This window comes from Trachypithecus francoisi, unplaced genomic scaffold (genome assembly GCF_009764315.1).
Source record: "Trachypithecus francoisi isolate TF-2019V2 unplaced genomic scaffold, Tfra_2.0 Lachesis_group3, whole genome shotgun sequence".
Taxonomy (NCBI): domain Eukaryota; kingdom Metazoa; phylum Chordata; class Mammalia; order Primates; family Cercopithecidae; genus Trachypithecus; species Trachypithecus francoisi.
Window position 1 is genome coordinate 105,492,453 of NW_022681468.1, and position 288,358 is coordinate 105,780,810.

At 41.7% G+C, this 288,358-nt stretch overlaps 3 protein-coding genes and 1 pseudogene across 25 annotated transcripts; 2 read left to right on the forward strand and 2 right to left on the reverse strand.

Moving 5' to 3' along the window:
• The first annotated feature begins 6,948 nt into the window (after positions 1–6,948).
• LOC117071719 lies at positions 6,949–7,051 on the forward strand (annotated as a pseudogene).
• Positions 7,052–19,059: 12,008 nt separating this feature from the next.
• TM6SF1 (transmembrane 6 superfamily member 1) lies at positions 19,060–67,710 on the forward strand. 21 transcript variants are annotated; one of them, XM_033189158.1, is made up of 11 exons: positions 19,471–19,707; positions 20,244–20,363; positions 24,662–24,765; positions 27,363–27,460; positions 31,126–31,229; positions 33,465–33,547; positions 34,782–34,918; positions 36,261–36,365; positions 38,342–38,434; positions 38,953–39,072; positions 67,083–67,702. In XM_033189158.1, the coding sequence occupies exons 1-11, from the start codon at positions 19,616–19,618 to the stop codon at positions 67,425–67,427; spliced, it is 1,401 nt and encodes a 466-aa protein (XP_033045049.1). In that variant the 5' UTR covers positions 19,471–19,615; the 3' UTR covers positions 67,428–67,702. The 21 variants fall into 21 exon arrangements, 20 of the variants coding, with proteins under 20 accessions (XP_033045052.1, XP_033045053.1, XP_033045047.1 ...); XM_033189160.1 differs by lacking the exon at positions 34,782–34,918 and adding an exon at positions 34,275–34,396 and having other exon boundaries at positions 67,083–67,697; XM_033189169.1 differs by lacking the exons at positions 34,782–34,918; positions 67,083–67,702 and adding exons at positions 34,275–34,396; positions 48,036–49,069 and having other exon boundaries at positions 19,477–19,707.
• On the reverse strand, positions 26,839–132,585 carry HDGFL3 (HDGF like 3). Of its 2 annotated transcripts, none has more exons than XM_033189178.1 (6): positions 131,917–132,155; positions 76,469–76,545; positions 70,033–70,171; positions 69,542–69,700; positions 63,127–63,273; positions 26,839–27,259 (listed from the first exon to the last, which is right to left on the reverse strand). In XM_033189178.1, exons 1-6 carry the CDS (start codon positions 131,998–132,000, stop codon positions 27,227–27,229), a joined length of 639 nt encoding a protein of 212 aa, XP_033045069.1. In that variant the 5' UTR covers positions 132,001–132,155; the 3' UTR covers positions 26,839–27,226. The 2 variants fall into 2 exon arrangements, with proteins under 2 accessions (XP_033045069.1, XP_033045070.1); XM_033189179.1 differs by lacking the exon at positions 26,839–27,259 and adding an exon at positions 49,351–50,816 and having other exon boundaries at positions 131,917–132,585.
• Positions 132,586–211,332: 78,747 nt separating this feature from the next.
• On the reverse strand, positions 211,333–240,802 carry BNC1 (basonuclin 1). Of its 2 annotated transcripts, none has more exons than XM_033189180.1 (5): positions 240,634–240,802; positions 223,774–223,873; positions 222,493–222,728; positions 218,596–220,460; positions 211,333–213,763 (listed from the first exon to the last, which is right to left on the reverse strand). In XM_033189180.1, the coding sequence occupies exons 1-5, from the start codon at positions 240,730–240,732 to the stop codon at positions 213,079–213,081; spliced, it is 2,985 nt and encodes a 994-aa protein (XP_033045071.1). In that variant the 5' UTR covers positions 240,733–240,802; the 3' UTR covers positions 211,333–213,078. The 2 variants fall into 2 exon arrangements, with proteins under 2 accessions (XP_033045071.1, XP_033045072.1); XM_033189181.1 differs by lacking the exon at positions 240,634–240,802 and adding an exon at positions 239,257–239,334.
• Between the last annotated feature and the right edge of the window lie 47,556 nt (positions 240,803–288,358).

The following is a 288,358-nucleotide window of genomic DNA, read 5'->3' on the forward strand; positions in this document are numbered from 1 at the left end:
TCTCAGCCCCAGGTTTACGCCATTCTCCTGCCTCAGCCTCCCGAGTAGCTGGGACTACAGGCGCCCGCCACCTCGCCTGGCTAGTTTTTGTATTTTTAGTAGAGACGGGGTTTCACCGTGTTAGCCAGGATGGTCTCGATCTCCTGACCTCGTGATCCGCCAGTCTCGGCCTCCCAAAGTGCTGGGATTACAGGCTTGAGCCACCGCGCCCGGCCTTGAAAGTTTCTTCACTCCACATTTTCATCTCCTCACAGTCTTCACGCCACTATGATCTGGCTCTGGTCACCACTCCCCTGAGTGGCTCTAAGGCCACTGGCTGGTGATCTCCTACATGCCAAGTCCATGAGTCTTTTTCTGTCATGTTATTTGACCTCACTGGGCGTGGTAGTTGACAATTCACATCTTGAAACTCTCCTTACCTGGAATTTGTAACACAGTTTTATAATTTTTCACACTCATCTTTCTCTAATGTTTTCTGAATGCTATATCACAACCTCCTTTTCTGTCCCCATCTTGGGCACTGGTATTACCCATGCTTCCACCCTTGGCTGTCTACTTCTCACTCTCAACCCACTTTCTGCTTAATCTCTTGTATTCCCATGATTTCAGCTAATGCTGGTGATCTCGAAAGCTGTAGCTCCAGCCCTGATCATTCTTAGCATAATACTTGTTTTGAACATTCAAATGTCTAGAAATCTGTTGGTGTCCTACAGACATGTCAAACTGAACTGACTGCATCTCCTTCCCTGGAACCTCTTTCAATTCCTTGTAAGTAAATTTCTGCTACCTTAAAAAAAAAAAAATCCAGCCAAAATCCTGGTAGTGAAGCAGGAAGAATGTCTGGCTGTCTGACAGATCATTTATATAAGAATGAGACGGAAATGTGCTATGTATGTCATACTATTGTGTCCAGAGATGAGGGAATGATTTCATCACAGGCCACCTCGCCTGGCTAGCTTTTTGTATTTTTTGGTAGAGACGGGGTTTCACCATGTTAGCCAGGATGGTCTCGATCTCCTGACCTCGTGATCCGCCCGTCTCGGCCTCCCAAAGTGCTGGGATTACAGGCTTGAGCCACCGCGCCCAGCCCTCAACACCTTCATTTTATACTTCAGTAATTACATAGCTGACAGATCAGCTATATATTGGTAAATTATTGCATAAATAAGGCCTTTTTGTTATCTTTCTGATTGTAAATGCCATCAATAAGTATTTAGGAGATTGGGCCACGTGCGGTGGCTCACGCCTGTAATCCCAGCACTTTGGGAGGCTAAGGCGGGCAGATCACAAGGTCAGGAGATTAAGACCATCCTGGCCAACATGGTGAAACCCCATCTCTACTAAAAATTAGCTGGGCGTGGTGGTGCATGCTTGTAGTCTCAGCAACTCAGGAGGCTGAGGCAGGAGAATCGCTTGAACCTGGGAGGTGGAGGTTATAGTGTGCCAAGATCGCGCCACTGCATTCCAGCCTGGCAATAGAGTGAGACTGTCTCAAAAAAAAAAAAGAAAAAAAAGAAAAGAGCATTTAGGAGATTGACCTGGGTCAATTCTTTTTTCTTTTTGTCCCCTTTCCTCAGATGTTCTGAAGGTTGGAAATATGACTTACTACCATTACCTAACAGTTATTTCTTCTTCTTTCCTAGTTAATAGAATCTGATTTCATTTGGACCACAACATGTACAAAGAAGGAATACCTGTCCCCAGGCCTCAGAGAAAAGTCATGATTGGTTGAAGCCTAGCCCATTCCCCTGCTAGAGATTGCTTCTTCTGAACCCAGCATGTGGCCAATTATGGCTAATGAGATGGAAGAGTCTGGAAGCAGGCTTTTGGAAAGATTCTTGTAGCCTAGTTAAAGATAAAAGCCCAGAGAGGAAAAAGCCTTGTGTTGACAAGCTTAAGAGTGAAAAACCAACATGCTGAGAATGAGGATTAGGAAGACATAAAGAGGCTGGGTTCTTAATGACATCCTCGAGCCCCTGCAGCTACAAAGGAAACTTCTTTCTCCAGGATTCTTATGTCAGATTTTCAAATGTCTTCATGGCTTAAACCAGAGTTATGCATTCTGTTACCTGTAACTTCGTGCGTTCCCAATGAAGACAGTACCTTGTAAAGTTGCTTGAGAATCAAGACAGGCACTGAAAGTAATGCATCAAGCATATAATAGGTTTCTATCTTATAACCACTACCCAACATCTTTTTCTCCTTTCTTCCCTAGTTTATGAAACCTGATTTTATTTGGGCAGCCACAAGCACAAGGAAGGAGGACCTTGTCTCCAGGCCTCAGAGAAAAACCCAAATATGTCTCAATGTCTCTCAGTATACCTTAGTCCTTTTACTTCCCTTTCCTTTTCCTTCTCCCAGCCAGCTGTCATCCCTAAATCCTTCTGTGGTGCATGTTTCTCAACATCCATTTAATCATCAAACTCTTAGATTTGATTCCTAATTAACCTTTCCTTTCTCCTTTCACTGCAGCTGCCATAGTCAAGACCCATTCATTTTTGGTTTAGATTACTGCTCTTCTCAGCAATTTGCTGCCTGTTTCGTCCCCCCTCACCTTATTCTCTGCATATCTACCAGACTAAGCTAGTAAAATGGCCAAGCCGACCATGTCACTCCTCTGCTTAAAAGTTTAACTAGGCCAGGCACAGTGGCTCATGCCTGTAATCCCAGAACTTTGGGAGACCGAGGCGGGCAGATCATTTGAGGTCAGGAGTTCAAGACTGGCCTGACCAAGAGGGTGAAACCCCGTCTCTACTAAAAATACAAAATTTAGCCAGGCGTGGTGGCAGGCACCTGTAGTCCCAGCTACTCGGGATGCTGAGACAGGAGAATTGCTTGAGCTCCAGAGGCGGAGGTTGTAGTGAGCCAAGACTGTGCCACTGCACTCCAGCCTGGACAACGGAATGAGACTCCATCTCAAAAAAAAAAAAAGTTTCACTAACCAACAGGCACAGTGGCTCACACCTGTAATCCCAGCACTTTGGGAGCCCAAGGTGGGCAGATCACCTGGGGTCAGGAGTTCGAGACCAGCCTGGATAAGATAGAGGAACCCCATCTCTACTAAAAATACAAAATTAGGCCAGGCGAGGTGGCTCACGCCTGTAATCCCAGCACTTTGGGAGGCTGAGACAGGCGGCTCATGAGGTCAGCAGTTCAAGACTAGCCTGGCCAGCATAGTGTAATCCCGTTTCTACTAAAAATACAAAAATTAGCCAGGCATGGTGGTGTGCGCCTGTAGTCCCAGCTACTCAGGAGGCCGAGGCAGGAGAATCGCTTGAACCAGGGAGGCGGAGCTTGCAGTGAGCCAAGATCAGGCCACTGCACTCCAGCTTGGGCAACAGAGTGAGACTCCATCTCAAAAACAAACAAACAAACAAACAAAACACAACAAAATTAGCCGGGCGTGGTGGCAGGTGCCTGTAATCCCAGCTATTCAGTTATTCAGGAGGCTGAGGCAGGAGAGTCACTTGGACCTGGGAGGCAGAGGTTACAGGGAGCCGAGATCGCGCCATTGCACTCCAGCCTGGGCAACAAGAGGGAGAGTCCATCTCAAAAAAAAAAAAAAAAAAAAGTTTCACTAACCCTCCTCCCCCAGCTAGGTGGCCGGGAGTTCCTAGATTGTGCTGTGGGACTATAGCGTCTGGGCCATTCTACCTGCTCTAATTACCTTTCTTCTGAAAGGCACTCTCTGCCCTGGTCCTTCAGGGTTCACAGTCTCTATCTAACTAGTCTGCCTCCCTGGCTGAATTAATCACTCTCTCCTATTGAGGTTCAGGATACGTTACCCCAAAAGACAGCATCTTGGCATTTGAGAAAACAGCAGAATCAGGAAGGTCACTCTCACTTCCCTCTTGCCCTTCTCTGGAGTGAATCATAAAACCCTCATTCCAGAACTACCCTTCCTATGTGCAGAGGACAACGGCATTAGGAACATCCTAATCCTCGGAGAGACGCCAAGAAGAATCTGAACAAACAGGCCTTGCTGAGTTCCCCTCAGTTTCTTTCCATTAGATCACATCCTCTTTGTCCAATCATACTTCCTCATGACTATCTACTGGCTGGCGCTGGTCCTGGACTGATCAAGTACACACTTGATCTCAGCCAAAGAGCAGAGAAATGATGGACCAACCAAGTATAAGGAGACTCTAGGTTGGGCGCGGTGGCTCTCACCTCTAATCCCAGCACTTAGGGAGGCCGAGGCGGGTGGATCACGAGGTCAGGAGTTCAAGAACAGCCTGGCCAAGATGGTGAAACTCTGTCTCTACTAAAAATACAAAAGTTAGCCGGGTGTGGTGGCAGGTGCCTGTAATCCCAGCGACTCAGGAGGCTGAAGCAGGAGAATCACTTGAATCTGGGAGGCAGAGGTTGCAGTGAGCCGAGATCACACCACTGCATTCCAGCCTGGGAGACAGAGCGAGACTCTGTCTCAATAAAAGGAGGTTCCAAACAGTGTGCACACACCCTGCAGCTGGCCCTTTTGCTTTTACACGTCATTGCCCCAGAGAAACTCCTGAGCATGTACACAAGGCAAGCAGTACAAGGATGTTCACTACAACATGGTCTATAATAGTGAAAAATTTAAACCTAGCACAAAAATGCGCAAGTTTCCCTGTTTTTCTTTCTTTCTTTTTTCTTTTTCTTTTCTTTCTTTTTTTTTTTTTTGAGACAGAATCTTGCTCTGTCGCCAGGCCAGAGTGCATTGGTGCGATCTTGGTTCACCGCAACCTCTGCATCCCGGGTTCAAGCGATTCTCCTGCCTCAGCCTCTGGAGTAGCTGGGACTACAGGTACACACCACCACACCCAGCTAATTTTTGTATTTTTAGTACAGATGGGGTTTCACCATGTTGGCCCGGATGATCTCCATCTCCTGACCTCATGATCTGCCCACCTCAGCCTCCCAAAGTTTTGGGATTACAGGCATGAGCCACTGCGCCCAGCCAAGTTTCCTTGTTTCTTTGGGTCTTCATTTGTAATATAAGCCTGTTCGCTTAGTTTTCTATTTCCTCTTACTACTTCTGCCTCAAATTCTGTGGTGAAAAAGTTTTTATCTCTAAGACCTTCAAACATACTAGATAACCTAATAATTTCATATTTCTTTAGAGGCAGCCCTCCTGCCCTAAGCAGGACCGTTTGCCATCCAGGCTTGCTGTACAGCTCTCACCCTGTCATGCCAGGGGACCCCTCAGCCTCACTCCTGATCTACAGCTCCTGTTTCCTGAACCCCACATCTTCCTCTGCATTGTGTACTGCCTGGTTTTGGTGGAGTAAAGGCCCTTGGGAGGTAGATTTTTTTGAAATCTTGCATCTCTGAAAATGCTTCTATTTTTTGCTCCTCTTACCTGATAGTTTAATTTTTCAAGTTAAAATCTCAAACTATCTTCATTAGATAATCTGAAAACACTTCCACTACAAAGCACCTGAAAATGCTGGATAAAATAGAACAAAATCATTTAAACACACAGCCAAGCATCCAAGAAAACAGGTAAAAGCCCCAGAGGCTAGGAGAAAACGAAACTCTGGGACCTAGAGTCTATGAGCAACGTGGCACAGTTCTAGGGAGGTTGCCATCTCAATAACCTAGAAGTTTGGTTTTTGTTTACACCAAGTTAGAAGAACAGGCTCTGAGTTTACTGGATGCAGAAAATGGAAACTGACATCTCTGCAGAGAGCTAAGGCTTTTAAAGGTGATGTGGGGATAAAAGGGTGAGCTAGCAAAAAAATGTCCCTGCACACGGGAAGACAAGAATGAAGACATGTCTTGGCCTGGGCTTAAAGTAGGGGGAAAACTCTTGCTTGTTAATTTGTGGTCATTGTATACCATTGTTTGAGATTTGAGTTTCTGCTACCAGCACATTCTGGAAGAAATGACTCCCCTTACCCATCTGATTCTTCTGGCAATACATAGCACCTTTTGCTGATGTCTGGCTTAGGTTAAAATGTGTTGTCTGTAGCTGTGGATTAGGAGAATGTTTCTCAGAGTGTAGGCTAGAGACTACTTGTATTGGAATCTCTGGGGAACTTGTTAAAGATTCAGATTCTTAGGCCTTACCCTAGAGCTAATAAATCAGAACATCCGGGAGACTACATTTTTAACAAGTTTCCCAAGTAGTCCTTGGACACATTAAAACTTGAGGCCTCTTGATTAAAGCCAAGCTTAGTGACTCTTAAAGGGCCTTTGCTTTCAAAGCTCAGCAGGTCAGTGGAGGAACTGACTGCAGCTGGTCCTGGACTGATCAAGTACACACTTGATCTCAGCCAAATCACAGAGAAGCGATGAACCGACCAAGTATAAAGAGGCTCCAAACAACGTGAACGCACCCAGCACCTGGGCCATTTCACTTTTAGGCATTGGTGCTCTGGAGAAACTCCTGAGCATGTGCACAAGGTGAGCAGTACAAGGATATTCACTACAACGTGGTTTATAGTAGTGAAACAACTCGGTGGCCCATTAGTGAGGGGGATGAAAAATTGTGGTCAGGTCAGTCCTCTACCAGTGAAAATGAAGGACCAAATGTATAAAAATCAGTGGATTTCAAAAGCTTAATGTTAAGTGAAAAAAACATGTAAGGATATTATTTACATAAACTTTAAATTTTTATAAAGTAACTATCTATTGTTTATAGGTAAAGTATATAAATATGGGCTGACTATGCCCCAATTTCAGGAGAGTGATTGCTTCTAGAGATGGAGAGAGAGGACCAGGACTGCAGAGGGGATTTCAATTTTGTTTTTTTAAAAAAGAAGCATATTTTCTGCCCCCCCGCCCGACCCTACCTCAATTTTTGTCAGTTACTGTTCTTACAGGGTAAACGTTTATAAAATTTACATTTTATTTTGTAACTCTAAGTAAGTTTTCTATGTTTTGCCTATAGTTGTTTCAAAAATTAAAAACTTTAAAATAGTATTTCAGCTTTGTGACTATGTAAATATTACTAACTAAATAACCAATTGTTACAGCTCTTTTAGAATTTGTCTAGCAGGTTTTCTGATTTTTTGTTTTTGTTTTTTGGGTTTTGTTTCATTTTGTTTTGTTTTACTGAAAAACCCCCATGGGCCGGGCGCGGTGGCTCAAGCCTGTAATGCCAGCACTTTGGGAGGCCGAGACGGGCGGATCACGAGGTCAGGAGATCGAGACCATCCTGGCTAACACGGTGAAACCCCATCTCTACTAAAAATACAAAAAACTAGCCGGGCGAGGTGGCGGCGCCTGTAGTCCCAGCTACTCGGGAGGCTGAGGCAGGAGAATGGTGTGAACCCGGGAGGCGGAGCTTGCAGTGAGCTGAGGTCTGGCCACTGCACTCCAGCCTGGGTGACAGAGCAAGACTCCGTCTCAAAAAAAAAAAAAAAGAAAAGAAAAACCCCCATGAAAAAAAGAGCCAATTAATATGATTGGAGCCAGGGAATATTAATAAATGTAAATCCTCATGCCATTTGAACTGCTGGTCTAAAGAAATCCTTTTGGGCATCCAAAAATGATGAATCCTGTTAATCTCTTGCCGGCTTCTTTCACTTCTTTGGGGTTTCAATTTCTTGTGTCCCATGTTGTCCTTTTCCTTGGACTCTCCTTTAATTTTTGCTGGAAAATGTGTTTGAATAATTTTGTCATCCAAGGAATATGAACAGCAAATGTTCCGAGTTCTTGCATGTCTGAAAATGCCCTATGATTGCCTTTAGAAATAACTGGTACTTTGGCAGGGTTTAGATTGTACCAAGCTTTTCTTCCTTGCTAACTATGAGGATGTTATGTTACTCATTGTTGTCCAGGATCCAATGTTGTTTATGTCAGGTGAAAGTTCTGTTTCTTCTTCTTTCTAGGAAATCCCCAAGATTTTAGGATTTCCCATTTATATTTGGAGTTGTGAAATTGTGCCAAGATGTGTCTGGATTTTAATTCAATTTGACAAATCTTTACTGATGGCTCCAGGGTGCAAGGCACTGTTCAAGGTGCTGGGCTTCATTAGGGAGCAAATAAAAGATTCCTGCCCTCCTGGAACTTACGTTCTAGCAGGGGAGACAGGTCATAAATAATATGCATAATGCATAAGACAGTTATATAGTGTGCTCGTATTATATAGTGCTATCAAAAAAAGGAATAAATAGAGTAAGGAGAACTGGGAATGCTAGTGAGGGAAGTTTAATCTTATTATTATTATTTTTTTTTTTTGAGGCAGGGTCTCACTGTGTTGCCCCAGGCTGGAGTGCAGTGGTGCAATCATAGTTCACTGCAGCCTCGACCTCCCAGGCTTGAGCGATCTTCCCACCTCAGGCTTCTGAGTAACTGGGACTACAGGTGTGCAACACCATGCCTAGCTAATTTTTAAACTTTTTGTACAGATGGAGTATCACCATATTGCCCAGGCTAGTCTTGAAATTCTGGGCTCAAGTGATCCTACTGCCTTAGCCTCCCAACGTGCTGGGATTATAGGTGTCAGACACCATGCCTAAGACTTTAACCCTTTTACCTTAATTTTGTTCAGTGAACACTTTCAGTCTTAAAGACTCATATATTTCTTGAGCTTAAGAAAATGTTCCGTGACTTCTTTGGGTATTCTCTCTCTTTCATTTTCTCTGTTCTTTCCTAATCAGATAGATGCTGGATCTCTGTGTCTGTCCTTGGCACTCTCTTATGTTTGCTGTCTCTTTGTTTTTCTTGCTCTACATTCTGATATTCCTTGATTCCAGGTCAACTGCTTGATCTTTTGCTGTATCCAGTTTATTATTTGGTCCACTTTTTGAGTGTTCCTTATTGCAATCCCACTTTTGATTCCCAAGAATCTTTTCTTGTTCTTTGCTTGTTCCTTTCCCATAGTCACCTCTTCTCAGTTCTTGAATGCAGCATCTTCTCAAATTACTCTGAAGATAGTGACCACAATTTTTATAAAGTCTTTCTTTCCTAAACTATCCCTGTTTCCTCCAAGGTCAGTTTTTCTATTGGTCCAACTTGGATCTTCTCTTCCATGCTGTTGGTTTTCCTAATACATTTGCAATCTTTGGTTTTCTGTTTACATTGATGAATAAAGGACTGTGTTCATCAGTATGGTAGTTTCCATGAGTGTCTTTGCAGAGATGTGTAAGTCACTGTTAGGCCCCTTCCTTGGCTGATAGAATCATCTGAGGGTTATTTGTAAGTAGGTGGGGCCTATCAAAAGAGAGAAACCCTTTTAGGATTTTTAGGATGTCTGGATGAGAAGCAAACAGTCAGGTTAGAGACATTCACAGTAGTTCACGGGGGCTTTACCCTCTCCTGAGGGGTAGATCTCTTTAGTATTTCAAACTGGGGTCTGCTTCATTCTTAAGTCCTATACCCCGCTTCAAACACTCCATGAGCCACCCTGGGCAACATAACAAGATCTCATCTCTACAAAAAATTAAAAAATTAGCCAGGTGTGGTAGTGCAAGTCTGTAGTCCAAGACTCTGGAGGTTGAAGTGGGAGGATTACTTGAACTCAGAAATTTGAAGCTGCAGTGAGCTATGATTGCACAACTGCACTCCAACCTGGGTGACACAGCAAGACCCTGTCTCTAAAAAGCAAAACAACAACAACGAAAAACACTCCTTAGCAAGTTTGCCCACTTTCTTTAAAAAGCAGTTTTCCTGATTAATCTTGAGCATGAAAGCCATTGCTTCTAGCTATTACATGTTCATGCAGAGAAGAGGATAAGAGCTGACTATCTGAGCTGTTCTCAGTGTTGTTCCTGAATGATCATCCAAAGTCTCCTTCTACTCTTTGCATTTGTTGACTCTGAGCTTGGACCTATCTCCCTTAGGAAGAATTTTGGTGCTTCAGTCTTAATCCTCTATTCTTTCTCCATTGCTGTTTTGTATTTTTCAGTTATCTACTGCTGCATAACCACCCCAAAATTTAGTGGCTTAAAACATAAAAAAAAAATATCATTTCTCATGGTTCTGTGGGTTGATTATGCAGTTGTTTTGCTTTATTTGGTGTTGAAAGATTCACAACGACACCCTCCCATGGCTAATTTTTAGTGATACCTACCGGCTGGGATCTCAATTCAGGTTGTCAGCCAGGGACGTTAGTTCTTCTCCATGTTAGCCTTTCCACATGGCTGGTTGAGCTTCCTGACAGCATGGTGGCTTAGGTTCCAAGAAGGAACCTAAGAGGTTCCTTCTAAGAGGATTAAACCCTAATGTACAAGCAGTTTTATAAGCCTCTGCTTACATTTCCTAATGTCTCATTGGCCAAAACAAATTACATAGCCAAGTTCAAAGTCAAGTGGTAGGAGAGATGTAGTTTATTAGGGGCACCCGAAGTAACAGCACAATCTTCTATGTATCCTTCACATTTTCTGGTCTACTAGTAGAACCCTTTCCTGTTTTCAAGTACTGTGTTTTTTCTTCTTTAAAAAATAAAACAGAGCTGAGATTGGTGGTGCACACCTGTAGTCCCAGATACTCAGGAGGTTGAGGTGGGAGGATTGCTTGAGCCCAAGAGATCAAGGTCAGCCTGGCAAACATAGCAAGACCCTGTCTCTAAAGGGAAAAAAATGTGTGTGTGCATGTATGTGTATGTATGAGAAAGACACACCCAGCAACAGTCTGGATACTACAGCAACATTGGGTTTTGATTTAGTCCTTGTTCTAATTCACCTTTTTCATACAGAATGTCAAATTATCCATTTCTTTGCTTGTCAAACCATTACATTTTATCCTTACCTATCAATATATAATATTTCTTCTTTCTTGTCAGCCACTATAACTTCACACTCCCTCTTGCCTCATTTGTATTCAAGCTTTATTATATGAAATCATATTAATAGAGCATTGCTTGAAGGATATTCACCAATTTCCTTTGATCAGAGCTGGCAGATAGATTCAAGTTGGCGTGGGAGAAGAACCCTATTAATGAGTACAGTTGGAAAGGATTATGAGGCAATGTCCAGTCTCAGTGGGAAAAAGTTCAGTGATCATTTGGTGATGTTTGTCCTGGGCTTGGACTAGAAGTGATGGTGTGGGTGCCAGGCAGGTATTTTCATCCCTGTTCCCAGATATTGTAAAATGTATCACTGAAAACAAGCCAGAACTTCAGAAAGTTGTTTGTCTGTATATAATTATTTTGACCACTTGAGTGTCCTGTGTGGCACTTGACAATATGCCAATCACCTGCCTTGAGGATGTTCTGAGAGACAATTGTTCAGAATTTGATTCTATATTTATTGCCGAAGTGTTGCTGAGGATAAACTATATGACATGGTGTTCCCTTTAAGAGGAACCAGGGAAGAGTTTTTCTGAGCAACGGATCTGTTTTTACCTTATGGACACTGTGAATGTTATAACTGATTATGTTTCCCTCCTTGCTTTGGTTGCTAGGAAACCCAGGACGAAATTGCGGACCTCCTCTGGCAACTGCACAAGACCTTTGAAAAACATTTGACATGCTAACTTTACCTCTCCCATCATTTTATTTTCATATCACTCTTTTTTCTTCAGAACTCCTTCCTTCCCTCTCGATTTCCTTCCCTTCTTTTCCCCCTGCTTGCTTTCTTCATCTCTCCTTTCCCCTCTTCAGTTAACATTAATTGTGCATCTGCTGTATGCCTGGCACTGTGTTAGGGGTTGGACTCACAGTCACCTTTACCCTCCCCCCTCCCAAACCCATGTTAATAATTGCAGCCTTAGTCACAGCACTCGGGGTTACTGGAAAGACTTAGGGAGATTCATTCATCAGTAGATTCTTCCAGAGTTTTTTTTCCCAGGTGGGCTGGGCCCTCCCTGATTTCTTCTTCAGGGAGGATCCTAGTGACCTACACACTAAGCACATCTCCTTGCCCTGGTCTCTCTCAGATCATTTGTTCTGTCCCTATACATCCCATAGATCAATCTGAATGTGCCTCTTGCACATTCATCTAGAGTGGGTAGCCTTTCATAAGTACACAGACACAACTTTTATCAAAAAGATTTTTTTAAAAAGGAGAATGGAAGCATGTGATGAGGGGAAGACAGTGAATGTTCAGGAGCTGGGGGCTAAAGAGTGAAAGCGGGGCCGACTTCCACTTTACTTTTCCTGAAGATCATTAATCTGCCCAGCCCCACTCTTCCATTGTTCCTGCTTCGATGTGACCAAGTTCCTCAAAGTTCTGCTTTCACTTCCCCTCTGTGGCAGAAACAGGCATGGTAAGGTGGGGGCTTTGCATTTAATTCCTGATTAGTCAGTTAAGTCAGTGATGTTGGAATTTGCATTATAAAACACTGTGTCTTTCTCAGGTAACTGGCATTGTACAGCCCTCTGTGTTTCTATTTTTGCTTCCAGGAAGCTTGGAGTCAAATTTGATGCTTTGTCACAGCTGCAATATTAGCCTTTATGGCTTGCAAGATCGATGCTCCTTAAAAAACAGAAAACAAAAATCAAAAAACATCTTTATTGTTTGAATGACTCATTTTTTTCTTTTGAGACGGAGTCTTTCTTGATCTGTTGCCCAGTTTGGTGTGCAGTGATACGATCTTGGCTCACTGCAGCCTCTGCTTCCAGGGTTCAAGTGATTCTCATGCCTTGGCCTCCCAAGTAGCTGTGATTACAAGTGTGTGCCATCATACCCAGCTAATTTTTGTATTTTTAGTAGAGATGGGGTTTCACCATGTTGGCCAGGCTGGTCTCAAACTCCTGACCTCAAATGATCCACCCACCTGGGCCTCCCAAAGTGCTGGGGTTACAGGTGTGACCCACCACACCCGGCCTGAATGCCTTTTTAAAAAGCCATATACAACACTTTTTCAAACAATAATTTTGGAATTGACCTACACTGAGCAGAACTTCAGACCTTAGTCTCCTGGGCAATGAGTCAAATGATTAAATCAAAGCATGTCCAAACATCATTGTCTAAGGTGCTGGGCATGGAGCTTTGCTGGGGGTCAGCTATATCATGAGTCTAGCTACTTTAAGTCAGAAGATGTGAATTCCAGTTTGCCCTGCGTCTTCTTAGACATTTGAATTTGGCAAACTTCTTTCAGCCCCGGTTTCTTTCTTTCTTCCTTCCTTCCTTCCTTCCTTCCTTCCTTCCTTCCTTCTTCCTTCCTTCCTTCCTTCCTTCCTTCCTTCCTCCTTCCTTCCTTCTTCCTTCCTTCCTTCCTTCTTCCTTCCTTCCTTCTTTCTTCTTTCTTTCTTTCTTTTTTTTTTTTTTGAGACAGAGTCTCGCTCTGTCGCCCAGACTGGAGTGCAGGGGTGCGATCTCGCTCACTGCAAGCTCTGCCTCCCGGGTTCATGCCATTCTCCTGCCTCAGCCTCCCGGGTAGCTGGGACTACAGGCGCCCGCCACCACGCCCAGCTAATATTTTTTGTATTTTTAGTAGAGGTGGGGTTTCACTATGTTGGCCAGGATGGTCTCTATCTCCTGACCTCGTGATCCACCCACCTTGGCCTCCCAAAGTGCTGGGATTACAGGTTTGAGCCACCACAACTGGCCCAGCCCCAGTTTCTTCATCCATAAATGGCTCTATGTTCTTCAGACAGCAGTTGTGAGAATTACAGGAGATAGAATTGATGGAATTACTGTTTAATCTACAGAATACTGTATTGTCACAAAATCAGATTTTATTTGTTGGGTTTATGACTTACCCCAAAACCCAGGGAAGTTTCCTGTGAAAACTTCTTCCCAATTACAAGCATTCCAACCACTCATATTTTCAGCATCAAGAGAAACTGTTGTCAACAAAAATCATGTAATCTCCGATACATACATCACAATACCTCAAACACTGCCATGTCCCTTGGGTCCCTTGTGGGCTCTAAGGGAGCAGGTCTCAGTGTTGGGCTGTTGGATGTTTCTGTTATCGAGTTCAGATCCCCATGGCTGTTCTGCTGGTGGAAAGACTCACCAACCTCTCTGAAGTGGCTTCCGTTCACCATTCTCTTTGGCTCTCTCCTCTTCCTGGGACATCGAATTCATTTCCTTTGTTTTAAGCCCCACCTCTATGCTAATGACCCCCAAACTCGCTGTAACTTGTGCCTCTCTTGGTGCCGCAGATGAGTACCCAAACAGTTGACAGCTATTCCTGGGAGCCCCTGGGTACTGAAAACCCAACATGTCCACAACCAAAATCATCTCTAGTGCCCTCCTCCCTTTTACACCTGTGTCTTCTTTTTCTCCTCTTCCCTCTCACTGCCATTACCTTGGTTCAGGGCTCATCCTCTCTTGACAGAAGAATTGTAGGAGCCTCCTAATTATTCTTTCTGCCTCCTATCCCTCGTCCTTGTAAACCATGGTCCATGCCAGCTACCAGACAGAGCTTTAAATATGCTACTCTGATCAAGTCCATCCCTCCTCCCACTTATATGGTTTATTTTTTTAGTTTTCAGAGATGGGGTCTCATTCTGTTGCCCAAGCTGGAATGCAGTAGCACAATCATGGCTCACTGCAGCCTCGACCTCCTGGGCTCAAGTAATCCTCCCACCTCAGCCTACAGAGTAGCTGGGACTATAGGTGCGTGCCACCACACCTGGCTAATTTTTTGGCAGGGCGGGGTAGAGATAAGGTCTCATTATGTTGCCCAAGCTGGTCTCCAACTCCTGGCTTCAAGTGATCCTCTCACCTCAGCCTCCCAAAGTGCTGGGATTACAGGCATGAGCCACCACGCCTGGCCTCATATACAAATCATTTAAGATTTATAATCTTCTCTGAGATTGAGCCCCTGATCTCTCCCCATCTTCACCTCCTGCCAGCCCCCAGCACACGACATCCCAGTATTTCCAACCAGCGCAAATTACTTGCACTTCATAAAGTGGCAAGCTTTCTTACACATTTCTTTCTGCCTTTAACATGTTGTGTCTCTGTTGCCTGGAAAGCCCAACCTCTTCCGTGTCTGTTTGGCCAGCTTCTACTTGTTCTTCAAGGCTGGTCTAAAGCCTCACTTCCCTCTGAGGCTTTTCTTGGATCCTCCAGACCAAAATTGCTGTTTCCTATAGCAATTGGCTTATATATTTTTATTGCATTATATGGTAATTGTTTACATGTCTTTCTCTCTCATACTAGTCTGTGGTCCTCTTGGGCAATTTGTAATTCATCTTTGTATGCTCACTTCTTAGAATAATGATGGAAACACGGCAGACTCTCTGAGGATGTTTGTTGATAAAATGAATTGATTAGTGATGTAATTATCATATCTATTTTTATAATAGTAAAATGGCACAACTGAAGCCAGGTCAGTATGATAGGAGGGGTAAGTCTAGAGCTGCCATGTCCAATACAGAAGCCACTAGCCACATGTAGCTGTTGAGCACTTGAAATATGACTAGTCTGAGTTGAGAGGTACTATGTCAAACACACATGGGATTTTGAAGACTCAGAATGGAAAAAGATTATAAAGTATCTCATTAATATATTTTATGTTGATGACTTGTTAAAATGATAATCTTTTTGATATATTGGGCTAAAATATATTATAAATTAATTTTTACTGTTTCTTTAAACCTTTTTGATGTGGCTACAAGAACATTTAAAATTATACATGTGGCCGGGCCCAGTGGCTCATGCCTGTAATCCCAGCACTTTGGAAGGCCGAGTTGGGCAGATCATTTGAGGTCAGGTGTTCAAGACCAGCCTGGGCAACATGGAGAAACCCCATCTCTACCAAAAATACAAAAAATTAGCCAGGTATGGTGGCGCACGCCTGTAATCCCAGCTACTTGGGAGGCTGAGGCACAAGAATTGCTTGAACCAGGGAGGTAGAGGCTGCAGTGAGCCAAGATCACACCACTGCACTCTAGCCTGGGCAGCAGACTGAGATTAGGTCTTGATACAAAATTAGTAAATAAAAATAAAATAAAATAATACATGTGACTCACATTTGTAGCTCACAGTATATTTCTGTTGAGCAGTAATGATCTAGAGTATTCATTCACTGAACAAATTTTTTTTTTTTTTGAGACAGAGTCTTGCTCTATCACCCATGCTGCAGTGTAGTGGCATGATCTCTGCTCACTGCAACCTCCGCCTCCTGGGTTCAAGTGATTCTTGTGCCTCAGCCCTCTGAGTAGCTGGGATTACAGGCACACGCCACCATGCCTGATTAATTTTTGTATTTTTAGTAGAGATGGGGTTTCACCATGTTGTCTAGGCTGGTCTCAAACTCCTGACCTCAAGTGATCTGTCTGCCTCGGCCTCCCAAAGTGCTGAGATTACAGGCTAAACTACTGCGCCTGGCCTACAAATATTTCTTGAGCACCTCCTATGTACTGGGCATTAATCTAGATGATGGGACTGGAACAATGAACGAGCCAGAGAAGGTTCCCAATCTTGAGGAGCTTCCATTATCATGGAGGAGAGATCCAGACCAGTATACAAAGGTGTAAGCCAGATAATTTTAGATAGTAAAAGTACTCTGAATCAAATAAAGCAGGGTGCTTGATAGGCCAAAGTGCAGGAGGGCAGTCAGGTAAGGCCTTCTACAGCAGCTGAGTCAACTGAGGTCAGAGGCAGGAATCAGAGGGAGGAGACTAGGACATGTTTAGATGAGAGGCAGTATAGACCAAAACTAAGAGGAGGTGCAGATAGGGAGGAGCAAACAGATTTGAGTGGTATTTGGAATGTCACATTGGTAGAACTGTGTAACCAAAGGAATTCCGGAGAGGTGGGAACTGATGGCTCCCAGGCTTCTGGCTTGGGTGAGTGGGCGAATCGTGGGGCCACCAGATGAGATAAAGCAGAAGTGTGTCTTGAGGAAATGAGGAATTCCGTTCTGACATTGTGAGGTGCCACCAGGATGCCCAGGCAACCATGCTAAGGGAATAACAGGTCAGGGCTTGTTATTTGGGATCTAGCATCATAGATGTGGCCATTAAAATGCAATGTGTCTGAGAAAGAAACGAGAGAAGATGGTAGGCAAAAGAGGACACTCAGGGCTGGGTGCAGTGGTTCACACCTGTAATCCCAGCACTTTGGGAGACGGAGGCAGGTGGATTGCCTGAGTTCAGGAGTTTGAGACCAGTCTGGCCAACATGGTGAAACCCCATCTATACTAAAAATACAAAAATTAGCCAGGCATGGTGGTGGGCACCTGTAATCCCAGTTCCTTGGGAGGCTGAGGCAGAATTGCTTAAACCCAGTGGGGGCAGGGGGGAGGTTGCAGTGAGCCGAGATTGCGCCACTTCACTCCGGCCTGAGTGAAAGAGCGAGACTTTGTCTCAAAGATGAACAAACAAACAAAAAACAAAACAAAACAAACAAACAAACAAAAAAACAGGACACTCAGGTTCAGGGAGCAGATTTCTGAATTGGAAGATACTTGAGCATGTGTCTAGGTTGAGGAGAAGGATCCAGGGCAACCAGAGGGGTTCACTTATCCCAAAAGCCAGGGAAGGTTCCTATGAAAAACTCTTCCCAACTACAAGAATTCTGACCACTCATATTTTCAGCATTAAGAGAGATACTGTTGTCCACAAAAAAATCATGTAATTCCCAATATGTATATCACAATACCTTGAAGCTTTGCCATGTCACTTGGGTCCCTTGTGGGCTCTGAGGGAGCAGCTCTGAGAAGGTGAGATTGATCCAACAAGGTTGGGTGTTGATGGAAGGGATGGGCTGGCTCGGGAGCCTGGCTGGGACATCAGAGGTATAGGAGGAGCTGTCTCTTGTCAGGGAGGAAGCAGGAGTTTAAGGAGAGTAGTGAAGGTTAGGGGTGGAAGAGGGTGATGTGCAGGTAACAGGTGAGGACACCTCTTGGAGAAACTTTTGATATGTCGCAGTGTGGGCCAAGGCTTTATCGTTCTGCACTCAGAGTTGGAGAAGCCTTCAAGAAGAACTAAGATGAGGGATTAGGAGAACTGACTTTTGAAAAGCAGAGTGGCCCTGGAGCAGGCCCTAGCCTCCTTGTAGCTCATTTTCCTCATGTTTAAAATGAGCTAAATGGTCTTTTAGAGGCCAGGTGCGGTGGCTCACTCCTGTAATCTCAGCACCTTGGGAGGCCACGGAGGCAGGATCATGTAAGCCCAGGAGTCTGAGACCAGCCTGGGCAACACAGTGAGACCCTGCCTCTACAAAGAAGAGGTGGCGTGAGACTGTAGTCCCAGCAGCTAGGGAGGCTAATCTGGGAGGATGGGTTGGCCTGGGGAAGTGGGGACTGCAGTGAGCCCTGATATCTCCACTGCCTCCAGCCTGGTTTGCAGAGTGAGACTCTGTCTTACAAAAATAAAAATAAAAATAGGCCGGGCACGGTGGCTCATGTCTGTAATCCCAGCACTTTGGGACACCGAGGCGGGGGGATCACAAGGTCAGGAGATCGAGACCACGGTGAAACCCCGTCTCTACTAAAAATACAAAAAATTAGCCAGGAGTGGTGGCAGGCGCCTGTAGTCCCAGCTACTCCGGAGGCTGAGGCAGGAGAATGGCGTGAACCCGGGAGGTGGAGCTTACAGTGAACCAAGATCGCGCCACTGCACTCCAGCCTGGGCGACAGAGCGAGACTCCGTCTCAAAAATAAATAAATAAATAAAAAAATAAAAATAAACCCCTCAAATGGCAACAGCAAAAACACCTAAATGCTCTCTTAAATTCCCTGGAAATTGTAAGGACAGTAAGTACATGCCAGTATCTCCCTCGGTTGCTTGAGCTGTTCTCCTCCTGGAACTCACTGCCCTTCAGAAAGCCAGCTCGAGTAGTCAGCACAACACTTGACACACAATATTTTCCATACCAGTAGGCATCTATCATTCAGAGGGAGAGGCTTATCTTCCAGTCTTTGTATCCTGCAAGGCCCATTGCAGGCTGGCTGGTGGCAACCTGGCCTCCAGGAATGCATCCTGGAGTAGCAATGAATGGCGCTGTAGTCGCTTAGAAAGTCTCGGCATTTATGTCCATTTCAATTAAAAAAAAAAGAGAGAGAGAGAGAAAAGAAAAAAAAGAATTGCAGGAGATGGTATAGTGAGCAGCGGAGGATAACGCGCTTTGTAGGTATGAACTCAGTTAATCCCACGGTCACACTATGAAGTGGGTTATCCCCATGTCCCAGATAAGGGAAAAGATAGAGAGGTTAAGTAATTTGACCAAAGTCAACAGCTGGTGAGTGGAGAGCCAGGGTTTAAAAACCGGATTCCGGCTCCGTGCAGGGGCTGTGCCTGCTGCCCGCGGATGGCTGCTGGAGCCGAGAGGTTCCGAGGTTTCAGGGGCATTTTGTCCTTTCCCACTTCTGGGCCGTGGGCTCCCCCATAGACGATCCCGCGGGCCCTTCCTGCTCTGACACCCCGGGCCCGCAGCTCAACCCCGCGCCTCTCCAGCTCGTCGATGACCGGTTCCCGCCATGCCCCGGGCCCTCCCTCGGAGCGCGCGCAACGAGGGGCACCTGTCCCCTTGCGGGGGTGTCGCCGCCCCTCGGCGCCGCCGGGCGCTCGCCGCTGAGCCCTGGCGCCCCTGGCAGAAGCACTGCGAGGACGCCTCCCGGGACTGCACGGCGGCCCTGCGCACTCAGGGAGGCGAGGCCGGGCGCGGGGGGCGGCTGCGGGCTGGGAGGGCGCGCGGAGGGGACACCGCTGAGGGGACGCCGCTGAGGGCGCGGCGCGGGGAGCGCCTCGAAGGGCAAGCGCCGAGGGGGCGCGGGCGCCGCCGGAAGCTGGGGCGGGGCGCCCAGCGGGATGCGGTGAAGGGCGAGCGGCGCGGCGGCTGCGATGAGTGCCTCTGCGGCCACCGGGGTCTTCGTGCTGTCCCTCTCGGCCATCCCGGTCACCTATGTCTTCAACCACCTGGCTGCCCAGCACGAGTGAGTGAGCGGAGGCGGCGGGGGTCGCGCCGAGGGGCGGCGGGAGTTGGTTCGGCGCGGCGGGAGCTTCGCAACTTTTCCGAGGGGGCTGGGATCGTCCGCCGCGGGACAGAGAGGGGCGTCCCAGGGGTCGCACGGGCCCGGTCGTGGAGCCAGGCCCTGAAGTGCCCAGGCTGGCGCATTTCGGGATGTGGTGCCAGCACCGCGCCAGGTGCCCGGGGACACAGGGGTCAATACCCCTGCCCTGGAGGGGCCCAGGGGCCGGTGGGGAGCGGAACAAACACGGACACTATGAGCCTGGCCCTGTCAGCTCGTGTGTGCCTTGTTCTTTTTGCATCTCACGGGAACGTTTCCATGTATGGACTTTCGCATACTTATCATTTCTTATTAATTTTAGAAACTGTTGTGAATGACTAGCAGAAATAGACCGGAACCAACAGGGAGAGACGTGGGTTCTAGGCCTGGCTTTGGCACTGACGGTGTGGTCTGGCCTCGATCTTCCTGTCAAGTGGTCTTTGTGTGCGTCCTATTGTAAGGTTCCACGGAGACCTTTTTGTGAAGGGGCGTTGTGAATGGAGAAATGCTTCCCAGTGCCTGAGCTGGGGTAGGATGGGGACCGGCAGCAGAGGCAGAACACTTCAATGCGAAGGAAATGGGTGAGGCCGACGGAGGGGGACAGGGCTTGGGTTCGAAGCCCTGCCTCCCACTCCACTGCAGGGATCACTGACTAACCAACTTGCAGCGGGCAGCTGAAGGCTTGAGGGTCTCCGGGTTGTTGGGATAGGCGCCAGCCTCTGTGCCTGCTGAAGTTGGTTGCTGTCTGGAGGGAGGAGGAAGTAACCTGCTATGTTTCTCAGCTGTTGGTGCGAAGGAAATTGCATCAGTCTGTAGGCTGCAAACCCCCTTCAGCTGGTCAAGCCTTGGAGTGTCTGTACATAGGGTGGTAACTTCCTCTTCTCTAGCTGCTGGGCCGCCTGATCTAGGCAGCACCCACACTGAGTGCTCACCAGGCACCAGCAGTGTCTGCCCTTGGTCTGACCCAGTCTCTGGAGGCGTCCCCTAGAGGCAGCTGCTCCAGGCCACCGAATATTACATGCCTGTCAATATAGGGCATGGGGGACCCTCAAAAAACAGCATTATGGGCAGTTCAGTGAAGATATATTGAGTACCTACTGTGTGTTTGGCACTGTTCCAAGTGTTGGTGACACAGCTATGAACAAGCCAGAAGAGGTTGTGGAGGCAGGTAATGAGACAGACAGATAATACATAGATAGTGACATACTATGAAGATAATAAAATAGGGTGACTGGGGAGGGGGCCGGTGCCCGGGGAAGGCTTCTAGGAGGAGGTAACACTTGAGCTATGGGAATATCTGGGAATGGAGCCTGTCAGGCAGGAAAATGGAGCAGTGCAGGGGAAGGAATTGGAGGGGCATGGTCAGTATTTTGGAAGGTGAACAGATGGGGCTTACTGAAGAGGGCTGCATGGCAGCAAAGAGAGGATTTGAGGATGAGCCCTAGGTTTTGGCCTCAGCCACTGGAAAGATGGTGATGGCATTTACTGAATACAGACCGAATTATGTATTGCTGTGCATGGTGGAGCGCATTGGCAAGCACAGCGTTTTGAATAATTAGTGTCAGCCATTCTTCTTGTCCTCTTGCAGATTAAAACCCCAGTGGCCTTTGATTCCTCTCTCTTCTTTCTCCACTACCTTCCTCCTACTGTCTCCTTCCCCACAAGTCCTGGGGCTCTAGTGTCTGTTCTCTCCTTTCAGTTCTCCCTGTCACTGGCCCTTTCTGACCTGGACTGTGGCAAAGGCTCCCATGCAAGTCCCTCTGCCCAGCCCCCCGCGTGTTTCTCAGCCTCTGTCCCCAGTCCCAGCCCACGCACTAGTGCTCCCGCCACACCAGCCTGCCTTTGCCCCTTGACCACTCCTCCTCCTCTCCAGCCTCTCGCCCAGACTTCTGCTGCTCCCTGACTGGGATGCTGCCTTCCTCCTATCGCAGACTGTTGAAGCCACACCTAGACTTTATGGCCATTTCTACCTTTTGCAGACTCTCCCTCTCTCTCCTTTGAGCTCCCTCAGTCCCTTGTTTGGACCTTTCTCCCGAGAGTTACTTTCTTATGGTCAGAACTTACCTGCCCCGGCTGTATCTCACCCCTCTGTACTGTCCTGCCCAGGCCAGCGCCGTGTGCATTGTAGGCACTCACGTATGTTTGACTTTGTTATATCGAGTTTCCTTCCCACCAAACCTTTTTTGCAACTCTAAAAACCAGAAAAAGAAAATTAGATTGAGAGGCCAGGAAAGGATTGAACGTGTTCTGTCTCCCTCTCTCACTGAGACACTGCTCACACTCATCCATGCATGTCCCCTCTCAATAGGTGTTTGTCCATAAAAGGGCATCAGCAGGCCCTCCCAGCCCCCAAGACTAGGAACTTTCTCATCCTGGGGTTAGTCGCAGCCCTTACCTGTCCCCGAGTCCCTGCAGGACCTCTTTCTCCTGTGGTGAGCACGTCCTGCACTTGGCTGTTGTAGGAGGGTCTCTGGGGACAGTGCCAAGAGTCAGAGATGATCTGTTGCCCTATTTTCCCTTCATTTTTCCCTCCTCTCCTGGAGCTAAGAGCATGAGAGGATGCTGTGAACCACTTTACACTGCTCTCTCCTGCTCCAGAAGAGCACCAGCCACGCAACCCTGCTGGCAGTGAGTGCAGGCCCTTGGTAGGAGTGAGGACTGGAGTTGTCACCCAACCACCACCTGTCTCAGGCTGTTCACCATTAAAATGCCTGTCAGCTGACCCAGCACACCCACCTCTTCTCTCCTCACAGGATTCTTCAGCCCAGCATTACACTCTTGACCCACATTGGCTTCCTCCTTCTTCAGCTCATCCCCACAGGAGGATCCTGGAGCAACCACTGATGTGCAATCACCAGAAACCTCCTATTTTTCAGTTTCTCACCTGGACATTGAAACAGCCACCCTCATTCTTTTTTAAAAATTTAATTAATTATTATTATTTTTTTGAGACAGACTCTTGCTCTGTTGCCCAAGCTGGAGGGTAATGGCTCAATCTCGGCTCACTGCAGCCTCCAACCCCCAGGTTTAAGCAATTCTACTGCCTCAGCCTCCCGAGTAGCTGGGATTACAGGCATCTGCTACCTCGCCTGGCTATTTTTTGTATTTTTAGTAGAGATGGGGTTTCGCCATGTTGGCCAGACTGGTCCCAAACTCCTGACCTCAGGTGATCCACCTGCCTCAACCTCCCAAAGTGCTGGGATTACAGGTGTGAGCCACTGTGCCTGGCCTTCTCATTCTTATCATAGAACTGATCCACCTATCATCTATCCATCCATCTTCCATACATTCACCCATAATCCATCCATCCACTTATCTATCATCTATCCATTCATCCATCCGTCATCCATCCATCCATTTATCCATCATCCTCCATCATCCGTCAATTCATCCATCATCCATCCATCCATCCACCCATCATCCACCCATTTACCCATCATCCATCCATTCATCCATCATCTATCCATTCATCCATCATCCATCATCTATCCATCCATTCATCCATCATCTATCCATTCATCCATCATCCATCCATCCATTCATCCATCCATCATCCATCCATCCATTCATCTATCATCCATCCACCTATCCATCCACTCATCATCTATTTGTTCCCCCCTTCCCTCCCTCCTTCTATTCTTCTCTTTCTCTCTCCTAGGGGTGGTGAAAGTTATCCAAAGGTCTCAATGTTGGGCTGTGGTGGTGTGGAGGGGTCTCAGCTGAGGAGTGGTGCTTGCAGCTGCTCCAAGCTGAAGAGGTCCTGGTGTAGCAAGCCATCGGAGTGGACCAGGTAGTATTTTGTCTAGAATTGGAAACCCTGTCAGTGCTGGAGGTGTGAGAGGGAGAGTATTGCTGTTGGACTACAGGAAAACTCCTAGGTGGTAGAGCTCAGAGTCCATTGAGATAGGTTCCTCCCTGTAGGCAAGGACTTCTCTTTTTTATCCCGTCTCCTAGGGCCTGCAACAATGGCTACCACATAGGGGCCCACAATACATTTTTTTCCTTGATATGTTTTTGAATTAATAAACAGATGGATGCAATGATGTGACTTTCCTAGGGTGACACAGTTAGCAACAGAATGGGTACCAGGATCCTGGTTTCCTGACTGATAACTCTACCAAGCCTCGTGCCCTAGCGCTGCCCCACTGAGTAGTGTCTTTGACCCCTGCTGTCCTTGGTGCCATTCCGTTTCCTGTAGAACGTCCAGAGGATGTACTCAACCAAGCTTCACTTTTGTTTCTGTGGTTTGGGGTTGGATGCTGGTCTGTTGGTCCTGGTTCTGGGGTGTTGGGCTATCTTCATTCTGGCCTCAGGTCTAGTCCAGACTTCTCCTCCATGGATTTCCTGGCCTCATTCTCTGGGCCATTTGATTACACACAAAACATAAGGTCACTTCTTTCTTGTCCCCTGGAAGGCATGTTTAGTTGTAATGCCTGTATATTCCTTGTTGCTCAGTCTGAGGGTTTCTGACTGGCCCTGAGGGAGGTAGCAGAGTCAGTGGTGAGACCTGTCAGCTGCTAGGGAGCCGGGGTTAGAGGAATGGGTAGGTGGAGGCACTGGGGCAGTGGTCATCTGTGCATCAGGGTGGGGTGAGGCAGAGGGAGCTCCAGACTTGTCATCTGTGCACATGAGACAGGATAAGAGGAGAATGAGGAGAACCTGATGGCTTCGGTCCCTGAAAGTCATGGGCTGCAGCCCAGATGGGCCAAAGAGCTGCAGATAAACTTCACTAACTCTACAGTGCTGGGAGCTGCAGGCAGAGGCAGAATTATGGATGAATTATGCAGGACTAGGAGTGAATGCATTCAATAGTCAGGAAATTCCAGGCACCAATGTGTTTATTTTGATAGTGACCACCTCCCTGTTCTGGTCGTTGCAGTTCCTGGACTATTGTAGGGGTTGCTGCCCTCATCCTGTTCCTGGTAGCACTGCTGGCTCGTGTCCTCGTCAAAAGAAAACCACCCCGGGACCCGCTGTTCTATGGTACGCCTCACAAAGGGAAATCTTTTGTATCTGATTAATAACACAATACTTTTGGCCTCAGTCACATATTCCTCCTTGGTTGTGAACACTCTTGAGCCCTTTGGTAACAGTGGCTGCCAGTGTAGGAGTGTTTCAGGATAATGTGGCCCTCGCCTCTGGCTATTGCCTCTCAGGCTGTGGACTCCACCCTCTCCCAGGTGGCATCCTGGTGGAGGGTTACTGCCAGGCCAGGCAAGGCAGGCACCCTGCCAACCCCAGCATGCTTTGACCTCTGACCTCGACTCTCATGCCAGCTCCTTCCTGGGCTTCCTGTCTTCAGCCTGTTACTTGCAGTCCCCCCGACTTAGTGCAGAACTTAACTGTGTGGTGCCTGGGTCTGCACATATGCATGAAGAGGAAATTAATGGAACCTGCCATAGAGACAAGCACCTATAGTGTACCTTGTATGGCCCTGAGCACTTTAGCAGCAGGCTTTTACCTAATCCTCACCATCCCTCCACTTGAAAGTGAAGCAGCTGGCTTGGAGATGCTAAGAAATGTGGCAAAGGTCACGTGGCTTTTGACCCCCAAAGCCCATGCCCTTCCATTGTGCATGCTGCCCCAGCCAAGCTACTACTGGCCTTTGAGCACTTCCTGTGCCAGGCACCTTGCTGGGCATTTTGTTCTATAGTTCCTGCTTCAGTAATGCTCCATATCAAATGCACCCCAAGTCCTATAGCAACAAACATTTATTTTTCTTGCTCACAGGTCTGTGGGTTGGGGACACTCTGCATCAGGCTGTGGGTTGATTTCAGAGCTGTTCTCTGACTCCTTGTTCTTGGACCAGCAGCTCCCAGGCATGCCCTTCTCATGGCAGATACAGAGGCACAGTGGGGCTAGTAGGAAGAAAGTGGTGGCTCTTAAGACCTTGGCGTGGAGCTGCCCCCTCTTACTCCCACCCATATTCCACTGGCTGAGATGAGGCATAGGGCCGAGCCCATCAGCAACAGCATAGGGAGCATTCTCTGCCCACAGTGGGCCTTAGGAAAGGTGAGGTGGGAAAGAAGAATTGTGAGTAACTAGTTTCTCCAATCCACATATAAGAAACTCTGAAGCTTACAGAAATGATGTAACTTGCCTAAGATTTTACAGCCAGTCAGTAGATGAGCTGGGTCTGATTTCAAGGCTCACATCCCTTTTCTTGGCTCTCTCCACTGGCCTGTGCTCTGGCCCCTCCGACTCTTCAAGGCTGGGCACCCTCTCTCCTGTACCCTCAGCCCTCTGTCCTGGTCTGTTACAGCTTTGAGCATACTGCAGCTTCAGGGCCAGGGTCAGGCCCAAGGCCACACTCCTCACATACATGTGGCCTTTTGTTCCTTCTGGGGAGAAGGTGAGTGCTGGACTCCTGGCTGCTGACTCCAGGCAAGGCCACCTTCCCTTCTCTGTGAATTAACCATCCCCACACTCCTCTCCATTTCTTTCTTCACAGCTTTTCTTATATTCACCATCAGATTTTTCTACTGTTCATGCCCATCCCATAGTCTAAGGCACCAATTTGTTACAACTTGAAAATGCAGCTTTGACAAACTAACATGCACTAAATTTGATCACCTGCTGTTTAAAAAGTATTATTTCTTGTTGCTAGTAGCTTTAAGCCCATTTAGGAGACGCTCACAACTCTAGTAAGATTCTCTGACAGGTACAGATTTCCTTCTGTCATATTCAATTATGCCCTCTTGTATTCATTTTTAACATCACTAGTCTTATTTCTGAAAGCCATTGTCACTTGCACATCGCCACCTGTCTGTCTCTACAATACGCCGTGTGGAATAGGGTAACCACACTGGACACGCTGTGAGGTGGCCTGCTTGGGAATCATTGAGATGAATCACTTTGTCAAGTCATTGTCTTTTTTTTTTTGAGACAGTCTTGTTCTATCGCTCAGTCTGGAGTGCAGCGGCGCGATCTCGGCTCACTGCAACCTCCACCTCGTGGGTTCAAGCGATTCTCTTGTCTCAGCCTTCGGAGTAGTTGGGATTGCAGGTGTGTGCCACCACACCCAGCTAATTTTGGTATTTTTAGTAGAGACGGGCTTTCACTATGTTGGCCAGGCTGGTCTTGAACTCCTGACCTCAGGTGATCTGCCTGCTTCAGCTTCCCAAAGTGCTGGGAATGCAGGCTCGAGCCACTGCGCCTAGCCTGAGTCATTGTCTTAAACTTAGTGGTCACTTCTATGCTTCCTTGGCCACTCGGTTGCTTCTACTGCCCAGGTGGGATGTGGGTTTGGCTCTGGGCAGCCACTTGTAGGAGAGTGGAGGATGGGTGGAGTTGGCCTGCTAGAATCTTCTGTGACTGAGTCGGCGATGACCATCATTCTCCACTCCTGTGATGAGTGTTGCCTTGATGAGAGTAGTTAGGCAGGGATGGGGAGAGCTGTAAACACAGGTGGAGGTCCAGCTGGGTGTGTAGAAGGGGTATTCTGTTAGTCTATCTCGATAATTGTCCACAGCATCTTCTGGAAAACATGAAAAACATTCCCATTATTATTAGCTGTTGCCAAGCTTGTGTAATTGCCTCCTGAGCTATTGCTTTTTAAACTGCTGCTTTCTTTGCTCTAGTGTATGCAGTTTTTGGATTTACCAGCGTGGTGAACCTCATCATAGGACTGGAGCAAGATGGAATCATTGACGGGTTCATGACACACTACTTGAGAGAGGTATGGGATCACTTAGTGATTATGAGGCTTCAACCAAAAGACCACAACCCAGATCACATTACTCAGAGCCAGAAGTCCTCTCATTTAGGGTGAACAGGTATGATAGGCAGGCTTTGATTTCCTATAATAGCCTTAGGTCACTTATTCACATGGAAAGTGGAGCAGAAAGGATGGTTAGATCACGGGAGGCAATTCTCTCCAACATTCAGCTCTCATGGCTTCTCTCTCATGACCCCACACATGACCTGCTTTTCCCCTTTATTTGTATTTAATATAAATAAGGTACCTTAAATGGATTTAGTATTTGTGTGTCTGTTAATACATGACTATCTCAGAAACCCCAAGTCAGTCTTAAATTTGTAAAGTACCAAACACAGAAGCACTTGATGAAGTCATTTGATTATGATGGCTGGCACTCCCCACCACACTGCCCAAATCATAGCTTTAGATAGCTGCCTGGTACTCAAGAGAGCTAGTCCTATTTTCTTATTTTATGGTGGGCTGAACCCAGCCCCAGAGAGGTTAAGTGACTCACTCAAGGTTACACAGGAAATGAGGAACAGGGCTCAAAGCAGATTCTTCATCCATGTTCAAATAATGGGGAGCTTTGTATGTACACTGTGGGAGTTTAGGTTTTATCCTGTCTGTGAGGGAAGATTTTAAGTCAGTGAAGAATACAGGTAACTCTGGGAAGGATGGGCTTGCAGGGAAGGGTCTGTGCCATGAGCTGGGGCACCAGTCAGGAGGATTCCTCAGGACCAGCAGGGGCATAAATGTGGCTGGGCAGAGGCAGCACATGGGAAGTAGAGAGAGGGATGAAATTTAGAGAATCAGAGTGGCTAGAATAAGTAAGACTTGGGGACAAATTGGGAGTGATGGGAAGTGTGAGGCCTAAGACAGTGTCCTGATTCCTGCTTTGGAATTTGGAAGAATGCTGCAAACATGTAATGTAAAAACATTACACCAGAGAGGGATGAGAGGAGGAATTTATTTCTGCAGACATTTGTTGAAGGGGACTTTGTGGTCAGAAGACCTGCTCCTTGCCCCCGAGGAACTCCCTGCCTGATGGCATTGTCCCAGGTGCAGTGACAGAGACTTACTCCAGGCACAGAAGTACATGGAGGAGGAATTAAGTCTGGGCGCAGTCGGGGAAGGCTTATTGAGTTGGTGACACTGCTGTAGCATTTAAAAAATGGTCATGGCAGTGGAAGATAGATATTTCCAGATGGACCAGGGAGGTAGGAGAAATTGTGGAGAGAAAGGACAGCTTGGGCAAAGGCTTGGAGAGGACTGGAGAGGAGAAAGAGCATGTGCCTCCCATTGGGGCACCAATCCGCAGGGATGAAGCTGAATTTTTATGGGCAGGTAGAGTTTCAGATGCTGGCAGGGCTTTGCAGGTCTTGAGCTCTGAGGAGCAGTCCTGGCAGAGAGAGTCACGGGCCATCTGAGTGCGGTTGGTACCTGAAGGTCTGAGAGGAGACGGGCTTGCCTATGAGAAGGTAGAGAGAGAAAAGGGCTGAGCTTGGGACTTTAGAGACCATGGCCAGAAGAAGAGAAGCCCCTGAAGTGGACCTTGGGGGCAGGCCAAGAGGCAGAAGGAAAACCTGGAGAGTGGGGGCCATGGCACCCAGAGGAGGGAGGTTTTAGGAAGGAGGCGGCTGACGAGAGGGCTGGAGGCTGAGCTGGCAAGGGTGGTAAGCATTGGGGCAGATGGGGTACCAGAACGGGGACTGGGGTGTAACTGTGGTGGCAAGGTCTGCAGGGCCAGGCTCTGGGGACCTAGCTATGATAGAGAGATGGGGCTTGGTTCAGCAGGCTGTCACAAGTTTTGGGGAGTTTTAGAGTAGAGGAGCAACATGCTAAGAGCCAGGCCTTGAGAATCTTCATCTGGCAGGAGGAGTGTCATGGGCTGGAAGGAGGGGACAGAGGTAGGGAGACCATTTGGGAATGTAGCCGTGGTCCAGTGAGGGACACTGAGGGCTAGACCTAATGCTGTGAAGAAGAGGGAGTATTGCCAGGGTGACATTGTAGCGATAAAGTTGATAGATTTGCTGAAAGACTGCATAGGAGAATGAGGAATGAAAAAATGACCATGTGGTTTTGACCTTGGGAAGTTGAATGGTATCATCATTAATATAGAGAGGCCATGGCTGGCCTGGTGGCTCATGCCTGTAATCTCAGTGCTTTGGGAGACAAAGGTGGGAGGATCGCTTGAGGCCAGGAGTTGAGACTGCAGTGAGAAATGATTGCGCCACTGCACTCCAGACTGGGTGGCAGAGTGAGACCCTGTCTCCACACACACACACACACACACACACACACACACACACACACACACGTACAGAGAGAGCAAGAGAGAGAGAGGCTGGTTGAGGGGAGACACTGATGAATTAAGAGTTCAGGCGAGTTCAAAGAACCTGTGGCCTGTGGACCATGCAGTTAAAGATGCTCATTAAGCTACCAGGAGAGACCACCACTGGCTCAGAGAGCCAGGTGTGTTAGCAATGGAAGTCTGAAACCACAAATCGGATGTATTCTTCAGTCACAGCAAGTCCGAGAGAAAGGATGTGGGCCTGGCATGGGTGTAGAAGCAGAACCTTGATTCTGTTTCCTGCTCCTCTGATTTTAATTTGATTTGATCTGTGGGAGAGATAACAAAGCAGTCCTTGCCCCAGGGGAGCATGAAACTTGAGAGAAAGCCCTGCTTGCTTGGCTGATTGGTGGGCTGGTTGATCTGCACTCTTCCTTGTAGAAAGGGCTTAAGGCATCTTACAGTGTGAAACAAGCCAGGACAGCATGAGCGTGGGAGAAAGAAGAAAGGAAAACAAGGTGGGGCCAAAACAACAGTAAAAATGCACGGAAAATTGCCAGTGACTTTCCAGAAGCCACCTGGAAATGTAACCACCTAGAAAAGGGAAATGTAACCACCTAGAAAAGGGAACCGTAGTTCATCATATAATCTTGTGTTCATAACATTAACATTTGCCCAGGAGAAGTATGGCTCTTCTTGTTCTCTGCTAGGTATACTAGCTACGTGACCTTAGGTAAGTCTTGTAATCTCTCAGAGCCTCTGTTTCCTCATCTGTAAAATGGACTCAATCCTGTCCATCCCACTGGGTTGTTGGGAAGGTAGAAGGAGGGGTTGGGTGTGAAACTCCGAGTTCAGTGCCTGCCTGCCTGCCTATGTGTCGGTATGTGGAGAATGCGTGCTGTGCCATGCCCAGTCCAGCAAGCCACGGGATCAGCATGAATTATTAAGGCCAGCCACTGGCTCTGGAAAGCGGGGTCATCCCTGATCACCTCTCCGATCACTGCCAAGCACCTTTTGTCAAAGATTTGGCTTGGTCTCCATGAGTTTGCCGTACAGCTGGGATTGCCTATCATGCCATCTGCCTTCGCATCACAGTACAAACCTATGTTGACACATCATGGGCCAATTGGCCAGGCATTCTCTAATTCCATCCTCTGTGGCCAGACCCTGGTTTTGGCAGCTCCAGCATAAAGTTGTATTTTCACGTTCCTACCAATTTTGAAGAAATAGTTTCATCTTAGCAGATGAACACAAGTTATTATTTCTGCTGTTTTATTTTACTTGCAATACAGGTCTGATGTTCTGCATTTACAGGTCTTATTTAAAGTGGACTTCTTTTTAATGCTTTCTTTAGGGTGAACCGTACCTGAACACTGCATATGGGCACATGATCTGCTACTGGGATGGCTCTGCCCATTATCTGATGTACCTGGTGATGGTGGCAGCCATAGCATGGGAGTAAGTCAGTTCACCTGGTGTGTGCCTTTGCCACCTTAGCAACCGATAAGCGGGTATGTAAGGAAACGTTATGCATAGAGGCAAATACGCAAGCAAGTATACTGGACATGAATATAAGTTCCATGGGTGCACGTCAGACGTGGCTTTACCCTCCTTGTACCACTGCCTTTTGAATATGTCCCTCTTAATTGCTCCCCAGTATGGTGATAGCTTGGGCAGACCCTTTAAGCTTTCTGATTATGTTGTCTTACAAGAATAATTTTTATTTTCAGCAATTAAAGCCAAGCACATCTTAAACTTCATTCCAAAACTTCAGAATTTCCAAACTGCAATCTCATTTTGGTTCAAAGCTTCTGTCCTTCCGCAGATCAGGCACAGCTCTGCAGCTTGGCTTGCACTAAGGCTTGGCTACATGGCCTGTCCGTTCACTCCTCTCATCTCACTCTGCAGCTGGCCCCTTGGGAGTGGATGTCTATGTACAAGGGATTAAAGGAACAGGGGAAGAGTCTTATGTGAAAGGTGCTGTTTTTGGGTAGCAGTACCCCCATCATGATATGCAAGGTTGGTCTTGGGAGGCACACGTGTGAGTTCTTTAGAGACCCCAACCACAGGAGCTTCTGCATTGCACTAATCCCTGAAGTGAACGACATGCTCTTGGGCTGAATTTCTGCCCATGGTGGCCCACCCACAGCTTTTTTCTGCTGGGGCCCCTGTAACCCAGAAGGTGCACCCTTTGGGGAGGGATCCTTTCAAAACGTTTCAAGTCCAGGTTTCTTCTTAGGCCTCCACTTGCTTCCGGGTTACAGAAAGTCATGCATTCTTGCCCCATACAAGGTTGAAATGCAGTTTAACCAACTATCTCCCTCACTCCAACATGCACTCAAGGTCAGCTCCAGCTAATTTTTTTTTTTTTTTTTGGAGACAGAGTTTTGCTCGTCTCTCAGGCTGGAGTGCAATGGCACAATCTCGGCTCCCTGCAACCTCTGCCTCCCGAGTTCAGGCGATTCTCATGCCTCAGCTGGGACTACAGACGTGTGCCACTACACCCGCAAATATTGTATTTTTAGTACAACAATCTAAAAATTTTTTTCACCATGTTGGCCAGGCCAGTCTCAAACTTCTGACTTCCGGTGATCTGCCCACCTCAGCCTTCCAAAGTGCTGGGATTACAGGTGTGAACCACCGCTCCAGCTCATTCTTATCTGTCCTCTTTACAATCCCAGTCATTGTGAATGGCCTCTTGGGGTCAGGTTACATTTGGCTTGAGGGCTAGGGTGGGGCAGGACCCACACAGTATTCTCCTTGTTTCCCTTCAGAGGATTTCCTTTTGAATTTCTCATAGCCTGTTACTTAGTGTGGAGTTGGGTTATTGGGGTTATCAATTGAAGGAACTTTTTTTTTTTTTGAGACAGTCTCTCGCTCAGTCGCCCAGGCTGGAGTGCAGTGGCGCGATCTCAGCTCACCGCAACCTATGCCTCCCGAGTTCAACCATTTCTCCTACCTCAGCCTCCGGAGTAGCTGGAATTACAGGTGCATGCCACCATGCCCAGCTAATTTTTGTGTGTGTGTGTGTATTTTTAGTAGAGACGGTGGTTCACCATGTTGGCCAGGCTGGTCTCAAACTCCTGACCTCAAGTGACCCACCCACCTCAGCCTCTCAAAGCGCTGGATTTACAGGCATGAGTCACCATGCCCTGCCTGAACGAACTTTTTGTCAGCATTGAAGATTAGAGGTATATGTCTAGCAGCTCCTTTGCAACATGGGGTACATGTCACTTGTCTTCACCTTTGGGGGCTTTGGCCAATATTCTGTGACCCCAGGAAAAGTCCATTTAACATTATCATTGTAAGTATAACTCATACTTACAATGATTAAAAATATGGATCCAATTTCCTTTCTTCTTTCAACTTGCTTTTTTCCTTTCATGCTGTTGAGTTTCACACACAACAGGGAAATGCAGGAGTCCTGTGGCAGGGATGATCATGTTGTAGTTTAACAGAATACATAGCAGGCATAATTTCCTATTTAAAAGGACACGAAGAAGGTTCTATAGTATATCACGTGGCAATGAAGTTAGATAACCAGGGCTCCCTGTATTTGATTTATTCCTCTCGATTCAATGTTTTGATTCATGTACTTTACTAGTTTGAATAAAAAATAATATTGAGGATCATTTTTTGCTTAGTATTCTAAGACAAACATACCAAGTCAAGATTTTTTTGTTGTTGTTACAGGGAAACATATAGAACCATTGGCCTATATTGGGTTGGATCTATTATTATGAGTGTTGTTGTTTTTGTGCCAGGAAACATTGTAGGTAAGAAACTTTATCTTAAAGTTCACTTTCCTTTTCTAAAACAATTGGGCTTGTTTTTAAATAGATAAGCTCTTTTAGTTATAATAGAACCAGGTGATTCCAAGCTTACTAAAAACCTGTTTTGCAGAATAATTCCTTTTTCTCACCTTTAAAAAAATACCTTTTAAGAACTGCTTTTGAGCAATTTTCAGACGTGTGCATTGAACAATTTGGCAGTCAAGTATCAGGGATTCCTATTTTTTTAGAAGGATCTCGAGGGAGTGAGTATGGTGTTTATGGCTATATTTAGTGTGCAAATATGTAACTCCTGACACATGATGAGAACTCCAAAAATGTACTTGGAAATTATAAGTACATTATTAATGTATGCAGGAAATCAGGATATTATATATATAGGGAGATAGCTATATACAAACATATATAGATATCTATCTAGATGTATTTTTTTAAGACAGGATCTCACTCTGTTGCCCAGGCTGGGTTGCAGTGGTACAGCCATAGCTTACTGCAGCCTTGACCTCCTGGGCTCAAGCAGATTACTGTAGGTAGGACATGCCTGTTAATATACATCTAGTATTTTAAATTGACCTTTCTAATTTGGCCTCATTAAAAATATTGTCTGGGCCACAGCAAAATTTTAGATGACCTGAGATGGGGAGGTATCCTAAATATTACTTGTGTTAGATATGCTTTTGGTAACTTCTTTCTCTTTCTCTCTTTTAAATAGGGAAGTATGGAACACGAATTTGCCCTGCTTTTTTCTTAAGCATACCATATACTTGTCTTCCTGTCTGGGCTGGTTTCAGAATCTATAATCAGCCATCAGAAAATTATAATTACCCCTCAAAGGTGATTTTATTAAGTTTTGATGTACCCTGTTCTCAAACTCATAGGGTTCATTCGCATCCACTGGCTGCTGAATTGAACTGTGCCTCTGTGGACTGGAGCATTTGGGGTATCCAAACAGTGTGACTGTTTTGATTATGTAGCATTAGCTTACATCTTAGTTAATGTGGGCAAGAAGGTCTGTTTCTGTCTCAATACATCTGCTTCTGTTGGCAAGGCCATACTTTGGGGAGCTTCCTGTGCCAGTGGTCACACTGGCTCTAACCATCAGATTCTGCATTAGTGTGTCAAGTGAAGTCCACAGTATATGGTTCATCTAGGGTTATTAATGGCCTGGATTTTGAGCACCTGGGTTCCTCTGTGACACCTATGCATTTACTACCCCAAGAGGACACTGGAGGGATACTGCTCCTCAAGGTAGTCTACACAGTCATACAATCTCGACTCCAGAGATCCAGGGCCATGGAGACTGGCTACAGGACATCTGAGACACCTCCCCTTCCATTCACAGCCAAGGTGGTCAAGGTGAAACAACACTGGCCTGGCAGATACTCTGTTAGGGCCTTCATTTCTAAGCTAGTTTCTCTGTTTCTTTCCCTTTTCTAGACATTAGATTATTTAGCAAGATCTTTTAAGCAAAACTGATATATGAAAATATGAATTACCAGAGATAATCAGAATACGACTATTCATTTTACAAAATATTTTCAATATAATTCGTTAAAATACATTTTAGTTGACAAATACTTCATGTGTAAACATTTAGACAGCTGCTATGTAAACTCAGGCTGGCACACTAACAGCTGGTACTCTTTTACATCCCTCTGAGGAAAGAGGTGGCTGTTAAAAAGAAAAAGCAAATAGTCAGTCCACGCTTAGTCCCGGCTCCACTGCTTTTAAAGTTTCCATGTCAGTGTGTCAACAGAGTAGGTATGCCATGAGGCATGCAGAATTGCTTATCATCATTTTTAATGTGAAAACACAGTGACAGCCAGGGCCAAGCAGCATTGTCATACAGTGCTGACAGGAACATACATTCAGAATTGTTCTGCAAAGCAATTTGGCAATGTTATCAACCTTAATAATTCTGGAACCCAATAATTCTGCTCCTAGATCCCTATCCTCAGGAAATCATCACACTGATACCACCCAAGATTTACATACAAAGTTGTTCATCATTACATTAAGTGAAAAATGCCTAAATATCCAACAGTGGGAGAATGGCTGAAGTGTGGTGTTTCCATATGGTATTCATATGGAATATTTAATATCCATATGTTTTAGAATATTTTTAATCATGTATGTTTTAGAATATTTTAGATATTAGAATATTTTAGAATATTTTTAATCATGTAAGATTTTAGAATATTTTTAATCATGTAAGAAAGTGTTTACAATATAGGCAGTGTTGAGGGCAAAAAGAACAAATACAGAATTGTTTATACTAAGTCCTAATTTTGTGAAAAATATAGATATATGTGTGTATATATGTATGTAGTGTGTGTGTGTGTGTGTATCTACATGTATTACTAGAAAAGTATACCAATGGTTAATAGCGGTATGGCAGGTTTATGGTTTGCTTTTAAAATTTCTTATCATTAAAATGTCATTTCAAGAAAAAATGTGGACTCATAGAGCTATAAGGGCCCTTCGAGAGATCATTTAGCCCAAATTCTTCATTTCACAGATAAGGAAACTGAGACTTGAGGAAGGAATGATTTTCCTAAAGTTCCATGGCCAGTGACTTATGATATAAATTGTGAATCTTCAAAATTCTCTTATCCATCACCATGACATTTAATGTTTCAGATTTCAGATTCTTCTTTGGCACTTTGGGCCCGCTCTTTAGGTACAAACTCTATTTTAGGTTATTCAAGAAGCCCAAGCAAAAGACCTGCTGAGAAGACCATTTGATTTAATGTTGGTCGTGTGTCTCCTCCTGGCAACTGGATTTTGCCTGTTCAGAGGCTTGGTAAGCATAACAGATCATAATAATGTAACATTGTGATACTACTCATATTTCCAAATGGAAAAACCTTAGAAATATGTTTTTGTTTTTCTATCAGACTTCTTAGCAAACTAACAAACCATTCCTCCCATCAAAGCCTGGAGCCCTGGACCTACTTCCTGCTGCTCCCGACCCCAGCCTCCTGCTGTCACCTCCTCCTGTCCTTAGATCAAGCTCTACTCAGTAGCATCTTCTTCCCCATTTTAGGGCATCTAAAAAATCAGCCACTGGAGTCTCTCTTTATTATTCTTTCGATGTTTCGGATTTAAATGTAAATATCTTTGGTAAGGATGGATGACACCCTAGGACTGCAACACAACTGTGGCACAGAGCATCCCTGCGTTCTCGGGATAGGGGCGATGGGGTTGAGGAAGGCGTATGAGCTCAACAACTCACGTGTATGTAGGGTCATGGGAATGTCTCACTGGTAAGAGTAGTGTTGAGTCAATTCAGCTGAGGCCTGGAGTATTGTATTGATGTGACTGAAATACATTAAAGGCAGACGGGCATTTCATCTTTTCTATTTTCTCTTTTTAAATATTTTACTGCAGAGGTTAGGAAAAAGACTCACAGGCTTTGGAGTTAGAATCCTGGCCATTTACTAGCTGTGTGGCCTTGGAAAAACTACTTAACCTCTTTGACTCTGTTTTCCTCTCTGTAAAATAACACTACCTACCTTAACAGTATTGTTTTGGAGATTAAATAATGTACACCAACACTTGGTAGAGGTTCTTATACATAGTAAATGATTACTGTTAGGATTTTTATTGATCAGTGATCCTTCACAATGGCCCAGTTTGATGGTTTCTTCTTAGTAGAAATACATTTGGGAAAATCAGAATTATATTGTTAATTATATTCAGCTTCAGTGACAATTTCTCTTCTAAGCCTGTTGGCGTGTATAACAGTTGGAGGGTAGAGTGGCAAGTGTAAGCCCATGTGGGTGACTTTTATCATTTCAGGGTCTTGGGCTACTGGGGGTCTGTGCAGCAGGCTGGGTTCAGGGCGAGAAGCTGTTTTAAGAGTTATCTTTATCTGTGGAATGTCAGAAACTTTCTGGAGGAGAGTTGGGGTGGCTAACAGGAGGAGGGGCATGGGGAAGAGAAGGCAAGGCCATAGCTTTGCTTGGACCACAGGGCCACTGAAACCATTCTTTGGTTAGTTTGTTGTAGGTTCAAACAACAAAAAAAAAGTGGGCCCCACCTGTATTCTTGCATAGACATATCCCCTTCCCTGTGCACATTAGAAAAATGTGTGCATGTGTGGGTGTGTATGCAAGGTGGGCAGGGCTTTTGGATTGGGGCCATTTTTACCAACTCTGCCACTGGCCTGTGTTCATATTCATTTATGTCATCTAGGTGGGACAACATTTATGGCCAAAGACATGAGGAATGGTGCCTGAGGGGAGGAAGGTGACTCAGAGGGGACCTAGTAAGGTGCCAAAGAGACTTTCCGGCCAGAGGACCCTGCTTTCAAATCATTATCTTTTACTGCCTCCAAAGGCTATATACTCTATGAGGCACTAGAGACAGGAGGTGCTATTTTCAAATCTTGCAATGCATAGTAAGATGAATTTGGTGTAGAAATATACTATTCTTCCTGTAGGGAATAGCGGACTAGTTATTTCCAGGAAAAGTGAAACTCATAACTTAGCAAGCTGTGCTTTGGCTAGCCAAACCTAGATACTTAAAACTCTGAATATCTGAAAGGTACCCAAGAATAGGGCATTAGTTACCATTTCCTGCACCATAATTAACCTTTGCTTAATCTCCTTAGAACAAATGTGCAAAATATTTCCATCATTGATGAGCCTCTACAATGCATACGTTTTGTTAAATAGCAAAGCAGCTTGTGACTAAACCTGGCACATTTAGCCTTATCAGCAAACCTAAGAACCAGATGTGATTGTATTTTTATAATGAGTTTATTTTTGTTCTTAGATTGCTTTGGATTGCCCATCTGAGCTCTGCCGATTATATACGCAATTTCAAGAGCCCTATCTAAAGGATCCTGCTGCTTATCCTAAAATTCAGGTCAAGTAGTTATGAGGCCTAACATTTTTCTAACATTAATTTTCTTTTAAAAAATGGGTTCCAGCTGGGTGCGGTGGCTCATGTCTGTAATCCCAGCACTTTGGGAGGCTGAGGCAGGTTGACCATAAGGTCAGGAGTTTGAAACCAGCCTGGCCAGCACGGTGAAATCCCATCTCTACTGAAAAAATACAAACAACTATCCGGGCATGGTGGCACATGCCTGTAATCCCAGCTACTCAGGAGGCTGAGGCAGGATAATTGCTTGAACCTGGGAGGTGGAGGTTGCAGTGAGCCGAGATCGCGCCACTGCACTCCAGCCTGGGGGACAGAGCAAGACTCCATCTCAAAATAAATAAATAAATAAATAAATAAATAAAAATAAAAGTAAAAAAAAAATGGGTCCCATATAGGAAATAGGAATTAATATTTTCAAAGATGAAAATGTTTATTTTTTTGTACTTTTTAGTCAGGCCAAGTTAACTGCTGATTTGCTGATATTATTTCTCTGTTCAATACAGATGCTGGCATATATGTTCTATTCTGTTCCTTACTTTGTGACTGCACTGTATGGCTTAGTGGTTCCTGGATGTTCCTGGATGCCTGACATCACATTGATACATGCTGGAGGTCTGGCTCAGGTACTAAGAATATTCTGTTGAGAAGGTTTACTTGTGGTCTAGGTGTCATTGTTGAATACATGAAAAACTTCTCAGTGTTTTAGAGTAGGAGATAGCTATTAGACATGTCACCTTTGGTTTTGCAGTTCTTCGGAAGACATTTCTGCAAGTACATTTTATTTAAATCTCACAATAACTATATGGTAGATGTGCCAACCCAGTTACATAGATGAGGAAACTGAGGTCCAGTGAAGTTAAATGATTTGCCTGTTACACACCCAGCATGCGGCATTGTTTTATAGGACTGTTTCACAATCTCTGAATACCATGGCTACTAAAAAAGGATTGAGAGCTGTTACCTTCAAAATGTCCATCCAAATATAAGACTTCAGAATTCCACTACACTATGTTATACAGAACCAGGGAAACTGGTTTAAAAAATGTTCTGGGCCTATCAGTTGATTCCTTTTCCACTGGCACCTTGCCAAATATTTGGCCTAGAGTAGGTGTTCAGTGAATGCTTACTGCATTTGACTGAAAATGAAATTATCTACAGAGAACTTCATATATAACATAAAGCACATATTTACAAGATAATTAGCAAAACAAATCAATCTGAACAAGGAAGAAAATTAATTTCATTGTTTTTTCTTACTAGAAATAAAACAAATGAACTTATCGTTTAAAAACATTAGCTCCATCTTGTTCTTTTCAAGCAGTTAAAAGAATGAGGTTCATCCAGAAACTGTAGGCTTGTACAGTCAATTATATGCATGGTATAATAACCACGATCGCAAGACATACTAGAATTCACAGGGTTGAAAAATATAGTATTTAAGGGGTCAATGCATTAAATCCTTTCAGTTTGAGGTAATTCTTAATTACAAAATTAGCATAGTAATATCAAAAAAGTTGATGTAGCATCCAGAAGTAATGGTTCCTGTCCTTTCCTCGAGGGGCTTAAGAAGGAAGAGAACTAACATTTATTGCTCTTTGCTGGTTGTTTTTCCTTTGCAGACCTCTAAATACTTGATTCCTCAGTCCTTGGGCTTTATTTCTGTATTTTAGGTCTTTATCTTTGTATCTTTCAATACCAACTATAAGCTAATGACTTCCAATTTTCTACCTTCAGCCCAAACTGTTCCCAGACTCCTGTATTCCAAACTCAAGTCTTTTTACTTGCATGCCTCACTAGCACCTCAGATTTAATATATAAAATAGGACCTGATCCTTCCCACAACTTCTCTTCCATTTTTTTCATTATGTGTGTAAATAGCCCAATTGCATCCAGCAACTCAAGCCAGGAACTTGGAGTAATTATTTACACTCCTCATCCTCTACATCTAGACCACCACTAAGTCCGTTTTTTTTTTTTTTTTTTTTTAAAGAGACAGGGTCTTGCTCCATCTCCCAGGCTGGAGTGTGATGGCATAGTCATAGCTCACCGCAATCTCAGACTCCTAGGCTCAAGCAATCCTCCTGCCTCAGTCTCCACAGTAGCTGGGACTACAGACATACACCACTGCACACAGCTAATTTTAAAATTTTTTTAAGAGACGGGATCTTATTTTGTTGCCCAGGTTATTCTCAAATACCTGCTTCAAGTAATACTCCTGCCTCAGCCTCCCAAAGTGGTGGGATTACAGGTGTGAGCCACCACACCCAACCAGGTCCAGTTAGTTTTACTCCAGTGATTCTCCAACCCATTTTTTTTTCCAGCTCCGCTGCCCCTACACTAGTCTGAGCTCTCATCACCTTACTTCGTGCCAGGCAAACCACGTTAAAAGTTTTACTTACCTATTTGTCTAAGGATAGGCTATGTGCTCTGCTGCTGTAACAAATACTCAGTGTAGCTTAAAACAGTAAAACTTCATTTCCTGTTTATGCAAAGATCATGTGGGATATTTTCAGGGTCCATGCCTGGCACCAGGTCAACTGCAGGGGAGGCTGGTTACTGTGGTCTTCCTGCCTGCCTCATAATAAACAGCACAATGGACACATAATATTATTTTGTAATAGCTTTGAAAAAAAAATCCCAATTTAAAGATGAGGAAGCTGAGGCTCAGGACACCTGAAACTACTTGCCTTAGATTACAGAGTTATTAGATGGCAGAATAGGGTTATGAAATCCTGTCTGACTCCAAAGCTCATATTCTTCTTTATTGTGTTATCTCGCCCACCCCATGCAAACAATGAACTATGGCACAGAGTCCTACAGCACAAAAGACTGTACGTAGTATGAAGTGTTGGAGAACCTTGTGGGTGGAAGGCAGTGACATTCTGAGTTGGACTCTGAGGGCCAAACGGGGCTTTATTAGGCTGAACCTCTCCAGGGAATAACCCAGGGAAACACTGAGTTGTGGGCATATGCAGCAGGTCTGATGGCAGATTAAGTCTTGGCTTTTTTTTGGCCTGGTTCCCCTGCCTTATTCTCCTGTATCCTTCAGGACAGATGGCCGCATACCCACTTCACTCTTGCCAGCCCTTTCTTTAGAGGATTAGACTGTTCAGTTTGATAGCTGTTCTGTTTGACACCTATCACCTTGTGTTTTGCCTGCACAATCAGGCCTCCTCTACCTGCCATGTGCCTTGGTCAGCCTGGTACCAGTCCCTAAGGCAGGAACACTAAGTGTCATCAGCCAGCAGGCTGGTTAAAGAGACCAGATGTTGGACCTGGTCAAGTCTCAGGAGACAAATGGAAACGGCAGGAAAACCTGGACAACAGCCTCGTCACATGGCCAGGGTCAACAGTCAGGAAGCTTAGGAAGGTCATAGCTTGGAGGAAAATGGGTGTGGTGAGCTTGTAGCAGTAAGACAAACCCTAATTTGTTGGTGAAGCTAAGCTTGCAGATGGGCACTTATTACTCCAGCCAAGTGGTTCTGAGAAGGGCAGTGTGGACTACAGAGCAACTGGCAGCTGCAGGGGTATTACCCCATTCATGTCAGACATCAGGCATCCTGGGGCTTATCCATCACTGCCCAGTTTGTTAAGGCAGCCTGAAGCCCCTCTTGATGGTGAATGCCCAGATCCAGAGCCTAAGGCTAAGGACCAGATCCTGTAAATGTCAGGATGTTTCTCCGAGCCCAGCAGGTGAAGACAGATTGAGTAAAGAATTATGGGTCTAATTCCCATAGCTCTTGGCTGGGCTTTAATATCTACCTACTTATAGTGTGTAGACTAAGGAAAAGTTAGAAACTATGCTGCAACAAAACAATGTATACGACCAGAATAATGAATTAGTTATGTGATTTGTTTTTCACTTAGCAAAAGTACTTGCTTATGAAATGGAGTCTCATCTTATGGGAGTACCTTACACATTCATCACAGAAAGCACTCTCCAGCCAGGCATGGTGGCTCATGCCTGTAATCCCAGCACTTTGGGAGCCCAAGGTGGGTGGATTGCTTGAAGTCAGGAGTTTGAAACCAGCCTGGGTAACATGGTAAAACCCCGTCTCTACAAAAAAATACAAAAATTAGGCTGGCATGATGGCATGTGCTTGTAGTCCCAGCTAATAGGAAGGCTGAGGTGGGAGGATCGCTGAATCCAGGCAGCAGAGGTTGCAGTGAACCGAGATTGCATCACTGCCCTCTCCAGCCTGGGCGGCGACAGAGAGAGACCCTGTCTCTCCACTACTCAAAAAAAAAACAAAAAAAAACCATTTTTCTGTAACTTTAATCAGCATCTTTGCTTGCTAAAATTGCCATTCTTATTTAGAAGCCTTATGCATTCATGATCCCACTAACTTTACTAAAAGTTACTTTATTGAAACATCTAGTAAACTCTCAAGAATCTATGCAACTTAGTAAGGAAAAAAACACACGTTGAATTCATTCTTGATCAGTATAGGCCAATGCAAGAAATACTGAGTAGGAGCCGGGCGTGGTGGCTCACACCTATAATCTCAGCACTTTGGGAGGACGAGGCAGGTGGATCACCTGAGATCAGGAGTTTGAGACCAGGCTGGCCAACATGACGAAACCCCATCTCTACTAAAAATACAAAAAATTAGCTGGGCGTGGTGGTGGGCGTCTATAATCCCAGGTACTTGGGAGGCTGAGGCAGGAGAATCGCTTGAACCCGCAAGGTGGAGGTTGTAGTGAGCCGAGATCACACCACCGCACTCCAGCCTGGGTGACAGAGTGAGACTGTCTCAAAAAAAAAAAAAAAGGAAGAGTGAGTAGTTACTGGGGCCTTGATTTCAGACCATGTAGGAGTCTGCCAAATCTGCTGCCTTAAGAAATCAGAAGAGCAAGGAAAGAGTAAAAGAAGATTGAATAAAATGAAACCAGGACACATTTTAGACCAAAGAGTTCCACTGGGGACTTACTCATAACCCAGGTATCTTTTCATATAAAATGCTAACTATAGGATTAAAGCTGCAAGTGTAATCTGAAAGGCATTAGAGGCTGCTTAGATCCACTTATTAGCATTTCCTCAGTTGAAGCATTTTCTCTGCTAAAATATCAATGAAAATGAAAAAAAGTCAGAGCCAGTAGAGTTCATATAGTTAGAAGCATAAGCTCTGGAGGTGGACTGGTTCAGACTCTAACCTGTTGCTGATGAGCACAATGACCTTGGCTACTTTACCTCTCTGATCCTCAGTTTCCTCTTCTGTAAAGTGAGGATAATAACAGTAGCTTTCTCATGAAATTGCTGTGAGGGCTGGATGAGGTAATATATGTAAAGGGCTTAAAGCAGTGCCCGGCACATAACAGCTACGTAAACTCTTTGTTGCTATTATTACTAGTAGAAGATTCCCAGTAAGAGTTTGGAGAAATGCCTTATATTGTAACCTGTTACAAATTAGACAAACTAATTAAATTATGTGTATTGTATATAATTATCAAGAAAACAAAGAAACTGGGGGGAAAGCTTTGGGACAGACTCACCATGGGCTTAGCCTGCCATCCCACAGCCAGCAAAGCAGGTTCAGTTACTTCAGTCAGGTGCGGCCCTCAGACTCTCTAACTCCCTGGCTATGTAGGTGCTATGCCATGTCTTTTTCTCACGAAGAGATATGGAAGCTTATGTGTGAATAATTTGGTTGTGAAGAGTTAACTCTACTGAAGTAAATTTATTATTTTTTTAAATTGAGACAGAGTCTTGCTATGTTGCCCAGGTTGGTCTCAAACTTCTGGACTCAAGTGACCCTCCTGCTTTGGCCTCCCAAAGTGCTGGGATTACAGGTATGAGCCACCATGCTCAGCCTGGAAGTAAATTTCATACGGTTTTTCCCTCATGGAGATGTTAAGAAAAATCTGAAAGTAAAGGTTTAGGAAGAACACGGATAAGTTGGGATACTAATGCAAATCTTGTTTTCTTCATTTGCTTCTGGTGTGATTCATTGCTAAACATCTTTATTTAGTATTAAATTAATACTGGATTTAATATCTTTATGTGCTTATCCTTTCATGGAGACAACAGTAAAAAGGTCAAAAGGTCAAGAGGATCTAAAAACAAAGGGCCCAGGTTTTCTACAGAGTCAAGCACCAGATCATGAATAGGTATTTCAGTTTTGTATTTGTGTCTACAGAATAGCCCCAAGTGCTTGGCACTGTCTAAGCATATCACAAACATCAATTCACTGAACCCTCAAAATAACCTATGAGGTGGGTTCCACACCTCACCCAAGGCCATACGGCTGGTTTGTGGTGGAGTTGTGATTTGACTCTGGATGTCTAGTTCCAAAGTCAGTGTTGTGAACCAATAAACTATGTTGCTCAGAAAACTCTAAGAAAAGATAATACAGTTCTGGATTAGCTATTTATACTGTATTAGCAAAAGACCCTGGCTATCATCCCAATGGTCACCTAAGTTTTCTGCCTGTAACATTCACATGGACATATAACACTCTTTCAGTTCTTCTTTCTGGAAAAAGCATTAACTTTTTTAGTTATCCTTTACAGATTGTCGCTATACATGTAAGAAAACAGCTCTTAAAATTTAGCCTTTGTTCACTTTATTATCTCATTTGCCACTCCATCCTTTAAAAAAAATCAGAGTATATCTCTTAATTATTTCTGTAAGGTGAAAATGATTTAGAATGAAGTAGAAGAAATATTATTAGGGACTCAACCTCACATTGCTAAATTCTGGATAAATTTCTAGGATCAACAACTCATATCTGTAATCCTGGGCCTCCTGTTAATTCAGCAGCACTGAGTTCACTGAGCCACCTGACCCCAGCACAGGCTCAGGCTGAGCTCTTCAGGTCCTGCCATGAGAGGTCTCCTGCTGCTGGGAACAACACCCAGGAGACAACCTGCAGCCCCTTATTAGCTATGTGCTTGGGAAGAGAAACCTCCTCAGGTGAGACTGAGGTTTTTCTGAACTTCCTCCTGAACACTTAACATCCTATGCCTTAGAAGAAAGCTATGGTCAGGTGCTCACTCAGCTAGAAGTGTGGCTACCATAAGTACATCCATTAGGACTATGAGCAGTACTGGGAGCTGCACACAACTGGCCTTAGAGTTCTCTCACATACAAATGCCTCTTTTGATTATGAATGTTAAAATTTTTGTGCCTTAATAATTCTAAATAAAGAGGCCTACTAAAATACATACAAAAATAGAGAAAAGCTTTGTAGACCCTTTTTGTATTTTGACAGTCACAAGTCCATTGTTGTTGAACGTTTATTGAGCTCTAACAATGTGATAGGTGCCACACAAAACATTAGACACAGTACCTGCCCAGTGGGCTTACAATCTAATCTAATCTTTTTTTTTTTTTTTTTTTTTTAAGACAGAGTCTTGCTCTGTCACCCAGGCTGGAGTGCAATGGCGCAATCTTGGCTCAATGCAACCTCCACTCCCAGGTTCAAGCAATTTTCCTGCCTCAGCCTTCCGAGTAGCTGAGATTACAGGCGCCCACCACCACGCCCGGCTAATTTTTTTTATTTTTAGTAGAGATGGGGTTTCACTATGTTGTCCAGGCTGGTCCTGAACTCCTGATCTCAGGTGATCCACCCGCCTCAGCCTCCAAGAGTGCTGGGATTATAGGCATGAGCCACTGTGCCCGGCCATGATTCATTTAATGTTGCCATGAGTTTGCTGTTCATGAAAATGAGGTATTAACTGCACTGGTTAGTGCAGGAAAAGAGCCTAAGGAATCACTGACTTTTTATGCAGGCTTCCCTATGCAAGTAGGCACAACTGCTCATCTTTATTCTCTCAAAGTATGGTTGGCATTTCCCCAAATCTGGTGATTTTGTGATGTGTATAAGTATCTATAAAGATAGAACCACCAAACCCACATTTCTGAAAACCAGGGATCGAATTTGGCTTCTAGTCCAGAAGAAAATGCTTGGTTATATATTCAGAAAAACACTACTATTCAAAACAGGCCCTAAGGAAAAATAGTACGGGAGCCATGCTCCTGCTGAGAGTTCCTAGAATGTCCAGAAAGCACCTCCTTAGGGCAGCCCTGAAAGTGCCCTTCACTCAAGGTTTTTTGTCCTTGGAGCCCGGAGATGCAAATACATTTGCTGGGTTCTGCCTGGGCATCTACCCAGGGGAGGTGTATCTGAGGGCTGAGTCCTCTCAGTGCCTCATGGATCACAATGTAGACAATCCACGTGTTGGTCCTTGGCAATACATCATGCTAATTTCTATTTCCAGAGTAGCAAACATGTACCACAGGTCTCCAGAATATACCAGGAATTTGCAAAAATGCAGCCCATTAAAATATTTGCCACTGATAAAAAATTCATAGACATTTTTTAAGTAAAAAACTTGTCCTTTTCTTGCCATGGTGAAGTCAAGTGATGAGTAAACACCTTTATCTGTGAATCACTCAGCAGAATACATTGGTTTCATATGGAAAGAAATGTAAAATAACTTATATGTATTTAAAGCAAATTATTTAATTCTTCATTCTTGTTACTTCTATGCCTTCTCTACAGTGTAGTCTTTTGTCTCTTTGATCCTGATGAACTGATAATTTACTACTTAATACACTTATATTCCCAATCCTGTATTCATGTATATCTTGAATTTCAGCAAGATATGAAAATGCAGACTCCAGGGGTACATTTTGTAATGATACAAGCCTTCTGAGGAAATTTTCTGACAGGAGCTTTTAATCCTGCTGTGGTCTGTTTTACCCTTTCCAATATGGTTTTCCTCTGTGCTTGCGAAAAATATCAAAAAAGACCAATTGGCACGTTCTGAATGTGTTTTCTGAACAAGTATGTAAGTAGAGAGGGAGGCCATTTTGCAAATGCAGATAATGCTGACAAGTCATACTTCTAAATAACTTATAATTTGATTTAAAAAGGTTGCCTGCATGTACATTTGCCATTTTACAAAGAGCAACTGTACTCCTACCTCCACCCAAATTGGTAACAACCTTATCTTACAAACAACCCTTAATATTTTAAAAGCTGCAGAAAAAACAAATACATGAATAAATGAATAAACAAAAAACACATAGGGAAAGGGTAGAAGCTCTTGCTCCAAGGAGTAGATAAAAGACTGATAAATGAAGCTGAGGTCCCCCCAGTGCTTCCCTTTCAATAGTTTGTTATGCTAAAAATATTTTAGTTTTTAAAAACTCTGCACTTTCTTCACTTTTATTGGAACTCAATTTGTGAACCACAACTGAGTCTCTATGTAGGATCTCCAGAATGCAAATCAGAAAAAAATTTGAGATTTTATTCAGATTTTTCTACTAGATTGAGCCACTAATGTTTGGTAAGGGGCACTTGATGGTTAAAAACACAACTGGCATGATAAAACTACACGAAATAATATCTACTTTATTTGAACAGTCATATCAAGAATGGCCCTAAATTTAATCAAAGACTAAATTCAATGAAAGACTCTCACATTAAAGACTCTGGATTGTTTGAAGGTATTTTGCCTGCAGGTGAGACTGGTTTTGACGGCACAGAAACGTAGCCTGAATGAACTATTCAGAACTCATCGTGCATCCAACTGAACATGTTTCATGCTTACCCCATTTTTTTTTTTTTTTATGCAACAGGCTCAGTTTTCTCACATTGGTGCTTCTCTTCATGCTAGAACTGCTTATGTCTACAGAGTCCCCGAAGAAGCAAAAATCCTTTTTTTAGCATTAAACATAGCATATGGAGTTCTTCCTCAGCTCTTGGCCTATCGCTGTATCTACAAACCAGAGTTCTTCATAAAAGCAAAGGCAGAAGAAAAAGTGGAATAAAAATATTACTTCATGTTCCTTTCTAAATTACTAACTTTTGTTATACTGGTACTGATATTATGTCCCATTTCATTCTCTTCTCATACATGAATACTTAAGAATATGTACATTCTTGCTCTGCACTGTATGTGTGAGCTATATAGTATTGTGTAAATTTCTGAAGGAAAATGGAAATTCTTAAGAAAGTCTGTTTAAAGAAATATATTCAAAATCATTTGTGAATAAACTTGATCATCCATCTCAATATTCTGTTTGACATATGAAATAATTATAAGTGTAAAAAATTACAATTTAATGTCAACAGTAGTGAGCATGAAACTGTTCAAAAGAGAATATAGAGAATATGGCCTGTGCATATTAAAAAATTCAAAACAGTGAATGCAGACTGGAGAAATAACTTTTGCAAATAAGATGAATATGCTTCATTATTAACCTCAATATAAAAGGCAAATCATCAGAATATTTGTAAATGTTGTTTGAAAAATCTTTTCCCAAGGAAAGTTCATTATTTGCTGCTGTTTTAAGAAAATTACTTTTACTAAATTTTTTTGTGTGAATTTAAATAGCTAAATAGGGATCAATAACTCTCTCTACCCTTAATGAACACTTGTTTTAGTGGTGGCTGAAAATATTTCTATTGTATTTCTGTGTATATTTTTAATAAAATTATTTTCGGCCTCTTATGAAGACAAATCTTATTAAATTTGAAACATTTCATATATACACATAAAATTGCTTTTAAACAAAATTTGTGAGTTGTATATTCCAATTCAAAATGTCATCTACATTCCCCTTATGTTTCAGTGTGAGCAATGAAGAGGCCTTTTGATGAATTAATTAAATTTCATTAATTTAAAAATACATTCAAATATTCAAAATTAAAAAGTATCTTTTAAAGAAAAAGTATTAGATTGACATCCCTACTATCTTTTTATGAACTTTCCATGTTTGGGATTGTATGTTGAATATATTAGAGAAAATCAGTATTTACTAAATGAAAGAAACACACCAAAAATACAAACAGCCACCTCCTCACTGTGCCCTGGAATGATAAATGGACTGGTGCTTTCATACCCTTAGCTGCCATCATCATCATCATCATTAATGGCCCTAGGCTTTTAGGTCTGCTCACATTTTCTCATGTTTTTATTAGCTCTCACAAAGAAAACCAAAAGAAAATGGGATACACATCAATGCATGGATAATATCAGGTTACAAAATCTAGGGTCCACAGGGCTGGTAAATATGCATGTGTAAGCAAATCATGTAGTCATCTCCCCTTCATCCCCTACAGTGTTTTCAAATAATCTAAAACCCAGCGAGTGTTTAAAAAAAAAAAGAAAGAAAAAACCCTCACCTGCACTTGATTCTATTGTCAGCTTGCTGTGAACAATTTTTGCTTTAATATATGAATTACATTAATACCTCACATTACATATATGAAGCCAAATTACACTAACTTAGTTTGCTTACAACCTCAAATCTTACTCCCAGTACACATTCCAATAAATTTATTCTGTAAAAACAATACATTTTTTTGTTTTTGATTTTTTTACAGTAAACTTTTCAACTACAAACCTTGAATATGCAAAAGATGTTCCAAGGACAAGCATTAACAGGATTGATAAAACCCAAACTGACTAAATGTGTTCTCACAATATAAGCTGGCATAAAAATAAATAAAATTCTCTATTTTCACAATAGCAACAATAATGTACACATAATAATGGTTTATGGATGAATATTAACTATTCTAATTGTAGTTCCAAAAGAAAACAGTTTATTTTAAAAGTCTACATTTAAAAGTCAATGTTTTGTCTGGTTTCCCATAGGGCTGTTGCTGATTCCAGCTTTAAAATGTGAAGTATCCACCTTGAGTGCTTAGCTCAAAATTGTATTGGCACTGGGAAAAAATAAATCATTGCCTTTATTTTGGAGTAACACAAAAAGACTCACTAACTTCACATATAGAAACTTAGTTTGTGTACATAACAATATGAATTTTGAGAAGTATAAGCTGTCAACTAGCTATTTCTAATACGGAATAGATATTTTACAATATGGTTAAACTTTACACATGGCCTCAAAACTGAAGGACAATTTTAATTTCGTCTTCAATATACCAACATTATGTATTTAGGAATTAATTCCTGGGTCTGTCAAAGAGAGGAAATTCCATTCTTAAGCATTATGTTGAGTGGTCATCTAAAAAATGTTAATTTATATTTAACTGAGTGTTTGGTGATGGTGGGGTCAAGGCAGGAAAATGATGATCATAACTGCCTTGATAAAAGGATCCTAGACATGTATAAGTCTGCGCAAAAATCTTGATAATCCTTAGTGGTTAAGGGCAACCTCATGCAACCAAATAACATGAAATTAAATCAATAACTTTTAAAAAAGGCTGAAATGTCTTTTCCCCCAAAACACAACAGAGGAATATGAATAATGTACATACAAACTGGGGTTCTGTCAATGACAACAAGGACTATGTGTTGGTTCATATCAAATCCAAGAATATTAGACAACCAAACATATAACCTTCTTGTGGTTTTTCTTAATATGCAGCATTCATTATGGTAGTTAGGTCTGTAAAAAAAAAAAAAAGAAAGAAAACAAGCCTTTAGATGATTTAGGATACTAACAATGAGAGCTATCCACACCTAGACAGTATATAATTGGGTTTTCTGAAATTTTAATATGCACTGCAGCATTAACAATACTTACTGAGCAAAAGCAGCTTCTGTGGCTTTGCTTTAGACCTGTCAGTGCAAAAAGTTAAAGGAAATACTAGGGTATTTTTAGTGCCCCATAGAAAAAAATTATAAACCTTGTCTACTGTCTGTCAGGACAGAGTGCAGCAGTGCACATTCTACAATTCTAGGACTATGTTTATTGCTGGAATACATCATCAATGGAGAAACTGATATAATCTATCTTTGTGAGGACTTTCTTCAGAAAGAAAGATAAGCTGTGTAAAATTTAAAAAGCCCTTAGAGTGTTAGAGTGTGCACGAATTACTCTTTAGAATATTTATAATTTAATTACTTGTGACACATGGCTCAAACATAAGAGTTAATCAAGATGTACAAAGTCTCTGACTTCTTGCTTTAAAAAAAAAACATAAAGGATAAGAGGAAGCCTAGATTTCTTTTAAAATTTAGATGGCATCCATGTGACAAACAGAAAATAAAACAATCATTTCATAAAAGAATTATGTTTCGGTTTGGGTCCCACTTTAAATTGTGTCTGGTTCTATTTCCCCAAAAGGATGCTATTTTTTTCCCCTCATCATTAACCCAAATATATTAAACCCCCTAGTAATACCCTCATGGGATGGATGAATGAAAGAGGGAACTCAGCCCTCAAATATTTTTTTCTAAAAACAGCCTGCTTCCATTCTTAATTTTACTAAATGAATGAACATGTTTGTAAGCACATGTGCATGCTCATGGGTATGTTCTCATTCAGCCAGCCAACATGTATACTAAATGGTATATATTATAATAAATGATTCCAGGACCTTCAAAGGAGAGAGAGTTGCCAAACCTTCCATCCCCCTAAGATGGCAGAAATACACTTTTTAGCCTTCTGTCCCTATCAAAATGAGGAAGTAAATCTTAAAAAAAAAATGTTTAAAATTTGTGAACTTAAACAATGGAGTGCCTGGTGACTCCTAATTATTTGTTAACAAAAACACCAGTTATAATATTATACTCACAGAAACTTTGGAGGATCTTCCTCCCTTGTGAAGGAGGAAGTCACCCATTAGAACAATGAAAAATTGTTAGTCAACCAAAGAAGTCTCTTTTTTTTTGAGACAGAGTCTTGCTCTGTCACCTAGGCTGGAGTACAATGGCACGATGTCAGCTCACTGCAAGTGAGCCCTCCCCGTTTCAAGTGATTCTCCTGCCTCAGCCTCCCGAATAGCTGGGATTACAGGTGTGTGCCACCACGCCCGGCTAATTTTGTATTTTTAGTAGAGATGGGGTTTCACCATGTTGGTCAGGCTGATCTCGAACTCCTGACCTTGTGATCCGCCTTGCTCAACCTCTCAAAGTGCTGGGATTACAGGCATGAGCTGCCATGCCTGGCCGAAACCTTCTTTAACAATGTTATCTTACTATTACTGTAAAAGGCAATAAATTCTATGTTTATCTTGGTAGAACACTCACAGTAAAAACTACTCAATCCACATCAAAGAATATTTTTGGAACAGGTGGTCCCATGGCAGTCTCAGAGTAGTATTAATACCCACACAAAGTGAAGGGAGCACCAAGAATGTGACTACAGTTTTAAGGACATGTTTTTTTTTGGTCTTTAAACAAGTGCTGTCAAATGGGTACTTTGTAAAAAGCAAATTACAAAATCTGAGATTAAAAAATTCTCATACCATAATCACTTTGCATCCATGTATTGAAAACTACATCTTGCTAATTCATCATGGTGTACATTCTGGACATGGTACTCTGACTGTCTCCTAGATCTGAACTCTGCTCTGAGTAAGTAGCCACAAGTGGTTCCTTATGCAATGGTTGCCATGCATCCCTACATTAGATAATGGCTGGAGAATCCAATCAGATTCTCTCTGGAAGTATCTAAATGTGAGGCACACTGAGAGGCTGTAGGGTGGCAGCAAAGCTGATGGATACCCAGAACACTATAAGCAGAAGCTATGAAGCAATAGAAGCCATAAGGATCTTTTCAAGGAGTAACATTTTGATATGAAGGAATGATGATATTCAATATGGCTATGCAGACTCAGCAACTTGGCATGTTATAATAAGTAACTTATTACTTCCAGAAAAACTATTTTTTGCCAACGATAAAATTTGAGTGTTTAGTGAAAACTAGAATTTCAAATCCTCCATGACCGAAAGTTTTCCAATATTTAAAGACTTTTTTTTTTTTGAGACAGAGTCTTGCTCTGTCACCTAGGCTGGAGTACAATGGCACGATGTCAGCTCACTGCAAGTGAGCCCTCCCCGTTTCAAGTGATTCTCCTGCCTCAGCCTCCCGAATAGCTGGGATTACAGGTGTGTGCCACCACGCCCGGCTAATTTTGTATTTTTAGTAGAGATGGGGTTTCACCATGTTGGTCAGGCTGATCTCGAACTCCTGACCTTGTGATCCGCCTTGCTCAACCTCTCAAAGTGCTGGGATTACAGGCATGAGCTGCCATGCCTGGCCGAAACCTTCTTTAACAATGTTATCTTACTATTACTGTAAAAGGCAATAAATTCTATGTTTATCTTGGTAGAACACTCACAGTAAAAACTACTCAATCCACATCAAAGAATATTTTTGGAACAGGTGGTCCCATGGCAGTCTCAGAGTAGTATTAATACCCACACAAAGTGAAGGGAGCACCAAGAATGTGACTACAGTTTTAAGGACATGTTTTTTTTTGGTCTTTAAACAAGTGCTGTCAAATGGGTACTTTGTAAAAAGCAAATTACAAAATCTGAGATTAAAAAATTCTCATACCATAATCACTTTGCATCCATGTATTGAAAACTACATCTTGCTAATCATCATGGTGTACATTCTGGACATGGTACTCTGACTGTCTCCTAGATCTGAACTCTGCTCTGAGTAAGTAGCCACAAGTGGTTCCTTATGCAATGGTTGCCATGCATCCCTACATTAGATAATGGCTGGAGAATCCAATCAGATTCTCTCTGGAAGTATCTAAATGTGAGGCACACTGAGAGGCTGTAGGGTGGCAGCAAAGCTGATGGATACCCAGAACACTATAAGCAGAAGCTATGAAGCAATAGAAGCCATAAGGATCTTTTCAAGGAGTAACATTTTGATATGAAGGAATGATGATATTCAATATGGCTATGCAGACTCAGCAACTTGGCATGTTATAATAAGTAACTTATTACTTCCAGAAAAACTATTTTTTGCCAACGATAAAATTTGAGTGTTTAGTGAAAACTAGAATTTCAAATCCTCCATGACCGAAAGTTTTCCAATATTTAAAGACTTTTTTTTTTTTGAGACAGGGCCTTGCTCTGGTGCCCATGCTGGAGTGTAGCAGTGTGATCACAGCTCACTGCAGCCTTGAACTCCTGGCCTCAAGCTATCCTCCTGCCTCAGTTTACCAAAGTGCTGGGGTTACAGGTGTGAGCCACCAAACTTGGCCCCAATACTTAAAGACTTTTCTGATGAGATAGGTAGTGATATTAAAAATGTGATTAAAAATATTTCATACTGAAATGGGTTAATATTTGGAAGACCCAAGTAATTCAGAGAATCTATATTTTCTAAATGGGGGAAAGCTATTCAAAGTGCTAGACAAACAGGCATATGAAGAAAAGCTCAGTATCGCTGATCATTAGAGAAATGCAAGTCAAAACTGCAGTGACACACCATCTCACACAACTCAATGGCTATTACTAAAAAGTCGGCTGGGTGGGGTGGCTCAACCCTGTAATCCCAGCACTTTGGCAGGCCGAGACGGGTGGATCACGAGGTCAGGAGATCGAGACCATCCTGGCTAACATGGTGAAACCCCGTCTCTACTAAAAAATACAAAAAAGTTAGCCGGGCGAGGTGGCGGGCGCCTGTAGTCCCAGTTACTCGGGAGGCTGAGGCAGGAGAATGGCGTAAACCCGGGAGGTGGAGCTTGCAATGAGCTGAGATCCAGCCACTGCACTCCAGCCTGGGCGACAGAGCGAGACTCCATCTCAAACAAACAAACAAACAAACTTTTAATGGTATTAAAGAGGTCCTGAGACCAAGAATAAATGAGAATAAACGGTAAGAGGTAAGACTGCAAAGACAAACTGGGGTCAGTTGTGAAAGGCATTATACGATGGAATAAGGAACTCAGACTTAATCTTGTGGGGCACTGGGGAGATATAAGGGGGCAGACACTATATTGTAGAAAGAACTGGTTCAGGGTCAGAAGAATAAAGGCATGGCCACATGGTAAATAGGGTAAACATTGTAGCTATCATCCCAATGTTTATTCTATCCTCTGTCCCTCCCTCTAATTGTGTGGAGCTTTTTTTTTTTTTTAAATGATTTAAGACTTTATTGTCATTTGAGGGTCTGTTCTCCAAATAATCTCTAGTAAATATATTGGAATAATTAGAAATTGTAAGTCCCAATTTACCGATACTGCACGATTCTCAGATTTTCCCCTCCACTGACTGCCAGGCAATCGTCAGCACCAGACAAGGCTGCCCACCACTAGTATCTTTCACTGCAGCCCTCCTGGGCTCAAGCAATTCTCCCGCCTCAGCCCTAGTTGGGACTACAGGTGGATGCCATAGCTGTGTGGTAGTCTTATGATTTGGGGACCTGAATCCAGCTCCAGGGGTGTGGAGAACCTGAATGGTGTGAGCCAGTTCTAATCCTCTTGTATCAGTAGTTGGTTTAGGGATCGGTAGCCTTCTGATATAGTCTCCAATGATTCCTGCCTCCAGTATCTCTACATCACATTCTTGTGTAATCGTTGCCCCTTGAGTGTGGGCTGGACCTAGTGACTTGCTTGTAATAAACAGAATGAAGCAAAAGTAATGGAATATCACTTCTGAGATTAGGTTACAAAAGACTGACTTCTGTTTGCCAGCACTCTCTCTTGCTGACACTTTACTGATTACTCTGATGAAGCCAGCTGCCATGTTATGAGCTGCCTCATGGTGAGATCCGTGGGGCAAGGCATCAAAGGAGGCCCCTGGGAAACAACTCATGAGGAACTGAGGCCTCCAGTCCGACAACTGTGAGGAGCTGAATCCTGCCGGGAACAATTTGAGTGATCGTAGAAGAGGATCCATCCCCAGTTGAGCCTTAAGATGATTTGAGTCCCTGCTGGCTGACACCTGGACTGCATTTTGGTATCTCATTTTCTTTTGCAAGAGACCCAGAGACAGAGGATTTTGCAAGTTGCACCTGCATGGACTCTTGATGAGTTTTGAAAAGATGAGATAATAAATGCTGCTTTAAGTCACTAGGTTTCAGCTACATGGCAATAGATAACTAATACAGCAGGTGTAAGCCAATCAGTGCATGGTGTCCTCCTGGCCACAGATGAGTAACTTCCACCTTCTATCCATATGAATCAAAGGAACTCCAAGTATTCTAGGTAAGGGTGCCTGCTCCTTTCTGCCTCCTGCTGCTAGTGGCAGGAGGGAAGAAGTACTCAGAGAGCCTCTGGGAGCAAAAAGGGAACCTCATAAAAATCTCTTCTTTCCTTCACTTAACAATACGCGTAACATCAAACCCATCATATGCTTTGAGACCATCAGGCTTTTTATTATTATGCCCTTTATCCTTGCTTACTTTGGATACTACAAGATGGGCTCCAGAGCACCCATCACTTCCTGGACATATATCCTCAGTCAGCTTTGCACAGATCCTTTTATGGCCTTATTTCTTAACAGAACCTCCCCACCCCATTCTTTAATCTCTTCTACTGGGCCCCCTGAAAACCACAGTTAGCCATTAGCAAAACTCCTATATTCCCAATTTGGATTTCCAAGATAGTCCACTCAACAACTTGTTTTAACTAACACCTGTTTTCTTCTAAGGGCAGTGCTGCCTCTTTCCCTTTAACCCTCTCAAATGGTAGCTTTGTTCTCTCCCACAGCTCTTGTACTACTACTTGCCCTGGAGGTGGAGAAGGTGTCCTTCTTGCTCCTCCTTACTATTTATAAGCTATTCGTTCTCTCCGTTGTGCCCCACATTTCCTGAAAATAAAAGCCTCCCAGTTTTGAATCTCAGTGTAAGCTACTCCCCTCCTTACTGCAATCATCTATAGTCTCCCTGGATTATTCTCCTTACTCTTTAAAGATTTCACTTCTGGTCCTCTGTCATTCTTCATAATTCCTGTGATTGCAACATCCACATAGATTATCTTTCTAACATCTCAGTTAGATCTTGTGGGGCACTGACGAGATATAAGGGGGCAGACACTATATTGTAGAAAGAACTGGTTCAGGGTCAGAAGAATAAAGGCATGGCCACATGGTAAATAGGGTAAACATTGTAGCTATCATCCCTCATGCCACTCAAGGGGCAACGATTACACAAGAATGTGATGTAGAGATACTGGAGGCAGGAATCATTGGAGACTATATCAGAAGGCTACCGATCCCTAAACCAACTACTGATACAAGAGAATTAGAACTGGCTCACACCATTCAGGTTCTCCACACCCCTGGAGCTGGATTCAGGTCCCCAAATCATAAGACTACCACACAGCTATGGCATCCACCTGTAGTCCCAACTAGGGCTGAGGCGGGAGAATTGCTTGAGCCCAGGAGGGCTGCAGTGAAAGATACTAGTGGTGGGCAGCCTTGTCTGGTGCTGACGATTGCCTGGCAGTCAGTGGAGGGGAAAATCTGAGAATCGTGCAGTATTGGTAAATTGGGACTTACAATTTCTAATTATCTAAGTATCTCAGTTCCTTGGTGTCCTCTCTGCCAAAGATCCTGTCTTCTAAGACCCTACCTCAGTCACTCGCTCCCATGGTTTGTTCTTTCTCTTTTTTTCCCTCTCTCTCCCCCTTTCTTCTTCTTTCTTTTTTGAGATGGAGTCTCACTCTGTGGCCCAGGTTGGAGTGCAGTGGCTCGATCTTGGCTCGCTGCAACCTCTGCCTCCTAGATTCAAGCGATTCTCATGTCTCAGCCTCCCAAGTACCTGGGACTACAGGTGTGTACCACCATGCCCAGCTAATTTTTGCATTTTTAGTAGAGACAGGGTTTCACCATATTGGCCAGGCTGGTCTCAAACTCCTGACCTCAGGTGGTCTGCCCACCTCAGCCTCCCAGAGTCCACGGTTCTTTCTGAAGACAAGTGATTCACAACCACTGGGAGTAACTGGAAATACTGTCGTAAGCCACTGTTTTGAAAGTAAAATTACGTAGGCATTTTAGGTTATTATTAAGAAATCTGGGGTTCTACTGGCATTTAATGCACGGGGGTCACGGATACTAAATGTCTTGTGATGTAGATAGTGCTCGTACAACGAAGAATTAAGTGTTCCACTGGAAATACTAGTAGCACCTGCACTGTCATCGGCAACTACTGCAACCTTTCCACGATACTATTCAAATACCTCACTCTTCTATCACCATTTATATTTCCAGGTCATACTTAAAATTTGTTGACTCTATCCCTTCCTCATTTACATCTTTCCTCTTAACACATGTTGGATTCCATGGTCCATTGTTATAATCCTTGTATACATCCTTGATTACCTGGCTTCTAATCCTCTTTACCCTACTCTCTGGGAAAACCTTAATTCTAGTTAAATTCAATTATCTGTCCTCTCTGTGACTGCATAATTGAATATGCCTGGAGAAAAACACAGCCATTGTGACTGCTCTCTCTTCAAATTCAAGACCAATGGCCTCAAGCAAGCCTCAAGTATTGCCTGGCAATTCAACTTCATTTCCCAAGTTCATTCATTCTCTTATTCTTCTAAATGACTATTTTGTACCTTTTCCTCCTCTTGAATCTTCCAACATTTTTTCCTATTCTCAGCCTCAAATGCTAACCTTGTTCCGTAAGAAAATAGAAGCAATCAGGTAAGAATTTCTATAAGCTTTCACCCCAAGTATCTACTTACCTGTGTCTGTGCCCAAATACTCTGCCTTTCCTTCCAATTTAATGGATGAACCAAGGTAACCCCTCCAGATGTGCACCAGATCTTATACCTTCTTTCTTTCTTTCTTTTTTTTTGAGACAGAGTCTCGCTCTGTCGCCAGGCTGGAGTGCAGTGACATAACCTCGGCTCACTGCAACCTCTACTTCCCGGGTTCAAGCGACTCTAGTGCCTCAGCCTCCCGAGTAGTTGGGACTACAGGAGCGCACCACCACACCCAGCCAATTTTTGTATTTTTAGTATGGTGTATTTTCACCATGTTGGCCAGGATGGTCTCGATCTCTTGAACTCATGATCCACCCGCCTCAGTCTCCTAAAGCGCTGGGATTACAGGTGTGAGCCACCGCACCTGGCCCTACCTTCTTGCTTTCTAAAGGACACTGCTTCAGCAATTCTTTCTTACATTATCATTTTGTGATCATTTCTGACTTGGATCACTCTTACTAGCATATGTAAATTCTCCCATCAAGAAAAAAAGACCTTCCTTGAACTTCTAACCCAGATCATGACTATCAAATATTTGAAAACTAAAAGTAGGCAATGAGCCCTACATGATATCAGGACTCATTATAAAGCTACTATAATTAAGAGAGTGTGGTATTGACCAATGGAACAGAATAGAGAACCTAGAGAGAGACCTATGAATTTATGACAGATGCACTGCAGATCAGAGAGAAAAGGAAGGACTATGCAATAAATGGTGCTGGTTCAAGTCGTTATGCTTAAACAAGACAGAAAAATGCTAGCCATAAAAAGGAAAGTTTGATAAAGTTGACTACAATACAATAAAATTTAAAAAGTCAGTTCACTAAAAAATCATAAAGAAATTGAATAGACAAGCCATAAACTTGGAGAGGATATCTGCAAGAAATGTGACGATCCATGTTAGTTAGAAGCCAGAATATATAGAGAAGTCCTACAAATCAGTAAGAAATGAAATCCAATAGGAAAATGGGCAAAACCAAAAACAAGCACTGTACAGAAGAGAAAACATAGGGTCAATAAACATGAAAGGCAGCTCAACCTTATCATTAATCAGGGAATTATAACTTAACACTATAATGACCATTTTATACTCACTATATTGGCAAGGATTAAAAAGCCTGACTATGCCAAGTTAATCACAGGGAACTCTTCTATACCTCTGGTGAGAATGTCTAACTGCTAAGGAAAATAATTTGGCATTATCTTGTAAAGTTAAAATCCATAAACTCACAAGTCAGTATTTTCAATTCTAGTTACATATGCTAAATAAACTCATGTACATGTATACTAGGAGACAGGCATGAGAATGCTGAGTCACACAGTTCATAATAATTGCAAAAAGCCAAATTGTAATACTTACAACTAATTTATAAGGTTACTCATAAAGATCCTTTATGAGCATTATAAATTTTAGGGAGTTGTTCATTATTACAAGAACTGCTGGGGGCCGGGCACGGTGGCTCACGCCTGTAATCCCAGCACTTTGGGAGGCCGAGGCGTCCAGATCACGAGGTCAGGAGATGGAGACCATCCTGGCTAACACGGTGAAACCCCGTCTCTACTAAAAATACAAAAATATTAGCCGGGCGTGGTGGTGGGCACCTGTAGTCCCAGCTACTCAGGAGGCTGAGGCAGGAGAATGGCGTGAACCTGGGAGGCAGAGTTTGCAGTAAGCCGAGATAGCGCCACTGCACTCCAGCCTGGGCAACAGAGCAAGACTCCATTTCGAAAAAAGAAAAAAAATTGCAAAAAGCTGGAAACAACCCAAGAGACTGGATAAATAAGTTGTGGTATACCCACAAAACTGAATACAGTAGTCAAAATAAATAGACTACTGCTACACATAACCACATGAAGGAATCTTAGGAAAACAGTGCTGAGTGAATGTCGTAACTTTTTAAAAAGCTAAAAATAAGCAAAATTAAACAATACACTGTTGAGTATACACCTATATGTTACATATGGGCTAACATTTTAAAAAGAAAAGGAAATAATACAACATTAGTGCTCATCTCTGGGTAGGAAGAGGGACTGGAAAGAATACGTAAATAGATACAAGTTAATTGTGATGTTCTAGTTTTTAGGTTCAGCAGTAGGGTCACTTTATAGCTTTATAACCTTATATTTATATATATTATTTAGTATATAACAAATATATCATTAAAAATAGGCTCTTGCTTCCCACTTAAGCTCTTACTAGCTGTGTGATCCTAGGCCAATTCTTTCAGCCTCAGTTTCTCCAACTAAAAAGCAAAAGCAATACCTGCACCTACCTCCTGAAGTTTGTGTGAGGATTAAATGAGATAATGCATGCAGAGCACGCACAATATGTGCCACGCAGGTTACTGGTGCTAGCTAGTAGCAGCTATTATGTTCTAAGGTGCTTTCAAAAAGAAATGGTTTTATTAGTGGTTAGAACAATGAATCTACAATGCATAGGATATATAGAATGAAAACGTCATCAGTAAAGTTGAAATCATGTGAATGGATAAGATGAACACAAGAAGTTGTGGAGTAGAAGTGTGCCAAGTCAGACTGAAGAAAGGAGCTCTAGAAAGAGACTAAGAAGGAACAGGGAGAGGAAGCAGAGGAGATTGGTAACCTGGAAGAAAAGTCAGGAGGAGAAATGTCTAATGGAATTAAATTTTGCAGAGGTGAAAATGAAGACTAAACGAGACACTGGATTGGGCAAGAAGAGGATCACTAGGAACCTTTACAAGAGCAATTTCAATGAAGTGGTCAAAGAAGAAATAAGAGTGCAATGGGTTAAGTCATGAGGAGGAGGAAAGGAAATGGAGACTGGGAGAAAAGACCATTCTTTTTACGAAGTTTAGAGATGAAGGGAAACATGAAAAGGGTAGAATATAAGATTGAAGGGAGGTATTGTCAAGATTAAGGGAGACCTTAGGCCTTAAGCAGAGGGGAAGGAGCCAGTGGAAAAGAAGATGTAGTACAGAAGAAGGGGACAAATGACTGGGTGTGCTTTGGAGAAAACAGGAGGAGATAATATTCTGAACCATGACAATAGACAGATGTAAATTAGTGCTTCTCAGACTTTCATGTGCATATGAATTACTTGGGGTTGAATTAAAATGCAGATTCTGATTCAGAATCTGGAGTCTGGGGCAGGTCTGAGATTCTGCATTTCTACAAGCTCCCACATAATGTTGATGCTACTGGTTCACTGACCACACTCCTTGTATTAAGGGGGTAGGACAACTCTTCCTTTGTCATGAGAAGTGCATCTAGAAATAAGTTTGGTGGTAAAGGCAAGAGAAATTGTTGGAATTGTTGCTATTTGCATATTGAAGCTACCTGACATACAGGAGTAGCAGGTGGAATAAAGAGAAAATCAAGTGAGCCAGGTGTTCAAGTTCTCAGTGACTGTTAGCAGGTATATGTCCCTGGGAAGGCTGCTGGCAAAAGCAGTGATAGAGGACTACTTATTAGAGAAAAGTCAAGAGGATGAAGATAAGCAGAGGACAGAGTAGGGCTGACCTGGGTGAGAGGAATAAGAGGACAATCAGAATCATAATACTTTGGGAGTAATTATAGATAACTGGGATGAAGGAAGAAAAGAGTTGAGAGGTAAACAGGACTGATACGAATAGGCAAGAACTCAGCTGAAACCAGATGAATTTCTTAGGTCATTATTTTTAAATGATTTAACATTGTCTAACCAGTCTTCACAGAGGATAAAATGCAATGGGGGCAAAATTTGCCTTCACTAACAGTTTTTTCCAAAGGTGGACTTACCTGTGCTTTGAAATTAACAAAGGTTAACGAAAGTTATGAAGAGTCAATGTAGACAAATTTGTCCCTAGGGGTATTTTAAATATCAATATTCAAACATTGTTTGCATTTTTAAAGTCCTCATGGGTACACTGAATTACACATTGCTTCTGGGAAAGAAGCAGCAGTACGTAATACTCTATTTTGAACATGCCATTGATTTTGTGATAAAAGAAATACAACTGTTGAATTTTGAGGTGGCATTTCATAATTTCAGTATTTCACATTGTACTTTAAAAAGACTCTAAAGTTGCTAAAATTAGTATAAAGAATAATAGACCTGTTCATAGAGTTCCAAATTGACAGGCAGGTGTAATTCTTACTTGGCTCTTTTGTTCTCAGACTCTAAGAATTAAATTGATTATACTAAAGAGCCGAGTGGATGCATATAATAGGCTGAGAACACTTCTCCATTTATTAACACAATGTTTACTAATGTTGACATCTGGATGCTGAATCTGAAGCAAAATGTCTTCTAATAGAAAGTAAGAGAAACCTTACCCCTTCACTCGTTTTCTGCAAGTCTGAAGTTGTGTTTCTTGTGTCATTGCCCGCATCTCCACCCTCAGAGCTGCTTTTGTTTTCCTCCTCTTTGCAGTCTTTGTCATCTTCATCTCCTGGAGATTTCCGGGACTGTTTAGAGGATTTCTAAATGTTCAGATAAGTTAAATATTATAGTCAAACACAGAAATCCAAATGTACAAGAGATGCAGAAATAGCTGACTTGCATCTAGTCTTAGTGGTTGATAGAGGATATATACTGACACAACATGCAGTATGCCGAGGCTCAGCTAGGTGACACTGGACAAATCATTTCACCTCATTGTGCCTCAGTTTGACTAGCTGGAAAGGAAGCAGAAGTGGGCTAGATGACTTCTTAGTTATTTCCAGCAATGTGACATTAAAAGCAGAAAATGAAGATTAATGTACCCAGAATACTGTCAATGAATAAATACAGCTGGAAGGACACCACCTTAAGAAGGCTACAGAACTGGAAGGTACCCTAAAAGTCATCTTATCCTCCCCATCATTTTATAGTAGTGGAAACTGAAAGAAGTAAGGTGAACTATCCAAGAGAATATACAGATACTCATGCTGAACACCTCTTGAAGTTGTTTGGCTAGTGGGATACCCAGAATCATCTTGACAAAAAAAAATGATATAAACTATTCTTTTCAATTATGGAGAGTTATTTAAGAACTCAAGGCTATAATGGTGAACCAGTCCTTTCTCCTCGTCATTTTGCATTCGAAAACAAGATGAACTCTAGAGGAAGATGAAAATACAATTAGTTTGCCTCAAGAGTTGCTTGGCAGCATAGCATTAAAATTATAGAAAGCTGGCCCCAATTATGCACCTTAAGAAAGTAAAATATAGTGTTTTTCTACACTTCCTCTTTGAGACATTTTAAGAATCTTCAGGCACATTGTAAGTAAGAGGTAAGGCAAAACTGATTTTGCCAAGTTACTTTTGGTCTTCCAGAAACGAATGAGCAAACTGAAGCTTCTTCAGATAATCAATTTTTTTAAATGCAATTTTCAAAGAGAAAACATGGTGGCTCATGCCTGTAAATCCAGCACTTCGGGAGGCCGAGGTGGGTGGATCACCTAAGGTCAGGAATTCGAGATCAGCCTGGCCAACATGGCAAAACCCTGCCTCTATTAAAACTACAAAAATTAACTGGAGTCAGGCACGGTGGCTCACGCCTTTCATCTCAGCACTTTGGGAGGCCGAGGTGAGCAGATCATCTGAGGTAAGGAGTTTCAGACCATCCTGGCCAACATTGGTGAAACCCCGTCTCTACTAAAAATACAAAATTAGCTGGGTGTGGTGGTGGGCAGCCTGTAATCCCAGCTTCTTGGGAGGCTGAGGCAGGAGAATCACTTGAACCTGGGAGGTGCAGGCTGCAGTGAGTGGAGATTGCATCACTGCACTCAAGCCTGGGTGACACAGTGAGACTATTTCAAAAAAACAAAAAACAAAAAAAAAAAAGAGAAAACATCATCTAGCTGTGTGGCAGAATATATAATTAAACTGTTTCTATTTTACTTAACTGAAACTACCAGCCAAGCCCAAAATGTCAGTTTAAAATGTGATTTTTACTTTTTACATGAAGGGAAACAGGGATTTAATAATACAAATGTGGAGTATTTCAAGTGAAGATCAAGAATGACAACAGTAAAAGTGAAACTCTTTCTCCTTATAGTATAATTGTTAAAATGTAGCAACTGCTTTATATAGTAGTTTTCAAATAATAGTCCTCCACAGGCAGTTCTTTTTTTTGAGAAGGAGTCTCACTCTGTTGCCCAGGCTGGAGTGCAGTGGCGCTATCTCGGCTTACTGCAAGCTCTGCTTCCCAGGTTCACGACATTCTCCTGCCTCAGCCTCCTGAGTAGCTGGGACTACAGGCACCCGCCACCATGCCTGGCTGTTTTTTGTATTTTTAGTAGAGACGGGGTTTCACCATGTTAGCCAGGATGGTCTCCATCTCCTGACCTCGTGATCTGGACGCCTCGGCCTCCCAAAGTGCTGGGATTACAGGCGTGAGCCACCGTGCCCGGCCCCCAGCAGTTCTTGTAATAATGAACAACTCCCTAAAATTTATAATGCTCATAAAGGATCTTTATGAGTAACCTTATAAATTAGTTTATAAGTATTACAATTTGGCACGTATTTGAGATATACAGAACAGAATTAGGGCATTACTGAAGTTTTATTAATGAGTCACAACATTCAGTATTCTGTGAAGAAATCTGGCCGCCAAGCTCTATTCGGTAACCTTGAAAAGTTTTTCAGATTACTGAAACTCCTGTAATTTTGGAGAAGGACTCTGTTTCATCAGTGTGGTCTTAAATTGGTTGTGTGTTTGATTTTCGCTACCTTTGTTTTTTTTTTTTAACTAAAATTACTAGTGCTTTATCAACGCCAGTTTAGTTTGTTGTGAGGCTCTCATTAGTCCTACTGTATATAGTAAATAATTTGTACACAAAATATTTCTGACCTATAATTCTCCAGTATCTGTTATGACTCAAATATGAATAATCCATAGCCTTACTGCTAAAGAGAGAAGACATATAATCTCCCTCAAATCTGCTACAGTATGACTTTTCATTATGATTACCAAGCGTTTTCCTTAGAAAACTGAAATTAGGTGAGGTAGAGGAGACAGGTGTGGGGCCTTTCCTTCTACCCAACTGGAATGTAGTAAAAAAAAGTTTGTGAGCCACTAATTTTCCATGCAAAGGAAGACTATTCAACTCTAAGTAATAGACATAAAGAAAAACTGGCTGGGCACAGTGGCTCACACCTGTAATCCCAGCACTCTGGGAGGTTGAGGCAGGCAGACTGTTTGAGCTCAGGAGTTTGAGACCAGCCTGTGCAACAAGATAAAAATCTGGTCTCTACTAAAAATGAAAAAAACAAAACAAAACAAAAAAAAAAAAACAAGCTGTGTGTGGTGGCTGGTGCACGACTGTGGTCCCAGCTACTGGGGAGGCTGAGGTGGGAGGGTAGCTTGAGCCCAGCGGGCAGAAGTTGCAGTGAGCTGAGATTGCACCACTGCACTCCAGCCTGGGTGACAGAGCAAGACACTGTCTCAAAAAAAAGAAAAAAAAAATCACCGTATTTGTTTTTTTTTTTTTTTTTTTTGAGACAGAGTCTCGCTCCCTCTCCCAGGCTGGAGTGCAGTGGCCGGATCTCAGCTCACTGCAAGCTCCGCCTCCCAGGTTTACGCCATTCTCCTGCCTCAGCCTCCCGAGTAGCTGGGACTACAGGCGCCCGCCACCTCGCCCGGCTAGCGTTTTGTATTTTTTAGTAGAGACGGAGTTTCACCGGGTTAGGCAGGAATGGTCTCGATCTCCTGACCTCATGATCCGCCCGTCTCGGCCCCCCAAAGTTCTGGGATTACAGGCTTGAGCCACCGCGCCCGGCCACCGTATTTGTTTTTTTAAAAAGGAAGCAATTGGGAAGCCAAAGTGAACAATGAAGTTATGCTGAGTGGTTCTCTAAATGTGGTTCCCAGATAGCAGGATCAGCCTCACCTGGAAATTTGATTCCTAGACCCCACCCTAGACCTTCTGAAACAGAAATTCTGGGGATGGGGTTCAACAATGTTTCTATTTTACTTAACTGAAACTACCAACCAAGCCTAAAATGTCATCACGTTAAAATGTGGTGATTTTTACTTTTTACAAGAAGGGAAAACAGGGATTTAATGATACAAATGTGGAGTGTTTCCAGTTAAGATCAAGAATGATAGTAAAAGTGAAAAACTTTTTGTTCTCCTAAAAAATATAATATAACTATTAAAAGTGGCAAGCTTGTCAAACAATGTAAGCTTGTCTTTATAAGCCTTCCACGTAATTCTAAAACATGTAACAGTTTGAGAACCATTATGCTAGGTTATTTCATTGATATTAAAAATAAAAAGCTATTCTTCTTTTCTCCTTTTGAGACAGGGTCTCACTCTGTTTCCCAGGCTGGAGGGCAGTGGCATGATCATGGCTGACTACTCGCCTGGACCTCCTGGACTCATGCAATCCTTCCACCTCAGCCTCCCAAGTAGCTGGACTACAGGTGTGAGCAATCACTCTCGGCTAATTTTGTTTATTATTTGTGGAGATGAGGTCTCACTATATTGCCCAGGCTGGTCTCAAACTCCTGGGCTCAAGACAGCCACTTGTCTCAGCCACTCAAAGTGTTGGGATTACAGGTATGAGCCATTGTGCCCAGCCAAAAGGCTATTAAATGATCATGAAGTTGTAATCTTCAAGGAAAGCAAAGGAAATGATCCCTTAATTTAAAATAGACAAACATTAGTAAGCTAAGTGTGTCTTTACCCTTTCTCTGCTTTAAATTTTAAGTCCACCCAGGTGGAGCCCCATTACTTCTGGTCTTTCTAACAAGCAATAAAATAATGGCATTTAAAAGCCACATATCCACACTATTAAATGCCTAGGCAACATTAGGTAGCTTAAATAATTTAGGGTTGCACAACACATTAGGTGGAAGCTCAGCAGGCAATCGTAAATTAAGTAAAATCAATTCAAGTAGGTGTTTAAATGAAGTTCAAAATTCTAAAAGAAATTCAGCGGTGGATCACGAGGTCAGGAGATCGAGACCATCCTGGCTAACACGGTGAAACCCCGTCTCTACTAAAAAAATACAAAAAAATTAGCCGGGCGAGATGGCGGGCGCCTGTAGTCCCAGCTACTCGGGAGGCTGAGGCAGGAGAATGGCGTAAACCCGGGAGGCGGAGCTTGCAGTGAGCCGAGATCGCGCCACTGCACTCCAGCCTGGGTGACAGAGCGAGACTCCATCTCAAAAAAAAAAAAAATAATTGCAATGGAAGATAAAGTCTGACAAGGAAAATTCTAATTACTTTGTTGTCATTTGCAAACTTTATCCCCATCCAAGGCAATCACATGTTTTTCATTAGGTACACAGGAAATAATGCTGCATTCACACAATTCTGCCTGTATGCCAGTTGGGTAGTTGGGTAAGATTTTATATACTGCCAAAATAAAATGCTGGTAGTCTAATAAACTCTAGGTACTTGTTTTTAGAGTTTCCTAAGGATATTCACCCATTAAATACCAGAATTTAAATAGAAGTAATTTATCCAGGTATTCAGTTATGTGACAGACCAATTATAGTGAAACCTGTACCAATCTCTGGTCCTCAAGGATGCATTTATCTTGCTTTCAGTTTCTAAAAGGTGAATAATTTTCACAATCTCAGAGTTCTTTCAATTGTATTTCTGAATTACCGTATGAAAAAACCTAGACTTCCAATTTGTAAATCTAGGATCATGTCATTCCTCTGTTTAAAACCTTTAAGTATTGTTAGATTTGGAATAAAATCCAAATTTCTCATTACAGCCTAAAAGTCTGCATTATTAGGCCTTTGCCAGTCTTTCCCCCTTGGTCATGATTTTCCAGCCACACCTTCTTTCAATACAGGAAAAACATGCTAAACTCTTCCCTGCCTCAGAGCTTTGCTGCTACATTCCTTTCCCTCTGCCATATATGGCTTCTTCTCCCACTCTCTTCTTTCAGGTCTCAGCATAAACTACACGTTTTCAGAAAGCCCTGGTCACCCTATCTAAAATAGGGGACCTATTTTAGGTCCCCCTGCTCCCACTGAATTCCTTCACACCCTTTCACAATTTATTATTTACATGATCACTGTGTGCTTACCCCCACTCTCTATTGTACTATAATTTATGTGAAGGCAAGAATGGAGTTGCTCACCACTGTATACCTAGTCTGGTGTCTGGAATAGACTAGGTGATCAGGAAATAAAAGAACTGAATAAATAAAGAGCCAAAGCACATTCTTTGAAGCAGAATGACAAGTAAAAATATATCTTTTTAGTCATGTCACATAGTAATGTTTTGGTCAGTGACAGACCACATAGACAAAGCCTAGATGTGTGATAGGCTGAACCACCTAGGTTTGTGAAAGTATACTCTATGTTGTTTGCACAATGACAAAATTGCCTAATGATGCATTTCTTAGAACTCTATAGTTAAGTTTCATGTGATACATTTACACATATAGTACATAGACATAGTCTTGAATTATATTGTGTCTCCTACATTTCTCAATTCTTTAGAGCTTGTCCGGAGGTTATTGTAGGAGGCAAAGCTACTCATACGTCCTTAACTAAAGAACAGTCCCCCTCCAACTAAAAAGGTGGTATTTTCAGGGCCAAATCAGCCCTAAAGAGTCAACAGTCAGATTGCTCTAATATCTAAGGTTACCTGACTTCCCTCTGCTGTATTTTGTCTCTAAAGGCAGAGGCTCCATAGAATTTAGTATATTTCTATATACCCAATAAACACATGGAAAATAATCTAAAACTGTTTAATGAATATGCATGTAACATTAATAACAACGGGAAGCTTCTTAGTAACCTTTGAAGTATATGACTTTTTCCGTTTTGAGCCTGCTTTTTCATTCTTTCTTTTGCCTTTTCCATCTTCTTCTACTCTATCACCTTCTTCCTCACTGCTTGCATCTGCAGTATTTCCACCTTCTCCCTCAGTTTCTGAAGAGCTCTGTTGCTGAATTGCCTAAGAAATAATAAAATATTAGCTCATTACATTTTTGAAAAAATAGCAAAGAACAAACACTGAAAAGAACTACTCTGTTTTAATTTGAAAGGGTTCCACTTACTTGGAAGACTGTGAAAAACAAAGGGCTGTCAAACTGAATTTTCCAATGGACACTTGATTCGAACCCTTCTAATTAAGAATTACATTTAATCTAAAATGCTATTGGAGTCAAAAAGAATTCTGACTTCAAGGTAACTACTATTAGTAGAAAGGACATGTAAGAAAGATCTGAAAAAGTATTAAAACCAAAGAAATGAGATATAGCAAGTGACAACGAAGTAAACCATTACCTGGTATCCTGTAAACTTTACTCCTGGGTTATTTTCTATTTCCCACAATCCTTCATTAAATCCTTTCCGTTTGTTTGACTTTCCAAACTTGTCTTTGTACTCCTTATATGGAAAAAGGTCTTTGGGACCTAGAAATGCACTGCAGAGAAATATTAGAAATATAATTGACACACTGACCTTCAAAGGTAAGATATTTTAAATATCAGTATCAATGAAGATGTCAGAGCATATTATAGCAAACAAATGTAAAGTACATATAAACCCTTCAAGTTAGGCACATACTACAAGGTGTTTTAGACACATACTTCAAGGCAGAAAAAATGGATAGCTAAGCATACAGCCACCTGGATTGTGCTACTTTGATTTTAAATTATCAATATCTTCATTTAAAAACCAATTTTTAGTTACATAAGTAGAATTAAATATGTCTACTTTGGCAACTTAAATCATCATCTTAAACTAAGATTTATCTATGTTAATGTTACCATAGGTAAGGGTTTTATGAAATTCACAATAAAAATATAAATACTAGAATGAAAAAAAGATTTTAACTCTCTATATAGTACTTCCCCACTTAACTGTGGTTTTGCCTTCTGTGGTTTTAGTTACCCATGGTCAACTGTGGTCCAAATATAGTCAATGGAAAACAAACAATTCGTAAGTTTTAAATATTACACCCCTGAGTAGTGCGATAAAATCTCACGCCCACTCCATCCCACCTGGGACATGAATCATCCCTTTGTCCAGCATATCCATCATATTTGCACTACCTGCCCACTAGTTACTTAGTAGCTATCTCTGTTATCAGATGGAAAAATCATAGTATATATAGGGTTCACACTATCCATGGTTTTAGGCATCCAATGGAGGTCTTGGAATGTATCCCCTACAGATAAAGGGGGTACTACTGTATCACGGTAGTATATTTATTCACTATTATTTCTTTCTTTTTTTTTGAGATGGAGTTTTGCTTTTGTTGCCCAGGCTGGAGTGCAATGCTGTGATCTCAGCTCATTGCAACCTCCATCTCCCGGGTTCAAGTGATTTTCCTGCCTCAGCCTTCCAAGCCTGGGATTACAGGCATGCTCCACCACACCTGACTAATTTTGTATTTTTAGTAGAGACGCGGTTTTGCCACATTGGTCAGGCTGGTGTTGAACTCTTGACTTCAGGTGATCTGCCCGCCTTGGCCTCCCAAAGTGCTAGGATTACAGGCATGAGCCACCGTGCCTGGCCTATTATTTCTATAAATTAAAAAATCATGTTAGTGTTTAATGAGGCACTAAGTAAGAAAAAAATTAGAAGTGACAAAGCAGATAGACTCTTACCCCATTTAAACCATATCCTAAATCAATCATAACCAAGATAAAAAAAAAAAGAAATTAGAACAAATTCTGAGTCTAACAGATCTGAGCATTCAAATCAGAGTCTTTGGGCCACAGTTTCTGGCTGACACCCCTAGAGCTTACTTTTCAAACTGAGATTCACATATTCCTTCATTCAACAACACTGATTGAACATTTGTTAATACAATGTGTCAGGCACTATTCCAGAGGAGCTACAGGGAACAAAGACACAAACATCTCTGTTTTCTTGGAGCATATGTTATAGTGGCAGGGGTGGGGGCTTGGATAATAGAAAGATAAATAAAATATATAGTATGTGTGCTAAAAAAAAAAAAAACAGAGAAGGATGGGAAGAATAGGAGGTGGATTTTATTATTATAGATATACAGATCAAGGAAGGCAAAGGGAATAGCTAAGTACAGAACAAAGAAAGTGAAGGAACAACTCATGCAGTTACCTGGAGAAGAAAAGAACAGGTTGAAGAAAGAGCAAGTACAAAGTCCCTGAGGTGGGAGAGGAAGAGTGCCTCATAAGTTTGAGAAACACAAGAGGTCGGTGTGGCCAGAGTGAACTGAGGGACACACTCATTTCTGGACGACCAGTGTGAGAGAGGTTAACACAGTGGGGGCACAGATTATTTAGGGCCTTGAGGGCCAATATAAAGGCTTTGAGTGAGATGGGAAGCCATTAAAGGTTTTGAGAAGAGAAGTGGCAATTTATGTTTTAATAGGATAACTTTGGCTGCTGTACTGAAAACAGACTGAAGACTTAGTTGCTACAGTAGAAGCAGGGAGACTAATTAGAAGGCTTCTGAAGTAATGATGGTGACTTGAACCAGGGTGTAAACAGTACTGTTGGTAAGAAGTGGTCAGATCCTGAATTCATTCTCAAGAAAGAGCATCAAGATTTGTTGATGGGCTGGCATATGTGAGAAAGGGTGGAGGAGTTGAGGATATCTCCAAAGTTTTTTTCCTTTTGTTTTTGTTTTTGTTTTTTTTTTGAGACGGAGTCTCACTTTGTTGCCAGGCTGGAGTGCAGTGGCGCGATCTCGGCTCACTGCAACCTCGGACTCCCTGGTTCAAGCGATTCTTCTGCCTCACCCTCCTGAGTAGCTGGGATTACAGGCATGTGCCACCATGCCCAGCTAATTTTTGTATTTTTAGTAGAGACAGGGTTTCACCATGTTGGCCAGGATGGTTTTGATCTCCTGACCTCGTGATCCGCCCACCTCGGCCTCCCAACGTGCTGGCATTACAGCCATGAGCCACCGCGCCCGGCCATCTCCAAGGTTTTAGACTGAGAAATAAGACAGAGTTGGTATTTACCAACACTGAAATATTTTTGGGGGGAAACAATATTTGGGGGCAAAAAACTCAGTTTGAATGTTAAATTTAAAATCCAGTTTAGACATCCAAGTGAAGATGTCAGGCAGTTGGTGAGAGGACTCTGGAGTAGAGGGGAAAGGTGTAAGCCAGAGATGTAAATTTGGAAATTATCAGTAAAGAGAAGATACTGAAAGCTTTCAGACGAGAGGTTAACAGTTTACTATTGATCTCTGTAAATTCCATTTTCTGCCTGGGTCTCAGTGTTTATCCCTCGCATTGTCCAGCTGATCAAAAACTTCAAGTTCATTAAAACACCTGGGTAAGCTTGCTGACCCCAGAGCGGTTTAAGCAGCACCAAACTTTTCCTTATTATTCACCTATCATTGCTCAGTCAGCATGATTCCACCTCACTGAACCCAGAAATAATTTATTACATTACTGGACATCTTAATAAAAAAAGTCAAAGTCTTGCTTGATAAACTGAACACAATAAATGGACTTTGTGTATGGCAACTTCACTTTTAGAGGAATTTGTCATGAATTATTAGACTCTAGCTTTTGACCTTCCCCAGTCTTTGACACTATGCTTAAGAAATAACTGTGGGCTAAGTTGCCTCGTATTCACATCAGCTACTTGATGCTAACCAGAGCTTGCCCATACTTATTTTTTTGGGCAGGGGAGAAAGGGTCTCTCACTGTAGCTTTGGCTTCCAGGCTCAAGTGATCCTCCCACCTCAGCCTCTTGACTAGCTAGGACTGCAGCCACCACGCCTGGCTAATGTTATTTTTTGTAGAGACAGGATCTCACTATATTGCCCAGGCTAGTCTCGAACTCCTGAGCTAAAGTCATCCTCCCACCTTGGCCTCCCAAAGTGCTGGTATTACAGGCATGAATCACTGCACTCAGCTGCCTATACTGTAATAATGCCACAAGAGTCAGGGCTAATGGTCATTATTTTTTGATGAAAGAGTTAACAATTTTTGCCCTCTTTATTTTTATCTTGTCCCACTTTTGGATACACGAGATGGATGTCTTCCTGCTACAGAGAACAGAAAGCATTCTTTTTATGAATAAATGATACATTTTTACTAGCATTCCACAGGAATGACTTTAACTGACAACCGGCCATATTAGCTACTGCTGGCAAGAGGGAGCCTTAATGAACTATTCTAAAACAAGCTGTAATTTTTTGATAAACAACCCTGTTTTTTCTGGATTACAGATGATTGTATAAATCAAATCCTCTCTCAATTGGTTAACTGCATATGTTTTAGAATTTTTTAAGCGTAGAAAAGAAAATACATTTTTTCAAAGCTAAATGCACTGAGGATGATATATTTTTCCATGTTAAGGATTCCTTGAAAATTGTCTAGACTAAAACTACTGGGTTTATGTTATACGAAGCGGAAGAACTTGAGGTTCCAGTCACCTATCTCAGAATTAGAACAGATTCAAAGTCATGTTCTGAGGAAAATTCTGGTCCTGCCTAGGGTACTCCTTTAGCTGAACCAAACATAGCCTTCTTGTTAAGCTCATATCACTTTTCACATACCTCCCCTGCATCATTTAACTAATTTTAATTTAATCAACAGCTATTTTTTAAACACCTACCATGGGCCAGGCACTGTGTTAAGCACTGTGTAAGTAAGAGGAAGAAACACTGACATAATTTCTGCCTTTAGAGAGGGTGAACATTCATACTTGCTATGGCAAGTATAATCTCAGGTTCACAGACACCCAATACTTAGTAAACTAAGTTCAACAGAACCAATGTTATGACAGGTTTTTTGAAGTTCATTCTCCCCCAGGTATTTTTAAATCTGCCTCTGGATGATCAAACCAGCAAAAAATCACATATGGACTACAGTACAACCAGATCACTTGGAGATGGGTTCTAAAAAAATCAAGCCAATGGTACAAAAACAAAATGGGGAGGGAGGAAATAAGAAAAACGCAAAAATACGCATCATAGAGCCCTATGCATTTATTATAGGTAAAACTTATTTCTAAGCTTTCTAGAAACCTCTCTAAGGAGGAAAACATGATCAGTTGCATAGTCCATGATGTCTATTACATAAAAATAATATAAAAGTAAATAAAACTTCCTGAAAGAAACTACAATTATTTCTCATATGAAAAAAAATTTGTCTTGAGAGGCTTCTCCTGACTCTCTTTCAAGATAAGAATGAGGAAGATGTTGGGTGGCAGAGACAACAAGCTAAGAAAGTTCATGCTAGGCTGTACTAACATTCAGATGAATATGAGTGATGACCTTGAATTTGAAGACTTTAAAATTTTGTGACAGTTTTTAGCTTTTCTCCACATTTCCAATTTCTGTTCCATTTGTTTTCTTGTTGTAAATAACCATATCCATTCCCCGTGTGTCAAAGATTGCCAACTATTCCACAGTATTCATGCTCTTCTTTTTTCCTATACTGGATAAAGCAGGGTACAGAGTTGCCCAGCTAGAGACTATTTCTCAGCTTTCCTTGTAGCTAGATGTGGCCACATGACCAAGTTCTTGTCACTGGAATGAATGCAAGTGTAAATGATATACAGTAAGTCCACACTTAACGTCGATCGATTTTTGGAAACTGTGACAACACTGAACAAAAAGATGTTAGTTGACAGCCTGCTGTCTGATGTTTCCTTTAAAGTCGCAGTTTCCAGGAATCTATCCATTTAAGTGAAGACCTACTGTATGTAACTTCCTTGTCATTTCCTTACAAGGAACTACTTGTTCTTCACCTCTTCTCTTTCCTCCTTCCCACTGCCTGCAAGATGCACATGTGTTGCTGAGCCAGTTTTTTTTTGGTTTGTTTGTTTTAGCACTCAATGACATGACAAGAAAACAGAAGCAGCTCGGGTCCCTAGAGCAAAGTAGTCTACCCACCCCAATCTACCTGCCTACCTCTGAATTATTTCAAAAGAAAGAAACTTCTGCCGGGCGCGGTGGCTCAAGCCTGTAATCCCAGCACTTTGGGAGGCCAAGACGGGCGGATCACGAGGTCAGGAGATGGAGACCATCCTGGCTAACATGGTGAAACCCCGTCTCTACTAAAAAACACAAAAAACTAGCCAGGCGAGGTGGCGGGCGCCTGTAGTCCCAGCTACTCGGGAGGCTGAGGCAGGAGAATGGCGTGAACCCGGGAGGCGGAGCTTGCAGTGAGCTGAGATCTGGCCACTGCACTCCAGTCCGGGCGACAGAGCGAGACTCCGTCTCAAAAAAAAAAAAAAAAAAAAGAAACTTCTATATTATTTGAGACATTGTATTTCTAGGTTCCTTTATTACATCAGTGTAGTCTGTACACCAACAAATACAGTTAGAAAACCTAAAAAAGGTGGTATATTTCCTTGAGGGCCCAACAAGGTGAAAGAGCCTGAGAGAACATAACTTTGTTCTCTGAAACATGAATGGAAAAAATTTCTCTGGAAGGGAAATATATAAGAGCAACACAAGAAATTACTGGGAGTGGTATAGAAACCACTCTAGGACTTAAAAGTGTCCTAGAGGAGACTTCTGGGTGATGACCAATATTTAAGCAGAAACACAAATGATACTCAAAAGCAAAGATATGCTTTTAGTCATAAAGACTTCTATCACGAAAACTATTTACATTAAGAAAAATACATTATTAAGTCTGGCAATTTTATATAATTGATTATAATGATTTTAACAAGATGTAAGATGTCGGAGATCATCCATAACAATGTAGCATAGCAGAGTCAAGTTAGAGCTGTTGAAACTATTTTTGCTAACTTACGTTTCATGGGTGCCAAAAAAGAAGATAGGATACTTGTTTGCTGGAGGCTTCACAGCTCCCTCTGGGAGTTCATCAATCTATGAAAGATAAATTTAGTTACTGAGTGAGTGGTTACCATAAATACAATGTGAGCATTGTTCTGATAATTTACTGCTAATTTCAAAATAAAATCAATCAAAACTCAAATAGTTTTTTAGAACTTTAAAAAATGATTCTAAAGTTCCTATTTGGCCCACCACATGGAAGTCAACTCTAGGAATGGATTACAACCATTATAATAATTTACAAGCAGGAGCGAAAACTACTCATTTCCTTTGACTCAACAGAATCACTCCAGGGAATCTGTCCTAGTGAAAAATTACAGTAACAACAACAACAAAAAGAACATAAAAAGATGTACTTCTTTTGAGTAACGGTGAATACATATACATCCCTAGAAACATAAATAATGCGTAACAGAATTATAAAAATTTAACTATTTATATTTAACTAACTATTTAACTAACTATTATGCAGTCATTAAAAGACATCATCTCTTGCCTGGACTACTACAAGTCTCTCCTCCCACCCATTTAAAGTGGAATTCCCTTTGAAGATGCACATCTGATTATGTCACTTCCTTACTTCAAATCTGTCTATAGCTTCTCATTGCTTACAGCATTCCTAGCTGTACATCTGACTTACTTATGGAGCTTTAAAAAAATAAAGATATGGCCAGGCGTGGTGGCTGACGCCTGTAATCCCAGCACTTTGGGGGACCAAGGTGGGCAGATCACGAGGTCAGGAGATCGAGACCATTCTGGTTAACACAGTGAAACCCCATCTCTACTACAAATACAAAAAATTAGTCAGGTGTGGTGGCGAGTGCCTGTAGTCCCAGCTACTCAAGAGGCTGAGACAGGAGAATGGTGTGAACCCGGGAGGTGGAGCTTGCAGTGAGCCGAGATCGTGCCACTGCACTCCAGCCTGGGCAACAGAGTGAGACTCCATCTCAAAAAATAAATAAATATATAAATAAATAAATAACCCTTCCTCAGATATACCAATTCTTACTTATAGCTGAGGTTGAGAATCTCTGATAGGCTAAAGTCAAAATTCCTCAGAATAGTATATAATTACACATACATTATTCCTTAGAATGTTTCAAGAAACAGTTCTGACCAGTCTAAACTCCTGTCACTTTTCGCTCCTCATGCCATGATTCGGCAGTGTGAAACTGCATGGAGTTGTTTATAAGCATGCTATTTTCTTTCATGTAGCCTTCTCTGATGGTTGAACTTCTCATCTTTCAGACATCTAATGTTCAATTACAAAAGTGAGTATTTACAAGAAGAAAATAAATCACAAAAAAAAACTGCCAGAACTTTTCTTCTGAGATGTCATCAGGCAAGTTCCCAGAAATGCTTACACAGAAATGATTTCTGGTTTATACCCCAGCTTCCCCTCTCTACCTCAATCATGACAACTCACAGCATTCACAGGCTAGGTCTAGCAAGTGGGGAACCCTGAAATTTAAGTTTCATTAGTTTCATGGTAAATCCATCTCTGCATGTCACTCTCTCGAAGCAGGATCTATGTACAAGTCCTGGGTACAACTCTGTCACTTCTTGGCTGTGTGATCTTGGGCCAGTCACTCAACTGCAGTTTCTTTGTATCTTCACATGTAACTACTGCCACTCATCATATAGGGTTGCTGTGAGCAAATGAATGGTGGTTTAGAATCTCTAGCACATACCAGCTGCTTAATAAATGACAGGTAGTTGTTAACTGTTGTTATTAGCTATCAGAGCCCCTAGAGAAAGAGCAGCTCTCTCCATGTGGCTTACAAAACCCTCCACTGCCCGCCTCTTATCGACTGACTTCTCTGACTTTCCCCCATTGTTCCTGTCTGCCCTGTGAAGCCACATGACATGTCTGTGTGCAGACACATTTTAAAAGTCACTTCTTTTGGGAAGCCTTACCACACTGCCCATTGTGGAACTTACTGTTTCACTGCCGTAACTGCTGAATTCTGTATATGCTTCTATTGTTGAACTTTTTACCTAGTGCTACTCTATTTCCAATTTATTCTTCTTCACTAGACTATGAAATTCTTGAATGTGGGAGCCATGTCTTATTAAAAAGTCTGTCCCTACTATCTAGCACAATATCTGGCACATAGTGTTTTTTAATCTTTGTTTTCACAATGATAAAAGTTGCTCTAGGTGAGTCAGTGCATGAGTAGTGAGAAGATGTGAATGCCTAGAACATTACTGTATACCACTGTAGACTTATAAGCACCGTAGACTTATGCTAAATTTATAAAAAATAATCCTTCTTGAATAAATAATTAACCTTAGCTTACTGACTTTTTAATAATACTATACACACACACACACACACACACACACACACACATATACACACACATGCTTGGTGACTTGGAAATGATCTGTATGTGCCATTGCTGGGTGCCCCACCCTGCTCCCCTGAGCAGTGGGCCTCTCTGCTTAGGCAGATCTCTAGGCAATCAGAGTACCAGCTTGCCTGGATCACCAGCCTGAGTCACTCCACCCCTCCTGTGCAGAGATTTTGGTGTAGGACGGCCTTCTCTACTCCACACCCAGGCAGATCTCCAGGTATCGGGAGCACCCACTCACCTGGATTTGCAGTCTGACCCAACCTACCATTCCTGAGCAGAGATCCTGGTGCAGGGAGGGTCTCTCTGTTCCATGCCCAGGCAGATCTCCAGGCACTCGAAGCACCAGCTTGCCTGAATCAGCAGCCTGAGTTGCCCCATCCCTCCTGTGCAGAGATTGTGGTGCAGGGGGCCCTCTCTGTTTCATACCCAGGCAGATCTCCAGGCATCTGGAACACCCATTCCCCTGGATTAGGCATTTAGGCCACCCTCAATTCCTGGGCAGAGAACTTGGGGCTGAGGAGGCTTCCCAGTTCCATGCCTAGGCATACCTCTAGGTGCTTGGTGGCTGCCCACTGGATTCTCCCTCTGTTCTGGTGCTTGTGCCTGCCATTAGGGGACCTACCTGGTCCAGCCCCACCCTTCATGACCCTCCCACAGTGGTCTGAGGGAGCTCAGACCATTGTGCATTCCACAACTCAGTCCACTGCCTGAGGCAACAGAGAGCTTCCACCAGCAAACAAGGATCAAGTATATACCCAGCCATGTTGACTGCAGCCGGCTCTTACTTATAAGTGCCATGTACAGGCTTGTAAGTCAAACTGCATAGCCCAATGTAAAATCCACCAAAAGAAGTGCATAGGGCTATAAAAGCAAAGCCAAAAAACTCTACCCAGCATACTCTACAGTCATACTCCTTAGAGAGGGGATAAAATGGAAAGGGAAAGAAAATAATAACATAATCAACAAAGAAAGAAAAAGAAAAAAATCCTACCCACACGAAAATAATTATAAAAACCAGAAGTGCCAGCATCTCCAGATGAGAAAGAACAAGTGCAAGAATTCTAGCACCATGAGAAAAAGCTGAATGTAATGATACTACCAAAGGACAAAGGTCCCTAACCAAAATGGAAACTTAGGAATGACAGAAAAAGAATTCAAAGCATGGACTGTAAAGAAACTCAATGAGATCCAAGACAAGGTTGAAAGTAACATAAAGAAACTTCTAAAACAATCCAGGAAATGAAAAAAGAGATAAATAACTTACACATCAGAGCTTCTGGAATTAAAACAAAAAGAATTTCAAAATACAATTGAAAGCTTTAGAAACAGACTGACTAGAGCTGGGCACGGTGACTCACACCTGTAATCCCAGCACTTTGGGAGGCCAAAGTGGGCAGATCACGAGGTCAGGAGATCGAAACCATTCTAGCTAACACAGTAAAACCACGTCTCTACTAAAAATACAAAAAATTAGCCAGGCGTGGTGGTGGGCACCTGTAGTCCCAGCTACTCGGGAGGCTGAGGCAGGAGAATGGCATGAACTTGGGAGGCAGAGCTTGCAGTGAGCTGAGATCGGGCCACTGCACTCCAGCCCTGGCGACAGAGCGAGACTCCGTCTCAAAAAAGAAAAAAAGGAAACCACACAATAGAAAGTACAAAACAACTATATTAGTCTGTTCCCACATTGCTATAAAGAACCACCCGAGACAGTATAATTTATAAAGAAAAGTGGTTTAACCAGCTCATGGTTCTGCAGGCTGTACAGCAAGCATGGCTGCAGGGGGCTTACAATGCCTCAGGAAACTTACGAACATGGTGGAAGGTGAAGAGGAAGGAGGCACATCTTACATGTTCAGAGCAGGAGCAAGAGAGAAAAGGGGGAAGGTGCTATACACTTTTAAAGAAGATCTCATGAGAACTCACTCACTATCACAAGAACAGCAAAGAGGAAATCTAACCCCATGATCCAATCACCTCCCACCAGGCCCCTCCTCCAACACTGGGATTATAATATGGCATGAGATATGGGCAGGGACACAAATCAAACCATATCAGCAACGAACAACTTCATGATATAATCAAAACCTTGCATATCAAGATTAACAATGAATGTAAATGGTCTAAATGCCCCTCTTAAAAGGCACAGAGTGGCAAGTTGGATAAGAAAACAAGACTTATCTGTCACCTGTCTTCAAGAGACCCATTTTAGATGTAACGACACCCATAAGCTCAAACTAAAGGTTTGGAAAAAGATCTACCATGTAAATGGAAAATATAAAAGAGCAGGAGCTGCTATACTTAGATAAAAGACTTTACATCAACAACAGTAAAAAAAAAAAAAGGACAAAGAAGGCCAAGTGCGATGGCTCACGCCTGTAATCTCAACACTTTGACAGGCCGAGGCAGAGGGATCACCTGAGGTCAGGAGTTTGAGACCAGCCTGGCCAACATGGTGAAACACTGTCTCTACTAAAAATACAAAACAATTAGCTGGTGTGGTGGCAGACACCTGTAATCCCAGCTATCTGGGAGGCTGAGGCAGGAGAATTGCTTGAGCCCAGGAGGCAGAGGTTGCAGTGAGCCGAGATTGCACCACTGCACCTCTAGGCCTGGGTGGCAAAGGGAGACTCCATCTCAAGAAAAAAACAAAAAAAGTCCAAAGAAGGGCAGTACATCATGAAGAGTTCAATTCAACAAGAAGGTTTAACCATTCAAAATATGTACATGCCCAACATTGGAGCACCCAGATTCGTAAAATAAGAACTTCTGGACCAATGAAAAGATAGCCACACAATAACAGTGGGAGACTTCAACACCCCACTGTCAGCATGACAGCATTAGATAGATCATCAAGGTAGAAAACTAACAAAGAAATTCCGGATTTAAACTCAATAGACAACCACAGAATATTCATTCTTCTCATCTGCACACAGAACATACCCCAAGATAGACCACATTCTTGGCCATAAAGCAAGGCTCAACAAACTAAAAAATAAAAGATAAAAAATCATACTGGCCGGGCGCAGTGGCTCAAGCCTGTAATCCCAGCACTTTGCGAGGCCAAGATGGGCGGATCACGAGGTCAGGAGATCGAGACCATCCTGGCTAACACGGTGAAACCCCGTCTCTACTAAAAAATATAAAAAACTAGCCGGGCGAGGTGGTAGGTGCCTGTAGTCCCAGCTACTCGGAAGGCTGAGGCAGGAGAATGGCGTAAACCCGGGAGGCGGAGCTTGCAGTGAGCTGAGATCCGGCCACTGCACTCCAGCCTGGGCAACAGAGCAAGACTCCGTCTCAAAAAAAAAAAAAAAATCATACCAACCATACTCTCGGGCCACAGTGGAATAAAAACAGAAATCAATACCAAGAAGATCTCTCAAAACCGCAAAATTACATGGAAATTAAACAACTTGCTTCTGAATGACTTTTAGGTAAACAATGAAATCAAGGCAGAAATAAAATAATTCTTTGAAATAAATAAAAACAGATGCAACATACCAAAATCTCAGGGATGATGCAAAAGCAGTGTTAAGAGGAAAGTTCATAGTGCAAAACACTAACCTCAAAATACCAGAAAGATCTCAAAATAATGATCGAATACCTTCCCCAGAGGAACTAGAAAAACAAGAACAAACCAACCCCAAAGCTAAAATAAGAAAAGAAGTAACAAAATCAGAGCGGAACTGAACGAAATTGGATCCAAAAATCCATGCAAGGATCAATGAAACCAAAAGATGGTTCTTTGAAAGGATAAACAAGATCCACAGATTGTTAACGAGATTAACAAAGAAAAGAGAAGAGCCAAATAAGCACAATCAGAAGTGAATAAGGTGACATTATAACCAATTCCACAGAAATGCAAAAGATCCTCAGACTATTATGAGCACCTCTATGCACACAAACAAGAAAATCTAGAAGAAACAGGTACATTCCTGGAAAGATTCAATCAGGAAGAAATTGAAACACTGAACAGACCAATACTGAATCCTTAAGTTGAATCAGCAATAAAAAACCTACCCCAATAAAGTCTCAGACCAGATGGATTCACTGTCAAATTCTACCAGATGTACACAGAAAAACTGTACCAATTCTATTGAAACTAATCACAGAAATTGAGGAGGGATGCCTCCCCAACTCATTGTACAAAGCCAGCATCATCCTAATACCAAAACCTGGCAAAGACACAACAAAAGGAAAAAACTACAGGCCAATATCCCTGATGAAAACAGATGCAAAAATCCTCAACAAAGTATTTGCTAGTATTAGCAAACAGAATTCAACAGCACGTCAAAAAGTTAATCCACCACGATCAAGCAGGTTTCATTTCTGGGATGCAAGGTTGGTTCAACATAGAGAAATCAATAAATGTGATTCACCACATAAACAGAACTAAAAACAAAAGCCACGTGATCAACTCAAAAGACTCAGAAAACACTTTTTTTTTTGAGACGGAGTCTCACTGTGTCGCCTAGGCTGGAGTGCAGTGGCGCGATCTCGGCTCACTGCAAGCTCCGCCTCCCGGGTTCCAGCCATTCTCCCGCCTCAGCCTCCGAGTAGCTGGGACTACAGGCGCCCGCCACCGCGCCCGGCTAGTTTTTTTTTTTTGTATTTTTAGTAGAGACGGGGTTTCACCGTGTTAGCCAGGAGGGTCTCGATCTCCTGACCTCGTGATCCGCCCGCCTCGGCCTCCCAAAGTGCTGGGATTACAGGCTTGAGCCACCGCGCCCGGCCAGAAAACACTTTTGATAAAATCCCTTCATGATCAAAACCCTCATGAAACTAGATACTGAAGGAACATACCTCAAAATAAGAGCCATATATGATAAACCCACAGCCAATATCATACCAAACAGGTAAAAACTGGAAGCATGCCCCTCGAGAATTGAACAAGACGAAGATGTCCACCTTCACCACTGCTATTCAACATAGTACTGGAATGCCAGCCAGAGCAATCAGGCAAGAGAAAGAAATTAAAGAAATAAGGCAAATAAAAAAAGAAGAAGTCAAAATTATCTCTCTTCACTGACGACAGAGTCTGTATCTTAAAAACCCTAGGCCAGGCTCACACCTGTAATCCCAGCACTTTGGGAGGCGGAGGCGGGAATGTAACTTGAGATCAGGAGTTAGAGACCAGTCTGGTCAACGTGCTGAAACCCTGTCTCTACTAAAAATACCAAATTTAGCTGGGAGTGGTGGCACGTGCCTGTAATCCCAGCTACTTGGGAGGCTGAGACACGAGAATCGCTTGAACCCGGGAGGCGAGGTTGCAGTGAGCTGAGATTGCACCACTGCACTCCAACCTGGGCAACAGAGCAAGAGTCCATCTCAAAACAAACAAACAAAAATCCCCAAAGACTGTCAAAAGGCTCCTGGTAATTGATAAGTGACGTCAGTAAAGTTTCTGGATACAAAATCAATGTACAAAAATCAGTAGAATTTCTATATACCAATAACATTCAAGCTGAGAGCCAAATCAAGAATGCAATCCTGTTTACAATAGCTGCACAAAAAATAAAACACCTAGGAATACATCTAACCAAGGAGGTGAAAGATCTCTACAAGGAGAACTACAAACACTGCTAAAAGAAATCACAGATGACATAAACAAATGGAAAAATATTCCATGTTTCTGCACTGGAATAATCAATATTGTTCAAATGGCCAGACTGCCCAAAGCAATCTAAAGATTCAATGCTGTTCCTATCAAACTACCAAGATCATTTTTCACAGAACTAGAAAAAACTACTCTAAAATTCATATGGAACCAAAAAAGAACCTGAATAGCCAAAGCAATCCTCAGCAAAAAGAACAAAGCTGCGGGCATCTCATTACCTGACTTCAAACTATACTATAAGGCCACATTAACCAAAACAGCATGGTACTGGTATAAAAACAGACACATGGACCAATAGAATAGAAAAGAGAACCCAGAAATAAAGCCATATGCCTACAGCCATCTGATCTTTGACGAAGAGGACAAAAATAAGCAGTGGAGAAAGAACTCCCTATTTGATACGTGGTGCTGGGATAGCTGGCTAGCCAAATGCAGAAGAATGAAACTGGACCTGTAACTTTCACCATATAAAAAAACCTAATTCAAGATGAATTAAAGTTCTAAATGTAAGACCTCAAACTATAAGAATCCTAGAAGGAAACCTAAGAAATACCATTTTGGACACAGGCCTTGGGAAAGAATTTATGACTAAGTCCTTAAAAGCAATTGCAACACAAACAAAAACTGACCAGTAGACCTAGTTAAACTAAAGAGCTGCAGAGCAAAAGAAACTATCAACAGAGCAAACGGACAACCTACAGAACGTGAGAATATATCTGCAAACTATGCATCTAACAAAAGTGTAATATCCAGAATCTATAAGGAAATTAAACAATTCAACAAGCAAAAAAACAAATAATCTCATTAAAAATGGGCAAAATACATGAAGAAACACTTCTCAAAAGAAGACATACAAGAAACATGAAAAAACTCAACGTCATTAATCATCAGAGAAATGCAAATCAAAACCACAACGAGAAACTATCTCACACCAGTCATAATGGCTACTATTTTTTTAAAAAATTATACTTTAACTTCTAGGGTACATGTGCAGAACGTGCAGGTTTGTTACATATGTATACATGTGTCATGTTGGTGTGCTGCACCCATTAACTTGTCATTTACATTAGGTATATCTCCTAATGCTACGCCTCCCCCTCCCCCCACCCCATAATAGCTACTATTAAAAAATTAAAAAGAAACGGATGCTGGTGAGGTTGTGTAGAAAACAATGTTTACACACTGTTAGTGGGACTGTAAATTAGTTTAGCCACTGTGGAAAGCAGTTTGGAGATTTCTCAAAGAACTTACGAATAGAACTACCATTTGACCCAGCAATCCCATTAGTGTGTTTATATCCAAAAGAAAACAAATTGTTCTACCAAAAAGATACCTGCTCCCGCATGTTCATAGCAGCACTATTTATAATAGTAAAGATATGGAATCAACCTAGATACCCATCAGTGGTGGAATAAAATGTGGTACATATGCACCAAGGAATACTACATAGTCATACAAAAGAACAAAATCATGTCCTCTGCAGCAACATGGATGCAGCTGGAGGCCATTATCTTAAGCAAATTAATGCAGGAATGAAAAACAAAATACTGCATGTTCTTACTTGTAAGTGGGAGCTAAGTAATAAGTATGCATGGATGCAAAGAAAACAGTAGACACTGTGGACTCCAAAAGGGGATGGGAGGGAGAGGAACAAGGGTTGAAAAACTAACGGTTGGATCCCTGGGTAATGGGATCATTCATACCTAATACCTCAGCATAACACAATACACCCAGATAACAAACCTGCACATTTCCCTGAATCCAAAATAAAAGTTGAAAATAAAATTAAAAGAAAAAAAGAACACTGTATGAACATGGTGGTTTCCTCTTTTTAAATATCTCCCGTTTTCTCCTCATCCATGGCAATTTAAATTTATCATCAAAATACTAAAGTAATTCTCTCAAAGGTCACCAGTAACATTCCCCTTCCCAGTCTATATCCTCTTGCCCTCTCTATGGCTCTGCTATGGCTTGTAGGGCTCCCCTCCAAATTTCAGGTGTTGTTAATGTATTAGTATTAAGAAGCATGACTTTTCAGAGGTGATTAGGCCTTGAGGGCTCCTCTGTCATGAATGAAATTCAATGCTTATAAATAAAGGGACTGGACCGAGACAGACAGAAGTCGGTTCTCTCTTGCCCTTTTGCCTTTGGCCATGTAATGATACACCAAGAAGGCCCTCAAAAGATGCCAGTGCCTTCCTCTTGGACTTCTCAGCCTCTAGCACTGTGAAGAAATAAATTTCACAATTCATCCTTGAACAATGGAGATTGGGGCACTGACCTCCTGCACAGATGAAAATCGTATGTAACTTTTTACTCCCCCAAAACTTAATTACTAATAGCCTACGAAGCCTTACCAATAACATACACAATATATTAACACATATTTTATATATGTATTATATATTATTACAGTAAAGTAAGCTAGAGAATGTTACTAAGAAAATCACAGGCCAGGTGTGGTGGCTCACGCCTGTAATCCCAGCACTTTGGGAGGCCGAGGTGGGTGGATCACCTGAGGTCAGGAACTTAACAACAGCCTGGCCAACATGATGAAACTCTGTCTCTACGAAAAATACAAAAACTCATGCCTGTAATCCCAGCTACTCAGAAGGCTGAGGCAGGAGAATCGCTTGAACCCAGGAGGCAGAGGTTGCAGTGAGCTGAGATTGCACCACTGCACTCCAGCCTGGGTGACAGAGTAATAGACTCCATCTCAAAAAAAAAAAAAAAAAAAAAAAAAAAAGAAAATAAACTATATTTACTCTTCATCAAGCGGGAAAGGATCATCAAAAAGGTATTCATCTTTGTAGTCTTCACAATGAGTAGACTGAGGAGGAGTAAAAGAAGGGGTTGTCTTGCTGTCTCAGGAGTGGCAGAGGTGGAAGAAAATTCACGAAGTGGACCCACTAACTTCAATCCCATGTTGTTCAAGAGTCAACTGTATTGTTTCATGTATTTTGTCGTGGCAAAACAAAACAGCCTAAAACAAACCCTTATCATTCTGGACAACTTTCTCCTCTCTTGGTTTCCACAGTACTACAGATGGTTTCTGACTTAAAATGGTTTGACTTAAAATTTTTCAACTTTATAATGTTGCTAAATTCGTACACATTTAGTAGAAACCATACTTCAAATACCCTTACGACCATTCTATTTCTTGCTTTCAGCACAGTATTCAATAAATTACATGAGATACTCAACACTGTTATTAAATAGGCTTTGTGTTAGATGATTTTGCCCAGCTGTAGGCTAATGTAAGTGTTCTCAGCACATTTAAGGCAGGCTAGGCTAAGCTATAAAGTTTGGTAGTTTAGATGTATTAAAAGCATTTTTGACTTAAAATATTTTCAACTTAAGATGGGTTTATCAGGACATAATCCCTCATAAGTTGAGGAACATCTGTACTCTTGTCTGGTTCTCTTATTTTCCAACTACTTTTACCAATATGTTTCTCTGGTTTTTCTCCTTCTAAATCTAGTGATTTTGAATGTTTCTCTAGGTTTCATTTCCAGGATCTCATCTACTCTGAAATTATGTTCTCTTTCCAAGAAACCCCATTTACTTAAATGATTTTAACTTTGCCATTATTTTTATGGACTCCCAAATCTACCTCTAGCCTCAAATTTTCCTTTGAACTCTAGAGATGAAGTGAGAAACATCTACAAACCATCTCCTTTACACTTACAGTTTAAGCAGTAAGAAAAAGGCTCTGGTATCCATTCTCTTGAAGTCTGCAGGCCTTCTTAAGTAACATACGGTAACAGCCTGAGGATTACTGTACCATCCCAAATTCATCTTTGAACTGAATGAACCATCTGTCACAGAGCAAAGATGCTCTGGTGTACTAAGCAAAGATGGACTTTGAGTCTAGAAACTTATTATTAAAGTAAGCCTACTTTTGATTTAAATTGTGATACCAAAGGTATCACTCAATCTCTTTGGGCCTTGAGTTTCAAATCTGTAAAATTAGATGGCTGGATCAGGTCACCTCTAGATTTCCTTCAAGTCCTGAAATTCCATGGCTTGTCTACAACTGAATTAATTTCATCTGAATCTGTTTTTCTTTCTACTTTAATTATTGTCATGCTCTGATCTTCTGAGTATTTTCTCGAGTTCCACATTCAGCTGTTCCCTGAATCCTGTCAATTTAACCCCTGAAATGTCTCTCAAAGTGAGCACCATTCCCATTACTAAATTTAGTTCTCTATCAAGTTATCTTTTGGCAAGGCTATTGTAACGGTTTTTCAAACTGTCTCCTTGTTCCCAGGATTTCCCATTACCTACTATAAAACTTCTGTAAAAACCTTGTACATGTTACATTGAGTACCACCCTAAAAAAAAACAACTCAAAATGAATCCGAATATATATAAATTGTAGTAAAAATCACATGACATAAAATGTATCAACTTAACCATTTTTAAATGTATAGTTTGGTAGTATTAAGTATATTCACATTACTGTGAAACAGATCTCCAGAAAATGATTATGTTTTAAATGGCCAAAAATAAAACTTAAAATGTAAATGTACATGGTTATGTGATAGGCACTGAATTACTAGTTGATAAAACATTATCACATCATGTACTTATTTTACTCTTGTGAGAAACAAAATGAAAGCTTTAAAATAATCTTTTAAAACTTCTTTCAAACAAAAACAACTTTTGGTTAAGCTCTTCCTCTGCTATAATGTTACATAACTAAAAATATCTACTACAGAGGTTGCAAACTGGTGGCCCTCAAGCCATTTATGGCCTGAAAATATGTTTTGTTTGGCTCATACAGTGTTTTTAAACATTTGAATTAGTTACAAACACTCAAAAACTAGAAGGTTCACATTAAAATCCAGTTTAATGACTTCTGTGAAAAAAATATGAAAATGAAAAAATCTAGCAACACTAAGCTTGCATTCCCACATGGTAACAATTAGCTGAAGATGGTCAACCACAGTTGCCCACTTTAGACAAAGAATGTGCTCTCAAATTTGTCACACTCTCTACCACTCTCTCTGTAACACTGTGTCTTCTTTCCTTATTTATACGGATTGCTTAGCCCCTTTGAGTATTCGAGTTTGTACCCCCGGAACAAATATTGTAAAAAACAGAAGCCAGCCTTGCCATTACGCTGGTTCTCTCATGAATTTAATGTTTTGACATGCACTCACTTCATTTTTTTATGAGTCTTGTTTTTAACTTTTTTGAAAATTATACTTTGACAACTTTGGAAATACACCAAGATGTTCAAGTAGCTACATCTTTAAGTGACTTTCTAAGTCACTTAAAGTGTGCACCTCCCAGGCACAGTTTTTCTTGGCTTCTAGAGTGATTATCAAGTGGCAACAGAACTTCTATTGACTTTGTTTCTCTACTATTTCTGTTTTATTGACTTTGTATTTTTACTTTTGTTCTGATGTAACAAAACATTCACGGCTGGCCGGGTGTGGTGGCTCATGCCTGTAATCCCAGCACTTTGGAAGGCCGAGGTGGGCGGATCACGAGGTCAGGAGATCTAGACCCTCCTGGCTAACACGGTGAAACCCCGTCTCTACTAAAAAATACAAAAAATTAGCCAGGTGTGGTGGCGGGCACCTGTAGTCCCAGCTACTCGGGAGGCTGAGGCAGGAGAAAGGTGTGAACCCAGGAGGCGGAGCTTGCAGTGAGCCGAGATTGCGCCACTGCACTCCAGCCTGGCGACAGAGCAAGACTCCATCTCAAACAAAAACAAAAGTTAAAACATTCACGGCTGAACACACAACACCCAACACTGGAAAGATGAGACAGATTCTTAGTCATGTTTGGTTCTGATTCTGCAAAGACAGTAAGTTTATTCCCTATAATGGGATGATAGGGACCTAATCTCTGTTGGATGCAGCATGGCAAATAATCTGATACATTAGTCTTTTGGCCTGCAGAGGAATATGTCTTGCTTCAACAACTGGAAAGAAGAAAAGTCCTTTGAGATCTAGACTGCTATGTGTATCCTGTGTTTTCTTTCACTTGTAGATGAAGTTGCACACCTGAAAGTAAGCCTCAGTGTGTGACTGTACTTGAGAAAGCCTTCACCCCTCTTTGAGTTTGAAACAGTGTCTTACCTCTGGAAAGAGTATTAACAAATTAGATATAAATCTCTTAAAATAAAATAAAAGCTGTTTTTAATTGGTTTATAGACACTGGTAAGACTTAAGAAATCTAACATAAAATGAATGTAAGAATCCTCAGGAAATAAAAAACTGAATTTTGAATACTTAAAATGTGGTGGCATTTTTGTTGTTTGCTTGCTTTGCTCACTGCAGAGACATTAAGGGGATATACAGATTAGAAATTTAGGCTCTTCCCTTACAGCCTGCTAATCTGCAGCCCCATGGACTGGGGCCTGGGGGGAGGCAGCCTCATTTTCCATAGAAAACTTATTCTCAGAGTTTCATCCCTGGACCTTCACCATCAGTGTCACTGAGACTCATTAGAAATGCTTATTCTCAGTCCAAAAAAAAGGCTTATAGACTTTGGGGAAGAATCGGTGTTTTCAGGAGCCTCCAGGTGATTTTGATGCATATTATAAGAGTTTCATCCTCTTGCTGTGGTTCCTGTGGATAGGTTGCTTTCAATTTCTTGTAATTAACATGCATATCCTCAAACTCGGCAGGATTTTTGCACTGAGACTGCAAAAATGCATCGGTGCAAGTTGGTATCCCCAAATCTTGAAAAAAAGTAAAAAATGTCAAATTTTCTATTTTTTATTAAAGGATAACTATATTAAATGTGGTATCCTTTTAAGAAAAACCCCTTCTCACAAAAACTACTAGAAGTTGTTGTTGTTTTGAGACACAGTCTTGCTCTGTCGCCCAGGCTAGTGTGCAGTGGTGTGATCTCAGCTCACTGCAACCTCCGGCTCCCGGGTCCAAACGATTCTCCTGCCTCAGCTACCTGTGTAGTTGGGATTACAGGCACATGTCACTATGCCTGGCTAATTTTTTGTATTTTTAGTAGAAGTGGGGTTTCACCATATTGGCCAGGCTGGTCTTTAACTCCTGACCTCAAGTGATCATCCACCTTGGCCTCCCAAAGTGCTGGGATTACACGCATGAGCCATTTTGCATTTTTATATAAGAATCAAAATTCAAATAATCCAAGTGAATTCTTGAACAAATCAGACTGGTTTGATAAATTTTTGGTTTTAAAACACCTATTTGTCCTTGTCTGAATTTAATTGCCATGGAGTGTGTAATATAAGCAAATGTTTTATTTTTTAAAATAAGATTTGGGTTGTTTGCCCATAAAGACACAAATAACATTTTAGAACTTCTTATACAGGGTACACTGTTAAGCTAGTATTGCTTCCATTTAATGATATTTTAATGAAAAATATAAACTTGAATTACAAAATACAAACTTCAAATTCTGACACACTTTAAAAAAATTAACAGTAACTATGTTCTGTAGTTTGTTAAACATAATTTCTAATATTCCTAGTTAACTTTAAGACCCTACACTAACATTAAGTCATGTTAATTAATAGATAATCTTTGCATATTTGAAGTTTTAAGATAGAAATATAAAAACATTGGTCGTCTGTGTGTATCTACTTTTAATTTTTATGTTATGTAGTGGCTATTTTTGCACTTTAGGAAGATACAGAAAGGACGTGTAATATGTGTATTATGCATGTCCATGAACTTTACTGGTTTGCTGCAACAATTTCATATGACATAATTTCTCAGTTACTTAAATCTGTGAAACAGAAACTAGTTGCTTTGATTATTACAATTAACATGAAGATTGAGACAATATTAATAACAATAGTGGTACAGAAGTACAACTGCATATGCAAGATGAAGGATATATTTTTGTTTATTAATGGGAAAAGATTAGTTTTGTTCATAAACTATCTGGGTTTCTTTCAAAATGTGCAAAAGGATAATGAAGGACAAAACCTGGATGAATACTGAAAGCTGTGAAGGTTTGTGAAAAGGAAAATTTATTTGCTTTGAACTATAATAACTACAAATAACAGTCCAAAAACACATAATGAAATAGTAAATTGCTGAAGTTGGCTCAGTTTTAATTAATTTCTTCATAAGATTAAAAAGGGAAAGCTTCTGAATCTATTAATGTCAAATATTTGTTAATACAAAGCTAGAATTTTGTTTTCTGTGTTAAAATAACAAATTGGCCTTGGAGAACTGTCTGATCTTAAAAAGATATAGTAAGGGTTACTCTTCACCCTCTAAATAATCTAAGTAGCAGAGATGATATATTTCACCAGAATAACCTCCTGAACTTTTGTGCTGCCTCTTGTCATACTCTTAAGTTTGTTTTTAAAAAAACAAAAGTTCCTCATTTCTAGCCCAGGCAACATAGGCAGACCCCATCTCTGTAACAACAACAACAAAATTAGCCAGGTATGGTGGTGCATGCCTGTGGTCCCAGATACATAGGAGGCTTTGGTGGGAGGGTTGTTTGAGCCCAGGAGGTCGAGGCTGCAGTGAGCCATGACTGCATTCCAGCCTGGGTGACAGAGTAAGACCCTGTCTCAAAAAATAAAAAGTAAAACAGTAAGTTCCTCACTTCTGACAGAGCTAGGTTTCTTTGAGAAAAATTGGGTTACCATTTTCTATGTCTATTTAAAACATTATATTGTTGTTTCAATTAATTCATTATTTATTATTCTCAGATGTCTATGCTCCTACCTTAAATCAGTGATCATATCTTCTCTGATAACTCTTCCAGTGTCACTGAGTTCACAATATTCATTTGGGAAATGGATCAGGCTTAAGACTGTGGTGTAAGACCTAAAGCTTGATACTAGTTTTGCCTTGTTAGGAAAGCCTATTTGCAAGTTCTCCTCCCTACTCTTATCTATCTCCCATAGATAAAGATCCCTAGCAAAAAGCCCTCCTTATCAAAGAGAACAGGCACAGTTCCTACTTATCCCCAAGTAGCAGGCTTCAGTTTCCTGCCAGCCTGTAGAATTATTCAAATAAGCCAATCACATTCTCCTGTAGGAACCAGGTGGTACCCTACCCTCTTGACACTACAAAACCTGCTTCCCACAGCCCCTGGTGGGGCATTTTGTTTTGGAGTGCAATTCCCATGTGGCCCGTGTAGCACGCAGTGTCCTCTTCTCCTGAGTTGTGAGTATATGTAACTAATAAACTGTTGTCTGTCTCATCTGTCCAGTGTTGGGTGTTGTGTATTCAGCCATCCCTATAACCATAGGGTGGGAATCCCTCCTTTACTAATAAATAGGAGGTGATTAAAACAGATAGGTACCAACATGATGATAATCTAGGAGACAGAGGCAAGGAAATTCCACATGGCTCAAACTTCTATGTGTGGTAGTTTAGTGGTTTTGTTCATTGTAGGAGTCCAGATGGCAGTTGGAGGTGAGAAGTCCTAAGAGCCAGAGGGCTAGGCAAGGATACCAAGGCTCTCCATAGGCAAAGCCTCTTCTCTCAAAAGCTCTCATGGCTTACTTCCTTAGTCCAATCAAATCTCTGCTTAAATATCATCTCATCAGAGAGACTTCCTTTATAACCTAACTTGAAGTAGCACCTCTTCCCCTGTTATTCACTATTTCCTTATTCTGATGGATTTTTATTTTTAGCATTTCTCTAACATTCAGTATATGTTTGTCTCTTGACATTAATCTCCATGAGGGGCAGACTTGCTTTGTTCATCACTGTAGCACTACTGCCTAAAGCAGTACCTGACAAAATGGCAGGTGCATAATATTTCTTGAATGCATGATATTATAAGTCTAGTCCTATGGACCTGGCCAACTCTTTGTGTGTGAAGGAAAACAGAGAAAGGGAGAAAGTAAGTAGTGAAGCATAAGGATTGTCACTTGGGGTGTGTGTGGCAGGGGGGCAGAGGGAGGTGGTGGGTGGAAATTCAAGACTACAGTTGAAACAGTAGATGCCAAACCTAGCCTCAGGAATTTGTTTCAGGATTCAGTAGTGGAAAAGGAGAAAAAAAAAGTAAGGAAGACCAAAGTGTCCTGATTGCCTCTGGATATGACGATGCCCACATTTACACATAGAGGGAATCCATAATCCCTGCTGTGGTGGGGAACAGAAAGGAGAGTTGTGGAATAACGTTCAATAACAAATTACTAAGAAATTATTGTGAGGTTATAGAATAAAGGAGTCTCTATGCATAAAAAAAGAGTATGAGAAGGGCAAGCAAACTTGTCTCTGAGCATGCCAATGAGAAGAATTTTTTGGGCTAGCTGACAAAAAATGCAGAGAAAAAGCATTTTAGCTATTGAAAAGTTTATGAGGTGTGGTAAATCAGAAAAGGGGAAAAAACCCCAAACTTGTGATGTTGTTATAAAAATGGACTTGGATAAAGAGAAGTCTTCAAATCAGTCAACAAATTTACCATAGGGGCAGAAGGGGAAAGCACAGTATGAAAAAGGAAATGCATACAGGAGAAAGGGGAAATAATTTTAAAAATATGAGTCTGTTTGGTTTAATAAACATGCAACTTATCAATTTTTTTTTTTTTTTTTTTTTGAGACGGGGTCCCACTCTGCTGCCCAGGCTGGAATGGAGTGGCACGGTCTCAGCTCACTGCAACCTCTGCTTTCCAGGTTCAAGTGATTCTCCTGCTTTAACATCCTGAGTAGCTGGGCCTACAGGTGCACACCACCATGCCCGGCTAATTTGAGTACAGACAGGGTTTTGCCATGTTGGCTAGGCTAGTCTCAAACTCCTGACCTCAAGTGATCCACCCACCTCGGCCTCCCAGAGTGCTGGGATTACAGGCACGGATCACCACGCCCGGTAATTTAATATTTGAAAAGAACACTGTTAAAAGAACTGCAATCATGATGATATGGAAACACCTTCCAAAATACTAGTTTGAAAAAATGTATGAAATATCAGGCTGAATTATCTTCAAATATATAAAAACGACCATTTACTAGTGATAGAACAATTTTGTAGCTACAGACATTTTTTCACTCAATAAAACCTTGAAAAACATTGTCATTTTAATCTTTAAAATAACTATAAGTAATTTTGAGAGGTCATGATATACTTAGAACTTAGTGCTTTTAACTAAGTTGTATATAGGGGATGTACAGGGGACGTATGCAGGTTGTATAAAGGGGATGGGCCGGATGATTTATTGAGGTCTCTCATTAGCATGTTACATTGCTGATTCTGGAGGAAGAATATATGTGGGGCATTCACTCAGTCTCACAGTATACCTGGGGAGAGGTGTGGTCTCTGACAACTGAAAAAACACAGCTCAAATAGTTAAAAGTGAGGCATTTTGATTTATGATCTTCATTTAAACCTCCAGGGTTTATCATTTTTCTTTTCTTAATTATTGTAGTCATTTTTTTTTTTTGAGATGGAGTCTCACTATGTTGCCCAGGCTGGAGTGCAGTGGTGTGATCTTGGCTTACTGCAGCCTCCGCCTCCCGGGTTCAAGTGGTTCTCCTGCCTCAGCCTTCTGAGTAGCTGGGATTACAGATATGCGCCACCACGCCCAGCTAATTTTTGTATCTTTAGTAGAGACAGGGTTTCACCATGTTGGCCAGGCTGGTCTTGAACGCCTAACCCCAACTGATCTGCCTGCCTCAGTCTCCTGAAGTACTGGGATTACAGGCATAAGCCACCATGCCCGGCCCTTGGAGTCACATTTTAATTTGAGTTGTCTGATGTGGCTTATTCTCCCAATGCTGCACCCCCCCCCCCTCCACAATCCCCTTTGGTCTTCAAAGCAATTGTCCACGTAGATTCTATTTTGAACAGGCATAAAATAAAACACACTTGCTTTTAAGGTTTACTTTTACTTTTGTTGAGGTAAAACTTAAATGCAGTAAAATACACTGAAATAAATGTTTATTTCATTATTTGGTAATGTGATAAATGCATATACCTATATAACCAATACCTAATCAAGTACAGAACATTTAAGTCATCTCAGACAGTTTCCCCGTACTCTCTACCAGATTATTTCCCATTTCTCACAGTCTTTTTATGGCTTTTTATGGCCAGTCTTTTAAATTTTAGTCATTCTTGTAGGTGTGAAGTAGTATCTTCTGTGGATATCTTTTAGCAAACTAAAGTGTTACAGTGCTTTATGTATTTACTCAAAATAAATGAAAGGGTGTGTCCACACAAAGATTTGTACAAGGATGTTCATAACAACTTTATTCATAATAGCCTAAATCTGGAAATAGACCAGGTGTCCTAATGAAAGTGGCCAAATCAACTATGGCATATTCATACAAGGGAATACTACTAATATATACAATAACATGAATGAATCTTTAGAACACTAAGCTAAATGAAAGAAGTCTTACACAAGAGTACATATTGGATGATTCCACTTACATTAAGTTCTAGAAAAGGAAAAGCAAATCTATGGTGAAAAAATCTGATTACCTCTGGAGATTGGGTAATGGTAACATTTTATATAGGTCTCATGAAATTTAACACTTAAGATCTGTGCATTCACTGTATGTAAATTTTACCTCAAAAGTTTAAATAAATATTAAACTCTAGTTAATTATATGCATGCTGAAGTATTTAGGGATGAAGTAAATTAATGTATGCCAATTTACACTTTAAAATACATAAAAAATAAGATAGCATGATGGATGAACAGAGATTGTCAGATGGACAGAAATGTGATAAAACAAATTTAGCAAAATGCTAACTAGAGAATCTAGGTCTTGGGTGTATGGGTGTTCACTGTCATATTCAACTTTTGTGCATATTTGAGTATTTTCAAAATAATACGTTGATACAAATAGAGAGGGAAGAGAGGATGAGAGTAGTGTAACGAATTGGCTATATCCTTTTCTCTTAAAATGCAAAGTCAACAGATACCATCTAGTCAATAAATAAACATGAGACAGGAGACTATTATGCTTCATTATAAGCTGAGGTTGATTTTTAAAATCCTGTACAGATTGAAACCACAGTAGCTACTGGGTACTATGTTTATTATCTGGGTGACAAAACAATCTGCACACCAAACCCCCATGACATGCAATTTATCCATGTAACCAACCTGCACGTGCACTCTGAACCTAAATGTTAAAAATTTTTTTAAACTGTCAAATTGCCAATTACTGGGAATGCACCAATTATACTCCAAAACATAATGTGTGAATCCCTATCTTCCTGTATCTTAACTCATAACATCTTCTTATTAATTTTTTACTTAGAGGCAGGGTCTTGCTCTGTTGCCTAGGCTGCCGCCTCAAACTCCTGAGGTCAACGGATCCTCCTGCCTCAGCCTCCTGAGTAGCTGGAACTATAGTCACACCAGCTTTTTTTTTTTTTTTTAAGACAGGGTCTCACTCTACCCAGGATGGAGTGCAATGGCATGATCACAGCTCACTGCATCCTCAATCTCTTGGGCTCCAGCAATTCTCTCAGGCTCCAGCCTCCAGAGCAGAAAGGACTAGAGGCACATGCCACCATGCCCAGCTAATTTTTGCATTTTTTATAGAGACAGGGTTTCGTCATGTTGCCCAGGCTGGTCTCAAACTCCAGGGCTCAAATGATCCACCTGCCTCTCGGCCTCCCAAAGTGCTGGGATTACAGGTGTGAGCTCCTACACCTGGCCCAATTTTGAAAATCTTATCTAAATTCACTATGTGAAAAATGTTTTAATTTACAATTTCTTAATTATAGATATTGAACATCTTTTAATACGTTAATAAGTTATTCGTATTGTTTTCTATAAACTGCTTTTTCACATCCAATATCCATTTTTCTACTGGGTTGTGGTCTTTTATGTGTCTGGAAAAAGCATACACATACACACACTCATATATGTATATATATACACACACATACACACATATATATAGATCAGCCCTTTTTTCATATGGTACAAATGTTTTTTATTTATCTTGACTTCATTTGTAAATTTTTGGTCAACAGAAATTGTTTTGTCTGTGAAGTTATAACAGCAATTTTTCCCCTTTGTGGCTTACAGGTTTGTATCTTGCTTTAAAAAACCTTTCCTATTCCAAGATTATCAAATACTTCTCCCGTATCTTTCTTAGCATCTGTGGTTTTAATAAATTCTTAAGATATAAATGTGTCTAATAATGGGTGGAGGGAAATGGGCACCCACATAAATGATTACATTGCCATAAACATTTAAGAAGTTGATATGACTGCATATATTATACAATTTAAAACATACAGGCCACAGGGCCTAATAATTATATTTCTAGGGGAAAAATCTATCCTGCATAAAAGCATGAGTATATAAAGATAAACAAACCAAGATGTTCACTGAAGCTCTCTTGCCAAAAGAAGAAACAACCCAAGGGCCATCAGTGTAGAAATGGTTAACTAAATTATGGTGCATACTATGGCATATCACACAGCCAAAATCTACATGTATTGACATGGAAAGCTAGTAATATATCAAGGACAGGCCGGGCGCAGTGCCTCAGGCCTGTAATCTCAGCACTTTGGGAGGATGAGGCAGGTGGATCACCTGAGGTCAGGGGTTGGAGACAAGCCTGTTCAACATGGTGAAACCCCGTCTCTACTAAAAATACAAAATTAGCCAGGCGTGGTGTAATCCCAGTTACTCAGGAGGCTGAGGCAGGAGAACTGCTTGAACCTGGGAGGCGGAGGTTACAGTAAGCCAAGATTGCACCATTGCATTCCAGCCTGGGCAAAAAGTGCAAAACTCCATCTCAAAATAGTAATAATCATAATAAAAAAAATCAAGGACAAGTAAAAACAGCAAACAGCAGAATAAAAAATGGTAATTCCATAAAACCATGTATGGATGGATGGCTGTTTATACAAGCATAGAAAAACAGGAAGGGTACACATCAGATTATTAATACCAGTTACCACAGTGGAGATAAATGGTAGTGTTATAAAACTACATTTTCTTCTGAAATTAAAAATAAAAATAAAAATAATTAAAAAGAAACCAATAATATACATACATAGGGCCTGCCCCCGAAAAAGTGGCATTCAAAAAAACAAAAATTGTAGAGTGAAATTCTTGTTAAATAATTGGACAACTAAATTTATTGTGCCCTGCTGTCTACAACTTCTCCTTTAAACAGGCCCTCAAAAAACTGAACCAATGAAAACCTTGTCTGATTGAAAATAAAGAGCACCTTGGCCGGGCATGGTGGCTCATGCCCGTAATCCCAGCACTTCGGGAGGCCAAGGCAGGAGGATCACTAGAGGTCAGGAGTTCAAGAACAGCCTGGCCAACATGGTGAAACCTCATCTCCACTAAAAATACAAAAATCAGCTGGTCGTGGTGGCATGCACCTATAACCAGAGGTTGAGACAGGAGAATTGTCTGAACCCAGGAGGCAGAGGTTGCAGTCAGGAGAGATCGTGCCAGTGCACTACAGCCTGGGCGACATAGTGAGACTCCATCTCAAAAAAAAAAAAAAAAAAAGTACCCTTTCCCACTGCAAAGGGAGTTCAGTAGGGGTTTCCAGTTCTAAACCTGGTTTAAATTTCTAGGAACCTTCATTTGCAGAACTTTAACCTTACCTTTGCAATCTCCCCAATAATGACTCTTAGCTGGCCCTCCTCCAGCAAAATTTCCCTAGTTATAAGCAAGATTTTATATTATTTCATTTTAATGGGAAAATAATTCACTGCTTTACTCAGATCTTCCAAGCCTTGCCTCTCCCACCAAAAAATTTAAAGAAAGATAATCATGTACAGAAAGCTAAATTCAGATACTTGTAAATCCAGTTCATAACAGTTGTGCCAATTTGGGCACATCTTTTATTTTTGGTGTCAATTTCAGAGAGCTTTAAGTTGTTAACACAGAAATGATATGCAATATCAACTTTTTTACCCTTGAATTGTTTTCTCTTAAATACTTTTTGTTTTATTCAACTCTTTGTTTTATTCAAGTCTGATAAACAGGGCTTTCCAATGTGGAGGTAATTTTTGCCTTCTACTATCTGTGTTAAGTCAGTGTTTTATAAGCAACATATTGTTGGATTTTATCAGTCCAAATGGAATCCATTTATGCTTGTACTACGATGTCTGACTTTTTATGCTTTTCTCTCTTCATGTTTATCTTTATTCTATGAATAAGGTATTCAGACACCTCATTCTTTTTATTTTATTATTATACTTTAAGTTCTAGGGTACATGTGCATAACGTGCAGGTTTGTTACACATGTATACTTGTGCCATGTTGGTGTGCTGCACCCATCAACTCGTCAGCACCCATCAATTCGTCATTTATATCAGGTATAACTCCCAATGCAATCCCTCTCCCCTCCCCCCTCCCCATGATAGGCCCCGGTGTGTGATGTTCCCTTTCCCGAGTCCAAGTGATCTCATTGTTCAGTTCCCACCTATGAGTGAGAACATGGGGTGTTTGGTTTTCTGTTCTTGTGATAGTTTGCTAAGAATGATGGTTTCCACCTGCATCCATGTCCCTACAAAGGACGCAAACTCATCGTTTTTTATGGCTGCATAGTATTTCATGGTGTATATGTGCCACATTTTCTTAATCCAGTCTGTCACGGATGGACATTTGGGTTGATTCCAAGTCTTTGCTATTGTGAATAGTGCCGCAATAAACATACGTGTGCATGTGTCTTTATAGCAGCATGATTTATAATCCTTTGGGTATATACCCAGTAATGGGATGGCTGGGTCATATGGTACATCTAGTTCTAGATCCTTGAGGAATTGCCATACTGTTTTCCATAATGGTTGAACTAGTTTACAATCCCACCAACAGTGTAAAAGTGTTCCTATTTCTCCACATCCTCTCCAGCACCTGTTGTTTCCTGACTTCTTAATGATTGCCATTCTAACTGGTGTGAGATGGTATCTCATTGTGGTTTTGATTTGCATTTCTCTGATGGCCAGTGATGATGAGCATTTTTTCATGTGTCTGTTGGCTGTACGAATGTCTTCTTTTCAGAAATGTCTGTTCATATCCTTTGCCCACTTTTTGATGGGGTTGTTTTTTTCTTGTACATTTGTTTGAGTTCTTTGTAGATTCTGGATATTAGCCCTTTGTCAGATGAGTAGATTGCCAAAATTTTCTCCCATTCTGTAGGTTGCTTGTTCACTCTGATGGTAGTTTCTTTTGCTGTGCAGAAGCTCTTTAGTTTAATCAGATCCCATTTGTCAATTTTGGCTTTTGCTGCCGTTGCTTTTGGTGTTTTAGACATGAAGTCCTTGCCCATGCCTATGTCCTGAATGGTACTACCTAGATTTTCTTCTAGGGTTTTTATGGTATTAGGTCTAACATTTAAGTCTCTAATCCATCTTGAATTAATTTTCGTATAAGGGGTAAGGAAAGGATCCAGTTTCAGCTTTCTACTTATGGCTAGCCAATTTTCCCAGCACCATTTATTAAATAGGGAATCCTTTCCCCATTTCTTGTTTCTCTCAGGTTTGTCAAAGATCAGATGGCTGTAGATGTGTGGTATTATTTCTGAGGACTCTGTTCTGTTCCATTGGTTTATATCTCTGTTTTGGTACCAGTACCATGCTGTTTTGGTTACTGTAGCCATGTAGTATAGTTTGAAGTCAGGTAGCGTGATGCCTCCAGCTTTATTCTTTTGACCCAGGATTGTCTTGGCAATGCGGGCTCTTTTTTGGTTCCATATGAACTTTAAAGCAGTTTTTTCCAATTCTGTGAAGAAACTCATTGGTAGCTTGATGGGGATGGCATTGAATCTATAAGTAACCTTGGGCAGTATGGCCATTTTCACGATATTGATTCTTCCTATCCATGACAGACACCTCATTCTTAATTCTATAATTAGATATTTCAAGAACACTATTATAACAACCTATACAATATAATCAATATTAATATAATTGCTATTATAAAATATTGTATCTATTCCAATCTGAAATAAGGTACTCAGTGCTTTCCTCTCTTCCCTTCCCTTTCCCATTCTTTATGAATCTTTCCTCCATCTTCTCTACTAGGTTCCACTGTTTTGTTTAATAAATTAGGTAGTGCTGTAATCACTTTTTTTTTTTTTTTTTTGAGACAGTCTCGCTCTGTCACCCAGGCTGGAGTGCAGTGGCGCGATCTCGGCTCACTGCAAGCTCGGGCTCCCGGGTTCACGCCATTCTCCTGCCTCAGCTTCCTGAGTAGCTGGGACTATAGGCGCCTGCCACCACGCCTGGCTAATTTTTTGTATTTTTAGTAGAGATGCGGCTTCACCGTGTTAGCCAGGATGGTCTCAATCTCCTGACCTCGCGATCTGCCCACCTCAGCCTCCCAAAGTGCTGGGATTACAGGCGTGAGCCACCGTGCCCGGCCTGTAATCACTTTTATTGCTACAATAACTTCAGAAAACTACCCAGGACAGATGTCTTCAAAAAAAAAGAGCAGGAAGAAGGCAAATGGCAGATGAAATGGGATGTCAATTTGGAACTACTCCAGCATCAGTTGCAGGGGAAAATCCAAGACAACAGATAATACATTTCCAATAAGAGGTGGGTAACCATTGCCAGACTTGCAAAGAATGTGGTCAAGACCCTTGTAAACTTTCACTCTCTTACAACAACAACAAAGGGTTTCGGAGAAGGTAAGAGGAGAGTTGGAAGTTATTAGGAAATAATTTTTGGAAAAAGCTATGTATATGCTGTGGGTCTCAGCACCCTTTTTAAAATTTTTTTTTGAGACAGAGTCTCACTCTGTTGCCCAGACTGGAGTGCAGTGGCATGATCTCGGCTCACTGCAACCTCTGCCTCCCGGGCTCAAGCAATTCTCCTGCCTCAGCCTCCTGAGTAGCTGGGATTACAGGCGCCCACCACCATGCCCAGCTAATTTTTGTATTTTTAGTAGAAACAGGGTTTCACCATGTTGGTCAGGCTGGTCTCAAACTCCTAACCTCAGGCAATCCACCCGCCTCAGCCTCCCAAAGTGCGCCCGGCCTAGAAGCTTTAAGAAAACTGCTTGGAGAGCTTAAGATAAGTCTTCAAGAGCCTAGAAATCATAGAACGCTGGTGTCTGACTCAAGCCCAAGAAATCTTAAGAGCAAAGAACTTTCTGGTTAGTTGGTCTGATGGCAGAGTGAAATGGGTGACTCTGGGATTGGCCTGCACTCTGAGAGTTTCTCGTGGTAAAGAATGTAAGTTTTTCACAGACCATCAGCTAGAGACAGTGTGAAGTTATCTTAAATCCTGTCAAAGAGGCCACCTGGAGGTGAGGGGACTATAGCAGAAAAAATACCATGAGATGTCCTGGGAAGAGGGAGTTATAAGTGACCACTTCAAGAGAGATGCATTTGCCTGTATTGAGAAGTGAAGATGAGATAATCCCAGGAACACTGGCGATGGAGGTGGCAGGTTGTTTCTAAAATGGCTCCCAGTGATCCTCACTCTTGATATTGATGTCCTTCCATAAAATCCCCTCTCCCTGAGTATGTGCTGGATCTAGTTACTTATAATGAATGGAACATAGCAAAGGGGATTGGATGCCACTTCTAAGATTAGGTTACAAAAACTATGACTTCTATCTTGCTGACTCTTGCTCTCTTGCTTGTCTGCTCTGAGGAAGCCAGCTGCCACGTTGTCAGTTATTCTATGAAGCCTACATGGCAAGGAGCCTAAGGTAGACTCTGGCCAACATCTCATGAAGAAATGAGGCCCTTAAGCCAACAACCTATGAGGAACTGAATCCTATCAACAACTACTTAAGTGAGCTTGGAGGTGGATCTACCCTCTAGTCAAGCCTTAAGATGAATGCCCTTGTGGGAGACCCAGAGCCAGAGGATCCAGGTCAGCCATGCCTGGATTCCAGAACCACAGAGATCGTTGACTAAATGTGTATTGTTTTAAGCCACGAAGTTTTAGAGCAACATGTTATATAGCAAAATATAATTAATATGGAGTAGCTCTGAAGAAATTACAAAAAGAGTTCATGAAGAAAGTAGTAGATACCAGACAAGTGTGTTCATGATTCAGATATTCAGTTAAGATTATCATTCAACTGAACACTACTAGCTGCTTATGGATTTGATATTAACCTATTCTAATTTCCATTCTAAGTCTCATTTAGTTTATACTCAAACTATTGGTTGAAGATGGAAAGTTAAGACAGCAAAAGAACATAGATGTCCAAATAGAAGTTAATGAAGACCATAAAATAGTAATCCTGTAAATTTATTTCAAAATTTTCTGTATTCTGAAATACTATCTTCTACAGCAACCTGGATGAAACTGAAGGCCATTATTTTAAGTGAAGTAACTCAATAATCAAAAACCAAATACTACATGTTCTTACTTATGAGTGAAAGCTAAACTATGGGTACACAAAGGCATACAGAATGGTATAATGGACGCCGGAGGTTCAGAAGGGAAGAGAGTGGAAGGGGGGTGAGGAATGAAAAACCACCTACTGGGTACAATGCATACTCAGGTGATGGTATACTAAAATCCTAGACTTTACCACAATATAATGCACCCATGTAACCAACAATCACTTGTATCCCATAAAGCTACTGAAAAATAAGTAAATACATTTTTAAAAACAAAATTATCTTTATTCTATCTGTAAATTGGATTTATCTGATCAATATTAGCATTCTCCATCTGAACCAGCATTGAAAGGAGAAAAAAAAAATGGTAATGAGTATATCCCAATTTAGCATTGTACTTTTAAAAATTATACTTTAGGATTCTCATTTTGGTGACTATCTTTTCATGTCATATATATACATACATATATTTCACATAAATGGGCTTTATGTCACAGAAGCTACTTATCTTGGGAATTTTTTTTTTTTTTTTTTTAAAACAGAGACGTTGCTTGTTTGTTAATTGAGTAAGTGGAGGCTTACCTCTGTATCTTCCCCCAGACTTACTCTTCCCCAGGTAATCACTACTTTGTTATAAAACAAAGTATGCTTTTCTGTATGTTCATATACATAATCATATACAGATGTTACACTGGCACAGTTTTTTTTTTTTTTGTGAGGGGGAGGACTACTCTCTGTGTGTGCCTCTCTCTCACAAACACACTACTACAAATATACACACAGGAATCATACTTTATAAAATTCTCTGCATCATGAAAAGTCCTTGGAGTCAATTGCCATAAATCTAATTAATTTGTTTTTAATACAGTGATTGGATAACCTATAATTTATTTAACCTTTCCCCAGGGATGGGCACTTACCTTGTTTTCAGTGCTTTTCCCCTTAGAAAAAGGCTGCAGTGGCCGGGCACAGTGGCTCACACCTGTAATCCCAGCACTTTGGGAGACTGAGGTGGGCAGATCACATAAGGTTGGGAGTTCGAGACCAGCCTGACCAACACGGAGAAACCCCGTCTCTAATAAAAATACAAAATTAGCTGGGCGTGGTGGCGCATGCCTGTAATTCCAGCTGCTCAGGAGGCTGAGGCAGGAGAATTGCTTGAACCCGGGAGGTGGAGGGCGCGGTGAGCCAAGATGTGCCACTGCACTCTGGCCTGGGCAACAAGAGCGAAAGTCCATCTCAAAAAAAAAAAAAAAAAAAGAAAAGAAAAGAAAAGAAAAGGCTGCAGTAAACACACTTACATTTTTATGCACTGGTGCTTCTATTTACATGAGATAGACTTTTAGGAGACTGTTGGATCACAGATTAGAGGTATTTTCCATTTTAGCAGATATTACCAGAGTACATTTTTTAAAGGCTATCATTTACATTTCAACCAAAGTATGAAAATGACTTCCCTTCCAATCTTTGACAGCATTAGACATTATTGCTCTTTTAAATTTGCATTTCTCTGATTAATGGTGAGGTTAAGCATCTTTTCATAAGTTTACTGGCCATTAGGATTTGCCTTTCAGTAAACTGCCTATTAATATCATTTTTGTATTTCCCTAGAGGGTTATTTATTTTTATTCTTTGAGACAGGGTTTCATTCTGTCACCCAGGCTGGAGGACAGTGGTGATCTCAGCGCACTGCAACCTCTACCTGCTGGTTCAAGCAATTCTCGTGCCTCAGCCTCCTGACTAGCTGGGACTACAGGTGTGCAACACTATGCCCAGCTCATTTTTGTATGTTTTGGTAGAGATGGGGTTTCACCATTGTTGTCCAGGTTGAACTCCTGACCTCAGATGATTCGCCTGCCTTGGCCTCCCAAAATGCTGGCATCACAGTATTTTTTAAAAACAACTATTAATTTATAATATACTCATCTGATATGTACAATTTCCACTGCATACATATTTATTCTTTATGTAATGTATTCATTGACATATTTTCTTCTCGAGTTCCAGGATGCCATACTCTCCTAATATATTTTTTTCCCTATCTTACCATCCAATTCTTATGAGTCTCCTTTCATAGCCCCTCTTCTCTTCTCTACCTACCTACACTTATTCCCTTGGTGATTTCATCTGGTTCTATGGTTTTAAATGCCACCTGTATGTTGATGAGTCTCATATTTCTATCTTCAAATTCCAGACCTCTTGTATGAGCTTCAGACTCACACACTGGGTGTCTCATTGGCATTTCTAAAATGGACTCTTAATATCTTGTGGTCTAATCTACTTATCTTTCAAGATTCTCCATGTGAGTAAAGGGCATTACCATCCATTCAGCTGCCCTTACCAGAACCTGGAAGTCATTATTGATTTATTCCTCCCCCTCACAGACATATCTCATTCATCACTAAGTCCTTCAGTAATACCCCAACACATGTCACCAAACTAACCACTTCTTTCTACATCCACTGCTACTCTACCCCATCCCTGTCTATTCCACTGTCATCCAAACTTCTATGAAAACCTCACAACTGGGACCTCTGAATCTACCTTCCCCTACCCCACCCCTCCCTTTGCCCCCAACAATCAATTCTTCAGTCCCTGAATATAAATCAGATCATGTAATTCCCCTGCTTAAAACTCTCCTATGACTTTTCATCATACTTTAAAAATTCTAAACTTGTTACTAAACTATAAGGCCTTACATGATATGGCTTTGTCTACCTCCCTGAATTCATCTTCTGTCCTTCTCCCCCAGGTCCTAGCTCACTCTCTCTGAGCCTTATTTGCCTTCTTGCTCTTCCTTGATTATGTTGAGCTCATTCCTTCTTTTCCCTCAGAACATCCAACTCTGCTAAGTGTCACATTTTCACAAAAGTCTTCCTTTATTATACAGAAACATACACACATCACATATATGCTAGCCTCTTACTTTGCTTCATCTTTTTCCATACCTCTCCTGGCTACATTAAAATTACATATTACTCTGCTTGCTTACTAATTCATATCTCCCCCTCTAAACTAAAATGTAAGCTTCATGAAGACAGAAGATGTGTCCATCTTGTTCACTGTTAAATCCCTGGCACTCAGAACAGTAATCTGGCATACAGCGGGAATTCAATACATTTTTTAATAATGGGTAAATATTGCTTTATTATTTTTTGACACTGATAATTGCAAAGGCACTCTGATTAACTACATTGAAAGCAACCAATGTATAGCTGTAGCTCATTCATATTTAATGCAGTGTAATATCCTGTTATGGCAATACACTACAATTTAACTTTTTATCCTCCATCAAAAAGCTTGGGTTCTATGATTCCAGCACTTTGGGAGGCCAATGTGGGATGACTGCTTGAGCCCAGGAGTTCGAGACAAGCCTGGGCAACATAGTAAGACCTCATCTCTACAAAACAGAAAAATTAGCTGGGTGTGGTGGTGTGTGCCTGTAGTCCTAGCTACTTAGGCACAGGAGTCTGAGGTAAGAGGATTGCTTAAGCTTGGGAGTTTGAGGCTGCAGTGAGCCATGATTGTGCCACTATACTCCAGCCTGGGCAACAGAACTGTACCCTGTCTCAAAAAAAAAAAAAAAAAAAAAACTTGGTCATTTCCAAATTTTGTTCACCATTATGAATCCTGTTGTAAAAGTCTTGTACATATCTTCTGCTATATATATTTCTCTAGAGTGTAAAACTAGGATTAGAGATGCTAAGTCAGAAAGTATGCAAAATTCAACTTTACAACATAAAGTGAAATTGTTTTCCAAAGGGGTTGGACCAATATATACTCCTTCAGTATTGTGTAAGAGTTTCTGTTCACCCATATCCTCTTCAACATATGATACTGGCAAACCTTTAATTATTGGCAGTCTCATATTGATCTTACTTTGCATTTCCTGATTACTTACGAGGTGGAGCATCTTTTCATATATTTATAGGCCTTATGTATTTTTTCTATGAAATGGCTGTTCATGTCTTTTGCCCATTTTCCTACTGAGCTTTTGTTTTTTCTTACTGATTCATTCTGTATACTAAAGCTTTATTGGTTTTATGTATGGTAAGCATCTTCTCCCATTTTGTGGCTTATCTTTTCAATCTCATTATAGAGTTTTTCAGTGAACAAAAGCACTTGATTTTAATGTACACAATTTTATTAATCTTTCCTTTTATGGCTAGTTCTTTCTATGTCTTGTCAGGAAATTCTTCCTTACTCCAGGGACACAATGACATTTTCCCATAGGCCCTAAAAGCTTTCCACACTTTTATCTATGTAGAAATGATTTCTGTACATGGTGTGAATTAGGAATCTAATTTCATATGGATACTATGAAAGTTAACCCATATGAATATTTAACCTATACGGATAACTAATCATACCAGTGTTTTTAAAAAAGTTTCTCCTTTCCTCCCCTTGATCTTGAATTCCCTATCAGGAATTCCATCTATCTGTGGGCCGGTTTCTGAATTCACTTTCTATTCTGCTGGTTAATACATCTCTCCCTGAGCCAAAAGCGGTCTTAATTTACTGTTAATTACTATTTGAACAATTCTGTGTTTTGATAACTGATAGGACAAGTCTCACCACCTTATTCTCCTTGTTCAGAAATGTCTTGTTTTGGCTGTCTTTATAAATGCATTTGAAAGAACAGAAATAAAAAGAAAAGATAATTAAACACACATTTATAAAATCAGCAAGGACTAAAAGATACCTAAGAATATATCTAAAATATATGTACAGAAAATTACAAAACAATTTTAAAACATTTAAGAAGGCCTAAATAAATATAAAAATAAGCCACAGTCATGGATTAGAAGCCTCAATATTGTAAGATGTCAATTCTTCCCATACTAATCCAAAGATATAATCCAAATTCCAACAGTTAATTGTGAATCTCAACAAGCTATTTCTGTTTGTCCCAATTTTTGATTGGAAACATATAAAACTGTAAGTTTAAAACTTTAACCAAAGTATGTCTTGGACTCTAACATGTTATAAGCCTTGTCAATTTCCAACCATGTCTGTTATTAAGGTAAGAAAAACCTTCTTTTATTATACTCTGGATATGTTCCTCAAAGTCTGTCATTTATTTGGCTAATTTATTTTCAGTAACATTGATTCTTCTGCTTGTTACCCTTGGATGTATACCCTAGACTGATACCAGACAAAAGGCAAAAATCACCGAATCAAAGCACAAGTATGATAATCCATCAAATATCTCAAAAACTTAACCGATGGTAGCATTAATAACACTGTAAGGATTTAGAACCATCTGTTAAATGCATCCTATTGTAACTTATCTCTCTCTCTCTCTTTTTTTTTTTTGAGACAGAATTTCGCTCTTGTCACCTAGGCTGGAATGCAATAGTGCGATTCTGGCTCACTGCAACCTCTGCCTCCCAGGTTCAAGCAATTCTCCTGCCTCAGTCTCCCAAGTAGCTGGGCTCAGAGGTGGCTGCCACTATGCCCAGCTAATTTTTTGTATTTTGTAGAGGCAGGGTTTCACCATGTTGGCCAGGCTGGTCTCAACCTCCTTGACCTCAGGTGATTCACCTGCCTCAGCCTCCCAAAGTGCTGGGATTACAGGCATAAGCCACAGTGCCTGGCCTGTAACTTATCTCTTCCTAAGGATATAGATATGAAGATAGTTTTGTCTGTCTGCCAAAAGTTCCAATCTAAAAATAAAAAACAAAACAAAACAAATTTTGATAGACATGCACTCCTGACAGGGTTGCTAAACAAACATTTAATAATGGAAAGTAAACAGTAGGAAGAAAACACCAAAAATATGCCACAGTTAAGAGAGCAGACATGGTGAGTACTTTGATTCGGAAGCTAATATTAATTTTTGATGAGTCAATGTAGTTCCCAATAAAATAAGAAAACAGGCACAATGAATGAACTAATTGTAATATTTCCATAAGTACAGGTTAAGACTTGGTTTTGGGAACAAAAATGTCCGAAAAAGACAGTAATTTTTGGATAATTTTTTCTGAAATAATCTCCTTCAGTTTATGTCTCAGGGACAAAATTCATCACAGGAAAATTTGAAAAATTCTAGGCATAAAACAAAATCTTAAGTTTTGGGTCTTTTGAGTCTTAAGATATGCCTGTTTTAAACAAATAAAAGTGGTAGCTCAACCAATCCATCTGACCACGTCATATGTACAACAACTGATTCAATCATTTAAATAATCAAACACAGGCATTTTCTGAACACTATCTTACTTTCCTTGTTCTCAATTCCAACCAGCTGCCTCATTTAAGGACAGGCCTGGGCAAACTTCTGAGGTTTGTCTTCAGTCTTAGCTCTTTATCTTCCAGTAACTTCCTCTCTTGTTCTATTCCATGTATCACAATGTACCCACAGGACTTTAATTCATTGCTCCTGCCTTTACCACATATGGACTTCCATAAAAACTCACTATCCTGGGACATCTCCCAGTGTCCCGTTCTTTGCTTAAATAAATTACAATAAGCACAAAAATCAAGACTGAAAAAACGCAATCTGTGCAATGGAGAAAATTATTTGCAAATCATAGATCTCATAAGAAGCTAACATCCAAAACATATGACTAAGTCCTACAACTCAACAACCACCACCATTTTTTTGCTGATTAAAAAATGGGCAAAGGACAACATACATTATTCCAAAGAAGATATACAAATGACCAATAAGCACACGAAAAGATGCCCAACATTACTGTTCATTAAGGAAATGCAAGTCAAAACTATGAGACACCACCTCAGACCCATTAGGATTCCTACTGTTGAAAAAAACAGAAAATAAGCATAGGTGAGGAAGTAAAGCAATTGTGTATTGCTGGTGAGGATGTAAAATGGTGCAGTCTCTATGGAAAACAGTATGGTGTTTCCTCAAAATATTAAAAATATAATTACCATATTGAAGTAGAAGGCAGGGCTTGGACCCTGGACCAGACTGAAGACTAGCAGAAACAGGAAAAATACGAAAGCAACTCTCCGTAGGACACACCTACCAGTGCCATGTCAATTTACCATTGCCAGCACAACATCTGGAAGTTATTGCCCCTTTCCATGGCAACAACACAATGACCCAGAAGTTACAATCCTTTTTCTAGGAATTTCTGCATAATCTGTCCCTTAATTTCCATGTAATTAAAAGTGGATATAAATATGACTGTGGAACTGCCCCTGAGCTGCTACTCTGGGTACACTGCCTATAGGGTAGCTGCACTCTCCAAGGGGCAGTACCTCTGCTGCTGCTATACACTGCCATGTTCATAAAAACTGCTGACTCACACCACCACCACCCCACCCATGAATTCTTTCCTGGGCAAAGCCAAGAACCCTCCCAAGCTAAGCCCCAATTTGGGGGCTCACCTGTCCTGTATCAATATGAACCAGCAATTCCACTTCTAGCTACATACGTTAAAGAACAGAAGATAGGGTCTTGAAGAGATAGTTGTACATTCATGTTCATAACAGCATCATTCACAATAACCAAAAGGTGAAAAAAACTCAGGTGTCCATCAATGGATGAATAAACAAAATGTTTTATATATACACAATGGGATATTATTCAGTCTCAAAAAGGAAGAAAATTTGGACATACATGAACCTCGAGGATATTATGCTAAGTGAAATAAGCCAGTCACAGAAAAACACATACCGTATAATTCCATTTATATGAGGTACCCAGAGTAGTACATTCATAGAGACAGAAGGTGGAGTGGTGATTGCCAGGGACTAGGAGAGTTATTTTTTAATGGGTATAGTCTGTTTTGCAAGATGAAAAGAGTTCTGGACATAGAGAGTGGTGATGGTTACAAAACAATGTACTTAATATTACACTAAACTATACACTTAAAATGATTATTAAGATGGTATAAATTACATTCTATGTATTTTTACCACAATTAAACATTTTTTTAAAAATTACAACGAGCACACAAAAAGCTTATTCCAAGTCTGGTTTTCACCCTTTCTTTACCTAAAATAAATTCAGAGTTTCTGCCTAACTGTCCAACTGGTTAGCGTGAATTCCTTATTTTCCTTTTACTTCCTCCTGGCATCCTATGGAGGTGGGTGCAGACGCCAATGAACTTCAGTGCAGTTCCCTTCCACTTACTTGCCCTGTAACTGAGCAAGTCAGTAGGTAAAAGAGATTAATGCATTTTAGCTTTCTCATCCCTTCCAAAATAACAATGAAAATTATCTTACATCTTATGTCTCAGAAGGTACTAACATTTAAATTTTCATTAAAGACTTTGAAATTGTCTGCAGGGAAGGAAAAAGCAATAGAACAAAATGTAAAGGAGGGTTCATTCAGGATGCAGTGTTATCTCTTTCTAATGGAAGACTATATAGTTGTATTACAAATAATGTAGACAGTTCTAAAAACTACATTTCAATGTCTTATGACAAAAAAAAGCTGAAACCCAGTCTTTTTGTAATAAATTGCCAAATAAAAATGTCTCCATGTATTCTCTTTTCCATGTTCTTTCTTAGTCAGTTTAGTTCATTCTTGTTCATTTAGTCTAACTGCAAAGATAGAAAAATCTTGTCATCATGTTTCAGACAAATATTGGGCAAAAAACTTGAGGACTGTATTTGTGACTAACTGTATAACAGGTTATTTTCATTTCTGTTCTGTGGAAAGTGTAAAACATTCCAATAAAGGATTTTTAATGTAGACTTCTTTTTTTTTTTTTTGCACCCATGCAGTTGATTGTTAAACATAATAGTCTGATCATGATGTTGAATAAATGTCTTTTTAAAAAAAGAAAAATAAAAATATTGTCATCAAGATCTACATATATTGCACTTTTATTCCTCTACGTACATGTTTCTGTTCCTTAATCTATCTCAAGCTCTTTAATGGTAAAGTCGGCCGGGCGCGGTGGCTCAAGCCTGTAATCCCAGCACTTTGGGAGGCCTAGACGGGCGGATCACGAGGTCAGGAGATCGAGACCATCCTGACTAACACTGTGAAACCCCGTCTCTACTAAAAATACAAAAACTAGCCGGGCGAGGTGGCGGGCGCCTGTAGTCCCAGCTACTCGGGAGGCTGAGGCAGGAGAATGGCGTAAACCTGGGAGACGGAGCTTGCAGTGAGCTGAGATCCGGCCACTGCACTCCAGTCCAGGCGACAGAGCGAGACTCTGCCTCAAAAAAAAAAAAAAAAAAAGGTAAAATCATGTCTTATTAATTTTTATAATGCTAAGTCTATCACAGTTACTAACCCAGAAGAGATACTCAATAAATACCTAATGAGATTATAATGGTAGAACATTCATGTTACCCAATTCACACAGCTCTACCATCACATGGAAATAACTGAAAATTCAAAAAGTAAAAGTTTCAACGACAGAAATTAAGAAGTTATATAAGAACCTGCTTAAAACCAGGTTCTTACAAAATTTGGCAAAGAATGAAAAAAGAGAAAAAAATCTCCTAGGAATGGTTAAAAAAAATTAAGTTACATATACTTATATTTTAAAACAAAACAGAAAAGTTATGAGTAAAATGCTGGATAAAGATGTATTAGTGAAATATAAACAAAAATGAAAACAGGTTATATGACTAAGATCCAACAAAGTACTATAACTTATGTGTTACAAAGTATGAAATAGCAGATCACTATATTTTGACTCCATCCTGAAGTTACAAGTTACACACATTTATGTGCCAAATAAAGCCCTGACATTTATTAAATAAACAGTTATAAAAGGGGACAGATATGTAGAAATATAATAGCTATGTTAGATTTATATACCTCTTCATTTTAGAGAGTAGTTGACAAAAAATAAACATTAAAAAATTTTTAAAATGTTAGTAAATATCAATATATTTACATTTGTCCATTATATTTATTGACTGATTTATTAAGTCAATATACTTATTGACTCCTAAAGAAGCTTTCTTGGCCGGGCACGGTGGCTCAAGCCTGTAATCCCAGCACTTTTGGGAGGCCGAGACGGGTGGATCGCAAGGTCAGGAGATCGAGCCCATCCTGGCCTACACGGTGAAACCCCGTCTCTACTAAAAAAACAAAAAACTAGCCGGGCGAGGTGGTGGGCACCTGTAGTCCCAGCTACATGGGAAGCTGAGACAGGAGAATGGCGTAAACCCAGGAGGCGGAGCTTGCAGTGAGTCGAGATCGCGCCACTGCACTCCAGCCTGGGCGACAGAGCGAGACTCCGTCTCAAAAAAAAAAGCTTTCGGCCGGGCGCGGTGGCTCAAGCCTGTAATCCCAGCACTTTGGGAGGCCGAGACGGGCGGATCACGAGGTCAGGAGATCGAGACCATCCTGACTAACACGGTGAAACCCCGTCTCTACTAAAAAAATACAAAAAACTAGCCGGGCGAGGTGGCGGGCGCCTGTAGTCCCAGCTACTCGGGAGGCTGAGGCAGGAGAATGGCGTAAACCCGGGAGGCGGAGCTTGCAGTGAGCTGAGATCCGGCCACTGCACTCCAGCCTGGGCGACAGAGCGAGACTCCGTCTCAAAAAAAAAAAAAAAAAAAAGCTTTCTTTTCAGGAATACAAAAACCATTTTTTAAAAGTTGATCATATATGAAAAGAAACTAAATGAATTAAAAAATAGTTAAAAAGGATACATAATCTGACTACAAGGTAACCATATTAAACAACAATAAAGCATTACATAAAAACTCTTTAGCCAGTTATAATTCCTAAAATTCTCTCCTAAACATTTCTTGGGCCAATTTAGAAACGAAAATCACAAAACCTATTTTGAAAATGACTATAAAACACCAATTATTCAAATCTACATCATGAAGCCAAATATGACCTGAGGAAAACTACCTTTAAAAGTTTTCATTTTCAAAAAGATTTCAAAGAAATTAAGTAAGACTTTATTTCACTATGCTTGAAATAGAAGAAAAAAATATATACTTGGGGAAAGGTAGTGAAGATGAGATCAGAAAGTAATGATTTAGAGAAAAAAAAGAATTGATTAACAAAAAAGGGGGAAACAAAAATCCAAGAGCTAGAATTTTGGACGAAAAAATACCATTAAAGTTGACAAACTTTTGGCAAATCGAATTAAATAGAAAAACAGAAACACATAGAAAATTAGTACTGAAAAGCTGTATGATTATTGAGGCTTAAAAATTAGAATACTGTATTTTTTACTCTATGCTAGATGTTTTACAATGCACATGAAATAAACATTTTTCTAGGAAAATGAAAATGGCTAGAATTGATCTAAGAAGAATGAAATGTAAACAGGGCAACAGTCATGAAATTAATTGGAGGGATACCCAAGGCAATCTCAAAAAGTTCCCAGGCGTAAAGTGGTTTTAAAGTGAGTTCTTAAACTTTGAAGTCATTGATAACTGCTTGCTACATATTAACCATTTTAGAGCATTTAAAAATTGGAAAGCTTACCAAAGCTGCAACAACAAAATCAAACAAAAAGAGTTACCTTAAGTGATAGAACTGAAGAGAGAATAGACAATTCAACAATAATAGGTGGAGACTTCAATAACTCATTTTAAATAATGAATAGAACAGCTAGACAGAAGATCAAAACAAAAAACAAACAAACAAACATAAGACAAACACTATAAACCTAATAGATCTAACAAATAAAATCTATAGAACACTCCACCCAACAGAATACACATTCTTGTCAAGTGCAGGATGGAACAATCTCCAGGAGAGACTATACGTTAGGTCATAAAACATGTTTCAATAAATTTAAAGTATGTTCTCTGACCACAACAGAATCAAATTAGAAATCAATACAATGGAAAGAAATTTGGGAAAGTCAAATATGTAGAAATTAAACAGCATGCTTCTAAATAACCGCTGGCAGGAAGAAACCATAAGGGAAACTGGAAAATATTTCTAGGTGAATGAGAACAAAAACACAACTTACCAAAACTTTTGGGATGTGGTGAAAGAGGTGCTTATAGAGGTGCTTAAGTTATGGCTGGAAACATCGATATTTAAAAAGAAGAAAGATCACAAATCAATAACCTAATCTTCTACCTTAAGAAACTAGAGAAAGATCAAACTAACTTAAAACAAGTAGAAGGAACAAAATAATAAAGCTTAGAATGGAAATAAATAAAAGAGAAAAGTAGAGGAAATAAATAAGATCAAAAGTTTTTTTGAAAAGAACAACAAAATTGACAAACCTTGAGCTAGACTGATCCCCTCGCCAAAAAAAAAAAAAAAAGAGAGAGAGAGAAAGAGAAGATTCAAATAAACAAAAATCAGGAATCAGAGTGGTAAACATTATTACCAACCTTTCAGAAATAAAGGTTATAAAGGAATACTATGAACAACTGTATGCCAAACTATTAGGTAACCTAAATGAAATGAACACATTCCTAGAAAGGCACACACTACTGAAACTGACTGAAGAAACAGAAAATCCGAAGAACTACAAGTACAGAGGGAGAATTAGTAATCAAAAAACTTACCACAAGTAATCAAAAAACTACCCACAAAGCAAAGCCCAGGACCAGATGGCTTCCTTGGTGAATTATACCAAATACTTAAAGAAGAATTAAAACCAGTCTTTCACAAATTCTTTCAAAAAACGGAAGAGGAAGAAACATTCCCCAACTCATTTTTTCAAGTCAGTATTACCCTATTACCAAAATCAGATACTAAGACATCATAAGAAAAATATAGACCAATAACCTTTATGACTATAGATGTAAAATCTCCAAAATAATACAAGCAAACTAAATCCAGCAACCCAGAAAAAGGATTATACACAATGACCAAGAGGTTTTATCCCAGGAATATAAGTTGGTTTAACACATGAAAATCAATCAATGCAATATGCCATATTAACAGGACAAAGGACAAAAACCAATCATCTCAATAGATGTAGGAAAACATTTAATAATAACAAATGCCCTTTCATGATTAAAAAAAAAACAAAACTCAACAAACGAGGAATAAAATGAAATATTCTCAAACTGATAAAAGACATCTATGTAAAACTCACAGCTAATATCATATTTAACGGTGAAAACATCGTATTTAATGGTGAAAACTGAAAGTTTTCCCTTAAGATAAGAACAAGCAAAGATACCTACTCTTTTTTTTTTTTTTTTGAGAAGGAGTCTCGCTCTGTCGTCCCGGCTGGAGTGCAGTGGCCGGATCTCAGCTCACTGCAAGCTCCGCCTCCCGGGTTTACGCCATTCTCTCGCCTCAGCCTCCCGAGTAGCTGGGACTACAGGCGCCCGCTATCTCGCCCGGCTAATTTTTTGTATTTTTTTAGTAGAGACGGGGTTTCACCGGGTTAGCCAGGATGGTCTCTATCTCCTGACCTCGTGATCCGCCCGCCTCGGCCTCCCAAAGTGCTGGGATTACAGGCTTGAGCCACCGCGCCCGGCCTAAGATACCTACTCTTATCACTTGTATTCAACATTGTACTGGTGATTCTACCCAGGGCAATTAGGCTGTTGGGAACATAAAATGGTGTAGCCACTTTGAGAAAGAGTCAGGCAAGTCCTCAACCGGTTAAACACAGAGTTACCATATAACCCAGCAATTCTATTCTTAGGTATATACCCAAATAACTGAAAACCTAAGTCTACATAAAAAGTTATACATGAATGTTCACTGCAGCATTATTCAACCAAATAATGACAAAGTAGAAACAACTCAAACACCTATCAACTGATAAAAGGATAAACAAAATGTATCATGTGATACATACAGGTTCCATAATGTTCGAAAATATGCACAAATATAACAAAAGATGTAAACTTCTTATGTTACAGTGCAATTACTTTGCACTAACCTAATACTATAACCACACACTATAAAACCAAGACAAAAATCTATATTAAATAGAAACAAAATTATAACACCAATAAAATTCAAATTAATACTATTAATTTAATTTTGTTCTTCTGAAATTATATTGTTTAAAACATAAATATGCCTCAGGTTTTTTTGAGTTTAGCATCCTTATGCTGTTCTGAGCTATACAATAAAACAAACCTCACACCACTTTTCTCCACCAGAACTACCACTAGGCCTCCAAGGGTATGGGAATCATGAGCTCATTAGGCAGTCAATACGATATGGGAGGTATAGTAAAAGGAACATCTAGGATGATTTGAGGTGTTTGTTTTTTACAGTGACTGGTTAGATAGTTATCTTTTAAAGCAGGAATACTTGGTGAGGAGGGGCAGTTAGATTACTTTTGACAATAAACTTGGGATACCTGAAGGACATCTGGATGGAACTGTCTATTGCAAGAAATCACAGATCTGAAGCTCAAAAATTGCAAGCCTGGGCCAGAAACACAGATCTGGAAAGATACCATCCTAAAGAGTGGTGGCAGAAGCCAAAGAACCTGAAAAAGCACCATCAGAGAAATGGAATAATCTTTTCATTAAAAAAAGAAACACATGAGGGAAGCCAAAGGAAGAGAATTTTTTTAACAGGGTATTAAATTCCACACAGGCAAAAATGAATGAAATGTGTTATTTGGCTTGGTAGGTCATGATGACCTCTGGGAGAGGGGTGAGAAAGAGACAGTAACGACAGTCCTTTATGAAGCTTCGCTATCAAGGGAAGCAGAGAGAGCAGTGCTTGAAAGAGGAGATAAATTATTTCCAGTCTGAAGAGAAAGAGCTAGTAGAGGGGAAGAGGCTTAAATTATATGAGAATAGACTTTGAGTCACTTTTCTTTTTTCTTTTTTTTTTTTTTTGAGACGGAGTCTCGCTCTGTCGCCCGGGCTGGAGTGCAGTGGCCGGATCTCAGCTCACTGCAAGCTCCGCCTCCCGGGTTTACCGCCATTCTCCTGCCTCAGCCTCCCGAGTAGCTGGGACTACAGGCGCCAGCCACCTCGCCCGGCTAGTTTTTTGTATTTTTTTTTAGTAGAGACGGGGTTTCACAGTGTTAGCCAGGATGGTCTCGATCTCCTGACCTCGTGATCCGCCCGCCTCGGCCTCCCAAAGTGCTGGGATTACAGGTTTGAGCCACCGCGCCCGGCCTTGAGTCACTTTTCTACCCCAACACCTATTAGAGTGCTTGGAACATATCAAACATTCAAAAAATATTCATAAAATGTTGAATAAAAGAAGGAAAAGGGTGGCATCAAACAACAGGAAGAGGGTTTCAGTAAGGAGGATAGGAAAGGGGTAAAGGGGAGGAAAACTAACATCTGATCAATTGTCTATCTCCAGGCTCTTTATCTTCATAATTCTTGAAAAGATCCTGAAAGGAAGGCATTATTGTCTCCATTTTACAGGTGAGTCCACAGAGACTAAGAGATTAGGTAATCTGACCAACGTCACTCATCTGCTGAGGGGTAGAGGCAATATGCAGAAATGGCTTCATCTGCCCACAAGGCTTTTGTTCCCCTACCTTACTGTCTTCCAGAAGAGGGGTACAAATGTGATCTACAGCCAGAGAAAAGAAAAGAAGCAGAGAGAGAGAAAGGGGAAGGGAGGGAGGGAGGGTTAGAGAGAGGTGATTTTCATTTATAAGCAAAGCATAGGAAGGTGTAGTAGTTCAAGCCTGTTGGCATCTATTTTCTCTGTGAAGTATGAAGGTAAAACAATTTGCTGAAAATGAGGGGAAAAGGCTGGAAAAGAATAGTACATGTATCTACTAACATCTGAGGAAGATGTACAAGGAACTGACCTAGGGCATGCCCACTCTTGTTAAGCTGCACTACTTTTGTCATTTGCTTTTACAATATAAAAATAAGGGACACGCTTGTTCTGGGTTACCTGATCGCTTGTAGCTAAATAAATCTTTGCCCCAGGAGCTTACTCAAAACAAAGAATGGAGACCATGATGTTTCATAACTCCACCAAAGGCTTTGTCCTTCCCCTGACACCACACATAGCATAAGATAGGGTCAGTGCTGGGCTGGAGAACAGCCAGAGTTCTTGAACACCTGGCATATCATAAAATTTAATCTAATCTTATTTTTTTACCTCAAAATATTTCCATTTATAATAGTACAGTGGGTCTGTTTTCTAATAAAACGTTACATATTTTACAAGAGTCAGTGAGCCAGATATAAGACATAAAACTGTGCTTACAGTAACTTTTCAGAAATGTATCTTTTAAAGAATTGAAGAATGCCTTCCTATCATCAATACCAGGTTCTCTCTACTCAGATTGCTGTATCTCATAGCAGCAAGGAAATCTCTTTCTGATGGGACAAAATAATTAAAAAGGAAATACAAAACCGTTAGAAATGTGTTAATCGCAAAAACTGTACATCCACTTTAAAGGGTACCACGAACCTGTCCTATCTTCAAGTTTTTGACCTTCATAAAAGCTCATCATCTTCAGTCATAGATAGCTTGACACCTCCACTGTCTAGTCCCACAAACCAGGAAAACCCCACAGCCTCAATATCATCAGCCAGGGAACACTAGTTTGTCAAACAGTGTATATAACTGGGTAGTCAGCAAATGTGTGGAACTTATTACCTTTAAGTAGTCAATTATAGGCCGGGTGCGGTGGCTCACGCCTGTAATCCCAGCACGCTGGGAGGCCAAGGAGAGTGGATCACCTGTGGTCAGAAGTTCGAGACCAGCCTGCCCAACATGGCAAAACCCCATCTACTAAACATATAAAAAATTAGCCAGGCATGGTGGCGGGCACCTGTAATCCCAGTTACTTGGGAGGCTGAGGCAGGAGAACCTGTGGGGCGGGGGTCGGCGGGGGTGAGGAGGGTGGCAGAGCTTGCACTGAGCCAAGAACACACTGCTGCACTCCAGCCTGGGGTGAGAGAGACTCCGTCTCAAAAAAAAAAAAAAAAGAAGCCAATTAATTATATATTTAGTTGTTGCTACATTTGCAGTTCAAAGATTAAAAGGAAGATGAGAATGAAAATCTATATAAGTTTTTGGGATCAGAGGAAATACTGGCCTGGATAGTTCAATGACCCAATACACTATTGCTTTAATTTATGTTCGTGTGACCTTCATGTAAGACTGTGGCTATAGCAGAATAAAAAGCTCAGGACTGTTAACAAATCATCATCTCAAAAATCCAACTTCTGTTCTATATAAACACATACAACTCACATAGATTACTTTCCCTTTGGCCTACTGACCAGACCAGTGTTTTTCAAATTGTAGGTAATGAAACTGATCTAGTAGGTTGCAATCTGACTTTACATAAAATGAAATATAAAAATATCAGAATGTATCACATATAGTAACTACAACTTGAAAATTTTTTTGTTATAGGTGCCTCTTTGTCCATTTTGGGTTGCTGTAACAGAATAACAGAGGCTAGGTAATTTATATAGAAAACTCTACCATGAGTTTTCTTTACATGAGCTAAAAAAAACTCTTATTTAGCTCATGGTTCTGCAGGCTGGAAAGTCTAAGCATTGTGCCAGCATCTGCTCAGCTTCTGGTAAGGGCCACATGCTAAGTCAAAACATGACAAAGAAGGTCAAAGGGAAAGTGGACACGTGAAAAGCAACCAAACAGGAGGAAGAAACTTGCTTTATAACTCACTCTTGCAAGAACTAATCTATTCCCAGAGAACTAATCTAGTCTTCAGAGAGGAAGAATTCACTACCACAGGACCAGCAACAGTACCCAAACACCTCTCGCTAGGCCCCACCTCCCAACACCGCCACACTGGGGATAAAATTTCAACATGAGTTTTGGTGAGGACAAACGGATCATATAAAAATCTCAGAGAGTGTGTGTGTGCATGCATATGCACATACTGGGACAGGAATTAATATTTATTTCTCACTGTAGGTTATAGTCAAAAAACCTGAAAGCCATTAGACTGCAATCAATCAGCAACAACAACTCATTTCCAAAGTCTAAATATTTTTTTCAAAATTACTGACTTCATCATCATGTAGTAGAGTCCAGTGAAGGAGATAAGAAAAGTTATAACTTGTTTTAAAATAGTTGGTTTCAGGCCGGGCGCGGTGGCTCAAGCCTGTAATCCCAGCACTTTGGGAGGCCGAGACGGGTGGATCACGAGGTCAGGAGATCGAGACCATCCTGGCTAACCCGGTGAAACCCCGTCTCTACTAAAAAAATACAAAAGACTAGCCGGGCGAGGTGGCGGGCGCCTGTAGTCCCAGCTACTTGGGAGGCTGAGACAGGAGAATGGCGTAAACCCGGGAGGCGGGGCTTGCAGTGAGCTGAGATCTGGCCACCACACTCCAACCTGGGCGACAGAGCGAGACTCCGTCTCAAATAAATAAATAAATAAATAAATAAATAAATAAATAGAATAAAATATTTGGTTTCATTTTGAACGTCAAATAGTGGTCTAGAGCGAATTAATTTTCAAACCATTCAACATATAACTCTAAAATCTAACTGAAAATTTATACTATTCCCTCTGAACAAGCATTTCCTCCAAAATCAAACATGTCATTAATACTAAAGTACTACTTCAGTGTCAAAGGAAAAGGAAATAGAGATCCGAAGTTGAGTTTATTTTCTGATCTGTCTACATTATAAAAAGTCCTTAATCTTCTGTGAAACTTATTTTTATGTGTGCTAACCACTACTGAAACTATCACTTAAAACCACTCTCATCTCGTATTTTGCAACAGAAACTGAGAAGTCACTACTATGTGATCAGAAATCTTCCAGTCCCCATACACACAACCTGGCAGTTACCACTGACTCCCCTACACTGACACCTCTACTTCTGGGCAGCTGTATAGATTCTATATTCAGACTTAGAGAATCTACTCAGAATATGAGTTTCAATGATCGGACAAGAAGAGTAGCTTATTCTTAGACCCTTTTTCTACATTAATGTGGTCCAATTTATCTTGCCCCCAAATCCTGAAGCCCTGTGGAACTTCTAGAAATGGCCTATCACAGGCCGGGTGCAGGGGCTCACACCTGTAATCCCAGCACTTTGGGAGGCCGAGGCGGGTAGATCATGAGGTCAGAAGTTCAAGATCAGCCTGGCCAAGATGGTAAAACCTGGTCTCTACTGAAAAAAAAAAAAAAAAATTTGCTAGGCATGGTGGTGGGCACCTGTAATCCCAGCTACTCAGGAGGCTGAGGCAGAGAACTGCTTAAACCCAGGAGGCAGAGGATGCAGTGAGCTGAGATCGCCCCACTGTACTCCAGCCTGGGCAAAAGAGAGAAACTCCATCTCAAAAAAAAAAAAAAAAAAAAAAACAACGCCAGGTGTGGTGGCTCATGCCTGTAATCCCAGCACTTTGGGAGGTCAAGGCGGGCGGATCATGAGGTCAGGAGATGGAGACCATCCTGGCTAACACAGTGAAACCCTGTTTCTACTAAAAAAATACAAAAAAATTAGCCTGGTGTGGTGGCAGGCACCTGTAGTCCCAGCTACTTGGGAGGCTAAGGCAGGAACCCGGGAGGTGGAGGTTAAAATGAGCGGAGATTGTGCCACTGCACTCCAGCCTCGGTGACAGAGCAAGACTCCATCTAAGAAAAAAAGAAAGAAAGAAAAAAAAGAAATGGCCTATCACATTCAGTAATTTATAGGATGGGTAACAATGGGAAGTCCCCAAATTCCCAGTCTGGAGCCAACTCACTATTATAAAGCCACAAAGCAGCTCCTAAAAAACATACCTTCCAAGTCACAGAAGCAGTTAAAGACTTGACTACATTCCCTCATTGTATAAATAAGAAGCTTTGTGTTCTTGGGAGACAATTATTTAGCAACTTAATTGGAACTTAATTAGCACACAGTTCTTTCATATACATTTTAACCGTTGATCCTTAGGAAAAAGAAGGGAAAGAGTAAGAATTACCCATCCTATTGTACAAAGAGGTTCACAATAAAAAAGATGCCCAGTCTAACAAACCAAGATAGTGGTGGAATGAAGTACTTGTCTTTTAACCCCTGCTCTGATTCTCTTTCTCTTCATTGCAGGGCTTCCTCAGAAATTTGGAGGATGTCATTCTGAAGGCTTGTGCTCACCAATCATTAGATTACTTTATTCTATTTTTTTTTTTCACTTCTGTGTGGCTCTCTGTGACCATACAGATAGCTATTTACCAGACTAATTGTAGTAAATTCTTATCTAGGTAAAAAGAAGACAAAAAAATAATTTACAATCTCTATCTTCTATTTTAATGAGGGTAGTTTTATGCAGGAGAAATTAATATTTATAACATGAAGGTCAACCCCCTTTTACATAGTTGCCAGTAGTTTAAATATACCATACAAGCAAATTGTTTTAGGTACTAGGACCACTATTGACCTGTAAAGATCCTTTATAGTCAGTACTTCTACTCTACCTGTAGTGAATGACTAGTTGTTTTTTTTTTTCTTTTTAAAGTTCTAATGAGTTACAAACGGACATGTTTATAAAATAATAATAAATTATGAGAAAAATAAAAAAGACATTCAAAATGTAAGCCTCAATTAGTAGATTCACAAACAAACAAAGCTACTCCATCAAACTGCTCTAAAAAATTTCTAAACTCTTATTTCAGTTTCTATACCTATTTTGTCACTGACAAGTAACATTCACAGGACATGCTTTCAGTAGCACTGCAGTGATTAGGACATCTTTTTGTAGTGGATGAATAACTACATCAAGTGGGTTGGATTCTGATCTAACATCTGAGACTTTTGAAACAGAAAACGTTCTCCAATAAATAAAGATATTTGACTAGCTCAAATTATATTTATTATGTAATTTATATTATATAATAATATATTATTATATTTATTATACTTACTGGCCTATAATGCTTTTCTATACACATATTTATTGTACTTACAAGCCTATAACGCCTTTCTAATGCAAACAGGCTTTTCTTTTTTTTTTTTTTTGAGACGGAGTCTCGCTCTGCCGCCCAGGCTGGAGTGCAGTGGCCGGATCTCAGCTCACTGCAAGCTCCGCCTCCCGGGTTTACGCCATTCTCCTGCCTCAGCCTCCCGAGTAGCTGGGACAAACAGGCTTTTCAATGAAGTCGTACATAATCTTAAACCATCAGTTATTTTCCAAAAGAATCACATACAGGCCGGGCGCGGTGGCTCAAGCCTGTAATCCCAGCACTTTGGGAGGCCGAGACGGGTGGATCATGAGGTCAGGAGATCGAGACCATCCTGGCTAACATGGTGAAACCCCGTTTCTACTAAAAAATACAAAAAACTAGCCGGGCGAGGTGGCGGGCGCCTGTAGTCCCAGCTACTCGGGAGGCTGAGGCAGGAGAATGGCATAAACCCGGGAGGCGGAGCTTGCAGTAAGCTGAGATCCGGCCACTGCACTCCAGCCCGGGCAACAGAGCGAGACTCCGTCTCAAAAAAAAAAAAAAAAATGAATCAAATATAATCTCTAATAGTAGAAACTTGACTTCAGAGAATTAATATTATTTTCCAAATTATGGAGGAACAGTAGTCATTAGAGCATTCCAAAGGGGATGTGCCAGGAATAGAGACTCATCTGGTTGAAACGGGAGCACTGGAAAATGTACATATTGGTATCAAAAGTTTAAAGTTCCTATTAGTTCCCAGATTAAGGGAGAAAATGAGACAATTTGCCAATTCCTTGGCAAAGTGAAAGTAGTCCCTGGGAAAAAGACTGAGTGAGCTCGTGCCAGGACTGAACCACTGAGGTACTTCTTAGGCCAAAGTAATGAAGATTATAAACACCTTACTTTATGTTGAGATTAAAAAGAACTTAAGTCCCAAATGATTCTCTGAAAATAATGTGGCCTGGTCTCCAGAAATAAATTTATCACCTTCTAACAGATCATTGTCAAATGCAAAAAACCTGAAAGTGCTATGGATCAGAAACCGGATTCCCAACAAATATTTATATTAAGAAAGGGTATGGAAACACTTCATAATCATGTTTTAGAATTGCTGCAAATTTAATCTATTGCTAGAGATATGAAAAAACTATATCCCTATGCCTCACACAGAGTAGGTGCTCAACAAAAGTTCAATAAGAGTTCAGCTCTTGAAGCTGTATAAATAGGAAGGTCAAATGCTTTATTCTCATGTTTTACAAAGTGAGAGGTTGAAGAAAGCTAGATCAAAAACATGATAAGCAGTCATTTAGTACTAAAGGAAGAGGAAGACACTGATGCAGGTAAACAAATCAGACAGGCTGAAACCAGAACTCAAAGAAAGTCTAAAGAGAACACTCTAAAGTAGAAAATGAAATTTCTATAATAAGTCAAAAGGGAATAGGAAGATGCCACTTGGTAGGAGTGAGGACTCAAAGGAAACAAAAAAAACTCATTGAAAGCTAAAAATAGTGAAATTTAATCCATGTAAAAGTATTAGTTCTCTTTTCTCCCTAACTCATATAAAATGTGTTTTTTAAATTGAGGTATAACTTTCATACAGTATAGTGCACAAATCTTAAATGTACAGCTTGATACATTTTTACATACGTACATCCACGTAACACCATGCAGATCAAGACAGGGAACATTTCCAGTGCCTTCTCCTGTTCAATAACTCCTTTCTACCCACTGCAAACCAGTGACCACTGTGTATTTATTACTGTTTATTGTCAAATAGTACTCCACTGTGTGAATTACACTACAAATCTGTTTACTCATTCTCTTGTTGATGGACATTTGGGTTGTTTCCTGTTCTATTATGAAGAAAGTTGTTATGTCTGAACATTCTTATACAGTATTTTGGTGAATATAAACACTCATTTCTCTTGGGTATGTACCTAGAACAGACTGCTATGTCACAAGGTAAGCATATGTAGATAAAGTCAGTTTTCTAAAGTAACTGTATCAATACACTCTACTAGCAATGTTTGAGAATTCTCATATAAAGTTTTAAATATAAAAAAGTGCTTTAGTTGAGGCACAAGAATTTTGAGGCTTTTTGTTTATATTGTTTTCTGACCTTTTAGAGTAGGGGGTAACATAAACAGAGTGCTCACATCTCAGGGAATGGTTTGGGTGGGGTATGGGAAGAAAACGCGGTGGCTCAAGCCTGTAATTCCAGCACTTTGGGAGGCCGAGACGGGTGGATCACGAGGTCAGGAGATCGAGACCATCCTGGCTAACACGGTGAAACCCCGTCTCTACTAAAAAATAAAAAAATAAAAAAAAAACTAGCTGGGCGACGTGGCGGGCGCCTGTAGTCCCAGCTACTTGGGAGGCTGAGGCAGGAGAATGGCGTAAACCCAGGAGGCCGGGCTTGCAGTGAGCTGAGATCCGGCCACTGCACTCCAGCCTGGGCGGCAGAGTAAGACTCCGTCTCCAAAAAAAAAAAAAAAAAAAGAAAATAGAATTTCAATTTCAGTTTCTTACTCTTTTAGCTAAAAAGTAAATTTTACTAATATTTTATATGCAAGTTGACACTACTAATAGTATTCTTATTCAGATGGTTATGTTTATTCACATTGGGTATACTGTGATTTACTGCCATTTGGTGTGTGCCCGGTTGAGCAGGATTATGGAATATCTACTTCTAACTGAACTAGCTCTCACCAAAGGAACAGGTGGCTAAAAAAAAAGAAAGATTCCTACACAAAAATAGTATTAGTAATGTAGATGCAAGCAAACAACAAGGAAACGTCTAAACTGACACTTCTATTCTAGAAAATCTCTTCAGAAGAACTATGACCATCCATCTAGTCAAATCTCACAAGCAGCAGGCAGAAAATATTCCAAAAATTAAGACTTTAAAAAATATGAACTTATAAGTAATATTATTACTGTTAAAGATATTGTGCAATGAAAATTGTAAAACATCGTTTTCATCAAGTCATCCCTTTTAGTTTGTGTTTATTTTATGCTGTATATAGTAGTAACAGAAAGCACATGCATATATAAAGAAAATTTACATATATTAGGGATGTATGCTCAAATTATTTTACCAACAGGGTACACAAACAGAAGAGTTCAGAGACTCTTGTTTTAGCCTCAGCATTTTTTAGTATTAAGCTAGCTAATCCACAACATAGAGGAACTTCTAATTTTTAAAGCCATACAAAATTAGGCATACTAAATGAGAAACAGCCCAGCTGCTATTTAATGTTAGAATAATACATCTGAACAGTGGGGGAGAAGGAAGGAGGAGGACAGGAATCTACTAGAAAGAGGCATGAGAGTACTTTCGTAGGTACCATTCTATACCTTGGTAGGTATTATGCCAATGTATATCTACGTGTATTTATATTACATATGATATGTATCACATATACTTACATATATCAGACACATATTATATAGAGGTATATTTATATTATACCAATGTATACATTTGTCAAATTCATCGAATGGTAAGTACATTCCATTCTATGTAAATTTTACCTCAAAAGAGAAAAGGATCCATTCAAAGTATTAACCACTAGGTAACAGTATGCACGTGTCTAGGAGTAAATTATGGTGATGTCTGCAACTTACCTTGAAATGCATAAAATAAGAGGAACTATCATGTAGATAGAGGGATGAATATACAAACAGATGCATGAAAGAGCAAGTAGAATGAAATTTAATTGTAGAATCTAGGTGGTAGATAAATGGGTCTTCACAGTACAATTTTTAAAGCTTATCTATGTATTTGAAATTTCTCAGGATAAAAATTAAAAAAATAAATCTGAGTTGAAAGTTGACAAGTAATAATTTAAAATAGTGTAGTGATACAAGAGAAAGTTAGAAATTCAAAAAGGGAAAAGGTAGGAACATACAAGTACCATCACTTGGTGCTTGTAGATACTCTGTATTTGTGAGGTGAGAATTATCCTTATTTTACAGACGAGTAAATGGAAACTTAGAAAGATTACAGAACATGCACAAGGTCACAGTGTGAAGCCGAGCCAAGAGCTGAATCCAACTGTAGGAATTCTGAATCCTCTTGACCTACATTCCTCACAAAGGGCTGCCGAGGACCAAACATCTTCCCTAGAGCAGGGAAGTTGCTTCTCCATTCCTGCATGAACCAGCTCTAACACAAAGTTCCTTCCTACAACATGTACTCTGAAATTTGGCTCCTCCTGGTTTGCCTCCTAAGTTTGAGTCCTTGGGGCCCCAGAGTATCTAATCCCCACATAACTGGCTTCATATCAAGTGATAGAATTTGAAATTTCAGTAAGCAAGACTTTTTTTTTCCCAGTTAGTATTTTATAACACTACCACCTCCACAGCTATAACTAGGTGTAAAATGGGAATAATGCCTCATAGAATTGGGATGAAAAAAATGAAAACATATGTGAAGTATATGCACTGTAAAAAAAAGGGGACTCAAATCTTTTTTTTCTAACCTTTACCTTTCTTTGGAAATTGCAGCATGTCACTCACGAGAAAATACTTTTTTTTTTTTTGAGTCTTAGGTTGCTTCTTGAAGAGCTCGTTAAATGTGAATAGATACAGATTTTTCTTCTGTGTACTTATTTTATCTAAAAATTTTGTTTCCTCGTTTTATTTTCCATTTTGCCTTGATTTGGAATTATCACTTAGAGGGATTTTATATACAATTAGATATACAACTAGGACCACTTCTATAGAATTTTTCTGTTTCACAAATTACTACAGGTGGCCAACCTGTGCAAGCAACATGTTAATGAAATTTTAAGTCTATTTTCTTTTTGACTCTCAGAAGATATTTTTCAAAGGAAAAATTTAAAAAGTCATTATGTTACTAGGAAATGACCAACTGTAATGGTAACCTTTAATTGGCTTTGGCTGTGTTTATATACACACACGCCCTAAAGCTATACATTTCTTACTTGGCAAATAGATTCTGGGATTTTCTAAAGTCACAAATATATTCAGGGACTCCTAAAGTCACAAATCTTGCCTCTCTAAGCAATACTGTATTACAGCATAAAAAATAACCAGTTACTCTACCTTAAAAACTTTGTCTTATTTTAAGGACAACCTGCAGTTCAGATGTGAAGTTATTTTCAGTCTACTGGAACCTGAATAAGACTGTTTTTTCCTCTTGATATCTGAGGTTGTTAGTGTTGGAATGGATCCTAGGGATGATTTTACAGTTGCAGAAATAGATATGCAGACAGTTGAAATGATTAGTCCATAACAGAGCCTGAACCAGACACCAGGTCCCCCAATTCCTGGCCTAGTGTTCTTTCCATTTGACAACCGTGCCAAACCAAATATTTAAAAAGTGATTATATCCATCCATTACTTCAACTTCACTAAATTTCAGTCTGGCCACTCGTGATGTCACTTCCTTTTATGAATGGGTGTATTTTTTTTCCCTTGGTCTTGCTATCTTCACTTGACTACAATACAACATCTTAGAGCTCACACTCTATATTTATGCCAAATTTCTCCATGCCTGTTTCCGTTCCTAAAGGATACCAATATAATCTGTAGAATGCCTTGACCCTCCTTTTCACAAGATTTATTTCAAGCAATCAACTGCCAACCATACAAAAATAAAAATAAATGGGATTTATTCTAAAACACAAAGCATACATGGCAGTCTTGCGTGTCTTCCTCAAAGGGCTCAATAAAAATTGTGAATGCTATGTGTTACATGCAGATGCTTTCTAGAAAAAGAACCCAACGACAACCTTGTTATGTAGGAAGAGAGAGCTATTGTGGACTGTAATAGAAGGCCAAGAATAAGGTTTGAGAGTCTACCTAAAATAAATATGGAGGTGGAAAGGCACAAGAAGCTTGCTGTGGACCCACCAGTCAGAGCTAGGCTGCTAGCTCTCGGCTATCAGAGGTCGGCTTAAAAGAATGATAGGCACCAGAGAGGCACGTACCCCGGGACAATGATAGGGCAGGCGGGGCACCTGGAATCGCGCTCAGGGAAAACTCAACAAGTCTGGAAACCAAAGAGATGGATGAATGACTGCCAAGAGGCTCCTGCTGGCCTCTGGATGACCACTACCCCTTTCCAGGATTTACTGCCCGCCGGCACTCGCCGGCTCGCGGACAGCCGTTCACCCCGCTGCCGTATCCGCCCCGACGTTCGCCCGGGACCCAGGGTATCCACCAACGACCCTGTCAGAAGCCGAAGCCTCCATCTCAGGCCCGCTGCCCCGGCGGCGTGGCTTCCCGGTAGGCACCGGCTTTCCAGGACGAAGGCAGCGTCGGGCCTGCGGGGGCCGGACCCGCCTTCGAAAGTGGGCGGAAGGATGGCCGCCCTGGCGGAGTGCGGGCGCGGCCGGGAGCCCTTGCCTCAGCCCCGGCCCCGTCTTCTCGGTGCCGCGCCGCCCTCAGCCCTCACCACGGCCCGCCGCGAGCTGCGGGCTCGGGGCTGAGGCGATGGGGAAAGGGGGTGGGCGCGCCATCATGAAGGGGAAAATGGTGGGCGGGCGGGCCCGCGCGCGGCCGCGGTACTCACCCGGGCCGGCCAGTGCGGGTAGCCCTTCATCTTGGCGAAGACCAGGTCGCCCGCTTTGTACTCGCGGGGACGCGGACGCGCCATCCCAGCCGCTCCCCTTCCTGGTAGTCCTTGGTCGCCGCGAAGATGCCGGGAGGCCGCCCCCCCGCGGGCCGACGGACTGCGCCGCACTCCCCGCGGGCCTCAAGCCGGGCAGACGAGCGGCCGCTCCGACGAGGGGAAGCGGCGAGGCAGCGGCTGAGGCAAGGGGTGGGCGGGGGGCGCAGCAGGCCCGGCAAATCACGGCCCGGCAGCGGGGGAGGGGAGCCCCCGGCCGTTCGGCGCTCGCCCGCGTCCGGCCGCGCCAAGGTCCCCGCCGCCGCCGCCGCCGCCGCGCGCGCTGCTTACCAGCGCCGCGTCGCCTGCCTCATGTCGCCGCCGCCGGCCTCCCTCCCGGGCTCCCGGGCGCGGCGCGAGCGCCAGGCCTCGCGTCTGCTCCGAATTCCTCCTCGGGCAGCGACCGCAAACACGATCTTATTATTGTTCTCGCGCGCGCTCAGCATCCCCTCCCCGCCCCGCTTCCCGCTCCCCTCCCCTCCCGCGCCGGCCGGTTAATTCCTAGGTACACGGCCGGCTTTCGCGGAGAAACCGAGCGCGGCAGCCCGGCTGCTCGGCGGGCGGGCGGTGGGCGCGTCCTTCCCTAGCACGGAAGCCCGCGCCGGGCGGGCGGGAGCGCCTACTCCGGAGGACGCCAGCCGCCTGCTCTCTTTTGTTCTTGGCCCCGGAGCTGCCTGCCGCAGCCCAGCCAATCACCACCCGGCCGCCCCCTTCCCCTCCCGTCCGCGCCACTCTGGGGGTTCTCCCCACTCGCGCCCCCCGGTCCCACGCACACCTCCTGCTGACTCGACCCCGGCCTGGCTACCCCCAGTCAGCCACTTCCGCGGGTGCTCTCTGGTGAGTGGGGGACAAAGGCGCTCCAGGCCCGGGGGACCCTCTGCTGGGCACCAAGCTGCCGGAAAGAGCACCGCTCCGGAGTCAGCGACCTTGTTGGGTTCTCGCCCCAGGTCTGCCCTTAACAGTGCAGTGTTACCCACCTAGGGCAAGCTATTTAAATGGAGTCCTGGGAGGTTTTCTCATTTGCTGAATGGCACAGACGGGGATTCGAACCTGGAACTACATGAGTCCAAAGTCCATAAGCGGTTATGTTTCTCTCTGTGTGCGTTTCATAGGCCTGCAATGTTTGTGAAAAGGACTTGCTCTGGCCAGTCACTTGTTTCCAATCCTGGCAACCTTTTGGACAACGTTTTTGAAATTAGCATCCCTTTCTGAAGATTTATGTACGTATACAGTTCATTAGCTCTAGAACAACATGTTCATTTACCACTATTTTACTCTAAAGTTTCTAGCTGGCTGCTTTCAAAGACATTTTGAGAGTAAGAATCTTCCTAACACCCTCTTTGTGAGGAGTAAGTAGAATGAATAAGTCGTTTGGAGTCTGCTCAATGAATGAATGCTGCTTCTTTAATCGTGCTGTAGCCCACCTTCTTTAAGGGGTCAGCTGGCATACCTCCTAAATGCTGCTGACTTTCTGTGGCCCTCACCTTGTCACAAGGACAGTTCTCATTTGTGTCTGTATTCTCTGCTAGTTGTGTCTGTCCTCTCTCCTTTTTACAGAAGCTAAAGTTTTCCCCACCATCGGCCTCCCTCGCTGGCCCTGTAGAATGGTGTGTGTGTTTTAACCCCTGCTCTTGTTCTGTGGTGCTGGGCTTCCTATGATGGGGCTTTAAAGTCTCTAGATTTCCTGTGGATTGTTTACTTTGTGAGTAGAGCTTTTACATTACTTTACCAATGCATTTCCTTGCTACTTGCATCTCATGATTTTCCTTTTTTTTTTTTTGTTTTTCTTTTTTTGGTATTGACCTGTACTCACCTGTCCTACAGATTCATTTTTTTCCTCTTTTCTCACTGTGGAAGATGAGTCTAGGTCCTCGTTGCCTCGGTTGTAATAATCTGCTAACATCTCTCTTCTAGAACCTACCGTATGCAGCTGCCATAATCTCACACATTGCTCGTGAAGCTGTAGAATGATTTCTGTATCCTCATATATCAAACTCAGATCCCTCTGACTAGCCGCCAAAGCCCTAGCTGTTGCCTGCTTGCATCTATAGTCCAGCCTCCCTGTGGGCACGGGGTGGATATAGGGAAGAGGAGAGAAATGAGAGGGGAAAGGTTGTCAGTTGGAAGCCAACCAGAGGAGGGCAATAAGCAATGGAGGGACATGATCACAGTTCAGGTTTAGACATTACTTTGGTGGCCAGCATGGGACTAGACTTGAGGGTGAGAGGCTGGGAGCAGGACCTCCATTGATATTCTCTCACCAGGAGAGATAAAACAAGGGCTGAGATAAAGCTTGCTGATTCTTTGGGTGGCAGGTGGGTAGGAAGGGGGAAGAGTAGAAACTGATTCCCTGGTTTCTGGCTGGAGCAGCAGGATGATTAGTTTTGACACTCACCAGGGTGCAGAAATCCATGAAGAATGGGCAAGTTTGGAGATGAGATCTTGAGTGGTTTGGGATGTGTTGAGATTTCCATGGGCCATCCAGAGAGATAGTTAGTGGGCAGCTAAATACACAGCTTAGAGAAAGTGGTCAAGACAGAATATAGACTTTTGAGTGATATCAGTATATAAGTGGTCACTGAAACCATAACAGAGGATGCCCTGGAAACTGTAGAATGAGAAAAGCAGTGCCCAACTTTGGAACCAGGTAACACCAACATCTAAGGGTCAGATAAAAGAAGAATGTAGTGTCATAGGAGCCAAGGAGTAAAAGAATTTCCAGAAGGAAGGAAATGTCTGGGTGGATGCCACAAGGAGGTCAGGTGTGATACGGAAGGAGATAAGTATGTTGAACCTGGTGATTGAGAAATCACTGATGAAAGAGTTGGGAACTGTTTCACTGAATGGTATTGGGAAGACACCAAAGAGTGGTGGATTGAGATGTGAGTAAGAGGTGAAAATGTGGAGGCTAGGAGAAATTTTAGTTTGTAATGAGGAGAAGCAGCCAGCAGAGTGCATAATTGATGGAGTTTGGTAATTTTGAGAAGGTGAAAATTTCTCCCAATCTAGGCTTTGGTTTCGGGTTTGCTCAGCACACGTCATTTGCCTGACTCTCAATCTCTCATCTAACCAAGTCAGACTTAATAATACACCCACATGGTCTCCCTCTGGCTGGTCATCAGGAATCTCCTAATGCTCTTGGCTAAGAGCCCATCTGTCTCTGCAGCCAGGATGGATGCAGACCACCTTGTCAACACATTGCTACTGGGGATGAAGCATTGCCCTGTGGCTTTCACTGCAGACAGAGCTTTCAGACTGGTTCTTCCACTTTATGAAAAGGACTAAGCTGTGGCTATTCCAGAACAATGCTCTATTCAAATATTTAACAGATAATATGTAACTCTTTAAAGATATGATTAGGACCATTAGAAGAGTCTGATTTATTTTAGTCAATGTGGCTAAAATTGGAGCTGCTCTATTTGCTGTATCAAAATAGCATACATTAATTTTACTGCTGAAACATAGAAGGAAATCCATTCACAAATGGTGATAATATCAACTTTCTTTGATCACTTTTTATTTCAGCATCCTCAAATCCCTGTGGGCTAGTACTTCTCCCTGCCGTTGGCTTCTTAATCTATTTTTGCCATCCTCTTCTCAATCATACACATATATGTATATTGTTGATGTGATCCTGTTGTCACTTTCTCCTTTCATATCTTCACTTAGCTTCCTAGTAAAACTCTAACAGTTCCTTCAAATCTTGCCCCCAAATTCACCCATTCCATAATACTTCAATTGCCTCAAATCTATTCCTTTGTCCAAGTTATGTATGAGGTGATACATATAAGATACTTAGAACAGTGTCTGGCACATAGTAAATGGTCACTAAATGTTAGTTGATATTGTTATCTTTGTTACTTACATGGTGTGGTGAAAAGAACTGTGGAAAGGGATTCAGGAAAATTTGGTGTTACACACACACACACACTCACTCAGCATGTTAGAAGAGAGCTCCCTGGGCCTTGCATCAGAGTCCATTTCCATTACTTTTGCCACTAGAGGTATCTCTTAAATGTCTTTCAACCCAATCCCAGGGGACTGGTCTCACATTCCTTGAAAGAGAAAGGGCTGTAAGATATTGTAAGAGAAAGGGCTGTAAGATATTAACTCTTGAGAGTCAAATAAAAGAACTGTAATATACTACCTGTAGTGACAGAGACAACTCCCATGTTGGTGTGAGCATCAGGGGCAGTTCTAAGTTGATAAAAGACACCGTAGAGTCAATGTGGGCCATGAAGGGAGAGGGCTGGGGTTAAATGTTGGGGTCAGCCAGAATTGCCTGAGTAGGGATGGGTAACAGCAGCAACTGCATTTAGGCTACTAAGTAGAGATACAGATGGCACCTCAATCATAACCCCAGAAATATTAATGGTCTTGGAAGGCACTGCTTGAGCTACCTGGGACCTTATTTGGGGACTGAAAAAGGGATTGCTTTAGGTCCTAGGAGTTCTGAGACTGTGAGCCTAAGGACTATTTCATTGAGGTTGTTTTCATTCTCACCTCTTCACTGTTGTGTAGCAGGCTGAGGAGCAAACTGGGTGATTTGACTGAATTACTAGCTAATTGGAGAGAAGGGGTTCAAGATGTGGAAGATATTAAAGGTTTGAAGATTTTTGCAAGTTTGCCTACCATTTGTGCTAGTATTGTTTCAGTAGTAGTGTATATGCTGCTGAAGGGAGCATTAGATTACAATTACATTACTTGTTAGCATTCATTCATTTATTGAGTAAATATTTGTTGAGTACTGTTATGTATCATAGTGTTCTAGATCTAGGACCCATGGGGAATAATGAAGGAATCAAAACTATGCCAAATGAAGTAGTGTTACAGGAGGCTAGGGTATCTATATCTAACCATCTGAAGAGCCACCATATAGAGTGAAGAATGTGGGAGACATTACATTTTGATAGTTCGAGGCCTAGACATGAAGAGGCCTAGTAGCTTTTATTTCACCCTCTCGAAGTGCTGACCTACCATGTAAAGAATCATAAATACCTTGCTAGTATGGAGGAAGAGTGGGGCACATGGAGAGAGGTAGGTCCTGGAGAATAAAAAATGAAAGAGAGGAGAGAGAGGCCCAACCAGTCCCCAACTCTTCCAGTCTCTTTGTTGACTGGAAGCCAGACTTGTGAGCAAAACCATGTTGGATCCTCCAACCTCAGTTAAGCTATCCTGGCCAACACTATGTGGCAGAGACAAACTATCATCATTGAGCCTTACCCAAATCACAGACCATGAGCAAGTAAATAATGGCAGCTGTTTTAAGCCACAAAATTTGGGTCTGTTTTGTTATGTAGAAACAAATAACAGAAGCAGGGTTGAATAGCAGATTAGATATAGCTGAAGTGAGCCAGTGACCTGGAAGATGGATCTAAAGGAAAAATATTCAGACAGAAGCTCAGAGGAAAAAAAAAGGGAGGAAAAAACAGAAAATAACAGTATACTCACACCAACTTTCTATTAGCTAGTATTTGTAAGTTAGCATTATTTTTCTGTGAGATTTGGTGAAAAATCTAATATGAAGTCCCAAATGATGACGAGAGGGAGAGAATGGAATAGAAGCAGTATTTGAAGCAGTGATGGTCAAGAATTTGCCAAAACTGATTAACAATACAGCTATGGATTGAATGTTTGTATCCTCCCACCCCCAATTCATTAATTGAAACTCTAATCCCCAATGTGATGGTATTTGGAGGTGGGGCCTTTGGGAGGTAATTAAGTCATGAAAATAGAGTTCTCATGATAAGGTTAGTGCCTTTATAAGAAGAGATACAAAAGAGCTTGCTTCTTTTCTTTTCTTTCTTTCTTTTTTTTTCTTTTTCTTTTTTTTAGATGCAGTTTCACTTTTTTTGCCCAGGCTAGAGAGCAATGGCATGATCTTGGCTCACTGCAACCTCTGCCTCCTGGGTTCAAGTGATTCTCCTGCCTCAGCCTCGTGAGTAGCCGGGATTACAGGTGCGCACCACCACGCCCAGCTAATTTTGTATTTTTAGTAGAGACGAGGTTTCGCCTTGTTGGCCAGGCTGGTCTCAAACTCCTGACCTCAGGTGATCCGCCCGCCTCGGCCTCCCGAAGTGCTGGGATTACAGGCATGAGTCACTGTGCCGGGCCAAGAGCTTGCTTCTTTTCTCTGCTTCTACCTTATGAGGATACAGTGAGAAGATGGTGCAAACCAGGAAATGTGCCCTCACCAGACACCAGCTCTGCTGGTGCATTGATCTTGGATTTCCCAGCTTCCAGAACTGTTAGAAATAAATGCCTGTTTAAACCACCCAGTCTATGGTATTTTTGTTATAGCAAACCAAATTAAATGAGACATATCAAGCCATAGACAAATAGTATTTTGAAGATCAATCATGACATATTTTTAAAAATCACTCCTAAGAAAATAATAGGAGGCTGGATGTGGTGGCTCGTGCGTATAATCCCAGCATTTTGGGAGGCCAAGGCAGGAAGATCACTTGAATCCAGGAGTTTGAGACCAGCCTGGGCAACATAATGGGCCCCTGTCTCTAACAAAAAAAAAAAAAAAAAAAAAGCCAGGAGTGGTGGCATGCACCTGTAGTCCCAGCTACTTGGGAGGCTAAGGTAGGAGGATCACTTCAGCCTGGGAGGTTGAGGCTGCAGTGAGCTGTGATTGTGCTACTGCACTTCAGCTTAGGTGACAGAGTGAGACCCTGTCTCAAAAAAAAAAAAAAAACCAGCAGCCATAATAGTAAAATTGTTGAAACCCATAGACAATGAGAATATATAAAAAGAAGAAGAAGGCAAAAACACATTATCTTCAAAGGTGCAGCAAAAAGAATGATAGCTGATTAATCAGCAGAAAGAAAACTAGCAACATAAAATTCGAAAGCAAACTATCTTTCAAATAAAAGAAAGAATTTTTAGACAAATATAAACCTAGAGAATTTATCAGCAGCAGACTTGCACTAAATGAAATACTGAAAGGAACTAGTTAGGTGGGAAGAAAATGATCCCAGATAAACAGCAAGATGCAGGTCAAAATGAAGAACAATAGAATAAATATTTGAGAAAATCTAAAGAAAAATAAACTATAAAATTACATTATGATCACTTACTTCGGTTGTATATATGGGGAATTAAAAATTCACAAATAGGGTGGATGTTGTTGTTGTTGTTGTTGTTGTTGTTGTTTTGTTTGAGACAGAGTCTCACTCTGTCACCCAGGCTGGAGTGCAGTGGCATCATCTTGACTCACTGCAACCTTTGCCTCCTGGGTTCAAGCAAATCTCCTGCCTCAGCCTCCTGAGTAGCTGGCAATACAGGCACATGCCACCATGCCCAGCTAATTTTTGTATTTTTAATAGAGATGGGATTTCGCCATGTTGGCCAGGGTGGTCTCGAACTCCTGACCTCAGGTGATCTGCCCACCTTGGCCTCCCAAAGTGCTGGGATTACAGGCTGTCCCGGCTCAAGTAGTGAGATTGAGGTAAGTGAAATAAAAAGGTCTAAGGTCCCAGAATAATACAGAAAGTGACAAAAATATGAACATATTACATTTTAGTTTTTATTATTTTCAACTTTTGTTTTAGGTTCAGAGTTTTTATGTGTGGGTTGGTTACATGGGTAAATTGTGTGTTGCTAAAGTTTGGTGTATGAATGATCTCGTCACCCAAGTAGTGACTATAGTACATGGTAGGTAGTTTTCAGCCATCATCGCTTCCTTCCCCCTTCTCTTTTGGAGTCCCAGTGTCTATTGTTCCCATCTTTGTGTCCACATGTACTCAATGTTTAACTCCCTCTTATAAGTGAGAACATGCAGTATTTGGTTTTCTGTTTCTGTTTCTGTGTTAATTTGCTTAGGATAATTGTCCACAGTGGCATTCATGTTGCTGGAAGGACATGATTTTGTTTTTTTTTATGGCTGCATAGTATTCCATGGTATATAGGTGCCACATTTTCTTTATCCAGTCCACCGCTGCTGGGCATCTAAGTTGATTCACTGTCTTTATTATTGTGAACAGTGATGCAATGAACATACCAGTACATTTGTCTTTCTGGTAGAACAAATTATTTTTCTTTGGGTATATACCCAGTAAGGGGATTGCTGGGTTGAGTGGTAGTTCTAAATTATTTGAGAAATCCCCAAACTGAACTAATTTACATTCCTCCCTACAGTGTATAAGCATTCCCTTTTCTCTTCAACATTGCCAACGTCTATTGTTTTTTGACCATTTAGTAATAGCCATTTTGACTGGTGTGATATGGTATCTCATTGTGGTTTTGATTTGCATTTCTCTGATGATTAGTGATATTGAACATTTTAAAATATTTTTGTTGGCCACATATATGCCTTCTTTTGAGAAGTGTCTGTTCATGTCCTTGGCACATTTTTTAATGGGGTTGTTGTTTTTTCTTGTTGAATTAAGTTCCGTATAGATTCTGATATTAGACCTCTGTCAGATGCATAGTTTGTATTTTCTCCATTCTGTAGGTTGTCTGCTGACTCTGTGGATAGTTTCTTTCGCTGTGCAGAAGCTCTTTAGTTTAATTAGGTCTCATTTGTCAATTTTTGTTTTTATTGCATTTGTTTTTGAGGACTTAGTCATAAATTATTTGCGTAGGCCAATGTCTAGAATGGTACTTCCCAGGTTTTCTTTTAGGATTTGTATAGTTTTAGGTCTTACATTTAGGTTCCTAGGTTTTTTCCTAGGATTTTTATAAGTTTTAGATCCTTTTGCTATAGACAAAACTAACTCTTGGGTTTTGTATATGGCAAAAGGATCTAAAACTTATAAAAGTTATATGGCAAAAGGAACGGGTTGTTTCAGTCTTCTGCATGTGGTTAGCCAGTTATTCCAGCACCATTTGTTGATTAGAGTGTCCTTTCCCCATTGCTTGTTATTGTTATTGTTGACTTCGTCAAAGATCAGATGGTTGTATTAATAGGTGTGCAGCTTTATTTATGGATTTTCTATCCCATTCCATTCGTGTATGCGTCTGTTTTTGTGCCAGTACCATGATGTTTTGGTTACTGAATATTACATTTTAATAAGTTAAAGATGTATGTTGTGGTCTCTAAGATAACCAGTGAAAGAATAATAAAAGAATGCTCAACTAATGGAGTGATAACAAAATAAGAAAAAAACACATAATCAAAAGTGGCATGAAAGGGGAGAAGAAAGAACATGGAATAATTAATTAAATGTGAAATAGTCACATGATAAGGTTAAACCCAGATAAATCAGTGGCTACATTATAGGTAAAAGGAACATATAATCCGATTACAATTAAAAGATTGTTAGGCTGATTAAAAAGACAATTAACTTTATACTGTTTATAAGAGACATATCTTGAGTAACAATATTGAAAGGTTGAAAGTAAAATGATGGAAAAAGAAAAACTTTGGAAATACCGATAGAAAGTGGCTCTGCTAAATCAGATAAAGCAGACTTTATGGTATAAAACATTACTATAAATCAGTGGTTCGCAACCAGCAGCGATTTTGCCCCCCAATGGACATTTGGCAATATCTAGAGATATTTTTGATTGTCACGACTTGGGGTGATGATGCTACTACCATCTAATGGGTAGAGGACAAAATTGCTGCTAAACATTCTGCACTGCACAGGACAACACCTCCCACCCAACAAATAATTCTCCTGCCCATGCCTTAAATGTCAATAGTGCACAGTTGAGAATTGCTGCTATAGATGAAGAAACACTACATAAAAATAAAAGGGTCAATTCACCAGAAAAAATAAAATAATTTATATACATGAATAACATTATCTCAAAATATATAAAGCAAAAAACCTGACAGAATTAAAAGGGAAACAGAAAAATTCACAATTATGGTGGGAGGTTTCAATACAGTTCTCTCAGGAACTGATAGAACAAGTAGATAAAAAAAATCAGTAAGAATATAGATGACTCAACACAAATAATAAATACAATCTTATCGATATATTTAGAATAAAGTACTAAACATCTACAGAATACACATTATTTTCAAATACACGTGGAACATTTACCAAAATTGACCATATGCTGGGCCATAGAGTAAGTCCTAGTAGCTTCCAAATTATTATTTTTTTTTTTTTGAGACGGAGTCTTGCTCTGTCGCCCAGGCTGGAGTGCAGTGGCCGGATCTCAGCTCACTGCAAGCTCCGCCTCCCGGGTTTACGCCATTCTCCAGCCTCAGCCTCCCGAGTAGCTGGGACTACAGGCGCCACCACCTCGCCCGGCTAGTTTTTTGTATTTTTAGTAGAGACGGGGTTTCACCGTGTAGCCAGGATGGTCTCGATCTCCTGACCTCGTGATCCGCCCGTCTCGGCCTCCCAAAGTGCTGGGATTACAGGCTTGAGCCACCGCGCCCGGCCCCAAATTATTAAAATTAGACATAGTATATTCTCTGACCACAGTGGAATCAAGCTAAAAATCAGTAACAGAAAGAAAACTAGGTCCTGGTGCGGTGGCTCATGCCTGTAATCCCAGCCCTTTGGGAGACCAAGGCAAACAGATCACTTTAGGTCAGGAGTTTGTGACCAGCTTGGCCAACATGGTGAAATCCCATTTCTACTAAAACTACAAAAATTAGCCAGGCATGGTGGTGTGTGCTTGTAATCCTAGCTAACTCGGGAGGTTGAGGCAGGAGAATCGTTTGAATCCAGGAGGCAGAGGTTGCAGTGAACTGAGATCATGCCACTGCACTCCAGCCTGGGCAGCAGAGCGAGACTCCATCTCAAAAAATAGATAAGTAAATAAGATAAATAGAAAGAAAAAAGAAAACTAGGAAGTTCCCAAATATTTGGAAATTAAACAATATATTTATTGCCTAACTTAAGATAACCTATGAGTCAAGGAAGAAATCACAATGGGAATTAAAATATATTTTGAATTAAATAATATTGCAGCCAAAGCAATCCTAAGAAAAAAGAACAAGGCCGGGCACGGTGGCTCACACCTGTAATCCCAGAACTTTGGTAGGCTGAGGTGGGCAGATTACAAGGTCAGGAGTTTGAGACCATCCTGGCTAACACGGTGAAACCCCGTCTCTACTAAAAATACAAAAAAAATTAGCTGGGCATGGTGGTGTGTGCCTGTAGTCCCAGCTACTCGGGAGGCAGAGGCAGGAGAATCGCTTGAACTCAGGAGGCAGAGGTTGCAGTGAGCTGAGATTGTGCCACTGCACTCCAGCCTGGTGACCAACAGAAAAGAAAAGAAAAAGAACAAAGCCAGAGGCATCACATTACCTGACTTCAAACAATGCTACAAGTCTACAGTAACCAAAGCAGCATGGTGCTGGTACAAAAATAGACACATACACCAGTGGAACAGAACAGAGAACATAGAAATAAGGCCACACACCTACAACCAACTGATCTTTGACAAAGTTAACAAAAATAAACAATGGGGAAAGGACACCCTATTCAATAAATGGTACTGGGGAAACTGGCTAACCATATGCAGAAGAATGAAACTCGACCCCTCCCTCTCATTACATACAAAAATTAATTCAAGATGGATTAAAGACTTAAATGTAAGACCTAAAACTATAAAAATCCTAGAAGAAAACCTAGGAACTACCATTCTGGACCTTGACCTTGGCAAATAATTTATAACTAAGTCCTCAAAAGCAGTAAAAACAAAAATTTTGACAAGTGGGATGTAATTAAACTAAAGAGCTTCTGCACAGGAAGATAAGCTATCAATAGAGTAAACAGAATGGAGTAAACAGAATATTTTCTCCTATAGAATGGAGAAAATATTCATGAACTATGCATCTGACATATCCAGAATCTATAGGGAACTTAAACAATTCAACAAGAAAAAAAAACAACCCATTAAAAAATGGGCAAAAGACATGTCTCAAAAAAAGACATGAGGCCAGAAACATATGAAACAATGCTTATCATCACTAATCATCAGAGAAATGCAAACCAAAACCACAGTGAGACACCATATCACACCAGTCAGACTGGCTGTTATTAAAAAGTCAAAAAATAATAGATATTGGCAACGCTGCAGAGAAAAGGGAATGCTTATACACTGCTGGTGGGACTGTAAATTAGTCCATCCCCTGTGGAAAGCAATTTGGAGATTCCTCAAATAACTAAAAATAGAACTACCATTTACTTCAGCAATCTCTTCACTGGGTATATACCCAAAGGAAAATAAATCATTCTACCAAAAGGATACCTGCACTCTCATGTTTATCACAGTAGTATACACAACAGTAAAGGCATAGAATCAACCTAGGTCACCATCAACAGTAGACTGGATAAAGAAAATATGGTACATATACACAGAATACTATGGAGCTATAAAAAAGAACAAAATCATGTCCTTTACAGCAACATGAATGTAGCTGGAGTCCGTTATCCTAAGTAAATTAATGCATAAACAGAAAATCAAATACCATAAATTCTCACTTATAAGTAGGAGCTAAACACTGGGTACACACAAGGCATAAAGATGGGAACAATAGATACTGGGGACTGAAAAAGGGGGAAGGGAGGAAACAGGGCAAGGGTTGAAAAACTACCTGTTGGGTACTGTGTTCACTATGTGGGTATCAGGTTCAATTGAATCCCAAACTTCAGAGTCATACAGTATATCCATGTAAAAAAAACCTGCCCAGGTACCCCTAAAACTAAAATTAAAAAAAGGAAAACATAATAAATTAATCTTAAATACAATTTCTGTGTGGTTTTAAAAAATGAATAATATTTGGATCACAATGTATCTGAATGGGGGATGAGCTAAAGCTGTTTAGGGAATGATAAATACATATATTAGAAAAAAAGGATGAAGAACAGAAAGTTAAACCTCACAAAGGAGAAGGAAAGAATGAAGAGCAGAAATTAACAAACAATAAAAATATTTCAGAGAGAATAAAAAATGCCCAAAGTTGGTTTATTAAAAAATAATAAACTGGACAAGCCTCTGTCAAGTCTGATCAAAATAAGTACTCAAAAAAGCACACATAACAAATATGAAGGTTGAAAAAGGGCACATCGTTTCAAATCTTACAGATATTTAAAATAACAAAAAGGCTATTGTGGATAATTTTAAGTTTTGAGTTTCATTAAAAATTTTAAGTTTCATTTGAAAATACACAGTATCCCAAGAAAACACATCTTAACTGACACAAGAAGAAAGAGAAATGTAAACAGTCCTAAAGCTTCTAAAGAGATAGATTTCGGCTGGGTGCAATGGCTCACATCTGTAGTCCCAGCACCCTGGGAGGCCAAGGTGGGAACTAGGAGTTTGAGAACATCCTGGGCAACATAGTGAGACCCTGTCTCTACAAAAAAATAAAATTAAAAAAACCATATGTGGTGGTGTATGCCTCTGTTCACAGCTACTTGGGAAACTGAGGCAGAAGGATCACTTGAGCTCAGGAGTTTGAGGCTGCAGTGCGTGAGACCTGCTCTCTTAAAAAGAAAGAAATAGGGGGCAGAGCAAGATGGTCGAATAGGAACAGCTCCAGTCTCCAACTCCCGGCGCGAGCGACACAGAAGACCGGTGATTTCTGCATTTTCAACTGAGGTACTGGGGTCGTCATCTCACTGGGGAGTGCCGGACAATCGGTGCTGGTCAGCTGCTGCAGCCCGACCAGCGAGAGCTGAAGCAGGGTGAGGCATTGCCTCACCTGGGAAGCGCAAGGGGGAAGGGAATCCCTTTTCCTAGCCAGGCGAACTGAGATACACAACACCTGGAAAATCGGGTAATTCCCACCCTAATACTGTGCTTTAAGTAAATGGGCACACCAGGAGATTATACCCACACCTGGCTGGGAGGGGCCCACGGCCACGGAGCCTCCCTCATTGCTAGCACTGAGGAGTGGAAAAATACTGAATATCAGAGGTCAGAAAACTCCCCTTAATGCTAAAACAACAAGGTTATCTGGAAAGTCCCTAGCAGGGCAAGCGGCCGTTTGTGGTTTGGTCAAAGGGCGGGAACCAATGAACAACTGACTAATGTTTAACTTTAAATGTCAGCCAATTGTAAACCTACAACTGTAAAAATCCCCAGTGACTCTGTAACTTGCTGTAACTCGTTTGTGTCTGACTATAAAAGACGGCTGAACACCGAGCTCGGGGTTTCTCCCTAGGATCTGATACCTAGCTGGAGGGAACCGAGTTCGAACTCGAAATAAAGCGATCCCTGCCACTTGGCTTTGTCTCTGGACTCTGGTGGTTGCTTTTGGGTCATCGCGGGTGTGGGCATTACAGCACAGCAGTCTGCAATCTAACCGCAAGGCAGCAGCGAGACTGGGGGAGGGGCGCCCGCCATTGCTGAGGCTTAAGTAGGTAAACAAAGCCGCTGGGAAGCTCCAACTGGGTGGAGCTCACAGCAGCTCAAGGAAACTTGCCTGTCTCTGTAGACTCCACCTCTGGGGACAGGGCGCAGCTAAAAAAACAACAGGGAAAGCAGCAGAGGCCTGTGCAGACCTGAACAACTCTGTCTGACAGCTTTGAAGAGAGCAGTGGATCTCCCAACACAGAGGTTGAGATCTGAGAATGGACAGACTGCCTGCTCAAGTGGGTCCCTGACCCCTGAGTAGCCTAACTGGGAGACATCCCCCACTAGGGGCAGTCTGACACCCCACACCTCACAGGGTGGAGTACACCCCTGAGAGGAAGCTCCCAAAGTAAGAATCAGACAGGTACACTCGCTGTTCAGCAATATTCTGTCTTCTGCAACCTCTGCTGCTGATACCCAGGCAAACAGGGTCTGGAGTGGACCTCAAGCAATCTCGAACAGACCTACAGCTGAGGGTCCTGACTATTAGAAGGAAAACTATCAAACAGGAAGAACACCTATACCAAAACCCCATCAGTACGTCACCATCATCAAAGACCAGAGGCAGATAAAACCACAAAGATGGGGAAGAAGCAGGGCAGAAAAGCTGGAAATTCAAAAAATAAGAGCGCATCTCCCCCTGCAAAGGAGCGCAGCTCATTGCCAGCAACGGATCAAAGCTGGTCAGAGAATGACTTTGACAAGATGAGAGAAGAAGGCTCCAGTTCATCAAACTTCTCAGAGCTAAAGGAGGAATTACGTACCCAGCGCAAAGAAACTAAAAATCTTGAAAAAAGAGTGGAAGAATTGATAGCTAGAATAATTAATGCAGAGAAGGTCATAAATGAAATGACAGAGATGAAAACCATGACACGAGAAATACGTGACAAATCCACAAACTTCAGTAACCTACTTGATCAACTGGAAGAAAGAGTATCAGCGATTGAGGATCAAATGAATGAAATGAAGCCAGAAGAGAAACCAAAAGAAAAAAGAAGAAAAAGAAATGAACAAAGCCTGCAAGAAGTATGGGATTATGTAAAAAGACCAAATCTACATCTGATTGGGGTGCCTGAAAGTGAGGGGGAAAATGGAACCAAGTTGGAAAACACCTTCTACACTGCAGGTACGTGCTGGCCGGGCGCGCCAAGACGTGGGCACCTCCTCACCCGGACCCCGGGCCCCACCGCGCAGGCTCCTGGCTCCCGTGGCCGCCAGCCCGCCCCGGCTGCACCGAGCGTCAGGCTCCGAGGTGGGGGCGCGCCCCTCGCCGCCCCCGGGATGCCTCAGTCCTCCGCACTGAGCTTGGCCACGTGCCCCTAGGCACCCCTCACACTCCGGGCCCCAGAGGGCCGCAGCCATGAGTGAAATGTCCAGCTTTCTTCACATCGGGGACATCGTCTCCCTGTACGCCGAGGGCTCCGTCAATGGCTTCATCAGCACTTTGGGAGGAACCAGGAGTACGGGAGGAGCATGAAAGTGGACAAGGAGTGTGACTACTGAAGCACAGCACCACAGGGAGGTGTTTAGGCCTCCGGATGACTGCGGGCAGGCCTGGATAATATCCAGCCTTCCACAAGAAGCTGGTGGAGCAGAGTGTTCCCTGACTCCTCCAAAGAAAGGAGACTCCCTTTCATGGTCTGCTAAGTAACGGGTGTCTTCCCAGACACTGGCGTTACCACTTGACCAAGGAGCCCTCAAGCGGCCCTTATGCAGACGTGTCAGAAGGCTCACCTCTTGCCTTCTAGATCACTTCTCACAATGTCCCTTCAGCACCTGACCCTATACCCACTGGTTATTCCTAGGTTATATTAGTAATGCAACAAAGAGTAATATTAAAAGCTAAAGATTAATTAAAAAAAAAAAAAAGTTGGAAAACACTCTTCAGGATATCATCCAGGAGAACTTCCCCAACCTAGTAGGGCAGGCCAACATTCAAATTCAGGAAATACAGAGAACACCACAAAGATACTCCTCAAGAAGAGCAACTCTAAGACACATAATTGCCAGATTCACCAAAGTTGAAATGAAGGAAAAAATCTTAAGGGCAGCCAGAGAGAAAGGTCGGGTTACCCACAAAGGGAAGCCCATCAGACTAACAGCAGACCTCTCGGCAGAAACTCTACAAGCCAGAAGAGAGTGGGGGCCAATATTCAACATTCTTAAAGTAAAGAATTTTAAACCCAGAATTTCATATCCAGCCAAACTAAGATTCATCAGTGAAGGAGAAATAAAATCCTTTACAAATAAGCAAATGCTTAGAGATTTTGTCACCACCAGGCCTGCCTTACAAGAGACCCTGAAGGAAGCCCTAAACATGGAAAGGAACAACCGGTACCAGCCATTGCAAAAACATGCCAAAATGTAAAGACCATCGAGGATAGGAAGAAACTGCATCAACTAACGAGCAAAAAAACCAGTTAATATCATAATGGCAGGATCAAGTTCACACATAACAATATTAACCTTAAATGTTAATGGACTAAATGCTCCAATTAAAAGACACAGACTGGCAAACCGGATCAAGAGTCAAGACCCATCAGTCTGCTGTATTCAGGAGACCCATCTCACATGCAGAGACATACATAGGCTCAAAATAAAGGGATGGAGGAAGATCTACCAAGCAAATGGAGAACAAAAAAAAGCAGGGGTTGCAATCCTAGTCTCTGATAAAATAGACTTTAAACCATCAAAGATCAAAAGAGACAAAGAAGGCCATTACATAATGGTAAAGGGATCAATTCAACAGGAAGAGCTAACTATCCTAAATATATATGCACCCAATACAGGAGCACCCAAATTCATAAAGCAAGTCCTTAGAGACTTACAAAGAGACTTAGACTCCCATACAATAATAATGGGAGACTTCAACACTCCACTGTCAACATTAGACAGATCAACGAGACAGAAAGTTAACAAGGATATCCAGGAATTGAACTCATCTCTGCACCAAGCGGACCTAATAGACATCTATAGAACTCTCCACCCCAAATCAACAGAATATACATTCTTCTCAGCACCACATCGCACTTATTCCAAAATTGACCACATAATTGGAAGTAAAGCACTCCTTAGCAAATGTAAAAGAACAGAAATTATAACAAACTGTCTCTCAGACCACAGTGCAATCAAACTAGAAGTCAGGACTAAGAAACTCAATCAAAACCGCTCAACTACATGGAAACTGAACAACCTGCTCCTGAATGACTACTGGGTACATAACGAAATGAAGGCAGAAATAAAGATGTTCTTTGAAACCAATGAGAACAAAGATACAACATACTAGAATCTCTGGGACACATTTAAAGCAGTGTGTAGAGGGCAATTTATAGCACTAAATGCCCACAAGAGAAAGCTGGAAAGATCTAAAATTGACACTCTAACATCACAATTAAAAGAACTGGAGAAGCAAGAGCAAACACATTCAAAAGCTAGCAGAAGGCAAGAAATAACTAAGATCAGAGCAGAACTGAAGGAGATAGAGACACAAAAAACCCTCCAAAAAATCAATGAATCCAGGAGTTGGTTTTTTGATAAAATCAACAAAATTGACAGACCGCTAGCAAGACTAATAAAGAAGAAAAGAGAGAAGAATCAAATAGATGCAATAAAAAAATGATAAAGGGGATATCACCACGGACCCCACAGAAATACAAACTACCATCAGGGAATACTATAAACACCTCTACGCAAATCAACTAGAAAATCTAGAAGAAATGGATAATTTCCTAGACACTTACACTCTTCCAAGACTAAACCAGGAAGAAGTTGAATCCCTGAATAGACCAATAGCAGGCTCTGAAATTGAGGCAATAATTAATAGCCTACCAACCAAAAAAAGTCCAGGACCAGATGGATTCACAGCTGAATTCTACCAGAGGTACAAAGAGGAGCTGGTACCATTCCTTCTGAAACTATTCCAATCAATAGAAAAAGAGGGAATCCTCCCTAACTGATTTTATGAGGCCAACATCATCCTGATACCAAAGCCTGGCAGAGACACAACAAAAAAAGAAAATTTTAGACCAATATCCCTGATGAACATCGATGCAAAAATCCTCAATAAAATACTGGCAAACCGGATTCAGCAGCACATCAAAAAGCTTATCCACCATGATCAAGTGGGCTTCATCCCTGGGATGCAAGGCTGGTTCAACATTCGCAAATCAATAAACGTAATCCAGCGTATAAACAGAACCAAAGACAAGAACCACATGATTATCTCAATAGATGCAGAAAAGGCTTTTGACAAAATTCAACAGCCCTTCATGCTAAAAACGCTCAATAAATTCGGTATTGATGGAACGTACCTCAAAATAATAAGAGCTATTTATGACAAACCCACAGCCAATATCATACTGAATGGGCAAAAACTGGAAGCATTCCCTTTGAAAACTGGCACAAGACAGGGATGCTCTCTCTCACCACTCCTATTCAACATAGTCTTGGAAGTTCTGGCTAGGGCAATCAGGCAAGAGAAAGAAATCAAGGGTATCCAGTTAGGAAAAGAAGAAGTCAAATTGTCCCTGTTTGCAGATGACATGATTGTATATTTAGAAAACCCCATTGTCTCAGCCCAAAATCTCCTTAAGCTGATAAGCAACTTCAGCAAAGTCTCAGGATACAAAATCAATGTGCAAAAATCACAAGCATTCTTATACACCAGTAACAGACAAACAGAGAGCCAAATCATGAATGAACTTCCATTCACAATTGCTTCAAAGAGAATAAAATATCTAGGAATCCAGCTTACAAGGGATGTAAAGGACCTCTTCAAGGAGAACTACAAACCACTGCTCAGTGAACTAAAAGAGGACACTAACAAATGGAAGAACGTACCATGCTCATGGATAGGAAGAATCAATATCGTGAAAATGGCCATACTGCCCAAGGGTATTTATAGATTCAATGCCATCCCCATCAAGCTACCAATGAGTTTCTTCACAGAACTGGAAAAAACTGCTTTAAAGTTCATATGGAACCAAAAAAGAGCCCGCATTGCCAAGACAATTCTAAGTCAAAAGAACAAAGCTGGAGGCATCACGCTACCTGAATTCAAACTATACTACAAGGCTACAGTAACCCAAACAGCATGGTACTGGTACCAAAACAGAGATATAGACCAATGGAACAGAACAGAGTCCTCAGAAATAATACCACACATCTACAGCCATCTGATCTTTGACAAACCTGAGAGAAACAAGAAATGGGGAAAGGATTCCCTATTTAATAAATGGTGCTGGGAAAATTGGCTAACCATAAGTAGAAAGCTGAAACTGGATCCTTTCCTTACTCCTTATATGAAAATTAATTCAAGATGGATTAAAGACTTAAATGTTAGACCTAATACCATAAAAACCCTAGAAGAAAACCTAGGTAGTACCATTCAGGACATAGGCATGGGCAAGGACTTCATGTCTAAAACACCAAAAGCAACGGCAGCAAAAGCCAAAATTGACAAATGGGATCTGATTAAACTAAAGGGCTTCTGCACAGCAAAAGAAACTACCATCAGAGTGAACAGGCAACCTACAGAATGGGAGAAAATTTTGGCAATCTACTCATCTGACAAAGGGCTAATATCCAGAATCTACAAAGAACTCAAATTTACAAGAAAAAACAAAGAACCCCATCAAAAAGTGGGCAAAGGATATGAACAGACATTTCTGAAAAGAAGACATTCGTACAGCCAACAGACACATGAAAAAATGCTCATCACCACTGGCCAACAGAGAAATGCAAATCAAAACCACAATGAGATACCATCTCACACCAGTTAGAATGGCAATCATTAAAAAGTCAGAAAACAACAGGTGCTGGAGAGGATGTGGAGAAATAGGAACACTTTTACACTGTTGGTGGGATTGTAAACTAGTTCAACCATTATGGAAAACAGTATGGCGATTCCTCAAGGATCTAGAACTAGATGTACCATATGACCCAGCCATCCCACTACTGGGTATATACCCAAAGGATTATAAATCATGCTGCTATAAAGACACATGCACACGTATGTTTATTGCGGCACTATTCACAATAGCAAAGACTTGGAATCAATCCAAATGTCCATCTGTGACAGACTGGATTAAGAAAATGTGGCACATATACACCATGGAATATTATGCAGCCATAAAAATGGATGAGTTTGCGTCCTTTGTAGGGACATGGATGCAGCTGAAAACCATCATTCTTAGCAAACTACCACAAGAACAGAAAACCAAACACTGCATGTTCTCACTCATAGGTGGGAACTGAACAATGAGATCACTTGGACTCAGGAAGGGGAACATCACACACCGGGGCCTATCATGGGGAGGGGGGAGGGGGGAGGGATTGCATTGGGAGTTATACCTGATATAAATGATGAATTGAGGGGTGCTGACGAGTTGATAGGTGCAGCACACCAACATGGCACAAGTATACATATGTAACAAACATACACGTCATGCACATGTACCCTAGAATTTAAAGTATAATAAAAAAAAAAAAAAGAAAGAAAGAAATTTCACCCATAATAAAAAAAATATTTTCCCGGTCGGGCATGGTGGCTCACGCCTGTAATCCCAGCACTTTGGGAGGCCGAGGGGGTAGATCACAAGGTCAGGAGATAGAGACCAGCCTGGCTAACACTGTGAAACTCCGTCTCTACTAAAAATACAAAAATTAGACGGGCGCGGTGGCGGGCGCCTGTAGTCCCAGCTACTGGGGAGGCTGAGGCAGGAGAATGGTGTGAACCCGGGAGGCGGAGCTTGCAGTGAGTGGAGATTGCACCACTGCACTCCAGCCTGGGCGATAGAGCGAGACTCCATCTCAAAAAAAAAAAAAGAAAAAAAATTCTCCCAAAGAAAATTCCAGGCCTAGATGGCTTCACTAGTAAATCATAACATTTTAGGAAGAAATAATGCCAGTATCACACAAACTCAGAGAATAGAAAAAGAGGGACTACTCCCTGACTTGTTTTATGAGGCTAGCACAATCTTAATACTAAAACATGACAAGTAAAACACAAGAAGAGAAAATACCAATCTCTCTCATAACATAGATTTTAAAAATCTCAACCAAAATATAAGCAAGCCAAATTCTGGTATACATAAAAAAGATAATACATATGGAAAAATTGAATATAATCTAGAAGTTAACATTTAGGAAACAATCAGTGTTTTACCACATTTAATAGATAAAAGGAGAAAAATCTCATGATTAGAGATTAAGGAAAAGTGATAAAATGAAGCATACATTAAAAAAAAACCCAGTAAACTAGGAATAGGTGGGAATTTTCTTAATAAAATAAAGGATATCTACAAAAACATCATACTTAATGGTGAAATGCTGAAACATTTCTCTAGGCTTGTGAACAAGACAAGGATATCTGCTATCACCTCTTCTATTCAAGATTGTATTAGAGTTGTTAGCCTGGAAAATAAGGTAAGAAAAAAGTATTCAGATTGGAAAATAATAAATACACCATTATTTACAGATGACATAATTATGTGTATAAGACTAAATGACTTTAGATAAGCTATCAGAATCAATAAGTAAATTCAGCAAGTTCACAGGCCAAAAGGTCAGTATAAAAAAATCAATTGTATTCCTGTATACCAACAACAAACAATTAGAAAGTGAAATTTTAGAAATGGTGCCATTTGCAATAGTATCAAAAAACATCAACTACCTAGGAATAAATCTAATGAAAGATTGTAAGAACTTTACACAGGAAACTATAAAATATTATTTGGAGAAACTAAAGATGACCTAAATAAATAAGAGATATATCATTTTCGTAGATTGGAAGACTCAATATTATAAATATGTTATTCCTCCCCAAGCTGATCTGTGGATTTCAGTCAAACCAAATTCAAGTCCCAACACCTTTTTTTGGTGCGGAAATTGACAAGCTGATTCTAAAACTTATGTGAAATGCAAAGAGCCAAGAATAGCCAAGACACTATTAAAGAAAAACAAAGTTGGAGGATTCACTCTACCAGATATCAATATTTGTCAAAGTACAATGGTGAAAACAGTGAAGATTTAACATAAAGATAGACAAATAAACAGTGAGACAGAATTGTAAGATCAGAAACCAGTTCACACATATATGGATATTTGACTTATGGCAAAGATAGCACTTTAGGAAAAGTCCTGTCTCTTTTTTTTTTTTTTTTTTTTTTGAGACAGAGTCTTGCTCTGTTGCTGAGGCTGGAGTGCAATGGCGCAATCTTGGCTCACTGCATCCTCTGCCTCCCAGGTTCAAGCAATTCTTCCTGCCTTAGCCTCCCAAGTAGCTGGGACTACAGGCGTACCCACCACCACACGTGGCTGATTTTTATATTATTTAGTAGAGACGGTTTCACCATGTTGGCCAGGCTGGTCTTGAACTCCTGACCTCAGGTGATCCTTCTGTCTTGGCCTCCCACAGTGCTGGGATTATAGGCATGAGCCCCCACGCTTGGCCCAGTCCTATATCTTACATAAATTGGCCTGAGTCAATAAGATATTCATACCTACCCTCCTGTGTGTGTGTGTGTGTGTGTGTGTGTGTGTGTGACAGAGTCTTGCTGTATTGCCCAGGCTGTAGTGTAGGGGTGCAATCTTGGCTCACTGCAACTTCTGCCTCCCAGGTTCAAGTGATTCTCCTGCTTCAGCCACCAGGGTAGCTGGGACTACAGGCATGTACCACCACGCCCGGCTAATTTTTGTATTTTTAGTAGAGACGGGGTTTCACCATGTTGGCCAGGCTGGTCTTGAACTTCTGACCTTGGGTGATCCTGCCACCTTGGCTTCCCAAAGTGCTGGGATTACAGGCATGAGCCACCGCACCCAGCCCCCTCCTCAATTTTGATTTTTAGCTCATAGGCAAAAATTAGGTCCAGTTAGAGTATGATTTTAAATAGAAAAGTATAACAAGTTCATGAGGAATTTGGGGAAGGCAAAACTTTCTTAAATAAGATATCCCACCCCTTCCCCTAAATCCCCACCACTGACCACAAGGGAAAGGATTGATAAATTGAAGTACACTAAAATTAGGGATTCAGACAACATTGTGTGACTAAAAAGACAAACCACGAGTATAAGAGAATATTTGCAAGATATATTCAATAGAAATAATTCTTACAAATCAATAAGAAAAACAACCCAAAAGAAAGATGGGCAGAAACCTTGAATGGGTACTTCGTAAAAAACGTTAGACATATGGCAAAGAAACAAATGGAAATGTTCTGAGATCATAAGTTGTCAAGGAAATGCAAATTAGGATTACAATCAAGTTACTGCTATACATTTACTAGAATGACTAAAATTAAAAGTAGTAACAATACCAACTATTGGTAAGGATACGGAGCAACTGAAACTCTCAACCATTGCTGGTAGAAGTGTAAATTGGTACAACCAATTTGGAAAATAATGTCATTATTTACTAAAGTTGAACATGCTATCCACTAAGGCTGGAGATAAAATGATTTACCACTTAGGTATGTAAAATGAAATATGTGCACCAAAATCATGTAGAAGAGTTTTCTTAGAAGCATTATTCACAATAGTCAAAACCTGGAAACAATCCAGATGTTCATCAACACTAGAATGGATAAATATATTGTGGCATAGTCACATAATAGAATATTTTATGGGAACAAAAATAGGTAAACTACTACCAAATGCAATAACATGGATTAATCTTTTTCTTTTTTTTTGAGACAGAGTCTCGCTCTGTCACCCAGGCTGGAGTGCAGTGGCGCGATCTCGGCTCACTGCAAGCTCCACCTCCCAGGTTCACGCCATTCTCCTGCCTCAGCCTCCCGAGTAGCTGGGACTAGAGGCGCCCGCCACCACACCCGGCTAATGTTTTGTATTTTTAGTAGAGACGGGGTTTCATAGTGTTAGCCAGGATGGTCTGGATCTCCTGACCTCGTGATCCGTCCGCCTTGGCCTCCCAAAGTGTTGGGATTACAGGCGTGAGCCACCGCACCCGGCGAGGATTAATCTTATAACTATAATGTTGGGCAAAAGAAGCCAGGCACATAAAAGAATACATTTTGTGTGACGCCACTTACAAAAAGTTCAAAATTTATCTATGGTATTAGAAGTCAGGGAGTGGTTACCTATAGTAAGGAAGATGGAGATGATTGAGAAAGGGCACAGGGGACTTTTAGATGCTGGCAATGCTCTATTTCTCCATCTGGGGCGTGTTTTACACAGGTGTCTTCACTTTAATTCATCAAGCTGCACATAAGATTTTTTTCACATCTTTGTAATTGTTATACTTGAATAAATATTTCAAAATAAAAATATGTTTTGGACTATGGCTTAAAATTTTTGAAATCAACACCATTTAAGTGCTTTTATGTCTAATGTTTCTTCCCTTGAATAAATTCCTAAAGGATGAAGGAGATTTCTGGCTTTCAGAGTGACTTCAGGAATGGGAGATACTTCTTAGAAGATGTATAGAATATCATCCAGATCATTAAAGGCCACATACCAATAAGATTTGAACTTCTCTAGAGGAGAGGCTATTTTATTCACTCACATGTGCCTAATACTTATCACAAAAACTGACCCAGCTTTAGACCAGGAAGGGCAAATAGGTTTCATTAACTGTGCCAATTCCAAACTATTAGTAATGGTGATCTGGAACCCTGTAGAGGAGAATGCATTCTGAAACTGCATCCAGGGATCAGTGGGAAAGATTCTATGATCAGTTAGCAATGTCTGTCATGGGTACCAAAGACAAAATCGTAGCACATGCAACACATACTTGCCATCTGAAGCCTAAAGATTTCACGACCATGGGATCTTGGCTGATGATGTGGGGCACTGAATTAAGAGCATTGTTTGCCTAGGAACTCATCATAGGACCAGAAGGATTTTAAGCTAATAATGGATGATATGACAGAAAAGCCAATGAATTGGTCTGTTAATTACTGTAGAGGAAGTCAGATTTGATGGAAAGAAAATTAATAGTCAAGAGTGTTGGTAGGAAGTCAATGTGAAATGGAAAGATAATCCAAAACAATACTTTGACCTCCAATTTCTATGGTAGCATCTTTTCCCAGACAGATGTTCCATAGGAAACTGCTCTTCCAGACATTTATAAACAGGCCTACTCCTGGTATTTTTGAGACCCGAGTATAAATTGAAGAGAATAAATTGAAGCTGCATATCATATGAAAACACTGAAAAGTTTATAAATCAAGCTAACATACTGTTAGATAAAATGTCTTCTAGCCACCTACTTTGACAAAAATACCCTCAAAATGATAAAATTGAAAAATTTGTAAATAGCTATGGTCTTTACATGATTGAAAGATGGCAAAAATCAAGGATGAATTTAATTATTATTGTGTATGTTTGGTGGTTCTGTTGATGGTCCAGTGATGTTTGGGTGAGTAATAAAATAAAGGCATACATGATTGTTCAGTTATTTTATATTTATTCTATAGCATTTACTCCCTTGCCTTCATTTCATCAAAATCAAGATTTATATAAGATACTTTTTTTTGACAATAATGTCAACTAGATATAACCAATGTCTATAACATATAACTGTAGTTTCTGAATGGTTTAAAAAATTATTTCCATTTGGAGAAATGTTGCTCTGCTGGGGCAGCGTCAACTGTAATTGCCAATAATATTCTCAAAGTAACACCTAGATTTGGAAACCAGGAATTTTACATTATCATGTATAGCATTACAATGGTGTTGCATATATAAATGATTATCAAAGAATATATTCCAAAAATATTTAATTTTATGTATTATTAATACTTATATCATGCTTTTTAAAACCATCTTCTTATCTGGATTCAAATAGTGTTTCTTAAATTCTTTTAAAAACATTTTTCATTGTTGGGATATTCTAAAGAAAATCAAAAATAGAAATACCATATTTGATTGGTTTAAATTTCTCTTTTAGAGACCACATCCTGATATACTTTGACCAGAAAGTGGTTTCCATAGAAATTCGTTTCAAGATCATTTGTAGGTAAATCTCCTTGAGAGTCATGCAGATTCCTTTGTTTTCATGTTCTGATATCCTAATATTTTATTGAAATACCATCCTGTGTCACATATTTCTTTTCTTTTCTTTTTTTCTTTTTTTTGAGACGGAGTCTCGCTCTGTCACCCAGGCTGGAGTGCAGTGGCGTGATCTCGGCTCACTGCAAGCTATGCCTCCTGGGTTCACACCATTCTCCTGCCTCAACCTCCCGAGTAGCTAGGACTACAGGCTCCCGCCACCATGCCTGGGTAATTTTTTGTATTTTTAGTAGAGATGGGGTTTCACTGTGTGAGCCAGGATAGTCTTGATCTCCTGACCTCGTGATCTGCCTGCCTCGGCCTCCCAAACTGCTGGGATTACAGGTGTGAGCCACTGCGCCTGGCCTCTTTGTCACGTATTTCACATGAGGTTTCTTTTTGGTTTTTAGAAAAACAATTTTCTCTAAAATTAAAAAAGAATTTAATCATTTTAATAGTGAAATCATTCTATAAAATGAGGTTTTGCTAAGAATTTTAGTAGCAAGCAATAGTTTATACCAAATAACGATGGACAGTGCAAATTCAATTTTTTTCATTTCATTTTTCAACAAATACCATAATACACTTTTAATTTGAGGATTTTCTATTGTTTCACTGAACTCCTTTTGGACATTTCATGTCTTGCCTAAATTAAATCTAATTTCTTGAACAACATTCAGTTGGATTACTAATTAGTGTCCTAGGATGGTTGTAATATCAAATTCAGTGTATTTTTCTCAAGATTGTTCCATCTTTGGGCAGACCTAGAAATATATAATATATAATCTTTTAAAACTGTTTCAAAGAATGTCTCTATCAGAATAGCTGAGGCCACATCTTCTAACATGAAATTCAAACAATTTGACATATATGACACAAAGAATGCTCTGGATTTGACAGCAGAATTCTGGCTTATGCACCCTTTTATTAACTATGTTAGGGCCCTCAACAATCTTTGACATTCCTTACATTATTTATATAAAATGAAAATGTTTTAATTTTAACTTTAAACTGTATTAAATATTGTCATGAAAATAAAAGTATTTGCCCTTTAAGCATAAGATTAAATGTCTTCTACCCACCTACTAGTCCATCTAGTTACCAATGTAAAGAATTGGTATCATATAGTCCATTGCACATCTAGACAAATGCATATATACATATATATACACACACATAAAACATTTATGTGTGTGTATATATGTATATATATGCATATGTATATATATACACACACAAAAATAAGTTTTAGTTGTTTAGTATTGCAAAATGTTCTTCAGCTACCCTGTGTAACTGTTGGCAGGTACTTGGCCAATTCATGCCAAACCCATGAATCTAAGAAAAGGAAAAAAAGAAGCTTAGTTCTACAAAGAAAATATATTTTGTTATACCAAAATGTATTGTTTTCATGCGATCTGAGAAGGATTTTGACATGTTGATTTTTCTTTTCTTTTACCTAAGCACTTCTCCCACTCAGGTCTCTTCCAGACTCCGAACCGGCGCTGATCATCCACACCAGCAGCAGAGGCACCCACAAACCTTCACTGTGTTTTGATACAGTCACTTTGGTTTTGAGGATGCAGGGAAGGCGTTGCAGAACAGCTTTCCTCTGGATCCTGAACAGTGTTTCTTACACGTGGGGCCCAGGGCAAGGATCCCTCTTGCCTGGGTCTGTGACTGGTACAGCAATAAGTGTAGGGCAAAATGAATTTCATGGTCAAACAAGTTTGGGAAATGCTAAGTAAAGCACAGTTAAACCATCTTTACTGCAGGAATTATTTGAGACTCTACTATGTTAGAGAATCTAACAAAAGGGGGTCAAATGTAATAAATTTGAGTCTTCAAAGAGAGAGTATGTAACTCATTCCAAATGAATTCACCTGCAGTAGCCTTTATTATTAGAACATCTCACAGAACTGGTGTTCCAGGAAGCAGAGTTTGGGAAAGGCTGCTGTAGTTTAGGGTATATGCTTTCTACTCCACAAAGGACTGGAAAGGAGAAGCTACTTTGCAGGGCCGTGCAGTATTTGTGAAGAGGCTTTCCTTCAAAGGCAAGTCAGAAGGCCCCTAGAGAGTCGCTCCTAGAATTTGAGACAGACTATGACAAAGGGAGGCTGACTTTTTTGTTGTTGTTGTGATGCAGTCTTGCTCTGTCACCCAGACTGGAGTGCAGTGGTGCAATCTCAACTCACTGCAACCTCCGCCTCCCAGGTTCAAGCGATTCTCCTCCCTCAGCCTCCAGAGTAGCTGGGACTACAGGCATGCGCCACCACACCCAGCTAATTTTTGTATTTTTAGTAGAGACGGAGTTTTACTATGTTGGCCAGGCTGGTCTTGATCTCCTGACCTCAAGCGATCCACCCACCTCAGCCTCCCAAAGTGCTGGGATTACAGGCGTGAGTCACCGCTCCTGGCCTGAGGCTGACATTTTATCTCTGATTGTGTGCCTACTTACTCACTTGACTTGCTGACCTTTCCCTGAGCTACAAGAGCAAGGGAAAAAAAGCACTGGAGAAGCATGTGTGGGATGGTCAGACAGAGACAGGCCCTGGACCACTTGCCCTACTTCCCAGTAGCCAAACATATGGAAGAGAGATCCCACATATACCCAAGGTCCATGGGTTGCCACAGAGAGCAGATGACATAAGGGAGCTTGAGTCTTGCAGGAACCATCACAGTGGAGAATGAAGAGGCACAGACATCTTAGGAATGCAACATAATGCTACCAGCTGGAGATCCATGTGAAGATGTGATCAAGCCTTCTGACCACACCAGTGCTGGCCCCTCACCAACTGGGCCAGTTAAAGCCACCATTGTTCACACCAAGCCAATAGACAAGGAGCTAAGAGAGGCTTGTAACATAGACTATTTCTCTATCCCTCCTCCTGCCCTGGAGAGAGGAGACAATACCAGGAAGATGAGGACATGGAGCAGATGTGTCCTGCTGTTCCCATTCTGTGACTCTACTGTAGTCCTGGCAGATGAGGAAGAGAGGGAGATTTAAATCACATTTGCAATTGGTGCATTTAAAGTGAACTGGACTGAAGCTTTATTTATTTATTTATTTTTTTGAGACAGAGTCTCTCTCTCTCTCTCTCTTGCCTAGGCTGGAGCACAGTGGCCTGATCTCAGCTCACTGCAACCTCCACCTCCCAGGTTCAAGCGATTCTCCTGCCTCAGCCTCCTGAGTAGCTGGGACTACAGGGGCCCATCACCACGCCTCGCTAATTTTTCGTATTTTAGTAGAGACGGAGTTTCACTGTGAGACTAGCCCAGGCTGGTCTCAAACTCTTGAGCTCAGGCAATCTGCCCAGCTTCCCCCCGCCAAGTTGCAGAATTACAGGTGTGAGCCAGAGCACCCCGCCTGGACTGAATCTTAAATAAAAAGGTGATGGGATTTAGGAAGGTAGTCTGAGAAGTTGAGAGCCTTCCACCCAGTAGGAAAGGGGTTTTTCTAGAGAAGAAGAAATAAAACTATTTCATAGTGGTGGTTAAAAGCATAGATATTTGAGGTGGAGTACCTGCACAGAAATGTGGAGTTCTCCTCTTATTAGCTGAGTGACTTCTGATATGTTACTTAATTTTTCTGGGCCTCAGTTACCTGATCTGCAAAATGAGAATAGTATCAATTCTATTCAGTTATTTTGAGGATTGAATGAGTGACTGTTTGTAAAACACTTAGAAGCATGCCTGGCAAATAGTCAATTTTGTATATATGGCTGTTAAATAAATATAATAAAATAAGGGTTTCTTAATAAACTGGTTATAATGAAATGACTGTAGAGCTAGGCAAGAAATGTAAGTGGTTGAAACAAGGTTGTTGTAAGATTGGGAGTGTTGGGGACTGTGGCAAACTGGGGAGCTAATGCCCTGAGCAAAGAGGGCAGCATGCGCAGCGTGCTCAGCTTCAGCTGCTTGTTACTATACTGGAATGAGGTCCAGGTAGTTCTGTGGCTTCATAGAAGTTCATTATTTTTAATGGCAAAAACAGTCATTACTTTTGCACCAACCTAATAATTCTTGCTTTTTGTGTATGTGTGTGTGTGACAGAGTCTCACTCTATCGCCCAGGCTGGAGTGCACTGGCACACAATCCCAGCTCACTGCAACCTCCACCTCCCAGGTTCAAGTGATCCTCCCACTTCAGTCCCCCAAGTAGCTGGGATTACAGGCACGCGCCACCATGGCCGGCTAATTTTTGTATTTTTAGTAGAGATGTGGTTTTGCCATGTTGGCCAGGCTGGTCTCAAACTCCTGACCTCAGGTGATCCGCAAGCCTCAGCCTCTCAAAGTGCTGGGATTACAGGTGTGAGCCACCATGCCCAGTCGAAATTTGGAATCTTGTCTGAAATATTACCGTTTTTAAATTTGACAACCAATTCAAAAATTAAAAACCACTGTGTGGGACAAACAAAACATACACATGAGCTGGACGTGGCTCTCAGGGTGCTAGTTTGCATTTTGTTAGTCACCTGAGCTGGGCCAACCCCACCTGACTATTAGAAGCAAGGCTTTGGTGCTTAGCAGGGAAATACCAACTGGAAATTGTTTGTGATCACTTCAAAAGGAAACAAGAGGGTCATTATTACTTTCTTTTTAGATAGGTGTGTTAAACCTGTTCTTAGGAGAATGCTGAAGACATGGTATATCCAATTTTTAAATGCAGAAACTCTTACAAAGACACTGATGTGCTTTGATGTCAAAACAATAAGGTAGACCTGACTGAAGAATAATCTTTTTTGTTTTTTTGAGATGGAGTCTCACTCTGTCGCCCAGGCTGGAGTGCAGTGGCGCAATCTTGGCTCACTGCTACCTCCGCCTCCCTGGTTCAAGGGATTCTCCTGTCTCAGCCTCCCGAGTAGCTGAAACTGCAGGCGCCAGCACCACACCCAGCTCATTTTTGTATTTTTAGTAAAGACAGGGTTTTACCATGTTGACCAGGCTGGTCTTGAACTCCTGACCTCATGATCCACCCGCCTCGGCCTCCTAAAGTGCTGGGATTATAGGCGTGAGCCACTGCGCCGGGCCTGTGATGATAACTATTAATAAATATGTGTCTGATAAAACCTGCAATCTGCACATACGTATGGACCCACACAAAAAGAGAAGTTTCACCTTATATGGTTACTTTTATGTACTCTTTTTACATTTCACTTGGTTGGTCTGCCAAACAGAGTACATTTACTTTAAAAAAAAAAAAAAGCCAGTTAAAAATATTAACAACACAAAAATACATAAACAATGATTTAAAGCCAAGGGCCCATAAATTGACATGGATTCAGACAGTAAGCAAACATAAAATGAATAACAGAAAATACCGCATCATCCAAAAGGAAGCAAGAACAATAGCCCTGAAAGTGAAAGTGATCCACACCTCAATCCCAGTACCTGGACTCCTGACTACCCTACCTGACTCCCCTACCAGGAGAGGGCAAGCTAACGATTAGGAGAGAGGCAAAAAGACTGCAGGAGGGAGGGATAGAGGAAGGGGCTAAAGAGTGATTTGGGTAAGACCTGCATGACGTAAAGAAGAGGGAGATGACTTCACCTCACGCTGTATTCTGGAGCAGCCCCATGGGCTTTTGTATTTCTAAGTGGAATGCTGCTTCTACGAGTGTTCAGAATCCTTGAGTTTTCCCCTGTGGGTAGGGACCAACACCTGGTTCATCTAATTGAGGAGCAACTGTGGAAAGAGGGCTGGGCTAGGAGTTACAGTCTTTGGATTGACATGCAGGTTCTGCCACTTAACTTTTCAAAGGCTTCGTTTCCTCATCTGTGAAATGGGGAACCTAAAACCTACCTCATAGTATTGTTAAGAGGAACAACTAATGCCAGGTGTGCACAGGTGACTAGCTAGAAAAACATGCAGAAACCCTCATCAGTTTATCTGTTTGGAGAGAAAAGAACTACTTCTCTCAGGTACCTGGCAGCTTGTGAGCTACCACTATTTTTTCTTTCTTTACTTTAAAAAATAAAAACCCTTTTAGGTTCAGGGGCACATATGCAGGTTTGCTATATAGGGAAATTGCATGTCATGGGGATTGGTTTACAAATTATTCATCACTCAGGTAATAAGCATAGTACCCGATAGGCAGTTTTAAGATCTGCACCCTCCTCCCTCAACTAGACCCTGGTCTCTGTTGTTCGCTTGTTTGTATTTGCATTTGAACTTTTCACCAATATTGCCTCCAAAAATTTACCAGTGGACCCTCCCAACTACAATACTCCTGTTTTTCTTTTCCCTTCTTTATTTCTCTCTTTCTTTCTTTCCTTCACTTCCCTTCCCTCCCTCCCTTCCTCCCTTTTTACCTTACGCCCTCCCTCCCTCTTCCCTTCCTCCCTCGCTTCTTCATTTCTTTCTTTTGTTTCTTTCCTTCCTTTTTTGAGGCAGGAACCCACTGTGTCACCCAGGCTGGAGTGCAGTGATGTAATCATAGTTCACAGTAGCCTCGAACTCCTAGGCTCAAACGATCTTCCTGCCTCAGCCTCCCAAGTAGCAGGGACTACAGATGTGCCACCATACCCTACTACTTTTTCTTTTTAATTTTTTTGTAGAGATGAGGACTTGCTATGTTGCCCAGGCTTGTCTTGAACTCTTGACCTTAAGCAATCCTCCTGTCTTGGCCTCTCAAAGTGCTGGGATTACAGGCGTGAGCCACCATGCTCGGCTTACACCTGTTTTTCAACATCCTCATCAACACTTATCTTTGACCCTTTTTCAACTTTAGAGGTAATAAATGAACCAATTGATGTTTGTGGCAGCCAGGCTCCAAAACAGTCTCCAATGATCCCAGTCTTCTGGCATTCACACCCCATGAGTCTTCTCTTACATCAAATCAGAGCTGGTCTGTGTGAACACAGAGGCTACATAATTTGCAGGACTTATGTGCTAATAAAGGTAATATAAAGGTTTCCTTTTCTCCTGTAGTCTCTCATTAAACTTGTCATAGTGTTTTTTATTAGCTACCTAGTGTCATCCCAGGTAAAGAAAAATTAAAATGTTGAAATTTTAGCACAAAATTTACATTCATCTTTATATTGTGCCATGCTAGTTTTAAATGCAAGCATAAGAGCATTTAACTCATATGGAATTGCCAAAATTACACAGTTCATATTTTGTGGCTTGTACATGTACATGTATTTTGATCTTACTGGAACAAAATGATGCACAAAATTATTTAATAACTTTATTTATTTATTTATTTGAGATGGAGTCTCTCTCTGTTGGCCAGGCTGGAGTGCAATGGTGCAATCTCGGCTCACTGCAGCCTCCACCTCACTGATTCTGCCTCAGCCTCCCGAGTAGCTGGGATTACAGGTGGCTGCCCCTAGGCCCAGCTAATTTTTTTTGTATTTATAGTAGAGACAGGGTTTCACCATGTTAGTCAGGCTGGTCTCGAACTCCTGACCTCAGGTGATCCACCCACCTCGGCCTTCCAAACTGCTGGGATTACAGGAGTGAGCCACCACATAACTCTTCTTATTTCACGTTTTTTTTTTTTTTTTTTTGCTACACGATCCGGTTCTGTTACCGAGGCTGGAGTGCAGTGGCACAGTCTTCGCTCACTGCGACCTCAGCCTGCTTCTTTCAAGCCATCCTCCCACCTCAGCCTCCTGAGTAGCTGGGACTACAGGTGTGTGCCACCAGGCCCAACTTAATTTTTGTATTTCTTATAGAAAAGGGGTTTCACCAGGTTGCCCAGGTTAGTCTTGAACTCATGAGCTCAAGCAATCCACCTGCCTTGGCCTCCCAAAGTGCTGGGATTACAGGCATGAGCCACAGCGCATGACCTATTTCACTTCTTGATATTTGCACATTCTACCTGCTCACCTTGTCTTTGCTTTGAGTCTCACTGAACTCCCAACAGAATACTGTGCATTGCTAATGCTGTATGCAAATGAGGTGGCAAGGAAGAGTGGCGGACACACATATTGTGTGTATCTCCTCTGCTCAAAAATGTACCCCATTGTCCCATTTCACTTGCAAAATTAAAATTCAAAGATAAGGCCAGGCACGGTGGCTCACACCTGTAATCCCAGCACTTTGGGAGGCTGAGGCGAGTGGATCACGAGGACAGGAGTTCAAGAACAGCCTGATCAAGATGGTGAAACCCATCTCTACTAAAAATACAAAAATATTAGCCGGGTGTTGTGGTGGGTGCCTGTAATCTCAGCTACTTGGGAGGCTGAGGCAGAGAATTGCTTGAACCCAGGAGGTGGAGGTTGCAGTGAGCCAAGACCGTGCCACTGCACTCCAGTCTGGGCAACAGAGAGAGTCTCTGCCTCAAGCAAAAAAAAAAAATTCAAAGATAAAATTATAAAGAATATCGGTATGGCAATAGCAGAGCTCTAAACCAAGCACAGGGCTCTCCTGAGTATAGGGCCCTGTGTGACTGCACAAGTTGCATGCCCATGAAGCTGGCCCTGTGTGACCAATAGAGAATGGTGGACATGCCATGTGTGTCTGCCAAGGTTAGATCATAGAGTCATTATAGCTTCTGTCTTGCTCTCTGGGATTGCCTGCTGTGAGGAAGTCAGTCACCATGTTGTGAGGATGCCCAAACAGCCCTGTGGAAAGTCCCATTTGGGGAGGAATTGAAGCCTTTTTGCCAATGCCCTGGCACCAGCTCGCAAGTCATATGAGTGAGCCACCTTGGAAATAGATCCTTCAGCTCCTGTCAAGCCTTCAGATGGCTGCAGCCCCAGTCAAAATCTTGACAACCACCTCACGAAAGACTCCAAGCCAGAAGCTTAGTAACTTCTGAATTCCCACCCTACAAAAACTAGAGATAATAAATGTTTATTATTCTTTTAAGGTGCTAAGCTTTGGAATGATTTATCATTCAGCAATAGATAACTAAAATAATGCTGTAATTTACATTTGCTTTAATTTTTTTTTTTTTTTTTTTTGAGACAGAGTCTCATTCTGTTGCCCAGGCTGGAGTGCAGTGGCCAGATCTCAGCTCACTGCAAGCTCCGCCTCCCAGGTTTAGCCATTCTCCTGCCTCAGCCTCCTGAGTAGCTGGGACTACAGGCGCCCACCACCTCGCCTGGCTAGTTTTTTATATATATATATTTTTTTTTTTAGTAGAGAAAAAGGGTTTCACCTTGTTAGCCAGGATGATCTCGATCTCCTGACCTCGTGATCCACCCGTCTTGGCCTCCCAAAGTGCTGGGATTACAGGCTTGAGCCACCACGCCCAGCCACATTTGCTTTAATTTTAATAAGATTTGTTATCTTTTTGCATGCTTGATGGTTATTTGTATCTCTTTTTTCTTTGACTTGCTCATTTATTTTGTTCATGATTATTGGATCATTTATCTTTATCTTACTGATATATAAAGAGCTCTTTGTAAACCAAGGAAATTAGCTTTTTTTGGCTATATGTATTGCACGTGTTTTTCACCATTTATAATTTTTTGAATATTTTTTATTACAGAAGTTTTAAACATTTGCTGTGGTTAAATTAATCAATTTTTCCCGTTACACATGCTAGATTTTTCTCCAAACATAAAGGCTTTTCTCATTCCACAGTTGTAAAAATGTCTATCCATGTTTAGTTTTTTTTATTTTTAAATTTTTATTATTATACTTTAAGTTCTAGGGTACATGTGCACAACGTGCGGGTTTGTTACATATGTATACATGTGCCATGTTGGTGTGCTGCATCCATTAACTCATCATTTACATTAGGTATATCTCCTAATGCTATCCCTCCCCATTACCCCACCCCACGACAGGCTCCAGTGTGTGATGTTCCCCACCCTGTGTCCAAGTGTTCTCATTATTCAATTCCCACATATGAGTGAGAACATGCAGTGTTTGATTTTCTGTCCTTGTGATAGTTTGCTCAGAATGATGGTTTCCAGCTTCATCCATGTCCCTACAAAGGACATGAACTCATCCTTTTTTATGGTTGTATAGCATTCCATGGTGTATATGTGCCACATTTTCTTAATCCAGTCTATCATTGATGGACATTTGGGTTGGTTCCAAGCCTTTGCTATTGTGAATAGTGCCACAATAAACATACATGTGCATGCGTCTTCATAGCAGCATGATTTATAATCCTTTGGGTATATGCCCAGTAATGGGATGGCTGGGTCAAATGGTATTTCTAGTTCTAGATCCTTGAGAAATTGCCACACTGTCTTCCACAGTTGAACTAGCTTACAGTCCCACCAACAGTGTAAAAGCATTCCTATTTCTCCACATCCTCTCTAGCACCTGTTGTTTCCTGATTTTTTAATGATCACCCTTCTAACTGGTGTGAGATGGTATCTCATTGTGGTTTTGATTTGCACTTCTCTGATGGCCAGTGATGATGAGCATTTTTTCATGTGTCTGTTGGCTGTATACATATCTTCTCTTGAGAAGTGTCTGTTCATATCCTTTGCCCACTTTTTGATGGGGTTGATTTTTTCTTGTAAATTTGCTTAAGTTCTTTGTAGATTCTGGATATTAGCCCTTTGTCAGATGGGTAGATTGTAACATTTTCTCCCATTTTGTAGGTTGCCTGTTCACTCTGATGGTAGTTTCTTTTGCTGTGCAGAAGCTCTTTAGTTCAATTAGATCCCATTTGTCAATTTTGGCTTTTGTTGCCATTGCTTTTGGTGTTTTAGTCATGAAGACCTTGCCCATGCCTATGGCCTGAATGGTATTGCCTAGGTTTTCTTCTTGGGTTTTTATGGCTTTAGGTCTAACATTTAAGTCTCTAATCCATCTTGAATTAATTTTTGTATAAGATGTAAGGAAGGGATCCAGTTTCAGCTTTCTACATATGGCTAGCCAATTTCCCCAGCACCATTTATTAAATAGGGAATCATTTCCCCATTTCTTGTTTTTGTGAGGTTTGTCAAAGATCAGATGGTTGTAGATGTGTGGTATTATTTCCGGGGGCTCTACTCTGTTCCATTTGTCTCTATCTCTGTTTTGGTACCAGTAACATGCTGTTTTGGTTACTGTAGCCTTCTAGTATAGTTTGAAGTCAGGTAGTGTGATGCCTCCAGCTTTGTTCTTTTGGCTTAGGGTTGTCTTGGTAATGTGGGCTCTTTTTTGATTCCATATGAACTTTAAAGTAGTTTTTTCCAATTCTGTGAAGAAAGTCTTGGTAACTTGATGGGGATGGCATTGAATCTATAAATTACCTTGGGCAGTATGGCCATTTTCACAATATTGATTGTTCCTATCCATGACCATGGAATATTCTTCTATTTGTTTGTGTCCTCTTTTATTTCATTGAGCAGTGGTTGGTAGTTCTCCTTGAAGAGGTCCTTCACATCCCTTGTAAGTTGGATTCCTAGGTATTTTATTCTCTTTGAAGCAATTGTGAATGGGAGTTCACTCATGATTTGGCTCTCTGTTTGTCCGTTATTGGTGTATAGGAATGCTTGTGATTTTTGCCCATTGATTTTGTATCCTGGGACTTTGCTGAAGTTGCTTCAGAGCTTAAGGAAATTTTGGGCTGAGATGATGGGGTTTTCTAAATATGCAATCATGTCATCTGCAAACAGGGGCAATTTGACTTCCTCTTTTCCTAATTGAATACCCTTTATTTCTTTCTCTTGCCTGATTTCCCTGGCCAGAACTTCCAACACTGTGTTGAATAGGAATGGTGAGAGAGGGTATCCCTGTCTTCTGCCAGTTTTCAAAGGGAATGCTTCCAGTTTTTGCCCATTCAGTATGATATTGGCTGTGGGTTTGTCAAAAATAGCTTTTATTTTGAGATACATTCCATCAATACCTAGTTTATTGAGACTTTTTAGCACGAAGGGCTGTTGAATTTTGTCAAAGGCCTTTTCTTCATCTATTGAGATAATCATATGGTTTTTGTCTTTGGTTCTGTTTATATGATGGATTACATTTATTGATTTGCATATGTTGAACCAGCCTTGCATCCCAGGGATGAAGCCAACTTGATCCTGGTGGATAAGCTTTTTGATGTGCTGCTGGATTTCGTTTGTCAGTATTTTACTGAGGATTTTTGCATTGATGTTTATCAGGGATATTGGTCTAAAATTCTCTTTTTTGTGTGTGTGTTTCTTCCAGCCCTTGGTATCAGGATGATGTTGGCCTCATAAAATGAATTAGGGAGGATTCCCTCTTTTTCTATTGATTGAATAGTTTCAGAAGGAATGGTACCAGCTCCTCTTTGCACTTCTGGTAGAATTCAGCTGTGAATCCGTCTGGTCCTGTACAATTTTTGGTGGGTAGGCTATTAATTATTGCCTCAATTTCAGAGCCTGCTATTGGTCTATTCAGGGATTCAACTTCTTCCTGGTTTAGTCTTGGGAGGGTGTATGTGTCCAGGAATTTATCCATTTCTTCTAGATTTTCTAGTTTATTTGCATAGAGGTGTTTATAGTATTCTCTGATGGTAGTTTGTATTTCTGTGGGGTCAGTGGTCATATCCCCTTTGTAATTTTTTATTGCGTCTATTTGATTCTTCTCTCTTTTCTTCTTTATTAGTCTTGCTAGTGGTCTATCAATTTTGTTGCTCTTTTCAAAAAAACAGCTCCTGGATTCATTGGTTTTTTGAAGGGTTTTTTTTTTGTGTCTCTATCTCCTTCAGTTCTGCTCTGATCTTAGTTATTTCTTGCCTTCTGCTGGTTTTTGAATGTGTTTGCTCTTGCTTCTCTAGCTCTTTTAATTGTGATGTTAGGGTGTCAATTTTAGATCTTTCCTGCTTTCTCTTATGGGCATTTAGTGCTATAAATTTCCCTCACACACTGCTTTAAATGTGTCCCAGAGATTCTGGTATGTTGTGTCTTTATTCTCATTGGTTTCAAAGAACATCTTTATTTCTGCCTTCATTTTGTTATGTGCCCAGTAGTCATTCAGGAGCAGGTTGTTCAGTTTCCATGTAGTTGAGTGATTTTGAGTGAGTTTCTTAATCCTGAGTTCCAGTTCCATTGCACTGTGGTCTGAGAGACAGTTTGTTATAATTTCTGTTCTTTTACATTTGCTGAGGAGTGCTTTACTTCCAACTATGTGGTCAGTTTTGGAATAAGTGTGATGTGGTGCTGAGAAGAATGCATATTCTGTTGATTTGGGGTGGAGAGTTCTGTAGTTGTCTATTAGGTCTGCTTGGTGCAGAGCTAAGTTCAATTCCTGGATATCCTAGTTAACTTTCTGTCTCGTTGATCTGTCTAATGTTGACAGTGGGGTGTTAAAGTCTCCCATTTTTATTATGTGGGCGTCTCAGTCTCTTTGTAGGTCTCTAAGGACTTGCTTTATCAATTTGGGTGCTCCTGTATTGGGTGCATATATATTTAGGATAGTTAGCTCTTCTTGTTGAATTGATCCCTTTACCACTATGTAATGGCCTTGTCTCTTTTGATCTTTGTTGGTTTAAAGTCTGTTTTATCAGAGACTGGGATGCAACCCCTGCTTTTTGTTTTGTTTTGTTTTCCATTTGCTTGGTAGATCTTCCTCCATCCCTTTATTATGAGCCTGTGTGTGTCTCTGCCCATGAGATGGGTCTCCTGAATACAGCACACTGATAGGTCTTGACTCTTTATTCAATTTGCCAGTCTGTGTCTTTTAATTGGAGCATTTAGCCCATTTACATTTAAGGTTAATATTGTTATGTGTGAATTTGATCCTGTCATTGTGATGTTAGGTGGTTATTTTGCTTTTTAGTTGATGCAGTTTCTTCCTAACCTCAATGGTCTTTACAATTTGGCATGTTTTTGCAGTGGCTGGTACTGGTTGCTCCTTTCCATGTTTAGTGCTTCCTTCAGGAGCTCTCATGAGGCAGGCCTGGTGGTGACAAAATCTCTCAGCATTTGTTTGTCAGTAAAGGACTTTATTTCTCCTTCACTTATGAAGCTTAGTTTGGCTGGCTATGAAATTCTGGGTTGAAAATTATTTTCTTTAAGAATGTTGAGGCTGGGCATGGTGGCTCATGCCTGTAATCCCAGCACTTTGGGAGGCCAAGGCGGGCGGATCACGAAGTCAGGAGATCAAGACCATCCTGGCTAACACGGTGAAACCCTGTCTCTACTAAAAACACAAAAATTAGCTGGGTGCAGGGGTGGGCACCTATAGTTCCAGCTACTCAGGAGGCTGAGGCAGGAGAATGAAGTGAACCCGGGAGGTGGAGCTTGCAGTAAGCCAACATTGTGCCACTGCACTCCAGCCTGGGCAAAAGAGTGAGATTCCATCTCAAAAAAAAAAAAAAAAAAAAAAAAAAAAAAAAAGGGACTTCTCTACACCTCTACACTGTTTATTTTAGTTAGCCATTTGTCTAATCTTTTTTCAAGGTTTTAGCTTCTTTGTGATGTGTTCGAACATCCTCCTTTAGCTCGGAGAAGTTTGTTATTACTGATCGTCTGAAGCCTTCTCTCAACTCGTCAAAGTCATGCTCCGTCCAGCTTTGTTCCGTTGCTGGCGAGGCGCTGTGTTTCTTTGGAAGAGAAGAGGCACTCTGATTTTTAGAATTTCCAGCTCTTCTGCTCTGGTTTCTCCCCCTTTTTGTGGTTTTATCTACCTTTGGTCTTTGATGATGGTGATGTACAGATGGGGTTTTGGTGTGGATATCCTGTTTCTTAGTTTTCCTTCTAACAGTCAGGACCCTCAGCTGCAGGTCTGTTGGAGTCTGCTGGAGGTCCACTCCAGACCCTGTTTGCCTGGGTATCACCAGTGGGGGCTGCAGAACAGCAAATATTGCAGAACAGCAAATTTTGCCATCTGCTCCTTCCTCTGGAAGCTTCATCTGAGAGGAGCACCTGGCTATATGAGGTGTCAGTTGGCCCCAGCTGGGAGATGTCTTCCAGTTAGGCTACTCGGGGGTCAGGGACCCACTTGAGGAGGCAGTCTGTCCCTTCTCAGATCTCAAACTCCATGCTGGGAGAACCACTACTCTTCAAAGCTGTCAATCAGGGACATTTAAGTCTGCAGAAGTTTCTGCTGCCTTTTGTTCAGCTATGCCCTGCCCCCAGAGGTGGAGTCTACAGAGGCAGCCAGGCTTCCTTAAGCTACGGTGGGCTCCACCCAGTTCATGGCAGCTTTGTTTACCTACTCAAGCCCCAGCAATGGCAGATGCCCCTCCCCCAGCCCCTCTGCCACCTTGCAGTTCAATCTTAGACTGCTGTGCTAGCAGTGAGCGAGGCTCCATGGGTGTGGGACCCTCTGAGCCAGGCATGGGATATAATCTCCTGGTGTGCCATTTACTAAGGCTATTGGAAAAGCACAGTATTAGGGTGGGAGTGTCCCAATTTTCCAGGTGTCATCTGTCATGGCTTCCCTTTGCTGGGAAAGGGAATTCCCCAACCCCTTGTGCTTCCTGGGTGAGGCGATGCCCCGCCCTGCTCCGTGGGCTGCACCACTGTCTGACAAGCCCCAGTGAGATGAACCCGGTACTTCAGTTGGAAATGCAGAAATCACTCATCTTCTCTGTCACTCACGCTGGGAGCTAGAGACTGGAGCTGTTCCTATTCGGCCATCTTGGAACCTCCCCTGCTCCAAGTTTAGTTTTAGTACTTTGATAGTTTCATTTTTAAATACAAGTTTTGATTTCTTTAGAATTGTTTTTTGGTGGTGAGAGTGCATGGATATAATTCCTCTACTTTCCAATAGTTAGACCATTATACAATTTCAAATATTAAGTCATCTCCCCATTGATCTGAAATACTATGTTTATCATATCTGAGACTCCTGTCTATTCTTGGGTTTATTTCTGTACTCTTGATTCTCCTCCATTGATTTATCTATTCCTGTACCAATGTTACTCTTCTATTTCTGGATATCTGGGACATTTTCATGTGTTTTTTTTTTTTTTTTAAGAATAATTTTGGAATCATTTTCAACTTCAAATTAAAAAGTGAATCAACATTCATTGATTTTTTATTGCACCAAATTTATGAATTTGAGCATCTCTATCTAAGATTAAATCTGTCTTTGTATTGGTTCATGTCTATTTTATTTTATTTTTTCTTTTCTTTCTTTTTTTTTTTTTTTGTTTTTTGAGATGGAGTCTTACTCTGTCGCCCAGGCTGGAGTGCAGTGATGTGATCTCAGTTCACTGTAACCTCCGCCTCTTGGGCTCAAGCAATCCTCCCACCTCAACTTCCTCAGTAGCTGGAATTACAGGCGCCCACCACCATGCCTGGCTAATTTCTCTATTTTTAGTAGAGACAGAGTTTTGCCATGTTGGCCAGGCTAGTCTCCAACTCCTGGCCTCAAGTGATCTGCCCACCTCGGCCTCCCAAAGTACTGGGATTACAGGCATGAGCCACCACATGCCTTGCCATATTTTATGCTGTTCTTTTGATAGGTTTTAAAGATTTTATTTATTTACATCCATATGATAGATATATGCTTAGCTTATATAGGTCCTATATATTCATTTTATTCCTAGGATTGTTAAAAACCGCATATAACTATATCAAATTTAAGGTATAGAATTTGATAAGTTTTGACAGATGTATATAACTATGAAAGCACCAGCATAGTCAGGATGGTGGATATGTTCATAATACACAAAAGTTTCTAATACTCCTTTGTGATCATCAGTTCCCCAAGCAAACACTGATCTGATCTCTGTCACTATTGCATTTTTTAGAATTTCATGTAAATGGAATCATACAATGTGTACTCTTTTTGTCTGGCTTCTTTTACTTGACATAATTATTTTGAGATTCATTCATGTTGTTCTGTGTATCCATCATTCATATGCCACAATTTATCTATTCAGCTGCTGAAGGACTTAGGGTGGTATCTAGTTTTTGGCTATTACAAATAAAGCTGCTATAAATATTTCTGTATAAATCTTTGCATGGACATGTGCTTTCTTTTCCATTTGGCAGATCCCTAGAAGTGAAATGTTTGGGTCATGCGATAGATATATACTTACCTTATTAAGAACTGCCAAGCTGGCCGGGCACCATGACTCATGCCTGTAATCCCAGCACTTTGGGAGGTGGGTGGATCACGAGGTCAGGAGATAGAGACCATCCTGGCTAACCCGGTGAAACCCCGTCTCTACTAAAAATACAAAAATTAGCCTGGTGTGGTGGCACGCACCTGTAGTCCCAGCTACTCGGGAGGCTGAGGTAAGAGAATCGCTTGGACCCAGGAGGCAGAGGTTGCAGTGAGCCAAGATTGTGCCACTGCACTCCAGCCTAGGCGACAGAGCAAGACTCTGTCTCAAAAAAAAAACAAAAAAAAAACAAACTGCCAAGCTATATATTGCACAGTGACTGTAATCATTTTATATTCCTACCAACAATGTGTAAGATTGTTTTGGATCCTACTTTTTAGTTTTACTGTATTATTAAAACACAATGGAGTCTGATTTTATTCTACATTTTGGAATTTATGTAGGTTTTCTTTATGGCCTTACAAAAGATTGATTTTTATAAATGTATTGGTACTTGAAAGTATTCGCTGTGCTTAGGATATAGAATTCAACCTTAATGATTATATAATTCGGAGCCTTTATAGGCCTACTTATTTTTTGTCTATTGTATCTGTCATGTGCAGAGATAAAGGAATTGCAGTCTCTTACTGCTATTATTTTTTGGGAATTTCTTCTTACTATTTTCTGCAGTTTTGTCTTATGAATTTTATTTATTGTAGAAAGATTCATGACTGCTATTACTTCACTGTGGATTGTTCCCTTTAACATTTTAAAGTCTCTCTATTTTGCAAACTACTTTTAAAATTTAATTTAACTTTACCCAATTTTAACATTACTATCCTTGTATTCTTTTGGGTAAGTGTTTAAAGATTTTTATTATGGAAATTTTCTTTTTTTTTTTTTTTTTTTTTTTTTTTTTTTTTTTTTTTTTTTTTTTTTTTTTTTTGAGACGGAGTCTTGCTCTGCCACCCAGGCTGGAGTGCAGTGGCCGGATCTCAGCTCACTGCAAGCTCCGCCTCCTGGGTTTACGCCATTCTCCTGCCTCAGCCTCCCGAGTAGCTGGGACTACAGGCGCCCGCCTCGTCGCCCGGCTAGTTTTTTGTATTTTTAAGTAGAGACAGGGTTTCACCGTATTAGCCAGGATGGTCTCGATCTCCTGACCTCGTGATCCGCCCGTCTCGGCCTCCCAAAGTGCTGGGATTACAGGCTTGAGCCACCGCGCCCGGCCTATGGAAATTTTCAAACGTGCAAAAATATGAAAAGAAATCAGTATAATGCATATACATTGTACTATTCAGTTTTAGCAAATATCAACTGTTGGCCAATCTTGTTTGTATTCTGAACACAGCCTTTATACCTAGGTTACTTTGAAGCAAATCCCTGATATTATATAATTTCATCTGTAAATGTTTCAGCATGTATCTCTAAAAGATAAAGACCCTTAACAATAACTAAAATACCATTATCATCCTTAAAATTGACAATAATTTCCTAATACCATTCAGTAAAACAGTCAGAGTTCAAATTCACCTAATTATTTTATAAATTTGTTAATGGTCTTTTCATCCAAATCATGAACCAGATAAGGCCCATATCTAGTAATTATGTCATTTAAATTATAGGCTTTCCACTTCATTTATTTCTTTTCCTTGCATGCATTTGTCAAGGAGATCAGATTATTTCTCTGCAGTTTCCCATTGCCTTGATTTTGAAGAGTTCATATTCGTGGTGTTCTTTAATGTGTTCCCCAATCCCTTGCATTTAGTATTTAGAGCTACAGAAACTTGATCAGACTCAAGTCTCACATTTTGGCAAGAATACTTCATAGGTGGTGTTATGTACTTCCATCAATCAGCATAAAATGTCTACTTATCATGTTTTTGATGTTTAATAATATCTTGTTTTAATAGATCCATTAATTCATTATGCATTACAAAATATACACTATTATATCCTATAATTACTTCTTCATTTGTAAACTGAGATACTGCTATAAGAAAAAAACCTCCTAATCAACTATTTGGTTACCCCAAGGTGCCGTTCATATAGGAAAGTCAGAATAAATGGTCGATTTTTTCCATTTATTTAAAATGGCAGGCCGGGCGTGGTGGCTCACGCCTGTAATCCCAGCACTTTGGGAGGCTGAAGCAGGTGGATCACATGAGGTCAGGAGTTCGAGACCAGCCTGATCAATGTGTTGAAACCCTGTCTCTACACAACTAGCTGGGCTGGTGGCACATGCCTGTAATCCCAGCTACTTGGGAGGCTGAGGCAGGAGAATCACTTGAACTCAGGAGGCAGAGGTTGCAGTGAGTCGAGATCAAGCCATTGCACTCCAGCCTGGGCAACAAGAGTAAAACTCCATTTCAAAAAAAAATAATAATTGCGAAATAATGAGTTGATTCTCTAGTATTCACCAAAGATGACTACTAATTTTTCTCTTTTTCTTTTGTTGTGTTATTACAGGAACTCATGGATTTAGAATGTTTGCTGTATTTCAGTCCATTGAAAGCATCATTTTTATTTATTTATTTTTTATCAGAATGAATTACTTTTTGAGCCATTTTTTTATATCGGTTATTGGGATGCAGGTAGTATTTGGTTACATGAGTAAGTTCTTTAGTGATGGTTTGTGAGATTTTGGTTCATGCATCACCTGAGCAGTGTACACTGCACCCTATTTGTAGTATTTTATCACTTCCCCCTTCACCCTTCTCCCCAAGTTTCCAAAGTCCATTGTATCATTCTTATGCTTTGTGTCCTCATAGCTTAGCTCCCACATATCAGTGAGAACATACGATGTTTGGTTTTCTATTCTTTAGTTACTTCACTTAGAATAATAGTCTCCAATCTCATTCAGGTTACTGTGAATGCCATTAATTCATTCCTTTTTATGACTGAGTAGTATTCCATTGTATATATGTATATACACCACAGGCTTAGGCAAGGATTTCATGACCAAGAACCCAAAAGCAAATGCAATAAAAGCAAAGATAAATAGTTGGGACTTAATTAAACTAAAGAGCGTTTGCATGGCAAAAGGAACAGTCAGCAGAGTAAACAGACAACCCACAGAGTGGGAGAAAATCTTCACAATCTATACATCTGACAAAGGACTAATCTCCAGAATCTACAAGGAACTCAAACAAATCAGTAAGAAAAAAATAAACAGTTCCATCAAAAATTGGGCTAAGGACATGAATAGACAATTCTCAAAAGAAGATATGCAAATGGCCAACAAACGTATGAAAAAATGCTCAACATCACTAATGATCAGGGAAAGGCAAATCAAACCATAATGCAATACCACTTAACTCCTCCAAGAATGGTCATAATAAAAAAAATCAAAAAACAGTAGACGTTGGTGTGAATGCAGTGATCAGGGAACACTTTTACACTGCTGGTGGGAATGTAAACTAGTACAGCCACTATGGAAAACAGTGTAGAGATTCCTAAAAGAACTGAAAGTAGAACTACCATTTGATCCAGCAATCCCACTACTGGGTATCTACCCAGAGGAAAAGAAGCCATTATTCAAAAAACATACTTGCACACGTATGTTTATAGCAGCAAAATTTGCAATTCCAAAATTGTAGAACCAACCCAAATGCCCATTAATCAACAAGTGAAAATCATCATTTTAAATTGCTACCAAAATTGTCCCATATTTGGTCTTTGGGTGCTCTTTCAAGTTATATCTTTTTGCGTCTTTTTGACATGACAATCATAGTAGTCTTTGAACATTCTTTGCTTTCTAGTACCAGATGTTTCAGATTCATCTTTTAATTTTGTTGTCCCAGATGTGGAATCAGTCATTTATCCTAGAAGCCCTGATTCTTTTTAGTGGGTAAAGTTATATAGAGATCACAATCTAGGAACTAAGGATTGTATTCTCTCTCTCTCTCTCTCTCTCTCTCTCTCTCTTTCTTTCTTTTTTTTTGAGACCGAGTTTTGCTCTGTCCTCCATGCCGGAGTGCAGTGGCGCGATCTCGGCTTGCTGCAACCTCCGCCTCCCAGGTTCAAGCGATTCTCCTGCCTCAGCCTCCCAAGTAAGTTTTTACAGAAATAAAAGCATGTTGGCCGGGCGCAGTGGCTCAAGCCTGTAATCCCAGCACTTTGAGAGGCCAAGACGGGCGGATCACGAGGTCAGGAGATCGAGACCATCCTGGCTAACACAGTGAAACCCTGTCTCTACTAAAAATTACAAAAAACTAGCCGGGCGAGGTGGCAGGCGCCTGTAGTCCCAGCTACTCGGGAGGCTGAGGAAGGAGAATGGCGTAAACCCAGGAGGCGGGGCTTGCAGTGAGCTGAGATCCGGCCACTGCACTCCAGCCTGGGCGACAGAGCGAGACTCCGTCTCAAAAAAAAAAAAAAAAAAAAAAAAAAGAAGAAGAAGAATAAAAGCATATGTTATATTAATACTAAGTATGAGAAGCTGAGCTGATTTGCTCCAGGAAGGATATTAGATCTGGAACAGCAATTGGCAACTTCACCTAATTAAGCATGTGAGAATTGAGTATTTTTTTTCCAAGATCAAACCACCTTCTCTTTTTTTTTTTTTTTTTTTTTTTTTTTTGGTGATGCTGTTTTTCTTTTTTTTTTTTTTTTTTATTATACTTTAAGTTCTAGGGTACATGTGCATGACGTTTATATCATGTATAACTCCCCAATGCAATCCCTCCCTCCTCCCCCCTCCCCATGATAGGCCCCAGTGTGTGATGTTCCCCTTCCCGAGTCCAAGTGATCTCATTGTTCAGTTCCCACCTATGAGTGAGAACATGCGGTGTTTGGTTTTCTCTTCTTGTGATAGTTTGCTAAGAATGATGGTTTCCAGCTGCATCCATGTCCCTACAAAGGACGCAAACTCATCCTTTTTGATGGCTGCATAGTATTCCATGGTGTATATGTGCCACATTTTCTTAATCCAGTCTGTCACAGATGGACATTTGGGTTGATTCCAAGTCTTTGCTATTGTGAATAGTGCCGCAATAAACAAACGTGTGCATGTGTCTTTGTAGTAGAGTAATTTATAATCCTTTGGGTATATACCCAGTAGTGGGATGGCTGGGTCATATGGTACATCTAGTTCTAGATCCTTGAGGAATCGCCATACTGTTTTCCATAATGGTTGAACTAGTTTACAATCCCACCAACAGTGTAAAAGTGTTCCTATTTCTCCACATCCTCTCCAACACCTGTTGTTTCCTGACTTCTTAATGATTGCCATTCTAACTGGTGTGAGATGGTATCTCATTGTGGTTTTGATTTGCATTTCTCTGATGGTGAGTGATGATGAGCATTTTTTCATGTGTCTGTTGGCTGTATGGATGTCTTCTTTTGAGAAATGTCTGTTCATATCCTTTCCCCACTTTTTGATGGGGTTGTTTGCTTTTTTCTTGTATATTTGTTTGAGTTCTTGGTAGATTCTGGATATTAGCCCTTTGTCAGATGAGTAGGTTGCAAAAATTTTTTCCCATTCTGTAGGTTGCCTGTTCACTCTGATGGTGGTTTCTTTGGCTGTGCAAAAGCTCTTTAGTTTAATTAGATCCCATGTGTCAATTTTTGCTTTTGCTGCCGTTGCTTTTGGTGTTTTAGACATGAAGTCCTTGCCCATGCCTATGTCCTGAATGGTACTACCTAGATTTTCTTCTAGGGTTTTTATGGTATTAGGTCTAACATTTAAGTCTCTAATCCATCTTGAATTAATTTTCGTATAAGGGGTAAGGAAAGGATCCAGTTTCAGCTTTCTACTTATGGCTAGCCAATTTTCCCAGCACCATTTATTAAATAGGGAATCCTTTCCCCATTTTTGTTTCTCTCAGGTTTGTCAAAGATCAGATGGCTGTAGATGTGTGGTATTATTTCTGAGGACTCTGTTCTGTTCCATTGGTCTATATCTCTGTTGTGGTACCAGTACCATGCTGTTTTGGTTACTGTAGCCTTGTAGTATAGTTTGAAGTCAGGTAGCGTGACGCCTCCAGCTTTGTCCTTTTGACTTAGGATTGTCTTGGCAATGCGGGCTCTTTTTTGGTTCCATATGAACTTTAAAGCCGTTTTTTCCAATTCTGTGAAGAAAGTCATTGGTAGCTTGATGGGGATGGCATTGAATCTATAAATCACCTTGGGCAGTATGGCCATTTTCACGATATTGATTCTTCCTATCCATGAGCATGGTATGTTCTTCCATTTGTTTGTGTCCTCTTTGATTTCACTGAGCAGTGGTTTGTAGTTCTCCTTGAAGAGGTCCTTTACATCCCTTGTAAGCTGGATTCCTAGGTATTTGATTCTCTTTGAAGCAATTGTGAATGGAAGTTCATTCCTGATTTGGCTCTCTGCTTGTCTGTTACTGGTGTATAAGAATGCTTGTGATTTTTGCACATTGATTTTGTATCCTGAGACTTTGCTGAAGTTGCTTATCAGCTTAAGCAGATTTTGGGCTGAGACAATGGGGTTTTCTAAATATACAATCATGTCATCTGCAAACAGGGACAATTTGACTTCTTCTTTTCCTAACTGGATACCCTTGATTTCTTTCTCTTGCCTGATTGCCCTAGCCAGAACTTCCAACACTATGTTGAATAGGAGTGGTGAGAGAGGGCATCCCTGTCTTGTGCCAGTTTTCAAAGGGAATTTTTCCAGTTTTTGCCCATTCAGTATGATATTAGCTGTGGGTTTGTCATAAATAGCTCTTATTATTTTGAGGTACGTTCCATCAATACCAAATTTATTGAGCGTTTTTAGCATAAAGGGCTGTTGAATTTTGTCAAAAGCCTTTTCTGCATCTATTGAGATAATCATGTGGTTCTTGTCTTCGGTTCTGTTTATATGCTGGATTACGTTTATTGATTTGCGAATGTTGAACCAGCCTTGCATCCCAGGGATGAAGCCCACTTGATCATGGTGGATAAGCTTTTTGATGTGCTGCTGAATCCGGTTTGCCAGTATTTTATTGAGGATTTTTGCATCGATGTTCATCAGGGATATTGGTCTAAAATTCTCTCTTTTTGTTGTGTCTCTGCCAGGCTTTGGTATCAGGAGGATGTTGGCCTCATAAAAAGAGTTAGGGAGGATTCCCTCTTTTTCTATTGATTGAAATAGTTTCAGAAGGAATGGTACCAGCTCCACCTTGTACCTCTGGTAGAATTCAGCTGTGAATCCATCTGGTCCTGGACTTTTTTTGGTGGGTAGGCTATTAATTGTTGCCTCAATTTCAGAGCCTGCTATTGGTCTATTCAGGGATTCAACTTCTTCCTGGTTTAGTCTTGGGAGAGTGTAAGTGTCCAGGAAATATCCATTTCTTCTAGATTTTCTAGTTGATTTGCGTAGAGGTGTTTATAGTATTCTCTGATGGTAGTTTGTATTTCTGTGGGGTCGGTGGTGATATCCCCTTTATCATTTTTTATTGCGTCTATTTGATTCCTCTCTCTTTTCTTCTTTATTAGTCTAGCTAGCGGTCTGTCAATTTTGTTGATCTTTTCAGAAAACCAACTCCTGGATTCATTGATTTTTTGGAGGGTTTTTTGTGTCTCTATCTCCTTCAGTTCTGCTCTGATCTTAGTTATTTCTTGCCTTCTGCTAGCTTTTGAATGTGTTTGCTCTTGCCTCTCTAGTTCTTTTAATTGTGATGTTAGAGTGTCAATTTTAGATCTCTCCTGCTTTCTCTTGTGGGCATTTAGTGCTATAAATTTCCCTCTACACACTGCTTTAAATGTGTCCCAGAGATTCTGGTATGTTGTATCTTTGTTCTCATTGGTTGCAAAGAACATCTTTATTTCTGCTTTCATTTCGTTATGTACCCAGTAGTCATTCAGGAGCAGGTTGTTCAGTTTCCATGTAGTTGAGCGGTTTTGATTGAGTTTCTTAGTCCTGAGTTCTAGTTTGATTGCACTGTGGTCTGAGAGACAGTTTGTTATAATTTCTGTTCTTGTACATTTGCTGAGGAGTGCTTTACTTCCAATTATGTGGTCAATTTTGGAATAAGTGCGATGTGGTGCTGAGAAGAATGTATATTCTGTTGATTTGGGGTGGAGAGTTCTATAGATGTCTATTAGGTCCGCTTGGTGCAGAGATGAGTTCAATTCCTGGATATCCTTGTTAACTTTCTGTCTCGTTGATCTGTCTAATGTTGACAGTGGAGTGTTGAAGTCTCCCATTATTATTGTATGTGAGTCTAAGTCTCTTTGTAAGTCTCTAAGGACTTGCTTTATGAATCTGGGTGCTCCTGTATTGGGTGCATATATATTTAGGAGAGTTAGCTCTTCCTGTTGAATTGATCCCTTTACCATGATGTAATGGCCTTCTTTGTCTCTTTTGATCTTTGATGGTTTAAAGTCTGTTTTATCAGAGACTAGGATTGCAACCCCTGCTTTTTTTGTTCTCCATTTGCTTGGTAGATCTTCCTCCATCCCTTTATTTTGAGCCTATGTATGTCTCTGCATGTGAGATGGGTCTCCTGAATACAGCAGACTGATGGGTCTTGACTCTTGATCCAGTTTGCCAGTCTGTGTCTTTTAATTGGAGCATTTAGTCCATTGACATTTAAGGTTAATATTGTTATGTGTGAACTTGATCCTGTCATTATGATATTAACTGGTTATTTTGCTCGTTAGTTGATGCAGTTTCTTCCTATCCTCGATGGTCTTTACATTTTGGCATGTTTTTGCAATGGCTGGTACCGCTTGTTCCTTTCCATGTTTAGGGCTTCCTTCAGGGTCTCTTGTAAGGCAGGCCTGGTGGTGACAAAATCTCTAAGCATTTGCTTATCTGTAAAGGATTTTATTTCTCCTTCACTGATGAAGCTTAGTTTGGCTGGATATGAAATTCTGGGTTGAAAATTCTTTTCTTTAAGAACGTTGAATATTGGCCCCCACTCTCTTCTGGCTTGTAGAGTTTCTGCCGAGAGGTCTGCTGTTATTCTGATGGGCTTCCCTTTGTGGGTAACCCGACCTTTCTCTCTGGCTGCCCTTAAGATTTTTTCCTTCATTTCAACTTTGGTGAATCTGGCAATTATGTGTCTTGGAGTTGCTCTTCTGGAGGAGTATCTTTGTGGCGTTCTCTGTATTTCCTGAATTTGAATGTTGGCCTGCCCTACTAGGTTGGGGAAGTTCTCCTGGATGATATCCTGAAGAGTGTTTTCCAACTTGGTTCCATTTTCCCCCTCACTTTCAGGCACCCCAATCAGACGTAGATTTGGTCTTTTTACATAATCCCATACTTCTTGCAGGCTTTGTTCATTTCTTTTTCTTCTTTTTTCTTTTGGTTTCTCTTCTCGCTTCATTTCATTCATTTGATCCTCAATCGCTGATACTCTTTCTTCCAGTTGATCGAGCCGGTTACTGAAGCTTGTGCATTTGTCACGTATTTCTCGTGTCATGGTTTTCATCTCTGTCATTTCGTTTATGATCTTCTCTGCATTAATTAATCTAGCTGTCAATTCTTCCACTTTTTTTTCAAGATTTTTAGTTTCTTTGCGCTGGGTACGTAATTCCTCCTTTAGCTCTGAGAGGTTTGATGGAGTGAAGCCTTCTTCTCTCATCTCGTCAAAGTCATTCTCTGACCAGCTTTGATCCGTTGCTGGCGATGGGCTGCGCTCCTTTGCAGGGGGAGATGCGCTCTTATTTTTTGAATTTCCAGCTTTTCTGCCCTGCTTCTTCCCCATCTTTGTGGTTTTATCTGTCTCTGGACTTTGATGATGGTGACGTACGGATGGGGTTTTGGTATAGGTGTCCTTCCTGTTTGATAGTTTTCCGTCTGACAGTCAGAAGGACTGTCTGTTGGTCTGTTGGAGATTGCTTGAGGTCCACTCCAGACCCTGTTTGCCTGGGTATCAGCAGCAGAGGTTGCCGAAGATAGAATATTGCTGAACAGCGAGTGTACCTGTCTGATTCTTTCTTTGGAAGTTTCCTCTCAGGGGTGACGCCACCCTGTGAGGTGTGGGGTGTCAGACTGCCCCTAGTGGGGGATGTCTCCCAGCTAGGCTACTCAGGGGTCAGGGACCCACCTGAGCAGGCAGTCTGTCCGTTCTCGGATCTCAGCCTCCGCGTTAGGAGATCCACGGCTCTCCCCAAAGCTGTCAGACAGAGTCGTTCGCGTCTGCACCGCCCCCGCTCTTTCCCCTAATGGGCTGCAGCTGTGCGCTGTCCGCAGAGGTAGAGTCTACAGAGACAGGCAGGCTTCCTTGAGCTGCTGTGAGCTCCACCCAGTTCGAGCTTCCCAGCGGCTTTGTTTACCTACTTAAGCCTCAGCAATGGCGGGCGCCCCTCCCCCAGCCTCGCTGCTGCCTTGCGGATAGATCGCAGCAGACGGCTGTGTTAGCAGTGAGGGAGGCTCCGTGGGCGTGGGACCCTCCCGGCCAGGTGTGGGATATATTCTCCTGGTGTGCCTGTTTCCTTAAAGCGCAGTATTGGGGTGGGAGTTACCCGATTTTCCAGGTGTTGTGTGTCTCAGTTCCCCTGGCTAGGAAAAAGGGATTCCTTTCCCCCTTGCGCTTCCAGGTGAGGCGATGCCTCGCCCTGCTTCAGCTCACGCTGGTCAGGCTGCAGCAGCTGACCAGCACCGATTGTCCGGCACTCCCTAGCGAGATGACCCCAGTACCTCCGTTGAAAACGCAGAAATCGCCGGTCTTCTGTGTTGCTCGCGCTGGGAGTTGGAGACTGGAGCTGCTCCTATTCGGCCATCTTGCTCCGCCCCCAAACCACCTTCTCTTGCAGGCCAAACCAGCAAGGTAAATGGGGATGCAATATCTTTTAAATCTTTGATGATGGCACTGACCTCTGAAATTCTTCCAGAGATGCTTTTGGTTTACATCCTGGTAGGGAAGGAAAGTTCCAAGGTCGTCTTCCAGTTGGCTCTTCTAGTCAAAATAGTCCTCACTCAGTAGATCAGAGGGCCAATGTAGGGATTCTTACAGTTGCTGAATAGGCCTATTTCAATTATACATTCAAGAATTGTGTAAATAACCTAATTTTCTGTTAATTTCAGAATGTATTATTGAACAAAACACAACTCATGTGTTTAAAATAAAATGTCTCTGAAAGGTTGACAGTCAAAGTATGAGCACAGACATAGTAGGCAAATGACAACATAAAGAATACAATCCTGGCCAGGCCCGGTGGCTCACACCTGTAATCCCGGCACTTTGGGAGGCTGAGGGGGGTGGATCACTTGAGGTCAGGAGTTCGAGACCAGTCTGACCAACACGGTAAAACCCCGTCTCTACTAAAAATACAAAAATTAGCTGGGCGTGGTGGCATATGTCTATAATCCCAGCTACTTGGGAGGCTGAGGCAGGAGAATCGCTTGAACCCAGGAGGTGGAGGTTGTGATGAGCCGAGATCACACCACTGTACTCCAGCCTGAGTGACAGAGCGAGTTTCTGTCTCAAAAAAAAAAAAAAAAAAAAGCCCACTACATCAATGATACAATGATGACTGGTTCTGATGACCAGGAAGTAGCAAGTATCTTGGTTGTCATATTAAGACACATGTGTGCCAAAAGGTGGGAGATAAAAACCACACAAATTCAGGGACTTAGAGAGATTTTGGAAGTTCATGGGCCTAAAGCATGTTGAAATATCTCTTCCAAAGGGATTGACATATTACTATAATTGCACTTTCTACCATTAAAAAAGAGGTTTCCTTTTTAATGCTTGACTTGCTTCTGGAGGTCAATGTATGGTATATTTGAGTGTGCTCCAACTCAGTACCTCGACAGTTTTGAAGGGGGTTCCGAACACTAAAAGTCTCTGCATCAGGTCCAAGCTGTAGTAACGAGCTGTTTTGCAACTTGGACCTTATGTGCCAGATGTACTTGATAGGTTTATGGCATAAAGAGATGTTCAGTGAGGCCTTCTGGAAATCCCTGAAGGAAGATCACAGAGCAGATCTCTAGGATTTGAAAGCAAAGTCATGCCCCATTCTCCAATTGAGAACTAGCTCTTACTGGGTTCCTGTAGAGCTAGATTGTTTAACCATGGAACATCAAGTTGACCATGTAATCTTAGTTTCCTCTTATGAATTAGGTGTTATCTGATTCATTAAGCAATAAGGGTGAGCATTCACAGCAGCAATTATTAATTAAATAGAAATTGTATAATAGGGATCAAAATTAAGCAAACCCTGAAGGCACAAAGAAATTACATATGACACCTACTCCTGCTTCACTGTTCCTCTCCCTCTATGTAACCCTATAATTTACTGGTGAATTCCTTATTACCAACTGGCTTAGGAAGAAAAACTCAAATGTAATGATACTTGTACAAACAGGAAGTAGGCTGCTGTAGCATTACAACCTCAGAAGGATTCCTGAAAGACAGTGTTGAAGAGAAATTGTCTTGCCTAGCAGAACTTCCAGCAGTCCATTTCACTGGCAACTGGGTCAATGTGAAATACTCAGAGGAGAGAATCTGTACTGGCCCATGGGCAGGGGTTAAAGAATTGGCCAGTTGGTCAGGGACACTGGAAAAAATAAGATCGGCAAATCAGTGAGAAGAGATCTAGGGAAGAGATATGAGGATGGACCTATTTAAAAGTGCACAGAGTGTAAGAATATTTGTGTCCAATGTGGATGTTCACCAAAGGCACCTACTATAGAATAATCATGTAGACAGAAAGACATGCTCTGAGGAGGTTAGCCAGCCCCTTTCCCACCCAATGTTTGCTCAATTGCTCATGTTCAAAGTGGCCATAATGGCAAGGATGGACTTAACAGCATAGACTACCCTCACCAAAGGTGATCCAGCAACCATGGCTACATGTCTAACCTCCCAGCAGCACAGACCAGTGCTGGTCCCCAATGTGGTGTGGGTGATAATTTGTTCCCATTGAATAATCAATTCTTTTATGGACATGGACTTATCTTTTCTCTCTGCAATGCTCCTGATAGTACCATCCTCCCTAGACTTATGGAATACTTTAGTCATCACCAGAGTATTTCATGCATCACTTTTGACGAAATAATTCATTTTACAGAAACAGAAGAGTCACAGGGACTCATGCCCATGTCATTTACTGGTTGCACCACGTGCCCAAACACCCAGTAACAAATGGCCCAAGAGAACAGTGAAATAGTCTACCAAAGACAATTACAGTATAAATCGGAAGACAACACTCTAAAGGTTGGGGTATATTCTACAGGATGTGTGTGTGTGTGTGTAACCAGTTATCAATATATGTGCTATTTTTTCTACAGCCAGAATACTCAAGTCTGGGGACGAAGGTATGGAAGTGGGAGCATATCCTAACGCCCCACTCACAGAATTTTTGTTTCCTATCTTTGATAAGATTCTGCTGGCTTAGAAGTCTTAGTTCTCCAGGGAGGAATGCTTCCATGAGGGAACATAATTGATTTACATTTTTTATTTATAAGTTGGAACTACCATTGGCCATTTTGGACTTTGTATGTCTCTCAACTAACAGGCAAAGGAGGTTATTGTATTGGCTGGAGTCATCCCAATTACATAGGGCAATTTAGTTGCTCAGACATAATAAAGCTCAGTAGATTCTCTAGGGTACCTCCTAGTACCATGTCTAGTAGAAAAAAAGCTAATGAAAAACTAAATGAAGACAAATGGGGATAAGACTTTTCAGGAATGAAGGTTTGGGCTACTACAAAGAATCTGGGTCAGTTGAGATACTAGCTGAGGATAAAGGGGGCTGAAATGTACAGTGAGATAGGAAGCTCTATATAACAACTACAGCTTCAGCACCATGTACAGAAATGGGGTGAGGCAGCTATGCATATTTTTTCCTTGCTTGATATATACATATACATCTGTATATATTATTTTTCCTCCCTACTCTCCCTTGTTATTTTAGATAAGGGTTACTGTTAGTCATTAGGTCCCAAATGATTCTCATGGGATTCCAACTAAACTAGAAGAGAAAGTAGCATCACACAGAGATGGATATGGGGACTGTAATGAGTTTGCATATTACTTTTTCAGGGAAGAGGATGAGAACCTCTTTGTTGTTCTTGTTGTTCTTTGGTTGTGTCTTGATAGGTGGAGGCATGGAGTTGTTATTTTTCTTGGAAATTTAAAATATGAGCAGAAGAGTCTGTATGAATTCTAGTAGAGAACTGTTCCAGTTATTTACCTATTGTTTTTTAGCTTCAAATTCCCCTCTCTATGCTTTGCTATGTGATACTGGGGCTAGTCTCTGCAAGCTAGATTCCCTAGATTCTCTCACCAACTGGCTTCTTCTTTTTTTTTTTTTTTTTTTTTTTTTACAGAGTCTTGCTCTGTTGTCCATGCTGGAGTGCAGTGGTGTGATCTTGGCTCACTGCAACTTCTGCCTCCTTGGCTCAAGAGATTCTCCTGCCTTAGCCTCCCGAGTAACTGGGATTACTGGCGCCCGCCACCATGCCTGGCTATTTTTTGTATTTTTAGTAGAGATGGAGTTTCGCCATGTTGGCCAGGCTTGTCTTGAACTCCCGACCTCAGGTGATCTGCCTGCCTTGGCCTCCCAAAGTTCTGGGATTACAGGTGTGAGCCACTGTGCCCAGCTACCAACTGGCTTTTAAAAATGATGCTCCACGAGGTCAGGAGATCGAGACCATCCTGATCAACACAGTGAAACCCCATCTCTACTAAAAATACAAAAAAATTAGATGGGCATGGTGGCAAGCGCCTGTAGTCCCAGCTACTCAGGAGGCTGAGGCAGGAGAATGGTGTGAACCCAGGAGGTGGATCTTGCAGTGAACCGAGATCTTGCCACTGCACTCCAGCCTGGGCGACAGAGTGAGATTCTGTCTCAAAAAAAAAAAAAAAAGATGCTCCAAAACACTAACAGAATAAAATATTTTAGATATACACACTATATGCTTCTTTATTCCCTTGTAACTTATATACAGGTATGCTTATGAATTATGTTAGAGATAAAAACACATTAAGATAGAAAAATATAAACTGATGAGATAGAAATGGACTATACAACATTTAAGACCAGATCATCTTTATTGTATTTATTCACAGCACAACTTTACTGATACTGGATTTCAAATACTTTTCCTGGTAAAAATCTGACTTTCTTGGGACTGAGTTTTTAGTAGATCTGTTTAGATCATTGTAATACATTTGTTCTATACACTTTGTAATGTGGTTGATAAAAGTTCATTTCTACCAGTAAAAAAAATTGTTATGTCTGTCATTGCTTTATTGTTTTGTTTGCATATGCTTATTATTATCTTCATTCCACAGGTTTCTTGTTTGTTTTGCTTTGGCAGGAATTTTTGTAAATTCTTTGCTCACTTTGTACTGGATGGCTTTTAAAACTAGATAGTAAAGGATGTTAGCAAGACTGTGGAGTAGGAGATCTCAGCCTTCATCCTGCCACATAAAACAACAAGTAGCTCTGCATGAATGGAAATAGATCTGGGAGAACTCAGGAGTGCAGTATAGACGCTGCAGCAACACAGTGGAGAAAGAAAACACAAACAACTCTGAGAATAATCACACAGAAAGGGAGAAAGGTAGAAAGGACAGTTTCATTTTGCCTACTTCATCCCACCCCCTAGGCTGGCACAGCTCATGGGGGAAAGGGAGAACAGGGTGAGCATCCAGCTTCCTCAGCATTTTGTGGCACTGCCTGAAGGACCTGCTTTGGTTTCACCCCATCCAGATTGCCAGGGAGATTGGCATAGCCAAGACTTCTGGAGACAGCTAGGAACAAAGAAGAAAGGTACCAGCCATGGTACTGATGAGTGCCACTGTAGTCCCTAATAGCCTGCTCTGCAGAGGAGCCCAGATGACTTCAGTGCTAAGGAACTCAACAGCCCTTGTGGCCACTAAGGACCTTATAGTTTTTACTGCTGAGGACCCTGCAGTGTTTGCCATTACAGAGCCCAGTGCCTGCTCCACAGAGGACCCCAGCAACTTTTGCCAATGAGGACCAACAACCAGTACAGCTACAATGGATCCCCCATTCCCCCCAGCTTTTGCTGCTGCTGAGGGCCTTGCAGATTTTTTGCATTTGTGGACCCCAGCTGCCTGAGCAGCTGCCCCCTGCCCGAAATGGAGCCAACCTAGTCAGTGCTACCACAGGCATCTTAGCCCCAGGGCCCAGCACAGCTACTGCATGTGGATGTGTACCTATAGCCAGTCCCATACCTCATTGCTGGCCCCCACTGCCTTGTGTGTACCCTCAGCTGGCCCCTGATATACATGCTTAATGCTGGCCCTGGCTGCCATCACTGCCTACCTCAGCCCTGCCTACTGAGCAGTGCTCGTTGCTAGACTCAGAGGTGCTGCTAAGGACCCTAAGACCCTTTGCAGTCACCATGGATCCACCATAGACCACGCAATTGCTGAAGTCACAGACCCAGCTGCCTGAGCTGATGCATCATCACATACCCTTGGACTGCCACACCATCCCATATTTGGTGTCCTGTGTCATTAGATCTAATGCCACAGCATGCTCCAGTGCCTCCACCCCCAGCTGGCACCCCTGTAAACCTTCTCCTGAAATTGAAGGTCTTTTATTACTGAAGCCAATCCACAAAGGCTGGAAGAGCTGACTGTCTTCAAATGCACACATCACTTGAAATTATGCAGTCACAAGAGAAAAAATAATAAAAAATGAAGAAAGCCCACAAGATCGATGGGAGTCCAGCACACAAACCAATATATGCATTATGGGAGTCCTAGAAGGCAAAGAGAGAGAAGACAGGGGTAAGAAAGGTTATTTGAAAAATTATAACTGAAAACTTCTCAAATCTGGGGAAGGAAATGGGCATTCAGATTCATGAAGCCCTTAGGACCCCAAAGAAGTTAAACATAAAGAGGTCTACACTAAGACACATGATATTTTACCACATTATAATTAAACTGTTAAAAGTCAAAGACAAAGCAATAATTTTGAAAGCTGCAAAAGTGACCCATCACATACAAGGGAACTCCATAAGACTATCAGTAGATTTCTCAACAGAAATCTTGTAACCAGGAGAGAGGAATGACACTCTGAAAGTGCTGGAAAAGAGGACTTGAAATGTTCACAGCACATAGAAATAATAAACACTCAAAGTAATGGACATCCTAAATACCATGACTTGATCATTACACAGTCTATGCATATAACCAAATATCACATGTACCCCATAATATGTTCAAAATTATGTATCAATAAAAAAGAAATAAATGAAGCTCCAATTATGGACAATTAAGAAATGGAGATATATGAAATGACTGAAAAATAATTCAGAATAATCCTCTCAAAGAAGTTCAGTGAACTACAAGAATATTTAGATAGAAAATTAAATAACATTTGGAAAATAATACATGAAAAAAGTGAGGAATTTAACCAACAAAAACAATGAAAATTAGTCAAATAGAAATCCTGGAGATGAAGCACTGAGAAACTCAACAGAAAGCTACAACAGCAGACTCAATCAAGCAAATGAAAAAATCAGTGTGCTGGAAGACACAGCATTTAAAATTATCCCATTAGAGCTGCAAAAGACAAAAGATTTTAAAAAATGAAGAAAATCTATGAGAATTATGGGACACCATCAAGAGACCAAACCTTTACATAATAGGAATTGTAGAAGTAGAAGAAAGAGAAAAAGGGTTAGAAAGCATATTTAAAGAAATAATAGCTAAAAACTTCCCTAATCTAGGGATAGATGCCAACATACAGGTACAGGAAGCACAGAGGTCTCCCATCTATTTCAACCCAAAGAGGAGTTCATCAAGACATATAATAATCAAACTACCAACAATCAATGGCAAAGAAAAAATGCTGAGAGCAGCAAGAGATAACAAACACATCACGGAGAAATGCCAAAACAGCTATCATTTGATTTCTCAGCAGAAATCTTGCAGGTCAGGGGAGAGTGGGATCATATACTGAAAATATCAAAGGAAAGAAAAATGGCAACCAAGAATACTTTACTCAGCAAATGTGTCTTTCAGAAAGGGAGAAATAAAAACTTTCCCAGACAAACAAAATCTAAGAGAGTTCATCACTACTAGACCTATAAATTGTCAAGGGATACAAATTACAAAATGATGTAAATTCTGACATTGAAAACAAAATGTGTTTGTATGGGAGTAAAAGTGTAGCGTTATTATGGTTAAGTTGTTATAAGCTTGAAATAGGCTGTTATAAGATGTGCTATGTAAGCCTCATGCTAACCACAAAAAAAATCTTTAGAAGCACAAAACAAATTAGAAAGGATTCAAAGCATATAACTAAAGAAAACCATCAAACAACAAAGAAAACAGCAAGGGAGGAAGAAAGAAAGAAAGTGTCCAGAAAACAACCTGAAAACAATTAACAAAATGGCACTAGGAAGTCCTTTCTTATCAATAATTAATTTGAATGTAAATGAATTAAATTCTCCAATAAAAAGACACCCAGGCCGGGCGCGGTGGCTCAAGCCTGTAATCCCAGCACTTTGGGAGGCCGAGACGGGCGGATCACGAGGTCAGGAGATCGAGACCATCCTGGCTAACACCGTGAAACCCCGTCTCTACCAAAAACATACAAAAAAAAACCTAGCCGGGCGAGGTGGCAGGCGCCTGTAGTCCCAGCCACTCGGGAGGCTGAGGCAGGAGAATGGCATAAACCTGGGAGGCGGAGATTGCAGTGAGCTGAGATCCAGCCACTGCACTCCAGCCTGGGCGACAGAGCCAGACTCCGTCTCAAAAAAAAAAAAAAAAAGACACCCAATGACTGAACAGATATAAAAACAAGACCCAACTATGTGATACTTATATTTATTATTATAGTATTAAAGTATTAATTATTTAATACTCATAAGTATTAAAAATACTTCACTTTTAATGACACACATAGACTGAAAGTAAAGGTATGGAAAAAAATATTCCACGAAAATGAAAACCAAAAGAGGCCGGGCGTGGTGGCTCACGCTTGTAATCCCAGCACTTTGGGAGGCCAAGGTGGGCGGCTCACGAAGTCAGGAGATAGAGACCATCCTGGCTTACGTGGTGAAACACCATCTCTACTAAAAATACAAAAAATTAGCCTGGCGTGGTGGCGGCGCCTATAGTCCCAGCTACTCGGGAGGCTGAGGTGGGAGAATGAACCCGGGAGGCGAAGCTTGCAGTGAGCCGAGATTGCGCCACTGCACTCCATTCTGGGCGACAGAGCGAGACGTCATCTCAAAAAAAAAAAAAAAAAAAAAAGGAAAACCGAAAGAGAGGAGGGGTAACTATACTTTTATCAGATAAAATAGGCTTTAAGTAAACAATCTGTAAAAAGAGACAAAGGAGACATTATATAATAATAAGGGGTCAATTCATCAGCAGGACATAACAATTATAAATGTATATGCAGCCAACATCAGAGTACCTAAATATATTTTAAAAAATTAAAGCAAGCTTCGCCCTGTGTGGTGGCTCATGCCTGTAATCCTAGCACTTTGGGAGGCAGAGGTGGGTGGGTCATTTGAGGTAAGGAGTTCAAAACCAGCTTGGCCAACATGGTGAAAACCTGTCTCTACTAAAAATACTCTATCTATCTATCTATCTATCTATCTATCTATCTACCTATCTATCTATCTATGTTAACCAGGTTTGGTGGCTGGTGCCTGTAATCCCAGCTACTCAGGAGGCTGAGGCAGAATTGCTTGAACTCGGGAGGTGGAGGTTGCAGTGAGCCGAGATCATGCCACTGCACTCCAGCCTGGGCGACAGAGAGAGACTGTCTCAAAAAAAAAAAAAAAAAAAATTCAAATTTGTCTAACCCACAGCCTGTAGGCCACATGTGGCCCAAGACAGCTTTGAATGCTAAATGCTGCCCAACACAAATTTGTAAACTTTCTTAAAACATTATAAGATTTTTTTCATGATTTTTTTTTCTCATCAGCTAGCATTAGTGTTAGTGTATCTTATGTGGCCCAAGACAATTCTTCTTCCAATGTAGCCCAGAGAAGCCAAAAGATTGGATACCTCTAAAAGATCTGAAGGGAGAGATAGATTGTAATCCAATAATAGTAGGGGACTTTAATATCCCACCTTCAACAATAGACAGATCATCCAGACAGAAAATATTGGACTTGACATCACTTTAGACCAAATGAACCTAACAGACATAACAGAACATTCCACCGAATAGCAACAGATTATACATTCTTCTCAAGCACACAAGGAACGTTCTCTAGGCTAGATCACATGTTAGGGCACAAAACAAGCCTTAGAAAATTTAAGAAGATTGAAATCATATAAAGAATATTTTCTGACTACGATCATATGAAACTAGAAATCAATAACAGGAGGAATTTTGGAAAATTCACAAATATGTGGAAATTAAACATGCTCCTGAACAACCAATGGGTCAATAAAAAAATTACAAGAGAAAACTTAAAATATCTTGAGATAGCAATGAAAAGACACCATACCAAAAGCTTATGGGATACAGCAAAAGCAGTTCTAAGGAAAGTTAATAGCAATAAATGCCTACATCAAAAAAACTCAAATAATTTAATGTTAAGGAACTAGAAAAAGAACAAACTAAGCCCAAAGGTAGCAGAAGAAAGAAATACATCCTCGTTCATTCTTGATGAACACAGATGCAAAAATTCTCAGCAAAACACTAGCAAACTGAATTTAATAACACGTTAAAAGGATCATCCACAATGATCAAATGGAATTTATTCCTGGGATGCAAGATTGGTTCAATATACGCAAATTAATAAATGTGGTACGTCACACTAACAGGATGAAGAACAAAAACTATATGATCATCTCTTAGATGCAGAAAAAGTCTTAGCAAAATCCAACATCTTTTCATGGATAAACACTCTCATTAAATTAGGTATAGAGGAACGTACTTCAACACAATAAAAGCCATGTACAAGAAACCCACATCTAACTTTATACTCAATAGGGAAAAATTGAAAGTCTCTCCTCTAAAACGTGGAATGAGACAAGGATGTCCACTCCACTCCTGCCTTTCTTTTCTTTTCTTTTTTTTTTTGAGACGGAGTCTCGCTCTGTTGCCCAGGCTGGAGTGCTGTGGCCGGATCTCAGCTCACTGCAAGCTCCACCTCCTGGGTTTACACCATTCTCCTGCCTCGGCCTCCCGAGTAGCTGGGACCACAGGTGCCCGCCACCTCGCTGGGCCAGTTTTTTGTATTTTTTAGTAGAGACGGGGTTTCACCGTGTTAGCCAGGATGGTCTCGATCTCCTGACCTCGTGATCCACCCGTCTCGGCCTCCCAAAGTGCTGGGATTACAGGCTTGAGACACCCCGCCCGGCCACACTCCCTCCTGCCTTTCCTATTCAACATAGTATTATAAGTCCTTGACAGAGCAATTAGGCAAGAGAAAGAAATGAAAGGCATCCAAATAGCAAAGGAAGAAGTGAAATTGTCAGTCCGGACATGGTGGCTCACGCCTGTAATCCCAGCACTTTGGGAGGCTGAGTTGGGTGGATCACCTGAAATCAGGAATTGGAGATCAGCCTGGCCAACATGGTGAAACCCCATCTCTACTAAAAATACAAATATTAGCCAGGCGTGATGGCAGGCGCCTATAATCCCAGCTACTCGGGAGGCTGAGGCAGGAGAATTGCTTGACCCCAGGAGGCAGAGGTTGCAGTGAGCCGAGATCGCACCACTGCACTCCAGCCTGAGTGACAGAGTGAGACTCTGTCTCAAAAAAAAAAAAAAAAAGGAAAAAAGAATCAGTAGCATTTCCATATGCTAATAATGAACTATCCAAAAAGAAATAGAATAATTTCACTTAAATAGTTATAAAAATAAATAAAATGCTTAGGAATAAATTTACCAAGAAGGTGAAAAACCTATATACAAAAAACTATAAAAGGAATTGGGCCAAGTGCAGAGGCTCACGCCCGTAATCCCAGCACTTTGGGAGGCCGAGGAGGGCAGATCAAGAGGTCAGGAGAAGGAGACCATATTGGCTAACATGGTGAAACCCTGTCTCTACTAAAAATATGAAAAAAAAAAATTAGTCTGACATGGTGGCAGGTGCCTGTAGTCCCAGCTACTAGGGAGGCAGAGGCAGGAGAATGGCGTGAACCCGGGAGGCAGAGATTGCAGTGAGCCAAGATCGCGGCCACTGCACTACAGCCTGGGCGACAGAGCGAGACTCCGTCTCAAAAAAGAAAAAGAAAGAAATTGAGGCCAGGCACAGTGGCTCACGCCTGTAAATCCCAGCATTTTGGGAGGCCGGGGCGGGCTGATCATCAGTACAGGAGATTGAGACCATCTTGGCTAAAATGGTGAAACTCCACTCAACTAAAAATACAAAAAAAATAGCATGGTGTATATAGCTACTAATAGTGTTTTGTACATTTCAAAATTGCTAGGAGAGTAAATTTCAAATATTTTCACTATAAAACATTGTAAGTATTTTAGGTGATGAATATGTTAATTAGCCTTATTTAATTTTTCCACTTTGTATTAATAAATTATAACATCACTTTGTTCCCTATAAATGTATACAATTATAAACTTAATTTATACTGGGGTAGGGAGGCAGTGGGGTCAGGGAATTCCTTTTTTTTTTTTTTTTTGAGATGGAGTCTTGCACTGTGGTGCAATCTCGCTCACTGCAAGCTCCGCCTTCCGGGTTCCCGCCATTCTCCTGCCTCAGCCTCCCGTGTAGCTGGGACTACAGGCACCCACCACCATGCCCGGCTAATTTTTTGTATTTTTAGTAGAGGCTGGGTTTCACCATGTGTTAGCTAGGCTGGCCTCGATTTCCTGACCTCGTGATCCGCCCGCCTCGGCTTCCCAAAGTGCTAGGATTACAGGCGTGAGCCACCGTGCCCGACCGGGAATTCCAATTATTGTAAAAGCTTTTTGGTGCTAGTTGACTTTAAAAATTATATGCATATATTACTTAGATAAAAGATGAAAAGTAGATGATTAAACAAACACTTTTTTTTCTTTTAACAAAAGAAAGGAAGAAGATGGTAGGATGCTGACAGGTGGTAGTATTAGAGTGATCTTTTTTTTTTATCCTTGTCTTTTACTGTTTCCATGCACATCCCCTCTCTGTACCTCCGATTAGTTTGTATTACTTTTGCATTCAGGAAAAAATTCCCAATATTTAGGAAAAGCTAACGCTTCTTCATATCCTTAGATTTGTACTCCAGTGGCTTGGATATTGGGTCAGAGAAGCTCCTTCCTTCATTAACAAAAGTCATACTATCCTACATGTTTATTTTTTTATCCAAGCATTGTGCAATAGCTTTTTCTCCCTGTCCTTCAGGAAGCTGTTCAGGCTACACCCTACTGCACATCCTGACCTCAGGCTGTCCCTGTCAGTGGACAGCAGAGTCCTCAACTGACTAGCTTTGGAAGAACTGAGTGGGGTCTGAGCTGTAGGCAATGAAAGAGAATCTGAGTTAGAGCATCTGGCTGGGTTGAATACCCATGACCAACCAGCCAAGGAGAACTGCTCACCCAGAAACTCAGGCAAGCCTCCACGTTTTGGTTCATTGACCCAGCTCAGGAAGGGGGAGAGTGGAGAGTGAAGGAGGAAAGGACAGTAGGGACTGGTTCTGAAAGCTGAGAGAGCAGACAGCTGAGGGTTCTCACTTCCTGTGTGTCCTTTTTTTCTGAGCCCAGAGGTCATGTGGTATACCGGGAGAAACACTAAGCCTGGGAACTCTCCCAGTGTATGTTCCTTCCTGACATGTAAAATGGAGCTGCCCTTGCAGGGCTGATGTGAAAATTAACTACATTAAGTGAACTGTATATAAACCATATGGTGCTTTTCAAGACTACAAGGACTTATTAATCGATATAGTTTATTATTAATAATGAAACAGTGGGGTTGGCTCAGTTTATCCCTGAACTTTTTGCTTGGAAGCCTCTCAGGTATTTAACATTGAGGTTTGGGTCTTTCGTAACTAAGACAATTGGATTTTTCCCAGCAGCTACTATTGATTTAATTAAAGAATTTCAGGCCAGGCGCAGTCGCTCATGCCTGTAATCCCAGCACTTTGGGAGCTGAGGCGGGTGGATCATGAGGTCAGGAGATCGAGACCACAGTGAAACCCCATCTCTACTAAAAAAAAAATACAAAAATCTAGCTGGGTGCGGTGGTGGGCACCTGTAGTCCCAGCTACTCAGGAGGCTGAGGCAGGAGAATGGCGTGAACCCGGGAGGCGGAGCTTGCAGTGAGCCGAGATCACGCCACTGCCCTCCAGCCTGGGCAACTGAGCCAGACTCCCTCTCAAAAAAAAAAAAAATTTCAATAGGCATAGTGATAACTTTCTAAAAAGTTATTGTTTATAAACCCAGCAGACTTAAATCCTCATTAAAGTAGGAAGAAAAAGATAATGTCTAGAATGGAAGATTAAGCAACAAGAAGTAGAGTTGACCCTTAAACAACACAGGGGTTAGGGGCACTGACCCTTTCCACACCATGGAAAATTCACATGTAACTTCTGACTTCCCCAGAACTTAACTACTAATGGCCTACAATTGACCAGAGGACTTAGAGATAACATAAACAGTTGATAAACACGTATTTTGTATGTTACATGTATTAGACATTGTATTCTTCTAATAAAGCTAGCTAGAGGTATTAAGCCTAGTACTCAATAGTTATTTTTTTCTGATTCTCTTCCTCCTCCCAACCTCCACTTTAGATAGGACCCATGTCTGTTGTTTTTCCCCTCTTTGTGGCCACATGTTCTCATCATTTAGCTTCCACTTATGAGTGAGAACATGTGGTATTTGGTTTTCTCTTTCTGTGTTGGTTTGCTAAGGATAATGGCCTCTAGCTCCATCCATGTTGCTGCAGAGGACATGATCTCCTTATTTTTTATGGCTGCATAGTATTCCATGGTGTATAGGTACCATATTTTCTTTATCCAGTCTACCATTGATAGGCATTTAGGTTGATTCCATGTCTTTGCTATGGTGACTAGTGCTGCAATGAACATATGCGTGCATGTGTCTTTATGATAGAACGATTTATATTCCTTTGAGTATATACCCAGTAATAGAATTGCTGTGTCAAATGGTAGTTCTGTTTTTAGCTCTTTGAGGAATTGCTGCACTGCTTTCCACAATGGTTGAACTAATTTATACTCTCACCAACAGTGTATAAGCATTCTCTTTTCTCTGCAATCTTGCCAGCATCTGTTATTTTTTGACTTTTTAAAAATAGCCATTCTGACTGGCATGAGATGGTATCTCATTGTGGTTTTGATTTGTATTTCTCTAATCATCAGTGATGTTGAGCTTTTTGTCATATGCTTGTCAGCCACATGTATGTCTTCTTTTGAGAAGTGCCTGTTCGTGTCCTTTGTCCGCTTTTTAATGGGATTGTTTTTTTCTTGTAAATTTGTTTAAGCTCCTTATAGAGCTGGATATTAGACCTTTGTCAGAGGCATAGTTTGCAAATACGTTCTCCCATTCTGTAGGTTGTCTGCTTACTCTGTTGATAGTTTCTTTTGCTGTGAAGAAACTCTTTAGCTTAATTAGATCCCATTTGTCAATTTTTGCTTTTGTTGCAGTTTGTTTTAGCATGTTTGTTATGAAATATTTGCTGGTTTCTATGTCCAGAATAGTATTGCCTAGGTTGTCTTCTAGGGTTTTGATAGTTTTAGGTTTTACATTTAAGTCTTTAATCAATCTTGTATTGATTTTGTATATGGTATAAGAAAGGGGTCCAGTTTCAATCTTCTGCTTATGGCTAGCAGTTCTCCCAGCACCATTTGTTGAATAAGGAATCTTCCTCATTGCTTGTTTTTATCAATTTGGTTGAGAATCAGATGGTTGTAGGTGTGTGGTCTTATTTATGAGCTCTCTATTCTATTGCATTGGTCTTACGTGTCTTGTTTTGTGCCAATACCATGCTGTTTTGGTTACTGTAGCCCTATAATGTAGTTTGAAGTTGGGTAGTGTGATGCCTACAGCTTTGTTCTTTTTGCTTAGGGTCTGTTTTGGTTCTACATGAATTTTAAAATAGTTTTTTCTAGTTGTGTGAAGAATATCATTGGTAGTTTGATAGGGATAGCACTGAATCTGTAAATTGCCTTGGGCAGTATAGCCATTTTAATTATATTGATTCTTCCTGTCCACAAGCATGGAATTTTTTCCATTTGTTTGTGTCATCTCTGATTTCTTTGAGCGATGTTTTAGAATTCCCTTTGTAGAGATCTTTTACCTCCCTGGTGAGCTGTGTTCCTAGGTATTTTGTTCTTTTAGTGGCAATTGTGAATGGGATTGTGTTTCTGATTTGGCTCTCAGCTTGACTATTATTGGTGTATAGGAATGCTGGTGACTTTTGCACATTGATTTTGTATTCTGAGACTTTGCTGAAGTTGTTTATCAGCTCAAGGAGCTTTTGGGCCGAGTGGGGTTTTCTAGATGTAGAATCATGTTGTCCGCAAATAGGGATAGTTTGACTTCATCTCTTGCTATCTGGATGCCCTTTATTTCTTTCTCTTGCCTGATTGCTCTGGCTAGGACTTTCAATATTATGTTGAATAGGAGTGCAAAGAGAAGGCATCCTTGTCTTGAGCCAGTTTTCAAGATGAATGCTTCCAGCTTTTGCCCATTCAGTGTGATGTTGGCTGTGGGTTTGTCATAGATGACTCTTATTATTTTGAGGTATGTTTCTTCAATATCTAGTTTGTTGAGAGTGTTTAACATGAAGGGATGTTGAATTTTATTGAGGCTTTTCTGCATTTATTGAGACAATCATGTGGTTTTTGTCTTTAGTTCTGTTTACGTGATGAATCATATTTATTGATTTGCACATTTTGAACCAAACTTGCATCCCAGGGATAAAACCTACTTGATTGTGGTGGGTAAGCTTTTTGAAGTGCTGCCGGATTTGGTTTGCTAGTATTTTGTTGATGATTTTTGCATCAATGTTCATCAAGGATATTGGCCTGAAGTTTTCTTTTCTGTTGTGTCTACAAGGTTTGGATATCAGGATGATTCTGGCCTCACAGAATGAATTAGGGAGGAGTCCCTCTTCCTCAACTTTTTGGAATAGTTTCAGCAAGAATGGCACCAGCTCTTTTTTGTGCATCTGGTAGAATACAGCTGTGAATCCGTCTAGCCCTGGGGTTTTTTTGGTTGGCAGGCTACCTGTTACTGATTCAATTTTGGAGCTTGTTATTGGTCTATTCAGGGATTCAATTTCTCCCTGGTTCAGCTATGGAGGGTGTATATGTCCAGGAATTTATCCATTACTTCTAGATTTTTCTAGTTTGTTTGCATTGAGGTGTTCATAGTAGTCTCTGATGGTTATTTGTATTTCTGTAAATGACAAAGTTTACTTGGTTCTTCTTTCTTTTCCTCTTTCTTAGTCTAGCTAACAGTCTACCATATTAATTTTTTCAAAAAACTAGCTCCCGGATTCGTTGAACTTTTGAATGGTTTTTCATGTCTCAATCTCCTTCAGTTCAGCTCTGATTTTGGTTATTTCTTGTCTTCTGCTAGCTCTGAGGTTGGTTTGCTCTTACTTCTCTAGTTCTTTCAGTTGTGATGTCAGGTTGTTAATTTGAGATTTTTTTAACTTTTTGCTGTGGGCATTTAGGGCTATAAATTTGAAATAGCCATTTTTATCGCACTCACTGAACATTTACTTTGGGCTGGATGCTCTTCAGAAAGAAGAAGACAGAGAACACCCTCAGCCCTTACCATTCTCCTTAATTTGGCTCAAAAAGCAGGGCAGGGTGGTGCACGTTAGAGCAAATTAACACACAGACACACCTCCTCACAGAAACACTCAGGGTAGGAATCAGAGAAAAGTGCTGGAAGAATTTTAGAGGTCACCTACTGCATGGTTTTCAGAAGGAAAGTCTGTCTTTTTTAGCAGCAGAACACAAAACAAAATATTAAAAGTACATGAAATCAGATACAAGTGGAATGAGCTCGTGTGGTGCTTGGGAGTTGTCCACTCAGCTACTTCTTATCTCCTCTTTAGCTCTCTCTCCAGAAGGGCCTGTGAGGCACCTGTGAGGTTCCCTAGAACCCCTCAAAGTAGAGTCTGAAACGGCAATTTTACAGATGGAGAAATGAGGGCTCCAGCATTAGAGATGTTTAAGGCCCCATAGCTGGGGATGTGCAGAGGTGGAAGCTGAAACCAGGACCTTGGAGTCCCCAAACGTGTTCTTTCCACCACATCAGTCCTCCACGTGTAGGGTGGCTGGTGACCCGAGGGGTCTCTGAATTCAGCTTCTTTTCCGGGAAGGCAAATGCCAAACTCGAGAGTTGCCGTGGAAGCTCGTGGGAAACCTACTCCAAACCAATGTCCTAGGCTGAGGCACTCAATTCCTGGAAGCAGGATTAAGACCATTCAGAAAATATGTCCTCTTTTCAGTTCGCCTTGGAACTGGAAGACGTACATGGGGACTTTGTCACCAGGGGACTTTACAAATATAATACATTTTGGAGGTCTAATAGGACTCAGAAGTAGCGCACAATGCCTATTGCAATAACCAAGTAATTCCAGCAGAGGGTACTACTTCCCAAGAATCTGAAATGCTAACCAGCATTAAGATTGTAAGGCTAGGAAGCTCCTTAAAAAAAAAAAATTTTTTTTTCAGTAGTCTTAGTTCTCTGCAAAGAACATAAGTAGGGCAATTCAGACGAATTAAAATTCCCAATCACACAGATTTCTAGGGTGTAGTTTTAAAAGAATCAGGTGACCAATAGGCATTCTGTTCTTTAAACAGTTTGCCTGTGGCTGTTTTTAAAGTTTCTTGACTAATTTGGCTTTAATGATCAGCCAGAGCATATCTTGCAGAAGAAAGAGCAAAAGACGTTGAAGCACACTGAGCCAACCACACATTTCAATAAATATGCAGATTTTGAGACACTGTGAACCAACATGCATACATTTCTTTTTTTTTTTTTTTTTTTTTTTTTGAGACGGAGTCTTGCTCTGTCGCCCGGTCTGGAGTGCAGTGGCCGGATCTCAGCTCACTGCAAGCTCCGCCTCCCGGGTTTACGCCATTCTCCTGCCTCAGCCTCCCGAGTAGCTGGGACCACAGGCGCCCGCCACCTCGCCCGGCTAGTTTTTCGTATTTTTAGTAGAGACGGGGTTTCACCGTGTTAGCCAGGATGGTCTCAATCTCCTGACCTCGTGATCCGCCCGTCTCGGCCTCCCAAAGTGCTGGGATTACAGGCTTGAGCCACCGCGCCCGGCCGCATACATTTCAATAAGTAGATAGAAGCTTAGGGACAGTGAACCAACCCACATATTTCAACAGACAAATGTGGAGGCATTGTGAACCAACAAATAAAGAAAAAAAAGAGTTGTGGGTGAGAAGGGGGTGACAGGCTGGGCTACCTGCTCAGGAATGCACAGCTGGTGTCCAGAGACTCAGTCAGACGCTTCTCTTCTAGCCCCACGATTGCCAGGGAGCTAAGAACAGGCTCTCATTTCCCCAGATGTGGAAATTCTGGTCCAAAGGGGTTTTCCCTCAGGGGTCTCAAGCTCCTCTGTAGATGCCCCAGCATCTGAGGAGGTGGGAGGAGAGGCTGAGAGAGGCTGCCTAAGTCAGGGACTGAGTCTTTTCTCCCCATGAACAGAATGAGTAGCAGGACTTTTCCCTTTTAAGAATAGTCTAGACCAGTAATTCTCAACTGGGGACTATTATGTCACCCACTCCCATCAAGGAATATTTGACAATGCGTGGAGACATTTTTGGTTGTCATAATTTTGGGGGTGCTATGACATTTAGTGGGTAGCGAGTGACCAGAGAAACAGCTGAACATCTTACAAAACACAGGACAATTCCCTAGAAGAAAGAACGATCTGGTCCAAAATGTCAATAGTGCCAAATCTGAGAAACTGTGGCTCAGACCAGGGACCAGAAATTCTCAAAGTGTAGTCCCCAGTATGGCACATCATCACCACCAGGGACTTATTACAGATGGAAATTCTTGGGCCCCACCTCAGACCTTCTTAATCAGAAGCTCTGGGAGCAACTTGTGTTTTAGTGAGCCTTTCGGAGAATCTAAGGCACGCTCAAGTATGGTAACCGCTTGTTTGGGGACTATACTGCTTGAGGCTGGTAGTCTAACACTGTACTTCTAAGTTATTAATGTGCTTACAGTCACTGCAGAATTGTTAAAATGTAGGTTCTGATTTAGTCGTTGTTAGAATTTGCATTGGTTACAAGCTCCAGGTGATACTGATGATACTGTTCAATTGGAGGAGTGTTCAGGGCCCACATTTTAAGAAACAAGAAGGATCTAAGATACTGCTTCGAAATTTGCCAGATCATAAAATACACCTGAAGTGTATGTTGAACCTTCAGATTCCCAGTCCCCTTCTGAGACCCTCTAGATAGGACATTTCCAGAAGATGGGCCTAGGATTTTTTTTTTTCCAAGTCAGGGTCTCACTCTGTTGCCCAGGCTGGAGTGCAGTGGTGTGATCATGGCTCACTGCAGCCTTAACCTCCCAGGCTCAAGTGATTCTCCTACCTCAGCCTCCTGAGTGGCTGGGACTACGGGCATGTGCCACCATGCCCAGCTAATTTTGTTTATTATTTGTAGAGATGAGGTCTTGCTATGTTGCCCGGGGTGGTCTCAGACTCCTGGGCTCAAGCAATCCTCCAGCCTTGGCCTCCCAAAGCGCTGGGATTACATGCATGAGCCACTGCACCTGCCCAGAAAATGTATTTTTATTAAGTGTCCCAGAAAATACAATCAAACAGATCTAAAAACATTGACTTCAAAGGGCAGATTCAAGAGTTACGATGAATACAACACCTCTGAGTCCCTTTCGTCTGTATCAGAAATTCTCAACCCAGGCTGGGGAAAATCACCTGGGGAACTTTGAAACTCCCCCTGCCCAGGCCACAGAGTAGACCAATGACATCAGAACCTCCGTGGGTGGGACCTAAGAAACAGCACGTTACCTCCGAGGGTGGGACCTAAGAAACAGCACGTTCTAAAAGTTGTCCAGGTGATTCCAATGTATAGCTATGTTTAAGAATCAGTGACCTTAGGAAAACATTCTGGCAGTTTCTCAAAAAGTTAAATACACAGTTACCATATGATCCAGCAATTCCACACCTAGGTATATACCCAAGTGAATTGAAAACATATGTCCACACAAAAACTTATACATGAATGTTCATAGCAGCATTATTCATAATAGCCAAAAACTGGAAACAATTCAATGTCCACTAGCTGATGAATGGAGAAACAAATTAAAATGGGTATGTCATATCCACACGATGAAATACTATTTAGCAATAAGAAGGAATGATATAGTTACAACTGGAATGAAGCTTGAAAACATTATACTAAGTAAAAGAAGCCAGTTGCAAAAGGCTATTGTATGATTCCACTTACAGGAAATATCAAGAATAAGCAAATCCATAGAAGCAGAAGGTAGATTAGTGGTTGCTAGGGGCTGCTGTGAAGGGAAAACTGCTTAATGGGTACAGGGTTTTATTTTGGGGTGATGGAATATTTTTTAACTAGATAGAGGTGATGGTTGCACAACATTGTAAATGGACTAAATGCCACTGAACTGTACACTTTAAAATGGTTAAAATGGTAAATTTTATGTTATGCAAATTTTATCATAAAGGAAAAAAAGAATCAATGGTTTATAAACTTTCCTAATAGAGGAAGATTTTAAGAAATCAGGCAAAATTAGGATGTGAGTGAATTAGGTCACTCAGGAAAAAGATAACCTAAAATAGACAATCTGCCATATCTGTGCCCATATATTCTTGGACCCTTGCTAGGGTAGGATGTAAATACATTTTCAGAGCCCTGTGGACAAGGGCAGGGACAGTGTGTATTATACTTACCACCATAGATTCAGCAGTGCTAGGCACATAGTAGGTGGGTTCTCAATAGATCTGTTGATTGAAAACTGGAGGCCACGGGTAAAGCCTTTTGTTGACGGGGGAGTGCTGACAGTAGGACTGCAAATGAGGTTGGGGGGCGGTGGTAAAGCAAGTCTGTAAGCAAACCTCGACCACACGGTGCCATAGGCTGGCCCAGCACTGTGGAGGAAGGAGTGAAAAGAGGCTTCCTGGAAATGATGATACCTGAGCGAAGGCTCAAGGGGAGGCTCAAGGGTTAGTGGGTCAGAGACTGGAAAGGCAGCTCCCACAGAGCCAGCAATACACGCATGGCCATAGGCAGCTGACCAGCTCTGGGACCATTGAGCAAGGGCTGGGGTCAGCCTGCCGAGGCCAGGCACGGTCATGAAGGACAGGCCTGGCCTTGTTGGCAGTTCTACCCTGACGGCAGTGAGAAGCAACTGGAGGAGCGGAGACATAGCCTGGTCTGTGTTACTGTAGAACTCCCTGGGGATGTCATCCGAAGGATGGATTTGAGAGTAAATCAAAAGGCTGCTGAGATAGTCTTAGAGAAGGAAGAGAAAGGAGAGGATCGTCTTGTTGAACTAATGTTGATTACGCACATGAAAAGGGGTAAAATTTTAGTGTTTTTTAGTAGGTAGACTTGTTGGGATTTGGCAACTGCTGGCTATTGGAAATAAAAGAAGCCTAGGATAGTGATGATGATGATGATGATAATGATGATGAAGATGATGATGATGATGAAGATGCTTGTAGTTAACATCTGTTGAGTGCTTATGTTCCAGGCATTAAGTGCTTCATATACACCTTGTCATTTGAGCCTCATCATGAACCACTAAAGTACAGACTATTTTGTTATTGTTGTATGGGTGTTTTAATTCCGATCAATACCTTTTCATTTTTGGGAGAGGGGTGAGACTGTTTTTGTTTGTTTCTTTGTTTTTTGAGACAGAATCTCACACTGTTGTCCAGGCTGGAGTGCAGCAGTGTGACCTCGACTCACTGCAGCCTCCACCTCTGGGGTTCAAGCGATTCTTGTGCCTCAGCCTCCTGAGTAGCTGGGACTACAGGCATGCACCACCACACCCAGCTAATTTTTGTATTTTCAGTAGAGACAGGGTTTCACTATGTTGGCCAGGCTGGTCTTGAACTCCTGGCCTCAAACGTTCCACCTGCCTCCACATCCCAAAGTGCTGGGATTACAGGTGTTGTTTTTTTTCCCCTATTATACAGACGAAGAAACTGAAACTCAAAAAGCTGTGACTTGGATAAGGCCACTCATTTAGTATGTGGAGTAGCCAAAGTTTGACCCCAGCGTTGGGGAGGGTTGGACCTGAAGAGCCATGCTCTTAACTGTACCTGGTATTGACCCTGGGTTTTTACTTTGGGTTGGCTGGTAGGTGGTGGCACCATTCTTCAATCCAAGGAAACAGGAGGAGGAAAATTGTTGATTGGTGGTGAAATGACAAACTAAGTTTGGGACAAGTCGGGCTGGAGATGCTGTGGATTATTCTGTGATATCCAGTAGATATTTGCTAGTCAGGAGCGCAGCTCTGGAAGGACTCTGTTGGAGGGGTAGACTTAGGAGGCACCAGCCTACAGTCATGGGAATGAATGAGACAAGCTAGGAGAAAGCATGAGAGTGAGGAGAGGAAAAGGTCAAGAACAAGACTAGGGGACACCGAAGAAGCAAATGTGTCCTTTTGGATATGGCCATCAGGAAGTCACTGGGAACCTTAGTTTCCTAAATGGTAAGGAGCCCTAAAAGGTAAGGGGAAGAAACAAGAGTGCAGTGATTAGGGGAGAGGCAAAATCTGCTATTCTAAGGTCCTCGGCTGTAGAAGGAGGAGATAATATCACTGGAAGGGATCTGTGATCAGGGTCCAGAAGGCTTTTTCTTTCTTTTAATACATTAAGATGAGCAAGATCTGCAAATGTCATAAGCTAGAGAGATGGAGCCACTGGAAAGGATGAGTTTGATAATGAATGGGAAAGAAGGGCTGGCACCACACCCTTGAGGCAGCTAAAGGGGTGAAGTGAGGGCATCAGGCTTCAGAAAGAATAGGGACTTCTTTTGAGTCCAGAGAAAAGTTAAGTATAGGTTTGAATGCACCTTGAACAGCACATAGGGGCTTTAGAAAGGTTAAGATTTGCCCAAGGGCTCCCCCTACTATACTCTGAAATCCACTGTTAACATTTGCTCTGCAGCACCCTTCCCATGGGCTGCTCAAAGCCAATGACTGATCATGGTAGGAATATAATTGCAGGGAACCCATTCCCCAGAGACGCAGGACTGCTCTGATTGTTGACCTTGGCTCAAGGGCTTATTATGGCCTTCCTGAACTTCCCTCAGACTGTGTCAGCTTTGGATACTTTCATCTGACCTTCCCTCCCTCTCCCCTTCACTGAGAGCCAAACCTGTGTTGCACAGGCTGGCTCTCCCAGCTTTGCTTGGCTCTCTCTCTCTATATATGTTATATATATCATATATACATTATATGTATATTATATATAATTATATATTATGTAACTATACACACACACACACACACACACACATTTGGACAGATTCTCACTCTGTGTCTACCTCCTGGGTTCATGCCATTCTCCTGCCTCAGCCTCCCAGGTAGCTGGGACTACAGGCGCCCACCACCACATCCTGTTGATTTTTTGTATTTTTAGTAGAGATGTGGTTTCACCATGTTAGTCAGGATGGTCTCATCTCCTGACTTCGTGATTCGCCTGCCTCGGCCTCCCAAAGTGCTGGGATTACAGGTGTGAGCCACTGCGCCCAGCCTGGCTATTTTATCTCAAAGTAATTTATCTTAATAAAATCCATGCACATCTTTAGCCCTGTTGGCGTGGGCATCATGGAGGACCCAAACACAGCCCCCTATAGGCGCAAGTGGATAAAACCAGAAAGGCTGAGCCAGGGAATTTCACATCTCTCAATGACAGGTGTTGAGCCCAGGGAGATCATGATGGGTCTGAATGTGACAGCAAAATGGGTGGTGGTGGGATCCTGGTAACTTTCTTTTATAGAGATGTTTGCAGCTTACTGTGACAGCCCACCGGGCATGAGGTGGATTTTCAGAAGGTTGAGGCAGATGTGACCATATGAAGATGGGTGTGATTATACACAAACTGAAAAGGAGGTGGTGGGCAATGGGGGAGGAGGTCTCTCCCAATTATCCAAGAGTAGGAAGTGAAGCCAGCTACTGTGAATATGGAGAGTTGGTGGGGTGGGATCCTGCAAAATGGTTTCAGAACAGTGGGAGAAGGAAGATAAAGCTGGTAACAGCTAAAATGTAAGACTAGTGGGAAAAGGAGATGGCAAAGTAGTAGGGGTGGGAAGCTTCCAAATGACAAAGCTGTAGGCCTTGGGAGACTGGATTTTATACTGTTAAGGGAAACCACCAGATGGTTTTGAGATGAGGCACATGTACATCATCTGATGTACATCTTAGAAGGACCATTTTGGCCATTGTACAATGTATGAATGGAAACAGATCAGGTAAGAGGCAACTGCAATCATTCAGAAAGGAGACAGGGCTTAGAGTAGGGTGAGAACAGTACAGATGATGGTAGATGTGTTAAGTTTCCCTCTGGTAACTTTTCTCCCAGTGAAATATGAAGCAAGAACATCAACTGAGAGAGTGGCTGGATGGGTAGATAGGATCATACTCTTATTTATATATTGGAAGTGTAGGAAAAAAGGTAAAAAAATTAATAGTTACAAAAATTTGTTTTTTAAAAAAGCCTGCATTTTTAAGAAGAGGCTTAAATTTTTTCACTGCATTCTATTTGGAGCATTTGGAGACTTCTCTTTACTGCATTTTTTTTTTAATCATTTTTTTTTTGAGATGGAGTCTTGCTCTGTCACCAGACTGAAGTGCAGTGGCATGAACTCAGGTCACTGCAACCTCTGCCTCCCAGGTTCAAGTGATTTTCATGCCTCAGCCTCCCGAGTAGCTGGGATTACACAAATGCACCATTATGCCTGGCTAATTTTTTGTATATTTAGTAGAGATAGGGTTTCGCCATGTTGGCCAGGCTGGTCTCAAACTCCTGACCTCAGGTAATCTGCTCACCTTGGCCTCCCGAAGTGCTGGGATTATGGGCGTGAGCCACCGGGCCCAGGCTATATTTTTCTTGATAAAAGATCAGCACACCCAAATCCTCCTCCCAATGAAGTAACCACTTTGTTTCTTTTTGAACTCATTAATTTCTGCAATTTTTGTTTGATGCGTCAGTAGTTACTGACACTCTTCTCTGTCCACCAGACTCTCCCCCACCCTCCAGGGTTTTCAGCTCTGTCAAATTCATAATGCATCTCTGTGTGTGTGCATAAGGATATACACTTGTACAAAATGCAGCCCATATTACAAAACCATTTTTACAAATGTTTGCCTTTTAAAACAAAAGGTGTGTCATATATTTTTATTAAACCATAGAAACATTTGTATACAAATTTTTTCACTTTGGGAAAACTGGAATATTAAACAGCTGGGTAACAAAACAGTTGAAAGATACATCTCACTTTAAATAGAAACAAGTTTTAAGTTGTCACATTTATTAAAACAAAAAATGTTGAAATAATTGGTAACAGGTTGTTGACTTTTTTTAAACCTTTAGACCACAGAAATAATATGTCTTATAACCCTCAACTTTAAGAATGTTTTTTATTACTTACATCAACCACGAATTTAAAAGATAGTTAACTTGAATTCTGAATACAAAATCAACATCCTTGTAACTACACAGGCTTTTAGAATACTGTAAATGCTGAATTTCAGGAGATGGTTTCATTCCACAGGACTGATTAAACTTCCTTTCTACAATGGAAAATGTATGTAACAGTGTGGAATATATTTCAGAATAAGTTAAATATTAAGACATACAATATGGCAATAATGTCCTACTTTTTTTCCTACCAAGTAAATTCAAAAGTTCATCTTAATCTTAAACATTTATAAAAGGGTGAAGACTGAGGGATCCAGTGATACAGAAAATACACAACAACCATCAGAACCACATTATCTATGGCAGAATATGTACAAATGTTCCTGCCAAAATCATGCTTGCATTCATTCCACAGGTGACCAAAAATAACAGACTTGTTATTTGCCCACTGGTGTCGATCTGCAGACCTGGATCTGTCCCAGGGAACATGTAAACAAATCTGGGAAAAACTGCATTTCTGCAAGTTTTCCTTGTATCAGTGAAAGACCTCTTGGACCAAGAAAAATGATAGGAAGGGCTGCCCCAGTGTCATCTTCCCACAAGGTTTGTCTTTTGCTCATTCTGCTGTGGAAAACTATAAAGTCAAATCAAATAATTTTGCCTGACAGACAAATGAAAATGGGTGGTGATTTTGACATTTAGGTCATCACTTGTTCTGCTTCTGAGCAGAGATCCAGAGGTGACACAGTGCAATATCTGCACTCACACCAAACACCACATAAGCACAAATTAAATATTATCAAAATATTTTTAAATTAAATTGAAGACCATTATTTGAGTGCATGAGATATTTTCCCCTTAGCTTCTTGAGTTACAGAACAAGAATTAACAAGGAACATATTAGAGGCCAACCCAATCCTCTGAGAACTCCCTGGGGTAACATATGAGACCTTTGGCGCAGGGCTGAGGGGAGGGACAATTATCCACTTCAAATACAGGGATGGTCTCAAAAAGTCAGTCTTCCAAACTCAGGTCTGGATTTCAAACTAATTGAAGAAGGAACTGAAAATGCTATCTTTGGGACTGGTGAGTCTTCTTCCCCAGGACACTTCTTATCCAAGACCCTTAACACTGCAAGCCTCATTTAAAGCCACCCCCAGGTCCTGGGCCCACTGGTGTCGATCTGCAGACCTGGATCTGTCCCAGGGAACATGTAAACAAATCTGGGAAAAACTGCATTTCTGCAAGTTTTCCTTGTATCAGTGAAAGACCTCTTGGACCAAGAAAAATGATAGGAAGGGCTGCCCCAGTGTCATCTTCCCACAAGGTTTGTCTTTTGCTCATTCTGCTGTGGAAAACTATAAAGTCAAATCAAATAATTTTGCCTGACTCACCCCAAATGATATTAAACAGAAACATTTCTATGGACTACCTTATTCCTGAATTATGAAAAAAGCTTATCTGAGCATACTTAGTTTGCCATCTTGTTACTGGAGGTGACTTGGAGATGAGGCCAGGCTTTTGTGCAGGTTGGGATTCTGGCTGTGTCTGTTTCGACTGCGAACAGACGAAAACATGGTGTTGCAGCCTGGTACTTTGCATTTGTGGAGCTGCCGGAGGTGCACAGTTTTGTAGTGGGCCCTAAAGGTCCCTTTGTTACTGTATGTCTTTTGGCAGAGATGACAGGTTATGGGCAACCCAGAAGGCAGGCTAGCAAGGCTCTGGTCAGCCTTCTCCATCAGGACACAGATGGGGTACTCATCTTCCCCAGGGACAAGGCTTGACCCTTCACAGTTCCCATCACTGTCCTCCATAAGCACAGTGCCTTCCTCACTCACCCCGTCAGAGTCCCAGGAAGAATGGCTGCTACTCTCTGACTTCATGCTTGAGGTAGTGCTCAAATCCAGGATGGTGCCCTCACTCAAGGGGCCAGAGTTGTAGCTCTCCAGGTTGGCACTGTGGACTTGGGTTATTGGGTAAACCAGACTGCCCATTCGACTTGCTCCTTTGAAGATGACAGATGTCTGGGAGGCTTGCTGTGTAAAAGCCACATCCTGATAGGCTTCCTTAGCCACATCTTTCAGAAGGTAAGCTGTACGGAAATGATCTTCACTGCTCTCCAATGCTTCTTGGCTCAATGCTTTTTGGTGGAGGTTTAGGTTTGAGCTGTGTCTACAACAGTGAAAAGATGGTTAGTAATGGGTTGGGTTGTTTTAGAAACAGCCATCATTCTGAGTGGAGAGACTTAGTAAATACCAGGAAAAACATGTGGTATGGGAGCACTGATGATAAGGGGGTAGGCCCCCATGGGATGTAACACCTGTCTAGTGGATACAGGCCCACTGTTGTTCACTGCTTGTCAGAAGTTAGTGTTCACCAAGAAAGTCGACAGTCTGGAAACTGAGAACATGTAATCCTGATTTCCACTATCTGTTTGATGTACTTTCTGTACCTTATGTACTTTCTATACATGAGCTCACTGTTTCAGAGCTACGGGTTTGACATACCCCTTCTTCCAGGAAGCTTTCATTAACTTCTCATGGTGCCCTCCCATGTGCCCACAGCAGCACTTCCCTCATTGTAGAAGTCATCACATTTAACTGTAATTGCCTGTTTCTGGTCTGTCTCCCAGAACGGCTAGACTACATCAACTAGATCAGTTTAACGGGGACACTGGAACCAGGAGATCCCAGGATAAAACTGGTCACAAACTCTAAGGAACTAAGAAGAGGGCTTTATTTCAATGAAATCAGGAAATGTTACCTTCTGGGGCTGCACTGTCCAATGATAGCCACTAGCCATATATGGATACGAACACCTGAAAAATGGCTAGTACCATATGTTGAAAGGATATTTTGACTAAAGTTAAATGTTATTAAATTTTATTGCATCTGGTTTCTTTTTTACAGCGGCTATTAGAATATTTAAAATTTCATATGAGGCTCGCATCGTATTTCTATTGGATAGTACTTGTCTAGAGCATTGACATACACTTCATCCCAAAAGTTCTACAAGTGTGGGTGAGAATCCGATTGGCTATAATTGTGTGTGTATGTAGCTGAGTTCATATTTGTAATGTTTCACTATCCTATACCAGACAGAAGTTTTGCAAATGCAGCAGAATAAGCATACCACCAATCTTCTACCCAATGATTACTCTCGAAGGACAGATAATGAGTATCCATTATGACACACACCTTTTAGTCATATTATCATTTGGAAGTAACTTGTAAATCAATGTTGGTCTTCCTCAGAAATCCTCTGCTAACTTTTGATAAGCAAAAACAGTCCTTACCAAGGGACTTACAATCCTAAAGATGATGAGAGAATTATTCCAAACAGAGAAAATACTCCCCCAATACATATCAGAATTTATGGCAGAGTCAAGTTGGGAAAACACCTTCACCAAAATAACTAAAAATTGAACTTTCTAAATCCCCAAAGACATGTGTGTGGGAAGCTTTATAAAATGTACAAAATCTACTGTTCAACTTCCATCTTCTAGTCCCTTACACATATTTTCTGGACATAATCAGAATTATACTCCCAGATCACCCACTTTGCAAGCAGCCCTTCTTAACTCCAACTCTGCCGTGTGATTATGTCAGCATTCTGGGTTGAAGAAACTGGTATGTGTGGGCAGAAAACCAGACACTGGGTTGACATACAGGTTCCAGTAAATACAAGTGGTTAAAAAGAAAGACAATCACTTTTACTGGAACCTTGTAAAGAAAGGTCCCTACCGGAACAAAGCAAACCTCTGGGCCTCATACTCAACTCCTGAGTATTCCATGCATACTAATGGCCAACTTGTGGGCTCTCTCTCTCCTCTCAAGCCTTAGTGGGTTAGATACATTTCCTGAGGTGCCATGTCCCCTGAGACCAATAACTACAACAACTGTAAAAACCCTCTGGCTCATGTACCAAGGCTTTGGTTTCTAGGACTCTGCTAATCCTGTACTCACTGCCCATGTCTCCATCTCTTCCCTTCAACCCTATGACCTCTACATTTCTCCTCCAACTCTTCCTCTTGGCTTCTATTTTGATTCGTTCAGACCAGTGGTTCTCAAAATATGTTCTGAGCACCCATAGTGATCCCTGAGGTCCTTTCAGGGAGTTCCTGAAGTCAGAGTTTCATAATACTAAGATATTATTTACCTTTTTCACCTTGTCTCATGAGTGCACAGTGGAGTTTTTCAGAGGCTATGTGACATGATTTTGCAACACAACATATGCAGAGGATGAGAACCTAGCTGTCTTCTATGAAGTCAGACATTAATGAGATTTACAAAAATGTAAAACAAAGTCACTCATCTCACTAAATTTTTGCTTTGGAAAATGTAGTTTTTTTTCATAAACATGTTAATATATAAAGTTTTACAATTAAAAAATGTTTAATTTCTAATGATAAATTTTGATAGATATAACCCAAATAAAGAAAAGCTCTTGAGTAACCTTAGGTTTTAAGTATTTGTAAAGGGGTTATAAGACCAAAACGTTTTAGAGTTACTGGTGTAGACATATCCCTTCTTCCAGGAAGCTTTCCTTAACTTCTCAAGGTGCCCTCCCATGTGCCCACAACAGCCTACATTTCCTTCACTGCAGAAGTAATCACATTCAACTGTAATTACCTGTTTCTGGTACAGGTAGGCCTGTACCAGAAGGCCTTCTCCTCCACTACAGAAGGCCTCTGTGGGCAGGGATTATGTCCCCAACACCTAACATAGACAGTTCTTAATATTCACTGGGTAAATAGGCATCCAGGGTGCTGTCCCAGTCCCTTCCTGATGGGTCTTGGTAACTGTTGCTGGCAGTAGCAGTGGCTCAAAGAGAACTTAGGTGTCCCTACAGGAATGTGGTTCTCAATCTCTGACTGAGAGAAATGGTGTTAGGTCTGGACCTGCCCACAAAGTCAGATTTAAAATACTGTAACTTAAATCATAGATTCTAGGTAAAATGCATTTCAAGCTCTAGACTAATTCGTGGTTTTAATTTATAATGCAAGATGCTTTCCTGTTGTGGTGGGGAAGGCTTGGATCTATTAGTACAAATAGGTCAGAACATAAGGAAATATTAAATCTATGAAAAAATAAGTATCAAATTAAAAAGTATCTTGAATCCAATATGCCTTCTAATTTAGTAGATATTGTAGGATAGAACAGTATCATAAATATCAAAGATAATATGACCAACATGACTGTCTCTTTATAACAACAGCTTGTTCACGAACAAACACTCCTCCTCTTGGAGGCTGAAGGAGAAGGACTGGTTCACTAATTAGGGTACCTTGGTGGTTTGGTTCAACATCCTATCAGTAGATATACTGATTTAATATAAACATTTAACTAATATCTCCTGTACTCTATCCTCTTTGCTAAAGACAATGAGTATGTTCTTATGAGCCCTGTCCAGGAATGTGTGTGGGAGTCTGTACATTTTCACCCTCTTAACAAATTGGGCATTACAACTTGGACCGAGTGGTGGTGCTGAACTGCTTCAAGTCAAGCTTGTTTCTGCAAATGTAGCATTTTAATATTCAGTGTACCATTTAGCATTTATCATATTCCATTTCATCGATAGGCAGCTGATCTTTTCCATAAGCCTCCTGGGGCCATCTTTTGGTATGCTTGCGCTTCCAATTTATAGGCTGGGGAGGAAGGTGACCTGAAGAGTGGTTAAGTGACTCAAGTTCATGAAGAAAAGCACAAGCAAGACAGTAACACCAGTGCTATCCCCACAATGATGACATACACTCTATAGCGGGGGTCTTTGTAAACAGTTTGCCTCTATGTGTGTCATGAAAACTCAGGATCTTTCAACCAGAAATCATAGTCCCTGAAACAACCTGCCAATCACCTTTATTCTTTTATCTTAATAATTAAAAAACCTTCAATCAAGCAGTGATTCTTCCTTTCAAATGTAGCTGGGTAAGTAGAAATAAAGGAAAATATTTTATTCTATGGATTTCATATTATCAAATGAAAATGAGTCAAGTTTTGGGATGCTATCGTGGTAATTTAAAAAGCTCCCTTCTCACTCTTATTCAAATCGTTATTTACGCTTTACTCAACCTGCTAATGTGACAACTAGTTCATGATTTTTTTCTTTTTTTTCTTTTGTTTGAGATGGAGTCTCGCTCTGTCACTAGGCTGGAGTGCAGTGGCGCGATCTCAGCTCACTGCAATCTCCGCCTGTTGGGTTCAAGTGATTCTCCTGCCTCAGCCTCCCCAGTGGCTGGAACATGACTACAGGCACACACCACCATGCCCAGCTAATTTTTGTATCTTTTAGTAGAGACGGGGTTTCACCATGTTGGCCAGGATGGTCTTGATCTCTTGACCTCGTGATCTGCCTGCCTTGGCCTCCTAAAGTGCTGGGATTACAGGCATGAGCCACCGCGCCCAGCCGTAGTTCATGATTTCTTATCCCACACCCTTGGGGCCGGATATGTTTCTGAGTTCAGAATTTCTCAGACTTCAGACAGGCAGAATGATGCATATAATGAAACACTGTTAATGCCTTATAATAAATCCATTACTATCTGTACTATATATATATTATAAACCCACACAAAAGGAGATTAAAGAAGATTACAAATAACCTCACATCACTTCAGGTCAGGTTTTGCAGCCAAATTAGGTTAGGTTTTTGGAAGTAAAAATTCATGAATGTTGAAATATGAAAATTCATAGAACAGTTTATCAAACTGTAGCCCCAAGAAGAGTAACACCAGCATCATCTGGGAACTTGTATTCATGAATGTTGAAATATGAAAATTCATACAACACTGTTTCTCAAACTGTGGCCCCCAGAATAGTAACATCAGCATCATCTGGGGACTTGTTAAAAATGCCAACTCTCAGGCCTCACCCTAGACCTAATGAAATGGAAATTCTAGGGTGGGGCCCATAACTCTGTTTTAACAATTCTCCAGGTGATTCTGATGCATGTTAAACTTTAAGAGCCACTGCCTTAGAAAAAATGATTGCCTACAGATGCCTTACCTGTCTCTGCTCCTGCGGGAGGGAAAGGTAGCATTACAGCCCTCTACTGTGCATGTGTGCATTTCTTTGACATGCATATTCTTATGATGCATTTTCACACTGCAAGCATTTTTAAAGGTCTTCTTGCAGATGTCACACTGGAAGCGATTTTCTTCTATCTGCCTTGCTAATGCATGTTGACCCATGTGCTCCAGTTCTTTAGAATCTTCAAGACAAGGAAAAGCCATTCCCCTGTTAGACAAAGCACTGAAGAGTCCCCCGGTCAGCAGGCGCTGCTGCAGTTCCATGTAGTCAGAAAAAGGAACTTGGGGCTCTATCCCAGGTGTGAAGTAGTGTTCATGGCCACTATCCTCGACCTCCCTTGGCACCATGATCAACGCTGGTGTCTGCTCAGTCTCCCTCTCTGAATTGTGTGTGGCCTGCTCAGGGGTTCGGCTGATGGCTCCACTGGACTCAATCACTGATTCACGATGGCAGGGCCTCTCTTCTTCAGGGAGAGGCTTCCCTAAGCTTTCTGACTGTGTGTGCTGCTCCTCAGATGCTCTGTGTGACTGAGGACTGCAGGCCTCCTGCTCATCTTCACTGACCACCTGTAGGGGCATGTCTTCATCTGAGCTGAGGTTATGTCTTTTCTCATTAGCTATTTCCACAGCTTCTTTCTCTATTTTGATAGGCATACTGGACTTCCTGGATTTCTTCTTGGGAAGGGCATCAAATGGCATTTCATTTGAAACGAGCTGTTCTGGGATTGAAGAGGACAACAGCGGGAGGGAAGGCAGTATCCCAGGCGTGTTTGCTACCTCGGCAGGTGTGGCTGGACTGTGGTAGAAAGGAAGGACTGGCTGGACTGTCTTTAGGTTGGGAAAAAGCACACCATTTTGCCCAATGTTTGGGAAGGCTGGCTGGCCTTTGGAATCCTCTCCTGAACCAGGGTAGCTGGGAGGAGGCCGACAGTCTGGGGACGTCACTGTGAAACCTGGGCACTTGTAGTTCTCAGAGCTGGCCAGGTTCAGGCTGTTCCTGAGGTCTTTGTCCCGGTTATTTCTATTCATTGGCATGTGCAGCCGAGGGTTGGGGTTGGCGCTATGGCGATTCCGACTCCTTAGGGAGCTGAACACCATGTTACACCCTTCGATGGTGCACTTATGCTTGATCTTCAGGTGGACAGCATTGTAGTGGATTTTGAGGGTGCCTTTGTCATAGAAGGTCTTCTCACATGCAGTGCAAAACACTCGGCCCTTCTTTGTACCAAGGCTATTCCTCTCAGGCTTCACTTTGGCCTCAGGGGATAACTGTGTCCTTTCAAACTTAGTGACAATGTTATATGACCTGGAGTCACTTAAATGGGTGCTGTCTTCTTTTTTAGTAATAGCATCTGGACAGTTTAAACACTGATCTTTCTCAACCTGAAATGGTGTGGAACTGGAAGTTAAGCAGCTGCTGTTAGGGAAGGACCCATGGACTTCCTGTCTGGGGTCCTGACTTTGGTCATGACCCTGCTCCAACATATATTGTTCGGGCAGTGACCCTATCAGTGCAGGAGGCAGAGGGTTGAAGAACTGGAAAGGCAGCATGAAAGTCATGTTGCTTATGAGGTTCTCAAAGGGGTGTATACTGCTGGGGTTTCCTTTGTCCACAGGAGTGGGGAGGCTAGAATTCCTGTGGCTGCAGCTCTCAATGAAAGCCCTGATATCTACGTTTGCTGTGGAAGGTGGTATGATAATGGATTGCTCTTCTTTCTCTTGAATTGCCATGAGTTCAACTATAGATTTGGTCTCTCCAAAACGAAGGAACTGCTGCAAGGTGGCCACTTCTTCCTCACTGGTCATGATGCTCCAGTGATCCAACACCTTTCCTGATGCATCCTAAACCCAAACCAGATGTTAGAAATGTGATTAATTTACAACTCTTTACGCTTTCCTCTAAAAATGTAGTCCACTAGACTATGGGATACTTTTGTGCATATAAGGAAAAGATGAACGCAGGGTTTTGGGGAATTTAGTCCCTGCTTACCCTACTCTCCCAGATCAGAAGCTTTGTGCAGACCATAAGCTGCACAAATATTAGCAATACTCCTACAATTGGTGCAAAAGAGACAAATAAAATCACATTACTCAAGCTGAAGTCAGGGAAATGTAGTGATTATTTTTCACCTCATTTCAGACCAATTGCTTGTTTTGCATTAGATGTAATAATTCTCCCTACTAAAATTAAAATATGTATCATTTGAACAATAGTAACTTATCTAAAGAGGATAGATGGAACAATCAAGCCGAGATACAGCTCAAGTATTCATTTGCTGCAAGTTTAATAATCTTCCTAAGCAACTAACATCAGAGAACAAATGAACTTGTATTGATCTATTGCGCACGTTCACAAAGCACAGCTGTAATTACACGGGAGTGTTGGAGATCTTTCAAACTCTAGCAAGGCCTAACTTTCCCCAAAACTACAATAAATATTTTATCACAGAACACGTATTTGATGGCCTACTGAGATTTTTCACAGTGCTTATAAGAGTTTTGAAGATGATAAAGAATGTAACATCATAAATTTTTCATGCACTAGAGGTTCAAGGTAATTGATTCCATATTTTTAATCCTAACACTAGAAAGCAAGATTATTAGGATCATTAAATATTGATCTATGTCATAACGTAAGATCATAATGCTACTCTACATAAACGGTTGTTTCTACTCTGCTGGGGGTCCTGCACTAGAGGTGAGCAAACGTTTTTACAGGGAAAGATTATGGTCATTTGAGTTAAAAAGAAGTGAGTACAAATTCTGGGTCTGCCACATACTAGTGAAATGACTTTCAGCACGATTTTGAGGCACTCTAAGCCTCTGGTTTTTCGACTGGAAAATGGGGATAACATGCCTAACGCTTAAGATTATTGGGAAAGGATCTAGGTCTATAAAATTGTTTTTAGTGTTCATTTTAATTACATGGCCTACCTTAGTAAGACTGACATCTATGCTGGTCTTGGAAATATGTTCGCCTCCCATTTCATTGAAATCTTTACCAAACTTTAACATTTTCTAGTGTAATGGCAAGAAAATACAATGCTGTAGCTGTTTCATATCTTAAAAGAATGATGCTTCATCTCAGGAAACATGTTCTTTGCTTCTAAAAACACCTTGACAGCCTCTTTGGAAATGAAACATGAAGCCTACACACAGCATGATCTGGGAACAGTGGTAAACTACTCTGTAAAATAAAGAGAACAGAGAGGATGAAGGGCTTGGAATGTTGAAGAAGAGAATGTATGAAGATGCCAAAAGAAAACTGGGGTGTGGGGGAGGGAAGGAAGGAAAGAGGGAGGGAGATGTGTATATATATACACACACACACACACACACACACACACACACATATATATAGAGAGAGAGATTGAGAATGAGCAAATGCATACATGAACACAGAAATACCATAAAAAATAGAGCCTAGGAAGGAAGAACATCAGTGAGATGGCAGAAGGCTTTAAAGCACAGGAAGGTGTGCTATGAAATTATAAGTTGTTTGCTTTGTGATTCTTTAAGTTCCCTTTCTCAATTCCAGACTCTCAGTAAAATCTGATACAGACAGCATCTTGTGTCAGTAAGCAGTCTGGGACTAATGAAAGACATGGAGGCAGCACCTGAAATGGGGCAAATGGTTTATTGTTGAAAAGGTAGTTTAGTAAACACCAAATCAGAGAATATGTAATGTTCCTAAAGCTTCACAGATACCTTGGACTTCCCCCAAGAACATGAGGTAGGGGCTTAGGCCATTAGAAAAGAAGTATTAAAGGGAAAGATGGTCACCAAGGGCTGTAGCATTGGGAGGTAACTGGGTTACGTCAGTTATATCGGCACAGAAAACACCGTAGGAGGACAATGGTCATGGTTACTGTACCTGCAGCACGTATCCACGGATGTAATCCTGAAGTGTCCAGTCCAGGGCATGGAGGATCTGGAGAACCTCATCTTGCTTCAACACACTGAAGAGCCGGTCCAGTAGGATTTTTAGGCGAACGGGGATGGCCTGAGTCCCATAGAGCATGAGGCTGCTAATATCAAACACCACATTGGACTGGACAATCTCCACCTGGCTTGTTGGATACATGGAGGGGATCCTGAGCTTACTTAGAGCTGAAAAATAAAATTGAGGAAATGTCATTTAGAAAAGTTCTAATTGTAAGAGAAACACTGCAAAAAAAAGTAGGTTAGGACTAATTTTCGATTATTTGTTCCACAGAAAATACATGAATATACAAATGATTAAATACCTTAATAGCTATGAAGCTTCAAATTATTTACAGGAACTTCTAAAATAAATGAACTAGCCTGGGACTTTTCTCCCTTTCTTGTGGCCTCGCTAAGGAGAGAAACAGTCACCAACAAGGAAGGAATAAGGAAAAGGGGTAAAAACTGAGGTGGCAGGTATAATCAAGAGGATGTATAATCAGGAAGCATAGAGTCTGGGGGTAAAGAATCTGGTTTTGGGAATCTGAGAGATCTGGGTTTGAGTATTAGTTGTGGGGCTTTATATTTTCCAGTTGTGGGGCTTGACAAATTAACCTCCTGAAGGCCACGCTGTCCAGTGTAATAGCCATCATTCACATATGGCTATTTACATTTATATTAAATTAAAATTAAATAAAATTTAAAACTCCATTCCTCAGTTACACTAGTCCCATTTCAAGTACTCAGTAGCCACAAGTGACTACTGTAGAGTTGTCAGATTTGGCAAATAAAAAAAGATGCCCAGTTAAATCCAAATGTAAATTTGAGATAAACAATGAATGGGTTGGATATACATATACTAAAAATATTCATTGGAATATACCTAGGTTAAAATATGATCATTGTTTATCTGAAATTTAAATTTAACTGAGCATTCCGTATTTTATCTGGCAACCCTAGCCTAGAGGCTGTATTAGATAGAACAGAACATTTCTATCATTACAGAAGGATAGCACTGAAGCATTAGTTTCTACATCTTTAGATTGAGGTTAATAAGACAATTCCCATATAGAGTAGTTAAGATTCAAGACTCTTTGAATCTTAGCCTGTTACCTGGGACATGCTAGTAACTTACTAGTTTACTAGTTAGTTGTCATTCTTAAGATACGAAATCACTTCCTGAATAACTCTGTAACACTACAGGCCAAGAGAGGGTGAAAAACAAAGTTACCGTGGGCCACCCATCCATGCTTGCATTGGTCACACTGACGGTGGTTTATTTTCCCGGGTTTGAAACTTTGGCAACTACAGTTCAGAGTACAGCTGATAGCCTGAAAAAGAGAAGAACACAGGTACGTGGAGCATATAAGTGATGCGTGAAACATTCATCGTATTTCACACAAAACATATGCATCCATTCGGCAGCATTTATTGAGCAATATGTGCCCACCGTGTCCCAGGCCCAGAGGTGTACATTGTACTCTGGAAAGATGAGCAGCCAGCCCTGCACTTGGAGACCGTGAACACATTACACAGATATTCCACATTCAAGAATGAGCTTAAACATCAGAACTTTTTATAAGAAAAGATTATGGTTTAGAATGAATTATCCTGCACTGTTATTAAGGTCATAGAAAGGGTAAACATATTTTCACCAAATTTCTAAGTTGACCAAAGCAGCAACCCTGGAAAGTATACAGAAGCTGTCTTGGAACAAGTAAAAGGGAGAATGACCTGAACTGAGAATAATCTACATATAAAATTTATTTTCCCCCACCCACAGATACGGTAGAAGCTGAAAATACAAATAAGATTTGAGAACATGTAATAGCTGACTGTACTGAGGATGATTCCCTGACATCACTCACTGAATTACGTGACTGTCAGACAGACACAGGCTGAACAAGGCTTGCATCAACGCCCCTTGCATGTTATGGTGCCATGTTTTATGTGGGGGTACAGAGTGTACAAAAACGTAGCTGAAATTGAAAATAGAGAGGTACATGTCTAACAAAGTTCTAGTATTAAAAACAAAGCTTTGTCTGGGCGTGGTGGTTCATGCCTGTAATCCCAGCACTTTGGGAGGCCAAGGCGGGTGGATCACGAGGTCAGGAGTTCAAGGCCAGCCTGGCCAATATGGTGAAACCCTGTCTCTACTAAAAATAAAAAACTTAGCCAGGCGTGTTGGCGCACGCCTGTAGTCCCAGCTACTCAGGAGGCTGAGGCAGAAGCATCACTTAAACCCGGGAGGCCGAGGGTGCAGTGAGCCGAGATCATGCCACTGCACTCTGGCCTGGGCGACAGAGCAAGACTCCCTCTCAAAACAACAACAACAACAACAACAACAACAAAACCCACAAAGCTTCACATATATTTTTAAGATGAGTTCCTCAAAGGAGATACAGTCCTGAAGAATATAATCTATTATTAAACAGAAAAAGCCCTCAAAGCAGCTTTGTCAGTGAGGTTTCTGGGAAGCGCTGCTGGGTAGAATTTGTATGATTCACGAGAGCCTTGAAACTGGGAAGTGTGTGTGTGTGTGTGTGTGTGTGTGTGTGTGTGCGTGCGCGCGCATGCGCATGCGAGAGCATCTGGAGGAGGGATAAAAAAGCCTTACAATTAAGGGTTTAAACCTCTAATCTGCCAATCAAGGGACTATGTGGCCTGCATTGGGGAGAAGGAAGGGAGAATCTAGCTGAAGACTTGGGAAATTCATTTTAAGGAGTATATGATCAGTCTGCACTTCAAAATTGGTTGCTGGTGGGATTGTAAAATGGTACAGCCACTTTGGAAAACATTCTGGGAGTTCCTCAAAAAGTTAAACATAGAGTTACTATATGACCCAGAAATTCACTCCTAGGTATATACCCAAAATAACCAAAAACATATGTCCACAAAAACTTGTATATGAATGTTCGTAGCAGCATTATTCACAACAGCCAAAAAGTAGAAACAACCCCAACATCCATCAACTGATGAACAGATAAACAAAATGTGATATATCCACTCAATTGGGTACTATTGAACAATAAAAAGTAATGAAATACTAATACACGGTGCAACATGGATGATCTTTGAAAATATATGTACTAAGTGAGAGAAGTCAGGCACCAAAGTCACGGATTGTATGATTCCATTTACATGAAATGTCAAGAACAGTCCAATTGATAAAGGCAGAAACCAGATTAGTAGTTACCTGGGGCTGTGGAGAGTGGGGTATGGATAATAAGTGACTGCTAGTGGGTAGTACTTGGAGAGAGTGTGTTCTTGTTTGGTTTGTTTCCATCTTTGAGAAAAACAGCTTTATTGAGATACGATTCACACATATATAACTCACCTGTTAAAAGTGTACAATTCAACGACTTTTAGCATATTCACAGAGTTATGCAACCATCATCACAATCTAATTTTGGAACATCTTCATCTTCCCCAAAAGGAACATGTACAAGAATATGGTAGACACACGTTTTCATTTCTCTTGGGTATAGTCCTAAGAAGAGAACTACTGGATTGCACAGTAACTCGTTTAACTTTTTAACAAACTGCCAAACTTTTCCAAAGCAGCTGTATCATTTTACATTCTCACCAGCAGCATATGAGGGTTCCAATTTCTCCACATCCTCAACACTTGTTATTGTCTGTCTTTTTGATTAGAGCCATCCTAGTGACTGTGGGTGGGATCTCATTATGGTTTTGATTTGCATTCCCCTGATGGCGAATGGTGCTCAGCATCTTTTCATGTGTTTATTGGCCATTTGTATGACTTCCCTGGAGACATGTCTCTTCAGATCTTTTGCCTATTTTTAAATTGGGTTGTTTGCCTTTTTCGTATTTAGTTATACAAGACCCTTATATATTCTAGATACACGTGCATTACCAGATACATGATTTGCATACACTTTCTCCCATCCTTGGGTTATCTCGCTTTCTCGATGGTATCCTTTGAAGCACAGTAGTTTCAAATTTTGACCACAGTTTCTTTTTGAAGTGATGAAAATGTTCTAAAATTAGATAGTACTGATAGCTGCACAACTCTGTGAATATACTAAAAGTCACTCAACTGTACAATCTGTAAGTTAATTTTATGGTATGTCAATTACATCCCAATAAAAATGTTATTAAAACACAGACAGGGCGCAGTGGCTCATGCCTATAATCCTAGCATTCTGGGAGGCCGAGGTGGGCAGATCACCTGAGGTCAGGAGTTCAAGACCAGCCTGGCCAAGATCGTGAAACCCTGTCTCTACCAAAAATACAACAATTAGCCAGGTGTGTTGGCATGCACCTGTAGTCCCAGCTACTCAGGAGGCTGAGGCAGGAGAATCACTTGAACCTGGGAGGTAGGGGTTGCAGCCTGGGAAACAGAGCAAGACTCTGCCTCAAAAAACAAAACAAAAAAATGAGTGACCCTGCTTAAATGCAGGTTAAAGTTTTCATGATTTGACTGTCCTCTACCATTTATTTTGGACTAGAACGGGTTTGAACACAGCTGCAGCTAGGCATTTTCAGGTGATGTGGAATAGGGCTGTTCATAACTGAGGTGTACAGTAAACAGCAACAGCATTACCTAATCCATTCAAGAGGCTACCAAAAAACAGGAGATGTGGGAGAAAAGGTTTTGCTCTTGTAAACTGTACAGTATAATAAAAAGAACTCCATGTGATTACACTGTCTCATTTTAATAATGCATGCATTCTCAAAGGTGATGCTATCATCCCCAAATGAATAAAAATTGGTCTTGGGGGGGTGAAAGAATTACTCTATGTATAAATACAGATGTACATCATAGATAAACCTGTATCGCAATGGTGTGATACTAAAATTTCATTGGAGAGGCACAATTAGGAAACAATATCTAAAATCTCCTTAGGTGTGGAGGTTAATGGAAAAAAAATCAAGAAACACTGTTCTAATGACAGAAATTATTTCACTGTTTGGTTACAGAGTTTCTACTTGTATATACACATACAAATGTATTAAATACATGAACAGTTTACATCTATATAAGTATACCTATATACATAATTATATAGTTACCTTGAATGTAAGTTAAAGGATAAAAGTGAGTGATGGTTGAATTTACATTACACATTGTCAAAACAAAATTCTAAAAGGCACCATTAACTTAGTTTGTAGTACACCTAAAATGTTGTCCAGCATCTCAAACTTGGCTGCAACCCTCTGAACATCAGCTCACGGATGAACCAATTATTGCTACATTCCCAATAGCACCAGTATTAAACCTGTGAAATATTTCACAATCTTGATTCTATAAATATCATTTTACAGAAAATTTTTAAAAGGGAGAAAGGTTCTTATTTTGGATTATACCCCTCAAAATGCCATTCCTTTTGTTAAAATTTTTATTTATTTATTTATTTATTTATTTATTTTGAGACGGAGTCTCACTCTATTGCCCAGGCCAGAGTGAAGCGGCACAATCTCGACTCACTGCAACCTCTGCCTCCCAGGTTCAAGTGATTCTTGTGCCTCAGCCTCCTGAGTAGTTGGTATTACAGGCACGCACCACCACAACCTGGCTTTTTTTTTTTTTTTTGTATTTTTAATAGAGACAGGTTTCGCCATGTTGGCCAGCCTGGTCTCTAACTCCTGACCTTAGATGATCCACCTGCCTCGGCCTCCCAAAGTGCTGGAATTATAAGTGTGAGCCAGTGCACCAGGCCCCATTCACTCTAAAAACAAGATGCTGGAATTATATGAGTAAATTCACATTTTGCTTATTTGGAAAATAAAACCTGCTTTAACCAGAAGTAGAGATGTCCTTAAGCACATGCTTCCTCTACTCCCTGAAGACTCTGCTCAAAAGGCTCATGCAACCCAGGAAGCTAGGTGACTGTCTCAGGTTCAGCACAGCAAAACCACAAAGGGAACAATTCCAAGCACATTTCATAGATTAATACTGAAACTTATATTTTGCATCTCTTGTCACCTAGGTCAGGTTTTCTCAACTTTGGCACTACTGACATTTTGGCTGGATAATGCTTGTGGTGGGGGGGCTGTTCTGTGCAATGTATAATGTCTGGGCAGCATCCCTGACTGCTACAAACCATATGCCAGTTACACCCTCCCCTCCAGTTGTGACCACCAAAAATGTCTCCAGACACTGCCAAATGCCCTTGGGGGGGGCCTATACCACCCTCATGGGCATTTGGGGCCTATAGTTTTAGTTTGGGGACAATTTTAGCTTTCATTTCAGGACAATTTTAAATAATTTTGTCTATAATTCAATGAATGAATACAGCTTTATGAGAAATATTCTTGTGGTTCTCCATGAACCCATTTGAATAAGGCTTAACAAAGCTCATTAAACATCTATGGAAATAAATCTCAGAGGAATTATTTATGAACTAAAAAAGCTAATTATAGTGTGTAAGAAAACTTCCAATATCAAGGCCCTTGGGTTTTTCCACCCATCTTAGAACTCCATGACATAGTAAAATTACAGCACCATTATCTAAAGATAAATGAAAACTTCTAAAATGAAATTAAACGAAAATATTCTAATTACAGGACAAAAAGCACTCATGTAAATCAAAACGGAAAACTCTTAAAATGTATATCCTTTGGAATCCATTCTAGTTCCATTCTTCAGAAACATAAAGCAGATGTTTACAACATTCTGAACTCGGCCATCAAGACATGATTATTGCTTTTTAACGCACTCATCTTAATTAGACTATTTCAGAATTGTTATTAGTCACTTTTGTGCTACAAATCAACATTCAAAATCCTGGCTTGCTTTTCTGTAACTATCATTTTCTCATTCATCTAAAAACTACTGACACACCTAATATGTGATGGAAGATTGGGTTTTGCAGTCTTGGGACAGAAAGTTATGACCTAGTTTTTAGGCAGGCTCCTGGACCCATTTCGTCTCTCAGACACGCTGTTCTACCTTCGGCTTGAGGAGATGCTACCACAGGCCTCTTGTCAGGAGATGCTGAGTTGAATTCCTGGAAGCAGTCAGGCTAGGCATGGTTGGGTATATACCCAGATACTCAGTGCTGGACAGAGTAGCCTCTCATGGGATTTGCATTATTGAGCTCAGAATAAAAACTGTTTAGTTCAAGGCTGTTTTCATCTCTAGTATGTGCATATACTTTCATTTCACTGAAGATAAACCTAGGGAGATATTCCTGGGGGAGTAAGTGGTAAGGGGAAGAGGGAATTTTGGGGTTCCCAGATTCACAGCACTGGCCCTTTGAGGGGAATCATTTGTGTTAATTAAAATCAAATAAAATGGCTGGGCGCAGTGGCTCACGTCTGTAACCCCAGCACTTCGGGAGGCCAAGGCAGGCAGACCACAAGGTAAGGAGATCGAGATCATCCTGGCTAACACGGTGAAACCCCCAAAAATTAGCCAGGCATGGTGGCAGGCACCTGTAGTCCCAACTACTGGGAAGGCCGAGGCAGGAGAATGGCGTGAACCCAGGAGGCGGAGCTTGCAGTGAGCTGAGATCGCACAACTGCACTCCAGCCTGGGCGACAGAGCGAGACTCTGTCTCAAAATAAATAAATAAATAAAATGGAAAATTCGGTTCCTTGGTCGCACTAGCCACATTTCAGGTGCAGAGGAGCAACGTGTAGGTAGTGGCTACTCTATTGGACAGTGGAGATATACAACATTTCCATCATCACAGAAAGCTCTATTGGACAAAGCTGAGTCCAATGGTTAGCCAACCTTCCAGCATCTGCTTTTTTGACATGGTAAAGTTCATGTTTAACATGTAATCTATTTTAAACCTCACTACAGTGCTGTGAGGACAGAATTATTCTCAGAAACTTAAATTTATGGAAGATTTGTAACATGCCCAGGGTCACACAGTTGGTGAGCCTTATTCAGCATTTATTAATTACATGTGAGACACACTGTACTAATCAGTGTACATGTATCATTTCATTTCTTTCTCACAACTACCCAGGGAGGTTAGGTATTACTATCCCCATTTTATAGATGAAGAAGGTGAAGAACTTACAGGCTACTGGGATGGTCTCAAATTTGGATACCAGGGGAGGATTACAACTTGAAATATCACTATTTGGTGCTAACTACAGTTATATCTATGGTTTCATTTAATTCCTACAACCACTTTCAGAGTTAGGTATTATCATACACATTCTGCAGGTGAGGACATTAAAAGTTCCACACAGTAAAGAAATTTCATTCATTGAATAAGTATTTACTGTGCATTTATGAGCCAGGCATTGTTCTAAATTCTAGAGACTAAAATGTTGAACAAAACTGATAAGGTCCCTACCTTCAAGGAGCTTATATTCTAGAGGGAAGAGACAGGAAATGAACAACAAACAGTATCATTTCAGAGTAAGGCAAGTGCAATGAAAGAACTAAGACGACGCTGGGCGTGGTGGCTCACGCCTGTAATCTCAGCACTTTGGGAGGCTGAGGCAGGTGGATCAACTGAAGTCAGGGGTTCAGGACCAGATTGGCCAACATGGTGAAACCCCATCTCTACTAAAAACACAAAAATTATCCAGGCATGGTGGCGCATGCCTGTAATCTCAGCTACTTGGGAGGCTGAGGCAGGAGAATCGCTTGAACCCAGGAGGCGGAGGTTGCAGTGAGACGAGATTGCGCCACTGCACTCCAGTCTGGGTGACAGAGACTCCATCTCAAAAAATAAAAAAGAACTAAGAAGAAAGCTATGCTAGTGATTTAACTGGATGGCATGCAGGGATAGGGATAGGAATAAGAATCTTTAAGACTGAGTCATCACCAAGAGCCTTTGAGGAGGTAACATGTGAATTGAGTCCCAAGGGATGCCAACAAGTTGGTCATGTGCAGACTGGAGAGAGAGAAAGTATTTAAGGGAGAAGGCATAGCAAGTGCAAAGGCTCTGAGGCGCAATAGAGACTGGGGTGTTCAAGGAACAGTTAAGGGGCCAATGTAGCTGGAATGAAGTTGGTGAGGCTATTAGCAAAAAATGGGAATAAGAGAGGTGACAGAGACCACTCTGCATAGGACCTTGTGGGGCAGGTGAAGGAGTCTGGATTTTAACAGTAAGCTTTTTTTTTTTTTTTTAAGGTATTAAATGAATATAATCTCCCTGTTAAAAGGATACAGGGTTGGGGGGCTGGGGAGTCTGAGCTCCTTCCTCTTTAAGGTATGAAATGAATATAATCTCCCTGTTAAAAAATACCTCTGGTTGCAGGGCTGGGGACCCTGAGCTCCTTCCCCTTTACCTCACTGGGCACCTTTCACTGAGAGGTAGTAAAACCTAGGATTGGCCTCAACCTATGTCTTACTTCCAGTTAAGCCACGTAAAAACTTCAGCTCCACGCCTTGGTGCCTTTGGCTATAACATGGGCTGGAAACCTGCTCATGCCTACCTCAAAGGCCTGTTAGCCATATTAAGGAGGATACACAGATGGTGAGCTGAAGTCATCGACCAAAACAGTGAAGACCCACAACAAGTAAGTTCTTCGGTCTTCTGGGCTCTGGTGGTCTGCCTCTGCACAGAGCTACCAAAAATATCTAGGTAAAAGCCCCTATAAAAGCTGCTTCACAATGAGTCATTCCTGGAAGAGGCAATGAAACAACTAGAACTCCAAACCAACACCTAGCACTGAGGCTGATACTTGGTAAGCCCTCCATTGATATTATTTGAGAAAGTAAATGAATGATTGAATAAATCTATGAGAGAACTGTACTATGCTTACTGATTATTAATCTTTTTCCCCCAGTTATCTTTTTCCCCAATATGCCTTAGTAAAAAGAACTTTAACTTCCAAGTCTCAGTTGGTGGTCAAGTGACTTAAGTACTGACCAATGGTATACAATACAAATTGTTGGGTGAAGTATTATAGGAAACTCCTCATAAATAGCAGCTGACTCTACTGTAAGACCTGTCTGCCTTTCCCTCTTCTTCTTTCTTCGAACAAGAATCTGATGGCAGGAGCTCAGATAGCATTTTGTGACTATGAGGCAACACCAAGGTCATGCCCTAAGGATGCCTGAGAAGAAAGGGTAGCAACTATTATTTAGGAATTCTTTTAATTTGCAGCCAAATGCAGTTCCTAGTTTACACACTGATCTTCCTGTTGACTGTGGAGAGGGCCATGTAAAAACCATGTGGAAAATGACTCACTAGTAGAGATTACCGAAGTTAAGTTTAGAGTCTGTGGTCCTCTCTTATGTGTGAGATTCTAAGGCTATGCCAGATTCTCAGTGGAAAAAATTGTAACTCTTCAACTTGAAATTAAACAACCCAGTCTGGCAAACCATAAATCACTTTTTAAAAGCCACCAAGCTTTATAATTAAAATGCTTCAGGATTTTCTTGAGACAGGGTCTTGTTCTGTCACCCAGGCTGGAGGACAGTGATCACTGTTCACAGCAGTCTCTACTTCCCGGGCTCAAGGGATCCTCCCACTTTAGTCACCCTCCCAAACCCCACATAGGCGCGTGTCACCATAACCAGCTAATTTTTTAAAAAAATGTTTTTCGTAGAGACGGGGGTCTCACTATGTTGCTTAGGCTGGTCTTGAACTCCTGATTCCGTTTCTTCTTTTTTATCTCTTTTTGGAGACAGAGTCTCGCTCTGTTGCCCAGGCTGGAGTGCTGTGGTGCGATCTTGGCTCACTACAACCTCTGCCTCCTGGGTTCAAGTAATTCTCCTGCCTCAGCCTCCTGAGTAGCTGGGACTACAGGCGCATGCCACCACACCCGCCTAATTTTCTGTATTTTCAGTAGAGATGGGGTTTCAACCGTGTTAGTCAAGATGGTCTCTGTCTCCTGATCTCATGATCCACCCACTCTGGCCTCCCAAAGTGCTAGGATTACAGGCGTGAGCCACCACACCTGGCCAGTTTTTTCTAAGTAGTACTTTTTAAATGTTGAATATAGATAATTGTTGCTAACATGCATATCGAAAACTGACAATCAGGACACATGAAACAAGACACCTTTTAAAGCAGCTGGGCCACCTTTTTGGTGTCTAGGTGGAGAGCCTGGCTTCACTTAGCCTGTTATGAAATTGTCATTCTTACTCTTTCTGTGGCTGCAGAGCTAGCCTTCCTGGTTTAGGAAACTGCATCATTCAAAGGTGGGAGTTAGTTCTCTAACCCACTGCTCTTTGCAACTGCTCTGCCTCTGCGCTTCTCACTTTCCTTATTAGAACTGGATTTTTTGTTTTCTCCTTACCTTCGCATCTCTCACTTCTCACTCACTTGTTTCACTGTTTAAGTTTCCCATTGTTTTTCTTACATATGCAAACCCATAGAGGTACAACTAGGATTCTGAAAAATAGTATCACCCTTTGTCAAATAGGTAATAAGAACAACCGGGAAGAAGAGAGGTGAAACCCATCAAGTCCTTTAATGTGAGGCAGCTTATCTGCAGACGACAGTGTCGGACTTTAGCTGACCTTGAGAAACACACATGGGGCAGACACTCAACACATCATGCCATCATCTTACATTAATAGTTTCACCAAATGATAATCATTTATTTAACAAAGTTTTTATTTGTTTCAAAAGCATCTAGCATGTACTTGGTAACCATGGGGAGCTTCATGGAGATATAAAGATGAGTAACTCCCAGTGTCTGACTCTAGGAAGACTTTCATGACTGCAAGAAAAGTCACACAACTGGGTTGGTCAAAAACAGCAGAGTAGAGAATATGATTTGTCAAAAATTAGCATGAGTCATTCACTGTGTTAAAATCTAGGAATTCAAAATATACGCAAAACAAACAAAACTCATTGGCCACCTTTAGAAAATGCTAGGAAACCAACTAACTATTCTGAAAACTGGTAAACAAAGGAAAAGAATCAAGTATGTATGTATCCTTTGCTATATAACCTGTATTTCAGGATAAAAAAATTATTGATGAGACAGAGTTTCTCTCTGAATGTGAATCAAATAAATGAAGAACTAGAGTATCACCATTCCACAACTCCTAATGAAAAATACGACAACCAGGCCATTTGCCTCTGAACTGAAGGATACATTCCACCACACATCTGGTGTTCCAGACAAAAAAAGTTCAAACCTGAATTGGATCAAGCCTCTTACTCAACTCCAATTGAAGAACATACAGGAGATAGAGCAATGTTTAAATGATACTACAAGGAAATAATAATTGAAATTCAGACCAGGGAGCACTCTACAGGACAAATGATCCAGCTTTTTCAACAAATAAATTACAAGGAAAAAAGTAAAGTATGAACCTATATATTAAAAAAGACAACGTATGGACCTTACTTGAATCCTGATTTGAAGAAACCAACTGTAATATAAAGTTTATCAGGTAATCAAGGAAATCTGAATACTAATTGGAAATTAAATGACATTACAGTTATTGTTAATGTTTTAGGTGCTCTATGGCATATTGCTCTGTTTTTTTAAAAAAGAGCCTTTGCATTTTAGAGCTTCATATTACAATATATATGAATGCAATTATACAATGCCTAGGATTTGCTTTAAAGTAATCCAGTGTTGGTTACAATGGGGAGAATGGGTAGGAAATATAGATGAAATGAGACTGGCCCAAAGTTGATAACTGTTGAATCCCCAAGCACATATTACCAAGTTTCATTAAGCAATTCTAATTTTGATTGTTTGAAATAATTCTAAAATAAAAAGTGAAAAAAATAAAATAAGTCAAATTCCTACTCTCCCCCAAATTAAATAGTCTGAGTGAGACTGGAGAAATGGAGAAGTCAAGGTTGTACAGGGAGGCCAGACAGGGCTTCCTCCAGGAAAAAGGCATGCTCTCATCAGTGAGTGCATGTAGGAAATACCACAAGCCTAGGTACAAAGTAAAGCTTACCATGTACGTATGTGTCAGGCCAAGGAGCCTGGGCCACAGAGCACAGGTCTGTTATGGGCAGTGAGACCTACCTTGAGACAACATAAGGTGGGCCTGGGCTGTCCAGATGGGCAGCCAGGAGTCTCTTTATTGGGTTCATAGGATCATTAGCTTTTTAAACAATGGGGAGGTACTGTTTACCACAAGCATGTTTGAAAAGGGATGTGGGGAGCCCGACAGCATTTGCAATATAAATACAACATTAAAGGAGAATGGACAAAATCTGACTTCTCACTGCAAGTATGAGGATGAAATAACAGACCAAAGACGACTGAGGGCATGGGGAAGGATCTGGCAGAGAAAGGGCAGGTGGGAGGTAGAGCTCCTTCAAGTGACAGATACTGGGCTGAGTCTACCTGTGAGTTGAAAGTATGCATGACACATCTGTAGTGTTCTCTTGCTGCTTAGTTCAAAGACAGTGATGGGGAAAATATTGGTTCTTTTGATGTCTATGAATCAAAGTATAAACTCTGTGCCAAAATAATTTAATGTCTGAGCTTTTTTCTTAAAATTATTAGTTTTAAAAACTGAAAACATATAAAATAGCTGAAAAACATGCAAACATTACCTTAAAAGCCAAGCCAAATGTCTTCTTTAAAAAAATTTAAGAACTGTACAGAAGTGTAAATTATATGGATATATTTTTTCCTTTATAACCTAAATTTGGGAAACCTCACAGGTAATCTTTAGAAACCCTTGGTAACAAAAAACCAAAAGATATTAATTGCATGTAAAGGGAACTTTCCGAACATAGTTGAATCAGCCTGAGGGAAAAAAAAATACAAAGCAAAAACACATTTTAGTGTAATTTTACTTAAGTTACATGAGCAATGCAACTTCACTACTGCTGCTGATACAAAATAAAAACGAAATTGTGGGCCGGGCGCGGTGGCTCAAGCCTGTAATCCCAGCACTTTGGGAGGCCGAGACGGGCGGATCACGAGGTCAGGAGACCGAGACCATTCCGGCTAACACGGTGAAACTCCGTCTCTACCAAAAAATACAAAAAAAACACTAGCAGGGCGAGGTGGCGGGCGCCTGTAGTCCCAGCTACTCGGGAGGCTAAGGCAGGAGAATGGCGTAAACCCGGGAGGCGGAGCTTGCAGTGAGCTGAGATCTGGCCACTGCACTCCAGCCCGGGCGACAGAGCGAGACTCCCTCTCAAAAAAAAAAAAAAACAACGAAATTGTGAACATTTCTAAGTAAAATTTTGTAAAACATTTCTTTTGGGGACTAAACGAGAACTAGGTTTTCGGAACTAAGTTTTTAAAAAGAAAAGATTAAACTTAGTTAACTATGTCATCCCAATCACTTTCTTCAAATTCAGCATTAAGTATCATGAAATGTTAAGAGCTGACTATGTAAAAATTGTACCTTCATAATGAATAATGCAAGAAACAATAAGAGAACTACAGAACAAGGACAACACTTCTGGAAGCTGATGTACAGCTAGAAAAAAAACTGAGGTTTGAGTATTTGGTAGGATCACACAAATAATCTGTAAGAGAAGACAACCAAACTAATCTAACTATATGAAAAAATGTTAGAACCCTGAATTAGTTTACCTAAGGCAACTATTTCCCTATGGACAGGGCTCTTTGGACCTGACCCTCACATTTTATTTCTCCACCTCTCTTTTGTTTCACATTAGTCGAATGAAATTATCATTTCCCCAAGGCAGAGTCCTCCTGTGATTTGTTAGGCTGGTTTATAATAATGAGTCCATATGTGGACGGCAGGAGTGACAGTCTGTTTGCCTATAACTAACTATGTGAGGTTTGAGAAAGCCTCAAATTGGACCCTGGAGAAGCAAGTCTGTTCTCTGTTTATACCCACCCTCTTTGGCTAAAATAGGTATGTGTCTGTGCGGAGAAATGGTGCGACATTGGAATCCTGGAATTTCCAGAATTAGGAAAAGCACTTCAAAGAATGACAAGATATGCAGAAATAAGGTTTTCAGGTGGAAACCAGTTTAAAAGGAAAAAGAAACGCTTTCCAGATGCTTCTTTTGAGCAGAATCCAGTTATCTTTAACATCCTCAGAGAAGTCATCAAAAATAAAGAAACAAAAACTCTGCAGAATACTTGTAATTAGGTAATTTTTAAAGAAGTACCAACTCCATAAATCTTCATTTTAGATACCAAAAAGATGGGTGGCTCATTGAGATTTTACCTTAGCTAGGGTATTTTCAGTCCTTTCTAAAAAGGACAATTTCTGACAAAAGTAACCCACTCTAAAATGACATCTGTAGAGAAAATTCACCCTGGGGTGAAGAACACTCCTGTAAGTAATTTACCCTGTGGAACCTTCAGGGCATCCCTTTTAATGGCCATGTCAAAATTACTTCTAAAGCCACATACAGAAGCTAAAAGACACTTCTTTCCCCCACTTCTTAAGCTGCAGTTTAATTTTACTGACAAACTGAACTTTTAAAATGTTCCCCTGTTTATACTTATCCCTAGGCATTCATAAATGACAAATGTGTGCTTAGGGACAAATATTTTGTTCCACACGGAAACCTGTATGGCTTTTCTCTCTCATCTGTCGGGTTGGATCACCTTTCCACTCTGATGATCTTGAGGTACAGAAAGTGGGCATGGGCCTGGGATGCAGGCCTAACTGCTACATGTGGGAGATGCAGTAAAAAACAGAATAGCCCTCTAGTAAATCTCACGCTTCCAAGGCAACTACTTCATGTTAGTCAATATTTCTAATGTGAATTATAACCACAGCAAAAAGATCACTGTTTCACATTTTGGTAGATATCAACGGCCAAAGAACAACTTTAACCACCTTCTGAAGGAGGAGAAGGTCCCTAAATCCTTACTAGTCTGAAAGGACACTATAGGTACAAATGATATTTAAATTAAATTATGCAGACGCCTGCATACGCCATAATTACGAGTTCCCAAAGTGTGAGCAGCATGTGTGCTAGGTGAAGATTTCACCACCTCATCTCAGCATTTAACTACAACAGGAACATGTTCAACCAACAGTTGACTTGAAATAGTGATAGTTTCTTGGTGAAATTAGTTAGCAAACTTATTAGATGAGAAATCAAGTGATGACTCGTATCTTATTCGTTTTAACCATCTGATCATGCCAAAAAGAATAGTTATTTCTCAAAATTCATCATCACAAAAGGGGAAGCTATCTTTTCACCTCTTTAAAGAGCAAATCAAATCCAGTACAATTTGTAACATCTGAAGCAATGTTCTTTTATAGGATGTACAAAATTTTATTTTGACAAACTATTTTAACAAGGTTTTAATAATGTGTATCAACGAATTTAGGAAGGGATCATTGAAAAGAGAGTCAGTGTATCTATCACTGAACAAAAGTTTCAATACATAAACATGTATTTGCAAACTCAGGGTCGAAGACTCTTAGAATCTTATGAAGATATCCCATAAAATCGAATAGCAAATTAAAAACAATAAACAGCGAATGAAAAAAAAAATCTGCCAAATGCTGTTTTTCAATTCACTTACTGTCAAGCCAAAATCTTGTCGCTTTGATGAAAAGAATATATTTTTTAAAAAATTGTTACTACATCTGCCCTGTGGTCCTATGCAGCAATACATGTTCTCTCTCACGTGCGCACTCTCTCTCTCTTTCTCTCTGACAGGGATTCCCAGGATACTGGTGGGGCCTCTTTTAGACCCCTTAAGTGTTAACAGCAGAGGCCTGGCTGAGACCAGGCGTCTGGGCCGATTTAAATGCCCTGGCCTTCAGAGGGCTGCGGCGAGCACAGCCATAAAACCAGGGGACCTTACCGAACCCCCGAGCGTCTGATCCCCCACCCACTAAACGCACGCAACTTCACTCACACAATTAAGGCTGGGAGATGGCATTCCACTTAACTGTCAGACTCGGAGCGGTGGCAGCCCTGCAGCCACAAAGAGATGCCTTAAATGAGAAGAACATGTTTCTACACCGCATTTGAGAAAGTTTGGCTCGGAGCTACGCGCTGATTAATATCAGATCTCCTTCACTGGCCTCGCCACAATCTTGTCACATCTGGCTGACAAATCCTGAGGAGCTCAGGCAAAGCCAGGCGGCGGCGGGGCTCCGGGTCTGGGCTGCGGCTCCGAAGGAGCAGCGGGAGACCCCGCAGCGGCCTCCTCCTCCGCCCACAGCCCCAGCCCCGCCGCCGCCCGGCTCCCAGCACGGAACCGACGGGGCGCTCCCGAGATGGGCGAGCGAGGCGCTCGCAGGTCCCGAGGCCGGGCTGGGCCGGACTGTTAAGGGACCTCCAAGCTGGGGGCCGGGGGCTTCCCGTCCGGCGCTTCCCAGGCAAACCCCCGAAGGAGGCAGCGGGCGGCGGCGGCGGGCTCCGCAGCCCAGGCCGACTTCCTGTCACTCCAGGGAAACCTCGGAGCGGCGGACGCGGCTCGCCCGGCTTCCACCCCGGAGCCCAAGCGCCTTAGCCCCGTCCCAGCTCTTTCTGAAAGACGGGCCACCTCGCACGGAGCCGCGGCAAGGACTCCAGGGTCTGTCGTGAAGCTGGTCAAATCTGCCCCGCACACGGTCAGCGCTCGGTCCATGTCCCGGAAGCTTTCGGACCGGACCCGTCTAAAGAGCGATTTTCAGTCGTGGGTTTTTTGTTTTTGTGGGTTTTTTGAAGTTTGTTTTGTTTTTTGTTGTTGTTGCTCTACAAAAGATTTGTCCCGCAATGGACGGGAACCTTCTCACGGCCACCCGCGCGTCTCCACAATGCTCCTCAGAGTGACCGGAGGCTGCCGCGCGCCCCGTTCTCCAGAGAAATAATCCCCGGGGAGAAAGACGGCCAGTGTGAAATATCAGCTATTTCACAAATTCTGAGGTAAAAGAAAAAAAAAAAAAGAAGGGGTCGACCCCCACAGGGGGAAACAGCAAGTCCCAACGTCCTGGGCTGAAGCCCGGGGTGCGGGCGGCCGGGAGTGGCGTGTAGAGTACCCGCAGAGTGCCGCCGCCAGTTTCCACAGGCTCGCCCGTCGGCACCTCCGACGCACCCGCTGCCCCGGCGCTGGCTCCGGGATGTCGGGCGGGGACGGGTCCCAGCGACCCCCACTCTCCCGGCCGGAGACCACGGTCCCTCCCGCCGCGCCTCAGGGCCGCGCTGCCGCGCAGGTAGCCAGCCGGCCCTCTGGAGGTGGCCCTCGCGTACCCACGAGAGCCAGAGCCGGAACCCAGCGGCGTCCCGGGCCGCCTGCTCCGCGCGCAGAGAGTCCCCGCGCCCGCGGAGGGCGCCGCGCTTACCTCGGCCATCCTGCGACCGCTGCGGTGCTGGGGCTCCCGGCGCGTCTCCCCGGCCCGGGCCGCCCCGCGTCCGCCCCGGCTCGGCGGGCGACGCCGCATCCAGGCTCCGGCCGTCTGGGCCTGACCCGGCGAAGTGGGCGGCTTCCCCGGCGCCCAGGCTGCGCCGCACGGTGGCCGCCCCCGCCGCGCACCGCGTGTGCCCGCACGCCCGCCCCCTGCGCCCCGGGGACGCCCCTCCGCCCCTCCCCCTCCGCCCACCGCCCGGTCGCCCAACGCTGCGGGCGCTGCTGCGCCGCCCGGGAGGCCGCGTCCCGCCCCGGGACCGGATAACGCCCTAAATCAGCGCAGCTGAGGCGAGGCCGTGGCCCCCGCAGACCGCGGAGACCTAGCCGGCTGCCGGCGCGGAGGTGTCTGCCCCCGCCGGGCTTGAAGGCACTTGTTGGTAAAAGACACAGACGTGTCGGTGTTTGCCTCTCCCGGGGAAGGGCGAAACGCTCTGAAGTTCTCTGGCGCTCTTCTCAGATGATTCGGCCTCCCCTCCTACCCTGGGGCGCCATCGGGGTCTCACTGCCGCCGAGGAAGAGGGCAGCGCCGCCCTCGCCTGCAGAAACCTCATTCCCGAGAAAGTGCGGGACGAGCGTCCCGGGATGTGGAAAAAGGGGGTCGCCAGGTTTTCTTAAGAACTCAAACAAGCCCTCCCCCTGCCCCTCACGCACACACCTTCCCTTGGGTGGTCTAAAGAGAAAAGTCCCAGCTTGACCACTTTCCCAGGACAAATGGCTTTGCTCTCTGGGCCTCAGTGGCTTCAGTTGTAAAATGGGGATTAAGTTTTTTGCGTCTTATTGGATGCTAGGGACGGAATGAAATGAAGTGCCCAGGAGAGGCCAACTGGCGGTGGTGGCCCCGAGAGCAGAGGCGGAGGGGCTGAGGCCGCAGGATCCTGGAGCCCAGGAGCTCGCCCTGTGACGGAGATCGCCCACAGCTGCTACAGCGGCGCCCGGGTTTCTGCTGCCCCAGGGCAGGGCAGGCTCTCCCAGCCTCTTCTGCTCCTTAAAAGGAGTCTCTAAAGGCTAGACTGGGAAGGGGTTGGGGTCCTGCTTCCTCTTCCCCCAGTTTCTTCCACCTGCCTTGCTGCTGGTGGGGATCCTTGAAAAGGAAACAAAGCTCTTCTTTCCCTCTCTGAGAGGAAAAGGAAGATGAAGTGAGTTGCCCTCAGCCACCCAGAGTGTGCCTGGTTGTGGCTATGGAAGGCACAGGCAGGTGGAAGGCTTCTGAGGGGAAGAGGAGGGAAAGGAGGGAACAGGGTGGACGACGAAGAAAGTGTGGGTGTCTGGGCGTCCTGGGGTCCAGCGGGTCCTACTGCCTCTCCCGGGGTGGACACGCAGGCGAATGTCCTGGGCCTGATGTGTGGCGCCTTTCCTTGTAACAGGCGTGAAGTCTCCTGGCCTCACGTGATGGACCTTGCCCTGGGGGGGAGATCCGTTTTATTTTTTTCATGTAGCTGACTTCATGATATAGCTTTGCTTGATTGATTCCGCATCTAAGCTGCTTACTTCTCATTCCTCCATGCCCTGGTATTTATGCTTTTCTTCTAGCGCCTCCTTCTCTGTTTGTTGTAACACAGTGCATCTTTCAAGGACTTTCTGGAATGTCACCACATCTCAAAAACCTTCCCTGATCCACCAAGCCTCCACTCGATGTGCTTTTGCCCTGTTGTGACCCCCAAGCACTTTTTTTTTTTTGCCTCTTTCATCGTGCCTGTTGCATTCTGTAGCCTAGTTGTGTTGTGTGCTTGTCTTAACTCCTTTGGTCATTACTCATCTTAGTGGCTTCTGTGCTATGAGATACGGTAGCAGACAAACCTCTGGTTTTGAAGTCAGAGTGACCCGGGGGTAGCTCATTCCTAGCAACTGGAAACTGGCTGAGGAAGTCAGCTTTCTTGGCCCCGCTTTTCTCATCTATAAAAGCAGATATGAAAGCCTGTCTCAGGCCAGATTGGTAGGACTACATAAAATAGTCTCTGTTCTGCAAACCCTCTCTCCCTTTCCTTTCTGCTGCATCTAAAACCAATTTTTGGATTAACTTAAATTTGTTACCTACAGTAATATTGTAACCAAGAGAGATCCTTGATTACAATATTACTGAAGGCCACTTATGCTTATTATAAACACACCACAATGTCTATGTCCCAGGCGGTGGCCCACTTAAATAACTTTAATCTGTCCAGTTGAAGGTTTTGATCATTATCTTTGTATTAATTGCAACTAAATTATATGTATTTTATTATTGCAATTATATGTGTTTTAGTAAAACTTTCTGCTAGCAACAAATATCAGGATCAACCGTGTAACTCTGTTCCTAGCTACAAACATAAGAAATATTTTGGCAGTACATAATTTGAAAACATGAAAACAAGCTGCCTCTTCCAACATGTACCGTTGGGATGGACAGATACACTTTTTTTCAAATATGATGATTTGGCCCCACATAGAGGGAATCAGTAGGTTGAGATAAAAATTACTAATTAATCTTTTGCAGGTTCATTTTAAATCATGTACCTGATAGTACCATGTGACCTCTGAAATCAGTCCTCAAATTTATTTCTCAGGTCTGATGAGCTTCTCTGCCATTCCTTGAAAATGTAAGTGGAAACAGGAACAGAGAAACCACCTGTGCCTGTAGACAGGAGTGTGGTACTGGCTGGGTAAAGACTACCTAGACCATCTTCCTATTTTCCTCCCGGTTACCAGTGGGGTCTAGCATGGCCTTTCCCTCCTGTAGAGCTCAGCTTTTTCATCTGGCAAATGAGAGCATTTCTGAGAGCCCATCCTGCTCTTGCAAAGTCCTCACGTTTTGCTTCTATGTTTCAACCTTGCCATTTTCTTTTGTGGCAAGTTCCTTGTCTTGGCAAGTGATAAAAACAGATTGTCTTCCCTAACTTTACATTATCAAGGACTAAAAGAAACTTTATTAAAAATTGGAAGATTGAGAAGATACAAAATAATGAAATCTTTGTGACCTGATGATAAGGAGGTAAGAATCAGCTCTTCTGAGATGCAGGGCTTGGTTGGGTTGCCGTGTCTCTGACTGAGACATTTCCCAGGGTGAATGTGTTGTCAGTCCCCATCCTGAGAATCAGTGACAAATGCTGAGGGGCTGGGCAGGCTGAGTCCGGGGAAAGCGGAGAGCTGGGGGGCCATGTGAACCCAAAGCCGGTGCCTGTCTGAAGTGGGCAGTAGTTACTCTACTTGTCATCAGCCAGGAATGTGGGCTCAGTTTTGCCCGATTTCTTGAGTTTTCAAGAGAAGCTGTAAATGTTCTGATGTTTAAAAGTTGGCAACTAATTCAAATTTTTGATAAATACAGTATGAGTCAAAGAAAATGTTTGTGAGTTGAATCTGGCCAATGTGCTATTCATTTCCACACTCTGCTATATAGTGATGTCTTCTTGAGGCCTGGGATTGTAGCACATAATAGATGTGCAATAAATATTTGTAGCGTGAACATCACTCCTGATGGAGAACAGGTTATAACCTCCCTAAGTTTTAATTGAAATTCTCGAAAAACACTCTGAGATTAGACACAACCTTTTTGTGTTGGATCTGAAGTCTGCAAATGGGCAGGTAAACCTTTCTAATATTTACACCATAGAAAACCCCCTCCGGTTGTCGCTAAATAATTCTGTTAAATACAGAATAGCCTCTTCTTAGGAAACTAATTCTCACAAGAAGTTTTTCCCCAGTGAGGACAGATGAGCTTGAAAAAAATTTTAAAGAATATTTTTAATCATGGAAATCATATTAGAAAAAAAAAAACACCTTTTAGCTGTGGAGGTTTGGGCACTAACAATGGGAACATCTTGATACTACAGCAGGTCAGGCAAGCAGGCAATCTGCCTGAGGAGGTAGCCGCCTCTCACTTGAGCCCACCAGCGGCCTGGAGGAGGAGCCAGCCCTGGGGCTGTTGGCAGAAAAACAGGGTGAGGGCCAAAGGGGCAGGGCAGGTAAAGGCTTTTGAAATAGCAGGGTGGGCACAGAGCAGTGGCCCTGTCAGTGGCCATCTGCAGTGTCCTCTCCTGAGTCCTCCACATTCCTCTGAGGGGTCAGGAAACAGCAGGAGGCAAGAGTCACATTTGTGCCATCACCTCCCGGCCCAGAGACAGACACCTGGTGGCGGCAGGTCTGGGCACATCTGCAACTTGGCTCGGTGTTAAAGCCTGACTAAGCAGCACTTGGGCCAAACTGGCCCCCCCACGCAGCTGTCTGCTTGGGGGCAGGCTGGCCTGCCACAAACCTGGCACAGGTGTCACAATTTCCCCTCTTCAGGGCTGCTCTCTTTTGGGGGAGAGGAGATGAGGCCATCCCAAATGTGGCCCAGGGTTTTGGTGGCAAAAATTGTCCCTGTTCCTCAATCTCTCACCCAAGGCCTGGGGTTGAGGGGAGCAAAATACCCTGTGGGTCCTGCTACTCAGAGTCGAACGCACTGTGCCTGGCATTTTGGGTTTTGCCAAAGATTGCCAAATCTCAAGGGGGTGGTGGGAATTGGTGTCAGCGAGGAAGTGATAAATACAATGGTAAATTCCTAAGTGAAAACAAACGCGGGCCTGATTCTAACTGCTTGCCTGAATGTGGCTGCCAGTGGTGCAACTTGTGAGCCTCAGTGGCACCTTCTGTAACCAGAAAATTCTCATTTCTGAAACAGACAAGTTGAAGGCTTACAATGATTTTTTTCAAGTGGAATGCTTGGAATAAGTATTGCAAGTTTGGCTACCATTGTTTTGGTATGTCTGGGGTGTGTGAGGTTAGCTTCTCATTTAGGCTGTTGTCCATGGCCTTTAAACAGTCAGCAACAGTCACAAGAAGGCAGTGGCTTGCCTTCCAGACAACTCATTCTTTCATCACCAAGGCAGTAGGAAGAAAATACCGCAGGTGAACTTATCCCTGGACATTTTGTTTAGTAACAAGCTTGTCCAGTCTAAGTTCTGTGGGCCACATATGGTCCAGGACAGCTTTGAATGAAGCCCAACACAAATTCGTAAACTGTCTTAAAACCTTATGAGTTTTTTGTTTTGTTTTGTTTTGTTTTTTTGCTCATCAGCTATCATTAGAGTTAGTGTATTTGATGGGTGACTCAAGACAGTTCTTCCAGTGTGGTCCAGGGAAGCCAAAAGATTGGACATCCCTGGTGTAGTACTACACATGTGGAAGAAATACTTAGTTGTTGAAAATCCCTTAAACTAGGCACTTTACAGATTGAGCTGGTGAATTTGGGGTGAGTTTCATGAGGACAGGACAGGTCCTGCTTAGATGGGTTTTGGGAGGCTGGAAAACCCGGAAATATCTCGGAAATATCTCGGAAATATCCCGGAAATATCTCGGAAAACTTTTAAAGTTCATTATGCCTTGGAACATGGTGTCTTCTGCAGATTTAATGATCCATTATCCAAGGTGAAGGAGAGTATATTTGGTTAGGTCATATTGCTTTTGGAAACTGAGAATAAAAGGGTTAGGGAAGATGGGCTATAGGACAAATTTTGAATCATTCTCACTCACTGATACCAAATGGTAAAAACATTTTTAGGGGGATAATTTTTATATATTCTTAAAGGAAGAGAGAACTCTGTAAAAAAAATAAAATTTGAGTTACCCATTTTGTTATGTTTTTGAAAAAGTAAAACCATCTTTAAATGTCTGACTTAGGAATTTTATAGAAAACAGATTCCCCTTTATAGAGTTTATGTCTGATATTGAATAAAAAAGTTAATTAGCAATCTAAGCTGTGCATGAAAAAAGATTATAGCAGGCAGTATGATGTGTGACGGCCTCTTCACCCTTACTTTCCTTCCTTCTCCACAGTGTAACAGCCATGTTCTCTGGGCAGTCAACCCCAGTCCCATAGGTGATTGGCTCAGGTGACCCATGCCTAAACCAATCAGCACCAAGGTATTTTCCTGGGCACAGGAATCGGTTCCAGGTGGTCCAATCAGCTTAAAGCTCAGAACTTTTGTTTGATGGGCATGAATTGCCGAGTTCTTTTTTTCCCCATAGGGGTGAAGAAGGAAAACATGTAATCCCTGTTGTTCCTGGCATCTTGTGAATAATAAAGTGAAATCAGACTGGGAATAGACCTGACGTGTGGAGATGAGAGCTGAAAGAATTGTAGAGAAATTCAGCTGGAGCTCTGATTCACGCCTGAAGCCTTTGGCCTTTATGGATCTGTGAAAAATTAAATCACTTTTGTCATTTAAGCCAGTTTGAGATGGGTTTTTTCTTATTTTTGAGAGAAAGCTTCTCAACTGATATAGAAACTTACATTCGGTTTTACTGGAAGATTATTCTGGCTGAAGGACAAGTGAAATACCAAGTGTTCTCTGTCATAACAGTCTTTGTTCATTATTTGCACTTTTAGATGACATTGGTGATGGAGGATTAGGAGAGAACCTCCTGACATAGACCTTCAATCCACAAACCCTGGGTCAAGTGAAGAGATTTTTCCAATCAAAGTACATTGATGTTGTAATCATTATTTTTTTCCTTAATATTAAGTAAAATATTTTCCAGAAATGCACTGACCACATACTTTGATTTTTTAAATAACATTTTCTTCATTGGGTTATGAGATTTAGGAGGTTAGGGACTGTGTTGTTGTTTTTTTTTTTCTTTTCAGAGACAGAGTCTTGCTCTGTCACCCAGGCTGGCGTGCAGTGGTGCCATCTGGACTGACTGCAACCTCCGCCTCCCAGATTCAAGTAATTCTGCCTCAGCCTCTGGAGTAACTGAGATTTTACGCGCCCACCACCACAACTGGCCAATTTTTATATTTTTAGTAGAGATGGTGTTTCACCATGTTGGCCAGGCTGGTCTTGAACTCCTGACGTCATGATCTGCCCGCCTCAGCCTCCCAAAGTGCTGGGTGCTGGGATTACAGGCATGAGCCACTGTTCCTGGCTTTTTTTTTTTTTTTTTTTTTGAGACAGAGTCGTGCTCTGTCACCCAGGCTGGAGTGCAGTGGTGTGATCTTGGCTCACTGCAACCTCTGCCTCCTGGGTTTAAGAGATTCTCATGCCTCAGCCTCCCACGTAGCTGGGATTACAGGTGTGTGCCACCACACTCAGCTAATTGTTATGTTTTTAGTAGAGATGGGGTTTCACCATGTTGCCCAGGCTGGTCTTTAACTCCTGGCCTCAGGTGATCTGCCGGCTTCGGCCTCCCAAAGTGCTGGGATTATAGGCATGAGCCACCGCACCCGGCCCAGGACTGCTGATTTTTGCTGTATCTAGCACAGTGCTCATCTGTACACTGTAGGTGCTTCTTAAATGTGGACTTTACCTATACATGTATAAATGAAGAAATTTAAACACATATTCCTGACTTGTAGCTCCTTAAAAGTACCTTCTTGTAAATGGCGTTAATAGAAGACTTCTAAAAATGTAATTGCTAACTGTGCTTGGAAATCTACTTTGTCAAACTGTGGCTTCTACACCTTGTCTCCAACACCAAATCAGTTTTGATACTGATGTTTTCCAGAGGTGTGGCTTTTAATCCTCAAATTACAGCACAAGTTTTAACAGGCCAGTTTTGTCTGTCACCAGGTGTTTAGTAATTAACAAAATGCTGCAGCTCTAATGGTTTATCAAAAGGCCAGTAAGCAAGTAAGAGACATTATACAGGAAACAGACTTGGTATGCTCATTGAGAGAATTCATTTAAGGAGCACTCCAATTACACGTTATGTTTAATTTGAGCCCAGTTGCTGAAGCTCAATGTAAGACTTGCAAAGGGAGGTCTGAAGCAAGCCCTGACCATGGATCCTATATATGAACAAAATTGAGTGTCCTTCTGAATGTCCGTTCTAGGAATCACATACCTTGGAGTCATTTTCACAGTCATGGATGTTTTGCAACAGACTTTGCTACAAACACTTTAATAAAAGCTAGTGGTTTTTCTTGGGAGTCCAGGACGGGCGTATAACAACCACTGAGTAACCTGCAAGTAATGTTTGTGGTGACAATTCTACTTTGTTCTGTGGGAGTGTAAGTAGCTGAATCAGGACACAGATCGCTCTCCGTGAGTGTTGGGAAAGGAAGGTCCGCACACTCAAAGCAGGAGTGTTCTCTTTATCTGAGGTGGCTGCCAAGTCTTAAATACTAAAACATGTAGGCGTACTTGAGTAAAGAGAAGGCACTGACATTTCAAAGATAACTTGATAGAAGGCAAGAAAGAAGAGGAACTGGGTTATTTGGCAGAAATGTAAGTTTCCCCTGGAAAGGTCACCTTTCTTAGGACCTTGGTGTCCTGAGATTCTGACAGAGGGTTGGACACATCCTCAGGCTGGTGTTTGTGCAGAGCAGGCTTTCTGCCTGAACCTCTCCTCTCACTTTCCTTCATCAGGACACCCCTAATGGATTGCAGATGTCGTATTTGGTTAGAAGCACGTTTCAGATACATCTGCCCTTCTTGCTTTTATGCAAAAAACACCTGCAAATCTTTATCTTGGTTAGATTTACCACACATTTGAAGCTTTGAAATTTGGGTCCAGTGGGAAAGAGAAGCATGTCACCACCTTCCTCCTTAGGTTGAATTCCATAACTGACAATAACCTTTGGGGGATATGTTTCCATTTTTCTTTAAGGATAGTAGTCGGTAAGGTTTTAAAAGCCTCTGTCCTATTCAGTTGAAAGTTCATTAATTTCTTTATTCCTAGGGAAATCCGTAGTGACTATGGGTAGATAACTAATATGTGTGTGTGTGTGTTTGTGTTTCTTCCTGATTTTCTGAGTTTTAAAGAAAATGAGACCACAGTACCAGAAGAGGAGAGAACAATGAGATGTTGGCAAACTGGCTAGAATAACGTTACAGGACCAGATTCCTTGGATGTGCCTTGAAAAGACATGTGGTGTATTTCCAATAAGTAAATCCCTCTAGGCCTCAAGGAAGATTTTAACCACTCCCTTTATTCATTCAACTGTATTCATTCAAAGATATTTCATCCCATCAACCAAACAATGACAAATGCCACTTAAATGGTTGTGAGATAATAAAATAATGAGCTGCCTCTGGGAATGCTGAGAAGGACTTCCACATTGAGTATGGTTTTGTAAGGAAGTAGGAAGCCTTGGCTAGGTGTACACTAGCTTTGGTGACTTTGAGCAATACATTTACCCTTCTGGGGGCCTCAGTTTTCTCATCTGTAAAATGAGGGAGATGAATTAAAGTTATTTGTTTATTCCACAAGTTATTACTAATATTGAGCTTTTTTTTTTTTTTTTTTTTGAGATGGAAGTCTCGCTCTGTCACCCAGGCTGGAGTGCAGTGGCGCGATCTCGGCTCACTGCAAGCTCTATCGCGCCACTGCAAGCTCCACCTACCAGGTTCACAACATTCTCCTGCCTCAGCCTCCCGAGTAGCTGGGACTACAGGTGCCCGCCACCACACCCTGTTAATTTTTGTACTTTTAGTAGAGAGAGGGTTTCACTGTGTTAGCCAGGATGGTCTCGCCCTCCTGACCTTATGATCCACTTGCCTCAGCCTCCCAAAGCACTGGGATTAACAGGCGTGAGCCACCACTCCTGGACTTTTTTTTTTTTTGAGATGGAGTCTGGCTCTGTTGCCCAGGCTGGAGTGCAGTGGCCAGATCTCAGCTCACTGCAAGCTCCGCCTCCCAGGTTTACGCCATTCTCCTGCCTCAGCCTCCCGAGCAGCTGGGACTACAGGCGCCTGCCACCTCGCCCGGCTAGTTTTTTGTATTTTTAGTAGAGATAGGGTTTCACTGTGTTAGCCAGGATGGTCTCGATCTCCTGACCTCGTGATCCGCCGGTTTTGGCCTCCCAGAGTGCTGGGATTACAGGCGTGAGCCACCGCGCCTGGCCTTTTTTTTTTTAAAACGTAGTCTTCCTCTGTTGTCCTGGGTGGAGTGCAATGATGTAGTCTTGGCTCACTGTAGCCTCCACCTCCCAGATTCAAGTGATCCTCGTGCCTCAGCCTCCCGAGAAGCAGGGAGTACAGGTGCACACCACCATGGCAGTTAATTTTTGTATTTGTATTTTTATTTTTATTATTTTTATTTTTTTAGATGCAGTCTCCCTCTGTCGCCCAGGCTGGAGTGTGGTGGCACGATCTCGGCTCACTGCAACCTCTGCCTCCCGGGTTCAAGCGATTCTCCTGCCTCAGCCTCTCGTGTAGCTGGGACTACAGGTGTGCTCCACCATGCCACGCTAATTTCGTTGTATTTTTTAGTAGAGAAGGGGTTTCACCATGTTGGCTAGGCTGGTCTCGAACTCCTGACCTCAAGTGATTCGTCCACCTCAGCCTCCCAAAGTGCTGGGATTACAGGCATGAGCCACCTCTCCTGGCCTAATATTGAGCATCTTCTATGTGAACTGTACTTGCACCTGAGGATACGACAGACCCGGTCCTTGTACTCATGAGCAGCCCTTCAGCAGCACTGTCACTCCTGGTTACTTTCCATCATTCACTGCAGTCATTGAGAATTGGCTTAGAACACTCCACCCCCTTCAACCTTTATTAATTCCTAAATTTTATTTTTTTAAACAACATTCATTTTTGTTTGTTTAGAGATGGAGTCTTGCTAAGTTGCCCAGGCTGGATTTGAACTCCTGCACTCAATGGCTAGAGGGATTTACTAAAATTTTTCTAAAATTTAAAATATAATCAGATAATAGGTATTTTAGTTGTATGTTGCTGTGTAACAAATTATCCTAAAACTGAGTGGCTTAAAACAACAAACATTTATTATCTCTTGGGATGTGACTTGGCTGGGTCCTCTGGTCCAGGGTTGCTAGTAAGTCTGCAATCAAGGTGTTGGCAGGGGCTGCAGTCATCTCAAGGCTCAACGAGAAAAGGATTTGCTTCCAAGCTCACTCATATGGCTGTTGGCAGCGTCAGAAGATCCACTTCCAAGCACACTCACATGGCTATTGGCAGGAAGGCATCAGGTTCTGGCTGGCTGTTTGCCAGAGGTATCAGCTTCTTGCTACATGGGTCTATCCATGGGGGAGCTCACAACATGGCAGTGCTTAGAACAAGAAAGAGAGAAAGCAGGAAGAGATGGAAAAAGAGAGAGCATGTGAGAGTGCAATCAAGAGAGTGCAAGAGATGGTGAGCAAGATGGAAACCAGAATATTTTTGTAACCACATCTCAGAAATGACATCCCATCACTTTTGCTGTATTTTATTTGTTAGAAGAGAGTGTAGGTCCAGCCCACCCTGCAGGGGAGATTTCACAAAGGGTGAACATCAGGAGGAAGGAATCATTGGGAGACATCTCAGATGCCGTTTACAACAGTAAAAAACTTCCTGTCTCTATTCTTTCAAAGTCTTTTTCCTTTTATTCCAATATCTGTATTATTTTAGATACCAATTATACTCTTTCCCTGTTACTTGTAAAAACATTATGTAGCATTTTATACTTATTTCCGAAACTTAATATCAGTGACAATCACTATTTCTTTTCAATCATAACTTCCCAACTAATAGTTTAACATTGACAGTTTCAGAAGAGATATATAAGGCAGCAAGACTGATCTTAAATCCTTGTTCACCCTCTCCAAACTCTTATCAACTTACAGGTGTATTTTTATCTCTTGGGTTTAATAATTCACCAGAATTTTTATTAATATTGTTCCCTGTTTGGCCAGGCATAGTGGCTCACTCCTGTAATCCCAGCACTTTGGGAGGCCGAGGCGGGTGGATCACAAGGTCAGGAGATCGAGACCATCCTGGCTAATAAGGTGAAACCTCATCTCTATTAAAAATACAAAAGATTAGCCGGGCGAGGCAGCATGTGCCTGTAGTCCCAGCTACTCAGGAGGCTGAGGCAGGAGAATGGTGTGAACCCGGGAGGCGGAGCTTGCAGTGAGCCGAAATCACGCCACTGCACTCCAGCCTGGGCGACAGTGAGACTCTGTCTCAAAAAAAAAAAAAAATTGTTCCCTTTTTATTGCTCTTATCTCGGATAAAGTAAGTCCTCTTGATTTCTAATATCAGGGTTTCCCCTCCAGACCCCTAATTCTGAAAACTTTGATAATTAAGTCTTAACCATTTGTTTTCTCTTTATCAGGAATGTTTTATCCACAGGTTGGCTATCAGGTCAGTGTCCTGTTCTTCATATCTACTGTCTTCTTTTGTTCCCTTTAAACTATTTTATTGACTTATTTTGTGTTTGGTATAACATTCTTGACACTATCATTTATTTGGATGAAAAGATTTTCTGTAGTTTTCATTCTGCTTTTTAGGGAGACCCAATTTCAGCTATTGTGAATATAATTTTGTTGCATTCTCCTTTTATGCTGACCTGTTCATTGATTGATGTGATGAATTCCTGTATCTCACTGAAATATAAAGCAGGTTTATCTTCAGGTTAACCTACTTTAGGAGGAAATTTTTCCTTTGGGGAAGTCTTACATATTCTTTAATGCTGCAAATTTTTTTCATATATCCCATGCTCCTTTTTCCTTTGCATATATATATATATATATATTTTTTTTTTTCTAAAAGTCTTTACTGTATTTGTCTGAAGGACTTGAGGGACTGGACTGTTTAAAAAAAAATGAACCCACATCCCATGATTCATTTGAACATGGAGAGTTCTCCCTGGGACTAGTGCCAAAGGTTCAATCAAAAGCTGCCAATGACTCCCCTAGGAAGCAATTGGTTCTGAAAATGAAGGATAGACCAGGAATAGTTGCAGGTTAGCTAACCTAAATCTTTCTGGGAATAAGACTGGAGTATATCAATCAATAGATGCAGGTCACTCATCTCTCTGCTGCGTGGCTGATCAAAGAGAATCTAGAGCATACCAAGTTCTTTCTTAATAATGCTGATGAATTATTTCTTTGTTTTGGCTCATGTTTCAACTTTTTATCTTATGGTTCTTCAGGTAACTTCAAGTCCAAATGTACAGTCAATAGTTAATCTATCAATATATTTTTTCTTATTTGGGGCTTTCTGTCTTTCCTTGCATCCTATTCCATTCCCGTGGGCTTACTTTTCTTCTTGCTGAAGTAAATCCTTTAGTAGTCTTTTCAGTGAGGATCTGTGAATGACAAATGCCCTTCGACTTTATAAATTTGAGTAGATTTTCATTTTGTTCTCACATATGAATGATAGTTTAGCTGTGTGAAGAATTCTGAACTGATGGTGTTTTTTCTTTCTTTCCTTTTTCTTTTTTTTTTTTTTTTTTTTGAGACAGAGTCTTGCTCTGTTGCCTAGGCTGGAATGCAGTGGCACGATCTTGGCTCACCACAACCTCCACTTCCTGGGTTCAAGCAATTCTCCCGCCTCAGCCTCCCGAGTAGCTGGGACTACAGGCGCAGGCCACCAGGCCTGGCTAACTTTTGTATTTTTAGTAGAGACGGGGTGTCACTGTGTTGGCCAGGCTGGTCTTGATCTCCTGACCTCATGATCCACCCACCTCGGCCTCCCAAAGTGCTAGGATTACAAGAGTGAGCCACCGTACCCGGCTGATGGTGTTTTTAATTCAGCACACTGATGGAGACAATTCTTTCATTAAAATTCTTCCAGGCCAGATGTAGATTATGCCTGTAATCCCAGCAATTTGGGAGGCCGAGGTGGGTGGGTCATGAGGTCAGGAGTTCGAGACCACCCTGGCCAACATGGTGAAACCCCATCTCTACTAAAAATACAAAAATTAGCCGGGCGTGGTGGTACATGCCTGTAGTCCCAGCTACTTGGGAGGCTGAGGTGGGAGAATCACTTGAACCTGGGAGGTGGATGTTATGGTGAGCCAAGACCATGCCATTGCACTCTAGCCTGGGTGACAGAGTAAGACTCTGTCTCAAAAAAAAAAAAAAAAAAAAATTCTTCCAGTGTCTGATATTGTTGATGAGTGCTCTGCTCTTGGTCTAACCATTGTTCTGTTGCTAGTAGTCTGTCTTGCTTCTTCCATAGGTTTATTGTTTTTCTCTATATCTTTGGTTTCTGCAGTTTTATAATGATATGTTTAGGAATGGTTTATTTTGAGTTATTCTGATTGGCATTTGGTGTGCTTATACGATATTAGGAAAAATCCTCAGCCAAAACTTCTTTAACTATTACTCTCCCTTATTATCTCTACCCTCTTACTCCAGACTATTCTTGACATATACTGGAACTTCTCTACCCATCACCAGGGTTTCTGAACTGCTCCTGGTTATTTATTTATTTATTTATTTGAGAAGGAGTCTTGCCCAGGCTGAAGTGCAGTGGTGCCATCTGGGCTCACTGCAAGCTCTGCCTCCCAGGTTCACACCATTCTCCTGCCTCAGCCTCCCAAGTAGCTGGGACTACAGGCGCCCGCCACCATGCCTGGCTAATTTTTTTGTATTTTTAGTAGAGACAGGGTTTCACCATGTTAGCCAGGATGGTCTCGATCTCCTGACCTCGTGATCTGCCTGCCTCGGCCTCCCAAAGTGCTGAGATTACAGGGGTGAGCCACCGTGTCTTGGTTATTTTTTATCTTTATCTTTCTCTGCTCAATTCTGGAAAAATTTCTGGCACTATCTCCCAATCTGCTACTTTTCTTTTTATGTCCATTAGACCTGATTGTTTTTTACATCAAGGAATATTTTTTACTTCTAAGATTTATTATAAATTATTTTTCATATTTCTGTTATATAATTTCTGCCTGTTTTGTTTCATAACTTTTTATTCTTTTATGAATGTTATTTCTTCACTTATTTTTTTGAAGTCCTTAAAATGGTATTTTAATGTCATTTTTAGAGAGCTGTATTATTGTCATTTCACTGGAATGAATTCATCTACTGATTATTGATTTAGAACTTCATGCAAGAGTGGGGACCAGACCTAAGATCGCCACATAAAACTGAGATTAAGGTGGGACATTCTTACTAATTAAGCCTGAAAAAAAAAATACAAAGTGTGCCACCGGAACCTATGGTTTCTTAAAAAGTAACATACCTACGGAGATGGGGAAAAGTTCACCTTATATCCAGGACCTGAGAAAAGTCATCTCATTGCTCAGTGTGTGGATCTGTGCAGTACTGCAATAATCCTGGCTTCAGTTCTCCATCTCTCATGCAGTAATTTTCAACCTACCAACTCTGCTTACCACTTATAAGCTTACATTTCTCATAAGTTTCTAGTCCATGGAGGTGCTTATTTTCCTTTTGAGCATGGCTATACATTTTTAGTATTCTATTTTTACATTTTATCTATCACTGTCATGTGTTTAGAGTTGGAGAGGGGCTCAGAGTAGAAACTTAACTCAGCTTTGACTAATGCCTGCTTCCAAATGCATAATTTGTATTAAAATTTCAGTATCAATTTCATATCTGCAGTGTCTCTACTTTTTAATCAGATATTCTGATTTCCAATAACAATTTGAGCATTCACTTACAATAAGCATTAGATATAATTCTTTAATTTTGACTTTCCTGTTATCTGCATTGAAAATTAGCATAATTGTATTACACATTATCCTCCCAACCACTGCTTAGATATAAACTTAAATGCCTTATGAATCTTTGAACTGTGGCTGTATGTCCAGGGATGTGACCATTATATTAAACAACTACCAGTGTAAGTTATTTCAAGCTCACAGTTCTTGTTTATACAGATTTGGTTGAGTCTCTCAGGCAGAGATGTTTATTGATGACTTTGCTCCTGGACCAGTGCAGTACTAGGGCCTAGGGCCACTCAAATGTGCTAGAAATAGGTTAGCAGAGGCTTTCTCTGCACCCAGAAAGGCTCTGGATCTCAATGCACATTTGTGTTATTCTGTGTCCACTATAACATCTGTGTAACAGCCAGAACAAGGTAGTAGTATAGGAGTGGGATGGGGAAGAATGATGTCTCTGCTGATGACTAGAAGAAACATTTGAGGTGATGGTCACTCATATCTTCTCTTTTCCCTCCCACAGTCACCAAGGAATAGTTGCAACGTCTCCTCTTTGCTTAACAGGCCCCAGGCTGTATGCATGTCTGCCTCTATGTGTGTGTGTATGAATGTGTGTGTCCTCCCTCATGCTTATGTATTAAATACTTGTAGCTGCAAGGTAAAAACTTTTCAGAGAGTTGTCTTAGACCCCTTCCTCTAATGGGAGGATGCCAGTCCGAGGTTTAACATAAGGTGCTGGGGGCACAGAGCAGAAGGGCATTGGGAGAGAAAGAACTTTGGGGCTCATATTAGAAATTAAGCCCAGGCCGGGCTCGGTGGCTCACGCCTGTAATCCCAGCACTTTGGGTGGCCAAGATGGGTGGATCACGAGGTCAGGAGATCAAGACCATCCTGGCTAACATGGTGAAACCCCGTCTCTGCTAAAAATACGAAAAATTAGCTGGGCATGGTGGCAGGCGCCTGTAGTCCCGGTACTCAGGAGGCTGAGGTAGGAGAATGGCATGAACCTGGGAGGCAGAGCTTGCAGTGGGCTGAGATCTTGCCACTGCAGCCTGGGGGACAGAGCGAGACTCATCTCAAAAAAAAAAAAAAAAAAGAAATTAAGCCCAGACTTCAGTGGTCAATGAAGCTGAGTAACAGAGAACTGCATTCTGATTCAGAGAGCCTCTAGAGTCGTACAGTTAAGAGGACTAGGCCTACCTAGCCAGCCTGCAACCATCACAGAATGAAAAATGCCTGGGAAAATGTGGTCGGGAGAAATAGTACTTTTCACTCCTCAATTCACTTTCATTTTCTACTATGGCAGTTTAAGGCAAGAAGAGTTAGATGTATAAGTTCATCCATATCTGCCTTGACACTTGCACTATATACAGGATAGAAAAAGGAATTGGTTTGTGTCTCTAAATTCTGGATATATGAAATAAAATTTGTTCCCTGTTTTGCTAATCTTATTATATTGGAGTTCTGACAAGTGACTCTCCCTCTCAGTATTTATCCCTATTACAGGAAGGTACTCTGATATTTTAATTCTGTTGTGTCCTATCCTAGCAGTTTGTTTTGTTAAAAAAAAAAAAAAGTCTGTAAATGTCCATTGACAGATGAATGGATAAACAAAATGTGGTATATATATACCGTGAAATATTATTCAGCCTTAAAAATGAAGGAAATCCTGTCATATGCTAAAGATGAATGAACCTTGAGGACATTGAACTATGTGAAATAAGTCACCCAGAAAAAACCAAATAATATATGAGTCCCTAGAGTAATCAGATTCATAGGGAGAGAAAGTAGAATGATGGCTGCCAGAGGCTTAGAGGGAGGGGGAAATGAGGAGTTGTGCTTTAATGGGTGTAGATGAAGGAGGTCTGGAGATTGGTTGCACAAAAATGTGAATACAGTTAACACTACTGAACTACACTTAGAAATGTTTAAGATGGTAAATTTTAGATTATGAATTTTTTAAACAATTAAAACACAAAACAGTACAATGGGTATTATAAGAAAGCAAGTGGGCTTCTGTAGGAATATATCTGGGGTCGGTTAGAGAGGGCTCCCCTGAGGAAGTGGCATTTCAGCCAAGACCTAAGGGATGAATGAAGTTAGCCACAGAAGAGTATAGAGGGTAGGGGCTGAAGGACACACTAGACAGCAAGGCGGACCACGAATAAGTTAAGCAGCCACTGCCCAGCCCATATCAAGTCCTATGTGGGTTACCACAGTCAAACAGCTTCCTGCTTTCAGTCTCTACCTAATGCAAGATTAATTTTTCTAGAACACCACCTGGATCATGTCACCCCCCTACCTTCCTGGCTAGTTCTTCTAGAACCTTTTTTTTTTTCCTTGCTGAATAACCTCTCTGCCTGGTACTTGAGGCCCTTTCACGTGGCCCTACCCTGGCTCCAGAGTTACTCTTCCATTACTCCCGTGTGAACTCTTGCACCAGCCATATCCTCCGTTGTTCCCTGACACAGCATATTAGTTCCAGCCTCAGCACCTTTGCTTACGTAATTTCTCCTGTCAGGAACACCCCCATTCTCCCCAGGCCTTGGTCAGTTTTGTTCCTTCAGTTAGCCCTTCCACTCCTCCGGGATCATCCCCTTTCTGGATTCTGCAACACATCATTTCCCATTTGCTACCTTGCCCTTTCACTTCACCACCGCCTCCCCTACCTCCACACACATTACCTGGGTACCGTGTCTTACTCATGTCTGAGTCTCTAGGGCTTAGTGCCACATCCGAGGGGCTAGCTTAACATGTAACAGTCATCCACTAATCACGATTCCTTATGGTCAGCAGCTTATCACTGGCGGTGGGGAGCTGGCAGACCGGAGGCTGATGTCCAGCAGGGAAGCAGCCTGTTTACCCTCAGCACTGCCCCTGGAGCCCACCTCCAGCACCATTCTATCTACTTCTGACATTCTTGAGCTGAACATCTCCTGACCAGGCCCTCCAGATGCTTAACAGGATTATCTGCCTAACAGCACAGCCCTCCCAGGCGAGTGACTTCATCTAGGGAAATGCAGGAGCAGTAGCAAGCACCAGGGCACATTTTTCTAAAGCTCAGAGGACACTTCAGGGTGGGGATGGGGATAAGAGGGGATCAGGTGGAGGCCCTACACACATTAGATGCAAAGCAAGTGATTTAACTGAGGAGAAAAGCCGCTTTCACAGATAGGAGTTTTGCACAGCAACTCACTACCTAACTATTCCATTGGCAAATGCAGCCGTGGTCGTGGGCTGGAGAGAAGAAGTGGGGGCGGAGAATGAGGAGGCACGGGGGTTGGGAAATCCACCTGGATGCCATCAGTCTTGCCAGAGTAAACAGAGCTGACAGGAGTGCTTGCCGGCAGCCTGGTACAGGTTGGGGGGGGGGGGTCACTGAAGCGGCCCGGTGACCCGCCTGCCTTAAGGTAGAGACGCTCTGGAATCTGTCACAAAGGACAGAGCTGAAAGCTCATTCCTCGCAGAATGAACTCGTTTCCTGGCATTCCACACAATTGGGAGTGCATGCACTTTTAAAATGTTTAAATGTAAAGCTGAACTGGGATCAAATACACACATTTAAAGCAAAACAAATAAAAAAGATCCCCTCCCCTACCTCAAAGCAGGACCCATATTATAGATGTCACCAGCAATAAAAAGTAATTTTTAAAAAGCTCCTCAGTTTTCTTGAAGCTTGAGGGTTTAGAAAGAAGAGCCAGATTTATAAGGGGAAACCTACCACTTAATTATTTGGAACTTTCCAATACAATAGCAGAATATAACTTAAGCAAAAGTCCTTTATTACAATCCTGTAATAATATGGGAGATGGAAATCGCTTTTCTTAAGAATAAGCATTCCAAAACACTCCATTCTTCTTAGAGAGTGCAAATGTGAAAGTGATAGCAGTGGCATATTTAGCATACTTCACAAGAGTCTTCCACAAGCCATACATAGTGGGAGAGAAATTGCAAATAAAAGAGTTTGAGTAACTAATAAGGAGTTTTTTTTGACTCAGAAGCACCAGTAAGACTATGGTTTATTCCTCCCTTCACCAGGCACTGAGGGCCTATTAAGGGGATTGAGGATGGATGAAGGTCACCTAAACATTGAAAGTCATGGCCGTGGTTCTCTAGCTCAAAAGACACATGAATAGTGTCTTGTAAGGCTGAAGAAAAACAGCCACCACTTAAACCTACCTGTGCCCTCCAAGATGTCCTTTTGATAGGTTATGTGACCTTGGGCAAGTCACTTCATCAGCCGGTCTTGTTTCTTCACCTATAAAATGAAGATAGTAAAACCCTGGTGCCTTCAGGGTATTCCTGGCACTAATGAAGCCTCATAAAGTGCTTTGAGATCCTTAGGATGAAAGTCTCTTCAGAACAGTAAAGCTTGATTATTATGCTGCAAACATGACATTCCCATGAAAGTCCTGGTCAGGCTCTTACCCCACCTCTCAGGGAAGATTTAATAGTGGAGAATTGTAATATATTCTTAAAGGATGGAGATCTCCATTACTGATACAAAATATGCCACAGTAAACTAATATATTAAGGGCTATTATCATGAATAATTTAAGGCCAACTTCTACTTACAGATTAATGAACCAAGTATATATTATGATGCAGTAGATTTTCATTGTGGCTTCCCCCAACAGACTAATGTCACAAAAAATTATTATTCTCAGTGGATCCTCCAGTTTGCATAGATTAGCAGGTTGACTTCACATAATGGATCATCACAGTAAGCTTCTGAGGGATACCTTTATATCTACTCTAAGAAATAAACCCAATTAGAGGTCTCTTCTTAGTACAGAAGAAAAGGTTCATTAATGATAATGAGAGACTGGGTTACACTAGGCCCTAAGTTTGTAATTAATCTTGTACAGACCTTCCCGCTTGAAAATATTGAAGAATATCAAAGTCATGTACATCGCTCCAGGCTAAAACACATGCACGTGAAAAGGGGAGAGCAGGCTCATGCACAGATGTCTTGGCTGATCTTGGACAATGCTACTTCTGATGATGCATTCACTTTGGAAGGTGTAACCGTAATTAGATCAAATGAAAGCCTTTTGTGAGCTCACTTAGATAACTCACTAAGTCTGAATATTAAAAATCCACAATTTCTATATTCCATAGCATTAAAAAAGATGTCCACAGTAAGGGAAAAAGGATGGGTTTAAAAGACATGCTAAGAGGAATTACAGACACTAATGTGTCTATGTTAGTGGAATGACAGATTGTAGTCATCTCAAGACAATTTTAAAGAAATATCCAGGCTGGGCGCAGTGGCTCACGCCTGTAATCCCACCACTTTGGGAGGCTGAGGCGGGTGGATCACAAGATCAGGAGATCGAGACCATCCTGGCTAACACGGTGAAACCCCATCTCTACTAAGAATACAAAAAAAAAAAAAAAATTAGCCAGGTGTGGTGGCGGTCGCCTGTAGTCCCAGGCAGGAGAATGACGTGAACCTGGGACGCAGAGCTTGCAGTGAGCCGAGATAGCGCCACTGCATTCCAGCCTGGGTGAAAGAGCAAGACTCCATCTCAAAAAAAAAAAAGAAAGAAATATCCAAAGTATTAGTGTTACATTGTGTGTTCCTTTTCTGAGATTTCCATCTCTTCCTATGATTTTTTAAAAAAATAATGCTGCCATTGGCATCAGCTAATATAAGATAATTGGCAATGCCATTGTACTCTTGACTGTAGTGGGAGAGAAAAAGAGATTACTTTCTGTTAGAGATAAGGGACACTTTCAGATTTCTGGAATGCTATTTGAAAGGGGAAAAGTGCTCTGTAAAAGACCAGGGATGTTGCCACAATAGTGAGTTCTGTCTCTGCAGCTGGGAAACTCATCTACAACAGACCTGACGGTCCAAATACTGAAAAAATAATTAAGGCCATTCAGAACCATTAGGTTTATAGATAAGCAGGATAAACTAACCTTCAAGGGAATCTCCAATTCTTTTCCTGACTCCAAGCCAAGTTTTCCTAACATGCTATGCATTGGTGTACCTCCATGCCTTTGCTCAGCAAGTACCTTCACCCACCTACCCACTTCTCTGCCTGAGAAACTCCTACTCATCCTTCAAGATGTAGATCTAAATATCTCTTGCTCTGTGGAGCCTTCTGGTGTTGCAGAGGTAGAGATAGATGCTTGATGCTCTCATAACACTCAGTTTACGTCTCTTCTCTTCTATTCTCTTCTCTTTCTTCTTTTTCTATGATGGAATCTCGCTCTTGTTGCCCAGGCTGGAGTGCAATGGCATGATCTTGGCTCATCACAACCTCTGCCTCCTGGATTCAAGCAATTCTCCTGCCTCAGCCTCCCCAGTAGCTGGGATTACAGGCATGCGCCACCACACCTGGCTACTTTTTTTTGTATTTTTAGTAGAGACGAGGTTTCTCCATGATGGTCAGACTGATCTAGAACTTCCGACCTCAGGTGATCCGCCCGCCTTGGCCTCCCAAAGTGCTGGGATTACAGGCGTAAGCCACTGTGCCCGATCAGTTTCCATCTTTTTCTGTGATGCATTACATCCTATTGCAAGGTTTTCAGTGTCTGTTTCCCCTTCGATGCTTAAGCCTTGAAGCACTGGGACCACATCTTATCACTTTAGTTGTAAAAGACATGATATGAAGAAACTATCTGGTGCCTAATACAAGTCCAATGACTCCAAATTCAAGTATTTACTGTCCAATGTGACACAGGAACTGACCAGTCAGAGCACATGCTGGCTGTAAACAATTGTCAGGGCTGTTCTGGCATATAGCTCTCCACAGGCTTCGTAACGGCCACCAAATGTTTACTGAAGTAAGTTCAACCATAGCCTGACTTACTGAGTGTACAATAAAGCTTTTATCGCCCCAGAGCTAAGTGTCACCATTTTCCCATCTATAAAATGGGAGAGTAATACCTTCTTCATGATATTATTATAAATCTAATATGAATCAAATGAAAAGGCACTTCGTGCCTAATACAAGATGATTGACTCTGTGCTTGTGGCCAAATCACCTGTCAACTATCAAAAGCTCTAGAAAATCGCCCTAATAGTTTGGGGAGTTTGGCCTGGAGCTCATCAGGGTAGGTTGAATGTAAGGATCTGCGTGAGGTAGGTGTCCGTGTGGCCTAGTGTCAGGTAAAGGGAAACAGTAATTTGGAGAAAAGTGTGCCTTGTGGAACACAACCTGGGGTCATAGATTTTCAGCTAGTTTCCTTTCTCAAGGGCAGTGATTCTTATATTTTGCTGCACATTAGAATCACCTGGGGAGCTTTTAAAATTCCTACTGCCCAGGCTGTACTCCTTGTGAGTTATATCAGGATCTCAGGGTTGGGACCCAAACATGGGCATTCCCCACAGCTCCTGTGGATGATTCCAGTGGGCAGGCAAGTTTGAGAACCAGAGTCTAGGGCATGGAGGGGTCACAGTCCTAGATGCCCACAGAGGTCTGGCAGGTCATGTGAATGAGTTAGTGTCAGACAGTTGGGAGCAGGGAAGACTGTGGTAAACTGGAAAGCACATGTCTTATTTAAAGATTTTCAACTTAAAAAATGAATTCACTACATGTACCCCCAAAATATGTAAAACAATTATATATCAATTAAAAACATTTTTTTAAAAAAATGAATTCACTATTCCAGCCAAATGAAACACAGCTGTGAGCTGGATTTGGCCCATGAGCCATTGGTTTGCAAACCCTGTCTGTGGTAATATTGCCTGAGAGGCCCTGGAAGGTTCTCAGAATAGGTCAAAGCCAAAGCTCAGGAAGTGCTGCTGAAGCTATCAGCTGTGTGCTTCCCAAGGATTTCCCCTACATTCCATTCTCTTTCCCCCAGATGCTATTGTTAATTGGCTTTTGTGTACTTATTTTACATGCTTTTACATTTCTTTTCAGATACCTAGAAAATATATTTTTGAATGCTACCACAGCACATGCCTATGAAGGTTTGAATTTCATCTTGGCAAAAGATGAAGTGATTATTGTGACATGGCTCTTGTTGAAGCTATTGGACAAATTCTTCCATTTAAAGGAAAGGAAGTAGATCAGGTCAGCTGCTTATTCTTTAAGCAAAACCATCAACTGTTCTTCAGGACGGCTCTGTTTTCCAGACCATCTTTGCAGCAGCATGGGGTGTTTCTTACTGGGTAAAGAGGATTGCATTTATTCCTCTGCAGGAGCAGGGTGATATTTTTATTTTTAAGTCTCTCGCTTGACTACCTGCCACTTGTCCCAAGTACAACCTCCACTGTGTTCCTTTAATGTCTTTAGGGTTCAGAAGTCGTTGACTAAACTGGGTGTGGCCTGGACAAGGCTGAACGAGTCCTGTCACATTTTCCTCCCAGCTCATCCCCACCCGTTATTAGTAAGTAATTCTCTTACTGCACTGAAACCTCAACAAAGTGCTTATCACAGGGTCACAACAGTTCCCATCAGATTTTGCCCGTGGGTGAGGATGACCCAAACTCCATTTCCTCTTCCATTTCCTCTGCAGGTCTCCATGGTCCCTACACAGCAAATTAATATCATCAATTTGCCTTCTGTAATTTCTGAATTTCTCTCTAGAAACTTCCTCATTTTGTATTGAATTGCTATTCCTCTATCAGTTTGCAACTTTACTATCTTTAACAAATGAAATCACTCAGATCAATAACAGTAAAAAACAATTTACCCTAATGATAGTTACATAAGAAGAAACAAGTATAAGTGGAATAAACGAATGAATGAATGATGCCTCACTCTGGACCATATTTATCATGAGCTGATAGCAGGCAGGGTTTCATGAGGAAAGATGGATACAGTGCATGGTTGTATTTTCTTTTTCTTTTTTGGAGACCGAGTCTTGCTCTGTTGCCCACGCTGGAATGCAGTGGCGCAATCTTGGCTCACTGCAACCTCCGCCTCCCAGGTTCAAGCGATTCTCCTGCCTCAGCCTCCTGAGTAGCTGGGATTACAGGCACCCGCCACCATGCCGAGCTAATTTTTTGTATTTTTAGTAGAGACGGAGTTTCCCCATGTTAACCAGGATGGTCTCGATCTCCTGACCTTGTGATCTACCCACCTTAGTCTCCCAAAGTGTTGGGATTACAGGCATGAGCCACTGCACCTGGCCTATGATTGTATTTTTCTATCCAACTGAACATTTTTGAGCATCTGCTCTGTGTCAGAACCAGGGAACAAAGATGAACACGTAAGTTCCTGCCCTCAGGGAGCTCCCGGGAGAGGGGGGTGATCTAAGAGTGCTCAATGTGCCCAGTGCTCCAACAAAGGGGTATATGTACAAAGTGCTGTGGGAGCAGGAGAAGGAAGTGACTAACTCTGCCTTGGGGCACAGGGAAAGTTTTAGAGAAGCTGGGACATCAGGGCTGGGCCTCAGAGACACTCCCTTTCCCAGCATGAGCCTGACTCCAAGTTTGGGGACAATGTCTGCCCTCAGGGGAAAGGCAGGAGTTGGGCCCCATGCCTGGTTTCCCAGCTCCTCTTTCCCAGACACCTCTGTGGGGAGAAAAGAGGGCAGACGTGGGCTTTAAAGACCACTCCTCTTTCTTCCTCCCAAATAAAGACTTGTGTTCTCTTCATTCATCACTTCAGATACCAAGAACCCCAGTGAAGAATGAGGTATTGGGGGTTGATGGTCAGACTAACAAAATGGTAGGACAAAAGAAAAGCTAGAAATGAAAGTCATGGTGTACCAAGATGGGAAGGGGTCAGTAGAAGTGGTCTAATCCACATGTTGGAGTCTTTTATTGCCAATATTATTCAGAATTGGTGCATGAAGATAATAAAAAGCAGAGAGACTTTTAGTTAGCTCTTTTATTGTTTTTAAATTCTCTACAGGCAACGCAGCCTCTTACTCCCTGCAACCCAGGTGGGCTGCTCCCATGCTCCCCTCACATTGTCATGGAATGAATTTACTTTCTGAGAGTTCAGACGAAACTGAAAATTCAAGACCAGCTTGGGGTTTATAACGGGTTCTGATTCTCAGTGTGTCCAGCATGTTGCAGGTGATGAGAGAGACTGGGGACTTTATCTGCAAATTCTGACACCCCCTCTCCTCCTGTCAGGATACCGTCCTGTGAAAGTTCATCACCCAGAAAGCCCAGTGGTTGCCCAACCCTATCTTGCTCCTCAGATGTGAACCCATGGGGCAACAGGATTGGGGGATAGTAAAGAAGACAGAGGAATCCCATATTTCCAGGATCAGGAGCAGATAGATTAGAGATGATGCAGGGTATTTCTCTAGGCAATCAGGAAGAGTAATCATAGTCCTTGAGGAAGCAAAGAAGCTTGCCCAAATTATAATGGCAAGATGTTTGTTTGAACCCAGAAGTCTAGAGCTGTGGTTAAAGAGATTCTAGGCTGGGTGCAGTGGCTCACACCTGTAATCCCAGCACTTTGGGAGGCTGAGATGGGCAGATCACCTGAGGTTGGGGGTTTGAGACCAGCCTGACCAACATGGAGTAACCCTGTCTCCACTAAAAATACAAAAAAAACTTAGCCGGGCGTGGTGCCACATGCCTGTAATCCCAGCTACTTGGGAGGCTGTGGCAGGAGAATCGCTTGAACCTGGGAGGCAGAGGTTGTGGCGAGCCGAGATCGCGCCATTGCACTCCATCCTGGGCAACAAGAGCGAAACTCCGTCTCAAAAAAGAAAAAGAGATTCTAAAAAGTCTAAAAAGACTCTACAGCCAGAATGCTTAGATTTGAATCTTGTGAGCTTGGGCAAGTTAGTTAATCTGTTTTGTCTCAGTTTCTCATTCTAAGACAGGGATAGTAACAGTACCTAGCTTATAGGTTGTGGTGAGGATTATATATATGAGTTAATGTATGTGAAATATTTGGCAAGTAGTAAGTGATGAACAAATGTTAGCTGCTATTGTTAGTGGAAATTGAGTCTCATTAAACTGCTCAAATTTGATATTGTTATCCACTCCTTTGCTCAGTGATTTTGGGTCTCCAAATTCTATCCAAAGAACAAAAGTCTCTCTAAGAACATATGATAATTCTTTAGCATCTTTTCCTTAAAGTTGACAAGCTTCCTCAGGAGCAGAGCATCTTTGGCTGGCAGAATCATGGGCTATTACTGTAGGAATAAAGCAGAAGGAATGGGACTCCTAAGGCCATCCCTATTTTCTTGTGTGGTTTGCAGCATTGCTCCTGGTCTCCATTTTCTGTGCATCAGTGTCATCCCACAAAATGGAGTATCCACCTTAATTTTATGTTCCATTCCTTTAAAAAGTGAAAGTAATTGCTTCTGTATTACAAAAGCACTATGTAGTACTTGCAGAAAAAACAGATAGCTTAAAAGAAGAAAAACTCATCCTACTCTCCTTATCCAGAGACACCCTCTGTGATGCCTAAGCATACTGCCCTCTGGATCTTTTACATCCAATATACAGCTTTTAAGACAAAAGTTGGCTGACACTGCATTTACTATTTTCTTTTTTTCTTTTTTTTAGACGGAGCCTTGCTCTGTCGCCCAGGCTGGAGTGCAGTGGCGCCATCTCGGCTCACTGCAAGCTCTGCCTCCCGGGTTCACGGCATTCTCCTGCCTCAGCCTCCCCAGTAGCTGGGACTACAAGTGGCCGCCACCATGCCCAGCTAATTTTTTGTATTTTTGGCAGAGACAGGGTTTCACTGTGTTAGCCAGGATGGTCTCGATCTCCTGTCCTCGTGATCTGCCCGCCTCGGCCTCCCAAAGTGCTGGGATTACAGGCGTGAGCCACCGTGCCCAGCCTGCATTTACTATTTTCTTACCTCTATTTCCACTTAACAATATATCATGAACATCCTTCCATGGCAGTAGATATTAATCAACAACATCATTTTTAATGACTGATAATATTTCATTTACTAGATGGACCATCTTTTAACACAACTCTTATTGTTTAACACACAGCTCCTTTCTGATTTTTGAAATCTTCAACAGGGTTGTCCATGAACCACCTGGAGGATGATTATTGGGAAATATCCTTAACAATTTCCTTGTATGTACAAATTCATGTAAGTGATATTGCAGAGTCAAAGGCTATATGTACACTTTATAGGTTTCAGACGCTTGTTGCCAGATTGTCCCCTGGTAGTCTGGACCATTGAACCTCTCACCTATGAAATATATATGTTTTTAATTCTTTGCCAACTTATTAGGCAAAATAGTATCTTAGTTTAACATATTATTTTTTGAGGCAGGGTCTTACTCTGTCACCCAGGATAGAGTGCAGTGGCTCATTGCAGCCTCAAACTCCTGGACCCAAGAGATCCTCATGACCCAGCCTCCCGCGTAGCTGGGGCTACAGGTGCAGGTCAGCATACTTGGCTAATTTGTTTAAAATTTTTTGTGGAGATGAGGTCTTGCTATGTTGCACAGGCTCATCTCAAACTCATGGCCTCCAGCAATCCTCCTGCCTCAATCTCCTAAAGTGCTGGGATTACAGGTGCAAACCACTGTGCCTGGCCCAGTTTAATTTACATTTTGATAACTAATTAGATTGAATATTTAAAATATGGAGTGGTATAATGGACATTGGAGACTCCCAAGAGGGGAGGGTGGGAAGGGAGTGAGGGATGAAAAATTACCTGTTGGGTACCAATGTACACTGTTCAAGTGATGGGTACACTGAAAGCCCAGACTTCACCACCATACATTTTATCCATGTAACCAAAACCATTTGTATCCTTAAAGCTATTGAAATTTTACAAATAAAATGAAATATGTTTTCTAGCCAGTTCTCTAGCTTTTAAGAACTGCCATTCATGTCCTTAGTTTGTTTTTTCTGTGGAGGAGTTAGTCTCTTTCTTTTGTACCTATTTGTAAACTCTGAAAGAATAAGGTTATTGATGCTGCCATATTTGTTGCAAATATTGTTTTGTTTACTATTTACATTTTAATTTTATTCTAAGTTGTTTTAAACACATGGAGTCTAATCTATATTTTTTCCTTTTTATTTCCAATCTTTAGTTGCACCAAGAATATATAGCGAGCTACCTTATATTTTTTCTGGTAATCTGTATGGGTACATTTTAAAATTGAGATCTAATTCCTATACCATAAAAACTTCCATTTTAGGCCGAGCACAATGGCTCACGCCTTTAATCTGAGCACTTTGGGAGGCTGAGATGGGCAGATCACAAGGTCAGAAGATTGAGACCATCCTGGCTAACATGGTGAAACCCCGTCTCTACTAAAAATACAAAAGTTAGCCGGGCATGGTGGCAGGCGCCTGTAGTCCCAGCTGCACGGGAGGCTGAGGCAAGAGAATGGCGTGAACCTGGGAGGCGGAGCTTGCAATGAGCTGAGATTGCACCACCGCACTCCAGCCTGGGCGACAGAGTGAGACTCCATCTTAAAAAAAAAAAAAAAAATTCAGACTGAATCAGGGGTCGGGAGCAAGATGGCCGAATAGGAACAGCTCCAGCCTCCAGCTCCCAGCGCGAGCAACACAGAAGACGGCTGATTTCTGCATTTGCAACTGAGGTACCGGGTTCATCTCACTGGGGAGTGCCGGACAATTGGTGCTGGTCAGCTGGTGCAGCCTGGCCAGCGAGAGCTGAAGCAGGGTGAGGCATCGCCTCACTTGGGAAGTGCAAGAGGGAAGGAAATCCTTTTTCCTAGCCAAGAGAAACTGAGACACACAACACCTGGAAAATTGGGTAACTCCCACCCTAATACTGCACTTTACCAAGGGTCTTAGCAAACAGCACACCAGGAGATTATATCCCACACCTGGCCCAGAGGGTCCCATGCCCACAGAGCCTCCCTCATTGCTAGTAGCAGTCTGAGATCTAACTGCAAGGCACCAGCAAGGCTGGGGGAGGGGCGCCTGCTATTCCTGAGGCTTAAGTAGGTAAACAAAGCCACTGGGAAGCTCGACCTGGGTGGAGCCCACCGCAACTCAAGGAGGTCTGCCTGTCTCTGTGTAGACTCCACCTCTGGGGACAGGGCATAGTTAGCAAAAAGCAGCAGAAACCTCTGCGGATGTTAATGACCCTGTCTGACAGCTTTGAAGAGAGCAGTGGATCTCCCAGCACAGAGGTTGAGATCTGAGAATGGACAGACTGCCTGCTCAAGTGGATCCCTGACCCCTGAGTAGCCTAACTGGGAGACATCCCCCACTAGGTGCAGACTGACACCTCACACCTCACACAGCGGGGTACACCCCTGAGACGAAGCTTCCAGAGCAAGAATCAGACAGCAGCACTCGCTGTTCAGCAATATTCTATCTTCTGCAGCCTCTGCTGCTGATACCCAGGCAAACAGGGTCTGGAGGAGACCTCAAGCAATCTCCAACAGACCTACAGCTGAGGGTCCTGACTGTTAGAAGGAAAACTAACAAACAGAAAGGACACCCACACCAAAACCCCATCAGGATGTCACCAGCATCAAAGACCAAAGGCAGATAAAATCACAAAGATGGGGAAAAAGCAGGACAGAAAAGCTGGAAATTCAAAAAATCAGAGCACATCTCCCGCTCCAAAGGAAGACAGCTCATTGCCAGCAATGGATCAAAACTGGATGGAGAATGACTTTGACGAGTTGAGAGGAGAAGGCTTCAGTTGATCAAACTTCTCAGAGCTAAAGGAGGAACTATGTACCCAGCGCAGAGAAACTAAAAATCTTGAAAAAAGAGTAGAACAATGGATAACTAGAATAATCAATGCAGAGAAGGCCATAAACGAACTGACAGAGATAAAAACCATGACACAAGAAATACATGACAAATGCAAAAGCTTCAGTAACTGACTCGATCAGCTGGAAGAAAGAGTATCAATGATTGAAGATCAAATGAATGAAATGAAGTGAGAAGAGAAGTCTAGAGAAAAAAAAGGAAAAAGAAATGAACAAAGCCTCCAAGAAATATGGGATTATGTGAAAACACCAAATCTACATCTGATTGGTGTGCCTGAAAGTGAGGGGGAAAATGGGACCAAGTTGGAAAACACTCTTCAGGATATCATCCAGGAGAACTTCCCCAACCTAGTAAGGCAGGCCAACATTCAAATTCAGGAAATACAAAGAACACCACAAAGATACTCCTCAAGAAGAGCAACTCTAAGACACATAATTGCCAGATTCACCAAAGTTGAAATGAAGGAAAAAATCTTAAGGGCAGCCAGAGAGAAAGGTCGGGTTACCCACAAAGGGAAGCCCATCAGACTAACAGCAGATCTCTCAGCAGAAACTCTACAAGCCAGAAGAGAGTGGGGGCCAATATTCAACATTCTTAAAGAAAAGAATTTTCAACCCAGAATTTCATATCCAGCCAAACTAAGTTTCATAAGTGAAGGAGAAATAAAATCCTTTACAAACAAGCAAATGCTTAGAGATTTTGTCACCACCAGGCTTGCCCTACAAGAGATCCTGAAGGAAGCACTAAACATGGAAAGGAACAACTGGTACCAGCCATTGCAAAAACATGCCAAAATGTAAAGACCATCGATGCTAGGAAGAAATTGCATCAACTAACGAGGAAAATAACCAGTTAATATCACAATGACATATTAACCTTAAATATCACTTAACAATATTAACCTTAAATGTAAATGGACTAAATGGTCCAATTAAAAGACACAGACTGGCAAATTGGATAGAGTCAAGACCCATCAGTTTGCTGTATTCAGGAGACCCATCTCACATGCAGAGACACACATAGGCTCAAAATAAAGGGATGGAGGAAGATCTACCAAGCAAATGGAGAACAAAAAAAAGCAGGGGTTGCAATCCTAGTCTCTGATAAAACAGACTTTAAACCATCAAAGATCAAAAGTGACAAGGCCATTACATAATGGCAAAGGGATCAATTCAACAGGAAGAGCTAACTATCCTAAATATATATGCACCCAATACAGAAGCACCCAGATTCATAAAGCAAGTCCTTAGAGACTTACAAAGAGACTTAGACTCCCATACAATAATAACGGGAGACTTCAACACCCCACTGTCAACATTAGACAGAGCAACGAGACAGAAGGTTAACAAGGATATCCAGGAATTGAACTCATCTCTGCACCAAGCGGACCTAATAGACATCTATAGAACTCTCCACCCCAAATCAACAGAATATACATTCTTCTCAGCACCACATCGCACTTATTCCAAAATTGACCACATAGTTGGAAATAAAGCACTCCTCAGCAAATGTAAAAGAACAGAAATGATAACAAACTGTCTCTCAGAACACAGTGCAATCAAACTAGAACTTAGGACTAAGAAACTCAATCAAAACCGCTCAACTACATGGAAACTGAACAACCTGCTCTTGAATGACTACTGGGTACATAATGAAATGAAGGCAGAAATAAAGATGTTCTTTGAAACCATGAGAACAAAGATACAACATACCAGAATCTCTGGGACACATTTAAAGCAGTGTGTAGAGGGCAATTTATAGCACCAAATGCCCACAAGAGAAAACAGGAAAGATCTAAAATTGACACTCTAACATCACAATTAAAAGAACTAGAGAAGCAAGAGCAAACACATTCAAAAGCTAGCTGAAGGCAAGAAATAACTAAGATCAGAGCAGAACTGAACGAGATAGAGACAAAAAACCCTCCAAAAAATCAATGAATCCAGGAGCTGTTTTTTTGAAAAGAGCAACAAAACTGATAGACCACTAGCAAGACTAATAAAGAAGAAAAGAGAGAAGAATCAAATAGACGCAGTAAAAAATGATAAAGGGGTATCACCACCGACCCAACAGAAATACAAACTACCATCAGAGAATGCTATAAACACCTCTATGCAAATAAACTAGAAAACCTAGAAGAAATGGATAATTTCCTGGACACTTACACTCTCCCAAGACTAAACCAGGAAGAAGTTGAATCCCTAAATAGACCAATAGCAGGCTCTGAAATTGAGGCAATAATTAATAGCCTACCAACCAAAAAAAGTCCAGGACCAGATGGATTCACAGCTGAATTCTACCAGAGGTACAAGGAGGAGCTGATACCATTCCTTCTGAAACTATTCCAATCAATAGAAAAAGAGGGAATCCTCCCTAACTCATTTTATGAGGCCAACATCATCCTGATACCAAAGCCTGACAGAGACACAACAAAAAAAGAGAATTTTAGACCAATATCCCTGATGAACATTGATGCAAAAATCCTTAATAAAATACTGGCAAACCGAATCCAGCAGCACATCAAAAAGCTTATCCACCATGATCAAGTGGGCTTCATCCCTGGGATGCAAGGCTGGTTCAACATATGCAAATCAATAAACGTAATCCAGAATATAAACAGAACCAAAGACAAAAACCACATGATTATCTCAATAGATGCAGAAAAGGCTTTTGACAAAATTCAACAGCCCTTCATGCTAAAAACGCTCAATAAATTCGGTATTGATGAAACGTACCTCAAAATAATAAGAGCTATTTATGACAAACCCACAGCCAATATCATACTGAATGGGCAAAAACTGGAAGCATTCCCTTTGAAAACTGGCACAAGACAGGGATGCCCTCTCTCACCACTCCTATTCAACATAGTGTTGGAAGTTCTGGCTAGGGCAATCAGGCAAGAGAAAGAAATAAAGGGTATTCAGTTAGGAAAAGAGGAAGTCAAATTGTCCCTGTTTGCAGATGACATTATTGTATATTTAGAAAACCCCATCATCTCAGCCCAAAATCTCCTTAAGCTGATAAGCAGCTTCAGCAGTCTCAGGATACAAAATTAATGTGCAAAAATCACAAGCATTCTTATACACCAGTAACAGATAAATAGAGAACCAAATCAGGAATGAACTCCCATTCACAATAACTTCAAAGAGAATAAAATACCTAGGAATCCAACTTACAAAGGATGTAAAGGACCTCTTCAAGGAGAACTACAAACCACTGCTCAGTGAAATAAAAGAGGACACAAACAAATGGAAGAACATACCATGCTCATGGATAGGAAGAATCAATATTGTGAAAATGGCCATACTGCCCAAGGTAATTTATAGATTCAATGCCATTCCCATCAAGCTACCAATGAGTTTCTTCACAGAATTGGAAAAAAACTGCTTTAAAGTTCATATGGAACCACAAAAGATTAATTCAAGATGGATTAGAGAAAATTAATTCAAGATGGATTAATTAATTCAAGATGGATTAGAGACTTAAATGTTAGACCTAAAACCATAAAAACCCTAGAAGAAAACCTAGGTAATACCATTCAGGACATAGGCATGGGCAAGGACTTCATGTCTAAAACACCAAAAGCAACGGCAACAAAAGCCAGAATTGACAAATGGGATCTGATTAAACTAAAGAGCTTCTGCACAGCAAAAGAAACTACCATCAGAGTGAACAGGCAGCCTACAGAATGGGAGAAAATGTTTGCAATCTACTCAACTGACAAAGGGCTAATATCCAGAACCTACAAAGAACGCAAACAAATTTATGAGAAAAAAAACAAAAAACCCCATGAAAAAGTGGGCAAAGGATATGAGCAGACATTTCTCAAAAGAAGACATGCATACAGCCAACAGACACATGAAAAAATGCTCGTCATCACTGGCCATCAGAGAAATGCAAATCAAAACCACAATGAGATACCATCTCACATCAGTTAGAATGGCAATCATTAAAAAGTCAGGAAACAACAGGTGCTGGAGAGGATGTGGAGAAATAGGAACACTTTTACACTGTTGGTGGGATTGTAAACTGGTTCAACCATTGTGGAAAACAGTATGGTGATTCCTCAAGGATCTAGAACTAGAAATACCGTATGACCTAGCTATCCCGTTACTGGGTATATACCCAAAGGATTATAAATCATGCTGCTATAAAGACACATGCACACGTATGTTTATTGCAGCACTATTCACAATAGCAAAGACTTGGAATCAACCCAAATGTCCATCAGTGACAGACTGGATTAAGAAAATGTGGCACATATACACCATAGAATACTATGCAGCCATAAAAAAGGATGAGTTCGTGTCCTTTGTAGGGACATGGATGCAGTTGGAAACCATCATTCTCAGCAAACTATCACAAGAACAGAAAACCAAACACCGCATGTTATCACTCATAGGTGGGAATTGAACAATGAGATCACTTGGACTCTGGAAGGGGAACATCACACACTGGGGCCTATTATGGGGAGAAGGGAGGAGGGAGGGATGGCATTGGGAGTTATACCTGATGTAAATGATGAGTTGATGGGTGCTGACGAGTTGATGGGTGCAGCACACCAACATGGCACAAGTATACATATGTAACAAACCTGCATGTTGTACACATGTACCCTAGAACTTAAAGTACATAAAAAAAAAAAAACACACACAGTAGATCCTACAAATGACAGAGGAAGAAACTCACCTCGTCTACTGCCCCCATATAGACAGAAACAGATTAACTCAATGCCATGGAATCCTGTAAAGATCGTTCTCCAAAGTTTTTTCCACCAATCAGAAGGTCAGTGATCTAGAGATATTTTGGGGACCGGTACTATTAACATTTTCATTAATTATATCTATTTATGATTTGTCAGCAGCAAGGCTAAGGATGAGATAAATTAAAGATTCAAAACAACAACAAAAAAAGACTGAATCATGATTAATGATTGCTAAATTTTTCAGTGTTTTAGATAATTACCATTTTTGAGTGATTAATCTCCTGTAGGAAATGAAATACCATTTACAATACAGTCACTCTTTTCTTTTAAAATGCTGATTTGAAATAACTTCTCATTATATGTATGGCTTTAAAAAATAAAGCTACTGAAGCACAAAAAAATAGTGAAAGAGGAATAAAGACTTTTCTGAGGCAAACAGAAATTGAGAGAATTCATTGCCAGCAGTCTTCCCCAAATGTTTAAAGAAGTTCTTTGGGTAGAAGGAAAATGATATAAATCAGAAATTAGGATCTACATAAAGAAAAGGAGCACGTCAGAGAAGAAATAAATGAAGGCAAAATTTAAAAAATTTCCATTTTAAAGTGTAGAATTCAGTAGTTTTTAGTATATTCACAAGGTTATGCAACCATCACCACTATCTAATTCCAAAACATTTTTGTTCCCCACAAAGAAACCCTATGCACATTAGTATCACTCCTCATTCCTCCCACCCCCAGCTCTTGAAAACCACAAATCTGCTTTCTGGGATTTGCCTATTCTGGATATTTCATATGAATGAAATCATACAATATGTGGCCTTTTGTGTCTGCCTTCTTTCATTTAGCATAAAGTTTTCAAGGTTCATCAATGCTGGAGAATGAATCAATATTTTGTTCCTTTTATAGTTTCCATTGCATGGATATACTTTGTTTATCCATTCATCAATTATTGTAATTTTATTATACACTTTCTAGTGGGGCATAATGTATCACAGCGATTCTTAAAGTGTGGTCTGACCTTTAGCATCACCTGAGAACTTGTTAGAACTACCAATTTCAGGTCTCACTCCAGACCTGCTGAATTATGATCTGTGGGTCTGGGCTCAGCCATCTGTTTTAATCAGGCTTCTAGGTGACTCTGATGCACAACTTTTTGAGAGCGACTGATATGCCTTACTACAATTCTTTAACATTATCCTGTTTGTGTTTTTTTTCTAGGTTTATTAATTCTTCTGACTGAAGTCTAGTGTTTTGGAACATATATTCAGGTTCTAATTTTATAAGTTGTTAAAGCCTGCTTGAAGTCTTCTTTTACCCACACTTTTTTTTTTTTAATTGTTAGGGTCAATAGTTAACTGATATTTTAAAATATCCTTACTTCTATCTCTCTCGTTTACAAACTCAGTGTGGAGTTTTAGACCTAGATTATTATTTTTTAAGACATAGTTTGTATTCAATTTTATTTTATTTATAAGTTTCTCTATTTTAGCTGGTTTTAGGGCTTATCATAATTTCCCTGTTCTTGGGCTCTTAATTTTCTTTCAAACTCTGAATTATTATAGAGTAGAAAAACTACAATTCCCAGTATGCACTTCTACCAGGTTTTTTTGTTTGTTTGTTTGTTTTTAGACGGAGTCTTGCTCTGTTGCCCAGGCTGGAGTACAGGGGCCCAGTCTTGGCTCACTGCAAGCTCTGCCTCCCAGTTTCACGCCATCCTCCTGCCTCAGCCTCCCAAGTAGCTGGGACTACAGGCGCCCTCCACCACACCTGGCTAATTTTTTTTTTTTTTTTGTATTTTTTTTGAGACAGAGTCTCGCTCTGTCGCCCAGGCTGGAGTGCAGTGGCCGGATCTCAGCTCACTGCAAGCTCCGCCTCCCGGGTTCACGCCGTTCTCCTGCCTCAGCCTCCCGAGTGGCTGAGACTACAGGCGCCCGCCACCTCGCCCGGCTAGTTTTTTGTATTTTTTAGTAGAGATGGGATTTCACCGTGTTAGCCAGGATGGTCTCGATCTCCTGACCTCATGATCCACCCGTCTTGGCCTCCCAAAGTGCTGGCATTACAGACTTGAGCCTTTTTTTGTATTTTTAGTAGAGACGAGGTTTCACCGTATTAGCCAGGATGGTTTCCATCTCCTGACCTCGTGATCCACCCGCCTTGGCCTCCCAAAGTGCTGGATTACAAGCGTGAGCCACCGAGCCCGGCCTCTACCAGGGTTCTTTTGTCTCCATTTTGCCTCACTTGTGGAAATCACATCTCCAGACTTACAATATGTGTCATCCTGTGCCTGCACCCTTACTGCCAGAGTCATCCATATCTGTATGAGTGTGCAGAGATGGTTGTACTGAGTGGTGTGTGTGTGTGTGCACGCATGTGTGCAAAGGCAGAAGAACCCTTACTGGGCAGTGCCCAACACAGGTGGAAGGCTAGCTTCCTGGTTTTCTGGTGATGATAAAGAAGGTACAAATATATCTTCCTTCTCTTTTTGTTAGACTCTGTTTTGAGAAGCAAAGCCAGATCATTCCATGAGCTGAAAACTAAAGTAAGGTTCTACAATTTCTTCTCTGTCTGCCCATGTCTAGTATCTATTATTCCAAGGTTTTGTCTTTTTATTGTCTGTGTTTTCAACATTGTGAATTTTTTGAAAAAGTATTTTTCCATGTTTCATGGGCATGTTAGTGACAAGCCAAGAGAGGGTGCATTGGTATGTGGTGGTCAGATGCCATTTTGAAATAGAGTGGCACATTCACATCAGAGGCCTGTGTCTCAGGAGAGAGGTTCCTTCATCTCAGATTCAGGAGCCATGGCATCACTTCTACTGCATTTTGGTTTAAAAATCACACTTGGACTGAAAGGGACAGAGACAGTACAAAATAAAAAGAGGCTTTTAGACTCCAAGAATTCTATTGGTGAGAAGCAAGCTGAGATAACTATGCAGCTGCAAACATAGGTTACTTCTCATGAAAAAGGAAGGGAAACCATAGGGTGGGACCAAGAGTCCAGAGGATGGAGCCAAAAGTCATGAAAATCCCCATTGAGCAGCAATAGAACTGAATCCTAATCAAGAAATTTCCAACATTTGTCCAGCTGGATTTCAGAACTGCTACAGACCAATAACTTTTGCATGCCTCCTGTTTTACCCCCTTTTGAACAGGAGCTTCTCTAGTGGGTGTCCATGCTTGTCCCACCGTCATATGTTGGGTGTGTGTGGATGGGGGTGCAGATAGCTGTATCTGTAGTTCACAGGTCTTCAGATTGAGAGGGTTTGTACCCAAATTGCTGTACTTGAGCTACAACTGAGGACCCTCATCCGCAACTGGACTTGATGTAAATGATGGGATTTGGATTTACAGCTGATGCTTGAATGGGATGAGACTTTTGGTGGCCTTGGAAGATGGTGAGTATCTTTTACATATAGGAAGAATGTAAATAATTTGTGGTCAGAGGGTGGATTTTGGTGGTTTTAAAAATATGTTCACAAATTCTTTGATACTTTTTCCCCTTCAAAAGGTAGACCTTAATTCCCTTCCCTTGAGGGCGGGCTAGACTTAGTGACCTGTTTCTAATGAATAGAATATGGTATTAAAGATGGTGTGTAGCTTCTGAGATTAACTCATCAAAGACATTGTGGCTTCTTCCTTGTACTCCTTCTCACTTGTTCTGGGGGGAGCTGGCTGCCACCTTGTGAGAGCACTCAAGCAGCCAGAACAACTGAGGCCTCCTCTCATTGACCATGTGAATGAGTCCTGTTGGAAGTGGATTCCACAGGCCCTGTTAAGTCTTCAGATGACTGTAACCCTTGTCAATGCCTTGACTGCAACTTTATGAGTGATTCTGAGCCAGAGCTACACAGCTAAGTCACTCCCAAATTCCTGACCAACAGAAACTATGAGATAATAAATGTTTGCTATTTTAAAACACTATGTTTGGGTAATTTGTTACACAGCAATAGATAACACCTGGATACAGTGCCATTTGGCAGAGTTTGAGTCCTGACACCTTTTGGTTCTTGACATCTATCTGGAAAGAAGGACCCAGTCCAAGATCTCCCCAGAGACAGTGCATGTGGCAGAGATCTTCTCAGAGAGATGTACCCATATCATAAATGTAACACACAATAAATCTTTACAAACTGAAAATTGTTGTAGCCAGCACACAAATCAAGAAAAAATTCATTATCACACCCAGAAACTCCCCTCAGGTCCCCTTCCAGTCATTACCCTTGACCTCTAACAGCAAAGAGTTTTGCCTGTTTTATTCCTTAATGGAATAACTGGAATCATACTATTTTGTACCTGGCTTATTTTACTCAACATTGTGTTTGTGAGATGTATCCAAATTGTTGCATGTAATTGTAGATTGCTCATTATAATTGCCCTGTAGTATTCTATTGTGTAAAATCCCACAGTTTACTTATTATCCATTCTACTAGTGATGGGCATTTGGATGGTTTCCAGTTTTGGCCTATTAAAAATAGTTCAACTATGAACACATAAAAATAAGTTTTAAGATACATACATCCAAAGATTGGCAAACAAATATGCAGATTATCTTCTATGGTTTACTTTTCCAACATAGAAAAGAAGAAACAGAAGGTTGTAAAAATAATTTAAATAAATATTTCCAATAGCTAATCTGAATTACTTCTCTTAAAAGGCAGCACGAAATGTTTCCCATTGGAACCACTCATTCCTGCTTGTTCACTGACTGCCCATGATGTGCAAAGCTCTGAACCCTGCCCTGTTCTCCAGGAGTTTTCTCATGGCATAGCAAGCAGAAAGGGCAAGGACCCCCGGGGGCTGGGATGTAGGGCAGAATGCCATAAAAGTCAAGGAGACACCTTGATGTGGTGAGTTCAGGGAGATCAAGGAGGGGTCCTGGAGGGAGGGTCCTGGATAACAGACATATATGTAGACTCTCAGAATTGGGGATGAAGTGGAAATGAGAAAAGTCACAGAGGTTGGCATTATCTATAGATAGCCCACTTCATTAAAATGATTTGACAAATATCAGATGAATTAAAAACAAGTCTTCATCCAGCACTCTTCCCACCAACATCCCCATTGTTAAAGAGCATGAGCAGCTTTTTTCTACAGTAAATAAACCTAACTTCAGATGCAGCTTTATTTTTCACTAACACTGTCCGAAATTGAGACTTGATTTAACTTAAAAGATGCTAAGTTCGTTCATTCATCCACTGAATATCAATTCTATGTATGAGTCACTGTCCCACATCACTGAAGATGAAAGTAAATGAGGGATGGTCCAAAACAAACCAATTCCAAATGATCTTACATAGTACTGCAGCCCACAGAGGGTGGTTGTGAAATGGTTAAGCAACAAATTCCTGGGAATGTTTGCCACAGGAAGCTTAGTAAAGTTGATGATATCTGCATGGTGGGGGAGACATTTTCAAGTTGTTCTCAGCCTGGAAATAGTTCCCTTCACCAAAAAAACAGATGCTGTAAAACCTCCCTCGTGGTCACAGTAGTGATCAGAGATGTAGACTGCTGAATAAAGAAAGTGTTTATGGGCAAGAAGTGAATGGCACAAAGGCAGAGCATTGATGGAGCCATGTAGTGGACATTTTGCATTGTGTATACCAGAACTCGTAGCATGTGCACAGTAGCCATTAGGTATGGGTCTACCCAGAGCTATATGAATTGTGTTGATGAAGATGTGCTTAAAGTGTAAACTCTGAGCAATTATGGATAGAGAGATAGAGCCACTTGCTATTGATGTGAAAGCAGTGAACAACCAGGAGGGGTATTTTCTCATATAATCCATATGGAATGTGGCATGGCATAGGGCCAAAAGAGGACGTGGGGATGATATAAACTCAAGACAATGACAGAACAAGATGCAAACAGCATGTGAGAGACTTCTCCTTCCACATACAGCTGAGAGCCTCAGTGGGGGCAAAAGTGGATGCGAACATCAGAACCCACTATGTTGTAGAGCATTTGCATCACAGCACACACACACACACACACACACACACACACACACACATATATATATATATATAATCATATATATACGATTAATCATTCTGGAAGCTGCATGGGGCACATTTTACAAGATGAATTTAATTCTCAGTAATATGAAGTGCTTGGATAAGAGCAAAGAGCAGCCTGATAGATAAAAAGACCAAATGGAGTAATTCTTTCTGCTGCCTTTAAAATTCTGACAAAGTTCTGTCTCAGTAGATTTCTAAACAAGATAGCCTCTACTCAGTGACCAGAGCCCATTATGTAGACTGGCATGCCTGCAAGGTCTTGGTCTGAGAGTAAAGATCCCATGATACAGCAACAAGGAGCATCCCCAAATGTTCTCTCTCTGAGATGTTCTTGTCCTACCAAAGACCAGCCCCTGAAATACTACAAGGCTCTGGAAAGTCATTCTGCTGGCAATCGGTATGTGTGGACAGTGACCACCAAGAAGGAAAAGTCTACCCTTTTCACACATGGCAAAGCATGCCCTCCCTCCTATTTGTAGGAATTTTTGGTTATCTATGGAGTCCCATGTTGCCCAAGTCCTCCTGGAAGTGCTAAACGTACAGTGAAAGTACAAAAACCCACACTCCCTACTCTAAGCCAAAGAGCTCTACATTTAGTCTTTGTATACAATAGCCTGTCTCACTTAAGCACTGCATTTTACAGATGGAGAACTGGGGGTGGAGAAACTGTGGCCTATCCAAGGTCCCATTGAGCGTCAGTGCTGTACTTGGGCAGAAGCAGCCCTGGTTCCGTGGAAATTCCTTCTTCAGGTCTCTTCCATCAGCACTGCCTCCTTCCTGTGGGTAAGGCCCCCTTCCCCTGCCCCCCAAAACTCAACCCAAATCCTTCCCAGTGGTTGCTTTCACATCTAAAAATACAAGAAAAGTGGCAAAGAGGCTAATCCTCCAGAAAAGATGTGTCCATGTTGCTAAGATGAGCATACCTCAAGTCAGTTCCTTGCAACAATGGGGATTTCTGAGAGAGGGCAGCTGGTCAGGCAAAGTGGGGAGCTGTGCCCATTCAATCTAATGAAACAGCTGCTGAAGTTAGATATATGGTATCCGAACACTTAGAAGGGTTTAATCCTCTCTTCTGCAGCCTTTTCCCTTGGTATTTCCTGAGGACTGAATGGGGCCTGCAGCAACTAGCTTTGGGTCTGACTAAGCGGGGTTTTTTTTCTTTTTTTTTTTGTTTTTTTTTTTTTTGTTTTGTTTTTTTTTACTGGAGAGGAGCAAGCTGCAACGAGGGCCTTGTTCCTGGCTGGGTGTAAGACCTGGGAAGAGGCAGAGCAAGGCTGAGAGCTGGGGTTCGTGGCCTGGGGCCTGGGTGTCCTTCAAAGAGGAGAGACCTAAAGGCATGTGGCTGTACATTTACAAATGCATGAACACAGCTGCAAGATACTGATGGGCTTCAGAAACAAGAACAAATCCAGAATTCTCCCTCATCGCTAAAGACAAAAAAAATTTTCCTCCAGGAATAGGTTCTTCTTCAGTTGTGAAACACTGGATATAGGAAGAGAAGATCCCCACATGCTGGAGCACAGAGTGCTCCAAAACCTTTTCACCTGAAACTTGACTTTAAGTCCTTCATGCAAGTGCCTGGAAGTTTATAGAATGTTATGATGAGATATTTAAACCAGTAAGACCCCAAAATAAAAATGCCTCTATGGTGATAGAGACCAGAACAGTGAGAACCTTTGTGGGTGGGCTGTCCACTGTGAAGGAAGGGGAATAAGGGAGTCTCTGGAGCGCTGGGAATGTCCTAAACCTTGGTCTGTGTGGTGGCTCCTGGGGTATGTGCATGTATAAAAAGTAAAAAGTCATCAAGGGGTACACTTGAGATTTGTGCATTTTACTCTATGTAAGTTATGCCTCAATAAAAAAAGAAAAATAAACATTTTAAATGCTGTTTTCATTGCTTTGCTATGCCAGCAGTTTGGGAAGGTGCTTTTATTTCCAAAAGCTAAATCATGTATAAGTTATATGATATTTCAAGCCATCTCTGGGGTTCTCTCCTATAATACCTTTTGTGCCCAAGCTCTTACCTTATAAAACGTGACCGACTTTTAAGGGTCAAAGATGATTTTTCTCCATCTGTCATCCTTGTCCGTGGCAAATGTGGACATGTCATTCGGAATGTAGCATGGAGGCCCTGATGAAATTGGAAAAGCATGTGGAGATAAAATTCACTCTGGGATGAATCCAGACACTTCCTGCCATTGGCCAGATGTCACAGAGCTGGAAGCCACCCTCCCAGGGGAAGCGATTCAACCAGCCTAAGCCAGATGTGTAGGAAGCTGCCTTGGACCCACATGCTAACACTGTCCCGATTGTGTGGAGCATATGCTTTCAGTCAAGAGTGAAAAATGCAGGCAGGGGCACATGCCAGGAGTCTTTCAAGCATGGCCCACCAGTCAGCCTACAGCAGGATGCACTGATGCGTCCAGTCAGCAGATGTGTGTCACCACGACGCAGGCTGAGGCTGGTTAAACAGTAACAGAGCTCAGTGACCTAATGCTCACACTCAGCCCTTCCTGAGAACCTCGCGCCACAGTTGTCATGCTGTGGGATGTGTCAGCTTGATTCTGAGGCTGCCTGGAACCATCTGTGCTTAAACTACGTGGAGTGGCAGAAACGCCCCTTCCTGTACCCAGCAGTGTGTCAAGAGACCTCAATGAGCTGCCAGGGAACATGGGTGCAGGGCATTTTTGCTCCGTGTTATTTTGAATAATCTCAAATGCAACTGCATGGCAGGCTGTTTGGGAAAAACTGTTTAGTGACTGAGTTTTGTGTCCTGGTGTGGCTTTCCAGGAGCCCACACTGCCTGCAAGGATACCCCTCTGTGCCTCTTGGTAAGCCTCCAAGGCCTCTACCTGCCCCTCCCCTTTATAGAAAGCTGAGTGTAGAATTTGTCCAGATGTTCTGAACTGAGTGAGACAGACTTTGCAAGAATCTTGCCTGCTCTGATTAAAGAGAAAGAAATGTCCATGCCTACTTGCTCACAAGTGCATGCACGCACACATACACTTCTCTGTGTTTGAGAGGAAGCAGGCAACCACACACAATGTCGTTCAGAGAAAGACACATGGATGAAGAGACAAAGACAGAGACACCCCAGGGCAGCCTATACGTGCACACAATCCCTTGGTTGACCAATAGCAGCAAATATTGTACTGAGGCAGAAGTCGTGGTATGTAGTTTGCAGACCTCCCAGCCTCTGCAGAATTCACTGATAGTGCATGAGGATACCCTCGCTAGACTTGTTAGGCTGCCATTTTTGGCAAAGACACACCTGTTTTCCTCCTACCTAGACGCTGGGAAAGTCAAATCAACTTCAGTCATCACTTCACCTCATCAAAAACTATGGCCTTCCTGTCTACCCAAAGATCTTCCTTTATATAATCACAGTTCTGGTTGCTTAAAAGCTGATCCTTAGGCCGGGCGCGGTGGCTCAAACCTGTAATCCCGGCACTTTGGGAGGCTGAGACGGGTGGATCACGAGGTCAGGAGATTGAGACCATCCTGGCTAACATGGTGAAACCCCGTCTCTACTAAAAAATACAAAAAACTAGCCGGGTGAGGTGGCGGGCGCCTGTAGTCCCAGCTACTCGGGAGGCTGAGGCAGGAGACTGGCGTAAACCCAGGAGGCGGAGCTTGCAGTGAGCTGAGATCTGGCCACTGCACTCCAGTCTGGGCGACAGAGCAAGACTCCGTCTCAAAAAAAAAAGAAAAAAAAAAAAAAAAAGCTGATCCTTAGAACTGCAAGCACCAGAGAAACTATCATCCATAACATATCTCTTTCCTTTAGGTCATCAGCAGTATATGTGCTTGGATTGTGTGCATTGACCTGTCTGCCAGTCACCATTTCAGTACCAAGCACTAAAAATAGTCACCAAAAAGTTGTCTAAACCTCATATTTTTGGGGTGGATTCCCCTCCCTTCACAGAGAAAATTCACAGGGTAAAGCAATGGTCACGATAATACATACCTGTGGCTCATCACCAGTCATTTACTTGGCTTTAGAATTTGTCTTTGTGCTTACACTGGAATATGAGTCTGCCTAAGGCTGTGGGAATTCACAGCACTTTAGATAAACTAAATGATCTTCCCTTTAAAGACCTGACTCAGGCAGAACCAAAGGTGGTTTAGTCTCCTGTTCTGCCTCCTCACTCAAAACCAGGCTCTGCATGCTGGATTCAGACACGTTGGAGCTACAGGCAAGATGCCAGCCTAGGAGGAGCTTCCCTGATCACCTAGGTGCAATGGACTGAATAAATCCTTTTAGAGTTTCAGCTAATCTGCAAAGTGAGGAGCTTGTAGTTAACCTTTTCTCATGCTCCCCACCCCTGTCCCATGGGTCCCTATCTACAAGTTTCTGTTTCCTCACTGTCATCATCCCAAGACTCCTTTTCATGCTGTTAGTACCCATAGGACTTCAGTTAATTTTCACACGTGATGGTTAAATTTTATGTATCAACATGGCTAGGCTATGGTGCCCACTCGTGGTCAAACACTAGCCTAGATATGCTTCACATCTACAATTAGTTGACTTTAAGTAGAGGAGATTGCCTTCAATAATCTGGGTACCCTCATTCAATCAGTTGAAAGCCTTAAGAGTAAAGACAGATTTCCCAGAGATGAAGGAATTCTGCCTCAACACTGTAACATAGAAATCTTACTGTAGTTGCCAGCCTGCCAGCCTGCCCTACAGATTTCAGACTTGCCAGCCCCCACAATCACGTGAGAAGATTCCTTAAAAGAAATCTCTTAATGTACCCACACACTCCCAACACACTATTGGTTCTGTTTCTCTGGAGAACCCTATTAGAACACAGTTCCCATTCCTATTTCCTCAACTTGTCTATTTCCTCCATCTCCACTGCCAGGTCTTCTTTTTGTTCTCCTCCCTAGACAATATGCACAGTCTCTTTTCCCCCTCTCTGTATGCATATGCATTTTAAGATCTCAGAGTAGTCTCCAAGAAGGTCTGGGTTTTACTTTTAGGAAACTTTCTTCTTTCAGCTCAACCTCACCGCCTAGCTGAGCCATGAGTGGCCTCTCAGAGATCAGCTTCCATCTGGACTGCAGTGAGGGAGGCCCCTGTCTCCACATTCCAGGGAGTACAAATGGAGATGTCCAGGCTCTGGAAGCCTGAACCCTGAAGGGCATGAGATGAGGGCGGTGCCCTGTCTTTCCTTGGGTGGTTCAAACCATCTTTGGCTGCCATTGTGTCTGATGAGGTGATCAGAGCTCGGGGAAGGTCTCACTCACTGTCTTACTGTCTGCTCTCCCTGCACTTCGAGGTTGCTGCCTTCCTCTGACACCTTGTCTCCTAAAAAACTCCTTAGTTAACAGCATGGATTTTGGCAGGGCACTGAAAGGTCAAAAAGGGGAGTCTACTATTTTACATATGTATTTATTTTATAGTTGTACCCTGGTTATTTTGTTTATTTGGTGGAAACTGGTTAGATGGTTTGTTGTCTTCAGGGAAAAGGGCTAGAGAGGTAAATATAAGGTAGGAAACTATGGAGGAATGCCAGTACCTGAGAAAAAATATCACCAGTAGTATGTTAGTACCTTGAGAGCAGGTTTTTGTCTGTTTTGCTTCCCCAGCACCAAAGATAGTGCCCAGTACATCACAGAAAGTCAAAAAATGTTCACTTAATAAATGAGATGAATCATTTCGTTAAAACACCCTGCCTGTCTCCAGAAATCCTGAGATGTCGTTTTCTTAAAAGCAACAGACAAACAAGAAAAAAAAAAAATCCCTTGGAGTATTAACTCTTGATTTTCTGAGGAAATGGTAAAGAAGGGCCATTGGAGTTTATTTGTGCATTCAGCATACATTTCTTACACTCCAGTCATGTGCCAAGCACTGGGCCCAGACTCTCTGGGACTTAAGCTGATGGAAGAATACAGCTCCAGTCTCGAGGAGTTCCCATCCAATGGCAGACAGACGAGGGCCCTGATAATTACTACACAATGTGATGAGTGTTCTCAAGTCCTGGAGAGGGTCTCCAGGAGCCAGGGAGGGAGTGACTAACTTCTGACTGCCTGGGGGCCTGAGAGAAGGCTGGGACTTGAAGCCATAACAGGAGTTCACATGCCTGACAAGGGGCAGGGTGAGGGAAAGAGTCCAAATTCTACCTTGGACCATGGTTCCATCAGATTACACACTTAGCAGAGTTGCTGATGGGGAGCCAGATGGACAAGCAAATGTTGGCTCTCCTTTCCTTTTTCTCCTCTACTCCTGGGAGAGATGCTAATGAACAACAGTGGCCAAGTGGCAGGTGAGAGTAAGGAAGAAACTGGATCATGGGCCAACTGGATAGCCATCCCCTCCGAATCATGTGGCCGTGGCTGTACTTGAAGTCACCAATGTGGAGCCAGGCCAATAACCCCATGGCAACCCCATGGCAACCCCATGAGGGTGGGCCCATGGAGGAGGAGGTCCCATCTGTGACATTTACTTGGTTTACCACCTTGCGGAGAGCCAGCCACTGGGGGCTGCTTAATCAGGACAACTTGATAACATGATAGACAGGGATTCTTAAGACAAAAGGTAGCTGCTCTGAAGAGAGTGGGTGCTGCTAAAAACCTGTTGCCTGTTAATTGCTGTGGAGTGGAATATGCCAAGGTATCTTAATTCAAATCTTACCTCACCGTCCTGGGGACCTTTTGTTGCTGTAAGTAAGGATGGTCGTCGGTTCCAAGAAGAAAATTAAAGGCTGCTCCTGAGATGAGCAGTCATTTGGATGAAAGAAAACACATGGTTGCATTTAGAGATCAGATCTCAACAAGACGGGGCACCACCTCCTGCCCAGAGAGGAACAGGCCACAGGATGCAAAACTGGAATTTATATGAGAATACTTTGCCCTTATTATAGCACCTCTAGCAGAGAATCTTGACACATGTTTCAGGCACTAATTAGTTCTTGCATCTATTGCCATGGGTGCACGTTGTATTAATATGTGCCCATTTTCCTGATGGAAGAACTGACAAGGAGGAGATGGGCAGCAAAGATGTTCTTAGAGGAAGTC

What these genes read in the sequence shown, in the direction of transcription:
- TM6SF1 (XM_033189156.1), top strand. Translation starts at nt 19,252, where the DNA reads ATGCCCCGGGCCCTCCCTCGGAGCGCGCGCAACGAGGGGCACCTGTCC. An exon ending in TCACAGCCAAGGTGGTCAAG is followed by an intron (nt 34,919 to 36,260) that starts GTGAAACAACAC and finishes ACTCTATTTTAG; the next exon opens with GTTATTCAAGAAGCCCAAGC. An exon ending in TTTGCCTGTTCAGAGGCTTG is followed by an intron (nt 36,366 to 38,341) that starts GTAAGCATAACA and finishes TTTTGTTCTTAG; the next exon opens with ATTGCTTTGGATTGCCCATC.
- HDGFL3 (XM_033189178.1), bottom strand. Translation starts at nt 132,000, where the DNA reads ATGGCGCGTCCGCGTCCCCGCGAGTACAAAGCGGGCGACCTGGTCTTC. An exon ending in TTTTTTGGCACCCATGAAAC is followed by an intron (nt 70,172 to 76,468) that starts GTAAGTTAGCAA and finishes ATTTCTCTGCAG; the next exon opens with TGCATTTCTAGGTCCCAAAG. An exon ending in TGCAGAAAACGAGTGAAGGG is followed by an intron (nt 27,260 to 63,126) that starts GTAAGGTTTCTC and finishes CATGTTTTCCAG; the next exon opens with AAGATGCTGTGGACAATTAT.
- BNC1 (XM_033189180.1), bottom strand. Translation starts at nt 240,732, where the DNA reads ATGCGGCGTCGCCCGCCGAGCCGGGGCGGACGCGGGGCGGCCCGGGCC. An exon ending in GCGGTCGCAGGATGGCCGAG is followed by an intron (nt 223,874 to 240,633) that starts GTAAGCGCGGCG and finishes TCTCTTTTTCAG; the next exon opens with GCTATCAGCTGTACTCTGAA. An exon ending in TCCGTGGATACGTGCTGCAG is followed by an intron (nt 220,461 to 222,492) that starts GTACAGTAACCA and finishes GTTTGGGTTTAG; the next exon opens with GATGCATCAGGAAAGGTGTT.